This window comes from Pseudorasbora parva, chromosome 3 (genome assembly GCF_024679245.1).
Source record: "Pseudorasbora parva isolate DD20220531a chromosome 3, ASM2467924v1, whole genome shotgun sequence".
Taxonomy (NCBI): domain Eukaryota; kingdom Metazoa; phylum Chordata; class Actinopteri; order Cypriniformes; family Gobionidae; genus Pseudorasbora; species Pseudorasbora parva.
The window spans coordinates 19,148,280-19,436,637 of NC_090174.1; the positions used below are offsets into that span (position 1 = coordinate 19,148,280).

Genomic DNA, 288,358 nt, shown 5'->3' on the forward strand with positions numbered 1-288,358 from the left:
AACCATTCACACACACACACAGAGGTAAGGTTTTTTTGCTTGAAAACTTATACAATATTGCCCTCTATTGGTCATTTAAGTGAGAGCATAAGTGTTGAAAAAAAAAACAGTGTGCTATATAGAATAACCAGCAGGTGGGAGTATAGCCTTATTTATGAACCAGTTACTTGTGTCTCTCTTTTGTCTTTTTTAGCCTTTTGCTAAGGGAAAACCGTTTGAGATATCCAATAACCGTTCACATTTTAGCATCTTCTGTATATTTGCTTCATGTTGTCCGAGTTTGGAGGAGATTGAATGAATCGCTTTTGAGGAGAAGGTAAAAACTCAGAGCTCGCTTTCGACTTCTTGTTATCTTCCAACCAAATTATCTGACTTCCTGTTGGTCAGAGCTAATGACAGTAAATTAGAAAGTTGTCCGGCTCAAAATGTACAATATATATACCGAGTTTGGTGACTGTAGATAAAACTAACCCCCCGCTTTGGACAAAAGATGGCGCTATTGAGCCCCTCTACCACGCCCGTTTCTGAATCTTTGCTTGCATCTTCTGGACAGCATGTGTGATGTGTGTGTTGAGTTTCATGCAATTTCAAGCATGTGAAGAGTCTCAAAAACACCAAAAAAGATTATTGGACTTTGACACATTGCCATGACAACAGTTTTTCTAGAATCAGGAATCCATTCATATGTCTATATCTGCCATGTTTTGACATTATACTGATGAAGTTTGAAGTAAATCGGGTGAAAATAAGATGGGGATTTAAAGCAATTTTGAAAGTGACACACTTCCTGCTGCCAGTTGGTGGCGCTATAACTTTGTCTCACAAAAGTCATATCCATGTGATCGGCCTCTTACAACGAACACACAGCTGAAGTTTCATCAAAATGAATTAATGTATGCAAAAGTTATAACACACTTCCTGTTTCCTTTTTCTCGCCATAAATTTGTCTCTTCGCCACGGCCAAACCGTTTGAGAAATCAGAAAGTTGCTCGCAATTTGGCATCCTCAGTGTCTTGACTTCATGCTGACCGAGTTTGGTGCTGATCGGGTGAATCGTCTAGGAGGAGTATCGCAAATTCCACAGCATGCGTTTTCCGAACAACCCATTATAGCTCACTTCCTGTTGGGCTGACGCATAACTTAGAGCACGAAAGTTGTTCGGCCCGATGAGCTCTATATGTGTACCGAGTTTCATATATGTACGTGCAAGTTGGTTTGATTTATAGACCATGTTTTCAGACCCCACTTTAGGGGGCGCTGTCGAGCCCCCCTGCCACGCCCGGGTCCCAGCCTCAGCCCGGCCCTGATGGCCGCGCATTTTGATGCGTGTGCAAAGTTTCAAGAGTTTTCGAGCATGGGAAGGGCCCCAAAAATGCCCAAATAGTCGCGTAAAAAAATAATAATAATAATAATAATAATAACAAATAATCCTTAGAAGAACAATAGGGCTCTGCGCCCTTTCAGGGCTTGGGCCCTAATAATCCTTAGAAGAACAATAGGGCTCTTCGCCCTTTCAGGGCTTGGGCCCTAATAATCCTTAGAAGAACAATAGGGCTCTGCGCCCTTTCAGGGCTTGGGCCCTAATAATAATAAAAACCCTTAGAAGAACAATAGGGCTCTGCGCCCTTTCAGGGCTTGGGCCCTAATAATAATAATAATAAAAACCCTTAGAAGAACAATAGGGCTCTGCGCCCTTTCAGGGCTTGGGCCCTAATAACGAAAAAAAATAATCCTTAGAAGAACAATAGGGCTCTGCGCCCTTTCAGGGCTTGGGCCCTAATAAGTAATGTAGGGTAAGGGTTAGAGGGTTTACTTTAGAGTTATAGTTGCATGTAATTCTGCATAATTTATGGTTGTTAGTATAGTAACATGTAATTAGATAACATTTAAATATTAGCAACTGTTAGTTAAAGACACTTTTAATTAATGCATCAAACAGTCCAAAATAATTCATTGGTATCCCAGTTGGAAAAAACAACAACATATATGCTGGTTAGGTATATGGTTTGAAGCATGGCAGCGGGTTTTGCATTGTTTTTTTTTATTTATTATTATTTTAAACATTCTTAACATTTTTAATAATATGCCTTAGCATTTTCCTATATATCATCCCCATGAGTCCCAGGGTGCTTGATGTTTGTTGGTTAATATTTGAGCTATGTGTTGAAACATTATCATCTTTCTGATCCTTTTGTAAGGGGTAATATCAATGTACATTTATATAATTTTATTATTTAGCAAGACACTTAATTGAGCTGATATAGTAGGCTACTATAGCTAGAGATTAAGAACTCTTGATTGTTTCTTGTTTTTTCAGTGGTCTTCTGTGCAGATAACACTGTTGAGAACTTCACTGAAACAACTGCAGTGATGTCTGTTTGCACCGTTCTTAGTCTGTGTGTCTGATGTCTGAGTCCACCCCACACACAAAATAATGTATCTTCCTCCACATCCATGGATCTCTCCACTACACAGATTCAGCCCAACAGCTCTGTCAGTGAGTCCTCAAGAGAACCACAAGGTTTAACATCAGGCCAGATTGCAGGTGTAGCTGTGGGATCCATCACTGGGGTGGCAGAGCTGGTACGTGATTGAATTTAAGAACGTTTGCATAATGCACACACTTTTTAATTTATTTGTGCAATGTCCCAAGATTTAAATCAATTGCAACAATACAGATTAGAGATCAGTAACACAAAATTATGTTATTTCAAGCATACAACAATCATACAGGTTAATGTTCATGTTTTGCATGCATGTTTGATTTTTTCTTATATCTAAAATATCTTAAATACCTTCAGAAATCCTACTGCAATTTTTTTGAAATACGAGGTGATTATATGTATGCAAAACTTTCATATGGCATTAATAGAGCTGCCGTTTTTGGGTAAACTGACTGAATAAAATAACATTATCTAGCATTCTGTAGCCTATTTATAAATTATAATGCAATAAAAATGTTCTCTCTTTTTTATATTATACTTTATTTTAATTTTGTTATTTATTTATTTATTTTATTATTAAAAAATAAAGAGCAATGAGGATTTTTTATTTAATAATGTATAAATGGAACAGTTTGGATCAATCACTTAATACACAACAAGTACTTAAATCAAGCAACAAACAAACACTTTACTTTAGGTTCTCTTTTCATTCCAACAACCATTTCTGGGTCGAAAGTTTGTAGGGAAATGTGTGAACCAGTAATTTAACTTTCCTCAGACTGTTCCATTTCTTTCACTTCATTGCCACCATTTTTGGAGAAAAAGGCACCTTGCTTAAAACTTCAGGGCTAATAATATTACGCTAATCAAATTTTATGTATTCAAAGTATACATGGATGTACACAAAAGATGACTTTTTTAGAATACTAAATGATATTCAGCAGATGGCAAGCTAATAAACCAGATCTATTAATAACTACAAATTAATAAAATACCTGTAATCAAAATACTTAATTTATTTATTTGTTGTTTATTTGAATAGGGACAGATACAAAGTCGACAAAGATTATTACATAAAGAATAATCCGTTGCGTGTATCACAGTGTTTTTAGCCAGGGCTAATTCGCAACACCTGTCCCTAGAAAGGCTGTTAACAGATTAAAACAATGAAGAAATAACCAAAAAAACAAAAAACAAAAAACAAAAAAACAAACAAACAAAAAAAAAAAAAAAAAAAAAACATAAATAAATAAATAAAAAATGTCCAGAAACCAGTTAGCTCCAAGAAAGATAAATGTATCAGATAAGCACATGTCTTTAAACTTACACAGGTCACATTTCATATACTCCCAATATGAAGTATATGAATAAACGTAATCAAAACGTAATCAGCCTGATATTTACCTTCTGCTGTTTTTGCTCTGCCTAGGTGGAGGGATGTATCCTGGAAAACTGGGTTTTACAGAGTTAACTCTGTCATTGCATTCCATAATATAATAATCATGTTTTTGATGTGGAACATATAAAGGAGATGTAGATCATCATATTAACTATGAATAGGAATGTTTGAACATTCACAATGCTTTTGAACAGTGTATCAATACTTTTATCATTTGGAACCTAACAAATTTATTTTTATGAAACCTTTCTCTTAAAGGAACTGTGTGTAAGAAATGTATTTCAATGACTCATAAAATGGCCCTGATATGTCATTAGACATTAAAGGGGGGGTGAAACTCTCAGTTTCAGTCAATCTCATGTCAATCTTTAGCACCTATAGAGTAGTATTGCATCCTTCATATCTCAGAAAAAAAGTTAGTTTTGTTATATTTATAAAAGAAATATAGGCTGTACCGAGTCTTTCCAGAAAAACGTAGCGGCTGGAGGCGTATCGTGTGGGCGGAGCTAAAGAATGACGATCGCACACAAAGTGGTGACGTCCTCAAGCGTGGAGAAGAAAACGGCTATCGATCAGATTCAACTAATACAGATATTATCCAGAATCAGATCCGGAGGCTGAAATAAATTGAACAGGGGAAGCAACAACAGCAGGACGTCCGTCTCTGTGGTATGTACTGTATTTAGTGGCCTGTCAACATTTTTGTGTGTTTACTTGCAGTTTATGGGGACATGATTCGGTTTATGGACTATTGTATGCGACTTAATATTAGCCGTAGCAAGCAAAACGGTTTTGCACGTCAGACTAGTGTAACGTTATACATAGAACAACAATGGACTAACCGTTAGTGCATTTGAATGACGAAGCACGCTTTGTGAGAACGCTAGGTTTATGTTTGGGTGGTTTTACAATAACGTTAAACAAACTGACACCTATAGTGGTCAGCTAAATAAATGTATTTAAACACACACCATAGATCGCATGCTTCATTGAAGAATTAACTAACGTTATACACGATCATGTCGTTTACTGATGTTTACTCACGCGACGATAGCCAACAGCATAGACATTTGAAGCAGTTTTACTCACCGCCTGCTTCCAAAGCAGGACCGAACCTTTATTGCTGGGACGGCTCCGTCAAAAACACACTTCTTTGGTAACTGTTGATTTCGTGAAGTCCTGTGACAGCAGTGACCGTGGAGATCCACTTTTGTGACACTTGATTTCCAAACCGGTCTGGTCGGTCATGGATGATCCAGTCGGGTATAGACTTGGAAAAGCTGACAAGTCAGGTTTGCCACACTAACGTTAGCTCAGTGTTTCCCCACCTTTTTTATTTTGCGGCACACAATTTACTATGAAAACATCAGTAACACTTTACAATACAGGTGCAATATAATAATTCATGCCTAACTAATGCACAGATAATCATGAGTTAATGTATTACAAATGAAGAACTAAACCATTTATTAATGATTACTGCATCAGCAACTAATGAACATTCTATATGATTAATAGATTAAGTAATATATGAATTGCTATTAATTAAATATGACATCATTAATTCCCTAATAACATATTACATTAACTAATAATGTAAATTCATGTAGGCTATTCAAAGCCATGCATTCCGACTCTCAGTTGTCTGTTTAATTCATCATTAATCATAGCAATTGGCAAAATTATAGTATGACTTTACTTGTTGAGGCACATGACTATTAACTAATTGTTACGTAATATGTCATTGTGGTTATGGCTTTTGAATTAATTTTGAATTAGTTAATAGTATCTTGCTCCTCATCTGTTTTATTTAGCTAATGTTATGGAACATGTCTATTTTAAGTTTAACTCCTATACTGCCTTAAGGTACTTCATTGTCTCTTATTAATTGCAAATCTAACAAATTCTTAATTGCAGTATCTAATCTTATCATTTGTTCAATTAAAGCATTGCATATCAGTCCCAAAAGATTTTATCTGCTTAATTATTGATATTTACAGTTAATTTGAATATTTACTTCCGGTACTTGAGTACGTTTTAAATCGGATACTTTTGTACTTTTACTCAAGTGATGTTTGAATGGAGGACTTTCTACTTTTACTGGAGTATTTTTTTTATTTAGGTATATTTACTTTCACTCAAGTTTAACTTTTCAGTACTTTTGCCACCTCTGCTTAAGTACTGGGGAGCTAAACCATTTAGTGCTTTGTAAGTAATAAGCAAGATTTTGAAATGTATGCGATGTTTAATAGGGAGCCAGTGCAGTGTTGACAGAACTGGACTAATATGATCATACTTCCTGGTTCTAGTAAGAACTCGAGCTGCTGCGTTTTGGACTAGTTGGAGTTTGTTTATTAAGCAAGCAGGGCAACCACCCAGTAGAGCATTACAATAATCTAGCCTTGAGCTCATGAACGCATGTACTAACTGTTCAGCATTTTGCATTGAAAGCATGTGCCGTAATTTAGATATATTTTTAAGATGGTAGAATGCAGTTTTAAAGATGCTAAAAACGTGGCTTTCAAATGAGAGATTGGTATCAAAGAGCACACTCAGGTTCCTCACTGACGACGAGGGCTTGACAGAGCAGTCATCAAGTGTTTGACAGTATTCTAGGTTACTACTTGTGGAGCTTTTCTGTCCAATAATTAAAAATTCAGTTTTATCTGAATTAAGTTGCAGAAATTACTATTCATCTAATGTTTTATATCAGCTATGCATTCCGTTTATCTTGTGAATTGGTAAGTTTCTTCAGGGCGTGAAGAAATATAGAGCTGAGTATCGTCAGCATAACAATGAAAACTAGCGCCATGCTTCCTAATGATATCTCCCAGTGGTAGCATATACAGGGTGAAGAGCAATGGTCCTAACACTGAGCCTTGCGGTACTCCATACTGAACTTGTGATCGGTGTGACATCTCTTCATTTACTGCTACAAACTGATAACGGTCAGATACTAAGTACTATTGAAACCATGTTTTTTTTTTAACTATTTAACTATTTAAACACAATCTTACATACACTTCCTTTAAAGCGTGTTCTTTATGTGTGTCAAATTTCCAAAACCATTTTGTCTTCATTTTTTACCAAATAGCCTATATATTGTTTTTATGATTTAATACAATAATTTTGACTTTGTTAGCTAACAAGTGTTTTGCAACACTTGTTAGCATGGATGCACTGTGCTATACATTTATGATATGTCTATATTTCCTTTGTGTAAACAGAAGCAATTTTGAGTTTGTATCCTGGGAAAACACAAAGCACTGGAAGGCTGTGTGTTTGTGTAACCATAGTGTTTGTGTGTTATGATAAACAGCACATAGAAGGCAAGAATATCAGAGTGTTCAGTCACACAGCAGGTAAAACAGCTCTCTATCTCTCTTGCCATCCAAACAGGACAGCACATCAAATATTTATCCTTCCCTCCAGCAACTGCTTTATAAACACTATCCAGTTTAATCCCACATGCTGTGTATCTCTGAATGTAGAGGAAGATAAAGATAGAGACAGTCCTGAATTGGCCCTGAAGTACTGTGTGTGTGTGTGTGTGTGTGTGTGTGTGTGTGTGTGTGTGTGTGTGTGTGTGTGTGTGTGTGTGTGTGTGTGCGTGTGTGTGTGTGTGTGTGTGTGTGTGTGTGTGTGTGTGTGTGTGTGTGTGTGTGTGTGTGTGTGTGTGTGTGTGTGTGTGTGTGTGTGTGTGTGTGTGTGTGTGTGTGTGTGTGTGTGTGTGTGTGTGAGAGAGAGAGAGAGAGAGTATATCATTGTGCATCAAGTGCCAAACTCAAATATGTTTGAAATGTTCAGAATAGATTCACATCAAGTAGCCTACCTTTTATCAAGTGACATAGTCAGCTCCCATCCAGAAATTGTCTAAATTCTTACAAAAAAAAAAAACAAACACAAAAAAAAACATAAACTTTTTTTGGGGAAATGTTTCACTTGATACTAAATGTACTGTTGCTACTATACAATAAAATGCTTAAAATGTTGGTTTGAAATTGTTGTTATAATGCAATAACATTCATATATCTTTAAGTGACCACTAAATATGTAACAATGAAAGGCATAATTAATCAAGACTGGTGTGATGTATACTCCAGAACATGTTACAAACCCCTCAGGTTGATGTAAAAGCTTTAGTCTGGACTGACGGTTTCAAGGTCAGAGATTAGGAGTGTATATTTTAAGTGTATGGGTTAAGAAAAGGGCAGTTGGGTAAGAGCAGTTAGTCAATACCGCTGAGAGGAGGGTTGAGTTACTAGTGGCACAGTCAGCAAGTAGAAGTGAGATAATTCTCTCCTTCTCACAAATCGAGTTCTTCTGAAACAGATCAGCTACTTTAGCCTGGAAACCTAATCGGAAGCCTAACACACAAACACACACACACACACACACACACACACACACACACACACACACACACACACACACACACACACACACACACACACACACACACACACACACACACACACACACACACACACACACACACACACACACACACGTCTGGTTCACTATCTTTGTGGGGACTCTCTAGAGACGTAAATGTTTTTATACCGTACAAACCGTACATTCTATCTCCCACACTGTCAATGCCCCTTAACCTACTTATCACAGGAAACATTCTGCATTTTTACTTTCTCAAAAAAAAAAAAAAATCATCCTGTATGATTTATAAGCCTTTTGAAAAGTGGGGACCACTGACTGGTTCCCACAATGTAGGTAATCTCAGGTTTTACTATCCTTATGGGGACATTTGGTCCACAAAATGTAATATAAACAAGGACACACACACACACACACACACACACACACACACACACACACACACACACACACACACACACACACACACACACACACACACACACACACACACACACACACACACACACACCTGTGGCACTAATAAGCTCAGTGCCACAATAAGTAAGACTTGAGTTTCTCCACTTACAGGTCATTGTTTAAGCAGGAGTGTGTGTGTGTGTGTGATAGAGTGAAGACTAATGTCACCCTCTAGTGGCTATACACTAGTATAGACGAACAAACTTATAAATGTCAAACTTATTTGATTTTATTTGTTCTGGGTTTAACCCTTTCATGCATGGTATCCACATTTGTGGACAGTTAATTTAACTCCATTTAGGGTCATTTTCTCGTGGTTATTTTCTCCAAACCATTTGAGGGCAGTGTCAGTAGACTGACAGTAGTATTGTAACAGTGTATTCCAGATATTCATTGCTTGATGACATCATTAATCCAAGATGGCTGACAGTGTTGGTCATGTGCCAAATACCCCAGGCATATCTGTGAAAAACTTGTATACAAGGAGGTCAATTGAGCTAAAAAAAAATCTTAGTATACAGTAAAGTATGATGAATGTGTTAGTATTGTATAAACTAAAACTTAGAGTAAAATGTAGTTTTTATACACCAAAAACTAACTGTCCACAAATGTGGACGTCACGCAACAGTGGTGTCAGATTATAAAGTCTGATTTCTGTAACTTGCTTATATATCTGCTCTGCTTTTGCAAATATGTTTTGAATCATCTTATATTGTAATAAAACAGATATTTAACAAATATATCAACATAAATAACCCTTCAAAATGACATATTGCATCATTAAATGGCGACTTTACACATAAATACAGACACAAATTAGCATTTTGCCTTCCAAACAGGGAGAGCACAGGTCAAGCACTCAGTACAGAATAATAGAGAATATCCCAGAGGACAGTGGAAGTGACAGTGAGAGCAGTGATGAAGAGTAGGCCTAAGCAAAGCCCAGCTCTAGGTTTCTGCATATATGTAGCTACCATTATAGTTCCTAAAATATGTTTTATTGTTATTATATTATATATTATTGTTTTTAATAACTGGGCTGATATACATAGCACAAATTTGGCCAGGATAACAGGGTTACACACCCCTACCAATATTTTTTTTTCAAAGGACATACTGGGATTTTTAATGACCACAGAGAGTCAGGACCTCAGTTATATATATATATATATATATATATATATATATATATATATATATATATATATATATCTTTTAGTTGTTTATGCAAACATGTTTTGATGTACTCTAGTCATAGATTCATTGGTCAAAGTTTTAGATAAACAATACAGTATGTTTCTTATGTTCCTATGTTCAATTTATGTTTTGTGGTCCTTCTAGTCCTTTTGTTGATTGGTTCCCTGTTCAACAGTCCTCATTGCTCCCAGGTGTGTCTTGTTATATTGTTAACCCATGTTAACCAACTTAAAAAGTCCATTACAAAACATGGAAACCCAGGCTGGCATCATGGCACACAACTTACCCCCTTGAACATCTTATCACATTCTCTCCCTGTTTTTATAAGCCATTTCTGTATACACTATAATTCATGATCAGTATATGCATATTGTAATGAAGTAATGCAGACAATACACAATTACTCATGTAGACATCTGCTTTTATTCATTTTTACTTATTTTAAAAAGCCAAGAGCTTTTGATATGCAGTACACGACTACAGTCACATTTCAGATACAATATTACCACTCTCATTTAAAATCTCTCAGTAGAAAAAAAACATTGTCTGTTTCAAGCACAATGATAAGCTACATTCACAGCATTCACTTCATAAATAGAGAAATAATACATAAAGGCGCACATACACAAATACACATACACACACCCTCCTGGTGGCTTCCTGTTTAACGAAGACTCATCCCCAAATTAAACTGAATATTGTAGTCCCTGACAGAATGAGAAAAACATATTAAGGCCTCTTTCAAATCTGGTATTGCCCCTGAAGGAAAACAATGAGTCAGAAAAATGCCTAAAGAAGGAATACATTGTATTCTTCCGGAGATTGTTTTCCATGGACCCTTTTCACATTTCCAGGGTTCTCAAACGTAAAATACAACATTTTTTTATGTTCCCATTTGCTACTATAGCAAAAGAAAAATCCATGATTTCCAGCATTTTTGACTTTCCAAAAGAAGAAAAAGTTTGCTGTTATTACCTCAATTGTTGTATTAGAAACCCTTGCAGCAGAGTTAACTAGTTTGCTGTAATGCAATCCCAAGGTAATACAGTATAACACAAAGTATAGTGTTATATATGTAAGTTACATTTTTTTAAAATTAAATTATAAAAAAACGTATGCTGTTCATAACTGTGGAAATGCCTCATCACTGTCTGTGAAAAAGGTCCAAGGTTTTCCTTTTTGGTTTTACATCTCCCAGCCACCAGGGGGCAGTCATACAATCTTCTCTGTAATGGTGAGAGTTTTTGGAAAAGGGCACAGTCATGCATTAGTGTAAAACTAAGCCCTTCTAATGTGCATATTCTGTTGAAAATAAGCAAATCAAGCAAAGCAGATACATAGCTTGAAGAAACCTATCTGTTCGAAATAGTAAACAATCCAATGAACAATCCAAGCATCATTTACACTGTTGACCTATATGGTCCCTCAGCAAGATGACCTCTTGTTTAAATTAGTTGTAATTAGTTTGAAATTAAGTAAAACATTGAACTCATGTTAATAAATTAAATAAAGGATGGGGATCGTTTGAGTTGTGGTGACTGCTTGTAGACCCGGACGGCTCCAGTTACACAGTGCATAGAGTCCTACAGTATCAGTCTGGAGACTGACATGTCACACACACACACACTCACACACACACACACAGTCCTGCTCATTCAAGAGAGGTAGTAGTTCTCTTTCTGTCTTTGTCCGTTTCAGTTTATTAAATCCATCCCCAGAGCAGCAGCCTCTTTCAAGGGGAGTGATGGATGGAGGAGCCCTTACGGTGAAGCTCAATCTGGGCTTGGAATAAATACTCATCCCAGGCTTCATTCCACTTCACAAGCCACGATCATAATTTAATTCCAGTGTGTGTTTGGCCTTGGTAAATAGGCCTGGGATAAAGTCCCGTGGTCCTCCAAGCATGTAGACCCTGACCAGTATGTAGTTCAGCAGCAGCAAAACAGCTTTATTTTATCCAAGGCTGGTCCAATTCAGGCTTAATCACATACGTGAAGAGGTCGCAGATTCATAGAACAGCACATATGCATCGCTGCTGCGCACCTGGCTGGATGACATGGGGCTTACCCTGAAATAGAGACAATTTATTGTAGACTTGTTTTTTTTATTAATAAAAATGATAATTTCACAATATTACTGTTTTTGCTTTATTTTTTGTCAAATATATATTAATATAAAATATAATGTATAGCAAAATAAACAAAAAAATATAACTAATATAATAATCCAACGGAAGACTTCTAAAGTGACTTAAATGTCCAAATTACATACTAAGTGGTAATTTACTTACTATGTACCTATGTACTGTAACAGTAAGTTACTGCACATACTAATTACATTATGCTGTAAACTACAGATCTACGTTAGGTAAATAAATAAGATTAAAACAGTAATGCACATGCTTATTTGGGTCATACCTACAGTTTGGTGGATTATAGACTGAGCAGGTTTGTTGAAAACATTTTTACAATTAAATTATTCTTAAATCAAGACTGGTCAAGCTCATGCTAATATAACATAATAATCCTAACCAAATGTTAAAAATTTCACATTAACATTCCATGGCATTTGTCCATCCTGTTCAATGAAATATTTATGCAATGTGTAACGGTGGATGTTTTAAGCAAATAAAGCCTATTACTAGCTAGGAAAGAACAACCTGCTAGCATACAATTATGATGTAGGAAAGATATTGATAGATATATAAAATCTATTTAAACCCACAACAACATTTTTTTAAAATGACACAACAGGGTGGACATGTTATGTTGTACACTGTTTGATATGTCACCTAAAATTAAAAATTAAGAAAAGAGAGAAAAGTTTATGACTGATTATTATTTGTTCTTGGAGTTGCTTTCCCTGTAAAAAAAGTTACTTCTAGCGAGATTCGATTTAGGTGCCAAATAGCACCAATTTAACAGTGTAGACTGGAGTTTGAGGGAATCATTTATATAAAATAATGTAATGGTTTTACACATAAAAAAAAACAATCACATTAAATTGTATTATTTTGTCAAAGAGAATAAGTGAATGTATTTATTAATACTTAAAATATATCATTTGAAAAGTGAAATTGAAATAAGCAAAGACAATATTCTTAGGTACTTATAATTGAAATTTTGAAATTGTGTTAATTGTGGTACATCTATTAATGGTAAACCATGTGGCATTAGAGTTGAATAACATTTTATTTATAATATGAGGCATTGTTTCACAGGGACATAAAATCCACCAAACTTTAGGAATGAGTGTTATAATCTTACTGCACAAACCTCTTTTTTTTTAGACATTTTGTCATGTCTAATTACCTGGAGTCATTGTACGTGTACCACTCTCCTGTACAGGGACTGCGGCAATATGCTGTATAATGGCCACCCAAAGATGTACCAGTGTGATTGGACACAGCATACAGATTATATACTGCATTTACTATGAGTAGAGAACAGTAGATAGAAGAGAAGAGAAACAGCAACAATTAAACACAATTATCCATGAGCTACAGTAAAAACCGCATTGCTCAAACAACTGTAGAGAGTACAGATGTAATAAATGATGATGCAGAACTAACCACTGTTATCAGAGGCAAATTCCCTGAGGTCCAGCTCTTTGAGGGGGAAGTTTACAAAGGTGGAGAGTTTGCTGGTTCTCACTCGACACTCAGAAAAACGCTTCAGATCTGAGATAGTTATGAGTCAAGGGCAAACAAATAAATGCCACTTTTTATCCAGTCCAAAACTTAATAATAAAAATGCTAATCTTTGTACTATTTGTTCAAAAAGGATACGAAGCACCAAGATTTTAGGAAATTTCTGAATGGTGAATTTTTTCGTGCATTTCCGTCTGGTTTTACACCTGTGGCATGTCTGCAAGAAAAAAAGGTGGTTAGGATATGTCTAAATATTATATATACGATATACTATATTACTTAACTAACTATTGTTAGTTAATGCATTAACTGGGACCTTCTTTTTAAGTTACTTTATATAGACCATGTAAAAAAAAAACGTAAACAAAAAGAAGAGTAAGTAAAATAAACAGAAAATAATTCATAATTTTGCATGAATTTGCTGTAACTCAAAAAATAAGTAAATGTAAGGCATTGATCATTTAAACTCATACAGACAGTCAGCTTGTGTTTCTCCTAAGGCATTTGTAGTCTCTGAGTACCAGTTTAACATTTAAATTAGTAAAATGTATACTTACTGGTCTCTCATTCCCATCTAGCACATCCTCCTTGGTGAAAAGCCGAAGGCAATCGATCAAACTCACTTCTCCTGAAGTCTGAGAAGACAAAAAAATGGGAAAAACATGTTAACACAAACATGTGTCATGTCAATAAGCATGTATCCGAGTGTGACAGCCTTTTTATTTACCTTAGTGATAGGCAAGGACAGATCCCAGAATGGATCAAACACTGTTGAGCAGAAACCACACTCGCTGCACGTCAATGAGCTTTTCAGCTGACCAACAAACAGATCTGTGTAGAAAACAAAGCACATCTGAGCAGAGAATACACACACAGCAAGATGGTACCGGTGTTATTATAGCCGGTCAACTCACCGACTACTTTGCTGTCCTCACTCTCCAGGTACTTGTTCCACATTCTCTTGCCTTTCTCATCGTCCCTGTAGATAAAACACATTTAATGTAAGACTCCAGACAGACTGCTCACTATTACCATCAGATTGCAACAGTTAAACCACACACCACAGGTGATTCATCTGTTAGATCAATCACCACATCATATCATATTACTTCATATTCCAGCACAAAACCGAAACAAAGCAGTATTAATGTGTTCCCAGAGGCCAATCCTGTCTAAATCTGTTTAGAAATACACTATTAGCTTTCCTGAGGCCATGGCTAAAATTTCAGTGTAGAGATTATTCTGTCGAGGATTCTAAACCAAAACCTAATGAGCTCCCTCGACCCCCATACGGAAACATTCTACGCAAGCATCAACTTCATGCTCCACACATACTCCTTATGCTCACCAAGGCTGCAGTTATTTGGCCAAAATAAAGGAAAAACTATTTAAAAAAATTGTTCTATTAAAAAACAAGATGCTTACAAGACAAAAAACATTACATGACGCTTCAGAAATCTTTCTAATAGGCTGATTTGGTACTCAAGAAACATTTATCAATATCATTATGAAAACATTTGTGCTGCTTAAAATAATCCTGGATTTTCTAATGAATAGAAAGTTTAAATTGAAGAGCATTTATTTGAAATAGAATTGTTTTGTAACATCACAAATGTCTTAACTGCAGTTTAATGCATCCTTGCTAAATAAAAATATTAATTTCTTAATAAAAATCCTACTAACTAAACGGCAGTGTATGTATGGTTATTTAAAATCATAGTTTATATCAATGAATTTTTCCAACTGAGCCTACATGGGCCAGTGCATTCTGGAGAATGCATTAACAGTGAACGATGCATGTGATACTGACATAGAATTTGTCTAGAATTAGGTCTTATAAGTTGGCTAATTTTAAAAAACAGTCCCATTTTGGAAACAACAAACATGATGGGAGGGTGCCCACGGTGCCTCATAATGTTATACTATATGGATACAGCTCAGTAGGTTTTTAGAACAAAGCGGGTGTATACGTACGAGAGGTGATCAAAGTCTTCCATGGGGACTCTGGGTTTCACTATCACTCTGTTTACTTCATTATGGAGCCCATCCAGGAGAAACCGCAAGAACTCCTGAGCATCCTGCTGACTACAACAGAAAACAGGAAAAAAAAGTACTTTTAAGAGGGATTTTCAGCTGGTTCAAAACTACATACTGAAAGATACAAATAAAATATGAGGATAGCATTATACAAAAGTAGCTGTAACTTACTTGTAACCAACGAATCGAGGGGCATATTTCTGTATCTGCATTTTAAAGTCAGAAGGGCTGATGGCCTCACTGCTAGCTGATGTCCAAAGAGTCTGAGTGAGCTTGGCAAACTCTGAAAATAGAAACACAAACATACTGTTTGCAGGCATATGAGAAAAAAAACACACGACTCAAAGGCTGCCTGATATGCATGATAAAAACAAATGCTCTTCTATATAAACTGATAAATGTGTTTCTTACCCTCCATCAGCGCAGCTTTGGCCCTGCAGTTGTTGTTGAGGTCAGTACGGTGCGAGTTACGCAGACAGTAGTCCCTCAGGTCATGAGTGTTGCTTAGACATTGCAGAATGGAGTTCATGAAACACTGCAGAGAAACATACAACAAAATGTGAATTAGATGATAACTCTATATAGTCTGTATTACACTAAAATATTGAGTAGAGACAGATATTTTTTTCTGTATTTCTGACACGTGTAACAGATTTTTTTTTAAATATAAAAAAATGACGAAGTCATTTAAAAACAAGGAAACATATACAGTACATGGATGAACTGCATTTGTAAAATAGATTGGGCGAAGTGCACACAAAAAACATGCACATATTCAGTTTTACAAAACACTCCTTTCATGTTCCTCTTTTGAGTTTGCATTGGCATGTAGGTAAGTAAATATGGACCGAATTTGTATTTTTGCACAAACTATAAATGGAACCATAGATGCATTACTAAGAAATACTTACAGTATTTCCTAGATTCCTGAGGCCCACCAGACCCTGAGCATTCTTTGAGTTCTGCAAGAGAAAAACAGCAAAAGGGAAAGAGGGGAAAGCAAAGGGGTTATTGAGCTTTCTAAGATGACCTTTGAATCCAACGACACTAAGTTATTCCAAAATAATTTTTAAATAAATGTATATATTACATAAGCACATGACTCACTCAAGCCACATCATTTGTTTGGCAAAGATATTGACAGTGAAGTGAAAGTGCATGTTATTTTCATTGCATGCCTGCCACAAAAAATAATTAAAAGTGTTTCTGATTATATAAAATTCCATAAACGCATAATGTACATGTATGTGCTTTGAGTTTAGGACAAATGTGTGTGAGCTAACCAAAGCGTTCTCTCTGGGTTATTAAATGGCATGTTAGCAGATTTAGACAGAGACCCCTGCAGAGACACAAACAAATTATGCCCATCTGCCACACTACAACAAAAACAAGTTCAGTAATTTATTCAACTAGGGATGAATCATGTTTGGTCAATTTAAAGTCATATTTGAAAAATCAGACAGCTGGGAATCCTGATGATGATTTCACATGTTTGATATTTTCGACATAAGCGCTCCGCCTGTTGACCATGACATAACACGGAGCGCTTCAGAGAACACGAACAATGTGTCAGCGGTTTCTCGGTGTATGAATCTCACGCATGAAACAGTGACACACTCCGAATCAGTGATATCAAGGCCTGGAATAGCAGTGCTCATTTTCATGTGCGTCATTCACTGATTGCGGCGTTAACTATGTGATGTTACAATAGTGACAGTGATGCTCGGCAGAACTCAACGAAGTTGCAAACATCCCCTTGGACAGGTCATTTGCAAGTGTGTGAGTGTTTAAGAAAGCATGTGTGACTCTGAGAACTGTATAGCATGTTGAATGTATCATCACATATGATGCATGATTATTCACATACAAAAAGTCAATAACAATCCATTGATAACAATCCATCCATACACACATTCATACTACACATACAGCATAGCTGAATAAATCTGACTAAACGATTAAAAATTTATAAAATAAGAGGCGAAATGTATTTCACAAAATACTTATTATCATTTTAGTACTATTTGAGACAAAATTATTAGAACACTTGGCATATTTAAGAATATAAGTATTTTTTTATTGGCCATTTCAATACCCATAAAAAGAATATCTACAAAGTCACGATTATGCTCTATAAACCATATAATAAAGCCATTGTAAGGAGATATAGCTAATTTCCACAAAAAACAAGCTAGGCCTATTTAACTGTCAGTGTCACACAATCATGGTCCTTTAAAGAAGAAGCCAAATTGCTTGTGTAATCATTGTCAAGTGTGATCGTGGTTAAGTTGATGGTGATGAAAGAGTCTTAGGATACTGTGCAAGAGAGATGTGCCAGCTGCTGGCTGAAAAAAGGTGGACATACCAAATACTAAAGTTAAAAGTGGATAAAAACCGTATGTTTTCGAGGCAAAAAGGTCAATAATTTCAGATCTGTCAGGTGTTCTAATAATTTTGGCTACCACTATAAGTATCTGATACACTGACTGTCACAGTATGGTCAAACAGATCAGAATTCACTTTAGTTTAAAGTAATGAAGTGCACTAATCAAACACCTTCTATTAGCACCTCTGAGGTAATAGATACATCAGGTTCAAACATGTTCAGCTGCGACTTATCCCAGGAGTTCTTCTCTTATTCATATATTCATCCAAACATCTGATGAGATTTTTCTTCCCCAAAGAAAATGAGAGAGGGGGAACAGATGGTCCAAGACCTCACTCCGCTGCTGAGCCGGTCTCAGGCTTTCACACCCAGCCCCTACACCAAACAGATTGGTATGACAACAGCCAGCACACAGCAGCAGTCATGGTACGGCAAGCGTAAGGAGTTCTGCCTCGAAAGCGATAGGGTACCAAGAGGGCAGCAGGATCTTACACTGTCTGTCTCTTCAAAGATCTTCAGAGGGCTGTGAGCTAATTGGCTGGCACGAGTTTAAAGTGAGTGAGTAGGAACACTGTGTCCTGACCTTAGTTTCTGGAAGCCACGGTTGTCACCAGCATAAGAACTCAGTGTGCTCTGCAGCCAAAAGGCTGGTCACAAGCACATACTGAGACACATTTTATTCAAGCAGACTCCTGAAGCGCAGCTCTTTAATAACTTAACATGCATTTATGTATCTATTCAATAGCCTATATTTGTGTATTTGATTATTTAAAAAAAAATGTAAACAGTTTATAGCAGCTAAAATTTGTCCTACATTTCAGTGCTTACTGAAAGGGCACATTTTGGACATGTTGGGACACCTGGACGGAACTGTCTCATCAGAAATGGGACGTCTGGTAACAAACACAACGCTCAAAATCAAAGCTGATGATAAGCCACGACATTTCATTACACTGGTATCTTGAAAATGATTGACAATCTAGGGGCAGGATAGAGATTTTGTGTAAGGTCACATGCATGTGAAGAACAGGACCTTTGGGAATTCTTGGAATGTAATGGGTAGATAAACAGATAAGACACATTCCTTCAGAAAGGCATTGCTTACTTAGGAATGTGTTCCTGAATATTACACAATGTTACATTCTGATTATTGATTGTTGCATAACAAATGCTGGTTAGTGGTTACACTGGGAAATGTGGTCATCACCACTCAAATAATTGATGTTATCCCCCTGAACTGTGTTGTTGTAAAATACTGCAAATAAGGCAGTTTCCCCATCATTAAAAGCCAAATCACCATTTAAATGGATTCTCACTCTTTTGGATTAACTGTTTATTTTCCTGTATTGGAGGTTTATAAGGGTTGGACCATTTCTTGGGGGTCTAATAAAAATTTCAAAGAAAATAAAGGGGACAACATAATTTACAGAAATCTATTTAATTTTTCGTTCTTTTTTCTAAGACTAGTTAGAAATCATTAGACCAATCATTATCCTTATATATTGTTATATAATATAACAGCATATAGTTAATATAGTTTGAACACTAACACTTAAAAACAAATGTTTTACGTGTATTTATATATATATATATATATATATATATATATATATATATATATATATATATATATATATATATTAGTCAATAATAATTATAATTTTTTGTTTAATTATTTTGTTTATAATAAAATTGTTTTTTTTCATCTCTCCTTCCTTGGAACATTCTTTTAATGTACACAACAAGGTTAAATATGCTTTGCAACTATATTTATTGTGTAAGAAATAACATACTACTGTTTTACATCTAACAGTCCTCTAATATTAGGTTAAAAATGTTAATAAAACGTAAATAATTTAAGGTATTTCAATAATTTATTTTTACTCATGCATAACAATGTAAGGCCATTATCATTTAAAAGGGGAACAGCATAACTGGGGGTCGTCGGCACTGAAAGATGTAACATCAAAAATATCTATGTGCTATATTCCCAACTTGACAACAACATTTGTCTATGGAATCTAGCTCAGCAATAGGTATGTGTAGCCCAGCATAAATCTGGCACAGAAAAACAGACATAGGCATCTAACTATCTGCCTTTCTGGACTAAATATGTGACCCTGGACCACGAAACCATAAATAAGTTGCACGGGTATATTTGTGGCAGTAGCCAACAATACATTGTATGAGGCAAAAATATAGATGTTCCTTTATACCAAAAATCATTAGGATAATAAATATATGTTCTATGAGGATATTTTATAAATTCCCTACCGTAAATATATCAAGAGTTTATTATTAATAGTAGTAATATGCATTGCTAAGGACTTCATTTGGAAAACTTTAAAGGCGATATTCTCAATATTTTTTTTTTTTTGCACCATCCAGTTTTATCTCTGCCAAATATTGTATTATCCTAACAAACCATGTATCAATAGGAAGCTTGTTTATTCAGCTTTCATGTGATACACATCTTAATTTAAAAAAAAATACCATTATGACTGGTTTTGTGGTCCATTATCACAAATGGCTTACGTGTTATTTAGAAGGGTCAACTAACATATTCTACACAAAGAGGTGGTGACATGCCTCTATGTAGCCTGAACTACATCAGAGATGACTCAATGTCATCCGTTTTCATTTAACACTATAATTTACAGTGCTTAAATGTCCCCTGGCTCCTCAATGATGCGCCGCCTCCTTAACGCGACGCAACAGCTGCGCAGGTAGATGGCGTCATTCGCTCAACGCAAAGCCAGCGGCTTAAAACGCAACTAAACAATGACCGGCGTTACGTAACAGTCCTTGCTACGAACATTTACATTTATTTGTATATTATAGGCAGTGGTAACGACGCGATAAACGTAAAGCTTCATTGTGAAACAAGCAGTTTTAAAACACGCTGAAGTAAAAGCTGACATTTCAGGACGCGAGAAGGCTGGTAACTAGGCAAGGTCAGAGATAGCAGCCAGCATCTGCATACATGTGCTTGCTTATGTTTGGAGGTCTGTTCAGCAAGTCTCAAATATTTCTAAAGTGAGTTAGACTTGGTCCCTTAAAGGTTATATATATATATATATATATATATATATATATATATATATATATATATATATATATATATATATATATATATATATATATATATATATATATATATATATATATACCCTTTAAGTCTAACTCACTTTAGAAATATCTACTGGGCTGAATTAACTTTTTTTTTTTTCCAGAAGAAAATATGTAACTGTTGCTTATTGTTCAGGTAGCCTTCACATTTTCCTCACATCTCAATCGATTAGACTCAACTCAATGTTTGTCACCTCCAGCACATTTGGGATGTCTCTCTGATAGTCTCTCTTTAGTCGAGCAGTTTTTGTTTTTATTTATATTTTGTACTTTCCCAAAATATGTTGTCATGTTTATCATCTCAAGGGTTTCTAAATCGCAACACAGCTGTGTTGATATCCCTAACCACCACTTCCTGACATAAATATTAAAAACAATTCAAAATTGTCAGGACATGTTGAGCTTCCATGCATGTGATGAAGTTCTCAAAGCCCCAACAATATTTTTGAGTGTGGGGATTTGATTTTCAGAAAATAAGTACATATTATTCAAAGTGATTTTAATGAGAAAAATGTTGACAGTTTTTGAATGCTGCCTACTAGGCTATCGAGTGTTCATTTTCATAGCCAAAATATTCCCAAATATTTCCTCTGGTGGTAACGAGTTTCACGTCTATTTTACACGCAGAATACAGTGTGGAGATGATAACTTGCGAGCTGTGAGTTAGGCTTACCTTTGCCTGGTTAATAAGAAGCCCCACAAACGTGGACACTAGCATAGAGCGAGACATCGTCGGACTTTTTCTTCGCATATCCTGTTTGATAAAGGGGAAAGCTGAAGCCGGCGGTTCCTCTGGGACAGTGACCGTGTACGACTGTCGTATACTCGGCATTATGACTGGAGAAAACTAGCGGAATAAACGGCGAAATATCTTAATATGGCTTAACACCAAAGTCCCTTCCTACGTATCAGTAAAGATCCTCTTTTTCATGCAGTCTTCTGATGGTCCCTTGTAGGCTATTCTTCAGGTGATATTCTTGCCATGCACTGTGCTCAGTTTATGCCCTTGGGCTCAAGAGCTCAACATTCATGAATAATGCGGGCGAAACGCGCAGGTCGCACACAATAAATATTGCAATAGATACAAAGATAACGAATTGTAGCCTACTAAATCGACTCGCGTTTAAATATTCCGTACAGGTGTTCTGTATTCAGCCGGTTGTAGTCCGGGTGCGCGAGCACTGAATGGCAGATAGCAGCAGAGGAATAATGGAAAAGTCCGAGTGCTGTTTGCTTTTACTCTGGTGAGCACACGCCCCCTCGGCACGAGAGAGACGTCACCAAACGCCTCATGCACTCCTGACGTCACCCAGCAGAGGACAAGACCTTCCCATTCATCTGTGGCAGCAGCACTGAACACAACCAGGGCATATCCGTAGTCAGATACGTTTTATGGTGTTGGAACGTGAGTAAACGATGACAAAATTTTTGTGTGAACTAACCCTTTAAGAGGCTGCAGCCTTGGAAATGCAACAAGCAAAAACCCCACAGCAAGAGTGAGTGCTATCACCAAAATAAGAAAAAGAGTTACAAATAATTGTATCATCACACAATGTATCTACTTAAACTATCTGGGTTGCCAAACGTAATGTAAGCTGACAGACACATTTGCGCATCATGTAGAGTGTACAGCGATTGTGGATTTTGGAACCCACCATCAAACAAGCAACGTTGATGATAAATAATATTATTAAAATACAGCTTAGGTATTAGGTACAGCTATTGGTACCTATTAAAATGTAAGGACCATAATACACATGCAGTTAATTTGGGAAATATCTAACTTTTATGCACATTTTATTAAAGCAACTGTGCAAAATGGTCAGAGTTGGTAAGTTGCAGAGTTAAGTCATTTGGCAAAGTGGCCTATTTGATTTTAAATAACTTGCCATCAAATGTTGAAGTGAGACATTTTGAAATGTCATGCCAAATATTGGCTCATTTTGGATTTCATGAGAGCTACACATTCCAAAAAAGTTGGGACAGGTAGCAATAAGAGGCTGGAAAAGTAAAATGTACATTCAAGGAACAGCTGTACGACCAATTTGCAATTTATTGGGTCAATTGGCCATGATATAAAAATAGCCTCTCAGAGTGGCAGTGTCTCTCAGAAGTCAAGATGGGCAGAGGATCACCAATTCCCCCAATGCTGCGGCAAAAATAGGGGAGCAATATCAGAAAGTGTTTCTCAGAGAAAAAATTCAAAGATATTAAGGTCATCATCATCTACGGTGCATAATATCATCCAAAGATTCAGAGAATCTGGAACAATCTCTGTGTGTAAGGGTCAAGGCCGGAAAACCATTATGGATGCTGGTGATCTTCGGGCCCTTAGATGGCACTTTATTACATACAGGAATGCTACTGTAATGGAAATCACAACATGTGCTCAGGAATACTTCCAGAAAACACTGTCAGTGAACACAATCCACTGTGCCACTCGTCGTTGCCGGCTAAAACTCTATAGTTAAAAAAAGAAGCCATATCTAAACATGATCCAGAAGTGCAGGCATTTTCTCTGGGCCATGACTCATTTAAAATGGACTGTGGCATTCTCCTAGCCTGACAAGCCAGACCCACATCAAGATGTTTGGTCTGGAAACTCACCATAGACAGGGCTCAATCCGAGGGGCGGGATAAACGGTTGTCTTTCAAACTTCCTCTGCATGCGATCGGATTGCGCAACACCAACCAGAGCAAAAAAGCTGAAACAGAGCTTGTTGATAGATTAAACATTCACCGTATCCGGTCGGCTAAACTCTGAACACATCTTCCCTTTTTAAGAATGACTTCAGTGCCGTTCTTTGTTCTTTTCTCAGAGAAAAGCTTAACTCCAAGTCTTCCAGAATCGCAGTCAAAGCTGATTCGAAAGACTGCGCCATTCGCCAGTTTCTGTGTTTACTAGAAGCACGAAAACGCAACCCAGCTGTCGCCATTATGGCCCCGCCCGCCGACTCTATACACGATGTGATTGGCCCGTCCAGAGTGAGGGGAATACAGCTCAGAGGGGTATTGAGAGTTCCTAGACGACACTTGCGGGCAGATTAAATTTGCTGCCGCTAGGGTACGTCTAGATTTCTAGGCTAGCAGTCTCCTGCTTTAGATAGCTCAGGTGCAACAAAGTGTACAGTTAAATGTTGAAAAAGAAGCCATTCACTGTCCCTAGAATGCCTTAATGAACTGTACAGTTCGTTTCAAGGTTTCAATTTTTGCTTGTTTAAGAACTTATTTGCTATTATATTATAGTTTAGCATTTGAATATTTTGTTTATTGCAACCAAAAAATTTACTTTTCATTTGAATAAAAGAGCATTTTTTACTTAATGTGATGTAATAGAGAAAGTATTGTGTGATGTGTTTGTTGTAGTTTCATGACTCAATACTGTTACTAGCATTAGTCTAAATCTATCCTCCAGTGACCCTATTACCTCACCCTAAATTGCTCCACTCTAAAAAGCCCAGCAGACCAGTGACCCAGAAGCAACTGTATGGCGATTTGTGTGGGAACAATGGCAAAAGCCCTAGTGGTATTTCTCTAAAGCTCTTCTGAGTCTTTTCACCAGCCTATTATGTAAGCACCATCTAAAGCATGGTAGAGCTGGCCTATTCTGTGCAAATAATTGCATTCATCTTATGAAACACACTCTGATTCGAGCTTATATAAGAGCTGTTTGAAGCTGTGTGCTGAGCCTTATATTCATGCCAGCCACAATCCACATCATCATCAGTGATGGGCATGCCAAAGCATTGCCATCTCACTGCCACAACCAACAGATGTGCTTATGTGAGAGAGACACACTCAAAGTGAATTAGAGGGGCTGTCTGTTGTGTAGATATCTGAATAAAAGGCTATATAAACAAACCAGAGTGACACATGAGCACAAAAGGAGAGTGTACCTTCAGAGAGAGCCCATAATAACAACAGAGGGCATATACACGAACAGTAACTCACTTTGACTGTGACAGATTCTTATTTACTGGCTGAATCACATCTGAATCACATTAAAACATCTGTAAAACACACACACATATATGTGAGACAAATTAGTATTTGAACACCCTGCTATTTTGCAAGTTCTCCCACTTAGAAATCGTGGAGGGGTCTGAAATTGTCATCGTAGGTACATGTCCAATGTGAGAGTCATAATCTAAAAAAAAAAAAATCCAGAAATCACAGTGTATGATTTTTTAAAACAATTTATTTGTATGATACAGCTGCAAATAAGTATTATATATAACACCTGAGAAAATCAATGTTAATATTTGGTACAGTAGCCTTTTTTGTAATTACAGAGGTCAAACGTTTCCTGTAGTTTTTCTCTAGGTTTGCACAGAATGCAGGAGGGATTTTGGCCCACTCCTCCACACGTTTCTTCTCTAGATCAGTCAGGTTTCTGGCCTGTCACTGAGAAACACTGAGTTTGAGCTCCCTCCAAAGATTCTCTATTGGGTTTAGGTCTGGAGACTGGCTAGGCCACGGCAGAACCTTGATATGCTTCTTACAGAGACACTCCTTGGTTATCCTGGCTGTGTGCTTCGGTTCATTGTCATGTTGGAAGACCCAGCCTTGACCCATCTTCAAAGCTCTAAATGATGGAAGGATGTTGTTCCCCAAAATCTCACAATACATTGCCCCGGTCATCCTCTCCTTAATACAGTGCAGTCGCCCTTTCCCATGTGCAGAAAAACACCCCAAAGCATGATGCTACCACCCCCATGCTTTACAGTAGGGATGGTGTTCTTGGGATGGTACTCATCATTCTTCTTCCGCCAAACACGTTTAGTGGAATTATGATCAAAAAGTTCTATTTTGGTCTCATCTGACCACCTGACTTTCTCCCATGACTTCTCTGGATAATCCAAATGGTTATTGGCAAACTTAAGACGGGCCTGAACATGTGCTGGTTTAAGCAGGGGAACCTTCCTTGCCATGCATGACCATCAAACCAGGACGTCTTAGTGTATTACCAACAGTGACCGTGGAAATGGTGGTCCCAGCTCTTCAGGTCATTGACCAGCTCCCCTGTGTAGTTCTGGGCTGATATCTGATCTTTCTTAGGATCATTGAGACCCCACAAAATGAGATCTTGCATTGAGCCTCACTCTGAGGGAGATTGACAGTCATGTTAAGCTTCTTGCATTGTCTAATGATTGTTCCAACAGTGGACCTTTTTTCACCAAGCTGCTTGGCAATTTCCCATAGTGCCCATTTCCAGCCTTGTGGAGGTGCACAATTTTGTCTTTAAGGCTTCAACATACTCCGCAAGAACAGAGAAAAAAAATCTTGCTATATGTATTTTAGTGGTGTACAGAAAGGAAACAAGTAACACTTCCCGTGATTCCTTATTGGAAAAAAGCATTGATTGGGCAGCATTCTATCTATTATATCTGGAGTAGAGTTATGTGCTTTTTCACAAGTATATACCCTAACCTACAGAGCAGTACACATGCCATGAATGACTGGTGTTTACATAACTGAGCTAATCAGCATGCAGGGCTGTTGCACAACAGACCGCCAGTTAGACTGGCACAGAGGTCACTGCTCTCAGGGAACCAGTGGAGCCTAGCATGATGGAGGATTTAAAACCAGAATAAATGAGAATGATTGGGTGTGAGCCCTTGTCTAACATTCTTAGTAATTGACCTCTAACTTAATTATTAACTCTCAGAGGTCCTGAAGAGGGTTTAAGCAGGATAGTAGACAAAGTGTCAAGTCAGCACGGAAGAGATCTAGTGTTTGTGGTAAGATACCAGAGGACAGCAAAAAAAATCTTTTCAGTTCTGCCACCGTTCACAAGTCATATTCACACAGGTGCATGACATAAGAAAAAAATAGAAAGACTGCTTGTGTTTGAGTCTATCATTGGCAGCAGCCCTCGACGTAGACAGTGATGTCACCAGAACCACTGCAGTGACTCATTTTGAACCCGCCAGTCAAAAATAGACCAAAACATCATACTGACCTCTAAACACTTCCAACACACACAGACATATCACAACACGAAAAACATCCCACTGACCTTTAAATTATTCAAACGGTGCACTAAAACACAACAGGCTGAGCAGCAGAAGTCACTTAACAGCCTTGAATTTAATCACACTCAAACCAACCACAACACATGTCTGGTTCAGTGAGGAAAAAAGGAAAAACATTTTTAAAATATGGTTTAAAATACAAATAGTGTCAGAACTATCAATACTTTAGTATCGATCCACCCATCCCTCAAAGCCAAGGATGCAAGGACAAATTAATGCTGTTTTAATTGCGTTAAATGGGGTGAAATGCTGTTTCATGCGTACTGAGCTTTTTGCACTGTTAAACACTTGGATTCCCATCCTAAACATAGAAGAAGTTTCAAAAACTAATGTTGGACATTTGATGGAGTATTTCTGTGTCAAAAATACTCCTTCCGGTTTCTCACAAGTTTTGGAGAGTTTTTTTCGAGTATGGGTCGGCTTGACGTGAACAGAGCAGAAGGTCCTTGTATGGGCCGTACGGGCTCTTCTCCCGGTAGGTCACTGCTGTCACAGGACTTCACCAAATCATACCAAAGAAGTGTGTTTTTGCCAGAGCTGTCCCAGCGATAAAGGTTCGGTCCTGCTTTGGAAGCAGCCGGTGAGTAAAACTGCTTCAAATGTCTATGCTGTTGGCTATCGTCGCGTGAGTAAACATCAGTAAACGACACGATCGCGTGCTTCGTCATTGAAATGCGTTAACGGTTACTCCATTGTTGTTCTATGTATAACGTTACACTAGTCTGACGTGCAAAACCGCGAGTAAAGACACACAAATGTTGACAGGCAACTAAATACAGTACATACCACAGAGACGGACGTCCTGCTGTTGCTGTTTCTCCTGTTCAATTTATTTCAGCCTCCGAATCTGATTCTGGATCGATAGCCATGGGTTTCTCCACGCTTGAGGACCTCACCGCTTTGTGCGCTCGTCATTCTTTAGCTCCGTCCACATGATACGCCTCCAGGCGCTCGTTTTTTTCCGGAAAGACTCGGTACAGCCTATATTTCTTTTATAAATATAATAAAACTAAGGACTTTTCGGAGATATGAAGGATGCAATACTACTCTATAGGTACTCAAGATTGACATGATTGACTGAAACTGAGTGTTTCACCCCCCTTTAAATGTTTGCAATGTGTTAAACAGAAGAAAAAAAATATCACAAAATTGTACGTAATCATTTATTTTGACAGCCCAATTAATATTATATATTATAATACATATTTTTATAATTCAGAATCTATGTTTTTCATCTATTTTAATAGAGCTCCACTCATGATATAAAGGGAAAAAAATAAATATTGTGGCCATGAAGGAAAATTTGTGGCCACATTGTACTAATTTGTTTTATAAGGGAATAAATATTTTGGCTAAAATTTTAATTAAATAAAGAGTGGCATATTCTTATAGTATTGTATTTAGTCTTCCACATGGTATGTGCAGGGCTACGTTATTTTATGTTTTATATCTTTGTTACATTTGAAAATGTCATCCATGTTATAAAAATGTTATAGTTGTATAACCCTGAAATTTTTTACTTTATGCATCATGACCAACAAAACAGCACGTACTCTTAATGACTTTATTAACTTAATTATATATACTGTCTAGTGCATGGTTAAATAGTGCACTGGAATTCTTGGTTTTATGAAAACCCTAGCCCATTACGGAAATGTAAAATAACGCAACAAAATGTCAAACCCATGAAGTGGAAACGACTATAAAGCTGGGGGTGTTGATGAACTTGATCTACTCCATCTATGTTTTGATCATCATTCTGAATCTAATCCGGACGTAGTCTTGACACAAAGATTTTTTCCAGCTTTTTGTTTAAAATGTTGCTTTTTTTACGAAACGTTCCAGCACTCAAGTGTTGATAAAAAGAATGCATAAAGCTAGAATAAAATGTTTTAAAAGAGAAAGAATTAAAGTACAGTTAAAGGTTCAAGTGTATCAAATGAATGCCTAAATAGGGACATAGTACTTAAAGTGCAAAAATGATAAAATAATGAACAGCATGATGTAATGTATAAAGTCACTTAAACATAAAGATGTTCTGCTCACTTACAATTACACTTACAGTATAAAACGAGTAAACTAGTTCACTCAGAGTATACTGCAATGTGTAATTTCATAAACTACAAAAGGGTTACAACTATTTGAATAGTAAACTATCTGTAGACCTATAAGTTCATTTAGTTGCAGTAAAAACAAAAAAACTTTTGTAAACTAGTTGTGAACTCAGTTACAGTTAAAAGTATACTTTTATGCAGGGATGTGCAAGAGAGTTCTTCAGGGCCAGAGGCTCAAATTTAAAAAAAAAGAACAATATGTAAAAATAATTGTTATTATTGTGGATACCATTTTTTTTTGTGTCTGTGCAAGATTTCTCTTATGCTCATCAAGCCTGCATTTATTTAATTAAAAATCAAAAAATCTTGAAAAGAGTATCACAGCAGGTTATAAAAAAATTAAAGCAGCACAACTGTTTCAAACATTGACATTAAATCATCATTTTGGAATGATTTCTGAAGGATCATGTGACCAAAGGATCAAATAAATGCAGGCTTAATGAGCATAAGAGACTTCTTTCATAATGTTGCATAACTATCAAAAATGGTAATATAATTAGGTCCTTTCATGTCACCATTTCGCCAGCCTACACTTCACATAATAGGCTAGGTGCCGGTGGCACTTGGGCTTCATTAACTTTAATGGTTTTGTCAAATAGTAAATGGTGTATCAATATAAATAAAAAAAGTAACACTTTACCAATAATGCGACTTTTGGTGCTGCATGCTTTTGTACAGCGATGCAATTTGATTTATACAATTTTCAACCGATTTGTTTCAACTTGTTTTGCCAGATCATGATTGGTTGGTGTAACATTATAATACATGACAAACAGGCATTTATGAATTATGTAATATTTAAAATTATATAAAAGAGATTTTTGATTAAACCGACAGATTAGCTTTGATTATTGATGAGAGAAATTTTTGGTAGAATTTTTCCTTGTAAAGCTAGTAAAACCTGCACGTAACCCATAGCAACGCATTATGGCAACACCACAGAGCGAAGAAAAAATAAACAGACATTTTCCGACTTTTGAGCCATTCGTTACTATTGTAAACATTGTCATGTTATTATAAGTCAAATTTATTTAGTTTTATTGACCACAAATATTATCATTGATATTTGTCCGAGAGGGGAACTTTTGTTTTGATGTATTTTGAAAAAGGGCAGGGGCTCGAGCACCCAAGCTCCCCCCTCTGCAAGTGCCTGCTTTTATGCACTAAAAAGTGAGCCAGTTTAATCTATATATTCATATATATTGATACCGGTATACTTGAACTTTACTTTGAAGCGTACTTAATAAAATTAAGTTTATGTAAGGGTACACAGCTGTGTTCCCTGAGCATGTTGTGTGTCATGGTTTTGCAATGTACTGTATGCAAAATATGCACGTGTGTGTGTGTGTGTGTGTTAGGTTCCACTGACTACAGACAGGTCAAACACTGAAGGGTCCCATGCATGCCACCAAACTTGACAAAGGGCCACAACATATATCCCTATCATGCACAAACACGCATTTGCAGACGCTCACAAACACACACATTCTTAGTTTCTTCATCACTAGAAATGGTTCAAATTTCAGATGGAAATCTGACTTCTCAGAAGTTATACATAACCACAAAGTTAAACTACAATCACTGCGGCTTCTGTGTAATGAGCAACATGCACATTGGTGCTGCTGGTTAATGAATTCATAGTACCACGTATAACACATTAGGAGCATCCAAGAAAGTTAAGCCAGAACTGACCCTTCTCTCATTCTCAGAATGCATGTGACCCTTAAAGCATTCTTATTTCCAATCGGAATATCTTGCAAATGGCTTTTGGCCAAAAGTATATCATGGCAAGCTTGTTTTTACTGTTGTCCTTGTAGTCCTCTCTTGATTCCTACTCATGCATGAGTAGTGTGCTGTAAAACATGATTGGTAATTAACCAAATTAATGATGGAAAACTATTACATTTCTATTTATATCCCATATTATTCTTCGTGGCCATGGTCTTACTTTGCGGCTAGTGTTTTCTGAGTGGTTTTTAGCCTATTACTATGTGCTAGTTCTTCTGCATGGTTGTTACAGTTGGTAGTTACCGAGGTGTTCTAAATGTATTTTAGCTTGTTGCTCAGCTGCTGCTAGGGTGTTCTGGATCTGGTCAGTGGGGATGGGTAAAAAAATTCTCAATTTTAATAATTTTTATGAACCGACATCGATTCTAAAATACCAAATTATGTTTTTAGGTGATGCATGAACAAAACTCCACTAAATATTTCCAATGCTTTTCTTATCCAATAAATTACATTAAGGTTTGTGCTTGGTTACTTCAGATATGAAACAGTCTCAGCTTTCAAATTGTTAATTTTATAATTAATTTGGCACTATAGATTAACGTAGCGCATCAGTTTAAGAAAAGCGTGCATGTAAACTGATCCTCTCTTCCACTTTACTACTAGTTACAGCACAAATTAAAAAAGCATGGACATCAGAAGGTATGTTGACAGAAACTACAACTTATTAAAATGCATCACGAAATCACTCAATCTCTGTTTTAACTGTGAAGAGCACATCAAGCAAACATGCTTGAGCTTCCGTTTACCAAAGCAGGTGTTTGAGTTAATGAGCGATCGAGTCTCTTCAGGTAATTTTGGACTAAACTACTCAATTCATATGGATTTAGTTTTACGATCTCTTTATGAACTTTTTGAAGTATCAAAGGGTGAGAAAGCTCTCAGATATCATCAAAAAGATGTTTGTGTTTCAAAGATGAAAAGTCTTATGGGTTTGGGATGACATGAGGGTGAGTAATTCATGGATTTTTGGGTGAACTATCCCTATGAGTTGTCAATGTTGGCAAATAACCATGGTATAAGCGGAATAATCCACAGCTTTATTCTATGTGCAACGCACGAAGGCGGCTTTCCGCTACTTGCAAATGGAGCAATCTGATTTCACTCACTCTGCATTTTACACTGCATGCTCGCTCTCGCTCATATCCAATGTAAATCACTACTGCCATTCCCTTACGTGTATTTTGTTGAATTAGTGAAATTGTAATCGGCTTAGTGAAGTTGTCAACGATTGTGCATTCTAGTTTACTTCCTAAACAAGTGCGCACCCAAGCCCGAGTTGTCTTCATATTCATGCAAAGTTAGGTTTGCAAAGATCCAATGCAACCGAACTTGGAACACATGACGGCTTTCACATTACAATTTTTTTATGCAAACCTAGCCCTGTTTAGAACTAAACTGCTAGTGTGAAAGCACCATTTGTAGAGGGGATTTTTTTGCGACTACAATGCAGGATACACTGTTTCGCACTATGGTGGCATTTTAAGGAACTGTCTTTAAGAGCCAGTTTACTCAATTCAAAATCCAGATTCCAAAGGACCGGTAAACCAGGTGAAGTGTAAATTATGCTTGCACTATAATTTTCTTTCTGTTTGCATTTCAATAACATTTCCAGTAGCTAATGGAAATTTCGCCCCAATTTGTCATTTTTAAAACATCATCATCATTTTAAGTTGTTTCCAAAGGAAAAGAGTGAGCCAATTTGAGCTAGGTGATGGAAAATCGTTAGATTAGTCTTTTTTTGTGTTCTACATGGTGGCCTTTTGTAATGTATTAATATGATGTGAGGTCCAATTACCAGTGTGACACTAAAACAGGTAATAGTATTCATGGCTTATTACTTAACATGTCAGTGCCCATACTTTGTTACTTTAACTTGAGTGAAAAAGTGTAGTCAGTACTTCAACTTTTACCAGTCTTTTTAAACATGAGTATCTGTACTTCTACTTGAGTGAAGGATGTGTGTACATTTGCCATCTCTGAACAAATATACAGCAATCAAATACACAGGTCTGTTAAATTACCAGAAATTATTAAATATTCAGCTCGTACTCACAGCATTACATGCACAGTGACTATCAACTTCTGACTCACAGACTTATGGTGGATTTGTTGGTTGACACTGTTTTTTCCATATCTATCCCACCCTATAGCACTTATTTGTGCCATTTCAGTAACCCAGTCAGGCTTGTGACGTATTCAAAAGCCCAAACCAACATCCTGTGGTTGATGTATGTCAGTGAATGTTTCCCTATATACGACCACTCAGTTTCTGCTACGTTCTTCATTGTGGACAAAGGGGCATCACTCAATGTCAATCAAGTCCTGCCTCCTAATTTTATTTCCCTGTGGCAGTCTTTCAGTGCACTGTTGCTGAGTTAACTGAATTTGAGTGTGCTAAAAACTTTATACATCGAGTAAAGCTGGGTGAAACCGTTACACTCGTGCGGCAAAAACATAGCAGTCTTTTACTCTCTGTTTGTGGCGCTGTATCAAAGGATTTAACTCGCTTGCAAGCAGCTGGGGTGATAGAATGCATTGGTGCCTCTGCGTCTGTGTCACTAATTGTTGTGAGGCAGAAAAAGCCATGTAAATTTAGGATGTGCATTGACCTCAGAAAGCTAAATAAAGTAGTGATTGCGGACTCTTTTCCAGTGCCACAAAAAAGGTTCTACTGTTTTCTCTAACATCGACCTGACTAATGCTTACTACCAAGTGCTGCTTCATGAGGACAGTCATGACCTCAGGCCCTTTATTACTCACGGTGGACTGCCCTGTTTTTGTTGTGTTCCTTACACATTGGCTTCGGTAGCCACTGCATTTCAGAAGATGATGACCATCATTCTGACTTGGCTAGTCAGGAGTTGAAAATTACCTGGATGACATTATCATCCACGGACGTGACATGCCTATGCATGACAAAGCACTTCAAGTGGTCTTACAAGGACTAGAAGCTGCTGGCTTGCAGCTCAATAAAGACAGGTGTCGCTTTCTGCAAACCAACTTGATGTTTTTAGGTCATACTGTTTCAGCAGAGGGTCTTCTTCCTGATAAATCATGTGTACAGGTGATTCTCAGTACTCCTGCACCTTCTGATGCATCTACTTTGTACTCCTTACATGGAATTATGTTGTGGTAAAGTACGTTTATTCTTGGTTTTGCCACCTTCTTAGCTCCAGTGCGTATATGCCTACAAGATCTAAATGGATTTAGCAGGTCAAAAGAAGGCTGAACAAAGTTCAGGCCAAAGTAAAACGACTGCTAGCAAACAGCTTGGCTTTGGCATTATTTGACCCCACACTAAACACGATTGTTAATATGAACTGGCTATTAAGGCCCAAGGCTTCCTTTACTCACATTGTCAGGATTCTGTGGATTTGTTTTTGTCATCAGTCTTCAGCCATGGAAATCCACTAAGTATAGTTACTGATAATGGTGTTCAGTTTATGTCTGCTGCTTGCGCTGCTTTTGTGGAAGGCAGGAATATTTGTCAGCATCTTTCCTTTTCTACTATACCTGGCAGCTGGTGCTGTAGAGAGGTTCAACGGTGTGTTCAAACTCACTGTCCAAATGGCCATCTAGTAACATGGAAACCTGTGGTAACTGACTTCTAGCAGGTGTACCAGGTGTACCATGTCACTACACATGCTGCTGTTTGTGGGTAAAATTGTGTTGGGACTACTATTTTGATGATGGAGTTTGTAAATCATGTTAGCCTGACATCGTCATACTCAATTGGAGGATTAGAACAAATTAAACAAAGTGCCTTTGATGAAGTGGATGTTTATGTTACTGTTTATCATCTGTCCATCATCGTCTAAAGCCCACCCTGACAATTTGATTGGTCCGAACAGTTTCTGTTCGGGCATAATTACTCCTCTATGGTAGCCTTACAAGCCAGACCAACATCAAGATGTTTGGTCAATCAATCAATCAATCAATCAATCAATCAATCAATCAATCAATCAATCAATCAATCAATCAATCAATCAACTTTATTTATATAGCGCTTTTACAATGATGATTGTTTCAAAGCAGCTTTACAGTGTTAAACAGGACAATATTGCAATAAAATTTGCTTTGGCTAGTTTGATTTAGATAGTTTATAGAATTAAATATGACCTAATTAATACATTTAATTTGTATATTTAGTTGAATAACTTTGATCATAATTTTAGTGTCCCCAACTGAGCAAACCAAGCCAAAGGCGACAGTGGCAAGGAAACAAAACTCCATCAGGGCATGATGGAGAAAAATAAACCTTGGGAGAAACCAGACTCAGTCAGGGTGCCAGTTCTCCTCTGGCCTATCAACAAACAGTGTATAATTATTACTCTGCCAACCCTGCAAGTCATAAATAACATTAGATATTGACATTTTCAGATCAGTAACACAAAATTCCTTCATATTTAAACAGTACATTGTGCCCTATTTTTACAGACTTGTTTTTACAGTGTAGCCACAGATTACTTAATAACCAGTATTCACAATACTCTAAATAATAGATATAGATAATAAGATATACATGTTTTCAAATGTCAATCAACAGCAAGTGGGCGGTGCTTGGTGCTGATTGGATAACCTTTTCAGATTGATAACTTTTTTCTGTCTGGGTCTGGCAAGGGGAAATATGGGAATTGATTGGAAATGAATATGGCGGTAGGTAGCCTAGAAATCTAGACGCACCCTAGCGGCAGCAAATCTAATCTGCCGCGAGTATCGCCTAGCAACTCTCAATACACTTTCCACGTAGACAATGAAAAAGACGCATTGGGATTGGTATTTAGAGACATTCTAAACTCTAAAAGTTAGACAACACGTATCGGGACCCACTCATCGCCTTAATCATACTTTAGATCTAATAATGTCACATGGAATAAATGTTGATACTGTTAAAATTCTGCAGCAGAGCGATGACATCTCAGATCATTACCTAATATCATGTATACTTAATTTACCTAAGGCTGCAAAGCCATCCCCTCGCTTCAAATATGGCAGGACGATAACCGCTGCGACTAAAGATTGCTTTGTACATAATCTTCCTCATCAGTTCCATCTCCTCAGCATTACAGATAGCGAAGATGAACTTGATGCTGCAACCGAAACTATTGACTCTCTCCTTACTAGCACTTTAGACATAGTTGCTCCCCAGCGCTTAAAGAAGATTAAAGCAAATTATCCAACGCCGTGGTACAACGAGCACACTCGGGCCCTTAAAACAGCAGCCAGAAAAATGGAGCGCAGCTGGAAGAAAACAAAACTAGAGGTTTTTCGCAATTTGTGGAAAGAGAGCATGATTGCATACAGAAAGGCCATAAAAACTGCTAGATCTGCTTATTTCTCATCTCTTTTAGAAGAAAACAAACACAACCCTAAGTATTTATTCGATACAGTGGCTAAATTATCAAAAAATAAAGCTTCAGCTTCTGATGTTTGTAAACAACATAATTTCATAAAGCAGTAATGACTTTATGAACTTCTTTACTAGTAAGATTGATAATATTAGGAATAAAATTATAACCATGCAGCCGTCTATTACAGTATCACTTCAGACAGAGCACTGCAGGGTCACTGAGGAAAAATTACACTCATTCACTGCTATAGGAGGAGAAGAATTGGCTAAACTTGTAAAATCATCAAAATCAACAACATGTATGCTTGACCCTATACCGACTAGGCTATTAAAAGAGATACTTCCAGAGGTCATAGATCCTCTGCTTAATATCATTAATTCATCTTTGACATTAGGATATGTACCGAAAACTTTTAAGTTGGCTATAATTAAACCACTTATTAAAAAAACGCAACTTGATCCTAAAGAATTAGTCAATTACAGGCCAATCTCGAATCTACCGTTTCTTCACAATTATGTTCTTTTTTAGAAAGAAATGGTATATGTGAGGATTTCCAGTCAGGATTTAGACCGTATCATAGTACTGAGACTTCTCTAATTAGAGTTACAAATGATTTACTCTTATCATCTGATCGTGGTTGTATCTCTCTATTAGTGTTACTCGATCTTAGCGCTGCATTTGATACTATCGATCACAATATTCTTCTGAATAGAATCGAAAATTATGTTGGCATTAGTGGAACTGCTTTGGCATGGTTTAAATCGTACTTATCTGACCGTTATCAGTTTGTAGCAGTAAATGAAGAGATGTCACACCGATCACAAGTTCAGTATGGGGTACCGCAAGGCTCAGTGTTAGGACCGTTGCTTTTCACCCTGTATATGCTACCACTGGGAGATATCATTAAGAAGCATGGCGTTAGTTTTCATTGTTATGCTGACGATACTCAGCTCTATATTTCCTCACGCCCTGATGAAACCTACCAATTCACAAGATTAACAGAATGCATAGCTGATATAAAAAATTGGATGAATAGTAATTTTCTGCAACTTAATTCAGATAAAACTGAATTTTTAATTATTGGACAGAAAAGCTCCACAAGTAGTAACCGAGAATACTGTCTAACACTTGATGACTGCTCTGTCAAGCCCTCGCCATCAGTGACGAACCTGGGTGTGCTCTTTGATACCAATCTTTCATTTGAAAGCCACGTTTCTAGCATCTGTAAAACCGCATTCTATCATCTTAAAAATATATCTAAATTACGGCACATGCTTTCAATGCAAAATGCTGAACAGTTAGTACATGCGTTCATGAGCTCAAGGCTAGATTATTGTAATGCTCTACTGGGTGGTTGCCCTGCTCGCTTAATAAACAAACTCCAGCTAGTCCAAAATGCAGCAGCTAGAGTTCTTACTAGAACCAGGAAGTATGATCATATTAGTCCAGTTCTGTCAACACTGCACTGGCTCCCTATTAAACATCGCATACATTTTAAAATCTTGCTTATTACTTACAAAGCACTAAATAGTTTAGCTCCCCGGTACTTAAGCGAGCTCTTAACGCATTATACCCCATCACGTCGATTGCGGTCTCAAAACTCTGGCCAGTTGATAATACCTAGAATATCTAAATCAACTGCAGGCGGTCGATCATTTTCCTATTTAGCTCCTAAATTGTGGAATAGTCTTCCTAGCATTGTTCGGGAAGCAGACACACTCTGTCAGTTTAAATCTAGACTAAAAACACATCTCTTTACTATGGCATACACATAGAACATTTTTAACTTTCATTATTCAATTTAATTGACTGATTGTTAGGCTGCATTAACTAGGTCAGCCGGAACCGGGAACACTTCCCATAACACCTGATGTACTCGTTACATCATAAAAAGAGTGACATCTACGCTAATGTTAGTCTCTCTGTTTATCCCGAGGTTTATCCCGGATCTGGGCCCTGTCCGGATCGGATGGTGGACCTGCCTGGACATGACCAACGCATCCTGGAGTGTCTGCTGAGCCGTGTCAAATGGTGTCTCCTCCGAATTTGCCTCACTGGCACGACATGCTCAAAACCCGTCTTCGGCGCAATAATTCCGATCTTTCATGTATTCATACTCTTGTGTAATTGACGCCCCATCCTAAATAAATCTGTCTCTTCCGTGATACCCTGAAAATTTGGAATAATCCGATCTAATATGATTTCCGACCTGTAAGGTTGCCAGAATAATAATCTTACACGGTGTGTTAATAGGCCAGAGGAGAACTGGCACCCCGACTGAGTCTGGTTTCTCCCAAGGTTTATTTTTCTCCATCATGCCCCGATGGAGTTTTGGTTCCTTGCCACTATCGCCTTTGGCTTGGCTTGCTCAGTTGGGGACACTAAAAATATGATTAAAGTTATTCAACTTATTATACAAATAAAATATATGAATTAGGTCGTATTTCATTCTATAAACTATAATACTGATCTGCCAACATTGTCGCTATATGATAAATTAAAATAAGCTGATAACATCACTGTTTTCTCCAGTACGGCTGTACAGCCAAATCTAATTTTGTCGCAATATTATCCTGTTTGACACTGTGAAGCTGCTTTGACACAATCGTGATTGTAAAAGCGCTATATAAATAAAGTTGATTGATTGATTGATTGACTTCTGAGCTGTAAACGCCAAACTCTGGTCGGGCCAATCACATCGTGTATAGAGTGAGTGGGCGGGGCATAACATAATGATGGCCGAGTTGCGCTTGCATGTTACTAGACTAGTAAACACAGAAACTGGCGAACGGCGTTTACAAAACAAGCTCTGACCGCGACTCTGGAAGACTTGGAGTTAAGCTTTTCTCTGAGAAAAGAACAAAGAACGGCACTGAAGTCATTCTTAAGAAGGGAAGATGTGTTCTGAGTTTTGCCGACCGGATACGGCGAAAATTTTATCTGTCAACTAGCTCTGCTTCACCTTCGTTGCTCTGGTTGGTTGTAGCGCTATCCTATTGCGTGCAGAGGTTGTTTGAAAGACAACCAATTATCTGCCACTCAGATTGACCTGTCAATGGTAAGTTTCCAGACCAAACATCCTGATGTGGGTCAGGCTTGTCAGACTAGGCGGTAGGAATTGTTAAAGATAAAAACGCACTGCCTTAAAAACAGACACAGTTCTCATAGTTTTCTGTTTTTTTAGAAAATGCAATAGAGTCAAAATAGATTTTCAGTCACAAATAAGGAATGAGAAGCACCCTTGGTGTTCCGTGATGTCACTACACTTCACACAGATCGAGCTGTCATGTCTGTCGACTCTTCAACTTCAAACATAACAATAGTGTGTGTGGTAGAAGTAATTGTGAAATTTGTGACATTTGACATTTATTTGTGTAACTATTTAATTAATATTTAATTAAATTAATTATTTATTTGTTAAATTAATAAATACACTATTTAATTAATTATTTGATTAATTATTCAATTATTTCAGAATAAACTGATACATTTAATTGTTGTTTTATTGAATTCATTGTTTATTGAATTATTTCATTTTAAATCATTTGGTCCTCCATACTTGTCTTTTATTGCTAGTGATTCGGCCAAGTAATTTGAGCAACATTTAATTAAAGTTAATTCTAATTTATGTCCATAAAAATAATAAACGAGTTCATTTAAATGCAAAATAATGCTGTTGCCCATCTGTGTACTAATTTTTGATTCTTTTAAATTTTCTTCACAAGTTCATCGTAATGCATTCCAAAATTGTCTTCTCTGCGACAATATGCAATACTGGATAACTGAGTTATTGAGATGTGTTTACATGATGAAGAGAAAGGCATTTGACATTTGAAGGCCAAGAATTCTCAAATTCACCCATACTCAGAATTTGTCCTCTGCATTTAACCCATCCAACAGTCTGACTCTCAAACCCTTAGGCCACAACTGACCAATGATGCATTTGTAATTAGAAAATCATCAATAAATTCACATTCATTTTTGCAATGGTTTTAAGAGTGTTTTAAAAATAATATGCAGACTCTACTGTCTTGTGAAATATAAACAGTGTCATGTTTGAGGTATGTAATAGTCAGTCATGGAATTTACAAGAATAGGGTTGAGCTTTAAACAGAAACTTTATTGTTAGGCATTCTTTGTTATATTTAGCCACAAAGTTAATAGCTATTAGTTATGTAATGAAAGCGTAACACAGGCCCGAGCAGAATCTGTGGGGCATTGTTCTCTAATGATTTTCAGGGAAAATCTGCATAATTTTTCTGAATGGATTGAAATATGGTAAAATGTGTACAACAGGATCCAGAGTGCTCTTATTTGGAATTATTACAAAAGCCAAAATATGTGATATTTACAGTTTTTTTTGGATTGCTTACTTACTAAAATTAAAACTAGCACACTATTAGCAAAACCTTACACTCAAGAAGCAAAACATCAGGCCATATTTGCACAACTAAGCACGTTGTCAACTTACACTTGTTGCAAAACTACACACAGTGATTTGCAAAACACTAAACACACTTAAAGGGTTACTTCAGCGATTAGCATATGGCTTTGTATCAGTAGAAACCCTGGAGAATATTCAAATTATTGTGCTTTCTCCCCTCATATCTCCCTGAGACGAGAGATTTATGCATTTTATTTCTGGAAAAATTCCTCCTATGATGCAAAATGACGATTTTTGCATCATAGGAGGAATGTTTGCCCAGAGGCTAAAGACTACAGACAGCAGAGGGAGCCATTTCCGCATGTTTTGAATCTGCGCATGGGGGATGGGAGATTACACTCAGCTGGCAGGGAGAGCTCAGCTTGCAGACGGGATCATTTAAACGGAGCTATGGTGAGCAATGTAAGTCTTTTAACTTCTCAAATTCATTTCTATGAAAGTTAAGCTTGCAAAGGCATGAACTGAAACGCGTGCCAGACTGAACTCCTGTGTGAATGTATGCCGCGAATGTAGTCGCGATTACCTCAGCTCTCATCACTCGTGCAGTCAGTGCTCAGTGCTGTGATACTCGCGCAGTGACTCACTCATTATATTGAACAGACACGTTCAGTTTTTAATTGTAGTGTCTTCTCTAACTCAGTCACAGTAATGAAGTTGGTGGTGTTGGGAATGGCCTCACAGGGCAGCGAAGCATTCTGGGAATTGTAGTCTTTCATCCCCATGGGACAAAAATACATTTTCTGTCTTTTCTCAGTCTAGAAGACACCAAATTCAAAAATAATTTCACATTTCTACTGCATTGATGACCCAGTTTAAATACAGATTCATCTTCCCAGTGCTGAAGTACCCCTTTAACATACATTACACACAAAAATCTATCATGAAGTCACTTCCTTGCAATACCATAGAACTGACTGTCAAATTACCGCACCGTCCAACCAATTGGTTCAACGCAGTCATCATTTGTGCAAACACTTGTTTGGTTAATTGTAGACACACACCAATCATTTGTATAAACACTATAAAAAGCAGCAGGTGACTTCATCGGTCTTCAAGCACAATGGAAAGAGTCAGAGAAAGAGTAAGACGAGGAGGACAAGGAGAAGGCCTGTGACCAGATGGAGGAGCAGCAATGCAAGGATGGATTCGTCATTCAAGACGTTTCTTTCCAAGGTGTCTTGCTAATGACAACATTGCCTGCGACATTGATGAAAATCTTTGGCCAGATCCAGCTAGGCGAAGAGACAATGTCTAGTTTTTTCGTTCGTTTTTTTTACAGTTAACTTACAGTACAATACATAAAGTGACATTTTGTTACAGTATTATGAATGTCCATGTCAACATTTTGGGCGTGTTGAGAAATAAATGAGTTTCATGATGACTTGAAGTTTCATTTTCATAAATGACTTCAGTCTGCAACATTGGTCTTGTGTAGTGTTTGGTGGATTTATATTATATTTGTACTTTGTTGATGGTAGCCTACTCAAATCATAGGGAAGTAGAAGTGCTAAAAGTGTTTTAGGTTTATCACAGCGGAATGTAACTCCTGCAAACAGAGTCTAGTAATGTGAAACGTGTGTGTTTCATATGGTAACAAAGTGTGGTTATTAATCAGAAGTGTATAGTTTTTACAAGTGTTATGCGAAGGATCTGTAGTGTTTTGCTGATTGGGTGTGTGGTTGTGCTAATTGTGTGCAGTGTTGAAAACACAGGCAATCTGAACAAACTGTATACATGTAAAGGGCTGGGGAGCCAAGTTTGTTAAATGGCAGGTGTCCCAGTTATGTTTAGCTTTTAAAATTAAGCTTTTTTTTTCAAATTGATTTGGTTTGGGTCTGGTAGTAACCAATGTTTGTTTTCCCAGAGTGATTAAAGTCACTGCAACTAATTGGATCAGTGATAAATCTCCAACTCTTAAAGGTTTGCATAAGATTATTTTTGAGTTGATTCCCCTGGAGTGTCTTAAGCTCTGCCTGGCCAATTGTAGGTGAAAGATCGGATCTGCTGGAAATGTCGGACAAATTATTTAGGAGCGGCGAAAGAAATCCACAGATAAAGACACAACCAATGTGGAAGAACCAGAGCAAGTAGGGATATTAATTCTGAAATGTTTTACTTAATGTTTTAAGTCTATCAATGTATCATATTTTTACTCTTTTAATTAATATTTATTTTATTTTAATTCCCTTTTCTGTGAACCACTTTCAATTAATATAGTGTATGAAATGTGGTACATAAAAAACAAATATGTTTCAGTTTCATAAAGTCTGGACCACATATCTAGACTATTTGGACTTTGTCCTATTATTTTACTAGGAATATTGTAATTGTATAACTATCTGGACATTGAACCATTTCTTGTCCTCCTTTTTGAAATATGTAATTGTTTTTTATGTTGTAGTTCTGTTATATATATACACGTCTGAGCTCTTTGTGTTCCTTTTGTGTGTGTGTTTTGGTGATGTCTTCTTGTATTTGTTTTATAATGAAAAATGTGATTAACGTAATAAAAAAGGTCACGGCAACTGGCTGTATTTAGATGTATTTTTATATGTAGAATAAAAATGCTTAAACTGAGACATGACTGCGCGAATGACTTTTCACATTGTATGCAAACACTGTTTTCATGAGGATCAAAGGTTTTTCAGTGACAGCTGGAGTTATAAGAGGGATTACAGAAAACAGTGAGTATATGTGGGACAGTGGACACTGAGACAGGCAGAGACATTGTGTACCCTTGTATTTGCTATGGGAACGCAAAAAGACTTAAAGCCCAAAACTTAAAAAGACTCAAAGGCTCACATGCAAAAGAAGCACATGCATGCACAACTGTTTTCTTGGGTATCTCTGACAACGGCTTTTGTTGCTGCTTTTTTGTCCCATGTCTCTGATGTTTCATCTAGTTCCCTCTGGACATTTTATCATCGCCATGCCAACCACAGTGTGTGCTGGGAGAATGTTACACCATAATGTAACCATAAAAACACAGTCTGTCTATAACCCACCTATGGTTAAATCATGACTTCTAATTAGTTTGTTTCCCTAAACTTTACTGGAATCTGTCCTATAGCCATGAGCACACTGCTGTGAGGACTGAAAATTATCCACATCATTAATCTGAAATGGCAACAGAGACACAGCTGCTTGGGACAGAGACAATAGGTTAGAAACGGGTCAAATGTTGATGTTATCAGAGCAATCAGAGATGGCTTAGTTGGCAGGTTAGTTGCATAACCAAGTCTGAGGCTCCTAGAAATTCAGGTCTGTATACAGTATATTCATTACAAATCAAGGAGGCAATCAAAATATGCATCAAGGCAATCATTACAAATATATGTGTATACTTTGGCCAGATAGCTGGTTTTTCATAGAAAAGATTTGTAGGTAACTCCCTTAATCCTTAATCCACTTGTGTGCTGATTCAACGGAAGTGTTTACTCAAGGGGGCTAATTAATCCTGTGCCATTAGGTGTTTGTTACCTCTGGAGAGGTAGAGCCCTATGTAGTGGCAAACCAAAGCTCCTCACTGTGCACTAAATGTGGCCCAAAGGTGGATACTTGCATACTCATCTTTTAACCATACCCTCTTAAGCCCCTTTCACACTGCACGTCTGACCCGCAATATTCCCGGAACATTGCCGGGTCACCTTCTGTGTGAAAGCAACCACGTCCCGGGATTGATTACCGAATTCGACCCGGGTCGGGGACCTAGTAATATTGCGGTATTCGACCCGGGACGAGCGCTGTGTGAACAAAAGCCGAAACTAATGCCGCAACGTGTACGTAGTTATCGTGCGACTCATAGAGCTTGTTTTTTCAATAATACAACCCTGCAGTGCCAGAAGAGCTAGTCGGTGTTTTAAACGCAGAGAGTGTTCGTATACAAAAGAAAGTAAAATTAAACTAGCAGAAATGTGTGCAAACTGGACACAAGTCGAGACCACAGAGCTCCTTACTATCCTCGCTGAAGCTGAGATCGCTCGCCATTATACGTCACATCAGGATGTCACGTGTCAACTCGACCCGGGACCGTTAAGCGTTGTGTGTGAAAGCGCACATATTACGGTATTTCGCTGACAGTGTGAATGGACCAAATCTAGCGGCCCGGGAACAAATGCCAGGTCGCATTATCTGTGTATTTGCCGGAATCGCAGTGTGAAAGGGGCTTTAGAGTCATGTCCTGGATGGTTTTCCTATAAAATAAGATATGATAGAAGTCTAAAGATAACTGGTGCATGACTTAAAAGCAGTTAGTGTGTTTAGAGAATCACCAAAGAATTTTGGTATAATCCATTAGAAGAAACACAGAATTTACACTTTTTATATTTCTGCACATTCTAAAAAATGCTGGGTTAAAAACAACTCAAGTTGGGTTAGAAATGGACAAACCCAGAATTTGGGTTGTTTGAACCCAGTAAATGGACCCATTCAAACAACCCAATTTCTGGGTTTGTCCATTTTTAACCCAACTTGAGTTGTTTTTAACCCAGCATTTTTTAGAGTGCAAAGACTGTGGGGAAAATGTTTCCATTTTTGAACCAATTTAATAAATGCTTTCTAAAAGGGATGATTTCATATATTCTTTAAACTGTGCTTACTCCTGGGTGCTTGCTAGAACATTGTTATGCAGTTGTCAGGGCTTTGCCAGGTGGTTGATAGGGTGTTCTGAATGTTTGCTAGGTTATTACTCACCTAAAGGCTGGAATATATTATTGGCCAGATTTACTAAAAAGCAAATTAATGCGAGAGCACAATTCCATAAACGCACATGAAAGTGGACAGTTCTGCACGTGATCTATGCGATTTATGATCTGATTAAGCTGCGCACAAATAAATGAGCATGGATAATTTCCATAATGATCAGCGCAATCTACCCAATAGTTTCCGGTTTAAGACACGCTTTTTGGGGTGGTAAATAACGGTGCAAACACCAGTAAATTGACGAGTGCAAACCTTTGTAAATCACCTTGCGTGATTCATTTAAATATTCTCCTCCCATAAATTTAGCACCTGAAAGGGAAACTCCTACAAATAAATATGCAATAAGGCCAGCCACAAAAATAACTCCATGCCTTTTCAGCGCTAATTCATCACTGCGTGTCTTTAGTAAATCCTGATAGTAGTTTTTTAATGCCAAAAGAGGGTTTGCGCTGGCGCGAGCTGTTAGTAAATCTGGCCCTATATGACCCTCTTGAATCACATTGGAGGATTACATTTATCTGGAGCATTCCACTGCAGATTGTTTTGTAATCAATTGCAGATACAATTTTATTGAAAGAAGAAGTAGTGCCAACTGTACAGCAGCCACATCGCAAAGCGTAAGTAAGCACTTCCACAATGCTTTGTCTGCATATGACAATTTGATAGAATGGCGATAGAGTGGTGCAGATAACATCAGAACCCGGAAGGGCTTTATAATACGGTTTTTCAAAGCCTGTACAACTTGATGGTACTTTGACGTTTTGTTCTACAAGGTACACTGCACACGCTCACAGCCCAAGCTGTCTAATCTAGTTACTTATTAAAAACTTACATTTTCAAAAATGAATAATCAATTCAAAATTAGCGTTTTTGCTGTGGGTGATATACTTTGTAGAACAAACTTGACTATAATTTGACATTTATGTTTACCACAGGCATTGTCAGTTGTGGAGAACAGAACGTTTGTGACAGAGGATCATAATGACACAAAATGATGTACACTACAATACAATACTGCTGTGCAATATATCGAAATTATCGGAATATCGCAAATGTACATATCGCAATATGCATATCGCAACAGCACACAATATCTGAATGATTTTAATAGGCTACTTCAACATTGTGAAATGTGTACATTTTAGGTTGATGGATATAGCAGAGAATAGACTGGGCACACGAATGTTGCTTGTGTGACTTGCTTGACGCTGAAAAGAGTTATTAAACGCAGTCACTTGTGAAAAACAACTCCTTACAATCACACGCTGTCTGACACACACGCACCGAAACATTTATGTTAACATTATATTATCAAATTTGTGACAAATTTTTGCTAAAACACTGCTGGTCACTTTCAGAAGTTCTAGTGATGCTTTCTTTTCCCTGAAAGAATATGAAACATATAAATGGTGTCATTCTTAGTTTTTATATATTTTAAAACTAATAGCAATATTGTATCACATATCGAATATCGCATTATTTAACAAGGTATTGCTTATCGCATTTTTCTTCAATATCGCACAGCCCTACTTTAAAACATATAATGTTGGCCGATGATATAGTACCAAAATATTGTGGATCCCTAATGTGGTTCTATTAGAGCAATTAGTGAATCTTCTAATATTATACTTTAAATTATATAAAGCTGCAATTCTAATCAGGTCTGTACATATTTAAATATTTTCAGGCTGATGGACGTTTTTTTAAAAGGTTCTCATATGCCATACAACATGCTCTGAACTAACGTCATCCAGACACATGGCATGTCAAGAATCTGGCAAGTATGTTCTATAGCGCAAGCCAGAGAATACAAAAAGCTATTGGATTGTGTGGAATGTGAGCGAGATGAGATGAACTCCTCATCACAGAGTCTCTGGATCTCCGGGTTATCTCATCACATCCCTTCAGCGGACCCAATTAAATCATAGACAGGAAACATAATCTAACATTGCATTTGTGTCTTTATTTATGATCGTCAAATGAAATTAATTCAACAGCATTGACTGTTTTGATTCCTTTGAAGGCATCCTGCTGAGGTTTCTGGAGTCATTAACCCAAATGGTAATCGGTTTACATTTTACGCTGAATTTGAAGTCTAATTGTGTCTATAAAGTCATGTGGTGAAAAATTGTCAAGCATGGAGATGCACAAGCTCATTAAATCTATTCTGGACATTTACACTGTTGCATTTTGTAGATCTGTAAGTGGAGCTTTATTTGTAGTAAGCCTACGTGATTTAAGCCATGGCTTCCTCAGCTTGTGCAGCCTGTATGAAGTCTCGTTGTCTCTGGAATTTATCAGGGGAAGTCTTGTACTGTCACTTCAAATGGCTCATCCCCAGTCAAATACACAGCTGGCCCTATACCTGCTCTTACTGTGGGCCAAAATAAGCCAAATGGCCTTGACACTAATTTAGATGAAAGTACAAAGTTGCTCTGTCTGGCAATAAACCATCTTATCTGTGCCATGAGTAATAACCATGATCTTTACTACTTGACAATCCTTCAAATTATAAATGAGCAAATTTTAAGTCCTTCACTTACAAAAATCTTATGACAAAAGCCTTTACTTCTATTAAGTCCTCTGTTCTACTAATAATGGAGCTGACAAAATGACTTCCATGCCACGTCAAGTCAATTATATTGTATAAAGCTTCGAGCTGTCACATTTTGGAAAGCAAGGCTTATAAGTATAGCACATTTCTGTAGGTAAAAATGTTTCTTGGGGAAGTTATGGGTCAGTGATTTTATGTTTAACATGATTTCTGTGCAACAAGCGTTCTGTGAAACTTGGAACATTTTCATTAAACTTCAAAAGCAGTAAAACCGTCTAGTCTAGAGCCATTCATTAATAGCAGAAAAAAGCCAGAGGAGATTTTAATAGCTGTCCTCGGAGCTCAGGAGACATAATGGAACTCAGTAATCTTTAAGTTTCAACTATCACAGATGTTTCTCTAAAACAGTTGTTGGCACACAGAGATAGAGATGTCAAATAAATGTTAGAGTTGTTTTGTTTGAGTTCATATAAAATCACAAGATCAGTTTATTTAATAGTTTAATTAGTTTAATAATTAAATAAATTTAATTATTAATAGTTTATTTAATAAATACAGTACAAAGAGTTATGTGAAATATTATACAGTTTAAATACTTGTTTTCTATTTGAATATATTTTAAATTGTAATTTATTCATGTGATGGCTAAATTTGCAGCATCATTACTCCAGTCTTCAGTGTCACATGTCTAATAAGAAATGTTTCTTGAGCAGCAAATGAGCATATTCCTTCACTGTAAAAAACAAACAAAAAAAACGAAATCCGGTCTCCAACTGAAAATTTTCTAGTGACTGATCAGACCTAAATTTTTCAGTTGGCCAGATTGAATTTCTGTAAATTAATTTGCATTAATTCATAGAAATTCAATTTAGCCAACTGAAAAATGTAGATGTGATCAGTCACTAGAAAATTTTCAATTGGAGACCTGATTTTTTAAATTATAAAAAAAAAAAAAATTAATGTTGTATGTATTAACATATTCCATATTCCAATATGTTCCTATATCAATGTTGAAAACTTTGCATTTTTTAAACAGTAATACATTTTTTGATTAACAGAAATTTTATATATACATATTTTTTTAAAGAATCTTAATGGTCCAAAAAATAGGCTTTGTGTTGTTTTTGTGTAATACAATTCCTATTTATTTCTTTTGATTTTGGATTGAAACATAACCCATGATATGTTCTTGACATGTTTCCCTAACTGGTTGATCTCGGACAGGGCAAAGTTCAATGTTCCTGCCACACAGTAAACTGCAAATTCACATAGCGATACCCAGGCAACGTAATATACCCTGTTACTAGCAGCCCTTTTATAAAGCTCTTAAGGCAAGTTGACTCATTCTGGTGACTTGTGCAGACATGTTTGGTTGTCATGGTGAGCGATCAGCACAGATCCCGGGAGGTGATTCGCATGTGATTTGGAATGCAGAACAGAATATGTGTTCCCATGCAATTTCAATCACAAAGGCGTATAGCTGAGTATAGTATTTGTTACACTCTAAAAAATTCTGTGTAAAAAACAACCCAATGTTGGGTCAAATATGGACTAACCCAGCAGTTGGGTTGTTTTACCCAGCGATTAGGTTGTCTTAAGCAAATATTTAACCCAACCACAGGATTAAAACAACCCAATCGCTGGGTTAAAACAACCCAATTGCTGGGTTAGTCCATCTTTGACCCAACATTGGGTTAAAACAACCCAGCATTTTTTAGAGTGTAGTGTGCAAAGGAGTATATTTTCTGTCTATGTGTGTGTATGTACAACACATCCTGAAACTGAACCTACCACATGCTTTGACTTGACGTGGGAGAGTGAAAGGAGTGGCATCAGTATGAGACTCTCCCAATGACTGAACTATGATGTTCCACTTAAAAACTCACTCAACCTTTATCTCTTGCACTCCACCTTTATCTCTATAACACATGGTAATTTAGGTATCTAAATGGGGACATTGCACGGACTTATATTGCCTTTATAAATACTATGACCATCCTAACCCAACCCCATACCCTAACAGAACACTTTCTGCATTTAAAAATAAATAAATAAATAAATAAATACGAATTTAAAAACTGTCTAATGTCATAGAACTTGAGTTGAAGTCTGAACTTTTTCCTCAGAAACAAAAACTAAATTAGAAATGGATCAGCTCACTAAGTGGCATGACTTTAAATCCATACAGTACAAATAGCTAAACATATTCCACCTCCCCAATAGTGTTATTTTAATCGGTTTTGTTACCGTGAATGCTTAAAGCCTGTGATGAAAGTCCTAGTTAGGACTTTCATCACAGACTAGGACTTTCATCACAGACCTTTAAAGTTTTTGGTTGTCTTATGGTTCTTGGTCTGGGAATTTTGGAACATCAGTTGTAGACTAAACTTCACTGTAACACATGTTTTTCTTAAAAGGTTCACCCAAATATGAAAATGTTTCAATGTTCTTAATTATATAATTTGAAAACAGTAAAAGGACAATCCGTAAAGTCTGTGTCACATGAAAAATGATTAAATTGTATTAAAATACTTTTGTTCTTATTTATTATTTTTGCTATCAGTAATCTGCATTAGGGTGTTTTATGCTACATTTTGTTATTATTATTATTATTTTTTCATATTTAGTGCATTATTTTAGTATCATGTGTGTTAACCAAACTGTAGTGATTCTCTGTGCTGCACCATCTTCTCTGATTCATCATGGTGCATTTTATTGTACCACCTGTATTATCTGCATGGTTATCAACATTTTAAGGTACATTTACATTTATGCATTTTACAGATGCTTTAATCCAAAGTGATTTACTGAGGAATACAGGAAGTGATATGTCATGAAGAGGCAAATAATCACAAAAAGTGCTCAAAATTGTATGATTATTTAGGACATGAGTGGCATAAGATAGAATAGGGAGGGAAAAGAGAAAAATGAAGGGATTTTTTTTTAAAGATGAGGTTAAGTGCTCACGGAAGAGATGAGTTTCCAGCTGTCTTTTGAATGTTGTCAGCGATTGTTCCACCAGCAAGGAACAGTGAATGAAAATGTTCTGGAGAGTGATTTTGTGCAGGTAAACACAAGATTATGATTTTGAGTTTATTTAGGCACATCAACATTAAAACCCTGCAACACCTTCAGTCAAAATTGACCGGCCTTTTAAAAATTGCTTGTGAATTGCTTGTTATGTTGTACTTTTACCAATGTTTTTGTCAACTTTTTTTTTATCAGTTAGGAAAGTTTTTGAATAAAAAAGCATTATTTGTGAATCATTTTGTCAATATTCAAAATATGGGACGTGTGATTTAATATTTTGCCAGGAAGTTTGTTTTGAAATGCTTTTATTTTGTATAAAATGGAACAAAGTGGGGTGTTCTAGGTCAAAATTGACCGGCAAAAAAAATGGGGGAATACCCCAAAGAAATACAAATTTATGCAAGAAATGTTAGTAGTTAGTGAGACACACAGTTGTAGTCCAATGCATAATTTATTAGTGATATATACATGTACTAACATTACGTGGTAGAAAATGGCTAAGATAATTTCCAATTTTTACATTGTGGTTTCATTCTCTTAGTGAAATCTGTAATATATTGAGAAGAAAAGCTGCAGGCTTTATATGCAGTTGTTATATTCAAATAATTTAGAACTAATTGACAATTTAAAAAATGTTGCAAAAACATGTATAGTCCATTAAAAGATAGTGCAAAATAATAAAGATAATAGACTAATTTAAGATTATTCTGAGCCTTATCTCTCTGTACATGTACTGCAGTGCTCTGCTTATCCTTACAATAACATAGAACCTGATTGTGGAGACTTATGTAACCTAAACACACACTGCAGGCAACAAAGCTTTAATGTCAACATACGAGGATTGAGACAGGTCATAAAGACACCACTCAATCTCTTTCACAGCCTCTCCCAAGACCACAAGACCATGGGAATGGAATGAAGAGGAGAAACAAAAACAAAAACATACATTCCAGCACAGTGAAATCTATTGATGTTTGAAAAATGTGTAAGAAAGGGTGAGATTAACTTTCAAAGCATCTAGTTATGACCAGAGGAGAATGGGAACAAAAATAAGCTTAAGTCAGAGATCAGCACAACTGCACCTGGTACTGCACATTTTTATAACAGCCTGATTTGGCTGACAATACGCTATAGGCCTGACAATGACAAAGTCCAAGCTAACAACATGAAATTGTGCTGATATACAGGTTTGCTACTGTGAACAAGTAATTATATTCAGCAATGTACAGACCTCTGGCCCACTATGAGAGCAATCATTGTGGGCACAATGTCAACTGATAAATGAATAATCTCAGAACCAGTTGTAACCTCGAAACCATTCGTAATCTGAAGATGTTTATGGTAGGCCAGAGTCTATGAGACCTCAAGGATCATTGTATGATTTGCTGTATGGCCATGACAAATTCAGTCTAATATACACCGATCAGGCATAACATTATGAATAACACAGCACCTGTTAGTGGGTGGAACATATTAGGCAGCAAGTGAACATTTTGTCCTGAAAGTTGATGTGTTAGAAGCTGGAAAAATGGGAGCTCAAAATTGCGATGGCTAAACAGCTGGGTCAGAGCATCTCCAAAACTGCAGCTCTTGTGGGGTGTTCCCAGTCTGCAGTGGTCAGTATCTATCAAAAGTGGTCCAAGGAATGAACAGTGGTGAACCGACGACAGGGTCAGGGTCAATGCCAAGGCTCAGTGATGCATGTGGGCAACGAAGGCTGGTCCGTATGGTCCAATCAAACAAATGAGCTACTGTAGCTCAAATTGCTCAAGAAGTTAATGCTGGTTCTGATAGAAAGGTGTCACACACAGTGCATCACAGTGTGTTGTGCATGGGACTGCAGCCGCAGACCAGTCAGGGTGCCCATGCTGACCACTGTCATTACTCTTGGAAACCTTGGGTCGTGCCATCCATGTGGATTTTACTTTGACATGTACCACCTATCTAAGCATTGTTGCAGACCATGTACAGTCCATGCCTCGACAGGTCAGGGCTGTTTTGGCAGAAAAAGGGGGGACCGACACAATATTAGGAAGGTGGTCATAATATTATGCCTGATCTGCATAATTGCCTATGCTTATGTATAAAAATACATATATTTGTAAGATTTTTAAAGTAATTTCACACAAAGGAAAATAGTGATTTTGGGAGATGATGTAAAATTATATAAATTCACATAAACTAAAGACTGCAATCATGTGAAATTAAATGAATGAAATCATATCAGTAGAAAATGATGCGTATTCTACATGACTGTGATTTACTGCTACCCTGCTATGTCGAGATCACGTGACCAGCTGAATACTAATACATTTATAGAACACTTTCAGTTGCAGTGTAAATCTTTGCAAATAGTGCAGATTCAACAAAAGGAAATGTTTTACCAAAAGCATACTACCAAAATTAAAAAAAATCCAAAAATGTAGGCTACTTAAACCAATCTGTCATGTACTTTGCATGTGTAGTTTTTTGTGTTGTTTTTGCTTGTGTCATATTTATTCATTTCCATATCTAAGCTATTACCAAATAATACTTACTGCTGTTCCCCACAAAATACAGCTCTAAACACAGCAGTTAATTAAAAGAGAAAAACAGCGCTCTCTAGTGAGTAAAAATGAGTAATACAGGGCTAATATTTGTGTCAGTAATTAGAGCTGTGCTTAGTCGTCTTTTTTCTAATCATGATGCATCACTGTAAGATAATACCTATTGTAAGATTAGAAATAAATGTAATATTTTATTAAAATGCATATCAGTTTTATCACAACTACTGACTGTAATAAAACATGGCTTAAATGTATACTCATTAGGAACAAAGTTTGAACTATGCCTGTGCTTTGTGTTTACATCTATGTACTATTACACAGACCATGTGGAATAGACTTAGGGCAGTGTTGATTGATCTAATTGATTCTCAAGTGTGCTTGCACAAGTGTGTGAAGTGAAGGTGTGAGTGTGTCAGCCTACAAGCTCATACTTTATATGCTGGTAGAATTGAATCACTAGTTTCATAACACAAAGTACTTCTGAACTCAGATGATAGTAATTTACTGGCAGTAAAGAATATCAAAGGAATATAAATACAATTTAAGCTCAATCGAAAATATTTAAGGCATAATGTTTACAAAAACCTTATTTTCTTTATAGAAAAAGTAAAAAAAATCTGGGTTAGAGTAAGGCAGTTACAAACCATTAACATTAAAATACTCTTTGTTTCAATAGTATAATCACAATACATAAACAATATGGGTGCTGACAAGATTTTACTGTGAGAAATTGCTTATTAACCCTTTCTGTCAAGCAAGGAAGCAAGCAACTTTATTTATATAGAACATTTACAAACAACAGACGTTACACAAAAGTGCTTTACAACAATGTCATTAAAACCGAGATTTAATATTACAGGGCAAACACATCTTATACAAAAGCTAAAGAAAATAAATTAGTTTATGAATAAGACTTAAAGTGGCAATTGATGATGCTGACCTCAAGTGGAATGGGAGACTATTCTAGACTAGTTTGGGACCTACCACGGAAAAAGCACAATCTCCTTTTGATTCAAAATAAAAGCGAAGCACCTTTAAAAGCAGTTGATCCGAAGACCTGAGAGCTCTAGAAGGTGAGTAGGGAATAAAAAGGTCTGATATAGTGGGGGGCAAGACTTGATAGTTCCTTGTAAACATACAAGAGCATTTTTAAATCAATCCTGAATTTAGCAGGAAGTCAATGTAAGGATGCCAGTGCAAGGGTAATATGGTCCCCTCTTTCTTGCTCGCTTTAAAACAATTGCTGCTGCATTTTGCACCACCAACTGCAGGTTGCTTAAAGGAACTGTATGTAAGAAATGTATTTCAATTAATCATAAAATGTCCCTTGATGTTGTTTTTATTCCCTTTCTGGACATGGACAGTATAGTGTGCATACACTTCCATACACTCTCGGACTAAATATAAAATATCTTAAACTGTGTTCCGAAGATGAATGGATGTCTTACGGGTGTGGAACGACATTAGGGTGATTCATTAAAGACATCAATTTCATTTTTGAGTGAACTAACCCTTTAAGTCCAAATATAGTAATATATCATTAGTAGTAACCTAAGCAATGCAGATTTTGTGCTGTAAAAGGTCCTAAAGGCAGACTGGAATGTGTCTAAGATAATCAAAGTATTCAAATATGAGTAAAGCAGTGAGTAGACCACTTTCTCTAAAAATCTTGGGAGTTAACAGGCAATGATCCAAATCATGGATTTAAAAAAAAAATTTTTTTTGGGACTTACTGCATTCCCCAGTTGGATAAGTCCATACAATTTTTATCTCAGTGAATGCCATAACTCTGTCTGACGCACCCACTACTAGCCTAGCTTAACAAAAAGACTAGAGGTAAATGGCTCCAGCTAGCCTACTGCTTAATAAGTGACAAAATACAACACAACATGTTGTGATGTGTATAGTTACATCGTGTACTAAGGCCGACGGAAAATGAAATGTTGCGGTTTTCTAGACCGAAATGGCTAGGAACTATACTCTCCTGCGTAATAATCAAGGAACTTTGCTGCCGTACCATGGGTGCAGCAAAAACCATGATATTACGCAGCGCCTTAACACCTTTGAAGAGATGGCTAAAGTTATGTCTTATTTTACAACTTATCTACAACTTTTGTTGCCAAGAAAATGTAACATCATAAACCAGGGGTTGGCACTGGTAAGTCGATTGTCCTGGCTATTGTCCTGTAGAGTTTAGCTCCATCCCTAAACAAAACCCTTGAAAAAAATCTATAACCAGTCTTCAAAATTATGTCAAATTACATGTACTATGTTTGATTTGAGATGGAGCTAAACTCTGACAGTGCTCCTCCAAGACCGGAATTGCCCACCCCTGCCTTAAAATTATCAGGGTTTCTGCAGGTTTTATGAAAGTAAATGTATGACCTTTTTAAAATCAATTAAAGAAAATGGAAGGAATAAATGGAAGGGAACATAATACATCAATATGTTCTCTAAATATAAATGTATAAGCACACAATGTTATATTAGTGACACTTCAAAGTTTACAAAAAAATATTTAACAAAACAAATAGCTATAAGTTTGAGATAAAGAATCTTGTGATTTTATGATTCATTTTGTGATTTTATGATTAAAATCTACCAATCGGTTCATGAAAATTAACTTAATTCAAATGTAAGTCATTTTCATACCCATTGACAGATATTTGCTTTTGTTTTAAGCATTTCACTTAATTGTATATTTATTTTCTCAGAAAACAAGACTTAATTTCTTAATTTTGCAAGCAAATTTATCTTGATTTAGGATGTTCAGAATTTTTTACTGGGAAAAAAAAAAATCCTGAAGAAGAAAAGCTCCATCTCAAATCAAATATAGTACTTGTAATTTTACATAATTTCGCCCAGATTTTCTGCATTGCAGAGATCATAGGGCCCTAATTTAATGCCATGATATTGAATTTAAGACTTTCTTCTCCAATTAAAGGAAGATCAAATTAAGATTTTTTTAGACCCACGGAATTATGAATTATGAGTTATGAGTTAAAGAACCTTATAGTTCAAATATCACACTAATTGAATTAGTTAGTAATTAGTTTTTATAAAATTAGTTTCATATTTCTGCTTTAAAATTTTAAATAAGCTGCGTAATTTTAAGTATAACTCCATTGCTTCTCCATAACCTTGATTTCTGCCTTTTTATTAAAGGTGGGTTAAGTGCTTTCTGGTAACCGTTGATGTTATTTCAAATCACCAAAACAAACGCGCCCCTACCACAAAGAGTCTCTGCCCTATTTTGATAGCTCCGCCCCACACATACCTAACCCAACGATTATAGCAGAATCTGTGTTACTAATCCAGGTTGAATATTCAATAAAAACCCCTTCCATCACAAACCATCACAACTCGATAGTACACGAGCCGACAGTCAAACTAACGAACATATTACAATGACAAGATTAGAGTTATAGTGATCACAAAAACACAAACCGTTCTCAGGACAGCTCGATAGTACACATTCTCGCTAGTCCAGTTAAAAACATATTACAATTATGACCGGATAAGGGTTATATAGATCATGAAAAGAGGAAACAAAATTATATTAGGAGTATACAGGTCCTTCTTAAAAAATTAGCATATTGTGATAAAGTTCATTATTTTCCATAATGTAATGATAAAAATTTAACTTTCATATATTTTAGATTCATTGCACACCAATTGAAATATTTCAGGTCTTTTATTGTTTTAATACTGATGATTTTGGCATACAGCTCATGAAAACCTGAAAATCTAATAAATAAAAAAAATCGCATATTTCATCCGACCAATAAAAGAAAAGTGCTTTTAATACAAAAAAAAAGTCAACCTTCAAATAATTATGTTCAGTTATGCACTTAATACTTGGGCAGGAATCCTTAAATGACTGCTTCAATGCGGCGTGGCATGGAGGCGATCAGCCTGTGGCACTGCTGAGGTGTTATGGAGGCCCAGGATGCTTCGATAGCGGTCTTAAGCTCATCCAGAGTGTTGGGTCTGGCTGCTCTCAACTTTCTCTTCACAATATCCCACAGATTCTCTATGGGGTTCAGGTCAGGAGAGTTGGCAGGCCAATTGAGCACAGTAATACCATGGTCAGTAAACCATTTACCAGTGGTTTTGGCACTGTGAGCTGGTGCCAGGTCGTGCTGAAAAACGAAATCTTCATCTCCATAAAGCTTTTCAGCAGATGGAAGCATGAAGTGCTCCAAAATCTCCTGATAGCTAGCTGCATTGACCCTGCCCTTGATAAAACACAGAGGACCAACACCAGCAGCTGACATGGCACCCCAGACCATCACTGACTGTGGGTACTTGACACAGGATTCAGGCATTTTGGCATTTCCTTCTCTCCAGGCATCCTCCAGACTCTGGCACCTCGATTTCCGAATGACATGCAAAATTTGCTTTCAGCCGAAAAATGTACTTTGGACCACTAAGCAACAGTCCAGTGCTGCTTCTCTGTAGCCCAAAGTGGCTTGACCTGGGGAATGCGGCACCTGTAGCCCATTTCCTGCACACGCCTGTGTACGGTGGCTCTGGATGTTTCTACTCCAGACTCAGTCCACTGCTTCCGCAGGTCCCCCAAGGTCTGGAATCGGTCCTTCTCCACAATCTTCCTCAGGGTCCGGTCACCTCTTCTCGTTGTGCAGCGTTTTTTGCCACACTTTTTCCTTCCCACAGACTTCCCACTGAGGTGCCTTGATACAGCACTCTGGGAACAGCCTATTCGTTCAGAAATTTCTTTCTGTGTCTTACCCTCTCGCTTGTCAATGATGGCCTTCTGGACAGGGTCGGGTCGGCAGTCTTACCCATGATTGCAGTTTTGAGTAATGAACCTGGCTGGGAGTTTTTAAAAGCCTCAGGAATCTTTTACAGGTGTTTAGAGTTAATTAGTTGATTCAGATGATGAGGTTAATAGCTCGTTTAGAGAACCTTTTCATGATATGCTATTTTTTGAGACTTTTCATGTCTCATGAAATTGTCTTCAGAACAATGTAATGTCTTCAGAATTTTGGGTTTTCATGAGCTGTATGCCAAAATCATCAGTATTAAAACAACAAAAGACCTGAAATATTTCAGTTGGTGCAATGAATCTAAAATATATGAAAGTTTAATTTTTATCATTACATTATGGAAAATAATTAACTTTATCACAATATGGTAATTTTTTTGAGAAGGACCTGTAATATCTTGAAACAGACAGTGAGGAGATTTAGATGCTACATACGGTGTGGAAATGAACAGGTCTTTATCATTGCTGAAGTGAGCGACAATACAATCGCAAATGGAGAAACAAGCAAACATGACACACGAGCATAGTCAAGCAAAAGCCAGTATATATTAGTTCTCTCGGCTAATGTCCGTTATTATATGTTTCTTGTGTTTTGAATAATGACATGCACTCTATGCATGCACTGAGCGCTCTCTTCTCACCATCAATAGTAGAGATGCTCCTTACCTGTTTATTGGCTACAAGTTTGTTATTGCACTTGGCCCAAGTCCGTTTTGTAAAATGGTTTTGAAAAAACACTTACCCCACCTTTTTATAAGTCTTTTTATTCTAACTTTTCCAAAGTGAACAATCCCATGCTCACAGAACCAGAAAAAAGTGGCTTACTGTATATTGACATTCAATACACAGACATCAATGAATCAATGAATCAATCAATATCATTTTTTACAACTTCCGGTGCAGGTTGTAGCTGGTCCCCCTCGGTTGAAATCGTGTTCCAGGGGGTTTATCCTCGGTTGAAATTGCGTACTTTGGCTGCAGGGGGGTGGCGGCTGTGTCATCACCACCTTTTGCCCCGCTAGGAACGTCCCTGCCTGCCTGCTTGCACTGACGCTTTGACTCTACGTGGCAAAGTACCGGCAACATGTGAGAAACGGTATGCTAGAAATTAGATAGCAATTTAAATATAGAAGTGCCGCTACTGTGTATAGGTGTGTACCGGCCCACTTCGAGCACTGGTAATAATAAAAGTTTATCAAGACATCATTAACTAGGCGTCCTTTTTTCCATGCAAGTCAGGACTGGCTGCCAAGTAAATCAAATTTTTGTTGTTGTAATTAACATTATGCCACAAATGCTGTCGATTGAGCTTAGCTTGTGTTGAACCCAGTATTTGAATGCTTAATGTACAGAACTCACCTCTGAGCTCCAGTAGAGAGGCCCTGAGTAATCTGTCCGGCCCCTGATCATGCTCTCTTTGACTGTGTACACTGCTCCTTGGTCACAGATCTCCAGTGTGGCAAGCTCCCGCATCAGGTCTGACTGACTGACCGACCTGCGTTGTCTTGATAGCGGAGATGTGCAGATATGTCCAGTCCTTGAAGGCGAACGGCCTCTTTGCCAATTAATTCGGGGAATCTGACCTTTAACCTGCATCCTACTGTAGCTTTCACTCCGGCGGCCAATGTGGGATTCAGAATGGGGTGCAGCTTGCCCACGTTCAGGCTCCTGAGGAAAGAACGGGACGCCTCGGGCAAGGCAAGGGCTGGGGTTCAGGTAGCGGGAAGTGGAAGGAGCATACCTTGAAAGCTGGGGTTGACCTCGGACAATATATCCCAGGGTGGGATCGCAGGGGTCATAGGAACTGTACGGGCTTAAGAGGGTGGAGCCAGTGGTGAATTTGGGGGGCGAGTAGACTGGAGACATGATCAAGATATGAAGAGAAATCAGCCCCAAGGTGGAGAGAGCCAAACTGTCACAAAGACAAACACAGTCTGCTAAAAACAAAACTAAAGAAGACTTACGCCGCATTCACACGGGGCGTAGGCATTAACGCTTGACGGAGGGCGTGGCTGAAGCTGGGTGCTGATGCGATCGTCATAGTGACAACAGCCAATCACATTAACTTGCCGCTTGCACCAAAACACAACACAAGAAAGCGCCTTTTTATGACAGCTAGTCTGTGAGACTATTTGGTTGTATGTGTGAGTGCGATTGCCCGTGTAGTTGTTGTCTGTGCACTGCACAGGTGCACGAAGTTGTTAAGTACATTAAATCCTGAAAAAGCGCCGACAGCGGGAAGAATATCACGTAGTGGTCTGGGAGCTGCGTCTGGATGGTTCACGGAGCAGCAATGAACGCAATTGGCTAGCGTCTGCTGTAGGATATTTGCATACGGCGATCTGATTGGATGATGCCTGCGCCGGGGTTTAAAAAGTAGAAAAATCTTCAACTTTCGCCACTTGCAACGCGAGTGAAGTGCCGCGACGGAACCCACAATTCATTTCGGCAACGGATGATGTCACCCATTCAAAGTAAATGGGAAGCGTTAACGCCTACGCCCCGTGTGAATGCGGCGTTAGCCTTATCAGACTTTTTACATCATTTTTACATCAGAGATTGTGTGCAGACATGTCAGTCTCAGCAAATAATCTATATTAGGCTATAATGTGGAACACTAAGGGGAACTTCTTTTTGTGTCTTACTTATGCAAACACAAAGAAAACATGCTAAACGTGATGGCTCGTCTTTCAGTATCAGTTGTGTGCAAGTAGGACAACAGTCAACTAGAGTTACAAGCAGGTAATGCACACTGAGACCCAAATAGACTCAAATATTTTTTTGGATTTTGGTTGGATAAAAAAGAGAAATGCAGAGATGACCCTTTTTTTCTAACCTTCAGGAAATGCCTAAAGATACACACCTCCCGCAAAAAGTGGATGTCACGGAACAATCTTATTATATTGAACCATATAGTGAAGTAATTTATTTTGTTTTATGTATGAAAATTTTGCAAGGCAATATTATATTGCTTTTAAATCTATCAAACTATGAAATAGCACACTGTAAAAAAAGATATGATCAATAAGTTACGACAACATTTTTTTTTACATTGCTTTAACTCATAATTTAATATAACTTTAAAATGGCGTTTTTTTTATCAGTTATACAAGAGTCAACTAATTTTTAAAGTCAGTTTAATTGCATTTAAGTTTTTTTTAACGTCTTTTCATGAGTTTAAATATCCAAGGTGATTATACTTAAAAATTTAAGGCAGCAACTTATTATTATTATTATTATTTTTAATACAGTGCAGCTGCATACAATAAATTATGCAACCAAAAGCAGACCTACTGTATGACAAATATAGCTACAAAATCTTCCATCAACCCTAAACCTAACCCTGCCATAATTACAAAAATTTACAAACTGAGGAAAACAGGGATGATTTATGATTTATGGATAAAAGATTATATCAGATAGTAATAATGATATCAGATTAATACCGTGGCACTTTATGAATAGCCTACTGGATACCATGTTTTACATCCTTAAAAAAAAACTAGTAGGCTATTGCTATAACATTATTATTATTATTTTTAAGTGGAAAAAGTAGATAATGAAGATATGTTGATAAAGGACATGATGCTGACAAGAAAGAAAATGAAGATGACAATAATGACTGAAAATGACTGTAAAGATGAAGTAGAAGTAGAATATGATGATGATGATGACGATGATGATGACGACGAAGTGTGTTTGTAGTGATGTAAAACTGAATCATGGGGAATGGAGGAATGCGCATTGACTAAAGTCAGAGTAATTAAGTAATGTACTGCTATCTATTAAAGCAGAGGACGCAATCTGAGCGTGAGTCAAACAGAGACTGTTACTGTAGGATACAGCAGTTACTACTGCATTTACTGCCCACTCATTAACGCTGACTATGGAAAACGGCCGGTGGCCAATACAATTGCATGAAAGATATAATCATCAATAGACATGGTTGCTAATAGTACGCTTAGCTGATGTGGGTAAGTTATGTCACATGTTTAATCCTGCGCTAGAGCCTCCCCGCACAACCCTTAAAATCCTTACCAGCGGAATTCCAGTTCATCCTCCCGAGTGACCAGCAAGATATCCTGTATTTCCCTAAAAACACACGCTACTTCAAGATCCGATAAAAAAAATCCTAAGAGACGGACTCGGCGTTACGCACTCGATCAGTTGGCTGGAGTGACAGCATACCAGCACAGGGTCCTGATCCAATATGTGCTTTTCTCAAGTCGGGAATTAAGGAACCGCCTCCCAAGCGGTCGCCATAACAACGCGAATAGCTCTCTCTCTCGCGCGCGCGCTCTCTATCTTTGGCTTGCTGCAGAAGCCATGACTAATGCACTATGAATAGAAGCAGAATCAATGTGAATTGCTCACTTTATTCTCAAATAAATCATATCGGATTAAAAACAAACAACCCCTAAAACAAGAAAACATTGTTACAGTCAGTACGGACATCAAGGGTTCAGTCACTTGACTACACAAGTGACTACAGCTGACTACATAATTTACCATGGTGTCATGGCTGTCCAAAACCTACAGGAAATGCAGTGTAGTTTAGCTGTGTGAAGTGTCATGTATAAAGTGATTAGAAACAATCCTTGAATCTTTATTTAATGCCATCATCCTCAAGTCAAGTATGGGTTGCCAGACTAAATTGCAAACGGAGCTGATGACTTTATGTCAGTGATTCATACAGTACATTGAGTATTTATTGTACAGGGCAAAGGTGTTCACATCAATCAAACATGGCCTACTATATACAGCTTAAATAAGTGATGCTTTAAAAGTTGGCTACTCAAGAACATTTGTGTGTTGGTATCAAATGCTATTCACTCATTTGTATCCACAGGAATACAAAGCAACGCAAAGGCTGATTGGCATTTCGATCTCAGCATTACTTTAGTATGGCAAAAGGGGTTTAAATAACAAACAAAATGGCATATTGAGAATTAGAAAAGGAGAGGATATGCATTTCATCAAATCAACTAAATAAAAAAACAAAACAAACATAACGTGTTGAGAATTATCATCCATTCTTGCAACATGTGCTCTCACTCTTCAGTGATTCTCAGGAAAACTCATCATCTAATAAGTAATACTTGCTAATCTGTCATTAGTGGCTGTGAAAAATTCAGTAGCTGTCTCTCTATCACTACATTTCAAAGTGACAGTTCCTTTTTTTGGTTTCTTTTTTGTTGTGCCAAAGAAAAGAGTTGGATTATTTTCAAGGTCTGAAGGGTGTCGTATGTTGGACCGAGGCACGTTGTTTTATGTCTGAGATATCCAGCTGGTGAAGGATCACTTGGATGTATTTGATCACAGTTTTCACTTCGATGAAGAGAACTGCTCAGAGGTGGTCTTCACCGCAGGGCTGCTGATGCATCACATGCATATCCCCTCACTGGCTGTTTTGCTTCTCCCTTTTGTCTGTATGCGCCTCTCTCTCCCTTGGCCTTGCTTGGTGAGTGTTAAGAGAAGAAAATTGAGGTGTGTGTTTGCAGTAAGATGTTAATGCTTACGACAGCAGCTGCCAGAAGAAGCAGGGGTTGAAGGTCAGTACTCATACTGGTGACTATTAAGAGAAAAAGAGATAAGAGATTTGTGAGCACGGAGGGTCTATGAGTGTAACAGTGAGTGTTGTGTGTAAAGGAACGTCATAGTCCAGTAATGAAGAATGCACAATACTTACTTTGGTTTAGAATTACAGTAAAGAGAAGATGAACAGGCAAAATAATGATGTCTAAGGTTGATGCTGCTGACATTTAATATGCAAAGGATCTATTTGTTTGAGTGTAATGTACAAAAGTTTGGACATACAGCAGTATAATGACGAACATCTGGTGAAGGAAAATGTTCCTCAATTAAACATACAAAAGTTAGTTATGGTTCTTTGATGGAGCTTTTTCAGTGACTTTATACAGGTCAATAACTCATTTAATCAACTCACACTCCGAGTTTTCGCAACTATTGTGTTTAGGCTTCAAAATTCCCAAATGTTGTGTTAATTTCAGAAGATGATCATGATAAATAGAATATGTAAGAATCATAAACTTTTGTTGGTCCAAGAGCTGCTTTTATGCAATAATCTAAAAGCCACAACATCTACCAATTAAAAGTTTGCATTTCACCTCGGCAGCTCTTCCCATCTCTTTGCAGCATTCCTGTCACACAGCTACACACAGCGCCTTTTACTTGACTAGTGCAGATCTGCTCACAGCCACCATTATTCTCTTCACACCAGTTCAAATCTAAAACACACAGAAACACACATTGGGGTCTCATGTTTTATCGGGACATTCCATAGACACAATGATTTTTATACTGTACAAACTTCTATCCCCAAACCTTAAACCTACCTACCACAGAAAACGTTCTGCATTTTTATGTTTCATAAAACATCACTTGATTTTTGATTGAATGATGTTTTGTAAAAGTTTGGGAGGAGCACGTTCAATAAAGTCACCAAATTAACCAGAGAGAAGCGCACTGGGTTAATCAACTCAATTAACGAGATAAGAGGTATATATATATATACACAGCAGACTTACCTCTGTTCATTGACAGTTCATCAGCATCCCTCCACCACCCAATCTCATCACTTTTAGTTCTAACTACTCCTATCACAACCAGGGGAGTACTCTGGGTTCGAACCAAATTCTGAGCTCGGAGCCCACCCCCCAGACAGCACACAAAATACGCATAACATTTACTCTATATATTTATATTATATGCAAGTGTGAACTCATAAATAATGACAATTTTCTTTATGGCGTACAATTTTTTTGGTGTGCCTAAACTGGGACATTTTGCCCCCATAATGTATATATACCTACATAACATAGTAGGGTATACCTGAACCACAGACACACATGCACACGCACTTAGCTGTAATCACTAATCACCTTGCTAATATGCATGTATAAAAAACAACCAATTATACACCCACATCTTATTTTGCCTTTACTAAACTACACACATATTCCCCAGACATACTTGGGACATCCATTCGTGCACAAATCTGAAATATACTCCTTACCTCTTCTTCTTATTGGTCCCACTGACAGGATCTGTTCTTTATGCTGACTGTAATCTGTATAGCTTCGTTTGTTATGAGGACAATTCTGTAAAAGCAATAAAGTTATTATATATTTAAAAGAAGTAGTTTTAGATGACTGATGGAGAGATCACTAAATCTACTCTAAATCATGTTTGCATTTGTCAGCTCAAGCCATTGTTTAATGGCACATGTACCTCTTTACCATGGTCTCTATTGTTATAAATGGCAAGACAACTAAATATCAACAAAAAATCGAATAAAAAGGTAAACATGTATGTATGTATGTGTACAATCTCTCACCACTTTGCAGGTGTTGGTCTCTGAGTCACACAGAGAGACATCACAGTGCAAATGCACTTCATCATAATCACCGATAAACTTAAAGACGGTGACGTGGAAGCGACAGGTGAGGGACACGCCGTTCTCAGCCATGCCTATAGTGTTATCCTTGATGTTAGGGCACCTGGAATAAAATTTGAAAGCTGTAAACTAGTTTTTAAATACTATTATGCTAAATACTGAACTATGTTCAGTGCTTAGTTCAGTTCATTTATACTGCTGTATGTTTTTTAAAAGCTATTTCCTTACCCTCTCTCTATGATAATGTAACGAAGGCGATCGCTGCTGTAACGAGATGGTGTAGCCCAGCACATGTTGACAATGAGAATAAGCTGTTTATCATCTGCTCCTTCCACAAACACCCCCACAAACAGAACATCCCTGGTGCTCAGCACCACCTCTCCCTCGCGGTACGGATTTCGGTATGAGGCGTTCTTATACAGGGCCATTTTTGTGATGAAGTTGCCCTCTTGGGTTGGCAATGTGAGGTTTATTACACTGTAGACAGCAGAAAGAAAGGTGGAGTTATGATCTTTATCATTTGTCTCATCTCTAGAGCATCCAACTGTACAATGTCATTTACTATATTTGTTAGATTTGTTTGTTATTAATTATAATAAATGTGGATGTACCTTGCTAAAGAGATGAAAAATAGCCTATCATGACAATGTTATATAAACCATGGTAACTTATGATTACTATATGCATATTTTCTGGTATTTACCGAACTTGTTACTCTGAGGTACTTCAAAGTATACATTGGTATTACACAGTGGTATTATACAAGGTAATACAGTGGTAGATTTTTGTAAGGGGTGCATGTTGTCTGACAGCTGACCTGAGCATTGGCTTCAGTACGGTCTCCAAAGATATCTTGATGTCCAGTTCATATGCACAAGAAAACTCCACGTTGATCGTCTTATCACGTGTCACTATATTCCCTGTGTTGTTCACACTCTCGATCCACACCGTGTTCTTGTACATAATGTGTGTTCCGTTTGACTGTACTCACAAATACACATAAACACAAGCAAGCACAAAGTTACAGTGAATTTAATTACCATTCCACAGGAAAACATAACATATTCAACCAAGCAGAGAGCACATTAAGCCGCCATACAATGAAAATGTGTTTAAGAAAAGCAAAACCATAATGACAAGATTATGAGTACACACACACACACACACACATGTTGGTCTATGTGGTTTACAGGGACTCTCAATAGGCGTAATGGTTTTTATACTGTACAAACCGTATTTTCTATCCCCTTACACTGCCCCTGCCCCTAAACCTACCCATCACAGGAAACATTCTGCATTTTTACTTTTTCAAAAAAACATAATTTAGTATGTTTTTAAGGCCATTTGAATTATGAGGACATTTGATATGTCCTCATAAACCACATTTATAGTGTAATACCAGTGTAATACCTATGTAGTTATACAAATTTGTGTCCTCATAAACCACATAAACAGGCTCACACACACACAAATAGTAGCATGAGAACATTCTTTAAAAAAAACATATGAAAACATTTGGAAAGTGATTTCATGATTTACTTGGTAACAACCTGAATAATTTGTGAACTAGTACACATTTAATACTACATAGTGCACTAGTACACATTTAATACATTTTATCGTCAACATCTGGTGTATTTATAGTAGTACAACTTTAACTTATTGAGATTTGAATTACATGGAGGGTTTAATATCAAAAAAAATATTTTGTGAGTGTTTAAAAGTGTACTCTTTTAGAGCTCATGTCTGTATCAAAACCAAAAGCTAACTTGATTTCTATATGTATATGTCACGATTCACCAGTGAGAATGCCCATGATTACCACCAGAGGGTACACCCCTCCGGACTGTCACTCCATCAAGGACTACATTACCCATAATCCTTTACCTGGACTCCTCATCACTCCTCATGTCTCTTTTACCTAATTTCCTCTACCTATATATATCATGTTCACCTTGACATTCACTGCAAAGACTAATACTGCATTTCTAAACATTCTCCCTGGTTTCTTGTTTTGGTTTCTCTTGGGCTTGGATTAGTTACCTGTTCCGTGGATTGCCCTTTTGACTATCCTGCCTTATTTGCCTGTTTGGACTGCTTGACTGTGTATGACATTTTGCCTGTTTTTGACTATGATTGTGGATTACCCACTGAATAAATACTGTGCTTGGTTCCTCAACCTTTGGTCTCGGAGCAGTTCATTACAGTATAGAACAGTATGATTCCACAGTACTCAGAATTAAATTGTTTTTAAAACACACTTCATAATGTAGGTGGTCTCAAAGTCTGCTTTAATGATCAAATAGGCATAAAATCATGCAGCACATTGTTAAATAATGCACTACAATCACATTGAACTATTTCCAGTTATAGTTTTCAGCACTCAAATAATAAATACATTTTCACCATATTGAATGGAAACTACTCATTTAACTTATCGCAAGTGAGCATATAGAATCTGCACGAAATTACCTCAATTGTTAGCCGAAAAAACGTAAAATGATTCCACTAAGTACAATTGCCATTGCATTATGAGTATGTTTGTGATGCCTTTTAGGTATAGGCAGCTGACTAGCCTATAACTACCATACTGAAATAAATATTAAACCAAAGCAGGTTTGCTGGTCTAAGCTATTGCTCAAATGTCTTCCTTATACAAATTTGATCTAAACTTTAACTTTTTTGTGTATAAAAAATGGATGTGAATGGAACAGTACATGTTGTTTACCAAGACCATTACTTTCCTTTCTCTTGCAAGAGGAACCACTGAGACTGTCTAAACTGAGACATTATGCTCTTTAACAGTTGTTAATGAGAGATTTGTTCACCTGTACAATAGAGCCACAATGTCCCTTGGTATTGTTGATACGGAAGGAGATGAAATCCTCTCCCTCGATGCCAGCGCAGTGCTGGTCGTTAATTCGTACATCCTCCCTCTCAAAGCCCAACTGGAACAGACGGCACTTAGAGATAGACACCTCCATCTGAGCATGTTTACAGGTCACCTCTGCCTGGATGATGTCATCTTCACCTAGAACGAGATTGTTTTTGAAACGTTTTTTCAATATTTCAAACCAACTCAAAAGCCAACTCAACCTTTTTAATTTAACAGTTCGCTACTATAATATAAAATGTAACTTGTGCAGGACAGTTTATGTGCCTGGGTTTAATGCGTAGGGTTTAAGTATAAGCAATAATAATCATTTAAAAGAGGATTGATATTTATTTTTAAAACAATATGATTTGTTACTCACTGATGTCAGTGCTAGGTAGTTCAGGGCAGCCACACAGATCTCCTCCATTATCCTGCTCACATGTGTTGTTAGAGCAGATCTCTCCTGCACAGGGGTCATAGATCCATTCTGCTAAAGACAGGTCCAGTTACAAAGTTAGCACACAGAAACACACACACACACACACACACACACACACACACACACACACACACACACACACACACACACACACACACACACACACACACACACACACACACACACACACACACACACACATGAATGTAGAATGATTTGTGATAGTCATTAAATAAATAAATACCAAAATGTGTCAATTGGATGTTACACTATAAAATATCGGCAGTATTTTTTTGTGTGCAAATGTTCAATGGGAAATATACATTTCCTTTTCAGATACATATCAAATATGTTTCTTAAAATGAAATTTCAGCCCTGCTACTGTTATCCTGTAGGTGGCAGCGTCCCCTTACAGCAGTTTTCCTGGGCGATCCACTTAGTGGTAAGTGTGCCGAAAGAGCGGCAGGCCTCAGCGTAGGCTGCCATGGAGCCGCACACCTGGGCCTTACGGTGGTTGTAGCAGCCATCCATGTAGCAGGACTGGTAGAAGGGGTGAGGGTCCAGCAAGCCGTGGCAGGGCTGGAAGAAACCTTTTAAATCTGTGAGTTTCAGACAATTATCCTCCCCCTGGAGCTCGGATACTGCTGTGTTGTCACAGGACTGAGCCAGGGCCACATACTGTGTCTCATCACAACTATAGGCAAGAGTAAAGCATTAAAGTATAGAAAATGAGTGGCAACGAAAAGAGGACCGGATGAAATCTATTAGTAATTCAAGGGTAAAACATTTTTTTGCTAACCTGTTCTGCATGCCATTTGTTTTCCAGCTCTGAGCGAGCTCCAGTGCACTGACGGCAGGTTTTCCACGAGAAGTGATATAATCATCAGTGGGGTCACCGTTGAAGTTCCCGCACAGTCCACACACCTTGTTCTGCAGCCGTGGACCCATCGTAATGCTGAGGGTGTTGAATCGGTTATAACGCACCTGGATGTCCTGAGGAGTGTCGATCACTAGGAATCCTTCTGATGTGGATACTCTTGTCATTAGACCTGTGACAAAAGGTACGGACACGGGCGTACCATTTACCTGAGGTAAAAGAGATAAACACTCAGCATTTAGCTTGGAAACATCTAATATCTTAACCATTATAAATAATTTCATAATCAACCTATAAAAAAAAGGCAATCTCACAAATCATCCTCTAAAGCAAGGTTATTTTAACACCCTATCATCGATTTTCCTGTAGTGTAGTAACAACGCTATTCAAACTAAATTGTCTTTCCACCAAATTTTGTAACATGCAAGTTAACCCATTTCTGTTAAACATAACCAGAACCAGATGACAACAGAAGCTAGACACAACAAATTAAAAATGCCTGCTCTTATATTTAAAATAAGGTGTATGTTTTAGTAATTCTAAAGACCTTGATTAGCTTGTTTAGGTGTGTTTTATTAGGGTTGGAGCTCAACTCTGCACTGCAGAAAAGTGGACCTTGAGGACCAGAGTTAAGAAACTCTGCTCTAAAATTCCATTTTTAAAAACACCATCCCCCCCCCCCAAAAAAAAATTGTCCTAGGAAATTGTAGACCACTTTGCCTGAGTGATTTCCTGTCCCATTTATAATTTGCAGTACATTTTCTGTGTTCCTACCTTGACCGTGTTTCCAGAGATGAGAATGTTCTCCTCGTTGATGTAGAGGTAAGCATGGGAGATGGTGGTTAGGTTGGGTGTACTCCACTTGTCAAAATTGGCAATGAGCTGAAAAGATAACTCGGGCAACTTGTGACATATCGTTGAAAGAACAAAGGAACATGAGGCAGGTAAACGAAGAGAAGCACCATCGAAAGTACGGAAGACGCCACCCCCTGATGCCACACAGTGCTGATTACGCCGGGCAAAGCATCCTCGCACACCATGACGTAGAACGCATTCCTCCTCCGATTTACATCGCCGTGGGTCACACTGAATCAGATTCCGTCCAATACACTGACAGCGTTTAGTGCAGTCACTGTTCCAGAACAACTGCTTAGGCTGAGAGACAAAGTAAATAGATCAAAACAAGTAACACAGTTGTTGGGCTTTGTATCCAACCTAAAAGAAAAGAGCAATGCTATTTTTTAACATAAAATCTGTGATAAGGGGCTGCCCATACAAAAGTTAGCACCAAAGGGCTTGGATATATTGTGTGGTTGCGTGTGTTGAGTATACTAAATTCAGAGTCTTAAATTCACTGTTATATGCAGTATGATTAATTAATATTCAAATTCTACATTATTATTTATTAGGAAAGATAATATAAGAAAAAACAATTATTAATAATAATAATAATTTGTTACATTTATATGACGTTTTTTCTGGGTCCTCAAAGTGCTTTAAATTTTTAGAAGGGAGGAATCTCCTATGCCAATCAGGAGAGGGGGATGATTAGGAGCCCATGATGGACAGAGGATGGTGCCATGATGGACAGAGGATAGTGCCGGGGTTACACCCGTACTCTTTTTTCCAAAGGACATCCGGGATTTTTAATGACCATAGTCAGGACCTCGGTTTAACGTCTCATCCGAAGGGTGGATTAAAAATTGTTATTTTTTAGCTTGAACACAAATGGAAAAATGGCAATATAACTAGACAAAATATTTTCACAAAAACAGATTCTGATGTCTCAAGTAGCTTTGCTTCTCAGATAAATGGATTAGATACAATAACTGATTAAGAATAGTCGACACAGTTTATGCCACAGAATGCGTACATTCAACTTCAAGCATGCCTGAGTCCATTATATAGATGCACAAAAAAAAAAAAACAGTGTATCACACATTGTATTTATGCATAGACACCTAAAATGTGTTAACACCTATAAAAATGCAGTCAGGTCAAAACGTTCAGGTTAGTTTTTTTTGGCATTTCCATATGGTCAGGTTTGGTATCGCAATCTGACTTTTCTAAAATTTAAACAAGCTCTTTACTGTTGTTCTGTACACATACTATACACTCTGAATTCAGTTTTTATCTTCTTCTTTTTTTTCTGTAATCTTGGAAACAGTTAGCCTAGAAATCTAGATGCACCGTAGCGGCAGTAAATTTAATCTGCCCGCGAGTGTCGTCTAGGAACTCTCAATACCCTTCTGAGCTGTATTCCCCTAACTCTTGCTGGGCCAATCACATCCTGTATAGAGTCGGTGGACGGGGCCATAATGACGACGTGTTTGCGTGCTCCTAGTAAACACAGAAACTGGCGAACGGCGGTCTTTGAATCAGCTTTGACCGCGAATCTGGAAGATTGGAGTTAAGCTTTTCTCTGAGAAAAGGCCTAACAACGGCACTGAAGTCATTCTTAAAAAGGGAAGATGTGTTCAGAGTTTTGCCGACCGGATACGGCGAATGTTTAATCAGTCAGCGAGCTCTGTTTCACCTTCGTTGCTCTGGTTGGTGTAGCGCTATCCTATCATGTGCAGAGGGAGTTTGAAAGACAACCGTTTATCCCGCCCCTCGGATTGAGCCCTGTCTATGGTGAGTTTCCAGACCAAACATCTTGATGTGGGTCTGGCTTGTCAGGCTAGGAAACAGTACCATTCTGTATACATTATCATTCTGTAATGTATATGTATATATTATGTAATGTATACATATAATTTGGTTATTTGGCTTCCTTTTAGAGTCTACAAGTGTGCTTTTTTTTTTAAAGACACCTACATAAATTGCAAAAAATATTGCAGAAAATACAGTTTTGTGTGATTCACCCTTCCATCTGATGATTTACTTTGCTGGACATAGTAAATGTTGACAAAATGAACATGTAAATTCGTGGCAATACTTTTAAGAGATGTTTGTTACAGCCTCATTTCCACCCTCATGCTTCATGTCTAACAAGCTAAACATTGATTTGTTCTGTATCATACAGCTTCATGCTGTTGGCTTTGTCTAATTTTGTGACACACCATCTCACCTCATAGTATTTACCATCCGTGTAGCATCCACAGTTTTGATTGAGGATACAGCTCTTGCCGTTAAGCACAAAGCCCTGGTCACACTGGCACCCTTCAACACAGTACTGGTTACAGTCTCTCTGGCCACGTGCAGGGGCACATTGCGGCTGGCACACCATCACACAGCTGGAATAGTGGCTGTTCACAGGGCACGACAGCACTGGGCACATACACAGAGGGGGCAAAACAAGAAGAGTTCATTGGACGGGTGAGTTTCTTGCAAAGTTAAGGGGAGGATGTATTGTATTTCACTTTAAAAGGCTTATATGAATGTGTGGCATTCACAGGGCTTTGACTGTGATAAAATATCCTCTAGTTTCTATGTTGGCAAAACACAACATATGTAAAGTAAGCCATGGTTTGTGGTTAGACAGCGTAACACCAGGCATTAAGGGGTTTCAGAATAACATTTTCATGTTAGCCCTAGAAGTGCAAATAATATTTGCATAAAGCAATCATAAAAATTACATCATAGTTTAATAGCAACCTCATAAATGTTGCTAAAAGAAAATCTAAAAGAAGAAAATATGCATGGTGCTTGCCCAGAATGTGGTATGTGGTTGCAAAGGCATTCAATGTTTCGATGCAGTTGCTTGGGCATTTTTTGCTGATTAAGCATCTGATTAAGACGCTTACTGATCCAAGTTAAAGATCCAACCCCCATGTCTCTATGGTATTCTAGTCTCTAGTCCCAGCCCTAATTTTAATGCATTTTTTATGCGACAAGATTGTGACAAAAATTATAGGACATATTTCTTACCACAGGGTGTGGAACTTCTCCAGTCAGTGACAGACACTCCTTGTGTCTGACAGGTACTGGCATAAATTTGTAGCCAATTACAGATGGTCTCCCTCGCACCTTGATCCACACATGTATCCTGCAGACAGCTCTGATAGAAATAGGCTGGTGCCACTTTGCTGTGACAGCGTGCAAACACACCTCCACGGTCTATAATAAGTCCACATAATCTCACTGCCTCAGGTTCGACATAAACATACAACCCTTCAGCAAGGTGAAAACGGTTTCCAGGGTTACCGTTATCCATGTCAATGTTACCAACAGCATCCGTTACTTGGGCGGGGACCTCAGCAGCCAGGCCCCTCTCAACCAATCCACAGCGGGGGCAAGAGTCCCCGCAACCCACTTGGCAGAAGGTGTCACGGTCTGCCCATGCCATGCCCCACTCGCTGACACTTAGAGCGGGACCAGAAATGGGCATTCCTTGGCAGAGCCCACAGGTGGCGTTAAAGAGACTGCGAGGAAGAGTGAGGAGCAGTAGAGTATTCCAGTCAAAAGCCACCTGTAGAGATATTATTAACCAGCTTACACAGTGGATAATGTAAATGGAGAGGTTTTGCATTTTTTTTTGTCTGTGCTTTACAAGCAAAAAGTGCTTTGCAATATTTATTTTGTTTTGTACTCCACCTTCAGTCCAAAGTCTGTCTCCACAAGTAACTGCAGACCAAGGGTGTAGATGTTAACTTTCCCTGGACCGAGTTTTATAGGCAGATACAGGCGCTCTTTATTCACCTAAAAGAGATAAAAAAACATTTTCACATTTGTTTCATTAATAGTCTTTAAATCCTTTTGATACATGGTGTATCCCTTGTCTCATCTCCTAGCTTTTATCCATCTCTTGTTAATTTTCTATCTATACTTTACTGAGTTCAAAGCCAGTTTCTCGTTGATTCACTGTGTCTCTCATTCTCTAACTTGGTTTTCTTCTCCCCTCAATCTTTATTTGATCTAAAGTTCCTCAGATCTTCCAGTGGTGTTGGAGACTCATTTCAGGCGTGTTGTGAACTCATTCCAGACGTCACTCAGTTATCAGTTTCCCTCTGTATCTGCTCCAGTATGCTAACAGATGCTGACTGAAATATTATACCCCTCACCTGAAAAAAATTACTCCCGTTAGTTCTTCTCTCTGGTTGATTAAAATATCTTTGTGTCATAAAAACGAGGAGTTTGACCTTCAAAAGGGTGTGTTCTAGAATTACAGATGAATTCTTGTGATTATGAAAAGTCCTGCCAATCAAGCAAATGGCCAAAAAGTGTATCAGTAGCTGTCTGTTCTTGTGCGTGCAGGTGAATTCTGTACTAATCCAAATCAGTTTTGGATCACATCTATACACGTTGTTAAACAAATACAAGCATGTTATGTGTACCACTCAAATTCATACAAGTTCACAAAATCATAAGATACCCATTATTCATAATCTTGACACATTTTTCAGGACAAGCTTACCATGACTGTGTGTTTGAAGCTTCGTGACACCTCAATTTCATAACCATAGACCTCCAAAACAAATCCCCGCAACCATATAGCCTGGCTTGTGTCTCTTTCTTCATTCCGAACCGAAAACTGGAACATGGGCAGTCCTCCTAGAACTGTCTCTGCACTGTCTAGTCCACCAAAACCATCCTCGTCCCCATCACCACACTCAGTAGTGGCCAGACGAAGAGTACAGCTGCTCTGGAGGTCAAATGGTACACCTCCAAATGGCAAAAAGTGGCCATATCCAGCAACAATACACATGGCCTCAGTCCTCGGCTGGCAGAAAAATAAGGCTTCATTCTCCTGGCAGTACTCCTCTGGGTGACAGGGTGAGAAGGTGCAGTAGACACTGTTGTCTGTGCCATTACAGAAGCAGCGCTCCTGGCACTCCCAGTCAGTCCAGAATGTCTCATTGGTAGCCAGCTGGCGACCCAGGTAGAAGCAGCCGCAGTCACTACGTGCCACACAGATGCCATCACGGAGGGCAAAGCCCTCCTCACACTGACAGCCCTCAGAGCAAGGTAGAGGGCACGGCTCCTCTGGGTCATCCAGGTTAGAGCAAGTGAGAGGGCAGGCAGAGGTACACTCATCGAAATGACTGTTTTCTGGGCAGGGTAATGCTAATGATAAAAAAGGAAAGGAAATTATGTTACAAGCATACAAGGAGTTGCAAATGATAAAAGAGATAAACAATCAACACTCTTACGGCAGTTGGTAGCACTCCTCCAGGCTCCCAGGTTGATCTGAGCATCCTGGCAAGCTGAAGCATATGCCTGGAGGGAGTTACACAGGGCAGAACGGTTTCCCTCCCGTACACACATGTTGTAGAGGCAGTTCCTGAAGAAAGGAGAGGGACTAACAGCTGTGTGGCAAGCCAGGAATGAGCTGTTTACCAGGTCATTGATGTTTCCACACAGCCATGGGCTCTGGTACAGCCTTAAATCTGTACACATACGATACAAGTCCTCACAATCACCATTGCATGTCAGATCATCAGCAATGGCTCTCCAGCCTTCAATAAACTGGTCAGCTGTATCAGCCTGCCTTCCGTTAGGAAGGCGGAGGTCATCAACTGGATCTCCATTGAAGAAACCACAGAGACCACAAGTTGTGTTGTAAAAGAGAGTAGAAAGAGTGATGTTTAGCAGGCCTTGACGTGAATATCGAGTGCGGACTAAACCACTCCACTCAATCACTGTGGTATTACCAAAGGACCGGTATATCATGAGAGGCTCCACTGGATGGACATAAGGAAGATTCGCTGGTTCACCATTGACCTGGCCAGAGAGAGGAATGACATCATCAGCACATGTCATACAATCAGATATCTTGGTCTCAGTAATATATAAGAATAAATTGAGTAATCAAAGCTACTGTTTAAATAATGCTATTGCTACAGCTTGTTGTCTCTTTTGTTTCTTTTTAACAGCATCAGTTTCAGTTTCACAGAACTGAGAACTAACAGTTTTGCAGATTATAAGCAATGCAAGATACAAACAAACCTTGATCAAGTCGAAATCCGAGCCACCTATCTGTGCTTCCAAATGTCCCACCCTAACGACCACTGGCCGCAGCCATGTTGGGCCCTTATTCACCAGCTTTCTGCCAATCTTCACCTCCACTGATGTAACATTTGCAGGCAAGCGTCCCAAAGTCTTCACCAGGTAGAATGAGCTCTCATCAGGGAACAGCATTGTAGACCCATCAAACGTGGCCAGTATTTGAGACTGGGACAGGGAACAGACTGCTTCGCGACGAGGGTAACACCCCAACAACCCGACTTCTGCTGCACACACCTCGCCTTCACCACAAGAGTCATTGAAGCATGTTACTTCACCTGCCGGGCCACACACACAACGTTGGGTGCATTCTTCACCGACCTCCCCCCCTTCCCCCGCCCAGAAGGTCTCATTTAGGGCATAGTACAGGCCGTCACGTTCACATCCACACTCAGACCGACGTACACAGCGGCTTCCACTCAGCACATAGCCCTGATCACACTGACAGCCCTCAGTGCATGGATGGGTGCAGTAGAGGTGAGACGTCAGGTCAGAGCAGGAGGCAGGACATGCACTCGTGCACACTTGGTAGTGGCTGTTCTCAAGGCATGTCAATGCTAAGAGCCAAAAGCAAATGGAAAAATGGAAGGTCAGTGGAAAAGAGAGCATAGAAAGTACATATTCATAATAGAAAGTGAGAAAATGATTAATAATGTATACTTGATTTAATCGCTCTAAAAGCTATTGAATAAACCTTAAGATCACACCTGATCTCACTCACCACAGAACGAGCGTGATCTCCAGGGTCGTATAGTAACTCCTAGGGCCTGGCATGCAAGTGCATATGCCTGTATAGCCTGGCACAGGGTGGTGATGTTATCACGATTGCTGCACATATCATAAACACAGCTGTACACAAATGCTGTAGGGTCTACCACAGCCCTACAGTCTCTGAATGGCCCGTCAGTTTTATTGATCAGGCCGCAGTAGTCTGAGCGAAAATAGAATGCTTCAGCTGCCGGTTCACACAAGCTACAGTTCTGGGCACAGCCATCTGTACAACGAAAATCTGTGTCCTCGGCTCGCCAGCTACCACCCAGTTCCACTACACTCTCTGCCAGAGAGCCATCTGGCAACACAGGATCATCGGCGGGGTCATCGTTGTAGTTACCACATAGACCGCAAGTGTTGTTGAAATAAGAGCTGGGGAGGGAGATGGAGGCGTAGTGCAATCCGTCATAGGTCACCAAGAGACCAAAGTCTGTTTCCAAAGCGACAGCAACACCAGATTGGTATACCTTGACTGCGCCTAGTTGAAGTTGAACAGGGAGAGTCTTTATCAGGCCATCCACCTGAAACACAAATTGAAAGACATTGAGAAAGGTTATATCGCCTGTGTCCTGCAAGAACAATCAAATCTACTAAGCTGCTATTCATACTGATTGTACAGTTGGTCAATTTAGTAGGAGGAGCTGCTTCAGATTTAAAGGACTGAAACATGAAGAGAGCCAACCTGCACAGTTCCCAGAGTCCCTTTGGGTAGTGTGACACGGTGGTTGTACACCTCAACTGTCACGTCACGTAGCCAGGACACAGTGGTCACACCACGGTTTTCATTCTTGGCCTCCACACTGAAGAAGGGCAAACCAGGCATTTCCCAGCATGGACGAGCCAATAGGTATGAGCAAGTACCCTGGATGAGAGACCAAGGAGATCACATAGTTTCATCCTACAGTTCTTTACAAAGCAAAACAACAACAACAACAACAACAACAAAAAACAGCAAATCAGCATGAAATTAATTTTTTGCTTCCAGCACAACCCTCTGATAACAGACCAGTTTCTTGATTTAAAAAATGTCATACTATTCCCAGAGGAAAATACTTTTTAAATAAGTTTGCATGGTTATTGTGTCTAGTTGTGGTCAGTCCAGCATTGTAGCAATGTGGGCCATTCATTGAAAATGCATGGTGTTCTGTCAAGCTCAGCTGCCCTTTAGTTTATTAAATATTAGAACTTCGGTCCCTTTGTTTGCTAAAACAGTAAGTATATCCCATTAGACTATCACATCTTTTATTGGTTTTTATTTATTTTATTATAATAATTTTTTTGTGAATGGTTAAGTCCAATAAAAAATTGATTTTTCCCGCCTTGGGTCATTTTCTGTGCTGGAGCCCCCCTAGCTCTGCACATTTTGTGTGTCTACCTACTCATTTATCACACCCGATTCAACTCATCAGCTCTTTAGTAGTGACTGCAAGAACTAAATCGGGTGTGTCTGAAAAGGGAGACAAAATGTGCAGGGCTGGGGTGCCTCCAGGACAGGTTTGAAAACCACTGTTCTAGTGTTGCTTTCCAGTTCATTTTTATTATGCCCTTCCCCTTTTGTAACTTCCCTCCGTTTCGTTCACTCAGATGTGCGTCATTGCTTACGTTGCATGAGTTCAAACTACTGGTCTAACCTTTGCAATGGACTGAACTGGAACGTCCTAAGCCCTTGATCACTTGGAATCCACTATGGAGTTGATTTATTATTTATTTTTTCCTTATGCAGCATTCTAGTATAGTATATACACTCACCTATGTTTAGGCTGTTTTAAATGTTTTAAAAAATAATTAAAATATAATAATGTTGTTTGTGGTGGGGTTTATTAAACGTAATATGCAGTAACATCATAATCGCGTTGCATTGTGGTATACGAACCTGCCTAAAGTGTACATATGAAGTAGACTCACTCCCTTGGTAAAAATTAAGGGAGCAAGGCTCTGGCTGTGTTCCACTCAACTTTTAGACACGCGCGCAGATACTTCCCTAAGCACTTCTCGAGGGAATCCCCATCGCCATTTTGGAGTGCGTTCCACTTAATAAAGTGGACGAGGGAAGGTTATATGTACAGACAGTCTACTTCATATGAACACTTCAGGCAGCTTCATATACCACAATGCAACAAATATTGTGATGCCATCCGCATGCCACGTTTAACTTACTCCACCACAAACAACTCTGTGATATTTTAATGATTAAAAAAAAACATTTTAAACAACCCAAACGCACCTACACTCACCTAAAGAATTATAAGGAAAACCATACTAATACAGTGTTTGACCCCCTTTCACCTTTAGAACTGCCTTAATTCTATATTGCATTGATTTAACAAGGTGCTGAAAGCTTTCTTTAGAAATGTTAGCCCATATTGATAGGATAGCATCTTGCAGTTGATGGAGATTTGTGGGATGCACATCAAGGGCACGAAGCTCCCGTTCCACCACATCCCAAAGATGCTCTATTATTGGGTTGAGATCTGGTGACTGTGAGGGCCATTTTAGTACAGTGAACGGATTTAAATACCGAGGGTACGGTCTGCAAAATCTGAGCGCACGGATTGAAAATTTGTGGGTATGGTTTATTAATCCGTGGGTACGGTTTGTTAATCCGAGGGAACAGTTTAAGAATTTGTGATCACGGTTTATAAACTGAGGGAACGGATTGCAAAACTGTTGGCACGGATAGTTTTTTCCCCTCCTATAGGTGACGAGCGGGGCTCCGTACAAAAGTGATGTTAATGGGATGGTTCACACAAAATGTTTAATTTTGTCATCATTTACCACCAATTATCCCAAACCTATATTAATTTCTTTCTCCTGCTGAAAACAAAAAATATATTTTGAAGAATGTCAGTAACCAAACAGTTGGGCCACATTGACTGCCATTGCATGAAAAAAAAAAAAAACTATGGAAATGGATAGGCCCATCAACTGTTTGGTTACCGACATTCTTTAAAATATGTTTGTTTGTAGTCACTGTGTGGGTAAATGATGCCTGTATTTTATTTTGGGTGAACTATCCCTTTAAAAAAGGTTCACATCTACTGACCATCTTTATAGAAAAAGGATAATTTTAACCCTTTACTCCACCTGGAAATGATACAGAAATCCATCAAAAGTGTGGTAGTGGGGGTCTCCAAATACCACACAGGTGCTGGTACGGGTCGGCTGGCAGTAATAAGCCCCCTCCACTTGTTCACAGGTCTCTAACTGACCACACGGAGTTTCCTGGCAGATGACCTCATTATCCAGATCAAGACACCTACATCGTTGAGTGCATTGGTCTGATAACCAGAAAATCTCCCCACGCCGGAAAAACCGCCCTGAAAAAAATAAAGATTGCGGAAATGCAGAGAGGAAGAGAGATAGGGTTTGGTGAGATAATATGTTGAATTAAAAGTGTACATACAAAATAAACAAAGAGCACACATTTGATAAAATATATCTTATGATTAAAATATTAATTAAATGTAGAAAATACCACAAAAATATAATCTAACACTCTCTAACTATAACTACACTTTTTGTTATACCAATGTAGCTGCAGCCATTTGCTGGGTCTATCTGGTCACCATCAATGCGGAAGAACCACCGTCCAGGCACATTGACATTAGTGGTCAGTTCAATGTTGACCACTTCGTTCGAGCGCGATCCGGGAAGGTTGAAGAAATGGCTGACATCTCCACCATTGAAACCTGCCTAGAGAGAGCAAACATAGCAGAGAATAAGAAAAATCAAATTTACAACAAGAGATTATGTTGTAAATTTGCAAAAGGTAAAAACATTTCCCAGGGAACTACTATGATGCAAAGAACCAGAAGAATGAGACGAAGCAGTCCATGCTATACAGCAAACTCTGCCACAGATTAAATGCTGAAACTAATTATATCACAGATGCGATTTTCAAGATTACCTGTGCTGTGGTTCCTCCCAAACCTGTAAGAGGGTCTCCTCCACTAGCCGTGCCTGTGCTCCAGTTGATCTCTCCATAGTTAAACATAGCAAAACAGGCTTGGCCATCTGAGATCAAAACCGCCTGAAACGTATTAACCTGAAAAGAAAAAAAGAATGATTACTCTCTTTTATTGTTCATGTGTTGATCTAACAGTTTACTGCTCAGTGGTGCAGTTTTGATATTGGTCATGCAAATAAAACAGTGACAAAATTAATACTTTTTTTTTTTTTTGCCTCACCGGTGTTGTCTGGCTTCCTCCATAAAAGGTGACCTGATTCCAGGTAGCAATAAAGACCCAGGTGGCAGTGAAGGATACCATAACCTTGAAATACTTTCTGACATCCTGAGTGGCCCTCTCCAGGATCTCTGGGTCTGTGCTCTCACGGTAGTACACATCTCCACGGATTCCATTATGCACGTCAGCCCATAAAGGGGCAATGAAGGAACGGCTGTCACTGAGGGGAAAAGCCTCTGGAGTGAATTGACTCACTTGAATGTTGAAGGAGATCACTCCATTGTTGTTGACCTGTTAAGGAAAAGAAGAGAGTGTGCTGTTACACTGATCTTAGATGGTAGTTGGATGATTAGATCACCAAGAACACCGATAATATATACACAAATGCAATGAGATTTTTGGTGATTCATAGTTTTTGCATGAAGTTACATAACTTACATAAAGGGACCTATAGGGCACATTGAAGAATATAAATGGAATTAGTAGTGGAATCTCTGGAGAGCTGCCATCATCCATCTTAGGGGTTTCTAAATCCCTGTGAGCTGTTCCAAAGGGGTAGAGGGTATCCTGAGAAAATGCTAGCAGAGAAAATAGGAAATGTTAAAGAAAAAAAAAAACTTTTTTTGTTTTGCTATATTGTGAAGAATGGATTTAAACTATATAAATTCAGTGATGTGTCTCTTTGCAAAGGTATATACAATAGGTAGAGAAGTCATTTACAAATACTTGGAAAAGGTTTAGGTTCTTTAAAAAAAAGCTGTTTATTTAGTGTCTTTTGTCTATCAATCACGGTTACCTTTAATGCTCATGAGGAGTTGTGGAGGCAGGCAGGAGAGGGTTTATACATAGTTATGAGAAGACATTACTTACCTCCTCTGGGAGCAAGGGTGCTGAAAAGCTGGAGCAGAGAGACTAAAGTGCCTGTTCTGACCATCCTAAACACCTGAGAAACATATAGAATCAGAAAGAGCTTTACTGCCAAGTATTTTTCCTGTTAAATAATGTTTCTAGTGCACACATATAAATGCAACAAAATACATAATAATAATAAAAAATAAAAAAATAATAATAATCATCATCACAAAATATCAGCAATACTTTATTGGCATCAGTCTTCCAAACATCAATTATTTTAAGATGAAAATATTTAAACTATTTTAATTTTAAAAAATGTTTTAATGAAATAGTTTCTATTTAAAGAAATTAACAACTAGGCCAAGACACATTTGTCTCCAATCTGCCCTGGTTTAAAGAGCAGTCTCCCAGGTCTCCCATGGGGGCATTCTCCCCCTTTCTCCCTCTCCATGGTGGGCCTGTTCAACCTGAGTTGAAAAGGTTCTATTATGTGATGGGGAACAATGTGTTGGGATCACATTCTCCAGCACTATCGTGTGAGTGGGCTATGGTGATGCAGTTCCAGGCCGCCACAGTGCCAGTAAGCCTGCGGCTGGGAGAACTTGCCTTGCTCCTATCCATCGTCTGAAGGGTCCATTACAAAGTGTTTATGTGCTATGACTTGTTGGCATCAGAGAAAGACTGTGAACAGTGAGGCTAATGGGTTTAATTTAGCAGGCTTGAGTTGCCAGGGTCTTTACGGCAACCCTGAGGGGCTGAAGTTTGGGTTTCACTCCCTTTAGATTCACCCAGCCTTAATGTGCCAAAATAAATGGACATCTTCTCAAATCCTAGTATCAGGTGAAAAGAAATGACAACAACTTAAAATGGCTGTGACGGTAAAACTGTCAACTGGAACTACTTTGTCACCTTTAGCTTCAGACATTTTACTTTCAGGTAGACTTAGGTATATTTTGAATAGAAGCACCAAATGTCTTTTAGAAAGGGCAATGACAAAACAGTGAGCAATAGTAAGCAACATTGATTTAAACTGATACATCCAAATGAATCTATATCAGTCTTAAGGGTGTTTTAGAAAAATTGCCGCTTAGCTCAAAATAAAGCTAATATTAATGTAAACACAAAAGCAAAATACTGCTAAAGGTCTAGCATCTGATTAAATAATTAGTATATAACTTATACGTCAGATGATATCATAAAATCTGTTATATACATTGTTTGTATTAGGCATGGCTATGCAATTTTTCCCCCTCCTATAGTTAATTGTGTATGTTCACGCTCTTCACAGTTGAACAAATCCAGAATGTTGCTGTCAGATTTATAGGTTAATTAATTCATTAAATAAGAATTAGTTAAAGCTTACAATGTCATTATAGCTCCATCAATCAAGGCATGGCATCTAATGTAAGTCTAATTAAATTTGTCATATTTCACACACTGTTGGAATCCTAAAACATGAATCAGACGATTACTGGGGATATATGTTTGCCTCAGTAACACAAATTTTCCATAGGTAGAAAATTTAATTTACCATTGAGCCACTGATGACTACTAGTTTTATAATTTATTAAAAAATCTGTCATAAAATGCATGAAATAAATCTAAAAATGCACATAAATAAATAAATAAATACAAATAATGAAGGAAAAACTTATTTAAAAACATTTCAACAATTTAATTGTAATTTTTTTATTTTATTTACAAACCAGGATTAATTTATTAAATAAAGCATTTCAAAACTTCAAAACTAGAAAAACCTAAGATTTTAATTTAAGCTGGAAGTATACCATTTCTTCCTACTGCAAAATGAGAGAGAGAAAAAAATCCACCTTCCAACATAACTGAAATCCAGTCTTCTGAGGAGAGCCTATGTATTTAGACAATGTTCTGTATAACATCTTCCGTCATGAAACCAAAGCACAGACAAAACTGGCATTAGATGGGATTCCCAAGTGAACCATGAGATACTGTGTGAGATGCCAAAAGGCAAATCCATTGCTCTCCACATCACATTACATAGACTGGCAGAGTTCATTTGGCTAACCTATCAGAAACCGATCTCAAACCAGCTGCCTTGTCTGACGACTGGCATTAATAGCAATGATAGATGTTATCAAAATTTCTTAGTTACCGATTGGCAAGTAAAACCTTTCATTTACATTTTCACACACAAAGTGTGTTTCCAAAACAAAGAAAGAGAAGAGAGGTGTAAAAGAGGCAGAGAGCACCTGAACATCACTTGTGAGAAACTGACAAGGAGTGAAAGACAGCAAATTTGTTATAAGAAAACAAAACAAGAACAAAACACAACAGTTCCAGTTCAAAGACCACAACTCAGAAATCAGCACTCACCTGCCTTCATAGGACAGAAGTTCAGCACGTCACCTGTGCATCAGCCTCTAAGTCACATCCAAGTGGGTACCATCAACACAGTCTCAAGTGCGGAGGGGCTCTGCTCTTGGATGCAGAAAAGGGAGGGGGAGACAGCCCAGAAAAACCCTCCTAAATCCTCCACTCAAACAGAGCACTGTGCTGGTCCAATTCCACAGGACAACCGCCAAAGACAAGAATGGCAAACACGGCCCAATCCGTGCTTCAGGGTACGCTTGATTTCAAAGAGCAAAAGTCTGGAGAAAGTGATCCCAGAATGAGAGGACAGAGGAGGAGTGAGAGAGTGGGTTCCCTGTACGGATCTACTGAAGGGAGACGCATCAGAGGCAGGCGCTACCTTTTGCACCAGGGATAGTGTTAAAGTTAATCTGAGATCAGTATTTTGGGGAAGGGGGAGGATAGAGAGTAAAAGGGAAAGAGAGGGGTGGGGATGGAGAGTGGGGTTGAGTCTTTCAAAAGAGGGAAAGAATAAAAAAACGAGCAGAATGGTGAAGAGAGAGTGGATGAGAGAAGGGGGTACAACTGAGGACCAGTGAAAGGTGGCGTTTGGTAAATAACTAAAGGGAAATATTGAAACTAGAGCCGTAAGCACAAAGAGGATTTCTGAAGAAAATGTCAGGCCTTTGGATCTAACTCCAATTCCCTAGATAGCAGCCCTCTCCATAGCTAGTGCACAGTCCACTGCATCTCTTCTGGGGCTCTTTAGCCCACCCTAGGGGCATTTATTTACAAAAGAAAACACGGCAGAAAAACATTGCTTTATTTGATTGAAAAAAGGGAGAAGAGCTTGGGTTACCACATTAACATGAATCAGCTTGGACACTCTATGTGTGTGCGTGAGTGAGCGGATCAGTGCTCCCCCTCCTGTCTTACTTGCCTCCCTGCACCAATTAAGGACAACCTCATTTGCAACAGCTCACTCAGCCCTGGGTTGGTCTCCAAATGGGGCTCATTTCCATAGATGCAGTGGTGAGATAACGACAAAAAGGGGGGAAATCATTGGTGCATCCACGGTGATAGGGTCTGGGAAGGAGATGGGAGCAAGATCTGAGTCAGACTCAGCATTGTTTCTAGGAGGACAGTGGACGTAACTAGATACCAAAGGGGGGCAGGATGTGTGAAAGCCGACTGGACGGACGCAGACCCCAGATTCCCTGTGACCAATGTGGGGGTCCCAGCGGAGGGTTCTTTTACACCTTGTTGCTTTGTTGTGTAAATGCAGACCATACTCTTAACCAAACCAGTGCATAACAAGGACACAGAGAATTTGACAAAGAGCGCAATGTGGTCCCAGACTGACTTTTGGACAGTTGAATCATCTTGTGCTGGAATGTCCAGATACAGAAGAAAGGAGAGTGAGTAAGGACAAGAAGGAGACGGCAATCCTTATCTTCTCACCATCATCTCCTTCTGCTGTTGTAATTAGCTTACTAATAGGGTTTATCACGCTGTCTTGCTTTTTTTTTTATTTGTCCCTGATTCTACTTCATGTTGACCTACAAACAGAAACACTGTGGTTGTGGAATAGGTCAACTCAGCTGAGATAATCCTGCATCTTTACAACCAAACCTTTACAAAGTTTCAGTCCCACCAAGAACAAGAGATGGCTATGAGCTTGGTGATAAGCATTAACTCCACTGTCTGGGCATTGGAGTCAAGTGTCTGATAAAATGTAATCGCAAACTGTCAGCCCCATCAACCACCTGCCAACCAAACCTGGCAGATTGGAATCAGGCTGACTGAATTACCATAATGTCAGCGGGTACAACGAGGACCTTTGGAGTCATCGAACAGCTTCCGTGGGAAAGGACTCAAGCATAGATGAGAGCACTAATGCTGCAATTGCTTGCTGGTAGGTCCACCAGGCCTGACCCTGTATGCTGGAAAAGGTCCTGGACAACAACCTGGCTGGGTCATCCAATATCTTAATTTTCATCCAAACCCCATTGATGCATCGAACGCCAAGCAGTTGCTTTGCCCTCATTTTCTTTCCTTTCCTCAACAATGTCAAGCCCCCTAAGGTAACTCAAACCTTCTCAGAAAACATCTCCCCCTCCTGGCCACACAATGAGCTTCCTTCAGCCTTCCTTGCTTTATGGTGCACAGGGTAGATCAGGCTACCAGTTGCTCAGCCAGTTCTTTTTGCTCTACCACAGAGTGAGGCAATTAGAAAAACTTTCTTAAAACCCCCACCTATCCAAAACACACCAAATCCCTCAGCAGCTCCCAGTGTGACCTTGCCTTTGTAGCCCACCCCTGCTTTCATGCCCTGGTAACCCCTTGTACCTCTTCCCTCAGATTGGCACAACTCTCTGTGTTGCCGATCCACCAGTGAACTCTGGCTACAGCTGCACTCTGGGAGGCTATGCTGCCCAACAGCAAGGCCACTAAGGAGATGGAAGTTTTAAGCCTTGGTTGGACAGAACTGTGGGTGAGTCTGTGAGTGTGACAGCGATGCCAGGTTTGGCACGTGCAGCTTTCACCTGTAGGCGTGACAGGAATAGGCCAGCACTTTCAAACGTGGTGAAACCAATTAGGCATGATGCTTTTTATCAGCCAAACCACTGTGGTGATCCAGGTGGCAGGCTAGCTTGTGGCTGTCTGGCTGGATTGACTCCAGTTGGATTGCTAGCATTTGCCTAGGCTCTTTGGTGTGGTCTCCGCAGCGGCTCGTCCCTAGTGTGAGCTGAGTAAATACACAACTAAATGTTATAAGACAACAAAAGAGAAGAATATACAAGAAAGCATAGCAAACAACCTAAAAGGCAACAGACATAGGTAACCTTGCAGAAATAAACATGATAGAAGGTCACTCAATTTGTACTAAACACACCACCTTATTCCGAAAAACTACCATCACCTTTGATTCACCAGAGTATACTAGTTGTCAAGCTTTGCAGGTTCAACATGCGTATAAATAGTACGAGTGCGCAATATCATGGAATGTATATGCCAACTCTAATTTTGCCATGCATATGCTACGCTGTTTTTCGCGTGCATATGATACGCACTTTATGGCGTATAATAAAGACAAACCACCCACCCCAACACCCTAATCCTACCCAAGAGCGTGTCATATACACGCCATAAATTGCGTATCATATGCATGCGAAAAACAACGTAGCATATGCACGCCAAAATGAGTTTTCGCGTATGCATTCCACGTACTACTTATACACATTTACATGTGATCGGGTTGATAACATGGATCTCTGAATGCTGTTGTTAACTTAATTAACATTAACATCTCTGCTCATGTAAGATGAAACATGTAATGTTAAGGCTACTAAAAATAAAACAAATGTCACTAAAAAGGAGAACTTCATTACCTTAGATGCTTGGGGGGGGGGGGGGGGCATTAAGACTCAATTAATTCCGTGCAAAGCCTCAGCTTCTGTTTATTTTCAAAACGTTTTCAGTATGGCATTCTACAGAAATTCACATAATGGTAAAATACCATTATTCATAGTAACACAAATCGCACACCTTTTACAGGAATATTCCATGTCAATGTTCACATAATCATTAATACTGAAATATTATCCATGGCACAAGCCAATGGCCCATTTTACACTCCGTAAACACCATTATACAAGCCAGCAATAAGTAAATATGTCAGCACCTGCTCTGTTAACAACATTATGCCATTAAAGGCCAGATGTCCTTTGGGAGCAGAACAGAGAGGATCAAGTGTCATCACCACAACCAGAACACAATGAGAACAAAATATGAGCAATGAGAAACTTGTAGAGACACAGGTACTGCTGAAAGATGGGAGAAAAGGGGTGCCCAAGCACACAGACTTTGGTTTGTATATGAGAAAGAAAGCAAACGTGCAGTTCTATGTAGTGAGACATTGGCATAGTGCATAATTATTATCCAAATGAGGACATTAGTAAGCATTATAAGGGATTTCCAATTATCAGTGAAGAATGAAATTACACAGGGAGGAGCTAAATAAATGTAGCAACAATATGGTATAATCATGGGATTTGGGCAAAATATATGACAATTAAACTCAATTTCCAGTGATAGTACACAAGTGAAACAGTGATGGGACTTTTAAGCATAATAGATCCTCAGTATGACATATGCGGTTACACTGAAACAAAGATGTCTCAATATCTGCCAAACAATATTCATGAAGGATCTTCTCCTATCAATAGTGATAATATAGCTAATCTGAGCCCCTAATGGATTCTGAGCTCCCTGTTAACACCCTCCTTTGGGATAGGATTGCCTACAGACAGCTTGGTAACTAGAGAGGGAGTCTATACTATATCAGTCACTCTAACATTAGAGGCATTCTGCTAGGAAATGGTATGGGAGTGAACAGGAAAAGCCCTGGTAATCCAATTCCTGAAACAGACTGGTATGTGCTGACTGTAGTTAAAAAAATAAGAGCATAAAGACTGACCATTAAAATGTTAAAACTATCAAACAAATCGAATGCAAGTTTATAACCCCACAGCACATGCTTGGCTTTGCACATAAATAAGAGTATGAAATCTACATACTCCAAAGTATCTTTTCACCAATGAGAGATTGCAGAGGTCTTGCTGAAAAACATGCCTGATTATCAGATGATTTAGGGGATTGCAGTCAGTCTGTGGTCATAATAGAGACAGCCAAGTTTCCACTGCAGGAACTTTCCCCAGGAACTAAGGAATTTGGGTGGTATTTGGTGTGTTTTGACCGAAGGAACCAGGGTCTTAAATGAAGTTCCGGGTAAATGTTTTCCCCCTCAAAACGGCCCTGCTCATGGGGTAGTACTTTTTCAAAGTTCAGGAACTTTCGGGGTAGGACTTGAGCGCTGAACATGCTGATTGGTCTACTTCACACAACATTTCGATTGGCTGACTCGATGCAGATTTTGTTTTAACCACCATTTTTAAAAGTCTTAAAAGAGTTGTTTGCTATTCGAATCAACAAGGACGTTTAAAAAAACCCGACAAAGTTCAGGCTTTATATAAGCTTATATGCAGAGGACGAAATCGGTGCGCATTCCTAAATCACCAGACTAATCTTCACAGGACTTTAGACCACGAAAACAACAGGGCTGAAAAAAAAGTTCCTGGGAAAATTTCAGGGTAATTTTTGTGCAAACTGGGCTTTTGTGAATGTGAAGTGTGTAGACCGTAGAGGGCTTCAGGCTTGTAGGTGACCCTGCTGTAATTCAAGCAGAAAAGAAGTGGCTAGTGTCACAGCTAGAGGATAGAGTTCACTTTCTATATGCCCCAACCCCCCAGCCCCACGCCAGACCACCTACTCATCCAATGGCCCTAGGTAGACATAGGTTTCCCTTTATCTAAGCATTCACAATCTACATATATTGAACTTGCATTCAGTAATTGTGGCAATTTCCATGTCTAGCTAAGAAGTCTAATGTGATTGAAAAATCATGTACAGTTTAAATGCCTGGGAACACTTACCTCATTGTAGGAACACAAGTAAATTAGGTGAAGTGATCATGTCATTTCTGTACAACACTACTGTATCTTCATGTAAGTATCTTGATATTTAGTATGAAAGATGTTTTTTTTAATAATGATCAAATAATTTAATATTATGAGCTGTCAGGTCGATATTTTGTAGGAAATTCCACTTTTACATCATTTGTGTTTGCGTGGTTACATCACATCTGTAAATAAAAAGAAGAAAGTCTGACTATTACAGCATTTGTATGGTGCGGTGGAAGGTGTGGTTATAGATATCTAGCAATCAATATGTCCAATATCAGTGTTGACTAACATTTGTAACATGATTTATTTGAAAAATATTGTTTTATCAATGAGTCAAAACAACTGAGGAAGATAGCTACCTCCAACAAAAGATATTTGTAGGTATGTCCTTTTTTGTCTTTATTTACTTTTTACATTATGTCTTTAAGACATTAAGAAGGGGCCCGAGTTTTGACATTCTTAATGACATTCACTCTTATAAAATTATTGCCTGTGCTTCAAATCATCATATTCATCTATGCCCACCTCCCCCACCCCTTAATTACAGTTTAATTGTAAGGGCCTAATAATATGTACTGCACCTTTAATACATTGTAAAATACTCTTTAAAGCAGAGGCATGTATGGGGTTGTGGGTAATTCCTGAGAATCTCTCATAAAAACACATCAATGAAAATTATTTAAGTCCACAAATTTTTTTTTTTGCACACATACTGTACATCTACAGAATAGTGGAAGTTAAAATGGGGTTTTAATCCTGATTCCAAAGTCTCTTTTAAAGAAGATCTCTCCCAGATTAAAGATGCTGGGAAACTAGTTTTTCTCTGTTGTAGATATAAGGCACTCTGACTTGAGCACTGTTCACAGCATTCTCATTGCCTTTATTGGAAGATGGTATTCCGATAAATCTGGAAATATATCAACAAGTATTTTTTTCCCCCAAACAGTGCCCAGCTGTTGATCTCTTTTCTGTCATTGTGTTTTAGGCACCACCAAGATCTCATCTCCATCTCGTATACTGTAGGAATGAAGTGCTCGAGCTCCATATTTCATCTCCTGAGGCTCTAACGCGTAGCCAAGCTGCCGGTCGATATAGTACACACGTATCTTGTTTGGAGGTAGCTGGACCACAGCTCTCAACTGCTTCTTTAGGTCTCCCACTGTCTGATCCAATCTCAGCGCTAGGGGCTCCGTCTGGTCCCCGAAGTGAACCTCAACTTGGGCATGGCAGAGAGGGCGCAAATCCACTTCTGCAAGTGGGGCTAGGCGGCCATAGCGTGCTACCAAAGTGTGGTACCTGAAAAGAGCGGACAGCAGGAAAGAATATGTGATTAGCCAATGCTATTTTCGCTGCTACATCCAGTGACCCATTTAAAGGGTTAGTTCACCCAAAAATGAAATTGATGTCATTAATGACTCACCCTAATGTCGTTCCACACCCGTAAGACCTCCGTTCATCTTCAGAACACAGTTTAAGATATTTTACATTTTAGTCCCAGAGCATATGCAGTCTATGCACACTGTACTGTCCATGTCCAGAAAGCTAATAAAAAACATAATCAAAATAGTCCATATGTGACATCAGTTGTTTGATAGAATCTCTTGAAGCATTGAAAATACATTTTGATCCAAAAATAACAAAAACTACTACTTTATTCAGCATTGTCTTCTCTTCCTCAAATAAAGATTCAAACGGCCATGAATCAGTGAATCGATCAATGATTCGGATCACCAATGTCACATGATTTCAGCAGTTTGACACGTGATCTAAACTGCTGAAATCGTGTGACATTGGCTCTCCGAATCATTGATCAATTCACTGATTCATGGCCGTTTGAATCTTGAGGAACACGGAAGAGAAGACAATGCTGAATAAAGTAGTAGTTTTTGATATTTTTGGACCAAAATGTATTTTTGATGCTTCAAGAGATTCTAATCAACCAACTGATGTCACATATGGACTACTTTGATGATGTTTTTATTTGCTTTCTGGACATGGACAGTACAGTGTGGATAGACTGCATATGCTCTGGGACTAAAATATAAAATATCTTAAACTGTGTTCTGAAGATGAACGGAGATCTTACAGGTGTGGAACGACATTAGGGTGAGTCATTAATGACATCAATTTCATTTTTGGGTGAACTAACCCTTTAAGTTAAAACAAAATGTTGAGTAGATTTTAATTAGAAATACTGTGAAGAAAGCAAGCATAGAGAGAATATACAATAGCTCTGTTCCAAAACCTATTGAATTTCATACAGAGAAAGAATTTTGAATCATCACAGGCCTACTTACACAGACTATTATTCCAGACAGTAAGCAGCAACATTTTGCTTCCTTTTAAAATAACTTGTTTTGGCCAAACTGTAAATACTAAATAATAATAATATTGGTAAATAAAATATTTAATACAAAATGTGCAGAATGTTGTGTCCTCAGGACCAGAGTTAAGAACAACTGCTATAGAGTGCTCCAGGAATGAATTAGCTTAGAAAAACGCTATTGGTGCCTATTTAGTTTCAATTGTTCTAATCAGCATCATTCAGTTCAAACTAAGCAATGTTTCTTGCCTTAGAAGGCTGCTGCAAGGCACCGGACTTGTAAGTACACTTACAAGGTTTTGGAGCAGATCTAATGGGCTATGAAACGCCCAGGTAAACACACACTTATACTTGATATATGCATGCAAAACCTGGCAATTTTTCAAACCTGTATGAATTTCTTTCTTCTACTGAACACAAAATAAGATACTTTGAGAATGTTTGTAAGCAATCAGATCTCGGCAGCCATTGACTACTATAGTGGGGGAAAAATACTATGGTAGTCAATGGCTGCAGAGATCTACTCGGTTACAAACATACTTCCAAATATCTTTCTTTGTGTTTAGTAGAAGAAAGAAATTCATACAGGTTTGGAACAACTTGAGGATGAGTAATTTTTGGGTGAACTATCCCCAAAATGTCAATCACACAATAATGTTTAAGAGTGACAACTTCTTTATAGGTGAAATTAATATCAATGCAGTTTCAAAAAGTTTGTGAGAAGATGTAGTTGTGTATTTGTGTACCTGTTTGTGTGTTTCTAAAGCACACTGAGTTTTTAAACTGTGAGAAAGTTCTTACCACCACCCCTTTTACCCTCCCTTCTTTCCCGTCTTGCTGAAGGATTGTGGGAAAGATAAGAGGAGATCGGTAGGGACAATTAAATAAAATCTCCACAAAAAAGTCTTTTAGCTTTAGAGGGCTACAGTAACCGACACAGCCAATCAAAGTAATTTCCCCAGCCTGTCCAGAAAAGTCTCCCCACAAAGCAGAGCCTGAGCCTGGGTAGGTGCCTGTGGCTCCCTGCCTTCACCATGGGAATACTGCCCCCTCTATACAAAGTGCCACTCTGTCTGAGAGAAAGAACAGTCTCACTCAAGGGTCTCATTTAGTGTGGCTAAGCTCCTTAAATGAAGGCGAATGGGTGTTCGTTGTGATAACATAGCTGCCTTGGATTCCTCAAACAGTCTCGAAGATGGGATCGGACAGTCGCCACCGTGCAGTGTTCATAGTAGAGCCATACAGTGAATCTACTGTAGATACTGCATTTGCTGATGGCCTCAAAAACAACATGATCTGTTTTCAGGTAGATAAAGTCTACCAGCAATCAGCTTAATATTTAGATACCGGTATCTACAACTTAACATTGTATAACAAATATCTCCTGGGACCCAAGGAAATTCTTTCATTATTTACTTGATTAAAATTGGGCTTTTTATCTAAAGCAACTTCAGTACATGTATTACAGTGGCAGTCACCCTGGATGAACCTGGGGTAAGTGCTTCTTTGAAAGGCACAGCAGAGATACAGAATCTTAGGCTTTGTTCACATCCCCAATCAACTGGAATTTGTGCTATCCAGTCTTTGGTTTGCATCAGTTGAAATGAGTTTTTTTCTCAGATTTATTTTTTTAGACAGTGTAGGCAATAACTAGAATATCTACATGGGTTGCTATAGTAATGATGTAAGTGGTTACATAAAACCAATAATATCTTTTCCAACAATAAAAATTACATAAGATAAAATAAGAGACAACAAAACAAGTCATACTGGTTTTTTTTTGTTGTTGCCTACGCTAGTGTCCAAAATTGTTCACCTATTTACTATACAGTGTATTTCACTATAGGGTCAATGATACATTTTTATGAGTGAGACCCAATAATTTGGCCTCAGTGGGTTTGGGACAATTTTGCCAGTTGTCCCTCCTGAGAGCAGCCATGATTTATTATGAAAAAAAGTTAATTTAAATTAATTCAGACATAGCTGTAGACACTACTCCACATTGTGCATGATGTTGCATACATGTTATGTCCTGATTGACGATAAAAAAAAGTACTCGACAAGTAATTTTTCGATCTGATCACTCAGACAGAAATGTATTTAGGTCTGATTTTGTTAATTTTTCATTCCTGCTCATACTACAAAAAAATAAATGTTTTGAGTTTGTATATGCCATGCGTTATTAATCCAGGTTCTTCATCTCGAGTTGAATCCTTCTATCATGACATGTTTAGCATCGACAACCACAATGATGGATGCCAAAGAGCCTGGTTACTCCATCCACTTATCTTCTTAAATTTCTCATTGTCTGAAAAGAGTGACACACTTAGATTTTCCCTATACATTTGCCTTCCTACATCCTTGTTCTCCTTTCTGCTCCTATGTTGTCCTTCGCCATCAAAATGTCAACAAGGTCCCTGGCTATAGTTACTCCAAGACAGTAAGACCAATAGCCCCTTTCATTTCCTTCACACTCTACTCCTCTCATCCCTGTCTTTGCTTCCTCCTCCTGCTATCATTCCTGTGTTTCCAATTACTTACTAGAAAGGATTAACATGCCCATAGCCACGGCTCAGGTTTTAGTTAGTCAAAAGCTGTTGAATGTATAGGACTCCTTCACCTATTTCACCCTCTTACCTATATGGGCTGCACTAAATAGTGTACCTCACAGCTGCCTAATGGAGGGTTACTAGAACCCTCCTAGATTTGTTTGGCAGCCTTGGTACAAATAAACTAAAGCTAAATTATTTAACACTTCAACAGTATAAATAGCTATTCTAGTGCCTATAAAGTAGTTTTGGAAAGATATTCTTAAGCGCACAGTAAATAACGCATAGAAGCCTCATCTAGGAAATCGATGTGAGCAATCAAGCAGCCAAGGGTTTGAATTACATTAGCCAGCGCTCAAATCTCTACATCTTTTCAGCATTATAAAGATAACGGTCCCATGCCTACTTATACCTAAAGTTTATGTTTAAGCAACCGTAAATGCGACTAAGGTTACTGTGAAATCACTTTGAAAGTCTCTCAAATGGTTCTATCCATTACTTTATGCTACCACAGTTTGAGTTTCATAAACTAGGCTGAAAGGATCTCTGCACAGGTTACGTCTCATGCATTCAAAGAGGGCCTAGTCTAAAGGTGTGTTTGAGGTCAGAAAGGCATCATTTCTTTCTGTCCATCTCTTTCTCTGTTTCTCAGATCTTTGCCCTCTTTCAGAGTTTTATCACAGAGTCGGTAACATAGCCTAAGCTCTGATCTGCACCCAAGGGGTGGGGGCAGGAGCAGACTGGGTTCAAAAAGGGGGCAACCTTAACCCATATCTAGAGTTTACCATCTAATTCTGCACCTGCCCTTTCACCCTCTAGTGCCAACTCTCATCTCAACCTCATCCCTCTGGGAAAATGTCTTTCCCTCCAGAGAAACAGACAGAAAGGGACAGAGAGAAGGAAATAAGAGGATGTGGATGGTGTGAGGTCAGAAATGAGGGTCAGTGTACCTTGGTTTTAGTTTACATAGGAGTTGAAAAGAAAGTCTCTGAAGAAGTGGTCCCACTGGGCACAAGAAAAAACTAATTAAAAAGTGACTTGTAAAGGAATAGTTTACTCATTAATTAAAGGTTTCTCATGTTTTTCGAAACGCTTATGATTTTCTTTCTTCTTTTAAACAATAATCACACCTTTAAAGAAAAATCAGATGAATTTCACGTGGACGTCACCGCTGCGTAATCTATGTAATGACCATCCCTTAGATTTCAGATGGGAAATCTTCTAAAACCACGTCTCCCATGTGCACACAGTTGTCAATAATTATGTCTGTGTGTGTAACCACAAGACTTGGACTATTGTGCACTAGTCGTATTGGCCACTTTTAAGTTGTTTGTTAATTTTATGACTTTTATGATGTTTTTGTTGGACTGCAAATGGTCTGCATTTATATAGCGCTTTTATCCAACGCACTTTACATTTTTGCCTCACATTCACCCATTCATACACCGACGGCGGTGTCAGCCATGTAAGGCGCCATCCAGCTCGTCGGGAGCAGCTGGGGTTAGGTGTCTTGCTCAAGGACACTTCGACACTTGGTCAGGTGGAACCGGGGATTGAACCACCAACCTTCTGGTTTGTAGACAACCTACATGAACCACTGAGCCACTGCCAATACAAATTGTTGATATTTGTATTGTTGATCATGTTTTGCTATGTTTTGCTGTTAGACTGTGAACAGACAGTGATATTGGGCTGGGTAGTTTAAAAACTACCTTGCAGATAGAACCCAGTGCAGTGGGTATATATGGATAGAAGTCAAGTTCTTTGGAAATCTTAAGAGGTAAAATTTTTGTTTCTTTTCTATATTTTTTTATAAATGTTTATTTTTATAAAGCTTTTAAAAATAATATTGGGAAGGACTTGGCTACAGCTAAAATCTTTATGTAGATGAAACTTTATTTTCAATACTTTATGTATTCTTTTTAAAAGCTGCAGTTTCATTATATGAGTTTAAGTTGATATTTGATGCTATAAAACTACATTTGGATAACATTTTGCATATTATAATGAGTTATAATGAGTATAAAGCATAATCAAAATGTCTGCGATTGTATTTTTCACTAGCCTGGCTCTGCCCTCCTACGTACTTCCGCTCAATTTTCATTTTCCTTCAGTACTACGTCTGGGACTGCTGTGTAGTCTTAGGTTTTCTCCGAACAAATTTTTACCGGCCCAATCAGCGAACAGAGGGAGTGGCTGAGAACGATGACGTTGATGTCGAGCGCTAGTTTGAGATGTAGTTCAGTAATGGCGGCGGAGAAAGATGCAAACTAAACCATTCATTGCATTGTGGCACTGCTGCCAAATTTCCAGAAGTTAAAGCCGGAGCAATAACAGTCTTTGCTGGGGTTTGTTGGTGGCCATGATGTTGTGGCCCTCCAACAGGGTAAATTCGGGAAAAGTTTGATTTCCCAGATCGCTCCGTTAGTGATGAAGGAGTTGGCTGAAGCTATTCGGACGGTAACTGTTTCTCGTGGGGTTGGAAGGTATTGCCATCATTTAAGTTACAGGGACTGGTCAGTTATTTTATTGCCGTCCGTCTCTCACCACCCGCGGAAAAATCCCCGGCCAAGATACCTACTGCTTTTGACAAACGCAAGGTCGTGTTGATGTAATAGCTGTCCGAATCCACATCTCTTGAGTTTTCAACAATATATCACTTCAAAATTCACTGTTTGTAATCATTTTTGACCACTTCAGAACACCATACGGTTGCTTTGCTGTTATTAGGATGCATTTCTAGACTTGTATTTCCTTAAAATGCTGGCAAGTATTTAGAAGAGCAATATATTTCATCACCGCTCAAACAAATTAAAATAAAAGCACTTAAACATTTGAATTGGTCCGTTATTTATAGCAGCATTTATTATCATACGAAGCATATGACATTTTATTTACAGCATACAATGATGTTACGGACCACGTGAGCACCGCGTTCCCGATCACAAAACTCTCCTCTCCACCGTGGCGTGAATAAATCACAATCCGAATGCACAAGTTTTAGGTTTTATCCTATAGTTTTATTACTGAGGTGGCATGCACATGTGCACTTTTATTTTGTCGTATTTCCATGAGTGAAACAGGTGAAGGGCGCATGACATACGTCACGACCAAACGCTAGCGATGGTTATGGCAGATCCAGAGTGGCTCAGGGCAGATCCAATAGTTTTAAACCTCAACAGGGTGCCCGCCTTCGCGGACATAAACCCTTGTCAATGGAGAGTGGCCAGACTCTATGTACAAATGAAATGTACAAGAGTCTGGTAAAACCAGGCTAATTTTTCACTACATCAAGAAAGGAATGTTATTTCACTATTTAAGATTCACCGGCCTGCCGACATGTTTATTTTGGTAGCCTGTCTCGAAAACTCTGATACTATGAGTATCGAAAATGTATTTATCTTTCAGTGCCAAATTTCGGTTCCAGAAGCCAAGCGGCTGTGTCTAGCGTACTTGCATCGTACTTGGTAGCCTCTTATCGCATATGTTTGCATATACATATGGTTGGGCTCAAGCGCGGTTCTCTTGCAGTGTGGAGCTAATCGCGCAAAAGCACAGAACATTGCACAGTGTTAATGTCATCATTACGATAGCAAACACCAAATCAATACTACTTGGATGTATCATATACCCCGGTATGTGAGTGTGAGTGCAGGCCAGCGAGGGAGAATGGGAGGGTGGGGGGTTCAGCTCTGAAACCTACATGACATTCTTATATCACAATGAACTTTTATATAGAACCGGTCATCTCTGCTAGTTATAGCACTAAATAAACATGAATAAACATCAGAAGGTATTTGAAAGAAGCCATATACTGAAATGTACAATTTCTAACGTAATTATACTGCAAGAAGACGTCAATCTTATGCACAATGAATAACATTTCATGTAACGCTTTTCACTCAAGGCACTTAATGTCCATAATATAAATGTATAAACTTTTTATAAATACACTATATTGCCGAAAGCATTGGGACGCCCCTCCAAATCATTGAATTTAGGTGTTTCAATCACTTCCATGATAGGTTGCCACCTGTGCAATAAGTCCATTCGTGAAATTTCCTCACTAATAAATATTCCACAATCAACTGTGAGTGGTTATAACAAAGTGGAAGCAATTGGGAATAACAGCAACTCAGACAGTGCTGATGTGCACAGTGCGTAGAAGTCTGCAACTTTTTGAAGTTAATAGCTACAGACCACCAAACTTCCTGTTGCCTTCAGATTAGCTTAAGAACAGTGCGTAGAGAGATTCATGGAATTGGGTTTCCATGGCCGAGCAGCTGCATCCAAGCCTATAATCACCAAGTGTAATGCAAAGCATCAGATGCAGTGGTGTAAAGCACACCACAACTCAGGGGAGACGCGTTTTCTGGAGTTACTAATCATGCTTCTCTGTCTGGCAATCTGATGGACGAGTCTGGGTTTGGCGGTTGCCAGGATAACAGTACTTGTTTGACTCAATTTTTCCAAGTGTAAAGTTTGGTGGAGGGGGATTATGGTGTGGGTTGTTTTTCAGGGGTTGGGCTTTGCCCCTTAGTTACAGTGAAAGGAATTCTTAATGCTTCAGCATACCATGACATTTTTTTGGGAACCATGACAACTTCATGGGAACAGTTTGGGGATGGCCCCTTCCTGTTCTGGAAAACTCTGTATAAAAATGAAACTTTCATATATTTTAGATTCATTGCACGCCAACTGAAATATTTCAGGTCTTTTATTGTTTTAATACTGATGATTTTGGCATACAGCTCATGAAAACCCAAAATTCCTGTCTCAAAAAATTAGCATATAATGAAAAGGTTCTCTAAACGAGCTATTAACCTAATCGTCTGAATCAAGTAACTAACTAACTCTAAACACCTGCAAAAGATTCCTGAGGCTTTTAAAAACTCCCAGCCAGGTTCATTACTCAAAACCGCAATCATGGGTAAGACTGCCGACCTGACTGCTGTCCAGAAGGCCATCATTGACACCCTCAAGCGAGAGGGTAATACACAGAAAGAAATTTCTGAACGAATAGGCTGTTCCCAGAGTGCTGTATCAAGGCACCTCAATGGGAAGTCTGTGGGAAGGAAAAAGTGTGGCAAAAAACGCTGCACAACGAGAAGAGGTGACCGGACCCTGAGGAAGATTGTGGAGAAGGACCGATTCCAGACCTTGGGGGACCTGCGGAAGCAGTGGACTGAGTCTGGAGTAGAAACATCCAGAGCCACCCTACACAGGCGTGTGCAGGAAATGGGCTACAGGTGCCGCATTCCCCAGGTCAGGCCACTTTTGAACCAGAAAAAGCGTGAGAAGCGCCTGACCTGGGCTACAGAGAAGCAGCACTGGACTGTTGCTCAAATTTTGCACGTCATTCGGAAATCAAGGTGCCAGAGTCTGGAGGAAGACTGGGGAGAAGGAAATGCCAAAATGCCTGAAGTCCAGTGTCAAGTACCCACAGTCAGTGATGATCTGGGGTGCCATGTCAGCTGCTGGTGTTGGTCCACTGTGTTTTATCAAGGGCAGGGTCAATGCAGCTAGCTATCAGGAGATTTTGGAGCACTTCATGCTTCCATCTGCTGAAAAGCTTTATGGAGATGAAGATTTCGTTTTTCAGCACGACCTGGCACCAACTCACAGTGCCAAAACCACTGGTAAATGGTTTACTGACCATGGTATTACTGTGCTCAATTGGCCTGCCAACTCTCCTGACCTAAACCCCATAGAGAATCTGTGGGATATTGTGAAGAGAAAGTTGAGAGACACAAGACCCAACACTCTGGATGAGCTTAAGACCGCTATCGAAGCATCCTGGGCCTCCATAACACCTCAGCAGTGCCAACCAATAAAAGACCTGAAATATTTCAGTTGGTGTGCAATGAATCTAAAATATATGAAAGTTAAATATTTATCATTACATTATGGAAAATAATGAACTTTATCACAATATGCTAATTTTTTTAGAAGGACCTGTATATATATATATATATATATATATATATATATATATATATATATATATATATATATATATATATGTTACTTTGAATAACATTTTTGACAGCCACTTTTTAAAACTACAGTCTATTTCAACAATTGAAATTTCATCATATATATATATGAGTACAAACTTTTTTTTAAAAAGGTACTTGTTTACTTTAACTGCATGTCCTAACGAAACCGAATAAAATTGTGATATGTTTGTGGGTGTTTCTATTGCTGCATATAAGGTACATTTGCAATAACTGTAGAAATTGTGATTATATTATCATTATATTAGTGTCTTAACTGTTTTCAGACACTAGGTCTGAGAGCTAACTCAATCCCCTCTAAAGCAAATGAAAAGGGGCAGGAGAGAAGAACAGGGAGAGAGAGAGAGAGAGAGAGAGAGAGAGAGAGAGAGAGAGAGAGAGAGAGAGAGAGAGAGAGAGAGAGAGAGAGAGAGAGAGAGAGACTTTTGAACAACTTTAATTACAAAAAACTTTTTTTTTTTTTTAAAACAATGTTCAATCAATTAATTTAGCCATCACAGAACATGAAATAAAATTACAAAACACCCAAACGTTATCATACATAGGTTTGTAAATTACCATCACAGTCAACATCGCAAATACAGTTATTTATAGCCCACTTAAACTTGAACTCTTCAATATTCTCATTCAGTCGATAATATTCAAATTCTATTCTTAACCGTGACTTCATCAAACCTTCATAAATCAGTACCACATCAGTTTGCCCCACACCACCTATTTTACTTTTACGGGACAGCCAAACAGCTAACTTTGCTTGTCCAAAGATAAAATTGAGTAGGTGATAAGTCTCTCTCTTGCTGCGTTTATATTTAGGTCCATAGATATACAATTCAGGTGTGAGAACTTCCCCTAAAGTCTGACACCATCCACCAAGAATTTCAAAAAGAGGCAATAATCTACTACAACTAACAAATAAATGAAAAACTGTTTCCTGTTGATCACAAAAAGGACAACCTATCCCTGCTAGTGGATCAAAATGTGCTCTGTATCTGTTTGTAGCTATGATTCCATGCACAACGCGCCATTGCAGATCTCCAGACCTTTTCTCAATGGGGGGCTTGTACAAGGACCTCCAGCTACCTTTCGGGGAATGGTCAGGTCCAAAAAACTCCAGCCATTTAGACTCCTTTACGGTTTCAAGAACATGAAGATGGATAACTTTTACACACAAAATGTAAGTTGCTTTTTTCCCAATGTCTCTGAAATGCCCCAGTTGAGGTGTCTTGAAAGAAAGGATACCACCTTCAGTTTCTTGCCATAAGCCAGTTGCAGCTGCAATGTCCAGTTCAGGGAAAGAAGAAACAACGTTTCCTTTTTGGTGTAAAAATAAAGAGTCTCTATAGTCCGAGGGTATATACTCACATATGTGGTTCAACAGCCTCTGCATAACTCGGACTGATCTTAGACCCAGCTTGGTAGCCAGAGTCTCTGCTGAAATCCATCCATCTTCAGTCAATAGATGTCCGATTTTTACAATACTTGCAGACAACAAAGCATTCCTCACAGTAGTTGATTTCAACACATCCAAATCAATTTTTGGATTAAAGATCAAGGGTTCTTCCAGTAGCCACTGACTCTCTTCACCATTAAGGTCTCTGCCAATTTTTAAAAGAGTCCACGCTCTCAGTATTGACTTGTAGAATGGTGACAGACCAGTTAGGTCCAGCTTATTAATGTCCATTAAGAACAGCTGACGATCAAATCCCATTTTCCCTGTTCTTCTCAGGAGGCCACAGGCTACCCCGAACCAGCTCACATCTTCACCATACAGGAATCTTTGAGCAGTCCGAAGTCTGAAAGCTTTAATTCTGGATCTGATGTCAATGAGTCCTTGACCTCCCTCCATCCTGGGCAGATAAAGTACTGGTGCTTTTAACCAATGATGCCCAGTCCAAAAAAAATCAACTAGTTGCTTTTGAATGTCCATTATCAGTTCTTCAGGAGGTTCTAAAATCATCATCTTGTGCCACAAAGTAGCAGCAATAAGATTGTTACAGACCAGAACCCTACCCCTATAGGATAGCTGGAGGAGCAACCACTTCCATCGAGACAACTGAGCACATGTTTTCTCCACTAGTCCCTCCCAGTTCTGTTTCCTATATTCTTCAGATCCTAAAAACAGCCCTAAATATTTAAAACCTTCTCTTCCCCATTTCAACCCACCAGGAAGAAGAGGACCATTATTGTCATGTCCACACCATAAAGCCACACTTTTGCCCCAATTAACTTTTGCAGATGCCGCCTTTTCGTAAGTTTCTAAACATTCTTTTACAACATTAACATCTTGATTGCCTCTTATTAAAACCGTAAGGTCATCCGCATATGCAGACAATTTAATTGACTGGGAAAAATCTATTTCTCTGATTTGCAGTCCCATTAATTCTCTTCTTAATTTACAGAGCAAAGGCTCAAGAGCAATGCTATAAAGCTGCCCTGAAATGGGGCAACCTTGCCTGATACCCCTCTGAACCTTTATGGGGACACTGAGAGCACCACCTATTTTGATTAAGCAAGTTGCCTCATTATAAAGCATCTTTATACATGAAATTAAATTATTACCAAAGCCAAAGGCCTTAAGAGTCTCAAATAGGAACCTATGGTCGACTCTATCAAAGGCCTTCTCTTGGTCCATTGACAAAAACCCCACATCAACATTATTATAAACAGCATAATCATAAAGATCCCGCATCAGATGTAAATTATCTGCAATAGATCTGCCCTTTACACAATAAGATTGATCTGTTTGAATAATTTCATGCACTACATCATTCAACCTTTTAGCAAGACACTTAGAAAGAATTTTATATTCTGAACATAAGAGTGCTATGGGTCTCCAATTTTTCAGTAATGTCAGATCCCCTTTTTTTGGGAGCAATGTTAAAGTGGCACGCTGACAACTTCTTGTTAGGCATCCTTCACTTATGCATTTTTGAGCAACTTCAAAAAAATCATTGCCAATAATAGTCCAAAATCGTTTATAAAATTCGGCAGGAAGTCCATCAATTCCTGGTGCTCGACCTGATGAGAGTTCCATTACAGCTGAGGTCAGTTCATTAAAGGTAAGTTGCGCTTCCATAAGTTGTTTTTTTTCCAAGGATAACACAGGAAGATCTCGTAAAAGTTCATATCTGCATTGCTCATTTAATGATTCAGCAGAATATAACTCAGTGTAAAAATCCACTGCAATTTTTCGCATCCTTTCTGGATCTGAAACAAGATGTCCATTTTCGTCTTTTAAAAACAACATCTTTTGTCCATGTTTAGTTTTACGTTCTAAATTAAAAAAGAAGGACGTAGGAGCATCAATGTCTCTCTTTGTTAGATAGCGATTCTTTATAAGCTCTCCTTTAACTTTTTCATTAAGGATCGAGTTCAAGACGTTTTTCTTTTCAGTCCACATATCCTTCAAGTTAGAAGCAGCGTTTACAATCAAATTCCCTTCAATAATCTTAAGTTCTTGCTCCAAATTCTCCACTGCTTTTTTTAAACACAAGTTGGAATGGGAAGAATATTGTTGGCAATACTCCTTAATAAACACCTTCCCAATCTCCCACCACTGAATAATATCATCATATCTTCCTTTCTCATTCTTCCAAATGTCCCAAAAGGTATTAAAATTTTCACAAAAATGCTTATCTTCCAACAACTTAGTGTTAAAATGCCAGTAGGAACTCTTATAGGTTTTTTTTGTGAGACTACATTCAACTGTGATTAGTTTGTGATCTGAAAAAGGAACATGGGTAATAGTTGCATTTAAGATCCTATTCTTCATATCATGTGATAGATAGAACCTGTCTAAACGGGCCGCAGACAATCTATCATTACTAAAACTCACCCAAGAATACTCTTCAACTAAAGGATTATTTTCCCTCCATACATCTAACAAGTGTAGATTTTTTACCACTCTTTCAAGGCAGGTGGCTGACAAAGGGTGTGGTTCTTCGCCATTCCTATCCATCTTGAAATCTAAAGTGCAGTTCCAGTCTCCACCAAGAACAACAAAATCTCCATCATGTTGTTTTCTTAAAAACTGTTCTAATTTTGAAAACAGCCTTATTCTCTCAATACCTAAATTTGGTGCATAAATATTTACAAAAATAAAATGCATATTATGAATTTCAGCTCTAACAATCAAAAGTCTTCCAGGTTCTAATTCATTTTTCCACAAAATATTAAGATTGAGAGAAGGAGAAAACAAGATTGCCACCCCTGCACTTAGATTACTCCCATGGCTTAGAAAGTGCTCTCCCCTCCACCATAGCCCCCAGTCACCTTCATTGTCTAGATTACTGTGAGTTTCTTGTAAGAAGACAACATTTAATTCTTTCAAATTAATAATCTCAGAAAGAAATACACGTTTTCTCATGTCCCTCATCCCATTCACATTTAGTGATCCTACTCGTAAGACCTCCATCAGAAAGAGAGAGAGAAAAAAACAGCAGAGAAAAATTAAAGACAAATTGAAACCCATCATGAATCCTTAACTTTCCCCCTCGTTAGCTGCTCTTTTCCAACCGTTTTAATTTTTTGTCTAGCAGATGTGATATGTTTCTTAAGCCGAAACCTTTTCTGTTGGGAGAGCTCAGTATTATTACTCATTTTTCGGGCCCAAGTTACTGAAGAAACAAACTTCTCGAGATCAGGAAAAAAATCACCAATTTCTACTCCTGTTTTCCCTTTTGTTTCATCAAGAAAACTATTAATTTGTTCAACAGTATAAAGATCGTTTTCTCTTATTCTTTCCATCTCAGACCACTGCTCATCTCTCATACCATCTTCTGTACTCTGAGATAAAGCATCCATTTCCTCTCCTAAGTCTTCTTCTGAACATCTAGCCTGTGTCACTAAAGAAGATTGCAACACATCCTGTACACTGCATTCCTTCACCGTATCCGTAGCACCACAAGCGCTAGCAGGTTTTTCACCAGCATGACTACATCCAGGCTGCTCATCACTCACATTTTTAGAAACAAATCCACTCACCTCTTCTTGTTCCTTCACCTCCTCCGTTACTCTATCAATCTGCGCAGTGTCTTTCCTTTCGATCGCCTGTATTTCTCCATTAGATTCCTCGGTAGATGCGATCGTTGGCGGCTGGGGTTCCTCGCGCACTTTATGCGGGCACGAGAAGCGCTTATGCCCGACATCGCCACAATCAAAACATTTCAGAGTCTCTGTGCTCGCGTATACCATATACGAATTATCTTCATGATTGACGCGAAAGGAGGCTTCTAGAAGCCGATCTTGGGAGCTTAAGAACATAAAGATCTGACGTCGAAATGACAAAACGTGCTTTAACGCCGTGTTTTTGCACCCTAATGGTATCATTCTCATGGGGCTTGCAATTTTCCCAAATCTTAAAAGTTCTTTCATGATTGCATCATTGGAAACAAACGGCGGAACATTTGAAATAGTGATTTTAGTAGCTGGGGCTGACAATGGGGAAACCGGAACAAACGCCTCTTTCACCCACAATCCGTCTACAGTCAATTCATTCACTAACGCTTCAGCTTTCAAAAATACTACGATTGCTTTGTTCATTCGCGAGCCAGAGATTATATTATCGAACCCAACCTTTTGCCCTACCACCACCAACAAATCTTCAACTGTTACACCAGCCTCTGGCACACACCTGCACCCATTACGAAGGGATAAGGAGGCCGTTCCTATCGCCGGAACGGCTGCCATACCGACACCCAGAACCCGCTTGTGTGTGTTTTTTTTTATTTTATTTTTTTATATAAAAATTAAGAAATATATAGCACTTAACGTAGGGGGAAAAGAAACAAAGAAAAGAAACAAAAGAGGGGGAAAAGCCCCAAAAGAGAAAAGAGCGCTCTCCAACGCCACCACACACGATGGGCCTCAGTCACCCTCACCGGAAGAGAGAGAGAGAGAGAGAGAGAGAGAAAGAGAGAGAGAATGGGGGATGTAAGGAGGGGAAGGACGAATAAAGCTGCCACCTTGTGTATCGATTTTCTGATTGGAGTATTCCAGTACAAAGGCGTCTTTGAGGAGGGAGAGAGTGGACACATTGTCTCCCAAAGGTTAGAATCCCCTGCTGGAAGCTGGGGCTTGTGGTAGTCACTGAAAAAGTCCTACGTACACTCTCTCAGGTTAAGTGGACTGGGGTGTACAAAGAATGCGGGTGATCTGTTTTCCATGTCTTTGACCTGCAAAGACCCTCCAAAATATCCCTCGAAAGGCCCACCAAAATATTCCCTGAAAGTCCCCAAAAAAACAGAAGCAATGTGGGAAGGGGGAAGGCCGTAATATGTGAGGGATGAGAGCGTTAAACATCACCTGGATAACTGGAGCCACCAGACTAAAGAAAAAGAAGTGACAGGAAAATAGGTTTGAATGTAGTGAATGGCCACCGTGATACTTAAGACATGGAGAGAGAGAGAGAGAGAGAGAGAGAGAGAGAGAGAGAGAGAGAGAGAGAGAGAGAGAGAGAGAGAGAGAGAGAGAGAGAGAGAGAGAGAGAGAGAGACTTTTGCTAAGCCGGAAAGAGTTAGCTGGGCTCTCTCATTATTAAGATTTTATTACATTGCAGCAAAAAAAGAACAGAAACAGTTTTACCACTGTCAACAGAAAGCCACTCAAAACCTAGTAATACTGACAAATGAAAAACTGCAACCTAGAAAAACTAACCTTCAGTGTTTGAGGATGACCAATCATGGAAAACAAGGGGTGGGGTGGGGTGGTGGTGGTGGGGGGGGGGGGGGGGGGGCTGATAAAATGCTGTCTCTTTCTTACAATTGACTGCAAGCTCGCATTCAGCTGATCTGCCTCCCTCCAATAATCAATGCATAAAATCAAGTCCACTGCCTTACTTTTTTTTCCTTCTCCATAATCCGTTTCACTCAGATGTCAATTTTATTTATATAGCACCATTAAATACAACCCAAGTTGACCAATGTGCTTTACAACAAGATAAATAAAGACAAACGCATTACTAAACAAATAATAAATTTAAATAATATAAGAGGAACAGCAATAAAATATGATACAAGAGTGCTTCAGCATAGATTGTATGCCTTATCAAATGAATAGGTTTTTAACTTGGATTTAAAACAGATACCGGTATGCAGGAAGCTAATTTAATAGAAAGTCATTCCAGAGTCTAGTGGCAGATACAGAGAAAGCGCGTCACCCCTGCACTTCAGCCTCGACTTATGGTTGGACCTGGTTGGATGACTGGAGTGATCTAGATGGATGATGCTCAGTCAATCAAAGAAGTATGCTGGAGCCATACCATTAAATGATTAATAAACAAGGAGTAATATTTTAAAATCTACTCTTGCATTCCAGCGCAGGGAATGCAAGACATTGTATGGTCCCGTTTTTTTTAGCACCAGTCAGGAGTCGCTTCCGCATTTTGGGCTAACTGTAATCGGGACAGAACTGATTGGCTATGTAAAGATTTGGTGTACTTTACACCAAAAAAGTTAAGCTTCCATTTTATTGAGACTTTACACTTTGTAAAATGGTCAATTTCTGTAGCACCCTCTGTATATTTCTAGACCTATTTTGTGGATATTCAAATATGAAAAGGTATTGGAAAGAAATACAAATCCTGCTGATTATACTTAAAAGATATACTTTACCTTTATATAATAAAAGAACCTTCATAAAAGATGTTTACTGTAAGTAATTGACAGACAGCCAGTAATTATTAGCCAGTAAACATTTTAGCCAGTAAATAAGTACTTATTTAGGAATAACTACAACTGAAGAAAGAAACCATAGGGCTATTCAGATGTGATAGGGAACTAAAATACATTTCCCTATCAACATATTAAACTGTGGGAAAATGGGTAGCATGAGTCACAGATAAGACTTGGATATGCAGTTATAATAAGCTATTTATTAGGTTTGTTTTATAGACTGGTTAAATCATATATATATATATATATATATATATATATATATATATATATATATATATATATATATATATATATATATATATATATATATATATATATATATATATATATATATATATATATATATAATTTCCATGACACAGACACCGGTCATGTTATAGAATGCATTGTATATAGTTCTATAAAGAGAAAAAGATTGAAAGAGTTGTGTATATTGAGAGTGGTAGTCAAAAAGTTTGTGGGTGGGCTTACCTCTGTGGTAGCTCATCCTCAGGGCAGTCCAGGTAGTAGCGGATGAAAAAACGCTCTGCATCTTCTCTTTCTCCATCAGTGACAACACTGCCGTTCAATACAGTCACACTAGGCAACCTTACAAAACACAGCAGAAGGACAAGTGTGTGTGTGTGTGTGTGTGATGGAGTGCATGAATGCATGGAAATATAATTAAATATTGGTGGCTACACTGATTTATTTGATCATATCTAACTATTATAAAATTATGATCAAAGTTATTCAACTAAATATACAAATAAAATTTATGAATTAGGTTTTATTTAATTCTATAAACTATAATACTGATCTGCCAACATTGTCGCTATATGATAAATTAAAATAAGCTGATAACATCCCTGTTTTCTCCAGAACGACTGTTCAGCCAAATCTAATTTTGTTGCAATATTGTCCTGTTGGACACTGTGAAGCTGCTTTGACACAACCATGATTGTAAAAGCGCTATATAAATAAAGTTGATTGATTAATAGATATTATTAAAAATTGGACAATTAAAAAGTGGCTACTTTTGTGTAAGTTTACTCACTGTGCTACCATAAGACAACGTCTCTCCTGATCAGTGTAGGGCTGCAGTAAAGGAATACCCATCACTCTGACCTCTTGAAGCTTTGGGAAGAAATTTAGTTTCTCGATGTCCTCCCAGCGACATAGACCTAAAATAACACAAAAACTACATATTTGCTAATAATTTACAAAAGGTTTAGTTGTTTTAAAAAAAAAAATTAATAACAGATTAGAATTTTGTTCTCCTTTGAAAAACAAATGAAAAAATTTGAATGAAACCTGAAAGATATCTGTCCCTTCATTGACACTCCACACAACTTTGACAGTTCAAATCGCATCAAGTTTTTTTTTTCCTTTATCATATTAGATCTGCTAAAATAAATTATGCTGTAATTAATCTAATAAATTAAATCTGTTCATCATATAGAGTGATTGTGTTTGATTTATATGGATTATCTGTTCTTATGAAGTTTTTGAAATGTCATAGTTGAGCAGAATGGATTTTCAATTGACAGAAGGGGACAGAAATCTCTCGTCCCCATATTTCAAAACATAACTACAGCCTTTCTGATTTTCTGTCTACAGAGATGGTTTTCATCCAGTCCAGCACCTGAGTTGTGCAGGTTTATGCTGCGCAGATTTGGAAAGAGTCTATGTAGGGAGTCCTCAGGCTCGTGGATTGACGCGAGAGAGTTGTTTGCCAGGATAAGAGACACCAGGCCCGGATATATGAGGCCCAGCTTACGCACCTCCACCCATTCCCGCAGCTGGTTATCTGTGATATGCAGCAGGCGCAGGGATGGGTACGATATAGATGACAAACTCACACTTTCATACTCGTTCAGACACAGAAACAACTCCTCCAGCCTACAAACATACAACCATAAGAAAGCACACAAGATTTAGTATATGACAAAATGATCCGTGTATTCTTTTTGCAACGAGTGCGATACAGGGGCCGCTCAAAGCTAAAACTAATCTCTGTGCAGTTATTGCTTATTTTTGTTGCGAAGTGCGTTAAAATACACACAGACTGAGAGTTTGGAATCATCTTTTATTTCTTGGGAAAATTATTTTAACAAAACTGCTTTACTGCTTGGGCTTAACAAGGCCTTGCTAACCAGTTAAACTACTACTCGTGCGAGTTAAGGGTGGTACAACATTAAGGTTGCCAACTTCAGAAAAGGAAAATAAGGGACAATCTTGAAATATTTGTACTGTACGACACAGTGTATGTCATTTCAGAGTTCAGGGCTTAACCCATTTATGTACAATTAAATTCTAAAAAATGTTTTAATGTCATACAAAAAAAGTTATGTTACACACAAACCATCATTCAAAATAAACATTTATCTGAAATAGAAAGCTTTTGTAACATTATACACTAGTTCAATAATTTGGGGTCAGAAAGATTTTTTTTTTGGAAATCTTTTTTTTTGGAAAAGCAAAAATGTATAATGCTTCAAAAAAAATTCTATTTCAGATAAATCTTTTCTTTTGAACTTTCTATTCATCAAAGAATCCTGAGAAAAAAGATTGAGAAAAAAGATTCTAGTCAGAATATGAGTCTGATACTGCTCCATTAGGGCTGTGATTATGAGGCTTGTTTCAACCGAACCAGGAAAGAAAATGCCTCTGTACTCAATTGGATAGACCTACAACCAATCAGAGCAACGGAGTAAGAGATTAGCAATGCAGAGGCCCTGTCCCAAATGGCACACTTCATGTGCACTTTCGGTCTTGTGGCCTTAAAATGGCGCGTTTCTGTTAAGTCCACAAGACCGTCCATACACCCTTTTGCGGCCTCGATCACACTTCAGCTGAGCCCACAAGTTCGCAAGCTACGCAGAGGACTTCTAACCAGTATTCAAAGCGGCATTACGTTGTGAAAAGTGCAGACTCAGAGGAAGACAGTGAGGGTTTAGGGTGCCATTTGGGACAGGGCCATATTTGTGTTGTAAACAGAACTCAACTGCACACACGCTTTGGTCTTGTGGACTTAAAAATGACCTCTGCGTGCGCGTGTCTGTCAAGTCCACAAGACCACAGGGTGTCATTTTTTCATTTTAGGTCTCAGAAGGTTGCTTGTGAGTGTCCCCTTTGAGGTCGATATGTGCCCTCGATGCGCCCTTCTACCGAGCCTGCACTGGTGCGGGTTACACAGAGGACTTCTTCCCGGCACTCAAAGCGGCATTACGTTGTGAAAGTGCAGTTTCAGAAGAAGACCTTAAGGGTTTAAAGTGCCATTTGAGGCAGGGCCAGTGGATCAAGTTCAGACCAAACTTTCCTACCTCAAATGTTGTGGATGGGGCTAAGTTCGGCTGGCATCCAGTCTAATCAGAAATGGTTTTTGAGCAGCAAATCACACCAGCAATTTATTCCCCTAGGTAGATTGTATGTTTTCTTGCGTGACTGGATGTTGATCTCATGAACAATAATCATTTAGTTTGCATTTGCCAAAATCAAGATGTGCACAATGAAAGGGATTTGCCATTAGCAGGAGCAACCAGATGGCGCTGGCAGTGGATTCTGCAGTTCGCAACTGGCACTGGCAGATGGCAGTGGATTCAGCAGTTCGCAAATCAAACAATAATTTGTCCCAAAAGAATAATTCTCAATTTAGAGTTTGTTATTCGTATGGTCTCGACTATAGATGGTCTATAATCCCACATTACAGTAATTTTATTTTGCGGAGGAACTGGTGCATTTAGGCTACTTAACATATTCAGTGGTTAGATCAGCATAGCAGTCAATAAACGGGACAAGGGAGATCACGTACGGGAAAAATCAATTAGGCCCAATATACAGGATGTCCCAGCTAATACGGGACAGTTGGCAACCTTATACATGTCTGTCCTAACAGAACGCTTGGCGAAAAAAAGTAAAACTTTTGCAAAGCAGAGATTAAAATGCATACTTAAAGGGTTAGTTCACTCAAAAATAAAATGTATGTCATTAATGACTCACCCTAATGTTGTTCCACACCCGTAAGACATCAGTTCATTTTCGGAACACAGTTTAAATTTTTTTATATTTAGTCTGACAGCGTATCTAAGTGTATGCACACTATACTGTCCATGTCCAGAAAGTGAATAAAAACAACATCAAAATAGTCCATATGTGACATCAGTTAGTTAATTAGAATCTCTTGAAGCATCGAAAATACATTTTGGTCCAATAATAACAAAAACTATGACTTTATTCAGCATTGTCTTCCGCGTTTGTTTTCAAAACTCAAATAAAGATTCAAACGGTCATGAATCAGCGGATTGATTCATGATTCGGATCGCCAATGTCACGTGATTTGAGCAGTTTGGCAGTTTGACACACGATCTAAATCATGAATAAATTTGCTTGAATCTTTGCGGTTTTAAACGCAAATCATTGCGTTTTTTGTCTAGATTTAAACTGACAGAGTGTGTCTGCTTCTCGAACAATGCTAGGAAGACTGTTCCAGAGTTTAGGTGCTATAGGACCTGCAGTTAATTTAGATATTCTAGGTATTATCAACTGGCCAGAGTTTTGAGACCGCAATAGACGTGATGGAGCATAATGTGTTAAGAGCTCGCTTAAGTACCGGGGAGCTAAACCATTTAGTGCTTTGAAAGTAATAAGCAAGATTTTAAAATGTATTCAATGTTTAATAGGGAGCCAGTGCAGTGTTGACAGAACTGGACTAATATGATCATACTTCCTGGTTCTAGTAAGAACTCGAGCTGCCGCGTTTTGGACCAGTTGGAGTTTGTTTATTAAGCGAGCAGGGCAACCACCCAGTAGAGCATTACAATAATCTAGCCTTGAGCTCATGAACGCATGTAACTGTTCTGCATTTTACATTGAAAGCATGTGCCGTGATTTAGATATATTTTTAAGATGGTAGAATGCAGTTTTACAGATGCTAAAAACGTGGCTTTCAAATGAATTCTTGGTATCAAAGAGCACACCCAGATTCCTCACTGATGATGAGGGCTTGACAGAGCAGTCATCAAGTGTTTGACAGTATTCTAGGTTACTACTTGTGGAGCTTTTCTGTCCAATAATTAAAAATTCAGTTTTATCTGAATTAAGTCGCAGTTGCAATTTACTATTCATCCAATTTTTTATATCAGCTATGCATTCCGTTAATCTTGTGAATTGGTAAGTTTCATCAGGGCGTGAGGAAATATAGAGCTGAGTATCGTCAGCATAACAATGAAAACTAACGCCATGCTTCCTAATGATATCTCCCAGTGGTAGCATATACAGGGTGAAGAGCAACGGTCCTAACACTGAGCCTTGCGGTACACCATACTGAACTTGTGATCGGTGTGACATCTCTTCATTTACTGCTACAAACTGATAATGGTCAGATAAGTACGATTTAAACCATGACAATGCAGTTCCACTAATGCCAACATCATTTTTTAGTCTATTCAAAAGAGTATTTTGATCGATAGTATCGAATGCAGCACTAAGATCGAGTAACACTAATAGAGAGATACAACCACGATCAGATGATAAGAGTAAATCATTTGTAACTCTGATGAGAGCAGTCTCAGTACTATGATACAGGGCCCTATTTTAACGATCTGAAACGCAAGTGTCAAAGCGCGAAGTGCAAGTAACTTTGTGGGTGGGTCTCGGCGCTGTTGTTATTTTCCCGGCGGGATAAATGGCTCTTGCGCCCGGCGCAAATCTAAAATGGGTTGGTCTGAAGTAGCTTCATTATTCATAGGTGTGGTTTGGGCGTAACGTGAATAAACCAATCAGAGCGTCATCCACCATTCCCTTTAAAAGCAGGTGCGCAAGTTCCATTATGAATTGCTATTATTATGGCATATTTACCTGGCGCACGTCAGGAGCAGTTCACAGCCGACGTGACTGATGTTCTTGTAAGAGCAGTGAAAGACAGATGTCCTTATATACATATATGTCTTGCCACTATTGGGCAAACAGGTCTGATCCTTAATTACTACAATTAGCCTGAATAATTTGTAAGCTAGATTTATGCCTATTTTTTCACATCTTCGTGGCACACCACAATGAGTTCCATCATCTCATGTGTTAATATTTTTTTAGTGAAACAATTTATGATTTGCAAAAATAACTTGCATCTGTGTAGATTACATGAGCAAAGTGTATGCTAGTTGTGCACGCTATACATTATGGTCAAGCCCTTAAAATAGCATAATGAATAACACAACACTGACTTTAGACTAGGTTTTTTCTGGTCAGTGGTGCAATTGTTTAATGGAACAGCAAAATAGCACCAGGGATTGTTTGCGCTGGAACACGCCTCCTTTTTTGCACTGAACTGCCCAGGGAGTGCAAGTTCATTCACTAGTTTAGCGACATGCTTCTGTGGAGGGAAAAGCGCGCTTTGCGCGGGTGCAAAATAGGAATGACACATGCGTCGGTGTACAAAGTCAATTGCGCTGGGTGCAAGATAGGGCCCACAGTCTAAATCCTGACTGGAAATCTTCACATATACCATTACTTTCTAAAAAGGAACATAGTTGTGAAGACAAAGCCTTTTCTAGTATTTTTGATAGAAACGGTAGATTCGAGATTGGCCTGTAATTGAGTAATTGATCAAGTTGCGTTTTTTTAATAAGTGGTTTAATTATAGCCAACTTAAACGTTTTCGGTACATATCCTAATGTCAAGGATGAATTAATGATATTAAGCAGAGGATCTATGACCTCTGGAAGCATCTCTTTTAGTAGCCTTGTCAGTATGGGTCTAGCATACATGTTGTTGAGTTTGATGATTTAACAAGTTTAGCCAATTCTTCTCCTCCTGTAGCAGTGAATGAGTGTAATTTTTCCTCAGTGACACTACAATGCTCTGTGCTTAATGATGCTTAAACTGTGTTTGATGATGGTCTTACGGGTGTGGAACAACATCATAAATCATAAATCACTTTAAATAAACATTTAAATCATACATAACTTAAAAGCCCATTTAAATAACATAACACATATATAATTTCAATGTGCAGGGGGCAGCAACACACGCAAGTTTAGAGGCTACTGAAATGTTAGAAAACACACACAGACTTACTCTGGGGTCTCTCGTGTAAGTGTGTGCACCATGTCCCAGGTGACATGTGTGTTATTGAGCACAAGGCGGCGGAGGCCTGAAAATGCTTCAGCAGTTCCAGGCTCCAGATTCGACCCTCTCAGTGGATTCATACTCAGATTGAGAAAGTCTAGATTAGGGATGTTAGACAGGATCTTGCTTATCTACACAGAGGAAAGAAAAAAAGAGAAGAGAATGAATAACTGACCAAACCCAACCAGTTTGTCTTGTTGAGCTTGTGTCAGGTAGCAGACCTATGTTCTATTGTGCTGTTGAATGTCTCACCTGTGCAAAAAATATATGGAGGGATATTTGAGTCAAATCCCCAAATGCCCAATCCTAAATCCTAAAAGGCTAAATGACCAAATGCACAATCCTAAATATAAAATGCCCTATCGTAAATACCAAATGCCCAATCCTAAATACCAAATTCATTTTCGACTTGGACTTTAAGTTTCAAATTTTGATTTTTAGTTTTGGTTTAAGACTTTTAGTTTTAGACTTTTAGTTTATAATCTGACTCAAATATCCCTCCATAAAAATACACTTGTCAAAGCAAAAGTGCAGTTACATTAGCCAAATATGAACAGCAAAAATGGTCCACTGTCAAGTGTAGTGATATACAAGCACTGCTCAAACAGAAGTCACTTTCAAAACAAGCTGTATTCTTTCAACTTTGTGAATTCGTCTAAAAAAACAATTTGAACATGATGCTAAATCTGTGTGGGGAAATGTTTCAAAATTCTTATTCAAAATTCCAGAACATGCGGATTCCTATAGAAATGATTAATGGCTTAATGTTGATTTTTCAATGGGATTCAATGTGCCCGGATCTTACATTTTCCTAAAATGTTCCTATCCACCAACATCAGGCTGGTGAAATCAGGTAATACTTTACATTAAGTTCTATATGTAATTATGATTTATTACAACTTTTACAGCATTTATTAATCTTGGTCTGTTAATTTCTACATAAAATAATGCATTTAAAAAAATTTAAGTTGCAAAAATAAACATTAGAAATTGTTGTTCATTGTTAGTTTGTGATACGTAATGCATTAGGTAATATTAATGAATTAATCTCACAGTAAGCATTACCTACATCTTATAACAACAACAAATAGGGGCATTCTTTGTGCTATATACAAAAATGTAAATACACCAGAGACAAAACTCCAGACACAAACACATTTTTCTCACCTCTCCCCAGTCTTTTATCTGGTTGTGAGAGAGGTCTAGCTCAACCACATGAGCACAGAAAGTGGCCACCTCCTCTTCATCTCCAGCCTCCGTAATTCCACAACCATCCAGAACCAGGATGCTGGGCAGATTCAGACGATCTAACACACACACGCACACACGCGCGCACACACACACACGCTTTTTAAACAACTATTTAATGTAATTCAATTATGTTGAATATTTGAACTTGTAGTTGAATATACAAACATATTTACCAGTACAGGATTTTTTTTTAAAACATTATTTATGTACAGGATTAACTTTATTTACAGATATGAACATATCTGGAATAACCTTTAGTTTTTGGCTCTAGAATACATTACTATAATGATAACACATGTGCCCTTCAACAGTTCTAGAAACCAAGCAAAACAGAGTTAAATGGCAACAACTAGTGTGTCATGATCCAGATCATATCTAACACATCCACTTTAACTAGCAGGCTCAGCATTTCACCTAAAGCCAAAAATAAAGCTGACCTTTGACAGGTGAACCCTGGGGACTCGACCGGATCACCACTCCAACTCCTGGCCCACGGCAGTATGGGAAGTTTTCCGGGCTGTATTTCTCACTAATCACCTGCACTAAAGTGCGTCCTTCCGTCTCCTCTGTCTCCATTTCACCTCTCCTCCCACTCTCACACCTTCAGCTGAACAAAACACAGAGAGTAGCATGTGCATCATTAATTTGAATGAAGCATCAGTTCCAGTGAAACAAATATGTTTAGTTTTTTATCGGTTATGTGGACGAATGGACAGGCATGTGCTTGAACAAAATGATTCGCTAACATTAGAATAGGGTTGTTTGGAATTTTCAACCAGGGCAAAGGTTAGTAGAAGTTTGAAAGAGCTGACATTTGGGTCAATGACAGTGTCTGTTCAGTGTTCACAATAATAAAAAAGGGAAGAAATAAAACACGTGCCAAGTTCCATTTTTACTCTTTGTATTTATATGGGTTTTGAAAAACTTTTACAAGAAAACTATAAAATGTATTAACTTATGCGCTTATGTGGTGTAAAAAAAAAAAAAAAAAAAAAAAAAAAAAATATATATATATATATATATATATATATATATATATATATATTTTTTTTTTTTTTTTTTTTTTTTTTTTTTTCTTTTTCCCCCCCAAATATATGCATTTCTATGTTTTTTAGTGTGATAAATATGAATTACTTAATAAATATAATTTTGTTTTTGGGATTTGCGTGAGTAGCATTTCCTGTGTTACGTTTTTTCTTCAAGTTAGTTGGACCACATGACCAGATGACTAATTTTGCAGGTTTAAAAAATAAAATAAATAAGCAGAAAAAAATTCTTAAAATAAATGATAAAATATGCAAAACTACTTGCATTTTAATGTACTTTTTCAATAAATTGATAGGACAAAACAAAGAGCGTCACATCACAGATTCTTTTGTCACTTTGTTCAAATGATCAAAACACTAATACACCACTAAAAAGCAATAGATTTCTATATTAAGAAACAATGTTACAATGTTAAAGCCAAAAGAGTGAAATCTGTTGACTCACATTTGATCTTGAGGTCAAACAGGAGCACATTGATGGTGGGCCTCCTGTCTGGTTTTGATACTCCCCGATGGCTGTGGACGTACAGCATCCAGAAATGGACCTCTTAACCTGCAGCTTCGTGGGTCAGGGCTGGGGATGTCCCACAGCCCCTGACTCAAAAATAGCAAAAAGAATAGACAGAAATGGACAAATGAGATGATGCACATGTGTCACATGGAAAGCTTGTAGTCACAGAACAATCATTCCTCTATCCCTTTATGATGTCTAAAATAGGTAACACTAGCACAGGTATGGAAAGGTCTGCCCTTGAAATCAGATCCAATAACGCTTTGTCTGACTCCCATATGCTGCTGTTTTATACAAAAGCACAATGGGAAAACTCCAGTGGTGCAAACGGATGAAGCGCTCTGGACGAGTGGACGTACGTGCAAGCTTCTTTTGTATTGACAGATGACACTTTAGGAGAAAAGAGATCTTAATTGCTGAAATATTGGCTTGCTGAGTTACTCTGTCTGTAGCTTTCTTTCCATGAGCAAAGGAGTGATGTAAATCTAATCCTCAGAAATGAAACCAGCACAGACAGATATCTGTCACAATATCCTGTGAAGTCCATTCAAAGTACATCTCAAAAACTTCACTTCAAAGCAAGATTCATCTAGCTCCAAAATCTTGTCTGTGCAGACCGGACAAGATTTTGAGAAGACCAGACATTTTTTTAATTGTAAAAGTTTTGTTAACACTAGTGCAAAGTTAATGCATTAACTAACATTAACAATAAGCAATACTTTTGTTACAGTATTTATTAATCTTTGTTAACACTAATTAATACAAAATACAACTGTTCATTTCAAGCAGGTTTAGTTTATGTTTAGTTCAACTATTGTGAGTTCATGTTAGCTCTGGTCCATTAAATAATATTTAGAGATTTTTTATTTTAATAATGTGTTATAGTAAATCTTTAAAAGATTACATAAAATTAGGTTAACAGATGCTAGAAGTATTTTTCATTATTAGTCCATTGTAGATTGAACCTTATTGTCAAGTGTTACTATTAATAAAACTTATAAAATGGACAGTTCTGGTCCTGGCTTCTGACAGGTCAAAAACGCATTTCATTTGAGTTAAAAGTCACAAAATGTCCAAAAGTAGGTATGAAATGGAAATGACAGGACATTCGCTTTTCTATTGTGATGTATCTGCGAGTAAGTGGCTTCTTGAACAAAGGTTAAAAAAAAAAGTAAGCCAGGAGTCCCAGGACTATAGAGTGCTTTGGTGCCTGTGCATATTTTTAGCAGCAGTATTGGTGCCAGAAATATTTTTCCATTTATTAAAATATCCCACAAGTATTTTTTTTTAAACAGTCTTCTTTAAAGCGTTATATCATGCCATGAACCAAGCCACCCAGCTATAAGGTGAATCACAACATTACAAGCTTTTATTTGAAGCAAAAAAACATTTGAAAATGAGAAGAAAAAAAAACAGTACAGAGTACTTAACAGATTTGATCAGGAAAAGGACTATAATCATATGAAGCAGTATGATATTAGGCCTCTGCATGCTCCCAAAATATTGACCCACCAAGGCATGGACTCTACAAGACCCCTGAAGGCGTCCTGTGGTATAAGGCACCAAGACGTATGGTATAAGACGTTATACTAGCATATCCTTCCAGTCCTGTAGGTTGCGAAGTGGAGCCAACATGGAATAAACTTATGGGTCCAGCACATCCCACAGATGCTCAATTTGTCTCAAAGCAGGGTGCATTATTCTGCTGAAAGAGGTCACTTCCACCAGGGAACATCATTTTCATGAAGGGAAGTACCTGGTCTGCAATAATATTTGGTGGCATATGTCAGATTTATGTCCACATGAAGGGCCAAACCTCGAATTTTGACCGGCAAAACTTATCCCATAACATCAGACTCCTTTCACTGGCTTGTCCCTCCCACAGTGTATCCTGTTTTTATTACTTCCCCGGATGGCACAAATTCAGTTCCAGCGCTCATGTGCCCATCGTAGGCGTTTTTGGTGGTGGAAAGGGCAGGGGTCATCATAGGCACTCTCATTGGTCTGTGGCTGTGCAGCCTCATACACAGCAGACCATACCCCTATGCCTATTCGGATGATAATTGTTTCTCGTGGGGTCGTAAGGTATTTTTCTCATTTACAGGGGCTAGTCTGCTGCTCAAACTACGTTTCCCAAACACACGTGCGATGTAGTCGTTTTTGGTGGTGGAAAGGGCAGGGGTCATCATAGGCACTCTCATCAGTCTGTGGCAGTCTGTGATTTTATTGCTGTCCGAATCCAGAATGTCAGTGTTTTTCTCCCACCATCTGCGTAAAAATTCCCAGGCCGAATTACCTACTGTTAGACAAACACCAAGGTTGTGTGCTGATTAAATTGCCTTCCGAATCCACATCTCTGAATTTTCAAGAAGAGATCGCTTCAAAATTAACTGTTTATATCCTTTTTGACCCCTGCGGAGCACCATATCGTTGCGCTTCGCTGTAATTCGGATGCATTTTAAAGATCTAAAGCCTACACTTTTAGAAAAAACTTAAACATTTGAAATGAGCCGTTATTACAGCAGTAATTAACGCCATATAGGTTCAATTTGCAGCATTGTATTAACTTATTTCTGCTCATTTCCAATTTTTAAAATGACTTTTTTTTTTAAACAGAATTTATTTATTATATATTTTTTTATTATAAAATTAAATATTCGACTGACCACGTGAGCAGCCGTTCCTAGGTGCGGAGGATCACAAAACTCCCTCCTCCACCGTGAATAAATCACCATCCATCAAGTTTTATTACTGAGTTAGCATGCAAATGTATTTTTATGGACATCCACGTGAGAAACAATTACCGTCCGAATAGGGCTTATGAGGCACTGCATGTGGTGATCTCCTATAACTATTACTAAAAAGATTTAGTGACTTATTGTGGTATTAGCTCAGACCAGAAGAGATAGCCTTAGTTGCCCTGGTGCATTGATGAGCCTTGGTCCCTTGTTCGACTACTGATGGTAAATTCTCACCAGTTTACATGGACAGCAGTAATCTAATTATTGACCTTATTCTAAATAAGACAATATTCTGATTAAGCTGTTTACATGAGTTGCTTTTAGAGTACTCCGGTCATGTTCCCGTTTTACATGTGATAGAACATAGATCATAGATAAACTGCACAAAGTTTGCTTCAAATTGTATGTGCGCTAATTTGTGGAGAAAAAGAAAAAAGATAATGGCGGAAGAAATTGTTGGAGAGACAGAGGGGGCCAGAATTTTGTTCTGCAAAGACAGTTTGAGGTAAATAAATAATTATTTAATGTGCTGCTGCTGTGGCTGGATGTGCAAATGTTTGGGCGTTTGTTTCTGTTTGATAGAATTGTAAATATATCTATTAAAATACTGATATTCTGCTCTATAACTCCTCCCTGAACCTCCTGCTGCCCTGTATCTCACTCTTTCATTGGCTGTCGGTCATCGCCGATGTAATTTCCAGTCAGAACGCAGTTCACACACAGGGTTGCCAACTCTCACGCATCTGGCGTGATTCTCACGCTTTCAGGCTCTGTCTCACGCTCTCACTCCGCCCAACTCAATCTCACGCCAAATTGCCAAACCTGCTTTTGATATTAAACAAAGCTATAAGCTTTAATTTTTTTAAATGTGTATTAATGAAATTCAAACAATAAATAGCGTTTTGGCGCTAATGTGGCATAATGTTAAAGCCAGAGGCGTTGAAAAGCGGAGTTGCAGGCTCTCGTCTCCCTGCGGTGCGCGCTGGTCACGTGGCCCATGAGCGCTCAATACTTCTAGCGCCGTGCCAATGCATTAAAATGGCTTAAGCGGATACACAACAGTTTCACCATATAGATGTTTGCTGAAAGTTTTGGTAAACAGTACAGCATAGTGTTAGTGTTTATTGATTATTAAGTCAGCCATATTTACAGGATCTTTTTTTATGGAGAGTGAATAACATTAATGTTATTCTTGTATTTAGCCCTCAGGTATTCCTTACTAATAGGCATAGACTGTAAAAAAATACACTAATAGGTCACACTCATACTCATTAAATGATATTTATTGAATATTTTGAGGAGATCTTTTGGTACTAAATACTATTTGTGCAACAATTATTGTCAATAAATGACCACTTAAAATATTTTTCTTCTAATATTTGTATTTCTTCTAAAATTTATATAACAATTAGTGTAGTTATTAATATTAAAATAGAGAATTCCAATTCAAAGAGGCAAATTAGAGTCATTTTGTGGCTAAAAAATATTAATGTTTATTTGTAATGCCATTAGGTGCCTTATGGCTCTTTAATAAATATACATGTATCTAATCTAGTTGCTCAAAAATATATGGCAGTCTTTGCATTCTAATAAATATTTAGATATGATGATCAAACACTAGATTTCTTTAAATGTGAAATTTCAAAACTTAAATAACTTGCATCCTAATCTTTTTAATGAATAATGATACTTATATAAGCAGTCACAAGTGAATATTAAGGAATGGCACATATAATTTGACCCAAGAAATCTTTAAACTAGTGCCAAAACAAACATATTATGTACAGTATATATACTAGATATAAACTGATACTGAATCAAAATCAAAAGCATTACCCCCCCCCCCCCCCCCCCACCCCCGGAGTGGAAATCTCACTCCAACCTGAACTTAAAAGTTGGCAACCCTGCACACAGCAGGAGTTTGAATCGCCGACAGGTCCAAATATTTAGCATGCCAAATATCTCACCGGCGTCGGCGACTCGTCGGCGATTCTCTCTGATCCCGTCTTTGATTATTCACACTGCGTGATTGTCACTCGCGTGCACGAGCACCGATTTGCCTGTGATCTCGGCATTTGTCGGCGATTTCACAAAACCTGTCGGCGACTCAAAATCGGGGCAAAAATCGGGCAGTGTGAACTAGGCTTTAATCAGAGTATTGTCTTAATCAGATTAATATCGGAGTATTGTTGTCCATGTAAACGTAGTCACTGTTGACCAGGAGCAACCCACAAGCATTGCTGTTTTAGAGATACGCTGACCTGGTTGCTTTTTCATAACATTATGGCCCATGTCAAATTCACTCAGATCTTTATAACTGCCCATTTCTTCTACATCCAACACGTTGATAATAAAGAAGTTTGCTTTCTGCTTACAATCTAATCTACCCAGACCTTAATATGTGGCCTTGGTGAGAGATGATCAAGGATATTAGCTTCACCTGTGACTGGTAATTAATGTTTTGGCTTACACACACACACGCACGCACGCACGCACACACACAGTTATGTTGAAAGTTATGTTATCGTTAGCACGGCAGCTGGAATGAGACACTTATTGCATCAAGATCGATATTAGAATCATATTCGAATATGAATTGCTCCCTGGGTGCCGCAGTAAATGGCACTGCTCCAAATGTGTGTTCACTTCAATGCTCCTAATGTGTGTGCAGTAACTAGATTAAATGCAGAGGACAAATTCCAAGTATGGGATGCCATGCTAGGCCTTCACCTTTTAATAGCTTTATGACTTGTTATGCTAAATGGCATGCAATTAATTGTTAATATATTGTATGGTGGAGAAAAAGCTATATTACTGTTACAACAAATAAAAGCCTTTTCTGATTATGCTATGTTAGCTAACTTACTTGCCAAAATAGTGTTGTCTCTTAGGCATTGCAAAAACATGTTACTCGCGGTAAATCAAGAAAACAAGGGATTCAAACAAGACTAATAAAACACATCATATATTTAAATGTATTTGTTGTTGCCTTTAACACACAACTTTTCTTCTTCTTCAGATTAGCTGTTCTTCACCACAAGACAATGTGCGCTGACAAAGTAAATAGGGACAGTGCTGATTTACGTAAGAAAATAAGTTACTTTAAAGTTTAACATTATCAGTAAACCTAATATTTTAGAAACAACTACAGATTGAATAGTGTTATTATTAAAAACCTTAATCAAACCGAGTATTGGTAATAATAAATATATCTCCCAAAACATCAGTAACACACAAATAAAGACGTTTTAAGATAAAATTCTAGAAAGCTGTTAACTTGACTGGACTTGTTCTAAAATAAGCCTCGGGTCAGGAGTCAACCGTTCATTTGAATGCATTGTAAACAGCTGCGCACTGCGCATTGACAAGTTGTTGAATTTCAAATGCACGGCTGCCATGACAACGCGTTTGTTTTGGATTAGCGCTGTTCGACCAGATTCTGCAGCTCTGCAATAAACACTTCTCTAGAATTTACACGCTTTTGTTTTAGAATGTCATAGGTTTTAGTTTTTTAAAATAACGCATAATTTCCTTTTGAACTCACTATATGACTTCACAATAATGGACAAGCATAGGCATTCACAGAGGTGACAACAGCAAAACAATAAGCGTGGCAATTATTTATTCATCTATCACAAAAACAACATTACGCTACACCGAAATGTAGTTCATCGTTTTAACTAAAATGTTTTATAATGCGCCCAACAAAATTAAAAGACAAATGTGCGCGCTCGCCAGAGGAGATAATATTACGATGCTGGGTGTTTGGAAAAATGTAAGTAACTTATACAAATACTATGACTTAATTTATAACGCATCGCCCCTTTTGGCATATGGCACAACAAATAAAAGGCGAAATACACGTGTGTAACATTTTACGTGAGTTATTTGATACGCTTACCAATGACAAAGGTTCAGCAAATCGCTCTGCTTGTTTTTGTTGTTGATCCGTTGACAGTGTTTTGAACACGAAGCTCTTACCGTAGTTACTTCCGAGCAGGGTGTTTTGCAGCCTGCTAACGTTACTCCAGTACAGACGGTGGCAGCATTACACCACACACAGACTCTGTCACTTTGAAATTTACAGGAAAAAAGTAGTTTGTTTGTTTACAAAAGCATTCACATATTATGTTTGTGGTCAAAAGGGAAGTCAAAAGATTTATTGAACAATACTGACAAACAAACACAACTGGTCTGGAACAAAATATAGAATGTCTTAATCAGACATCAGACAAGCATCATAACATAAGATAAAGAATACACAAACAAACTAATAAAATAAATAAAAAAATAAACTGATTAAATAAAGAAATGTATGTGTTACTTGCCAAGTCATGTGTTTTATCTTTTATAAATATACAATTTTTTGTTTTTTGTTAATTCAGGTCAATCTTTACAGAAATCCTCCCAGACGGCACTGGCAAATTTACTATAATAAAATAAAAGATGTTCTGTTGTTTCAATCTGATCATCACAGAAAGAGATGTTAACATCAAAACCAAATCGACATCTCAAAAATTCTCGGGATGCATTTACTCCATTAATTCTTATAAATAAGTGTATGGGGGGTGTATTTTGTGTAAAAACAAAACAAAACAAAACAAAAAATATATTTACTGAATATTTATTCAGTTTATTTACATTTTAAAATTAGTTTTTTTAATTTGTGTTACACAAAAGTGATACGGGTTACAAATGGCAGTTAGAAGTGGATTGCATTTTTCAGTTTTAAATTGAATTTGCTACAATAAAATAATATCATGTCGAAACTGACAAACTAATAATAAATTATTAAATTAGCCTAATAGTTAAATGTATATTGTATACTATAGATGCAAAAAAGGGGATTCTTTGTCTTTTCATTTTTACAATTATTCTGTTGTGAATGAGAACAATATAATTTGAGAACTACAATTGAGTTTTGTCAGCAGCAGGGTGCTTGTTTTTTATTTAATATCTACATATGTGTATTTATATAATGATATTTTTATGGCGTATACTGGATGAATTCATAATAATATGCTTACATTTGTCATATTTTTAAATTGCAGATACATTAAGAATAGTTTTATAGGGTGCTATTCCGATTCTAGATTATATGTGCTAACCATAGACCGTAAAAATAGGTTCTAACCTGGTGCTAGCCATAGGTGCTGCTAACTAGACTGTAAAAAATAATAATAAAATTGCTAACATTTGGGAAGCTAATGTTACTTTGTAATGACTCTCCTGTCTGCAAGGTGGCCCTATACCCGTTGTGTTACAGAATCCACCTCGTAATCAGGGATTAAGAAGTAGAAAGAGTCCGCGTGGAAAACACGAAAACATTGAGCCTAAAGTTTTTTAGGTAACTAAGAATTTACTGTATACTTAGATATTGCTAAATATATTTTCACGTACTTCCTGTAATGATGTGTTTATTTAAAAAATGCTCTATTTGCGGATGACGCGCGATACGTGCAAACTGTCAGCTGATTTTTGTGTTTGTGAAAAACACGTTATTCTAAATTTTCTGTGTCGTTATGATATTTGTTTTTTAAAGAATAGATGAAATGCCGTCAGATAACATAATGGACCGCGTAAATGAGGAAAATGTGAAGAAAAAGAGAAAGAAAAACATGAACATGAATGAACTCACTGAAAGTTCAAAGATGCAAACTGAAAAGCACAATGAAAAGAAGCATAAGAAAAGAGAAGAGGAGTATATAAGTCTGCAGACACCTACAGGTAAAAAGAAAAAAAGAAAATTGAATAAAGAAGGCGAGGTTGTCATCTCTGGGGAGGCTTCAACGATGGATGGTGGTGTCACAAACTCGCATCAAGTAAAGGACTGGAAAGCACCCACAGCAGAATCTCAAGAACTGCCGGATTCAACTGAAGAGAAGCCGAGTAAAGCAAAGAAAAAGAGAGCAAATGTAACCGAGACGAACTGTGCTGACATGGCACAAGAAGAACAGGCTGTCATGACGACAGAGCCTGAGGAAGTCCCAAACATTAGCCATAAGGAAAGTGACCATACTGCCATACTAGCTGGGACTAGAAAGTTGAAAAAAAAGAAAAAGTTTTTGGATGCACCACTATTTGATCCAAATCTCCTGGATGAACTGAAAGAATTTTGTCCTAATATAGAATCCAGAGACCCGTATAACATCAATCAAATGATCTTGCATGACCTGCCAAGGTTAAAGGAATTCAGAAAGCAAGGTGGGCTGATTATATAAACTATTGGATTAAAATGTTTGAGGTGTCAATCTTAAGCATGCTTGGAATGATACTTACACACACACACACATACAAATGTATAATTTTATTACAGATTGTTTATAATAAATGTGTACTGCCCAATGTGTTAAAGTAATTTTTTGCCTTTCACTTTTATGTCTGCAGGCATCATGTTCAAAAATGGAAGATTCACTCATTCGGAAAATGAGAGTTTAAGAAAGAACGTTAGAGATTTTATGGCTCTCACAGGAGTGAAAGATGCTACTAAGCTCTTTCATCCAAAAAGATTCCCAGAAGAGAGACGGGAATTGACAAAGTTGAAAAAGGACTACAATTTTTTTGAAAGGATTGGTGAGTCAGTGATCACATTTGTTTTATTGATTTTTTTGTGAATTTTTTTGCAGATGCTTAATCCAAGTCTTTTTTAAGACTATCAGTCAATTGACAATAATGTTCTACAATAAATTTTATGAAGCGAAGAGAATAGTTTTTGTGAAAAAAACAACTAATAATGACTTATGTAATGATGGGCCGATTTCAAAACGGATTCAAACGGTATGAATCATCGTATCAATTCAGGAATTCGGCTCGCCAATGTCACGTGATTTCAGCAGTTTGACAGGTTGACACGTGATTCGAATCATGAATCAATACGCTGAATCATAACGGTTCAAAACTTTTTGTCATTTTTTGTTTTTTGCGCACAAAAACGAATCTCGCCGCTTCATAAATTATTGTAGAACCACTGTAGTGAGATGGACTTTGTATCGACATCTTTAGTGCCTTTTATGGAGGAAATGACATTGGTTAAGTAAATGTTCAATATAATGTGATTTAGCTCCTTAGGGAGTGTCACGGCACAAACGCTGCAGGGGTCAGATTACATGACCATTCGAATATACTCCAGGGTTTCTACTTATACAATACCATATGCTATTCGGTGAAGTAACCCTTTAATCTACTAAATAATTTTGTGAATCACTCACAAAATTGCGATGACTGGCAGTGATGACAATAGCAATGGAAGAAAGACAGCACGTTTTAAAACAGATTTATACTAGGGATGGGACGAAATATCGTTTGACAAAATATTGCGATACAAAACGTGACGAAACGTATCGAGGTCGAAAAAAATGGATCGCGAAATAAAGATAGATTGTGTTATATGTGTGTGTGTGTGTGTGTGTGTGTGTGTGTGTGTGGGGGGGGTTTGACATGACAAAACACAACGCGCATTTTCTGTTTGACCTGAGGCATAGCCCGTAGTTGGAAAAAGTGAGAGCTGTTAGACAAAGGATGTAGCAGCAAACATAAATAGGGAAAGAAAATGGTTGACATTAGCATTAATATTCTAAACCAAAAATGCAGTTATTGCCTACATAAACTACCATATTTTCTGTTTAACTATTATTAGACTCCACAAAGAAAAGGGCGTTTTTTCACTGAGCACATTCTCTGCAGTCTGAGCGCGATGCACTGCAGCTCACTCTCGCTCATGTTCTGAGGTTAAATCATTAACACCATCACCCCGCTTACAGTACACGTGTTTTATTGAACTAAATAACATTACATTACAATCGGCTAAAACGAATGCACAGGTTACTTTCCTGAACAAGTCGAGTCGTCCGTGTTCTTCACACTGCCCACGTGAATCGCGGACCAGTTCGGCGGCGCGCACACGCAAAGTACCGGCAGTTCAATAGGGAATGCGGATCTCTTAAAGGGGCCGCACTATATTCCTACTCGTGTAATATGGACCTCCTCCAGGTATGGTGTGGTTCTGGTTCGCTCACTGGTACACATTAACAATTTTTCATACGAACTTTGCCCTCTTCTGAATTAAACTGCCAGTGTAAAAACTCCCTTTATATTGTAAAAATGAGAGAAATCACTACTTACTCATTATTTTTAAGTTTAGGTTTAAGAGACATGAACAATTTCTTAGATAAACATATCTATGACCTTTGATATGTCTAGTCTTCATGCTGTATTGATTATTATTGAATAAGTATGGTTTCACTAATAATAAATGTACATTTGCATAAAGCATGCATATTTGTCCATACCTATGTTGATTACAGTATTAAAAACTTAATTTAAGATACATTTACAATTGCTAAAAAGGTGCGATTAAATTGCGATTAATCGCGAGTTAACTCATGACAATCATGCAGTAATTCATGATTCAATATTTTAATCGATTGACATTCCTACAGTGCCCTCCACAATTATTGGCACCCCTGTTTAAGATGAGGTCGCGGACTTCTAAAAATTCTCCTTTTTTAAAAACAACATAGAACCAAAATGCAAAAAAAGAGAAAAATCCTACCTTTCGTTTAAGTACATTACTTGTGGTACAAAAAAAATCACAGATTTGGGAAAAAAAAAAAAAAAAATTGATATTGTGACGTATCGTATCGTAACCCTGGTATATCGAGGTGCATCGTATCGTGAGTTTAAGTGTATCGTCCCATCCCTAATTTATACATCGAACAAGTCAGTGTTGGCAGAATATTTTTATTATGACTTTAAAAGGAATTTGAAATTTAATTAACCCAATCGCACATTTCAAGGTTTAAAAACTTAATTATCTTATTTATTTAAAACAGGTTTGTATAGAGTTTGACATTTATTCCCTGTGCAATTCAAAAGGAGACATTCTGAATCTTATTCAAATTTGTGACATTTTAAATTTGTATTGCTAAATAAATTGCAGCATTGTTGTATACTAAGAATATACGTTTTTCTTTGCTTCTCTCATGCAGACAGCTGGATTTCTTTCAATAATTTTCTTAAGTTACATTGAAGGGTAGGCTAAATACAGGTCCTTCTCAAAAAATGTGCATATGTGATAAAAGTTCATTATTTTCCATAATGTAATGATAAAAATTAAATTTTCATATATTTTAAATTCATTGCACTCCAACTGAAATATTTCAGGTCTTTTATTGTTTTAATACTGATGATTTTGGCATACAGCTCATGAAAATCCAACATTCCTATCTCAAAAAATTAGCATATTTCATCCGACCAATAAAAGAAAAGTGTTTTTTATACAAAAAAAGTCAACCTTCAAATAATTACAGTCCCTGACAAAAGTCTTGTCGCTTATCTATTTTCTAGAAATACCTGATATTAACCTGACTTTTAATTAATTAATTGGTGTTAGAAATAGCTCATATGAAAAGCTAAAACCCTCCCAAATGATGTTTAATGCACTGAAATAAATAATGTTCACAGAATTTTTTTTATCATTTAATCAAGACGGAAAGGTCAAATTTTGGCAAGACAAAAGTTTTGTCGCCTATACAGAAATGGAACAAATTTACAGCAAATACAAAAATATGTCAGCAAATTAATTTGTGGTGCTGTGAGATCCAAATTTGATATCTTGTATGACTTCCATGAGCTTGAAGGACTGCATCCATGCGGTTTGGCAAGGATTCATACAATTTATTGATGAAGTCATCAGGAATAGCTAAGAAAGCAGTCTTGCATGCCTCCCAGAGTTCATCAATATTCTTTGGTTTCGTCTTCCATGCGTCCTCTTTCATCCTACCCCACATATGCTCAATGATGTTCATGTCTGGTGACTGGGCTGGCCAATCCTGGAGCATGTTGATCTTCTTCGCCTTGAGGAACTTTGATGTGGAGATGGAAGTATGCGATGGAGCACCGTCCTGCTGCAGAATTTGGCCTCTTTTATGGTTGGGAATATAAGAGGTAGCTAAGATTTCTTGGTATTTTAGACTATTGATGTTGCCTTCCACCCTGCAGATCTCTCGCACACCCCCATACTGGATGTAACCCCAGACCATGATTTTTACGCCCCCAAACTTCACTGTTTTCTGGGTGAATCTCGGATCCATTCTGGCTCCGGTAGGTCTCCTGCAATATTTGCAGCGACTGTGGTGAAATTCAACAGAAGATTCATCTGAAAAATCCACCTTCTGCCACTTTTCCAGCGTCCATCCTTTTAGCAGGGTGTGGGCCTTGGCAAATGCCACACATTTTTTCAATTGTCTTTTGTTTAGTGCTGGCTTCTGGGCACTGATTCGACCATGGAGGCCATTTCGAGACAGAATCGGACAAACTTTTCTGGTTGACACAGGGACTTCAGGTGACCAGGTCTTGTGGAGCTCTGCTGCAGTGGAAAATGGGCTGGCCTTGGATTTTCGAGCCAACAAACGGTCCTCTCGAGCAGTTGTCTTGCGGGGTCTGCCTGACCTGGGCTTGTCAAAAACGTCTCCAGTCTCTTCAAATCTTTTTTTAATCCTCTGTACTTGACGCTGAGACACATTGAAGGTGTCTGCCACATCAGCAGTGGATCTGGTCTTCAGCCTCTTGATAATCAAAACTTTAGTCTCTGTGTGAATCTTAGGCATGTTTGCAGAGGTCTAGTTGCAGTTGATGTGAAGGTCTAGCGTACTGGGGTTCTTTTTATACACACTTGAGACCTAATTGATCCATTATTAGTCACAGGTGAAGCTCATATGACAAGGTGACAAAACTTATGTCTTTGCAAAAATTGACTCAATGGGCTTTACCAAGCTGTGAATATTAGAATACTTTTTGAAAGTTTAGTTTTTCACTGAAACATTATCACAAAAGCTGGTGGGATTAAAATGAGCCATTTCTTGTAAAAAAATCTTGATTAGAAATATATTTCAGCTGCACTTTAGGTCAATTTGTACACAAGCGACAAGACTTTTGTCAGGGACTGTATGTTCAGTTATGCACTCAATACTTGGTCGGGAATCCTTTTGCAGAAATGACTGCTTCAATGCGTGGCATGGAGGCAATCAGCCTGTGGCACTGCTGAGGTGTTATGGAGGCCCAGGATGCTTCGATAGCGGTCTTAAGCTCATCCAGAGTGTTGGGTCTTGCGTAGGGGTGTCCATGGTTAACCGATTGACCGATTAACCGTTAAAAATTGCGTAACCGAGTGAAACATTTTGCTCGGTTAAGTGGCGTCAATGACGTGCCTTGAATTTAGTTGTAATATATGTTTGCACCCCTATAGACCGCCAGAGCGCTCCCAGACATTTGTAGTATCCATAGGGTTAGGGTAGTATCCACAAGAAGAAGTCATGACCAGCTTTCTAAGCGGGCAAAGAAAGCGTGGGAGCACTTTAAAAATAAGAGTGACGGGGCGAAATGCAAGTATTGCAATGCAGTGCTTACCGCATTTTTCAGGCTATAAGTTGCTCCGGAGTATGAGTCTGAAGGGACGAGTCCACAGATGCTTGAACTCTGCCGGGAGAGGCTCATCAGCCGCGCGAGTCAAACGCTGAGTCTGTGTGAATCATTCTCGGCTGCATATTTTACTAACGTTACATGCTCTAATCGTGCAGGCGCCCTCGCGGCCACTTGCATTGCTCGTGAACTGGAGCGCATCTCATCCTAATTTAACGAAACTCAGCGTACGCCTCGTAGACATGAAATAGATCTTAAGAAACTTGAAATGTCTTTTAACAATTTAAAACGAAAAGAAATAGGCTACTCTCTGATTGTGTAATCCATGATGTGAATTTCTCTCTATAGGCGCGTTCACTACGGAGATGGTGGTCGTCAAATTAATAAACTAAAAATAACCCTGACGCACACTATGGTTAACCGAGTATTAACCGCTAAGGGCCTCGGTTAACGGTTAATGAAAAATTTGAAAACGTGCAGCCCTAGTCTTGCGTCTCTCAGCTCTCTCTTCACAATATCCCACAGATTCTCTATGGGGTTCAGGTCAGGAGAGTTGGCAGGCCAATTGAGCACAGTAATACCATGGTCAGTAAACCATTTACCAGTGGTTTTGGCACTGTGATCAGGTGCCAGGTCGTGCTGAAAAACGAAATCTTCATCTCCATAAAGCTTTTCAGCAGATGGAAGCATGGAGTGCTCCAAAATCTCCTGATAGCTAGCTGGACTTCAGGCATTTTGGCATTTCCTTCTCCCCAGTCTTCCTCCAGACTCTGGCACCTTGATTTCCGAATGACATGCAAAATTTGCTTTCATCCGAAAAAAGTACTTTGGACCACTGAGCAACAGTGCAGTGCTGCTTCTCTGTAGCCCAAAAGTGGCTTGACCTGGGGAATGCGGCACCTGTTGCCCATTTCCTGCACACGCCTGTGCACGGTGGCTCTGGATGTTTCTACTCCAGACTCAGTCCACTGCTTCCGCAGGTTCCCCAAGGTCTGGAATCAGTCCTTCTCCACAATCTTCCTCAGGTCACTTCTTCTTGTTGTGCAGCGTTTTTTGCCACACTTTTTCCTTTCCACAGACTTTCCACTGAGGTGCCTTGATACAGCACTCTGGGAACAGCCTATTCGTACAGAAATTTCTTTCTGTGTCTTACACTCTCGCTTGAGGGTGTCAATGATGGCCTTCTGGACAGCAGTCAGGTCAGCAGTCTTACCCATGATTGCGGTTTTGAGTAATGAACCAGGCTAGGAGTTTTTAAAAGCCTCAGGAATCTTTTGCAGGTGTTTAGAGTTAATTAGTTGATTCAGATGATTAGGTTAATAGCTCATTTAGAGCACCTTTTCATCATATGCTAATTTTTTGAGATAGGAATTTTGGGTTTTCATGAGCTGTATGCCAAAATCATCAGTATTAAAACAATAAAAGACCTGAAATATTCCAGTTGTTGTGCAATGAATCTAAAATATATGAAAGTTAAATTTTTATCATTACATTATGGAAAATAATGAACTTTGATCACATATGCTAATTTTTTGAGAAGGACCTGTAATACGGTATACACTGTGTGCCGAATTGTTAGGCACGTTAAGTTTCTGAGCATATTTATTTTCCAGGCACATTTTACCAATTCCAAACCACATTAATCTTAATTACTATTAATTTAGTATTTAATAATTTATAATGTGATATATAGTTGTTCATTAAGACTGGAAATGAAAATTACCTTATATTCAGGTGTGCAGAGTTATTAGGCATGTTTTCTTTTACAGATAAAATGAGCCAAAAAGATTTAACTCTGACAGAAAAGTTAAAAATTATTAAATTACCATGAGGATGACTATGCTAATACTATAAAATGCAGTTAAGGCATGACCATTGGACAGTGAAATGGTCATTGGGTCCACAGGGTCAGATAAAAACAGTTGATGAAGAAAAGACTCATTAAATCAGCACTAGGTAACTTTTCAACCTTCATAATATATTTTTTAAGACTCTTGTGATGATAAATCGACTTACAATAGGTTGAATGACACGTCTGCCATAGCCTGATGGGGTCTGTATCGTTTTTAATTGTACTTTTAAACTTCGGGTTTCGGGTAGTAACCCGAGAACAAAAGGAACTACAAAATTCGACTGCTTTACGGCATATACGTCACTTCCACCAACACCCACACTTCCTTAAATTCGGACGTGCGAGCCCAACTTTGTTCGTCGGATAATATAGTCATGTCCGAAGCAGCACAGACACATAAGAAAGAATAGGTTTTGTTGGAGGAAAGCAATAAGAGGAAACGAAAAAGTGATGGGATTAAAGGCAGGACGAGGATCAAAATGTGACCAGCGTTTGCTCGTCGGCGTGAACTGAAGGAGGCGTGCCCGACCGATGCTGTCATGCTTGTTACGGTGAGCTACCACTCAAACATTGAACTGAAGTATCATATAGATTCTGTAAAACGGTAACCAATAGACTACTATAATGACGCTGGCTTGTAAACGTGAGCATTGTGATTATTAGGCGTTTGAAAAAAATAAAACCCATTAAATTATATTCATATGACATGCTGAAACATGCCACTGACTGTACCTGGGATGAAGACATTTCACACGCGCCGCCAGAAGAACTCGAACTCCTCTTGCAGTGTTCAGGGGAACTGTTAGCGCTGCACCGACCCGCGGCGCCACTTTTATGAAGTTATTTGGCCCGCACCGCACCACTGTATATATTTTTACAACCCGCCGCGCACCCGCGACCATTAAATAGACATACGTGGTCCGCGGGTTATGAGACGAGCCACGCATCACTAGTTCAGGGCTATCAGGGTTGTCATGTCAACAAATGCACGCACGATGGCATCCCCTGTTGTAGGATGACAGAGCTTACGACAGTAGTTGAGGACATTATTATTTCCAAACTGTAGGGGGACCCCGAGAGCAAAAGTAGCCAAGTGAGGCTTTAACTGCAAAATAATTAATGTGAAGGATTGAGTGTGAAACCATCAGGAACCCTTTAGTCTTCAGCACTACCATTTTCCCCCATGACCCCTACTTAATAAGAATCACAAGCTGTGTTGTAAAACACAGAAAAAAAGTGTTGATGGAAGGCTTGTTCGATATGCATCAGTGCTGTACAGACTGATGGGCGTATGACACTGAAGTACAGCATACGACTCCTTTTGAATCACTCATGCAGTATTTTGATATTATACGTGGATCGGACTGCAGTGCCGATGCATCTCGAACAAGCCTGGAGTGTTTGTGTTTCTCGCTGCCTCGCTAGCGTTGCTAAGAAAGATGAGACGTATACAGTGAAGTAAGATCTGGATCTGTGGTGGCTCTCTTGCCTGTGGAAAGACTAACCGGTTCTTAGAAGGGTCGTCAGTCGAACCAACTCAGAACTGGCACTAGCACTGGCTCTGAACTAGCATTCATTCTGGTGGAAATGGGGTAAAAGAACTGATCTGAAACTAAGCTCTGGCTCCGAACCAGCACCAGCACTACCTTGGTTAAAAAAGCTGTGTTTATGAAGTCTTCCCTTGCATGAAGAAATTTTAAAATAAAAAATGTATCATTTTTGTTGCTTAATAAATCTGTTTATCTTTTCTTCAAATCAAATTTGAACAGCAGAAGGAATTCCCAGGCCATGTCATGATGTTTTTACCCGTGGAAGGAAAGTTTTTGATGGTACAAACTATAAGGGAAGGTAAATAAGTATAATTTTAGTAAAATATTTAAAGTAAAAGTAAAATATTTACATTTAATAAAATGTATCTGCTATGCTTTTAATTTATTTTTGTTATCTGTAAACCTCAATGATTTTTTCCTTTTCCCCAAAGGTTTTCAAAAGAAGAAATCAAAGCATTGCTCAAGTATCACACATTACATGGCAATAACTGGCAAAAGATTTCTGAGCTGACTGGTAGAAGCTCTTACTCTCTTGAGAAACGTTTTTCTCACATTAGTTCTGGTAAGTCTACTTTAGCATATTTTTTGCCTCTTTTCAAAATTTCCAAATATATAAATTCCAGGTTTTTAATTTTGTATATCATCTCACTACACAGTTATAAAAACTGGGCCGTGGTCTGTGAAGGAGGAGCAGAGACTTTTGCGGGCTGTGCGAGGCTATATTGTAACAGTGCTGAAATCTAAATCTCCTAATAACACAACACCAAAACGAGTCAGTAGAGAAATGCTCTACAAAAAATTGCCCTGGTTCAATATTGCACTGAAGGTTAAATCTCGAAGTTGGAGCAAATGCAGAATGAAATGGTGAGAGAGTAATTTAAAACAATTTAACATTAAATGGTGGCACATTTTACATTGTTCTCTGTTCCTATAATCAACATTGTTAAAAGTTAATTTTCACCCCTAAGGTTTTCCATCCTCGCTGTACGGATGTCCTCAGGGACTTTATGTAGGGGAAGGAAAGCTCAGGAGGCCAAAATCAGACTCATTAAAGCGTAAGTGATCTTGTTTTTACACGCTTGCTTAGTTCATGTTATTCTGAAATGTTTTTCTTTACCTGGCTTTTACTAATAAAAAAAATGTTTTACACAGAATGTATCAAATGCAAGTGGAGGATGTTGCGGATGTTGACTGGGATGATCTTACAGCTGTATTCGGGTAAGGATTATTTGCAGTTGGGATGGGCAAAATTATATCACAACAATTTTTTTTCAGGCAATATCACAATCTTTTCACTTATTTTCATATTGTTTTGCAAGACTATTTGTTGAGTTACTGTGTGTCTTGTTGAATTTGACCCATTTTCAGTGGGTCAAATGTGGGTGACACGTGTAATTCTGCTTCAAATCTCAGGTGAAAATTATCATTCTAACCCCCTTCCAAATATATTTGATTACTCAGTAAAAAGTCATCAATAGCATTTCATATCTTGGCTTTCATTGCTATTAAAGGGATAGTTTACCCCAAAAAATGATATACTCACATGATATACTCACCTCAAGCCATCCTAGATGAATGACATTCATCTTTCAGACAAGTAGAATCAGAGTTATATTAAAAAATATCCTGGCTATTCCAACTATTATAATGGCACTGAAGAATCCTTTATTTGTGGTGTTATGCTACGATTCGTGATCACTGATCAGACTCGGACATGTAACTATTGGCCGGGGCTCTAAAATCCCAACGTCCCAGGGCTATGTGCTTTTCAGACGGGCTAGGGGCTACCAAAATGTAAGCCCGGCCTGCCAACGGGCTTAAATGGTAAAATAACATTATTAAACCTTAAACCTGAATTAACGCTTAAACAAAATCAGATTTTTCTTTGACATGGAATGACCCAATAGAGATGACAATCAAAAAGACTAATTATCAGAAAGCTGCCATAGATCTGCAACTGATAGAATGTGCACTGTAGCATGATATTAATAATCTAAAGGCAGATCGAGGAAACATTCAATTCATTCACAATCTAAAATTGCAAATTTACAGAAATACAAATTAAGTAATTGAATAACATCTCACATAAACATGTATGTACTTTTTTGGTTGCTCAAATACCCAATTAATCTATTATACAGTCTTGTTCAAAATAATAGCAGTACAATGTGACTAACCAGAATAATCAAGGTTTTTCGTATATTTTTTTATCGCTACGTGGCAAACAAGTTACCAGTAGGTTCAGTAGATTCTCAGAAAACAAACAAGACCCAGCATTCATGATATGCACGCTCTTAAGGCTGTGCAATTGGGCAATTAGTTGAAAGGGGTGTGTTCAAAAAAATAGCAGTGTGGCATTCAATCACTGAGGTCATCAATTTTGTGAAGAAACAGGTGTGAATCAGGTGGCCCCTATTTAAGGATGAAGCCAACACTTGTTGAACATGCATTTGAAAGCTGAGGAAAATGGGTCATTCAAGACATTGTTCAGAAGAACAGCGTACTTTGATTAAAAAGTTGATTAGAGAGGGGAAAACCTATAAAGAGGTGCAAAAAATGATAGGCTGTTCAGCTAAAATGATCTCCAATGCCTTAAAATAGAGAGCAAAACCAGAGAGACGTGGAAGAAAACGGAAGACAACCATCAAAATGGATAGAAGAATAACCAGAATGGCAAAGGCTCAGCCAATGATCACCTCCAGGATGATCAAAGACAGTCTGGAGTTACCTGTAAGTACTGTGACAGTTAGAAGACGTCTGTGTGAAGCTAATCTATTTTCAAGAATCCCCCGCAAAGTCCCTCTGTTAAAAAAAAGGCATGTGCAGAAGAGGTTACAATTTGCCAAAGAACACATCAACTGGCCTAAAGAGAAATGGAGGAACATTTTGTGGACTGATGAGAGTAAAATTGTTCTTTTTGGGTCCAAGGGCCACAGGCAGTTTGTGAGACGACCCCCAAACTCTGAATTCAAGCCACAGTACACAGTGAAGACAGTGAAGCATGGAGGTGCAAGCATCATGATATGGGCATGTTTCTCCTACTATGGTGTTGGGCCTATTTATCGCATACCAGGGATCATGGATCAGTTTGCATATGTTAAAATACTTGAAGAGGTCATGTTGCCCTATGCTGAAGAGGACATGCCCTTGAAACGGTTGTTTCAACAAGACAATGACCCAAAACACACTAGTAAACGGGCAAAGTCTTGGTTCCAAACCAACAAAATTAATGTTATGGAGTGGCCAGCCCAATCTCCAGACCTTAATCCAATTGAGAACTTGTGGGGTGATATCAAAAATGCTGTTTCTGAAGCAAAACCAAGAAATGTGAATGAATTGTGGAATGTTTTTAAAGAATCATGGAGTGGAATAACAGCTGAGAGGTGCCACAAGTTGGTTGACTCCATGCCACACAGATGTCAAGCAGTTTTAAAAAACTGTGGTCATACAACTAAATATTAGTTTAGTGATTCACAGGATTGCTAAATCCCAGAAGAAAATAAATGTTTGTACAAAATAGTTTTGAGTTTGTACAGTCAAAGGTAGACACTGCTATTTTTTTGAACACACCCCTTTCAACTAATTGCCCAATTGCACAGCCTTAAGAGCGTGCATATCATGAATGCTGGGTCTTGTTTGTTTTCTGACAATCTACTGAACCTACTGGTAACTTGTTTGCCACGTAGCAATAAAAAATATACTAAAAACCTTGATTATTCTGGTTAGTCACATTGTACTGCTATTATTTTGAACAAGACTGTATATAAGGATATAAGGTTTGCCCCATAAAAACTATTTTGACGCAGAAATTTTCTTTTACATGATAAAATGAAATACAGTGAGATACATTTTATGGGACTACACAAAGCACGTAATTACCTGTTGAGGCTATAGCAAAAAAGAAAAAAAAGAAATGCGATTTTTGCACATCTATTTTGAGCTACATTCATAAGTTGTGAAATCCTATTCAAATCACATTTCTGGAAATCCGTTTCAGTCTGAACCTTTTGATTGGATTTTGATTTGGACTTTTCTCCTACTTAAAGCAAACATCAGACGTTGTTATAGGTAACTGCTGAAAGTCACAGGAAAAACAAGGTTGTGTTGTTGCTCAGACTAGCAGAACATGTAGAGGTAGAGGCTGCTGGTAGAGGTGTTAGTAAGGCCAGCAGGGGGTGCTCACCCTGTGGTCTGTGTGGGACCTAACACCCCAGTATAGCGATGGGGACACTATACTGACAAAGAGCACCGTCTTTCGGATGAGACGTTAAACCGAGGTCCTGACTCTGTGGTCGTTAAAAATCCCAGGATGTCCTTCGGAAAGAGTTGGGGTGTAACCCCGGCATCCTGGCCAAATTTGCCCATTGGCCTCTGTCCTTCATGGCCTCCTAATCATCCCCCTCTCCTGATTGGCTTCATCACTCGGTCTCCTCTCCACCAATCAGCTGGTGTGTGGTGAGCGTTCTGGCGCAATATGGCTGCCGTCGCATCATCCAGGTGGATGCTGCACATTGGTGGTGGTTGAGGAGATTCCCCCCTTAAATGTAAAGCGCTTTGAGTACCTTGAAAAGCGCGATATAAATCGAACACATTATTATTATTATCATGTCAATATAACATTTTGAGACCAGTGGAGATGACAGCATGTTGTAAATAAGACATCTGTATTGCAGAGTCCTCCATGTTGCAGTTGTTGTTGGCGTATACCTACCAACACAACGTTATTACCATAGAAATAAATGCAGAAGACTGACACCACATTGCAGAGTTAATTTATAATTCTGGCAATTCTGAAATGTGAATGCAACCACCACCTGTAAATAACCGATGAAGTGGAAACAAAGGACAGCTTTTTAATATAAGATCAGTGATGACTTAACTGAACAAATTGAACTTTTAACAGTGTAATATTTATTTTTGAGAAACCATGAATCATGTCTGTAGTCTGGTATAAATATGGGGTTTCATTGAATTGGTTCTAATATCAGGGTAATTGAAACAGTATAGTATAAACTAAAGATAAACAGTAGTGTTTGAACATTGGAACCATTTCAAGCTATCAGAGATAACTAAGGTGAGAATGCTAGACCCAGAATAAAGAAAAAATATCCTCTGAGGAGTTAATTAAGTTGGGGTAAATGGTATCAGAGCCCATTTACACAGGTTACATTCAGGTTACCAGCAAGTGGAATAATACACCTGCTTGTTCACGCATGATGATGATGCAGGTGTAAACAAGCTTGGTGTCATGTCTTTGTCTCATAGGGATGTTGCTCCAGCACACGTGCAAGCAAAGTGGCATCAGCTTAAAGTTTGCTATGTACCAGATTGGAAGGCCAAGTGTTTTGGAGGTAAGTGCTTTCATATATTCCACATTATTGCTAAATGTAGCTTTTTGATTTGGATTGAAGAAACTGTGCTGAAGCTACAACTACTGTTTTTCATAGCCTTCTAAAGATGGCTTCCTAAATTTAAATTCCTAATTTTGAGACTCAACATAGCCTTAATTTTCAAGTTTTGAAAGACTCTAGAACAGTAAGAACTGGTGTGCAGTAAAAAAAATAATCACTTATTAGCTTTTTAGTGACTGGAGTATGAATTTCTTTTATTTAATGTATTGCATGTCTATGATGTTTCTTCCAGACATTGTTGACTTCCTCTATGACAAAATCGTCCCAGTCCTGGAGAAGGATTGTGAAGACCTTGATGACAGTGAGCTTAAAGTGGACCAGAAGCAGAGTTTTCTCATAGCTGACATTTTTCAGGACATTAATGAAGATGATTGCAGTGACAGTGATGAAGAGAGTGGCCAGGAAAATGACAACACTTGATCTCTGATCACTTGTACTGGATGATTAAACCTTAAAAATTATTCCTTTAAACCAGGGGACTCCACACTTGGTCCAGGACAGTGGCCCTACAGGACCAAGTTTGGAGAACCCTGCTTAAAACCATCAATCTAAACATTCCATCACTGTAAAGAAAAAGCACGTTTTAAGATGTTTGATAGTTCTTTTTTTATTTTTCTGTTTATACATTTATTTTTGATCAAGCATTGAATAAACAGAATTTGTATTTTGCCTTTTAAAGATCTTTTGGACAAAGACATTTTTATTTTTCCCACAAGGAGGTAAAACAAGGATGAGGTATCTCAGGTGAGATATGTTGAGTAGTATGAAGTGTTTATAGTCGGCTTGATGCATTTGCATTTAACATTAGATCACAATAACACAACCCTATCTCTTTGCTCCAACAAAACATTAGATTACATTTTTAAACCAGTCATGGCCCGTTGCAGTGGGTCAGAACTCCAGAAGTCATGGTCCCAACCCAGGAACCAGCCTGTAAATGTGGGAGGTTCAAAGCCCTGCTTCACTGTAACAATGGGAGTTCGCTTGTCCCTATTGGCAGGATCTGAGTCAATATATTTGACCGCTAAAGTAAGAAAAGACAAGGATGGAGATAAATCATTAGCTAATGAAAACAGCTGCAATGTTGCTGATAATGGGGGGTTCTCTCACCTGAAGTCAAAGTTTCATTTTTTTCATCTTCGTTAGCTTCATTTCCGATCCAAACAAAGACCTATGAGAATGATTTCAGGCATGAAAGGCATTAGATTTAATTTCTATAGTGCGCATTTATTGCAAATGTCACATATACAGGTTTACCTGATCCCAGGTGTCCAGGATCATGATATCATCTGGAGCCAAGTCCTCCTGTGTCATCTCTCCTGGCACCTCTTCAATCTAGATGGTTGCAGAACAAAACAAAAACTGAACTATGAAAGCAGGCCTTTCAGTGATTAAGGCTGCAATGCTGCAGTGGGTTAAAGCAGTTTGGAGAACTGCAATTAAGTTATATATATGAATCGCATCTCTTTGGAATAATTTAAGAACAGCGACTTTTCTGAAACTCAGTCATGATAACTGCAACTGTGTTTACATTCTTCATGGCAACATGAAACTCACAAGAAATTGTCCAGTCTTGTTAGAGCATGCAAAGAGCTTAGGGGGATGGGTGTCCATTTTGTTCTTGAGCCTTTCAGAGGTGCGATACTCTGCTTTTCCTCCAAGAGTACTCCAGAAATCATCTATGCAGAAATTTGAAAAATATTTGTTCTATAAGTATTCTTTGCCATTTTAAATGTTAAATAAATACATTAAAACACTCCTCTAACAATGACTTAAGTACACCCACCTCCCTCTGCTCCTTCTGATATCTCTGAAAGGTCTACTCCTAAAATGTTGCCAAGCTTTTTGGCTCCATTCTTTTCTGTGTCACTTGTACCCTGTCCCAGCCACAACGTAGAGCCTGAGGGAGTCACCAAAACAAAGGCATCGTTGGAGTTGAGGCTGGAGGCCACAGCGTCAACCTGTTTCAGACAAAGGGAACAATTTGTCCAAGGAGAACCAATTTTGAATAGATATTCAAATGAACACCATTTGACAAAAACAAATATGGTGCAGCTAAAACAGACTTTTACTTGTTACTCACCTCAACAGCTCGTGTGTGCCCAGCAGTGTTGGCACGCACTTGGAAAAGGCGGACTACAGAAGCCTGTGATTGACCACCCTCTCGTGAAGTCCCTCCCTTGTGCACCACCATTGTTTGCCCACCAAAGATACTCATGAGGTGACGGGGTTCTTTGCCTTGAATTACTCGCACCTTCATAAAAATGCACATTCAAGCTGGTGTTACTGATGTCGTTTTAATGATCTATTTGTGCACCTGGAGGGCCACTGTCTTGCAGGGCTCCAATCTTAATTACACACTCCAACCTACAAATCGCAGATTGCTAGAAACCTTCAGGCAGGTGTGTTGGGGCAGGTTGGAGGTAAATGTTCAGTAGACTGCATATAGACTACATATAGAAGGTGAATACTGCAATCATTAAATGCTCCAAGCAAGTGTTACCTGCACAGCACTTCCACCAAGCTCTGCATCAAGCTGGGCAGTTAGAATGGCAGAAGTTCCTCTTTCATCTTGACTGGACTCTTCGCCCTGCCTTCAGGCATAAACAAAATATAATGAACATTTGCAGTGATGACTCATCCTATTGATGAAACAGAAGCCCAGCCTGGTAGGGCTAACAGATACTACTCAAAGACCATAGTGTTCTGTTACCCGAGTGTTCTTGTGTAATATGAGCAGACAAAGCCCTTGGCTTAGGGCCAACTCCTCAGGCATTCAGTGTTTATTTTCCAGGTTTAGGATGCATAAAGGAATCCAGAAGTAGGTATGTAGCTCTTACCATATATATAGAATCTGCCCCTGACGTCCCCCATGCCTGTAGGTGTACAGGATGATGTAACTATCTCCTCCAAAGAACTGCCCATGAATGGATGGGTCGACTGGAACCTTGTCTGATCCCTCAATGCGCCAGATCTTTCCGCAGCAAGAAGACAAATTGTCCATTAATATGACAATTGACATAATTACATATGGCATATGACATAATTAAAAAGTTGTAACCTTTTGCACAACAGCACAGAACACATTTACCTTCTTCTCCCCCTTCCCGTCATCTATCATTCCATGCTGAGCTGCCATTGCCTCTGATTTGTGCAAAGATGATGCATCAAAGGGCACTTTCTTGATCTTGGCAATCCTGTTGGGTACATAGGCTTGTCCCATACCATTTGTCTGCTCAATATCATGCCATAACTTGAAGAACTGTTTGAAGAGAGGAGTCTCTCCATTCTCAGGGATGATCTGGACCTCAGTGTGTTTAGGATAGCCCACCTTACTTATGAAGTCCTCGGCAGCTTTCATACCTGCACTCCGCTCTTCTTTATTAGCTTCTTTACCTGTTTCATTACAGAAATAAAAGTTAAGATTTAAATGTAGGCATGTCCCAAGAAGCAAATTTTGAAAAAAAAAGAAAGATCTATCTGCTAAGCGAACCTTTCCAAACAAATATTTTGCCATTGGAACCATGATCCAAGATAAAGCAGTCAGTGGACTGCAGATCACTCTGGGGAAAAGGGTTCTCTTCAGACACCAAAGTGACAGACATAGTCCCACTGGCATTTGACACCTGAGCAATTAAGACCAACAAGAATAACCCATTTTTTAGATTTTTCAAGATAATTTCTTATGGCAAAAGCTAGAGTATAGCTTACCGTACCTTGAACAATTTGGCTGACTTCCTGTTGGACGCGTCAGTCTTGGTGTCTTCAGACTGCGCATCAGGAAGATCAGGCTTTGGTCCAAGAATCTGATAAAATATAGTAGAGCATTCACATTCAGAACAAAATACTGAATACTTACTAAAGGCTGGGATACACTTCATGACCTTTGCCCCGATATGCATGACGTCTAGGATTATAAAAGCCCGGTACACACCAAGCGATCGGCCTTTAGGCAATGTTGGGCCCTTTTTGATCGTTCGACTTAGCTTTTTCCAGTGTTTTCTGCACTGTTGGCTCTAGTCAGACTCTGGGTTTTTCTGGGCCAATTCAGCATGTAGAATCGGCGTCAGGCCGTCAATGAGAGAGAGAACTCTGATTGGCTGTTCATCTTAGTAAATGAGTCGGTGCATGAGAGCAAAACAACAAGGAAAGAAGTGAAAATGGTACAGGTACGTTACGGTTCTAATTGTAGGTCATCTGACCCGAGTGTTCCGGGGCAAATATTTTAATAAAGTAGTTCTCTCTGTGTTCAAGTGCAGCTTTTTTGCACTGACACAAACGACAACAGAGTCGGCTTTCATCAGCGCTAGTTGGTGGCGGGTCTGTGTGTCTTATGTATTTACCATTAAGATCTGTTCAGATTTTAGATAAGTTGTGTAGTGTATTCCAGCCTTAAGAAACGAACCTATATCAAAAATAAGTGAAGAAAACATACTCCTTGTGTTATACTAACCGCTAATATCTTCTCATTCTCTGATCCTTCTTCACATACAAAAAGCTTTGCTCTCCCACAACGCTCATTATCACGAATATCTTTGGAAACGTTAGTGGCTTTCAGTCTTTCAAACTGGTTACACTTGGAACCACACCACTGGTATATCTCCTGATACAAGTAAAAGAGAATTAGCATGAATACATAGGATACAATATGATAAAATGCAAAAGAGAGAAGCAGGACATTAATTCATATATTTCACCTGTCCAAAGTCTAGGATGAAGCAATCACCCTGGTTGAAGCTAGACCAACTCACAGGTACTTCAATAGCCCGGATTACACGTCTGCCACTCACATGGAGAACACGCTTCACACTCGCACCAGAAGCTATGTGTTTGAATCCAGAGGCAACTCCACCTTGCTAAAGAAATAAAAAGCAGTTTAATAAGAAAAATTACATCTGTGGTTGTTATGAACTAAGTATCCAAATACATTTTGAGCATCAAAGCATTGTAAATATAATAACTACCTACCATATATTTAAGGCCTGATTTGAAGTAGCCTACAAAGGTTTTTGACTCGTATCCCTGGACTTCTCTGTACTGGATGGGTTTTCCTCCAAGGAAATCATCCATTTGGATGGTGAAGATAGCGGCTGCCCCACTCTCATCTATTGTGCATGCATCACCTGGAGATACCATTTAACAATGTTCATAAATAAGTTTTCAATAAAAGTGCTCACAGTGGATGTACGCTAAATAGTTTTACCTATCCAGAAGTGAACGTCATATTGTAGACTCCCAGACTTGTGCTTAATGGTATTGAGGATGAGGTAGGTATCACCTGTGTAGAAGCCACCATAAAGATTCGGAGGGACAGGCACCAAATCCATGTTTTCAATCCTCCATACCTGCAGGCCTGCCTGCTTTCCTGCTTTCTCAAATTCAGGGTGGTAGACCATGGTGCTATTAGAAAATCCAACAACTATTATAATAATTATATACAATAGCCATATTTTGCATACTTGTGTTACACATGGTCTAATGTTAAAATATATAGAGAAAGGGTTATGTACTTTGTTCTTTCTGATTATTGTGTATTTCATGGAAAATAAAGAGCAAATTCAGCTGTCTATATGTCTAGAACACTTTTTTTCCCATCTCAGAATTGTTCCAATCAAACTGCTCTCCTGCATGGTGCCCCATGCAGATATTTCCACCCCTACTGGGGAAAAAATGATTATGAAAAGGTGGGTCATTTCCTGAAGAGTTGCAATTGCACAAAACTTCTCTAGACTAGAACAGTGTTTTTTAAACCTGTCCTGGTGGCACCCCAGTCCTGCACATTTTGTATGTCTTCCTTATCAGACACACCCAATTTAGTTCCTCTTAAAAAGCATGCAATGTTAGAGATCCAGTATTGTTTTTAAAAATACCACTGGCCTTTAGAACAACACATTAATAAATTCACAAAATAAATAACTAATAATTATATATATATATATATATATATATATATATATATATATATATATATATATATATATATATATATATATATATATATATATATATATATAAATAAAGAAGGCACACACACAAACACAGCTGCTTACAGTGATGTTTTAGAAAAGTAAATAATTAAACAACAGATACACTGAAATGTGACTTTATATGGGAACGTTAAGGAATGAATGAATGCTTCTCTAATAACAAAAACAACATCGGTAAGAATGATTTTTGCTTCTTGCCATAAATTAATAAATATTACACCTACCTGTTGGGTAAATCTTTCTTTTAAGGTATTATTCAGCAGATGAGTCTGGGACGACAGCTGTATGTTTGAGCAGTGAGCTTCCGCAACCTAGTAAGATCCTCAGGTGTGTTTCATTTGCATAGAAATTCCCTCCTGACTATCTATAACGCTACCCCTCCACCCATTAGATGTCCAAGAAGGTGGAGCTAGACGTCTTTTGACTGCAGTGCGCACCCACTTCATCAAAGATGAGTTTCTTTCATGCCCCCCCCCCCCCCCCCCCCCCCCAAAAAAAAAAAAACAGGCTAGTGCAGTTTAAGTCGAGTTTGCGGCTTAATATTAAATGGCACAGTTATAATATAATTTAGGTTTAAATGCGCATTAAATGTTTGCAATGATTTATTAGACCATGGAATTTAATTGCAATACAACGTGTAGCATGCACGGAGCAAGTTAACGTTACATTAAATGAAACCTAAAATGCGCAAGGTATAGCCTACAAACATATACAACCATTACCCAGGCCAACAATTTGTGCAATTAAAAGTTTATAAACATTTATATAAAATGTATAATATTTAAAATGCGTGTAGCAACTTGCCTTTATCTGAATTTTTTTTGGAAAAATACACTGTTTGACAAAAAGCGCCCTCCCGTTATGCTAGTTTCGATATTGGATAGTGTCATTTTAGAAAAAGCAGTTGATGAATATATGATCTCATATTTGGTGTGCTTTTTTCCTGAACTGAACGATTATTTTTCTCATCCATTTTTGAGGAAGCACCGTAGTTGGTCATATGAGTGTGTGTATCGTATCTCCAGGAGAGAGGTGACTGCAGTGTGCTGTTGCTCCAGTAGAGGTCGCTGCTCTCACTGTTTTCATCGCAGCAGCACTTTTAGAGGAAGAAAGCAACCGGACGGCTCACATACGCCGATAACCAACCCAAACCTCCAAAAACCACTTGAATTTATATTTTAGGTAAAGGATACACGCATCACAAGATTATTTCTACCACACTGCGTTTTAGAATTGCTTGATACTAACGACTGACACCGTTTTTGACGCTTTACGTGCCTAATTTTTGGGAGTAACGTTAGCTGTTAGCGTTAGCATCTCTGGGTTTGGTTGGTTCAACGCGAGGTCAGCTAACGCTAGCTAGCCCTTTAATGATCAACATTAACACGTTTATCGTGTAAAATGCGACACGGAAACGAAAGGGCTACTGGCATAACGCCTTAAAACATTAATTTAAAGTAAATTATATTAGGCCTGGTCTAGCTTATAGCTGTGAAACATTTGACAGGAGTGTGTGATTAGCTGATTAGTCAGTCATGGCGCTGGCTGATTGTAGTGTTGCAGTAGTGTTTATGCTGCTTTAGCTAAGTGTCACGTTACGCTGTGCCTGTATACATTTCGATTAATATAACTATCTTGTTTAATTTTCGTCTATACACAATTGTTATCCTGAATGTGTCTTTTCCTGATCTCTCATTGCCGAGGTTAACGTTAGGTGATCATGTGGAGAAAAAGGGAAATGTGTCTTTAGACAATAGTAGGACAGCCAGTCAGCTGAGTGCTGCTTGTTTGCTGTCAATGTGGTATCATTTTGTTGCTGTGAATGCTGTAAATTTGATTTATCTCGACTGGTTATGAGTTAATGCGTCGTTTTCAGCTTTGTATCATTTTTCTTTCTGTTTTCCAGAAGCAAAAATGACGACTGCACCATATAACTATTCCTATATTTTCAAATATATCATTATTGGTAAGTGAGCAGTCTGTTTTCCACAATGTGTGCACTTATGTGTTTTTAAACTTTTTTTTATATGTGTGTTTTATAGATTTTGCATATTTAAGTAATTTTTGGACATTTGGTTTGTCTCATATGTGTGCGGTTATTTGATGTCTTTATAGGTGACATGGGGGTTGGAAAGTCATGTTTACTCCACCAGTTCACAGAAAAGAAATGTAAGTGCCAAAGGTGGTATGAATAAACAAGGAATCAGTAAGCGATTTCTGGTAAACGCTGTTGATATTTTAAATCATCAAATCAAACGCACCCCTACTTCAAAGGATCACACACCTCTCTTGATGCCTCTGCCCCCACTTTCACATACACACTATGCAACACAAGCAATGACTATGGCAGAATCTGCTGTGCTTGCCGCCTGAGGGTATGATGTCATCATCAATAAATGAAAGCAATTTGTGTTACTATGGTAATACAAGTTGCGTGCATAGACTGTAAAACAAAAATGGACGTTGTGTTAGTGATGTCAGTCATTGGTTTCTGAAGAGAATTTCTGGAGCCTTAAGTGCACCCGTTGCCATCTTGGCAGCGTGCCACTCCCGGATAACTGAAAATGGGCAAAGAGGAGCTAACAGGTGGAATGGGTGGAGCTAACAGACATCAGACAAACTGCTTGTAGTGACAGCAGCTGCAATCCACCTGTCACTCAAGTGACCACGCCCTTAATTATGCAGAAATTTAAGGCTAAATATAATTTAAAAAAAATTAGGTATACAAAAGTTCACCCCTCTCACAGGCCCTGTCCCAAATGCCCCCTAAACCCTCATGGTCTTCTTCTGAGTCCGCACTTTCACAACATCGTGCCGGTTTGACTGCCGGGTAGAAGTTATCTGCTTAGCTTGTGAACCTGCGGGCTCAGCTGAAGTGTGCATTGAGGGCGCACAGCAGATACAAAGGGGGCATTCATAAGCACCCTTCTTTAAGCTTAAATAGTCTGCTTTAGTTCTGCTAATGTCTGTTTTTTGCACTGAGCTCTCTCCTCCCTTACTGTTGATTGGCCACAAGTGTGTTTTGGTGCTCTTTTCAGTCCACTTTTCAACAGCATTTTTTAAAAAATCACTTACTGCAACTTTAGCAATGCTTATTCACAGGCTATTACTGCATGTATTTTTGTCATGACACTGGAATTTCTAATATGTGCATGCGTATTATTTTACAAAGTGACATTGCCAATTACTGGCCTGGCATGCATAATACAGGATTTTTAGTTAATATGAATCCATGTGAATGGCAATTGTTTTGATATTGTTGTCTGTAAACAAAGAAACAACTTTTTAATTTTTAGTACATCCTTGCTGTGTAAACACACCCTTAATATCGTCACTTGCAAGAGTTAAACCCTAAAATCTTTTATTTAGGCAGAGAACTGTAGAAAAGTCAGATCCCACTTTATATTAGGTGGCCATAACTACTATGTACTTGCATCAAAAAATAAGTGCAATGTACTTATTGTGTTCATATTGTATCGTGAAACACTTGCTGATATTGAGGTGGGATATGGGTAAAGTTAGGGAAAGGTGTGGTGGTATGGATAAGTTTAAGGGCAGGTTTAGAAACTAATTACAGATGTAATTATATGCAGGTAATTTTTTTAATGTAACTACAATGTAAAGACAAGTATGTACACAATCAGTGCATTGTACTAACATTTAAATTAATAATTTGATACATAGTAGTTAAGGCCACCTAATATAAAGTGGGTCCAGAAGCCCTTTATTTTTTTAACAACCGGTTTACTAATACTTCCAAAAAACATTTTGTTGAAATGCAGCAATCATCTGTCCACAAAAATAGAGATTATGCAATTGTGACAAAGTAACTGCTGCTTATTGCATTCCCAGATGCATGTTAAACTCAAACAACATGCAGGGATAGAGTTTGCAGCATTTACTGTGAACTGAGCTGTTCTGAGATGGTGAAAACACCCGATCATGAGCTACTCGTGTAAAAACCGTGCCACGCTCTGAAACACGCAGCGCAGCAGAGAGAAGAGAGCGAGAGAGAAAAGCATAGCTGGTATCGGTGTGTCGATATTACAAAAAAAAGAGCATTGAAAGAGTATTTCAGTATCTGTGTATATAAAAAATAATAATCATTTTGACCACATACCACGTTATCCTTTTATGTTGGTTATTTATTACAAAGCTTTTGCTGTTATTTTAAACAAGGAAGCTTCAAAAAAGTTATTTTACTTTTTGTCTTTTAGTTATGGCTGACTGTCCTCATACAATTGGTGTTGAGTTTGGCACACGGATAATTGAAGTGAGTGGGCAGAAGGTGAAGCTTCAGATTTGGGACACGGCAGGGCAGGAGAGATTCCGTGCTGTTACTCGCAGCTACTACAGAGGAGCCGCGGGGGCCCTCATGGTGTATGACATCACCAGGTAGACCAATATTCTTCTCTGATCGCGTTGAGGTTACATGTTTAATGCTCTTTTGAACTGCGATTGTTATTATGTAAGCAGCAAGAAGAATATTTGTGTTGTTTTTTGCCAGGCGAAGCACGTACAACCACCTCAGCAGCTGGCTGACTGATGCAAGGAATCTCACCAACCCCAATACTGTAAGATCTCTCAGTTTTAACAATAACATAGTTCAAACTAGGGCCCAATCCCTCTTTTACCCCTTAGCCCTTCACTTTCCCCTACCCCTTCGTTTTGTGTGTTCACGTGAAGAGGTAGGGGTGTCTTGATTCTGTTTTGTCTGAAGGGGTAAGGGGAAGGATCAGGTAGCCCTTCAAATGATTTTCGGGACCACACTACAAATGAAGGTGAATGATTAATTTCCCTGCATGCTCTGACTACCATGCTGCGAGAATGCATGTAGTGATGTTGCCACTCTGGATCGATCACTCGCTGTGTTGCCTGGATGCCAGTTTCTCTGTAGACAACCATTTGAGTGATGAGAACTAATAATTAATACATTTATAATACAGTTAAAAAAAGATCTGGTCATTCTTCATAATGCAGTCAATATTTATATCATGGATTGTCTGTAAACTCTCGCGTCTCCAAGGCAATAACTGAGCAGTTTTGTATCACATTGCCAAGAGCTCCATTATCGCAGCACCACAGTAGAAAACGAACCCATATCCATGCCGGCTCGGATCGGAACTGCACAGAATGGAACAATTAACAAAAAAAGAGAACAGTTCTATATCATTGTGTATTGCTTTATGAAACTCGATAGCGCATACGTTTTTTTAACTGAAAATGAGTTTTAAAAATCTTGCACCTGATTTCTGTTAGATATAGCCTACGCACTTCACTGCTGTTCATGCTGATTAAATGTTACAGAACATGTATAATAAAATAAATGATGTAGTAGTGGTCTCCCATTTCTTGGGGGAATATTTTCACCCCTATGCCTTACCAATCTGTTTCAAGGGGCATAAAATAGAATTGGGATTGGGCCTTAGTATGCATGGGCTCTGTTTCATAGACAGGGATTTAGCTTCTATAAACGTGTGGATAAAAACATTAGTGTTGTGCATCTTGAGACAAAATAATGGAACTCTATATATTTTAAGAAATGTCAGAGCCAGTTGCTTTCAGTTAAAACTGCATTTTATTCTTGGTCTAGTCTTAAGCCTTGTTTTTGAAACCAGGGGAATATGCTTTTACATTTCTAAATGGTGTTGGGGCTTCATATATATTTTAATTGCAGATGTGGTTTGCACGAAGACCAAACTTGAGCCTGCGTAAGACAATCTGAATCTTTCCTCAGGTGATCATTCTAATTGGTAACAAAGCAGACTTGGAAGCCCAGCGTGATGTCACGTATGAAGAGGCCAAGCAGTTTGCTGAAGAAAACGGTATGGCAGTTGTAATTTCAATTAATAAATTAATATTAATATATTTAAATAATAAATGAAAATGCTAAAATAAACAAAACATTTTTCCTGATTTAGTCCATTTATTGTTGTTGTTAACTGAATTGCTCAGATCACAATGATAAATTGGTTCACACTCTACACTCACTTTTACATCTACAATCTTCAAACAGGTTTGCTATTCCTTGAGGCAAGTGCAAAAACGTAAGTGGCTTTTAGAACATCAGCTATCAGAGCATCTAGGTTGTAACATTCCCAGCGACATTTCAGTTCTCTTTAGCATCTCTGCACATGTCTGTCCAACAGAGGTGAGAATGTGGAGGATGCTTTCCTTGAAGCCGCAAAGAAGATCTACCAGAACATTCAAGACGGCAGCCTGGACCTGAATGCGGCCGAGTCAGGGGTCCAGCATAAGCCTACCGCGCCCCAGGGTGGGCGGCTCAGCAGTGACGCACAGCCCCAGAAGGAGGGTTGCAGCTGTTAATGACCATGGAGACTTCACTCTCTCTCTTTCTCTATTCCTCCCCCAACCCCAGATCCCACCTCTGCCTCCCTCTGTATGTAAAAGTCTTTCCCCTTCCAGTATGATTGCTCATGGAGACTGGGGCTAGATGGCTCTGCGTGATGGAGGTGTAACATAATTCATGCTCTCTTCTTTCCCACCTCCCCTTCTCCTCTGTCTTCCCTCAGTTGTTTTGCTTGTTTCTCATACGCACACTTCCCAGTGCTCTCATTAAGCACTCAAGGGAGGACAGCTCCTCCACTGAACACTAATCCTGAAGAGAGAAGATGATTGTCGATAAACTGAAGAAATGCTGAGTTTATCCTTTACAGACGTGATGTGCATAACTATAAACTAAACATCTCATGTACAGGAGCTGTCTGAATTCTAGAGTAATGTAAATGAAACGGAAATATTGGCAAACGTTATTCGTGTTGAAGTGATCAGGAGGACATGCATCAACATTGTATGTAACATTTTGTTAAAAATCTAAAACTGAAATATTGTATTCTGTTTTAAATTAGTTTTTGCAGTTCACATTCAATCACCAAATATTTATCCCTGTTTGTACCTATTCAGGAAATAATATACATGTACTATACAAGATTAGTATTGTTTTGAGAAGAATCTCAAAGGAAGGTCCATTGTAAAGAAAAAAATCAGCTATGGCTTTGGTTGTTTCAGACAGTTATTTTAACTTAGTAACTGTTATAGTAATATATTGAAGAGGACGGGACACATTTTAGGTCCTGAAGAATGTTTTCCGCACTTTGCAGTTTTGATTTGGTTTTTCCGAGGGCCTGGAGCTGTTTTTGTGTTAAATCTTAAGTCGACGAGGTTTCAGATCCTCTTTCGGGCTGTTTTTGAGCATCTGTAAATATTTCAACATCACAGTAGCTTAAGAAACAGACCAGCAGGAGAAACATCTACTGAATCTCCAGGCCCTGCAAATCGTCATCATATCAAGATATTCATATTGTTTTTACATTGATCATTTCAGTTGCCTTATGATTTGCTTTTGTTCACTCTGATGTGCTGCCCGTTTTATTCATAATCCCTTATGTAGCTTTTATCAAAATAATTCCAGCGATTCACTTGTAATAGAGATTTTGCCTTTTCAAAACATTCCATTAAATTGATTTCCAAACACTGACCATCTTTTGCGCTGAGCTGAGTTTCTTGAAGGTTTCTTAAGCATGATGCACGATACGACTGCTTTTACAGGCATCATGGTCTCCCCCCAATCCAATGGGAGTTATTAAAACCCTACAATTTATGAATATGTAACAAACAGGCCACACAGCATGATAAATATTGAAAAAAAAAAACAACTTAAAATGGGCTGATGCGACAACCAGCAGTTTTCTTTTCCATAGATGCACATTTGCAGTGGACCGATAAAAAGGCAAAACCAAGCACTCCAAATATGATTTTTCTATAAAAAATTGTGTATTACGGTAGATTTTAGATGTTGTTTTGTAAACTGAAAATCCACTTTTAATTTTTGTTTTTACTGTCTTGCTTTTTTCACATCTTAATGACATTGCAAAAATTAATCTTCTGCTCTTGAACGCAAGTATGTCTTCTGACTGTAAGTGACTTTTATTTGTAATTATGTTAATAAAGACAATACTGTAGACTTGAGTTTTTGTCCACATACGCGATTGATCACTGTATAGGAGCAATAATGAGATGCGTCTTGGAACATAAGAAACTGGACAAGAAACAAGGTTTTGTATTGCACACTCGCTTTAAGTTGTATTTGATTTGAGACAAACTATATAAAAAGAAGTGCTGTAATAAATACTCTGCATATCTTTGTTTTAAATAGAAAAGTCATGTAAAAATGGAACAAATTGCATTCCAAGCACAACCTCTTTTTGTTCATCACATGATGAAACATGAAACATTCCTTTCTGCATCAGTTTCCACTGTAAACACTAGCAATACATCAAGCCATTTTCTACTTAAACATGAGCAAAGGCACGTAACAGTCTTGTTAAAAATAATTTCATATAGCAACATATCAGAGGTAGAGAAATAACTTCACCATCTTATTTTTACCTTGAGTTTCATTCGGTTTCCTTGTTAGTAACGTGTGGATGCCACCCAAACTAAAGCAGGAAGTCATTGAGACAGTCTTGAGGAATTGTGGGGTTTAATAAAACTGCTTCTCTGGACTGTACTCCTGTAACCACCTGCTTTTATAATCTGATAATGGAAGATAGTTCCTTCTTTATAAATGCTGCATAGTTACTATTCTGTACGTACAAATATTTCCTTATGTCAATACAGAACTACCAGTTGATGATCGTTTCTGAACCCTTACAGGGATTCCAGGTCAATCAAATAAGAGGGGTCTTTGGAAGAGTTGCCGATGAGCTGGTCCAGTTTGTCAACATGTCTGCGCAGACCCTGAATGCTGCCTTCAGTCTGCAGTCTGCGCTGACTCAGAGCTTCTTGCTGGGAGAACATTCGACTGCGCAGTTGAACCTGGAAACCATGGACAAACACTCAAATAAGCCCAAAGATCTCAAATCTTCTCAGAAAAAACCTTAATATAAAGTTTGTTACTTTATTACAGAGGGTGCTAATTCTGTTCCTGTAGGGCCAATGTCCTGCAAACTCAAACCTATTCCACCATGTTAGACATTTTTCATACACTGTAAAAAAAAAATATTGTTAGTTTAACTTAAAAAAGTAAGTAACCTGGTTGCCTTAAAATGTTGAGTTTGTTGAAATCAAAAATCTGAGTTAATACAAGGACTGCAAATGGTTTAATAAATAGAAACTCAAATTATTATTGTATTTGAACCACAGAAAATACATATTGTTTTTGTGATAAATCATGAAAATGTGGCATGTTTCACTACAATATTACAAATAAAACAATTACGCAATATGCTTACAAAATCTTTTAATACTATTTGAATAAAGGGTGATGTCAATTCTCAAAAATGTTAATTGTATTAACTAAATTTTTTAATTTCAATAAACTTAAAATTAAGACAACCAGGTAACTTCTTAAATATTTTTTTTACAGTGTAGAAAATGCTGAGACTTTGATTAGCTGGTTCAAGTGTGCTTAATTATGGTTGGAACTAAATTCTGTAGGATAGTGGCCCTCCAAGAATACTTTATCAAATGATCAAAAAATTGAGATCCTGATTAACTTAGCTGTACCTTTAGGTGGTCCTCCTGCTGCCTTAGTCTTTCTCTCAGTGCGTCCCCTCGCCACTGTTCATCCTGTTTGTAGCAAATTAACAACATTAGCCCAACTGATTAACAAAACACAGTTTGCAAATGCGCCAGGTTTGAAACTGCAGAAGCAGAAAATACATTTAAGCGTTAAAGAAAAGGGGCATGAGAGCTACTTTTTGGTGCTTTATCCATTTTAGAGCTCCCTCTGTGTTCCATGGATAGAATAATCAGACTGTTCAGTGATACAATGCTGAGTAAATGCTACTTTAGAGTAGTGGTTGTCAACCTTTTTGGCCCCCTAATAAATTACGTGTTTAAACCAACACGTAACTTGCGGCGTAGAGGATACGGCGTAGGTCCAGCGCAGCAGTATAAATCAGCCTTAAGAGGCGCATATGAAAAGGCTAACCTTAGTGTTGTATGCTGGATTCCCCAAAAAGAGCTTAACACCAGGATGGTTCTCTTTCAGGCTGTCTGTGTCTGAGGACACGCTAGAGGGCGACTCCAGCTCCCTCACCCCACTGTCAAGCTCCGCTTTCATTTGTGACCTCATGGAGTGTACGCTCTGCTTAATCTCACATAGCTGTGTATTTCCTTCCTCTTGGCTCTGCAGCTGAAAGAGGCACATGACAGTCATGTCAACCGTGTACAGTAACATCACATGCTTCAGAAATAATTACAGCCTAAACAAGTAGAACAACTAATATATTTATCTACAACAGATCTATAACGGCAAACAGATGTGGTGTAACAATACTATTTTCTGTTTGTACCGTGTCTTTGAGGCAGAGCAGCTCTTGGGAAATGGTGCTGAGCTGTTCCTGCAGTGTCCTGACTTGTTTATGGTTTTCTTGAGCAGCTTTTTCCACAGTCAGCAGGTCCCTTTGGAGCCGTACACGCTCCTGAAACAAGCTCAAATTAGTCTGTCGGCTATAAACTAAATTATCAGCTGAATTAAATTTATAATGTTGTTATAAATAACCTAAACTAAAACTATGAATAAAATGTTTTGTAAACTGAAATAAAGCAGATGAAATATTAGATGAAAAACTAAAAATTAAATAAGTTCACGTGGAAGTAATAAAATATAATTATGTTTTAACTTAATTTGAAAGTTAAATGGATTTTTTTATACAAATGACAAAAGCACATTAAACTATAAAAATAGGCCATTCAAAAAAATGCATAAATAGTATAAAACTATATAAATAATGCTAAAACAACACTGGAATAAACTGCATGAAGATATACCAGAATATATTATGTGTGATATAATGAAAGAAAACTGAGACATTCTTAAAATGATCATGTATCATGTTGCTCAGAAGAAAGTAAGTCAGAATTTAGATTTTTTTTTGGGGGTACATTTTCTCTTCAATGGTGTTCTATAGCATCTATGTAACAGTGCCAGTGGCCATTAAACTGCCAGTGTACTACTAATGGGTCACCTTTTCCACTCCCAACAGTTTTTGCTTGTTTGTGCGGTTGTGGTTCCTCTGGGCCTCCTGTTGTCCTTCAGTGCTGCTCCTGTCAGACAGAACAGCATCCTGCAGGCGACGAGTCTCCTCAACAGCATGCTGGAGTCGGATGTTCCGCTCACACACCTTCTGGTCTGAACACACACTCACACTTCAGTACTTAAAGGCAATTCGCTCTCTGCTCACCAGGCTAAATGTAAGGGAACACATGGTAATGTAGCTCACCCAGTTTATCCACTTGCTCTTGTAGTGCAGTACACTGTTTGTGCTCCCTCTGCAGGTCCATTTCAGCTGCTGCGGGTGCAACCTGCTCCATCCGGTCCAGCCTCAGGGCCAGAGCTCTGTCTACTGCCTGCAGCTTCTGCTGCTTCAGCCTGTGCTGCTGCACTAGATCAATGCTCTGCTGCTGATGTACCATCATCATCTACCCACAAGAAACAAATACGATAACTTCATTACTCCCAGAAAATGATCACCTACATCATATCATAGAAATAATGGTTTTTAAAAGAATTTGAAAGTTTAGTTCATCCAAAAATGAAAATTCAGTCATCATTTACTCACCCTCATGTCAAAAACAGTCATTTTTATAGGAATCCACTCAACTGGGAAATAAGTGTGAGGGCAAAAGTTTTCTAATTTTTGTTTGCAAGTTGCATAATAGGTTCAGTTGGTCACGCAAATTTTGCAGTTTTAACCAACAGATGCTGTTTGGGTTGAAAGTCCAACTTGAACTTCTGTGTAAGCAGCGCATCATACATCTTCACTTATGAACACAAATGACCTTTCTCCTGCTAAATTTGGCCAATGTTACCGCAACTTAAGACGTGAATATTTTTTGTACATCCATATAAAGTCCCTAAGGCCAAAAAACGTGAGAGAGAAATACTTTGACAAACTCTCTAACCTCTTGCAACAGTTTTTCAGTTATTTAGAAACTGATCAAATTCAGATGTTTCTGGGGAAGCCATCAATTGCAGCAAAATTCATTTTTAAGCTGCACACACTCAGAATCCAATTACTGCCTTGATCAATATAATCAAAGACCATAATTGTACATTTTAGTATAGGTTCATTATAATATTTTTTAAATCTTATTATTATTAATTACTTAGATATGTTTCTTGTTCTTGTTCTTGCTTGTCATAACTTGTTTTGCATATAATGGGTTGGCAAAATTGTATGTAAACACAAACATGCCAATACAAGTACTTTATAAATAAAAACGGAGATTGTAAAAGAAACCCATAATGACATTTTTGGAGGATAAGTAAGTGATGACAGAATTTTCATTTTTGGGTGAACCGTACCTTTTAAAGGCTTATTCATACCAAGAACAATAACTATAAAGATAGCTATATTAGCATCCATACCAGCGGACGATATTGTTCTGTTTATTCAAAGCATGTCACTATAAATGCCTGAGCTTGTTACAGCAGGATGGATTCTGAGTGTCTGTCAATGTTTTTATCGCTCATCAGCTGGATAAAATCGCTCTGAGAGTGATTCCAACTGTATCGTGCTGTGTACTGTTATCATCAGCTGTGGTGCAAACGTTGCTATTTTTCAATATTCAGAATGATTTTTAAAACTATCCTTGAAACTCTTTAGAGAAATCATTATAGTTAACATCCTTGATGTGAGAAGGCCTTAACACGTCTAACGTTCAACATCTAGTTTGTGTTTATTTCAAGTATCTGAAAAAATGGTATATGAAAAAATAGAGTCACTTTACCTTTTCATGTTCTTCAAGCTGTGTCTGTTTCATGGCTACTTCAGCCTTGAGCTCCTCCAGCTGCTGCCCCAGTCGGTCTAGCTTATGTTGTCTCCTCCTGATCTTCTCCTCTTTCTCCTGCAGTTCAGCCTTTTGCTCCTTTTGTTGCTTCACAAGCTCTTCCCGCTGCCTTCTTGCAACCTTCACCTCCTAGACATGATCAAGAGAAACACTTATTTAGTGATGCACAGAAATTTTAGTTTGGAAATGGTGAAGTTCAATTAGCGCTTTTCTAATGGCAGGTTTTGACTGTCAGCATCTATTTAGTGTACAAAATGTGCATGAGCTATAACAGGTAAACATGTCAGCTGTGTGGATGCTGGGGTTGGGTTGACAATACTGATTTCTCATTTTAATAGTAATAGACTTTGTGCTTTGTTATTTTTGATATGAAAAAAAGTCTCAACAGATCAGATCTCTTCCCCTTTACTACTAGTTATAGCACAACATTCAGAAACATGATTGTTCAGAAACATGATTGAACACCAGAAGCTATGTTGAAAGAAACAGTACTTGAAAGAATCATGTTTCATGTAAAGGCTCATGTAAAGGTTTTAATTGTTAAAAAACGGCAATAAATAAAAAACGTAGAAATAATCTAATATCATAAAATAATTTAGATATAAGTTTTTTTATTTATATAAAACTCTTATATATATATACGTTTTTATTTGTTTTATTTTATTAATAAATAAACTTTCATTTCAGGTTTTTTGGCTAAATGTTTTGCTATAAACTCACCTCTCTGATTTCATCTAACTGTGTTTGAGATTCAACCAGCTGATTCTTCAGTCTACTCAGCTCCTCTGTGAGTAAAAACAAGCAGTTTAGAGTGTTTAGTTTCACAGTGGTTTAAAATAAGCACATAAGAGCTGAAGTTAAAGTAAGGCTGTTGAGTGGATACCCTCATGCTGCTGCTGCGTGGCTGTCATGTCTCTGCTGATCTCCTGATGCAGATCGTGTGCATGTTTCTGGTCCTGTTGTAGTTTTTCCAGCTCAGTCTGTAGTCTGAGTAGCTCTGTTTCTGCTGCCCTAGACCTCGTCTCTGCTGCTTCCAAACACCTGAAACCAAGTCAAGTCACCTTAATTTATATAATGCTATACAATAAAGATAAACAAAGCAGCTTTACAGTGATATACAGGAAAATAATATCATGATCAGTAAAGCAAACAGAATTCAATAGCTGTAAATTTTACCAATTATAAAATTAGTTAAATTAAGCTATAAGCAGATATACAGAAGACAAATGCCGTTATTAACTTTGAGGCAGTTCAATGTTGATTCAATTCAAGTCAAATAAGCTATAAAGCAGCTCTGGAGAAAACTAGCTCTTGCTTATCATGTAGTTCAGGGATGTCCAATCCTGTCCCGGGAGGGCCAGTGCCCTATAGAGTTTAGCGTTAACCTGCCCCAAACATCCTTGACTGAAAGTTTCTAGGGGTGCTTCTCAAAGGGATGGCTATGTTCCACTTCGCTTTTAGACATACACTTGCAAACTTCCAAAAGCACTTCCCCTCAGGGAATCCCTGCCCCCATTTTGAAGTGAGTTCTACTTTGTCAGGTGGGCGAGGGAAGTTTATTGGCATAGGCCCTCATCCCCTTGAGTTTGACAGAGGGAGCAGGTCTACTTTAATATGCACTTCAAACAGCTCTATATCTATATATAATTCAAGTTGATTGTGACGTCATAGCAGATCACGCTTGAATGTAGTTTGTGATATATTATTTTGAGAATGAATCGCATAATAGTGTATAATATATTAATTATGTTGAGATTTAATTGTATAATACTTGCAGCTACCTTATGTTCACAGTCAAGGTTTATACTATTTATATATTTGTGTCATTTTATTTTTCTCCAACAGCTCATATACCTATAAGATTTTAAATATTTTCTCTAACAACTTATAAGCATATTGAATGGTGGATAAAACAATTAAAGGGATACTTCACCTCTTTTTCATATTAAATGTTATTCTTAACTAAGACGAGTTGATACATACCTCTCATGTCTCAGTGCGTGCCCTTAATCGCTCTGATGCGCTGTGACATTCTGATAGCATTTAGCTTAGCCCAGTTCATTCACTATGGTACTCTCATGGCTTCTGAGAGTACTTCGACTCGCTGCAGTAAAAAGTCCCAGGTGAAAAATCCTGATGTGAGGAAGGATTTTTCAGCCGGGACTTTTTACTGCAGCGAGTCGAAGTACTCTCAGAAGTGCGATCCACCATACATTATATTTCTCCTTTTTAATCTGAATAGAAAAGCGGCACGTTTTATTTTGTGTCACCATACTTGATCGTTCAACTATTCGTGTAACTGTATTTGAATAGGGAAAACGTGGAGGTGTTTGGTCACGTCTAACTTGATCTCTGTTTGGTACCTAATGAATGAACTGGGCTAAGTGGGCTAAGCTAAATGCTATCAGATCGTCCCCGCGCGTCAGAGCGATTAAGTGCAACGCACTGAGACGAGAGAGGTATGTATCAACTTGTCTTAGTTAAGGGAATAACATAGTTTAATATGAAAAAGCGGTGAAGTATCTCTTTAAGGAGTTTAAATAACATGGCACCATAGTAAATTCCAAGTGATCAAGGGCTTTTAATTTAAATCATATGCACGAGTTCTGCCAGTAGTGGGCACCCATGCAACATAAGCAATGATGCACATTCAGGTCCACAAGATGGGGGGAAGTAAGCAAGAGAAAGGCATAAAATTTGGAGTGGAACTAAGCGGCAACCTCTCTCAGTTTCTCTTGAAGCCAAAACGGAAGGGACTTAAACTGCAATACATTGATTGGCCGCAAGGGGCAGGCTCCAGAAGGGAGCAGAATCTCATTGGCCCTCATTTATCAAAAGTGCGTACACCAAATTTCCAGCGTACACCTTGCGTACACCCAAACCCACGGTGACTTTGAGATTTATCAATATGGACGTTGGCGTACGGCACGCTCAAATCCTACGCCAGCTCAGGAGGTGGTGTACGCACGTTTGAGTTAGTGTGAAAATGCGCAGGAAAACAATAACACCACAAAACACACTGACAAAGATATGCTAGGCCTATATTATAACCCACTGTAAAAAAAAGAAAAAAAAAGAACATTATTATAAACTTCAGTGTTTATTTTTGTGCAACATGGACTTAAATGTTTAATTTGTGTGATACCAAGCATTTGATTTGAAGGCATGTATTCCTCCAGTTGCGAGCCTGTGCGCTTTACCTGACGGTTCGGGGTTAGGCCCGGCAGCTGCGCACGGACTGGGACTGAAAATAATTCAGACTGTCAAAATAATAAAATTGACATTTTTCTTCTTTTAAATAATAATAATAATAAAATAAATAATAACAACATTCTTCTTCTAAATAACAATAAGCGTCATTAATAATAAAAATCATAATAATAATAAGAATCTTACAAATTGTCATGCAATTATTAATGTGAATGAATGGTACTCCACATCACATCATCATCATCACTATCGTACACCCCAACAGCCTACCTACATGTGCTGTGATACAACATTAAATGCTAATTTCAAAATCATTGTTCTGTAAAATAATGCATTGTGATAATTTCTCAACCAAACTGCTATTTAAACTGCTGGAGTGCACTTCTCCACCCCCACACTGTTACTCGTAATTTAGGTCCATAAATTGTTTTTGAGGGTGCCTTTAATCCCACTCTTTAAACTCCCAAATAAAACAATTTCGCTTTTTTCCACTTCCCTGGTGATCGGCTCGATGGGCGCTTCTCAATCATCTCACTAGTTCTGTAATCAGGGCACTGATCAGGGAGTCAGTCCATTGACTTATGCCCTAATCACTGCCCTGACTAGTGGACTTAGTAAGATGATTGAGAAGCACCCGATCTCCACGTCAGAGAAGTTTTGCTTCTTTGCCGTCTTCCGTGTATCCATGGCGTAAAATGAGGGCGTGGGGGAGGCGGAGACTTGAATATATAGGGGCATGTTATTCTAATGATGATCGTTTTCAACCGCGGCATTTATCAAGGGCAAGTATTGCATACACCTGGATTGCAGAGGTGCGCACAGCTTCATAAATCAGGCGGTGACAGGAGTGTAAGCATAATCTTACGCCAACATATACGCCCGTTTCTACGCAAGATTGATAAATGAGGGCCATTGAGCCCCATGCTAAAATGCCCAACCTTTATATAATGTAAACATTCGTTTACATTATATAAAGCCTTAAAGTTCTGCATAATTAAGGACATGGCCTATTTGAGTGACGGGTGGATAGCCATTTGACTGCTGTCTGTTAGTCATCACGTCACCTCAGCTCCAGCCACGTCCCACCTCTTTGCCCACTGTCAGTTATCCAGGAGTGAAGCACAATTGCTAAGATGGCCAGCTTTTCTCTACTTTACCCTTCAGAACTGCTCTACCACAGATGGTTGTCATTTACTGTACTGCATTAATAGAAAGGTAGGTAATATAAAGATCTTTGCTTGATTTTTAACTTTAAAGCATTTTTTTCAAAATTAAGTTGTATTTAATTTATGTATTTAAGTTATGCATTTGCATTTTTGTGTCCTGGCTGTGGGGGTGGGAACATGTGTAACACAGTAGCCATGCAAACTTACTAGACTGTCTCATTCTAGCATTTAATGCTGAGGAGGACTCTAACCTACAAGCCACCCAGAGGTGGACAAAGTACACTCTATAACTCTATTACTTGAGTAAAAGTAAAAGTACTACTGGTCAAATATTACTCTGTTACAAGTGAAAGTTGTAAAAACAGATTTTTACTTAAGTAAAAAAACAGAAGTATTTGTTTTCAAAAGTACTTAAGTATCAAAAGTAAATTTTCTTTTTTATGCCAATGCATTATTTTATTATTGTTGTATAAATGCACACTGTCATAATGGTTTAAGCCATTCAGTGATGCTCCATCTGACATACTAGCATACGGCTAACTTAAACTCATTTAAATACTTGTATATAAGTTACAAAGCTCTTTACAAAGCTTCTGTCACTTTAAGGCCGAATGCACGGATCCAATACACTTATACACATCTGATATTCTCCCAACTTTACTCTTTTTTTTTCCCCAGACGTTTATATTTTTAATGTTTTATAAGACATGCATCAAGTGTATGCCAACTAAACTAATCTTGATTTTTTTTTAAACTGAAACATACCTTCAAAGGATGGCTATGGGTGCACACACTGTGCCTAAGAACCGTCTTCTTCCATTTTGCTATGAACTGATCGGTGTTCAAAAAAAGTTGGGAAAATGTATATGACCCTATAAGAGTGATTTCTGATTGTCTACAACAACATTAACAAAAAAACTTTTAAAGAAGGAAAAAATCATCCACCGACTTTCAGAGCTGCTACAGAAACGACTTTCAACCTAGATAGAAATGTAGAGGAGTAAAAAGTACGATATTTGTCTTTCAAATGTAGTAAAGTAAAAGTCATAAGTTATTTTTGATTATTCAGGAGAAGACCTGCCCACTTAGACAAGAAGAACCCCTTGTAAATGATTGATCGAAATAAACATATAATAAGACATAAATCAACCAAACATTGATTAAACTTTAACTTGCGTGGACTTTAAAGGTGGATAAATCTGAAATCATATTAATTTTCATGATGATAATACTAGCTAACAACAAAGTAGTAGCTTAATCAGATGCTGCAGTCTTTCCGATATGTCTCGAAGGTTTATGAAGATTGTACATACAATTTAAAGAAATTAGATATTTTTTGTTGACTTTTCCATATGCTACCTCTGAGCATGCGTGCGCCTGGCTTCCAGGTTTCTGCACTGTTCCTGCAGGCTGCTCCTCTCTTTGTCTGTTTGCTGTTGCAGGTCGAGGCTCTTCTGTTGGAGGGTGTGCAGCTCTGCTCTCTCTTTCTCCAGAAGCTTCACCTGTCTCTCAGCCTCCCCACGCTGGTCCTGCAGCTCTTGCTGCACATGCTGCAATTCCACGTGAACCTGTGCAGTGGAAATGCACATAATTAACTTCACATCAAATGTCAGCACAGACAGTAAAGGTGAAGACAAAACATTTTTTAGGACTGACCTCTAGTAGTGTTTCCTGGCTCTTCTCCAACTGGTCCAGTTTCTGGTTATGCTGCAGCTTCACTCCCTCTAATTCCCCAGTCTCCAACTGGATCATTTCCAACACATGCCTTAGCTCTTAACACACAAGTTCTCTACATTAATTGGGTGAACCATAATATTTCCAAATGGATACTGTTCATTCTTTCCCCCACTCATTCAGACTCATTTTTGTAATTTGTCAATTGCTGCAAAATGTTTGCCATTTATAGTGGCTTTTTTCATTATTAGAGTGTGCAGGCTTCCTTTTGCATCTTTGTCTATTTGGATCTTTTCAGTTTATGCACCTTGTTTTGGACTTTTTGAAGGTGTGGTGAGTTTTTATCTATTTTTATGTCAGCATAGGATTAGCTCTCAATGGAGCAAGTTTCCAAAACACTCCCTTTTCCACCTCTCGTCTGCAACTCACACCATTGTTTGAGACAGACAACAAATGATGTTTAAAATGATGCCATGACATGTCAAACTGGCCACTCCATCGTTACAGACCTGCTTTGTGTTTTTTGATGGCTGAACGGAGGCTCTGCAGGGTTTCCTCCTCCTGCTGCTGATCTTTCTTATACTGTGCCAGTCTGGCTTTTCTCTCGGACAGCTGAGAGTCCAGCTCTCCCTTCTGCACGGCCAGAGACTGCACATCCACCCGGAGTTCCTACACATTATTCAGAACGTTCATAAATATTTATAAAAAGTTTTTCCTAAATATTTAAACACTGCACTAATATTTTACACATTTAAAAACCTGAATGCGCTGGTGTAAGAGCTGGGCGTCCTCATCTCCCTGTGTGAGCACATCCAACAGGCCCTGCCTGTGCTGCTCTACACTAACTCTCAACACCTCCTCTTCCTGTTTCCACTGCTCCAGCTTCCTGTCCAGCAAAGAAAGCTCCTCCTGCTGCAACACCACCTGTACCCCACACAAGAAACCCACACTGAAACCTTACAGCTAGACAATACTGTTCAAAAAAAGTTTGGGTCGATTTACAGTAAAACACAATTGCAAACAATTGCAATTTTAAATAAGTTTTTTCTATTTTCTAAAATTTCATTTATTCCTTTTATGGCAAAGCTGTCACAGTCTTCAGTGTCACATGATCCTTCGAAAATCATTCTAAAATGCTGATTTGATGTTTAAAAAACATTTCTTATTACCTGCTGAAAGTAGTAGTGCTGCTTAAAGAAAGTGCTTTTTTTCCAGGAGTTTTTGATGGGCATTTATACATTTTTTGTTGCATTATAAATGTATTTACTGACATTTTTTAAATATTTAATGAGTCTTTGCTTAATAAAAGTATCTACCCTGTTGAAAATGTTTTGAAGCATGGCAGCTGGTTTGAGTTGGTCAAGTGCTGGTCCTAAACTGGTCCTAAGAAACTAGCTCCAGCTCTGGACCATCTTATATAACCAGCTCAGGGACCAGATTATATAACCAGTTCAGGACCAACTTAAACCAGCTCATGACCAACTAAGGACCAGCATAAACCAGCTCAAACCAGCTGCCATGCTACAAAACATACCTAACCAGCATATATGCTAGTTTATTCAACAGGGAATTTCTTTAAAAAATCTTAATGAAATCAAGCTTTGTATGTGATACTGATTGGTGATTTTCAGAGTTGTACTCAGTAAAGTGCTGCTTCTTTACAGACATGTGTTACCTGAGTGTTGAATTTGTCCAGTTCTGTTTTGCGTTGTGTTAGGCTGTCTTCTGTCTCTCTGCAGCTCTGCAGGAGTTTCATCTCCAGGCTCTGAGTCTCCCTGAGCTCTTTTTCAACAGTTTCCAGTCTATATACAAGAGACAGAAAGTTCATTGGATAGAAATTTTATGCATTCAGTGATTAACTGAAATTATATTTGCACCTGTCAGTCGCTCTATCCAGCTTTCTGTTGACATCTTGAAACTTTGCATCTTGACATGCAATGACCTCCTCTACTTCTTGTAGAGTGTTTTCTTGGTCCTGTTTTCTTTCCTGCAGCTCCTTAACCTCCTCTTGAAGATTCCTTTAGTAGCACGTTTACATGTTTCAATTTTTGAACAAGTTCTCCAGCTTAAACTAAACTTGATGCAAAATCACAGAACAGCCTTAAAAGCTGCTGTATTTTTTAATGTTAAAATACTTGAATTATAAGTAGATCATTTTTAGGTTGATTTCCGCAAAAATTAACACTTTCAGCATCATGCTACGTTTTTGTCTGAACAATGGCAGATGGGAAAAGTGTTTGGTAAACATTTTCAATATGTTATTTTTGCTATTTTGTTTGGTACCACTAATGATGCATAAATTACACAAACCAGCTGTAAGGATTCAGAACTGAAGTAAGTCATTTGTGTGATATTTGTGTTCACCTGAGCTGTTGTTTGATTTGGACAAGCTTTGTGGCGCTGTCTTGAGCTCTCTTTTCCATCTCCACCAACTCATGCTCTGTCTCTTCCACTCGTCTTCTGGCCTCATTGTAGCGCTGCGTACTCTCCTTAGTCTGCAAGCCCACATGCATTAGATCATTAGCAACTTAGTTGATAGTTAATAAATAGGAAGAAGACCAGTGTTAGGGAAGCTATTTTTTATTTAATGTAGTTTAACCACAGTCAAGTTACTCTTTATATAATAATGAAATAAAAGATGTGTATTTTGATTAATATTTTAATTTATTTAATATTTAGAATTTTTAAAATGTAGTTTATTCCTCTGATGTCAAAGCTGAATTCCCAGCAGCTATTGTATGATTCTTCAGAAATAATTCTAATATGCTGCTCAGTAAACATTTATTATTATTATTAATTATTATTATTATTATTATTATTATTATTATTATTGTCAATGTTGAACACATTGTTGCTGCTTTGTATAATATTTTTTGTAGGATTTTTGATAAATAAAAAGTTCAAAAGAAATGATAGAACACATAAATATTTTGTGTAACATTTTTTTACTGCCAATTTAATTGATAAATAAAAGTGTTGGTAATACTTTACAATAAGGTTGTTTTAGTTAACATTAGTCAATGCATTAGTTAACATGAACTAACAACTCTGTTCAGCATTAGTTAATCTTTGTTAACATTAGTTAAAGGGGTGGTCAAACACGATTTCACTTTTCTAACTTTAGCTTTTGTGTAATGTTAATGTTTAAGTAAAAACAACATTAGCAAAGTTATAATGCTCAAAGTTTAAAGCAAATATTTGCTTTAAAATAAATCAATTTCTTAATATTACAGCAAACAGCCGGTAGGGAACTACAGCCTTTTCCTCCAGACTCGCTGACATCAGCAGCACCAAAAACTCCTCTGAGAATATTAAATAAGGGGGGCGAGGCCATTTTTTTTTATTGCTGTGGAGAAGAGTAGGCTGGAGTGCACTAGGCGGTTAGCGAATCACAACAAAGCTGGGCCAGCTAACCAATCTGAGTCCATTGCGTATTTTTGAGGGACTGGCTTAAAACCAGGAAACTATCAGACCATTTTTACAAGGAGAGACAGAGCAGTGTACAATAAAGGTAAAATGTATGAAAATGCAATTTGCAATTGAATAATGTAACTGAAATTACCATTAACAAAGATAAATGAATGCTTCATAAGAGCAGTTCATTGTTAGTTCATGTTAACTAATGTTAACTCAACCTTATTTTACAGTGTTACCAAAGTATTACTTTTGGTAACTCTTTAGAATGAGGTTTCATTAGTTAACATTGGTACTTTAGTTAACATGAACTAACAATGAACAATACTTTTACAGCATTTATTAATCTTAGTTAATGTTAATTTCAGTGTTTACTAATACATTTAAAAAATATTAGTTAACACTGTGAGCCGCGTGGAGTACTTTTATAATGGATGGATGCACTTTTTTGGGCCTTAAAAAATGTTGGCATGCCATTCCTTGCCATTATAATGCTTGGATTAGCCAGGGCTGCGTTTCCAAAAAGCATCGTAAGCCTAAATTGATCGTAGAGACCATTGGTGTTAATTGCTCTACAATCAACTTTAGTTTATGGTGCTTTTGGGAAACGCAGCCCAGGACATTTTTAATCACTCTGATTGTATTCATCTAAAAGAAAAAAGTCATATACACCTAGGATGGCTTGATGGTGAGTAAATTATGGGGCCATTGTTATTTTTGGGTGAACTATCTCTTTCATACATTAGCTAATGTTAACAATTGAGAACTTATTGTAAAGTGTTACCATTTCTCAAAGTTTCTCTAGAACAAAAATCTTATATGATGCTAAACTTTGAACGGTAGTGTATTAATTGATATAAATAAACACAAAATAATTAAGAAACACTAGTGTCAGACCTTGGCTCGAGTGTCTTTAAGCTCTGTCTCAGCCTCTAGAAGCAGTCTGTCAGCTTCTCTGAGCTCTGCTCTACGCTTCAGCAGGGTCTTCTCCACACACTCCACCTCTCCCAGCAAACACTGCTCCTCCTCTGCATGCGATACAGTTCTTTCCAGCCCATTCCTGATGAACCCAAAGAATTCAAGGCTCTAGATATTTATCTATAACATGTAGTTTACAATTCAGAGATGCTGTGTGTTATACTGATTTCAAATTGTTTAAGATACATTGGACTTGGCATGCTCACTGACGTGTGGCGCTGCAGTGTGTGGATAGTCCTGCGCAGACGTTTGATTTCCTGCTGCAACTCTGTTGTTTTTTCCTGCAGTGTGTGTTTTTCTTCCTCACTGTGAACTCTGTCAGCACACTCCTCTCTCAGCCTATGCTCTGCCTTCTTCAAATCTCTCTCCTGAAACACAAACAAAAACTACTTATCTTAGGTTTTATTTTCCACTGTTGGGCTGACAATGGAGCTCTGTTTTAATACAAATGTGGCATTCGTTGCATTGGTAATGCAAGAGTTTACAGACTATATGAGCTGTAAATAGCAACTGTGTTATGGAGGATGATCTATATAGAAAATGGCAGCCAGACAACAGACATGTGACCATCAGCCAACCATGCTGAGAATTCTGGGCCGAGATTGGTTTTTATGTCTTAACTGTCACTTTTAATCAACTGAATAAAATAATAAAAGTATTAATTTCTTTAAAAAAAAAAACATCTTACTGACTTTAAACTTTTGAATGGCAGTATACAATACTGTAGTGACCAAAAACAAACAATAGCACACAAGAACATGATTGGCAAAATACCATTACAAAAGTCCATAATAATATAATATAATATAATATAATATAATATAATATAATATAATATAATATAATATAATATAATATAATATAATATAATATAATATAATATAATATAATATAATATAATTAATATAATAATCAGAATCTGGCCAAATTCTGATTAATATCATAATATAAACTGAAATACTGTCTTACAGTATCGTGTTTACAGTATGCACAGATTGCACACATAATAGGAATATGACCAAATTCTGATTAATATCATAATATTATCTTGTGTATGTAACACTGTCAATGTAAACATGTAATATAAAATATAAAATGGTCTAAATACATTTATAAATTGCAGTGAAATTATATAACATGATGTAACAGCAGCATAATTCAACAGGAATTAACAGAGCTCAATTTAACTTGAAATCAACATACACTCCTGAACAAAATCTTAAGACCAGGGGATTCATTGCAAGTTTTACACATTTCGCACTAGTGGATCATAACCGGGTTGTAAGTGCTGATTCAAAATGCCAAAAGAAGAAACAGGAGCAAGAGACAAAAAATAGAGAGTAGGCAATTTATTGAAAACTGCATTTAAACTCAAACAGGCCGTTCATCAGCTGATCAAAAGTTTAAGACCATAGCCATAGAAAGGTCAAATCTGCACAAAAATATGGCTTTCATGGCTGTGGTGTGACAGGCAGCGGGGCGAGGGACCGCGAGAGCGGGCCGGTGATTAGTGTTGACGAGTGCCAGCTGCATGGCTCACCGGTCTCGTCTCGTGGCCATGTGACGGGAGCATAAAAGGAGGAGCAAGGGCTGCGGAAGACGAGAGAGGACCAGGCCTGGAGTTTATGTTTAGTTTTGTTTTACGTGTGTTTGTGTTAGTGGGCAATCGTCCGTGAGGGGCTGCCCACGTTTTATTTTGTGGGTATTTGCGGGCAGTCGTCTGTGAGGGGCTGCCCGCGGTTTTACTTGTTTTGTTTATTTATTTGGAATTAAGTTTGTTGAAATGTTTGCCGGTTCCCGCCTCCTTCCTTTCCATCTACGAACTGTATTACAATGGCATTGTCCTTCAAGCAGTCATACTGTCAAGATCTCCTGATGGCAAAGGCAAAAGGATTGTTGAGCTGCACAAGCAAGGCCTTTCGCAACGCGCCATCACTGCTGAGGTTGGACGCAGCAAGACAGTCATTTTACATTTCTTAAAAAATCCTGAGTTATGGGACAAAAAAGTCAAGTGGTAGACCCAAAAAGATTTCACCTGCACTGAGCCGCAGGATCCGACGGGTTGTCCATGAAGACACAGGTCGATCCTCAACCCAAATTAAGGCCCTTACTGATGCTGACTGCAGCCCAATAACCATAAGATGTCATCTGCTAGAGAAGGGCTTCAAGAACAAAAAACGTCTTCAAAGGCCATGTCTCCTCCCACGACACAAACTTGCCCGTTTAGAATTTGCAAGGGAGCACCAAACATGGGACATTGAAAAGTGGAAGAAAGTTTTATTCTCTGATGAGAAAATTTTTAACCTGGACGGTCCTGATGGCTTCCAACGTTACTGGCATGACAAGGAGATCCCACCTGAGATATTTTCTACGCGGCACAGTGGAGGAGGCTCCATCATGATCTGGGGTGCTTTGTCCTTCAATGGGAAAATGGAGCTTCAGGTTGTGCAGGGGCGTCAAACGGCGACTGGCTATGTGGATCTGTTGCAGCGGGCATTACTCTTGACCGAGGGCCCCCGTCTGTGCGTTAATGACTGGGTCTTTCAACAGGACAACGCTGCAATTTACAAAACCTGCCTGACGAAGGACTTCTTCCAGGAGAATAACGTTGCTCTTTTGGACCATCCTGAGTGTTCCCCTGATCTAAATCCAATTGAGAACATTTGGGGATGGATGGCAAGGGAAGTTTACAAAAATGGATGTCAGTTCCAGACCGTGGATGCCCTTCGTGAAGCCATCTCCACCAACCTCCTGGAAACAGTCACATCAAGCATGCCGAAACGAGTTTTTAAAGTGATCAACAAGAACAGTGGGGCTACTCACTACTGAGTCCTTTTTTGACACTTTTAGTACTGTTGTGCGTTTATTTTTGGGCTATTGTCTTAAACTTTTGATCAGCTGATGAACGGCCTGTTTCAGTTTAAATGCAGTTTTCAATAAATTGCCTACTCTCTATTTTTTATCTCTTGCTCCTGTTTCTTCTTTTGGCATTTTGAAGCAACACTTGCAGCCCGGTTATGATCCACTAGTGCGAAATGTGTAAAACTTGCAATGAATCCCCTGGTCTTAAGATTTTGTTTAGGAGTGTACAGTATCTCTCACCAAGTCCTGATGTCCAGGCACATTACAGTGCAGCGTCCCACTGGGCACCAGAGGAATAGTAAGGTTGCTTGGAGGAGGTCCATACACCAGCCTGGCTCCATCAGGAGGCGGCCCGTAGAAGACTGTACTTGAGCCAGTTGGGTGGCCAGGTACAGGGTGACTATAGATAAATGAACCGGGAGGAAAAGCAGTGCCATCAGGTTGTGTAAATCCAGCAGAGCCAGATAAAGGCGTGAAGCGCGTCCCCTCCATATCGCTCTCTCTTCCACTGTCTCTGAACATCTGAGCATCTGAGGAAACAATGACAGATATTACAGCTTTGACTTGATATTCCTCACCATAATGATGTTGACGAGAAAGACTGTGGCCCTTGCCTCTCTTTCCATGAGTGTGCGGACGGGGGGAGTAGACCCAGTATCCTCCATTAATAGGAGGTCTTTTCTGCCTGTGTGCTCTGTGTCCGGACCGTCTGCCTCTCTCAGGTGACGGAGGGTGCACAGAGCTCAATCCTGAGTCTTGTGTGCCCTGAGATCCCAAGCTAGGTGCCTGAGGACAAATAACATGCTGTTTATAATAGTCACTTACAAGAGTATTCCTTTTCCAATGCTAAAATACCATATTTCAAAATATGATTTCTTACATTCTGATTTGATGGTACATAGTACCAATATCCTGTGTTTGGCAGGGGGTCTCCTAAACTGGACAGGAAGTTATTCTGCTGTAGAAGAGTCTCCCTCAGGGCTCCAATTTCTTCCAGCAGTTCTTCTAGATTTACGTTGTTAGCTAAACAAAACAAAAAATAACAAGCCTATTTTTGCATTGAATGAAATGTGCATGGCTACAAGGCCACAAAACATGATGCTATGGTGTTTGTGAGGGGTTACCATGAAAAGATGGCAAACAAACCTTCTTTGGCTAGTTGATCTTTGAGACGTTTGGTTTGAGCCTGTTGCCTTTTCAATGTTTGTTTTAATCTGTCCAATTCTTGCTGTTGAATACTAGAGTTTGGGACACTCTGGAAATTCCCATCCGTCTCATGAACCTTCATTCAACAGAGGATGCATTAACATACATCGATGAGGACAGGGCATTAACAAACTAAAATCTCTGACAAGTGAGATATTGGAAGTTATTAATTTACAATTGAGAGTAATATAGCAGCTGCGTGAAGTTACAATTATATTCGTATGCTGATTTAAGCTTCGGGTGCACTGAAATACCACATTTGAACTTTTGCAGCTAGACCATATGCAACTGCCTGACAAAATGTGATGTGTTATAATTAAAACTATAAGAAGATGTGAGAATTACAAATATTTTTTAACTAAAATGTTATTCTTTAAACACCATTTCTGTAAAATGCTTGTGCTGATTACCTCTAGAAAAATGCCTATCGGTGGTAATGTCTTTTGTGTGCACAAATTTATACATTCGTTATTCGTTAATTTTATCATAGTGAATAAGCAGAGGGTTATTCACAAGCAAAGTTCAGTGTGAATGACACTAGGGGGCAAAATGCACCAATCACACCCAAATTTCAGCAATTAGTTGAAAGGAAGATAAAACTGAAGACTGAAGTCTAAAGATTTTGAGCAGATACATTACCATATCTGTCAAAAGCTTCTGGAGAACCTGGATTTCTGCTTCAGCACAAGCCAAGTCCTGAATGGCTTGGGCAGCCTGAGTCTTGGTGCTCTGTAACTCCTCTGCATTCTATATGCATAAACACATCATCATCATCATCAGTGAACTTCTCTCACACTGATGCTGCTCCGAAAATATCTCAAGTATTCTGCACTTTGTCTTACCGATGCTCTCTCCAGATGTATTTTTTCTATAGTGCTATGAAGAGAGTGAAGTTTGTCCTTAGCTGCAAACAGCTGTTGGGCAGCCATTCTGTCAGCAGAGGAAAATGATCTCCGGAGTGCCTGCAACTCCAGACTGAGAGAATCCAGCTGCTCCTGAGTCTGGCTCTCCTTGGCTTTCATCTATAAAAACAAAAAACTATTACATACATAGCTGCTTAAAGCAATATTCAAAGTAAAATAGAAGTTAAGATCTATTGTGGATGTATAAATGAATCATGGCTTACTGAAAATAAAGCATTTCTATAATGGCACTGTGACCAAACTCTCATTTAGTTTTTAGTTGCCCACCAAGTCAAAAGGTTACAAACATTTTTTTCTTGCTTAGGTTTCATTACACCTAACATAACATTTTGATTGAAGCTCTAAAAGTATCTCAATCATGACAACACTGGAAATAGATTTAACAGCATTTTATTGTTAGAAATTTGTATCTTTAAAACATTTGCTTGGTATCTGACTATGGGAAACACCTTCGGCAAATGGATCTGCTATGCTGCTGCTACTGGCATTACAATCAGCTACTTTAAAGGTGTCATGAACTGGCTTTGTTTATTTTTTTATACTGTTGTCTGAGGTCAACTAATGACATTTGTGTGGTTTTCAAAAACATCACAACTAATAAGTAGTAAGCTATTTTCTACACTGGTTTTGAGGCTCTTTCCAAAAGGCTGGGTTTTGATGGGCGTGCCACACTGGAAGTAAATGCATACGGCTAGGATTGGAGAAGATTTGCATATTTAATGAGCTTCAGCTCCCCTGTCAGTTCAGTTCACATGAGGAAGGCATTGTTTTGAAAGCGGCAACCGGATCGGAATGATTATCTCGATCACAGGGTAAATGTCTTTATCAAACAAACACAATGATTTATTTCTCATCCACCCACGATTGATTGGAATATTATTTTTGTATTGCCTGTTTGGTGGATATAAGCGTGAACCGCACGCCTAGATTGGGCTTACGTTTTGGTAGCCTGTTGAAAAATACATATCCCCGGGACTACTATTGCATATAAAAAACATGTTTACTCACATAAGTGTGTTGCACCACACACGGCATTGTGTTTTAATCTCAATGGCCCTCATTTATCAATCTTGCGTAGAAACTGGTGTATATGTTGGCGTAAGATTATGCTTACACTCCTCTCACCGCCTGATTTATGAAGCTGTGCGCACCTCTGCAATCCAGGTGTACGCAATACTTGCCCTTGATAAATGTGGTGGCTGAAAACGATCGTCATTAGAATAACACGCCCCTATATATTCAAGTCTCCGGCTCTCCCACGCCCTCATTTTAAGTCATGGACAAACAGAAGACGGCAATGAAGCGAAACTTCTCCGACGTGGAGATCGGGCGCGCTCAATCATCTCACTAGTCCACTAGTCAGGGCAGTGATTAGGGCATAAGTCAATGGGCTGACTCCCTGATCAGTGCTCTGACTACTGAACTATAGAGATGATTGAGACGTGCCCATCGAGACCATCACCAGGGAAGTGGAAAAAAAACCCGAAATTGTTTTATTTGGGAGTTTAAAGAGTGGGATTAAAGGCACCTACAAAAACTAAATATGGACCCAAATTACGAGTACTGTTAATAGTGTGGAGGTTGAGAAGCGCACTCCAGCAGATTAAATAGCTGTTTGGATGATAAATTACCATCACAATGCATTATTTTACAGCACGTTTTGAAACAATTAGCATTTCATTTCGTATCACGGCACATGTATTGGGGTGTACAATAGTGATGATGATGTGATGTGGAGTACTATTCATTCACATTAATAATTACATGACGATTTGTAAGATTCTTCTTATTATTATTATTATGATTATTATTCTTAATGACGCTTGTTATTCAGAAGAAGAATGCCGTTTTTATTGATTTTATTATTATTTAAAAGAAGAAGGTCATTTTTATTATTTTGTCAGTCTGAATTATTTTAGTCCCAGTCCGTGCGCAGCACCGGGCCAGACGGGCCTGAAACGTCAGATAAAGCGCACAGGCTCGCGACTGGAGGAATACATATGCCTACAGATCAAACACTTTGGTAAAGTCACACAAATTAAACATTGACGTTCATGTTGCACAAAAATAAACACTGAATGTTGTTGTGGTTTTTAACAGTGGGTCATAATATAGCATATCTTGTCAGTGCGTTTTGTGGTGTTAGGAATTGTTTTTCCCACTAACTCAAACGTGCGTACACCACCTCCTGAGCTGGCGTAGGATTTGAGCGTGCCGTACGCCAACGTCCATTTGATAAATCTCAAAGTCACTGTGGGTTTGGGTGTACGCAAGGTGTACGCTGGAAATTTGGTGTACGCACTTTTGATAAATGAGGGCCAATATGTCTGAAAATCCAGCTCGACCAGTGACTTGTTTACAAATGATTCCGCAGTGAAATGAAGCGAACACATGTACAGTGTCTTCCCCACGTGAGCTGGAACTTTATTAAAAATAAATGAAGTATCACACACTCCTAATATTAGGATCCGAAGAAAACTTATGCAGCTTATGACTGAACTGTGCATTTAATCTCAAAACTGAGCAAAACAGGAAGAAATCAAGAAGGTGGTGATTCTAGTACCTGTTTATCTTGTTCTTCTAATTCAGCAAGCAGACGGTCCCTGTCAATTTCGGTCTCCTCTAAACGCTTCAGCGTCAAGTACTGCTGCTCATGAGCATCTTCCAGCTCCTCCCTCAACCTCTGGACCTCTGCCTCCTCACCACACCTCTCTGCTGCCAGCTAGAATCAAACAGAAGATCAGCATCACTTCATACAAAGACATTATACTGGAATATTTGAGCATCTGATTGATGATATTTCAAATAATGATAAATTGAATGCCACGATGTCAGCTCACCTGAGTCTGGTATCTCTCTTGGTACTTCCTAAGTCTCTCTCTGAGTGAACCCATCTCTCCAGCGAGTCTGTCCTGGCAACGCTGTGCCTCGTCTCTTTCACTCTGAGCGGCAGAAACCACACGATGCACCTCCTGTTGTAGCTCTATAAATTTCTTGTTCACTGGTTCCCCGAGGTCTTCAAAGCTGCAACTGGATAGGAAAACAAAGACATTTCACTGATAGACACACATACAGTTAATTTATGTTAATCTGCTAAATACAGTATATTATAAGAATCCATCATACCTCAGTTCCTCTTGTCCTGTAGCTATGGCTCTTGACAGTTCTCCTAAATGTTTAGCCACATTCTCAGGGCAAAGCAGCTCCTCCCTAATCTGCTCTAAATCACCTTGAAGAGCATCTACCTTCTCCTTAAGACTGTCTCTCTCCTCCTGTGAAAAACAATTTCAGCCAGGGATTCAAAGATGTGAGTCTTAGGAGGCTGAATGATTCTCATACATCATCATGCAGCAGAATGTAAAGTAAACGTTTTTTTACAGGCAGTGAAAATAGTGCTAAAATAGGTCACCGGTTGTCCATCCTTTGGTCTTTCCAATAATTTTGCCATGCTAATAGAGGAATAAATCTTACTGAGCTTTATTATTCTACTATAAGGTCTGATGTGCAGTAACACACCTGGATAGTGTTGACCTGTTGCAGAAGCTCTGTGTTCTCGAGCTCCCTGTCGGCAGCCATGTGCATCTGTGCCAAAGCATTCTCTTTTGCCTGTCTTTCTTTCTGCAGCTCCGCCTGCAGTGCAGAGTGCTCCATCTGTAAATGTGGAAGGCAAGAAATGCGGATGGCAAGAAAACATAAATGTAAACATATAAAAGGATAGTTTTAAAGATAGGAAATCATTTTAATATGCTGATTTAATGGTCAAGGAACATTTCTTATTATCATTGTTTAAAAATGTTGTGCTGCTTAAAATTTTGGTGAAAACCTTGATTGTTTTCAGGATTCTATGATGACTAAAAAGTTCAAAAGAGCATTTATTTAAAATATAAAATTCTATAACCATACAAATATACATTTTCATAAAAAATATTAATCCAAAGAACACAAACTTTTGAACAGTATTGTATTTGAATATATGGAAGAGTGAATAACAAAATTTTGTGCCTTACACATATGGCTTTAAATGACTAGGATACAATATGGATATTGTTGAAGTTACAGGCCTTGATTTTCGATGTGGGATTGCACGTATTGCACATAATTGTACTCATTCCCTCAGATTTTGTGCTAAAAAAATAAGTCTTTTTCACTCTTTCACTTCACTGAGCTTAAACAGACACAAAATAACGACAAAATGTTGTTCTTGGTGAGTATTCACATAAACACAGTAAGTTATGTTTCAAGTAACGTATCGTAAACAGTTTAGAAAAATTCATGTGTGACAGTATAATGGATCTGTGTGTCATGTGTTAAAGTGACAGCAGCATAATATTCTTATGAGATCATTTTAAAAATATCGATTTCCCCATGGTATCGATGTCAAAATTGAAGCCAGTGAAAAGGTTAAGTAGCTATAACTTCAGGAAACCATTAGCCACAGTGGCAAGTGAGCAAAAAAACATTTTTTATGAATGGTGGTCTGTTTATGGAGCAAGCTGTGCTTTAAAAAAAATCCAAATGCTGACGTTGGCTGATAATACAAATGAAAGAATGTGAATATGTAAGATCCAGCTTGTTGGTGACGTATATTTCAAGGAGATGAGGACATATCAAGAATATTTGAAATTTAGTGCACACGGGGTTTGACATTAACTTTTTTGCTCACCAGCCACTGCGGTAAGTGGTTTTCTAAAGTTACTAACTAATCAGAATTTTCATTGGCCACAATTTTGACATCGATACCATGAGAAAAAACTGCCATATAGACATTTTTAATATTATCTCCTAATTTGGCAGCATGTATATAATGCTGATGTCACTTTAAGACACACAGATCATTATACTATTACACTGTTTTTTTCTTTCTCAACTGTTTATATTCACTTAAAGTTTCCATAACTGACTGTGTTTACATTAATACTCACCAAGGCAGGCATTTTAACATTATTTTGTGTGTATTTGACTGTTTAAGCGCATTAAGCAGCAAAAAATAACTGAATTTAGTACTGAGAGGCGGCTTTATGTGCACACACTTTAGGTATAAGCCCAAAATCTGCACAAATTAGTAAAATTATTAGCAATACGCACAATCCAACGCTGAAATTCAAGCTCAGTAACATCAACAATATTCATCCGGAGCAAATTAAACAAGTGAGTGAGGGGAGGTGGGTTTGTGTTTCAACTGGCTGTCGGAGAGATGAGAGAGCGAGAAAGAGCAGCTGGTATTGTGCATCTATTCTGTGGAAAATAAGTATTGGAAGCGTTTCAGATATTTCAGAATCGATATGTATCGAAAAATCTATATTTGATTTTGACACATTGCACTTAGTTTATTATTTCAGCCGCTTTTTTGTAAAATACTACAATTGAAAAATGTATATATATATATATATATATATATATATATATATATATATATATATATATATATATATATATATATAACATCAACCCTCCAAAGTGGCTAGTAGGAGTGACAGCGTTACATGCCACTGCTGAAATCCAATATGAAATAAAATATGAAAAAGCTATGAAGAGATTTCCTACTTGACTGAGTCGACGCAATCTGCCCAGCTCCTCCTTCAGTTGCATGGCCTCAGTTTCTCTCTCCTGCAGTTGGGTCTCCAGCTCTGCCTCATATTCACGGACCTGATGCTGAGTCTGCTTCAGTTCTTCATTCTTCTTCCTCAGATCCTCCAACTCCTTCTTCTGATGCTGCAGCTCCTATAACACAACATACAATATGATAATGTTAATTTGATGTATTATTACAGAGTGGTGTATTGAAACTGCAGTTGAACATTGTATCAGAAACAGACTCCAACCTCCTGTGCGCTTTCAGCACTCAGAACATCTTTTTCCATCTGTGTGCATTGATGCTCCTTCTCACATAGGAGGTGCTGCAGAGCATCTTTCTCCCTCTGCAGACGCCTGCAATCTGACTGGGCTCTTCGTGCTTGTTCCTTCATCCCCTGCAGATACTCCTGGAGACCTGAGATGATGCCCTCCAGGTCATGCTTGAGTGCCTCATTAGCAGCTATCTGACCTAAATGAGTAGATTGTTTCGCCTTACTTATATTAATTGAAATATATTGTATTAGTAAATAAATTCATAATAAATTAAACAACAATGAATGTAAAATAAAAATTATGAAAAGTTCCTCACCATCTGTAAGCTGTTGCTCTAGTTCCTTGATCTCCTGTGTTTCCTTGTAAATGCGTGTGATCATATCATCCAGCCTGCTCTCTAGTTCCTTGTGTTTTCTGCTCATGATGGCCAGCAGCTGCGTCTTTTTGGACAACTGAGCCTGCACATGGGCCTGCAAAAGTGATGGCAGACAGTCATTCCTAAATCAGTAGACACACAAGTATATATATATATATATATATATATATATATATATATATATATATATATATATATATATATATATATATATATATATATATATATATATATATATATATATAGTTATATTAACATAATATTTATGAAAATAAACAAAAAATAAAGATGTACGACATTAAACTGACTATATATATTATATATATATATATATATATATATATATATTATATATATATATATATATATATATATATATATATATATATATATATATATATAATGCCTAGCGAAAATATCCGGCCCCCTTGAACTTTGCGACCTTTTGCCACATTTCAGGTTTCACATAATGATATGAAACTGTAATTTTTTGTGAAGATTCAACAACAAGTGGGACACAATCATGAAGTGGAACGAAATTTATTGGATATTTCAAACTTTTTTAACAAATCAAAAACTGAAAAATTGGGCGTGCAAAATTATTCGGCCCCCTTAAGTTAATACTTTGTAGCGCCACCTTTTGCTGCGATTACAGCTGTAAGTCCCTTGGGGTATGTCTCGATCAGTTTTGCACATCGAGAGACTGAAATTTTTGCCCATTCCTCCTTGCAGAACAGCTCGAGCTCAGTGAGGTTGGATGGAGAGTGTTTGTGAACAGCAGTTTTCAGTTCTTTCCACAGATTGTCGATTGGATTCAGGTCTGGACTTTGACTTGGCCATTCTAACACCTGGATATGTTTATTTTTGAACCATTCCATTTTGTAGATTTTGCTTTATGTTTTGGATCATTGTCTTGTTGGAAGAAAAATCTCCATCCCAGTCTCAGGTCTTTTGCAGACTCCATCAGGTTTTCTTCCAGAATGGTCCTGTATTTGGCTCCATCCATCTTCCCATCAATTTTAACCATCTTCCCTGTCCCTCCTGAAGAAAAGCAGGCCCAAACCATGATGCTGCCACCACCATGTTTGACAGTGGGGATGGTGTGTTCAGGGTGATGAGCTGTGTTGCTTTTACACCAAACATAAAGTTTTGCATTGTTGCCAAAAAGTTCAATTTTGGTTTCATCTTACCAGAGCACCTTCTTCCACATGTTTGGTGTGTCTCCCAGGTGGCTTGTGGCAAACTTTAAACAAAACTTTTTATGGATATCTATAAGAAATGGCTTTCTTCTTGCCACTCTTCCATAAAGGCCAGATTTGTGCAGTATACGACTGATTGTTGTCCTATGGACAGAGTCTCCCACCTCAGCTGTAGATCTCTGCAGTTCATCCAGAGTGATCATGGGCCTCTTGGCTGCATCTCTGCTCAGTCTTCTCCTTGTATGAGCTGAAAGTTTAGAGAGACGGCCAGGTCTTGGTAGATTTGCAGTGGTCTGATACTCCTTCCATTTCAATATTATTGCTTGCACAGTGCTCCTTGGGATGTTTAAAGCTTGGGAAATCTTTTTGTATCCAAATCCGGCTGTAAACTTCTCCACAACGGTATCTTGGGCCTGCCTGGTGTGTTCCTTGTTCTTCATGATGCTCTCTGCGCTTTAAACGGACCTCTGAGACTATCACAGTGCAGGTGCATTAATACGGAGACTTGATTACACACAGGTGCATTCTATTTATCATCATTAGTCATTTAGGTCAACATTGGATCATTCAGAGATCCTCACTGAACTTCTGGAGAGAGTTTGCTGCACTGAAAGTAAAGGGGCCGAATAATTTTGCACGCCCAATTTTTTAGTTTTTGATTTGTTAAAAAAGTTTGAAATATCCAATAAATTTCGTTCCACTTCATGATTGTGTCCCACTTGTTGTTGTTTCTTCACAAAAAATTACAGTTTCATATCATTTTTTGAAGCCTGAAATGTGGCAAAAGTTCGCAAAGTTCAAGGCGGCCAAATATTTTTGCAAGGCACTATATATATATATATATACATTAAACTGACTATATATATATATATATATAATATATATAGTCAGTTTAATGTCGTACATCTTTATTTTTTGTTTATTTTTATAAATATTATGTTAATATAACAAAATGTAAAAAAAATTATACATGATTTGCAGTCTTTTCAAATAAATCTGATACAAATATCAGAACAAAAGACCAAGACCCTACATCCCAATTACCATACAATGAAAAAAATTGGTGTAAAAAAAATTCGCTCAGAAGTTGCTTATAGATTTCTCAATTCATTACAAAGAAATGGCAAGTAGCTCTGTTTGTATCATTATGTCATTTTCTTTTTTATCACTGTGAAGCTGCTTAAAAAAAAGTCATCAGGAATTAAGAATTCTGACATCAGGACATTAAGAATTCTGTTCCCACTTTATGTTAGGTGGCCTTACCTACTATCTACTTACATTAAAAATAAGTACAATGTACTAACTGTGTTCATATTGTATTGCAAAACACTTTTGCTGATATTGAGGTGGGATACGGGTAGAGTTAGGTAAAGGTGTGGTGGTATGGGTAAGTTTAAGGGTAGGTTTAGGAGTCTGAGAATGGAAGGGAAGGGTCAACAGTGTAATTATAAACATAACTACAGAAATGAATTTCAGATGTAATTACATGCAGGTAATTTGTAATATGTATACACAATAAGTGCATCGTATCAAATTATTAATTTAAATGTTAGTACACTGTAGTTAAGACCACCTAATATAAAGTGTGTCCAGAAATAATTTGCAACAGTGTACTATCCACCCTAAATATTATTTGAGATTAGGAATCTTGAATTCTATTTAGGGAGGACAGTATGTGAATTGGGGAGAAGGGAAAGTCTTGGACTTCTGCAATCGTTTCTTCTCCACTCATCCACTTCCTCTTACCATCCAACACTTTATCTCAATGTAACAGTTTTATTAAGCATTATTTTACACAAACAGGAAATAAACATTATAAATAAAAATACCAAAAGTACTTATTTTTAATCTAATGGTTTGGTCATAGCAATTTAACAATGTACATTGTTATTATGCTAACTGCTCTCAAACTTAATGTAAGCCATGTAAAATATGCAAGCCAGCAAAGCCTGATGACATAATGCTTTTGCAATTTCCTGTTTAAAAACACGGAAAATATATTCAATATAAAGTCAAACCTACACAATAATGTAGCATGTTTTGATCAACTTAAAAAACTGAAATGTTCTTATTGTAAGGTACCAATAATCATTTCTACAAACAAAACCAAGAGTCCCAAATTGCAACCGTATGACAGCAGCCTCCCATGAGCCCCTGCTTGACCCCAGTGGGGTACTTACTTACTACAGTGGTGTGGCTGCCATCTCTTCACTTTCTGTCTCTCTATATATCCATTTTCTCCTGTTGCTGCCCCAGGAGGGGAAAGAAAAAGAACATTTCCTGTCACTTTTAGCTCCACTACTCTAACCTTCAGAGCTACTGTCCACACGAGTCCAACTATCATTAAAAGTAGCCCTCTCCTCTAGATTTCCTTCTCCCCCTCCTCCTCTATCTCTGTACTTTTTCCACCCTCCTCTCAACTCTCTTTGAATCAACACAGGAAGCCTTCTGCCTCAGCCAATCAGTGCCTTTGTCTGGGGCCGGGTGGGAGTAAGGAACCTCTTTGGCTCCACCCACAGCATCAACAGATTTCCCCTAGGACAGAAGTTCTCTCTTCTTTCTTAAAGAGACAGGAGCCTCTTTTTATATGACTGCTACTTGTTGCTGAGCATCATCGTTTAGTAATGATTAATTCCATAGAGAACTTCATCTTATTATTGTCACCTTTGTTGTTAGGGAGGTACCACAACACATCAGTGATCGAAACACATTTTCGACTACACTGTTTGTATGCCAAATATTTTCTTTAACAGAAAAGAGGACGACATGCACTTTGTTGTTATATAACAGCAAATATAGACAAAGCTGTAACTGCATTTCAGTTGAATTATATTTTAATGCTTAAGTTGTCTGGCAACCATTAACAGCCTATATTTTAAAACATGTTAATAATTGTTACAGAAATAAAAATGTCATATTTTGTAACAAAGTAAGTCTTTACTGTCACCTTTGATCAATTTAACTAAATACATATTTATAGTTTTTTATAAAAACAAAACATTTTAAATAAATATTTATTTTAAAAAATACTATCATTCACAAGTTTGGATCAGTGTATTTTTACAGTACAATATTGTCTTTTAAGTTTTATGTTACATTTTAATTTATGTGTTGCATTATTTCAGTGTCAAGTATGGTCTGTCTTTGTGTAAGTATGTTTAGTTATTAGCCATGTTTTGAATGGCCAGTTTTGATTAACTGTAATTTTTAATGTGGCCTTTAATTTAGACCATCTGAATTGTTATGTAGGTTTATATTAAGTAGATATATAGTTTAAATAGATTGTATTATTAAAGTTGTGTTCATGCAACGGAAGAATCGACAGATCTTTACTGCAGTACTGTAACAAATATTTTTATAGAATGTAATGAATTATCAAAAAAGAAAAAAAGTACTATAGGGACTTCAATGTATACAATGTTTTTAATGCATTGGTTGCTGATTGGATTTTGAGATTGGGTTTTGGGAGTCTGAGAGAAGTATGTTGTTTTCATTGGATGGTCACGTCATGATATTTTGATTAAACATTAAGAGAAAAAAAAATAGAAACATGCAAGTATGAATTGTTCAAAACAATATTTATAACATGCATGAAATTAAAATAGATAAGGTGTATTTTCATTTCATGCTGAACTTAAACATAACACTATATCATTAATGATACATACGTATATGAACTGTAAGCTACGCATTTTAAGTGAATTTCTGGCAACCACGGCTGCCAGTTTTAATACTGTAAATTCAACAGGATGTTTTATAGTATTCCGTAAGGTTAATGAATTCCATTATCTTCAAGAAGAATTGTTTTTGTAATTATTTTTATTAATATATAAATTTGTCAAATGATTAATCGTAATTAAATTGCATCCAAAATAAAAGTTTGTGTTTACATAATAGATGTGTGTGCTGTGTATAATTATTATTTGAATAAACAAACATACATGTTTAAGAAATATATTTAAGAAATATAAATATACTGTCAAGTATTATATGCATATATTATATATAATTTATATTGTATATAAATATAAATATTTCATATATAAATATATATTTTTTTGCAAAGCATAAGTGTTTAAGCATACGTGTTACTGACATGTCTGGGGTCACTGGGATCCAGGCTGTGCAGTAGGTTCTGCAGCTGATCCATTTCATTCTGGGCTCTATTTCTCTCAGTATTCAGTGTGTCCAGCTGCCTCTCCACAGCCTCCATCTCTCCTCTCAGCTCTCCAAGCCTCTGTATCCTCCTCTGAAGCTCTTGTCTGAACTGCTCCTTCTCAGCCTCACAGATCTATGTCCAAATCAACATAGATAAATTAAATAATAAACGGGGACTCTGACATCAAGTTTTACTTAAAACAGAGGAAATCTTCTCAAGGAAAACTGCTAGTGGTGACATAGAGCCATTCACAGATGTTTAAAGGATAACACCTCACCCGTCTCTGAGAAACTGTCTCCTCTAGCTGCCGGAGCTCCTCACTGGCTCTAAGGATCTGCTGCTCTCTCACCTCAATTTCTGTAAGTAATTGCTGTAATCGCACCTCAGCTAAAAACAAAACAGAGATGCATTAGGACAACTGCAGAGATGTGGATCAGTCCCATAAAAACAGGAAAATGTCCTGCATCATTTGTTTGCAGATGACACTTGGTTTAATTGTTTTTGTGGGGGCACTGTTCCAAACCCACCAAATTACTAGGTCACCAACAGTCGTTTCAGTTTTACTGAACGGTGTTATTATATATACAAGCAAGGCAATTGTATGCATCTTGGTCTCAAACCAGAGCAGCATTGCTGTTATCAAGAATAAAAAACTAAAGATTGTTACAAGTGTCAAACATTTATTTTAGGGTTCAGTTCTTGCTGTTAACTAGTTGCTTATTAGCATGCCTATTATAGGATATTGGCTGTTTTTAAGTACTTATAAAGCACATCTTACTAACTATTAATAAGCAGAGTTTATTGAGGCAAAAGTCTTAGTTAATAGTGACTATGTGTTCCCATAATAAAGTGTTGCTAGAAAGCTAGTAAAAAATGAATGGCATGTATAATTTATTTACTTGATATAACTATTTAGAACCTTTAGTATAATGTCAATACACAGTGCCCTTGAACCTTTGTACCTCTGAGCTGCACATGTCTGGACATGTCATGTTCCCTGGGGTAGTCTGTCTCTGTCATGTCCGCTGAGGCTGGCTGCTGATGGTCTCGTATTTCCATGCTCTCCACCTCTAATGGGAATTTTGTGTTCCTCTTCTGACAAGACTTTCCTATGTAGGGACTCTCGATAGAAAAGTTCTCTACCTCCACCTCCTGAACAACATAGAGAATGTCTCTAAAAATGTATATAATCCTACCATTCAAAAATGGCTAAAGCAAAGTCATTTGAAGCTTTTGTTATTGCAGAACTTAATCATCAAAGCTGAAATGTCACCTATAAATTAAATAGAATATAATGATCGCACTAGCCAAAAAAATCTTACATTATTAAAATCTTAACATATATATATGTTATATATATATATATATATATATATATATATATATATATATATATATATATATATATATATATATATATATATCACAGTGCCTTGCGAAAGTATTCGGCCGCCTTGAACTTTGCGACCTTTTGCCATATTTCAGGCTTCAAACAATGATATGAAACTGTAATTTTTGTGAAGAATCTACAACAGGTGGGACACAATCATGAAGTGGAACAAAATTTATTGGATATTTCAAACTTTTTTAACAAATCAAAAACTGAAAAATTGGGCCCCCTTAAGTTAATACTTTGTAGCGCCACCTTTTGCTGCAATTACAGCTGTAAGTCGCTTGGGGTATGTCTCTATCAGTTTTGCATATCGAGAGACTGAAATTTTTTGCCCATTCCTCCATGCAGAACAGCTCGACAGAGCTGGACAGAGTCTCCCACCTCAGCTGTAGATCTCTGCAGTTCATCCAGAGTGATCATGGGCCTCTTGGCTGCATCTCTGCTCAGTCTTCTCCTTGTATGAGCTGAAAGTTTAGAGAGACGGCCAGGTCTTGGTAGATTTGCAGTGGTCTGATACTCCTTCCATTTCAATATTATTGCTTGCACAGTGCTCCTTGGGATGTTTAAAGCTTGGGAAATCTTTTTGTATCCAAATCCGGCTTTAAACTTCTCCACAACGGTATCTCGGACCTGCCTGGTGTGTTCCTTGTTCTTCATGATGCTCTCTGCGCTTTAAACGGACCTCTGAGACTATCACAGTGCAGGTGCATTTATATGGAGACTTGATTACACACAGGTGCATTCTATTTATCATCATCAGTCATTTAAGGTCAACATTGGATCATTCAGAGATCCTCACTGAACTTCTGGAGAGAGTTTGCTGCACTGAAAGTAAAGGGGCCGAATAATTTTGCACGCCCAATTTTTCAGTTTTTGATTTTTTTTTAAAGTTTGAAATATCCAATAAATTTTATTCCACTTCATGATTGTGTCCTACTCGTTGTTGATTCTTCACAAAAAAATACAGTTTTATATCTTTTTGTTTGAAGCCTGAAATGTGGAAAAAGTCGCAAAGTTCAAGGGGGGCAAATACTTTCGCAAGGCACATTATATATATATATATATATATATATATATATATATATATATATATATATATATATATATATATATATATATATATATATATATATATATTCATACACACACACCCTGACCAAACTTCATCTAGTTCCACTTTTAGGAAAATAATTTATATATTTATACTGAATGAAGTCAAAATTGCATGCACTACATATTGGATGGAAAAACTTGCACTACTGTTCAAAAGTTTGGGGTCAATGAGATTATTTTTATTGTTGTTTTATTTAAATTAATATTTTTATTCAGCAAGGATGCATCAAATTGATCAAAACTAACAGTAAAGACGTTTATAAAGTTACTAAATACAGTCCCTGACAAAAGTCTTGTCGCTTGTGTACAAATTGACCTAACGTGCCGCAGAAATATATTTCTAATCAAGATTTTTTTTTTTCCAAGAAATGGCTCATTTTAATCCCACCAGCTTTTGTGATAATGTTTCAGTGAAAAACTAAACTTTCAAAAAGTATGCTAATATTCACAGCTTGGTAAAGCCCATTGAGTCAATTTTTGCAAAGACATAAGTGTTGTCGCCTTGTCATATGAGCTTCACCTGTGACTAATAATGGATCAATTAGGTCTCAATTGTGTATAAAAAGAATCAGTGCCCAGAAGCCAGCACTAAACAAAAGACAATTGAAAAACCGTGTGGCATTTGCCAAGGCCCACAGCCTGCTAAAATGATAGACGCTGGAAAAGTCGCAGAAGGTGGATTTTTCAGATGAATCTTCTGTTGAATTACACCACAGTCGCTGCAAATATTGCAGGAGACCTACTGAAGCCTGAATGGATACAAGATTCACCCAGAAAACAGTGAAGTTTGGGGGCGTAAAAATCATGGTCTGGGGTTACATCCAGTATGGGGGTGTGCGAGAGATCTGCAGAGTGGAAGGCAACATCAATAGTCTAAAATACCAAGAAATCTTAGCTACCTCTTATATTCCCAACCATAAAAGAGGCCAAATTCTGCAACAGGACGGTGCTCCATCGCATACTTCCATCTCCACATCAAAGTTCCTCAAGGCGAAGAAGATCAAGATGCTCCAGGATTGGCCAGCCCAGTCACCAGACATGAACTCTGGGAGGCATGCAAGACTGCTTTCTTAGCTATTCCTGATGACTTCATCAATAAATTGTATGAATCCTTGCCAAACCGCATGGATGCAGTCCTTCAAGCTCATGGAAGTCATACAAGATATTAAATTTGGATCTCACAGCACCACAACTTAATTTGCTGACATATTTTTGTATTTGCTGTAAATTTGTTCAATTTCTGTATAGGCGACAAAACTTTTGTCTTGCCAAAATTTGACCTTTCCATCTTGATTAAATGATAAATATTTTTTCTGTAAACATTATTTATTTCAGTGCATTAAACATCATTTGGGAGGGTTTTAGCTTTTCATATGAGCTATTTCTAACACCAATTAATTAATTAAAAGTCAGGTTAATATCAGGTATTTCTAGAAAATAGATAAGCGACAAGACTTTTGTCAGGGACTGTATTATTGTATTTAAAATAAATGTTGTTATTTTGAACTTTACATTCATTAAAGAATACAGAAAAGAAGATGATTATGGTTTACACAAAAATATTTAGCTGTATAACTATTTTCAACATTGATAATAATACGAAAGGTTTATTGAGCACCTAAATAGCATATGACAATGGTTTCTGAAGGATCAAGTGACAATTAAGACAATAATATTTCACAATACTACTTTTGCCCTGAGAGCTGTGTTGTTGGAAGCTCCTTGTAGAGTCTCCCTAGACCACGGGTCCCCAAACTCGGTCCTGGAGGGCCACTGTCCTGCAGAGTTTAGCTAATCAATGCCTTACTAGGACCTATAAAGACATTGATTAGCTGGTTCAGGTGTGTTTGATTGGGGTTGGAGCTAAGCTCTGCAGGACAGCGGCCCTCCAGGACCGAGTCTGGGGACCAGGTGATTGAACAGACAAAGAGTGATCCCACACATTGCAGGAGTGTCTGTCAAATTCAGCCCAAAATAATAATGTGGTGCCATCTCTTTGTGGGCTCACCATCCGCTACAAGCATATGGGATCATTGCAATGCACAATGTGCAGCAGGCAGGTTTGTGGGGGTGGGGGGTTTAGTGGTTCCATGCCGACAGGACCTTGGTTGCAGAAACTAGCTTTTGGTACATGGATTGTGGGGAAGGAGCCAGAGTTAGTGCAGGAGGTTGAACGTTAACAGCTAGATATAGTCACGTTCAGCACAGCTTAGCCTCTGGAACCAAATTCCTGGATAGAGATTGAGCTCTCTACTTTTCGAGCCACCCAGGGTGTAAGGCATTAAGCAGATTTGGGAAAACTTAATTTTGAATCGACTTCTGACAGAAGAGCTGCACGATGGGTGTAACTTGTAGCATAGGGTGAAATCAGCGTGTACATTGACGATTTGAGGATAAATTTAATATAAAACTTTGAAATGGCGCTCTGTGGAGTGGAGTGGAGTCGTAGCTGGGCGAACACTTCTTCGAGGATCTTAACCCGGAGGACATACCCGCACAATAAAAGGCAGAGGACTCGAGGGAACCATGGCCCATTTCCTTGGTGGTAGGTAGTCACCTCACTGGAACCTGGAAGAGGTATAAGAGTTTGCTTATCCAGTCTAGGTTCCATGCCTCACCTATGATCAAGAGCTTTGGGTAGTGACCTAAAGAATGAGCTCACAGATAAAGATATGGCCGAAATTAGTTTTCTCTGTGGGTGTGTAGGCTGACCCTGAGAGACAGGGTGTAAAGTAGACCTGCTGCTCCTCTACCAGTTGAGAAGGTTTGGGAATCTGGTCAGGATGCTCCCTGGACACCTTGTGGTGGAGGTGATTTCCAACTGAGAAGGGACCTCAGGGATCCCCCCAGGATGAGCTAGAGGACGTTTTTGGGGAAAAGGACATATGTTTAGCCGTAGCTTGCTGTCACCACAACTAAGTCTCGTAAGTGGAGGAGAATGGATGGGTGGATACATGTAGACTTGGGGAGCAAGAGATTTCTTTCAAAAACCCTCAATCCCAAACTTTTGAACTGTAGTGTAAATTTACCAATTAAAAAAACCCTTTAATGAATCATTTTTTCTCAAAACAAAATCACAACGAATGATCTACTTTTAGCCTTTAGTTATTATTAAACCTAAACAAAACCAAAACTTACAGGGTCTGGATAAAATGGAAGAGACTCAAACTTGACATCTATTTTGTGAAAAGCCAACTCCTGCTCGAGCTCATAGTGTTTTTGACAGGCCTGGGTCAACTCCACTGTTTTCTGCTTCAGCTGTGTAATGAGAAAGAGGTAATTTAAACAAAACACTTTACATACGACCATAAAACACATCAGCCACACATCACTACAAACAATTTAGCTCAGAATGAAACTGGATCTTAATGATTTGTGTACTAAAAAACTGTTACACTTATGTACACTTAAATACACATGAATGATAATTGAAGATTTCCATTAATATAGAATGCACACATGCAGAAACATCAGAAACGTGCTAAAGAACAAAGCAATGGCATACCATCAACATCGCTCTCATTTAAGCGAGCACCTAAGAGGACAGGAGAACATAATGTTGACATCTTTCAGTAATTGGTGGGGCACAAAGGATATTTAAATACCTGACAGAAGGAATCCAGCAGAGGAGCATGATATGGAAGCTGAGATTGAAGCAGGAATGAAGAGAAGAGACAGTAGAAGATACAGACCGTTAACGTAAGAGCACAGGAGTGAAAGATAAATAAAATAAATAGGAAAGGGAAAGTTTGAGGCATTGCATTAGAGTCAGTTTTGCAATGACCCATAGTTAAGTGCTCATAAGTAGACTAAAATATATACTTTGGTCAAATAGATTAACCGCAGGTGTAGATCAATAACATTAACCATGCATGTGATCCACTCCCGTTTGACAGAAAAGTGTCCAGCAAGCAGTACCTTGAACCGTCTCTATTATTTTTCATTTAAAACCTAACAAAACTATTAATGTTTTGCTTGAAATATATGCTTTTGCAATATAAATAAATGCCACTGAAATTTGTTTCCACACTACACACTAAATGCCCTTTCAATAAATGCTATTGAAAGGGGGGATTCTGAAATCCACTGCTGCTTCAATATACTGTATCTTTTATTATTATGATGATTTTTAATGATTCTTTCCAGTTATGATTTTGAGAACCACTGAATGTTTCTTGTTCTATAAAGTGTGTATTTGGTTTCTGAGTGGTGGCTGAGGGTCTGGCCTAGAGATGTGTGAGGTGTCACTAAACACTTGATAGCAAAAAGGTGTTGTGGTATCACACACCCTGAACATGCCAGGAGTGCAGAAACAGTGTTGGTTCACTTAGCCTGGCTTCCAGATGTGAAAAAATATGGATTCGTCTTTTATTTGATTTATTTTTTATTCATTTTATATTTCCTATTACTGAAACACTTGTAGTGGACAGCACATTCCAGGGCCCAGTTTATGGGCGGGCCCCTCTTTGCCCAGAACAGTGGACAAAGGTTTGCTACATCTTGATTGGATCTAGCACAAACAAAATGTCTAACGCCATCAGATAAAGATGCTTGGACAACAGCCAGACACCTCTTTGAGGGCAAGAAGAAGACTTCTGGTCATACCTGTCAAGTATTCCATTTTGGCCGGGAAAGTCCCATATTTTACCCTTCTTTCCCGCCGTCCTCCTGTATTAGTATTTTTCTGTATATATCCGGTATTTTAATGTGTGTTATTAAAAAATAATAATACCGGAGGAAAAAAACAAAAACATTTCCAATCTGAGCTCTGTAACTAGCTACACGATAACTGCCATCTGCAGTAACCTACAGTACTGTAGGTGGCCATTGTCACGAGGTTAGTGTGTGAGGTCAGATGACGAGTAACAACGCGAGAAAAAAACAAAAACAAAACAGAGACGGATGATGAACATAACGATAGAGACGGAAGGCACTCCTGCCAAAAAAAACAACCCTTGTGTAAATACCGTGATCAATGGGACAGCGAATGTAATTTTCTGAAGAGGAGCAGGGTGGGGGACAGTCACGCGTTTTGTAAGTTTTGTAACTGCGACTTCAGCATTTCACATCCATATCATGTGCGACAGTGGAAGATCTTTTAAAGTGACAGTAACCACTTATTATGACAATGCAAAAAAGAACAAAAGTAATTGCTCACTAAATATGCTCTGCTCTTGACTAAATAACTTCAGTACCTTTAATAAGGATACATCTATATATAATTCATAACGCATGCAGTGCAAACTGATAACAATGTATATTTCCTACTTGTTAAGTTGTTATACAAGTAGGAAGAGCACAGGTACAAATCAAAAGTATCATTATTATGGGTCTATGTGAGGATTTATGCCACCCCCGACCCCGCCCACAACTGAGAAATGCATTGATAAACTTTAAAAACACTTTAAAAACTTCAAACTGTGTACAGTATGCAAATGAGATCCACAGGGGAAAGAAGGGTGGGCCCCACTGTGTACCCCCTCTGATGCCAGCAGCCAATAGCAACACTGGAATGGAGAAGCCAAATTGCAATCTCCTCCTATTCGGAAAAGGATAAAGGTACCCTTTCAACAGACACTCCTTGTTTTGATTCTCCCTCAAGAGACAAACAGTTCACCAAGTTCTGAGTCTCCCCATGTGAGAGACAAACAGTTCACCAAGTTCTGATTCTCTCCCTTAGAGAGATAAACAGTTCACCGAGGTCTGAGTTTAGCGGCGAGGATTCGACTGTGAGAGAGCAAACAAGTTCTGAGCCTCTGGTTTAACCAGAGAGACAACACATGATCCAAGGATCTGAATCTACAGCTTGTGAGGCAGCAACAGATACGACAACTTTCTGAGCCTCCAGCCTGTGAGGAAAGAGACATTAAACAACACTACGTTCAGAGTTTTAGTCCAGCGAGACGACAGCACATCCTGAGTGCTAGAGAGACCAGAGCAGATTGACCAACTTCTGAGTGTCAGGCCCAAAGAGGCAGAAGACACACAGAGAAATTTGCAAGAAGGTTAAGCTCAGGAGAGCAAACCATCACTTCAAGGTTCCTTTGTCTGCGTGTTCCAGATTAAGGACCTTCTGCACCTACTTCAGGGCCTCATCTGCGTGTTCCAGATTTTAGGACCCTTTGGTGCCCCAGGAGATCAGCATCCCACAGATCTTAGTGTTCAAGGCTGTTGAAACGGATACCAGCTCCTTTCCCCACTGCATTGTCTCCCAGGAAAACCAGTGGAAGAAGTCATCACCATCGGACTGCTTACTCAACCACGTGGAACATAAATATCACTTAACCAAACCTCTTTCTAGAGATCTTGGCATTGTTGTATATTATCAGTATATGAATTTCTAATTTACATTAGAGGTAATATAACTGACGCTAGTTAATAACAAATAATCTTTCATTTATTTGTTTGATGCATAATAAGGTTCTTCACCTTAGTTTCAGAGAAACAACAGTTTATCTTTTCGATAGATAGTAACTCTTCCATAGCCACACTCAACTTAATCACATGTATTTTAGGTATCTTATGCACTTTATTCCTTTATCATTCATTGTATTCATTTAGTAGTTGTGTTAATTTTTCTCTTTATCTTTTGTTAATAAAATCTATTTTATTACAATTGTGTCTTCCTTGTGCTGATAAAGCAGAAAAGGGCTCTACAAGTTAGAAATCTCACCAATCTTTCAGATAAATCAGCTGACCAACTCTCCCCCCTTTACATTGATTCTAAATGACTGGGCAGCCTCCTGTTCGGAGCGCTCTCATACAGCAAGGTAAAATACCTAGTGTCCCAAACTAAGAGGGAGGGAAGGTGGTCATATGATGTACTCATAAACACACCTTAAGTGACATGTGATCCAAAAATCACAATGTCAGCAGTGACATGAGTACCAATTATTACCTTACTTAGCATCCTTGGATGGACGAAAGTAAAAATCACTATCAATCAATCAATCAACTTTATTTATTTATCTCTTTTACAATGACGATTGTTTCAAAACAGCGTCACAGTGTTAAACAGGACAATATTGCAACGAAAATTGATTTGGCTAGTTTGATTTGGATAGTTTATAGAATTAAATATGACCTAATTAATACATTTTATTTGTATAGTTAGTTAAACAACTTGGATCATAATTTTAGTGTCCCCAGCTGAGCAAGCCAAGCCAAAGGCGACAGTGGCAAGGAACCAAAACTCCATCAGGGCATGATGGAGAAAAATAAACTTTGGGAGAAACCAGACTCAGTCGGGGTGCCAGCTCTCCTCTGGCCTATTATTAAACAGTGTATAATTATTACTCTGCCAACCTACACACTAAAGAATCAAGATGAGTATTGCCTCTCACTGAGAGAAAGCAAATGTTAATCAGTATGTTTTGGGAAAGCGACAAGAAAGGGGAGGGAGGGAGTGCAGCCTTCGAACTCCTTGTGAGACTTGAAGCTGGCTTCTGCTGATGAAACTGCAAATAAAAATTAAATAATTGCACTCCTGATTCTTGGTCTTCATTTTTCACTACTGGTCTTGGGTCATATACTGTTAACCCCTAGCACTATAAAAAATAATAATGACCAAGCGCATTAAAGCAATGAGCATAAATTTGTCGTTCTAATAGTTTAAACAAATTGTGTTCCTCCTTTTCCAAATGCAGGCTCTCCGAGAACGTATTTTCAATTAAAGCAATGATAAATGAGGCAACACACACAAAAACACTTTTCAATATCTTTCACAAAGTACCTTTGGAGTAGGTGACAAAAAAGCGTGGAGGAAGAAGAGAGAGCTGAACAGAAAATTGGATAGAAATAGAATTAATGCACATTTTGGACAATAATGTGTACTTGAGTGCTCACTGCGAGTGCATTTTAAGTGAGCCAGGCAAGCGCAAAGATTTGGAAATTAATATGAAAGTAGATCAAAATAATTTATAAATAAAAGTCAACATAAAAATATGCAACCCATATTTCCTTCCGTTATGTGGCATATTTCTGACTGAAACAGAAAAAAAAAAAATATATTTTCAATAACATTATTTATTAAGTGAAGATGTTTTAGAAACGGTTGCTCCGTTTTGAAGCCGGTTTGGGTTGTCTGCAGTGTAGTGCCTTTAAGGGATAGTTCAACCAAAAATGCAAATTTAGGCCCTGAAATTTAATGTATAATTTAATTAAAATCTTGGCAGGTGGTCTACTCTGCACAACTAAAAGTTCAAGTCTCTATTAGGTCCCTCTGACTCGCCTAGAAAAGGTGACATAAAATACAATTACCAGAAATCCCCCAAAAAGCCCTGTTTACATATGGTATTAAAATGCATTTTGCATTGGATCATAAGTAGACGAGGGACATCTGTTTCTTTTGTCCACTTTAGACCACTTTTGTCCTGATTTCTTCGAGGGACGGGTCTATGGGACAGAAAAGTGCCCAAATGTATTGGCCTTTTCAGATCTTTTGATCTGATGGATGAAATAAGCTCACAAAATGTAATATATGAACACAAAAGGAGACAACTCAAAACAGAAGCTTTCTTTTCTGCTCTGATAACTGCAAGACCACGCCAAATGCAGTTAGCAAGTTAAAAATCAGGAATGGTGAGAAAACGTGCTGGGGGGTTGGTGCTATTGCTCCTAATGCTATTATCTAAAAATCGGCTCAAAATATTAGGGGGGGGGACACTCAGTTTCAGTCAATCTCATGTCAATCTTGAGTACCTATAGAGTATTATTGCATCCTTCATATCTCTGAAAAGTCTTTAGTTTTATTATATTTATAAAAGAAATATAGGCTGTACCGAGTCTTTCCGGAAAAAAACGAGCACCTGGAGGCGTATCGTGTGGGCGGAGCTAAAGAATGACGAGCGCACAAAGCGGTGACGTCCTCAAGCGTGGAGAAACCCATGGCTATCGATTCTCAGCTAATACAGATATGATCCAGAATGAGATTCGGAGGCTGAAATAAATTGAACAGGAGAAGCAGAAACAGCAGGACGTCCGTCTCTGTGGTATGTACTGGATTTAGTGGCCTGTCAATATTTGTGTGTGTTTACTCGCAGTTTATGAGGACATGATTCGGTTTATGGACTATTGTATACGACTAAACCTTAGCAGTAGCAAGCAAAACGGTTTTGCACGTCAGACTAGTGTAACGTTATACATAGAACAACAATGGAGTAACCGGTAGCGCATTTGAATGAAGCACACGATCGTGTCGTTTACTGATGTTTACTCACGCGATGATAGTCAACAGCACAGACATTTGAAGCAGTTTTACTCACCGCCTGCTTCCAAAGCAGGACCGAACCTTTATCGCTGGGACTGCTCTGTCAAAAACACACTTCTTTGGTATGATTTGGTGAAGTCCTGTGACAGCAGTGACCGTGGAAATCCACTTTGCGACGCGACTGAAGCGATGTTGTGAAGCTTCCCGTCATTTCTGCGTTCAAATCGGTTCAAATGCAGCGCTGCCTTCCCGGAATGCTGTGCTGAAGCGTTGAAGTCGCTTGATGTCAATCATAGGAATAAAGTGGAGCGCGGCACGCGACATAAGTGTTCACAGATGACTGTTTATGGGCGTGCATTTCCTCTCTCGCTCTAGTCACGTGCGCGCGCACCCTACCGGGAGAAGAGCCCGTACGGCCCATACAAGGACCTTCTGCTCTGTTCACGTCAAGCCGAGCCATACTCGAAAAAAAACTCTCAGAAACTTGTGAGAAACCGGAAGGAGTATTTTTGACACAGAAATACTCCATCAAACGTCCAACATTAGTTTTTGAAACTTTGTCTATGTTTAGGATGGGAATCCAAGTTTTTTAACAGTGTAAAAAGCTCAGTATGCATGAAACAGCATTTCACCCCCCCTTTAAACAAATATTTTTGCCCAAAATCTGCAGACTGGTGGAGACATTTGTCGACTTGGAAATCTCCAAAACGGGGCAAAAATCTGACCAAAAGTGGTGTAGTGGTATTCCTGCTTTTATTTACATTTTTGGGTGAACTAATCCTTTAAAAAAGTACACTTGGAATTAATTTTTTTAATTTAAAAACAGTTTTTGTTAGGTGGTGCTTTTCTTAAGGAAATTATCTGAAATAAACATATTTTTTACACAAGACATTACAGTTTGTGAGGATAAAAATGGTCCACCCATTTCACACTAAGCTTGATGACAGTGAAGACCAACCAGTTCAGATTTGGTGTCCAGTTCACTCCTGAGTTCCTTCTGTCCCCGCTGTTGTTCCTGATTCAGGTGCCTCAGGTTTTGGTTGACTGTTTCCTGCCGCTCCAGCTCTTCCAGTGCGGCAGCCCGCTCTTTCTGAAGCTGTGCAGTCTCCTCAGCTCTCAACTCCAGCTCCTGCTCCAAACGCTCCACTTCCTCTGTAAGAACAGCACAAAGCGGCTCAGTTTATAATAGCATATATGATTATGAACATACGATAAATGTAGAAGATGAGATGGTGTACCCATTTGAAAGCGTTGTTGAGCTTGCTCTCTTTCCTGTGGACTTATTGGTTGCCCATCCAGCATTTCCAGTGTCCTCAGATGAAAGATAAGGAAGAGGTGATAATGGGGCAGGCTAGAGATAGGGTTTTCTGCTAATGTCAGACTCGTCAGGTTCTTCAGAGGCTTTAGTTTAGCCATCTCATGAAGCTAGGTCACAAAGGTGGAGAATGTTATAAGTAGCACAATTGTGCATTACAAAAAAAAAAAAAATAGTATAGATACATTTACGTTTAACAGTTAAAAATGCGACATTAAAGGGATGGTTCACTCAAAAACAGCATGTTTTGCCTTTAGCCTTTGATTTCTATTGTATGGGGAAAAGAAAATGCTGAGACATTTTCCAGAATGTCTTCTCTTATGTTAAACAAAAGACTGAAAGTTATACATGTTATGACATGAGGGTGAGAAAACTATAAAACAACACACAATTTTTGGGTAAACTATCCCTTTAAGTTTTCTTTCTTTCTGTTGAATGTATTTTTTTTAAAACATATAATAAAAAAATATAAGCAAATACTGAGAAAACCCAGATAAATTGTACCCACGGAGAATATCTTGTTGCTCTGTAGGTTTATGTTCTGAAGAGATCTGAGCTTCTTTGCCATCCAGGCCGGAAGATGTTCAATGTTGTTGAAGGCCAAATTTAGAACCTGAAGGTTTGTCATATGCTCTAGACCTTCAATTTTTCTGCAGATAATTAAAATATAATTTATATTTTAAACCCTTTGCTAGCTTTTAGAACATTATTTATTTTTTTCTGTTACAAAACTATAAAAACTATTTGTATATGTGGTGCCACCACAGTTTTTTTTTTTTTTTTAAGGGAATGTTTGTTGTTAAGTAGACAAATGTTACATTCTTACTGTATCCTGTTACAGGAAAGGTGGAGTTCCCGTAATTTACATAATTTCTCTAGTTTCACAATTCTCTCAATCCTGTTGTTACTGAGGTTGAGAACCTGCAGGTGCTCACACTTGTCCAAATTTTCAATATACTAAAAAACATGAACACACAGAAGTCAATACAAATGAATGCAAAATGCTACTATATAAACTTTACAACTCACACTGATCATTAACCAAATAATGCCCAAATCTTACCCTAAATTGTTTGCCACTTCCCGTAGATGTAGACAGGTCCAGAGTCCGCACAAGGACTAAATTTTCACATTTAGTCAATCTCCTAATCAGGTCTTCTGTGATGTATCTTGTCCCCTTCCCCTTAGGTTTACTTTTGTCTATGGGTAGATATTTGTGTAAATGGATAACACACTATAAAGTTCAGATATTTACAAAAACTGGTGGCAGCCAAGTAATTAATGATCTGAGAAGCTGACATTTGATTCAAAGTTAAGTTCAAGTAAGGGTGAACCTCTTAAAAAATTATGAAAATATTCATAATTGTGCTATTAAATGTTTTGGGTGAAATGTGTTACTTTATTTTTTTTTGTCACTCAAAATGTTAAATTCAAAATGCTTACGCTACGCATGACGAGGGTAACTAGTGTGCAACTTCATCAGACATAGCGTAAGCATTTTGAACTGCGAGAGGTACTAATGCTACACTTTTTGCGTAAGTTCAATATGGAAGGCGATTCGCCAGAAGCTAGATTAGATAATTTACATTATAAAGTTTTAAATATGGATAGTTTTCTTACACAAACGCATCAATTCGCTTTAAAAGGCTATTATTAACCCCACGGAGCCGTATGGAGCAGTATCTGTGATGGATAGATTGAAAACGAGCAACAGTCACTGCCATTATCAAGCTTGGAAGATTGTGTTAATCTGAAAGAAGAATTTCATCAAATGCCCCCAATAGGACTTTGTTAGTAGACAAAAGAAACAGATTGTGAACTGTTTTTTTAAAGGGTTAGATCAACCAAAAATGAGAATTAGCCCATGAGTTACTCACGCTCAAGCCATATGCTTCAACTAAGTTTAATGATGCAACGCAAAAATATTTTGCAGTGTGCAAGTTGTAACTTAGTGCCCATTTATGTCAAAACTAGGCTAAGATGTAACTTACAAACTGGTGCAACCGGCCATATTTTATTAAAAAGATACACTGCCACATGTAGCTCTCTAAAAGAGTTCTCTGTAAAGCATTAAGTACTGTGAAAGGTTTCATTATGTCTTGTTGTAGCGCTGTACTGGATACCTTGTCTATTAATGGGTACAATATACAATAATGACTTCAATAATGGCTAGTCAGCTTGACATCCTTTCCATCTAAACTGCTTATATCTCTAAAGCTAGTAGTAAATGTTTTATAAGTAGTAGTAGGATAATCTCTTTCAGTTGTAACTATGAGAAAGATGAGCCATATTATGAAGCACAACCAAAAACAACATTCTTCCTCAAAATGCATGCAGTTTTGTTTTTAACTGCAAGAGGGCTAAAATATTACATAGTGTACCTTCAATAACATGGTTATTACACAGAAAAAAAAAACATTTAATTGCTAAATTATAAATATTTCATGCTTCTTGGGTAACATTTCAGAAATGGATTTGAATAAAATATTAGAATCACAAGTAGAATCTAAATATTTAGATCCCAATCAAGTGACATTGTTTTGTTTTTTTCCCTTCTATCACATCACGTCTCATAATTAATTTCAAACTCGTAAGTCTCTTTAGCAAACAAATACACCAACTATCGATTAAACCGTTTTATAAACACAAAACTGTTTGGTGCGGTGAAAATTATAATAATAAAAAAAGTAGGATATATAAATCATTTCCACACAATAAACGCTGAAATTAATTATGCTGTTACTCATAATAGTTTTAAACAGGAAATAATTCATACTTTTAATGGATTTTTAATTTTAGATTAGAATTCTGCATCCGAGCCAAGAGTAAAAAAGGACCAAAGTTAAAGAAATATAAACTTTTTTAATGAATTTGGAGAATAAAACCCTCAAAGAGACACCAGATGAGTGACTCATGTACCGTAGGACATACATTATCTATACCAGGGGTGTCCAAAGTCGGTCCTGGAGGGCCACTGTCCTGCAGAGTTCCGCTCCAGCTTGCCTCAACACACCTGCTAAAGTTTGTAATAACTTATGCCTAATAAGACCTTAATTAGCTAGTACAGGTGAGTTTAATTGGGGTTGAAGCTAAACACTGCAGGACAGTGGCCTTCCAGGAGCAGGGTTGGACACCCCTGATCTATACAAAAGGAGTCTGAGGTTTACCATCATCACTGGGATCTTCTCTAGGACCTCCATCCTCAGTCTCCGACCATGAGATGGCGTTGTTGAGGGTCACAGATTTGTTCTGGGGGCTCTTGGAACATTTGGATCCTGTTGTCGGTGATTGTTTGCGCATCTGACTGCCCCTTTTCATTTTATTCTGATGGGGGTGACGTTATTATTTTTTATCTGAGGCAGCCAGCGATTACAATGATTATACTAAATCAAATCGACTGCTAAAATCTAATTGCTAGAAGTTTTTTCAGCTTTATGATAACAATTACTATGCAGACCAAATCTGACAAAATGCAAAGAACGAAAGTTATCTGATAACAAATTCTTTTAAATATATATTAAACGTTTTACATTTCACTGCATGGCCACTGTTTTATGAAGACTCGTGGGGTTTTGTTAGCCCAGTTTCCATAGCGACCCATTAGCGGTCATCCAATAACCGTCGGAGTATTATAATTGTCTCTTAAATCCTGTCAAAGCGGATACAAGCTTGTTACCTTTATCTCTTGTCCCAGGTGTCATATATAGTTCATGCGCTTCTAAAGGTTTAAACCGTTTAAACTGAGCTATCATTCTCTTGTCAGTTTCTCCAGCACGAACTCAAATGATTCGCCTTCGCGGTGATGTTTAGATCATGTGACTCAGCTGCTGCAGACTGCAGTCATTTCAAAATAAGAGTACTGTGCGTTCAAAGCAGACTCCAAACAGCCAGCAGCATCAACAAATAATTTCCTAAACACGTTAATCATTAAGAAATGCACAAAAAAATATATATGATTCACAAAGTTGTTTAATATGACAAATTACACATGTATTAGGCCAACTTTTTATAACGTTTTTTGTTTGATGTTGCATATGTTTGTGGTTAATACAAAATAATGAGTGAGATGATAAAATGATCACATTTGTTTATGTCTAAAATTCTAGAATATCTAAAAAATATTTTTTACTTATTTTAACGTTTGTGTTTGTTCCACTTCTTAATCAGAGGATGTTATAGAATAAAAACATGCATAAGAATTATCTCTTATATTGACATTGCAATGTATCATTCAACTTAACAGCCAAATAATAGAAAATCATTTTTAAAATCATCCATATCTCTGGCGTATTGTTTGCATGCATCATCCTCGCAATCAGATTCAAGTGGCCACCAGTCCACCCAAGCATATGAGTCCAGAGGAAACTTGTACCTGAAATATGGTATTAAAAAAAATCAGTTCTGAGGCTTCTATAGCCCACATAATAGTTAATTAATCACTTTATAATGTGTTGTTCTAATGCAAGGTGTTACAGATAGTCTCGTTGAAAATCTTGATCTTTATGTACTGTTTGATGTGGTTTTTAATGAGCAAGAAAGCAAAAAAGAACTCACTTATAAGCACGACCCACTTGTATCTTCATACTCTCAGAAGTCAAGATCAGATAGTGCTTGCCAACTTCGAAATTAATTTCATTGCAAGTTGCCTTCTTCACAAAATCTATCTCTGAATCTGTTTTTAAGTCGTCTGTTTGTTCTGCAGAAGAGAAATTCTGGATTGAATCTGAGATGTATCTTGTTTATTTAAATAGTTTACTCGTTTAGATCATGTAAATACTTTACAACATAAACTTTATAGCCTATATATTGACACAAATCATATTTAGTATACTCTTGCCTTTTTTGAGCACTGCTTTAACTTTTGCTTTGTAGGTCACAAAATGTCCTCCTTCCTCAGAGGATTCAATTAACACTTCAAATGCTAGAAGAAAAAAACAGGGGGTGGGGGCAATAAATAACCAATGTACCATTGTGCAAACATTTCACTGATCATGATGTGATTATGTGACCTAAAGAACTTGAGGATCATTATTTACCATATTTCGTGCTTTCTTTGCAAATATCATTTTGACGCTGTGCAGCAGTGGTTGTGTTATCAATGGTGGATTTAAAGTTGCAGCATTCAGCTAATTTTGAAAAAGACATGATAGATAAGAAAAGAAATGATAACTTCACAGCAATGTACCAAGATAACAAGTTACATTCTCACAACTTTGGCTTGCATTCTGGCAAGGATCTCTAAAGTTATGAACAAACATTATTCCTTGCGTTCATTCAAAGTTATCTGATCTGTAAAACCTTTAGTTTCTGTTTTGTTCTGCTTTTGGAGCTTACCTGCCATGCACTGACACTGGTCTCCCTCACAGAGCCGCAACAGTTTTTGTTTGCGGTAAAATTTCACACACATATTTCCTATTAAAAATGAGATGACATCAGTTCAGCCAGACATAAATCAAACATTTGTGGAAACATTTGTGCTTTACCTTGATTATAAAATTCATAAACTCTGAATTCCGAGGCTCTGGTCAAGCCAGTTTCAAATTCCTGTTGAATACGGAAACCCACACAATAGAAATTTTCTGATGGTATCTGCATGAAAAGTAAGGAATGGTAGAAATATTAGACTACAAGATGAAATAGCCTATACACCTTATTTTAATGCAAAGGAGAAAGTCAAAAGTTTGCAGTGCTCACCGAATCTATTTGAAAGATGATTCTGTCACCTGTAATTTCATAATTGGAAATCTGAGACTCAAGTCCATTTAGATACTGCAAAATAGAGAAACATAAAATGTCAATAAAGTTTTCTGAAATTATGAATGGTTTCTATGGAAATGCATTTGCATTTAGCATCTCACCATGTCTAGATCCTCCTGGACTGGAACCACACCGGTCGGCAAAGTAATTTCCATCACAGTGTGGCTTGATTCAGTTTCAAATGAGTTTTCATGTGGCTTGTATCTTTACACATAAGGACATTTTTAAATGTGTTTTTCATGCAAATTAGAATTTTACATAGACAACTTAAAACCTGTAACTTCTTATTATTAGTTTCTACTAACTTACTTTGCACAGGCCATAATTCGCTGAGACAAAAGCATAGGATCTGCTCATAAAGAAATCAAATTAGCTGCACCAAATTAATATTAATAGACAACCAAGTGTATAAAAGTAGAAAAGAATTACAGAACGTACCATCTGAATATGGGACACGGTCGTGAATTTCAATTGACATATCAAATTGGCAATTTTCATTGCTCTCTGTTATCCCATAGTACACTGTTCTCAGCTGTCAAAAATTAAGTTAATCAATAAATACATTTGGTTCCATGCATAGAATATTTTTTTAAATAGTCTAGATTGTTGTAGTGTTTATTAAATACACTGAAAAAGACCATCGTTGGGATAAAGGAAAAATAATGATTTAAAAAAGATTTTCACTTTGAGATCTGAAATTAATTTTAAGTAATCGCAAGAATATAGCAGATGTAGTCTAAATGTAAAAATATATACATATCAACCAGTATATCAACCAATAAAGTCTTATTCACATATGTAACCCTCATTTCTTGTAGGAGGGAAAAGAGCCGCCACGTTGAAGACAGACGAGTAGGAATCTCCCCAGAGAGTCAATCTACTTCGAGTGTAACTAAATGAAGCTTGGAACATACTCTGCAAGAATAAAGAAATTTGTTTGTTTTCTCGAGGTGGCAAGAACAAAGTTCGTTCTGGCCAGTATATTCTGGGTATGTGAGGGCAGGATCTGCTTAAAGGGTTACTTCAGTTATTAGCATATACCTTGGTATCAGTAGAAACCCTGGAGTTATTCGAATGATCGTCCCCCCGATCGTCCCCAGCTTGGGCAGCTGAGGGCATTCATGTAAACTGAGCGGTGGAGCAAAGTGAGTGTTTCAACTTCTTAAATTCCTATGAAAGTTAAGCTTCCAAAGGCATGGTTTTTCAGTCTGAAAACGCACCAGACTGAACATGTGTAGTGAATGTATGCCGTGAGTGTGGTACAGCTTACCTCAGCTCTCATCAGGAGAGCTCATTCAGCTCATTCATCACGGTGAATGTAATGTGACTCCTGTCGAGTTTGTGCTGTGACACTCCCTCAGTGGCTAAATCACATTATATTGAACAGACACGTTCAGTTTTTAATTGTAGTGTCTGTTAACAAACTTTATTACATGGCTCTGTGAAATACTTGATTCTGATTGGTCAATCGCGCATTCCAGCGGTACGTTATTTCCAGATAACACCCGCTCATACGGGTACTATGAGTAATCTTGACCGGTACTACTTCTATGCTTAACGCTGGCGCCATCTTGTGGCTTAAACAGCCGTGGGTTACAATGGAAGACTTCAAGGCAGGTTTCCTTTATAACGTTTTTAATATAGATCTTTTTCTTACACAAACGCATCGATTCGAATCAGAAGGCTCTTTTAACCCATCGGGGTCGTGTGGAGCGTGTTATTTGACGGACAGCTGCATTTTTATGGACTTCAAACACAACTACAACAACTGCTTGGATTAACGTTAGCCTGGACTTTTTAAATATAACTCCGATTGTATTTGTCTGAAAGAAGAATGTCATACACACCTACGATAACTTGAGGGTGAGTAAATCATAGGCTTGGTTTCATTTTTGGGTGAACTAACCCTTTCAGCATTAATTTTCAACATTTAGCAAGGGCATATGGCAAATCTTCAGCAATAAGTTAGATAAAGGCTTAGGTTGGAACTGTTTTCCTTCACGGAAGCTTTGCGTAAGAGCTAATAAAATATTTAATCTCAAGACAATATTTTGTGTCTAATAATTATTTATTTGAGACTAGTAGCCGTGTAATAAGCGGGATAATGTACACCCAGCCGGTTTTTATCGCAGAATAAACCCCTTCAGAGTGATGCAAGACCCCTCCGTCGGGGTTTATTCTGCGATAACAACCGGCTGGGTGTACATTATCCCTTACGAACTGATTTATGAAAATTAACACTGTGGGAAGGTGATCCAGTAATGCAGTGATCCAGTAGCAATGGCTTTCGGAGTGGCCGTGTAGGGCAGCAAAGCATTCTGGGAATTATTGTATATCGTCCGCATAAGACAAAAATAAATGTTCTGTCTTTTCTCAGAGGCAGCTTCTCCACAAGCCTAGTAAGCCTTGCCGGTTAGATCTGATTTGTACCTACAGGCCAGGAAGGGACACACGGGCTCCCCCTAGAGGTGGAGTTAGAGCACAGTTGCATATAATGTTCCACGAGAGAAACATGCATGTAACTCTTAACTGCCCCGCCGACAAGGGTGGTGAGGGAGGAAGAGCCACTGGACCGGTTTCTTGCAGGAAAAGGTGCCATCCACCTCTGGAAAGAATAGGAACCAGCACAGGCCAACCTGAGAAACCAGTCATCCAGCCTCAAGGGTTCAGGACACAGTGGAGGACTTCATGCGAGCCTGACACTCTTAGTGGCCCATATCCTTCATTTCTAGATCTCTTAGCAGCCATGAGAATGGCTTTTCAGTGCTCTCCACAAGCACAGCGAACCAGCTGTGAGAACAGCCTTACTGCTTTGCTCAGTTTTAACAGACAAACAGACAGAAACAGAAAAAGAAATAAATCGACCCTGCTGCGCTATCACACGCAACACCAGATGTGAAGAGATCCTACAAAGACCGTGCTCATTTTTCTTGTCACACATGCTTGTAGAAAGCAGGAAAAACATCCACCGCAGAGCTTCGAAGCGAAAGGTTGATTTATGCCACCAGCTGCTGATCATTTATACTCTTGCTGCGAGGCAGAGCAGATGCTGCAATCATTGCATACCACTATGCGTTGGCCCATTTAGTTAGCCTGACCCACATCAAGATGTTTGGTCTGGAATCTTACCATTGACAGGGCTCAATCCGAGGGGTGGGATAAACGGTTGTCTTTCAAACTCCCTCTGCACACAATTGGATAGTGCTGCAACCAACCAGAGCAACGTGAAGCGGAGCTAGTTGATAGATTAAACTTTCACCGTATCCGGTCGGCAAAAGTCAGAACACATTTTCCTTTTTTAAGAATGACTTCAGTGCCGTTATTTTATCAGAGAAAAGCTTAACTTTAAGTCTTCCAGAGTCGCAGTCAAAGCTGATTCGAAAGACCTCGGCTCGCCAGCTTCTGTGTTTACTAGTAGCACTCAAGCACAACTCTGCCATCATTATGTTAAGCCCCGCCCACCGACTCTATACATGATGTGATTGGCCTGACCAGAGTTTGTTTTTTACAGCTCAGAGGTGTATTAAGAGTTGCTCGGCTACACTTGCGGCAGATTAGATTTGCTGCCGCTAGGGTGCGTCTATAGCCTGGATGCCATCCGAACTTAGCCCCGCCCATACATTTTTTAGGTCGGCAGTTCGGTCTGGCTTTGCTCCATAGAGGAGTAATTATCCCCGAACAGAAACTGTTCGGACCAATGAAATCATCAGGGCGGGCTTTAGACGATGATGGACAGATGATAAACAGTAACGTAATCATCACGTCATCAAAGGGGCTTGGATTATATTTTTTCGAATCCTGAACGGAGAGCTTGTTTGTATCTGCATTCACCTTCACAATTTCTCTCAGAAATGATGATCATGTTGGGTAAGTACTCTGTGTATCATTAAATTATTTTATTTTTTTACAACACCGGCAAAGATCGTGTATTCCAGCCTGATTTCAGCTTGCTTGCAGACAGGGTTGCCAAGTTTTTACAACAAAACCCGCCAACTTCTAGCCCTAAACAATAGCTTCTCGGGGGGTTCTCCGGGGAAAAATGGCGTCTGGGGGTAAAATGTGTGTTATTTTAGCAAGGATGCCTGCTAAAATTCGCACTCATGGGTCTATATATCACATAACAGTCGCTTAAACCCGCGGACATAGAAAACAACCTGCGTGGGAAAAAACACGGACATGGCAACACAGTGCAGTTGAACTCTGTTGACATTTGACAACTTACGTTATTACACGGCTCTGTGAAATACTTGATTCTGATTGGTCAATCGCGCATTCCAGCGGTACGTTATTTCCAGATAACACCCGCTCATACGGGTACTATGAGTAATCTTGACCGGTACTACTTCTATGCTTAACGCTGGCGCCATCTTGTGGCTTAAACAGCCGTGGGTTACAATGGAAGACTTCAAGGCAGGTTTCCTTAATAACGTTTTTAATATAGATATTTTTCTTACACAAACGCATCGATTCTCTATTAACCCATCGGAGTCGTGTGGAGCACGTTATTTGACGGACAGCTGCATTTTTTATGGACTTCAAACACAACTACAACTAACGTTACTGCTTGGATTAACGTTAGCCTGGACTTTTTAAATATAACTCCGATTGTATTTGTCTGAAAGAAGAATGTCATATACACCTACGATAACTTGAGGGTGAGTAAATCATAGGCTTGGTTTCATTTTTGGGTGAACTAACCCTTTCGGCATTCATTTTAACCTTTAGCAAGGGCATATGGCAAATCTTCAGCAATAGATAAAGTTAAAGCAGGTTGGAACTGTTTTCCTTCGCGGAAGCTTTGCGTAAGAGCTAATAAAATATTTAATCTCGAGACAATATTTTGTGTCTAATAATTATTTATTTGAGACTAGTAGCCGTGTAATAAGCGGGATAATGTACACCCAGCCGGTTTTTATCGCAGAATAAACCCCTTCAGAGTGATGCAAGACCCCTCCGCTTCGTGTCGGGGTCCTGATCACTCTGTCGGGGTTTATTCTGCGATAACAACCGGCTGGGTGTACATTATCCCTTACTTATGCGTTGCTTCGTTGGTCTGATTGGTTGTCGGTCTATCCAATTGATGTCTTTCCTGGTTCGGTTGAAACAAGCCCCATAATCACAGCCCAATGGAGCAGTTTCAGACTCATATTCTGACTAGAATTGAGTATGACCACGTCAGCCTTGTGCGTCTAGATTTCTAGGCTATCATTTAGTTACACTCGAAGCAGATTGGCTCTCTGGCGAGATTCCTACTCGTCGGTCTATGAAGTGGTGTCGAGAGTGACTGACTGAATGGGAACTGATACAGATATTCTTTTGGTAAATACAAACTCACTTACGTTGACAAATGAAACGCCAGAGCTCATTGCTGTTTTGATTAGTAGATCATCATTTTTGGTCACCTTTTGAAAGAAATCAGAAAAGTGGCATTCAATTAATAAATAATTTAAAATTAACATTGTACCCTTACTCAAGTTAACATAATAAAAAGTGGACATCTTACATCTATTGGTTTAGCCACAGGCTTTTGCTGAGTTAGTTCGATTCTGCTGATGCCACCTTTAGTTTTGTATTCAATGTCAACCACCATATTTAAAGTGGCTTTACTGATTAAGAGGCTGTACTTGGTAAGAGCCTCCAAAGTGAGAATGCTGTCCTGAAAAATTGAGGAAATTCAGATTGCGTTTGATAAATACAAACTGTAAAAAAAACCTGCATTAGAGTACCTGTGTTGAATGAATGCCCCCTCCGTATCTCTGGTCTTGTGTTAACCAGTTCAGGATGGGCTTTACATAGTTGGAATCACCTCTGACTAAAGCGTTAAGCAGGACATAAACTGTTGTTTCCACAGTCTTTGCTGTTGCACCACTGGGTTTTAATGAATCTTTGTTAGGTGTAGAGTCTTGCCAGTAACGAATTGTGGCTGGGTTTCCTGAAAATGTAAGATGTACAGACAAATTGGTCAAATTAAGCTATTGGTCAAATATTAGAGGGTCTAATCTGTGCTGATTTTTTTGGTCAAAAGCATGTGGAATATTACAAATAAGATTTTACCTTTAACTTGAGCCTGCTTTTTGATTTTTTCATAAAGACTAACTGCTGGCATATTATGTATGTCTACCAGTGTTAAAGCATAGGATGCAATGGCTTTAACATATAAACTTTCAATCTTCTGTAACTTAGAGGAGAGGTACTGCGTGGCACGATCTAAAGAATTTTTAAAGGCCTAGAGAGACAATTGTGCTGTTAGTCACTGACTGAATGACGAAGAATTCCACATTTAGGTTTCTGATTGTTCAGATTTTACTTTCAGCCATACCTGTATGTTAAGGTTTGGGACCTTCAGAGCATTTTTAATTCCAATCATGACAAAAGATGTAAGGAATACTGTCTTTTCAGTGACATCTGCTCCAGCACCCTTAAAAACAAGATCTGGATCAAAACACTGAAATACACAGTATAATATCACAAACAATTATTTTCTTAACATACCATGAGCTTAGGTGAATTGCTTTTTGATTTCTCAGAGAACGAGCCATCATCATTCTGACGATCTTTAATCAGCCAATTGATGGTGTTAGGCAGCACTTCAGAGTTCAAATCGACATATTCTTGCATGTCAGCAAAAGCCTTGACTATAAGAGCCGTCACCCTAAAGAAGTTTTTACAACATTACTAGAATGTAAGTAGCAGGTACATTTCTATCTGAGTAAGTAAAACATTTGTAAAATAACAATTAGACAAAGCTTCGTTTCTGCTGCCAACGAGGAAAAAATATGGCAAACAAGAAATTGAGCAGTTGTTTACCAGGTACTGGCTGGTTTGTCCTTGTTCGATGACATGGTGAAAGCATATTCAGAATTCAGCTTATATGACATGATGCTGGTGATGCCTGGAAAGGAACAGTTAGTCTTTAAATCACTTTATAGTTAATTACAGTTCATTATAATGATAAGAACTGATATAGTTACTTTTGTATAAGACAAGCAACTAAATGTATTTATTAAAATGTTTTACTGGTATATGGAATCGAGTATAAAGACAAAGTAAATATGAAATAAAAATAATAAAATAACATGATATACAAGAAATGTAAGATGAAAAAAAAATATTCTATTTTATTCTACTCTAATTGAAACAAACATCCCACCAGCTTGCATCTTCCTCTTTAATTCATTTTCACTTGGAAGCTCCTTCCCCAGAATGCCCCATTTCTCTGTCTTTTCTATGTAGTGGTAGACATAGTAGAGTGGCAGGAGACTCATGAGCTCCATCTCTGCATTTCTTCGTGGCAGGTTAGTCAACCGTTTTAAACCTTCTGGGTTATTTATTATTGACAGAAGCTCTCCCAGTACTTCACCTGAACACAAAGAAAGAGTTACAAAGTCAGACTTGGCAACATTTTCTCACTATAAAACACACAGGGCCCCTGAAATCTCCAATATAATCATTTTAATCTAAAAGAAACATAATTCAGCATAACATAATCATAAAGTTGCTATAATTTAGCATCTGTACAATTGTGTTCAAGTTTCATAGGCATCACCATTAATTGTTAGAATACGATCCACAGTTGACTTGGGTGCAATGTTTGGTGGAATGACATTTTTAAGCTCAAGTTTTCGCATGGAAGTGCCTAGGAAAGGAAAAAGAAATGGTGTGAAACTGCATGCTGTGAAAATTAGGACATGAGCTGAGAGCATGATTTTACTCTTCAAATGTCCTTACCAAAGACTCCTTTTGGATCTATTCTTCCACCACTTTGTATTTCCGTTTTAATTCCCTCTGGCTGTGAAGTAGCAGAATATTAGTCTGTAAGATCCTAATCTTATGCATATTAAACTGAAATAAATACAATTTAAAAGCAAAAAATATCATGTAGAATCAAAAAACTGTACTCATTTGATTTGGAATGTGACATTCATAAGGACAAATGAATGACAAATTTAGTTTGATTTAGTAATCTTTAGAGAGCAAGGAACACATTGCAAAAGCTACAGTCCTCAAGCACTGACTGCATAGCCTCTTACCACAACTTTCAATTTCTTGACCACACTCTCAGCTCCCCACTTAGTTTTTAATGTGAAAGTGAGCGTATGAGTTCCTGCTTCCAAGGCCATGATGTAGAACGTGACCAAAGCGACTGAACGACCTTCGACATGCCCCTTGTTTTCATTTGGCTTTCCATTTATCTCCTGTTGAGTTCCACGAAACACACACACTCCCTCTGTTGCCGTCAGGGTCACACTGAACTACTCATTTATGAGTGAGATATAAAAAGATAGAGAGAAAGAAAACTGTAATGAGTTTATCATACATAAATATATACTACATAAATATATACACCATTGTTCAAAAGATTAGGGTCAATAAGATTTTTTAATGCTGTCTCTTATGATCACCAAGACTACATTTGTTTGATCAAATGCAGTAAAACAGTAGTATTGTAAAATATTATTACGATTTAAAATGGTGTACATTTTAAAGTGTAATTTATTCTTGTGATGGCAAAGCTGAATTTTCAGTAGCCATTACTCCAGTCTTTAGTGTCATGATCGTTCATAAATCGATCTAATTTTCTAATTTGGTGCTCAGGAAACATTGTACTATTATCAATATTTCCTATGAAAACCATTATAGATTTTTCAGGATCTTTGATGAATAGAAATTTGAGTATTTATTGTAAATAGAATTTGACCCAAATGTTTGAACGGTAGTGTATTTTAGTAGAAATAGAAGTAGAAGTAGAAAGTAGAAATTTTAGTAAATAGAAAGTATAATTTCTATTTAAACTCATCCACCTGAATAAGAAGTGAACCGCTTACATGAGTTTTTGAAGAACGCTGATTGTAGACTGAACCCCTGAGCTCGATCTGCTCTCCACGAACCATTGAATAAGGCAAGGGTACATCCACACTAATGTCCTGGGACACCTGAACCTTTTCATCTGACACACAGATTCCTGACCAAAGGACAGGAGAGTCTGAGATTCAAATTAAACACCCCAAAATGTCTGCATGCATACTGGAAACTTTCCTGAATGCACTGTTTGTAATGATGGCTGTTTTTGTGAAGCTTGCGCCTATGGTCACGTCACCTTACTACTATTGGATACATCTAACTGATGCTATCTAATTCAGTCACTGACTGTAGTACATGGCAGTAGCTTTCAGCCAGGAGAAGATGTCGTCAGGTGGCGTCCAACTTTCACGGGATGTTTCGACCCTGAACCACAACACCCTCCAGTTGGCGGGTCGGCAGTGGTGGCCAGTCACTGCCCACCTCCTCCTGGCCCCCAGCTCAACTCCTCCCTCCTACTCCAGAGCCAGCAAGACGCTCTTTCTGCTGCCTCACCCAACCTACGAACAGCTACCTTCCTTTCCCTACCTGCCAAACCCAGAGCTGTGAGTGTTTTCCACACAGACTGTGCCGGGAAACCCCTACACCCGACCTCAACCGGGAATAGCCAGGTCTGCCACCCTTTGGCCCTACACTGCTCAACGAGGTCCTGATACTTGGTGGCTTTCCGCTCGTAGGCCTCCTCGCACCCGTCTTCCCATGGAACCGTCAGTTCAATCAAGATTAGCTTCCTTGCCTCCTCCGACCATAAGACCATGTCTGGCCTCAACTGTGTTTGCACAACCTGGGGGAAGACTAGTTTCCTTTATTCATTTATATAGCGCTTTTTACAATACAGATTGTTTCAAAGCAGCTTTACAGTGATAATAGGAAAATAATGCAACAAAGATCGTTTTGGCTGTACAGCCGCTCTAGAAGAAAGTCACTGTCCATCTTAAGTAAGTTTTGGACTACGGTAAACCTCAAGAGACTAAACAGAGAGACTAATATTGACACTCATGATAAGTGCATGCAATGTTTGGGCCTTCAGCATGCTCAGGGGGCAGTTGACGGCCTATCTGGTTGACACTGTGAAAGCCTGCGTTTTGTGCTCAAAGCTCACCTCCTTTCTGAGGAAAGAAAAACACTCGTCTTATATGGATGAAGTGAGACATCTGTTGCTGGTGGCCCCACTTAGATATGTTTCTCAGACCTGGTCAGGCTGCTTGGCCCTCCTTGGGAGGTTTCCCTCAGGCCCGGGGTATGATATGAGCACGTTAATATGTTCTGATCTCTTGGCTGAGATTATCAACACTATTCTTAACTTTAGGGCACATGTGGTTTTTAAAGTCCTCATGAAATCAAAATTGATCTTCTTTACTTTGTTAGCACATATTACAGGTCTTAGGGTGAACAATTAATCTGTGCAAGTTAATACACAGAAAACAATTGTTTGCCGTGGTAATCTTTAATCAAAATCTGAAAAGTTACTTCCGGTCTAGAAACGGCGTTCCTTCTCAGCTGATGTCAGTTTTGTCAGCTTGCGTTTTAAAATGTGTAACCACTCCCCTCCAACTGTTCGTCTGCTATGAGCGAGTCATATTCTTCTTCAAATATGTCACGGCACTGAAGAAAATCACTCGCTACTTCCCGTTCACTGAGACTTTAAGTGGAAGCTTTTTTTCTCTTAGTGCAGGCAGCATGACAGCTGCCACTCTTTAAGTTTATGTGGCAGCTATATCTGCTGAGAGCATGTGCCCATGAGGCAGAGGTGTTCCTGTTGGACGTCACCCCTGGGTTTCCCATTTTCTGCAAGGGACAAGACGGCTTAAGCCTTTTTGCCCCTGCACAAATTTCCTTCATGGAAATTCGTCCTGGAGGGTCTAGCAGGCCCTCCATTTTAGCCATTGGAGTTGGAGAGAAACGTATTTGGAAGATGTTAGAGTTGGGGCAGGATGGTCATCTCTGAACACCTTAATCAAGTTTGGTCTGATTGGTCTATTTGGTCTGGAAGTATGGATGTCTCTTGGCTCCCAGGTTTTATCTACTTGAGCATATGCTTTCCTCATTCTTCCAGCTATCTTCAGGTACATGAAGGCATTATGGTATATCGTTCCCATGCTTCATAGCATAGAACTTATGAAAGGGAATAGGGAATGGTCGCTGCGATGCTGGCCTTTCCCATAATTAATAAGAGCTTCCTTCGTCATAGAAATCTGATGAAATAGCGTGTAGCACGCTGATATGAATCATGCGTGATGTATTTCTTGGGGTGGTGCTAAGCGCTACTGGCAAATAAAACGGCATGAAAAGGGCTTCAGACATTTGTCACACCGAAGGTGTTCCCATAGTGCCCGCTTCGCAGCAACTTTTTTACCTACTCAGGGAACCAAAGTAACATAATGTGATAAAAGTATTTGATATAATGGCCTCAGAAGTGGTCAAAGGGTTATTTAATATGAAACTACAGGAAAAACACAAACTATGTTCAGGTCAAAGACCATGTAGACATCCCAAAAAAGTGCTTAAAACAGAATAAATAACAGTGAAGGAAACTTGAGTGACATTGATTTTCACTCAACTGTAAGGTTTAAATGTACATGCATCTTTCTATTCAGAGAGACTCATTTGGTTGTTGTGATTAGTGATCTCCTGGCCATAAATAAAACGTAATTTCTACAAAGAGCTACTTGGAAATCGTGTCTGGTATATGCTGTGCAGCTGAGAGATAGAAGTACTAAAGATTGTACACTCAAAAGACCACAGCAGAGAGTGATAGTTTTGGATATACATGTAGAGCTGTCCTCTGGGTTAGGCTGTAATACTCAAGAGTTATTAATGATCCTGTGTTGGACCAGCATACACCTGAGAAGGATGGTGAGAGTGTAGCCTATAGATGTTTAAGGACCTGTGTCCTCATGTGTTAATGGGGTAGTGACAGTAGCTTCTCGACGGGACACTGTAACATTACTTCGGGAGGGTAATTACCTCAAAGTATTGAATTGTATTAGACTTATTCGAGAATTTAATTACCTCAAGATACTGTAGTATTATAGCCTGACGTGGTCATACACAATTCTAGTCAGAATATGAGTCTGAAACTGCTCCATTGGGCTGTAATTATGGGGCGTGTTTCAACCGAACCAGGAAAGACATCAATTGGATAGACCAACAACCAATCAGAGCAACGAAGCGACGCATTGTCAAATGTGAACAGAGTTCAACTGCACTGTGTTGCCAAGTCCGCGTTTTCTCCGCGGGTTGTTTTCTGTGTCCGCGGGTTGAAGCGACTATTATGTGAGACCCATGAGTGCAAATTTTAGCAGGCAACCTTGCCAAAATAACACACATTTTACCCCCCAAACGCCATTTTTTTTCCTCTATACCCAAGAAGCTATTGTTTAGGGCTAGTAGTTGGCAGCCTTTGTTATAAAAACTTGGCAACCCTGTCTGCACACGCGCTGGAATACACGATCTTTGCCGGTGTTGTAAAAAAATACAATAATTTAATGATACACAGACCCAACATGGTCATCATTTCTGAGAGAAATTGTGAAGGTGAATGCATATAGAAACAAGCTCTCCATTTAGGATTCAGTTATGAATATGTAAAAATTAAAGCTTACTAAAGATTAACTCCAATCTCTTCCCGAAAATAAAGAAAATCTAAAGACAAGCGATCTAGACGCGTTGGCATCAGTTTTCAAGATGAGTGTGGCAGCCAGGCTTAGGCTGCAGATACAGTATTTCCTTTTTCAGCCACCAGGTGATGCTAAAACAAATCATTTCGAACCAGCTTGTTTCCTCACCATTACTGAATACCCCAACTGCTTTCAGCTCCCACGTAGTCAGTGAATCTGGAAGAGTTTTGGTAATGTTTACCAACCCAGACCTTAAACAGATTGAAGTGAAAGGTAAAATTGGATAATTTTACAAAAAAAGAAAAATTTCATATGTAGAGTCTGATGTATTTCAAAATAAGGTTAGAAACTAAATCCTAATGGATATAGCATATTTTAAGATTTTTTTCCAAAACTCTATAATAAAAGTTATCAATTAGACAGAAGTTATTGTGGTTCAGAGAGATTTCTTACCTGCTGGTGTGTTCCTCCCATAACCAGCTCTCTGGGAAGTAGCTCCTTATCTGAGATGGCATCACATCCAGCAGAAAGACTATTGCTACATTACATAATGGAGAATTTTAGATCTTGCCTTTTTACATGTTTAGTCATCCAAGTTAATGTATAAGTTCATTATGTTGAAGCAACAACCATACCTCCACGGCTTAGAATGATTTGACCCGCTGAGTTCTCTTTACGGAGGTTCTGAGAAAATTCACAGCAGTCCAAGAAGGCACGCCGGCACCTTTTCTTCAAGGTCTCAGCCAAATCTCTACATGTTCGAAAGACTGTGTCATATGAAATGATTCACTAGAATACTTTACACAGTGTGAAGAGACAGACTAATGTTAAAGTATACAGTGGTGGCCAAAATGATACGAATACTTGGCATCTGGGAGTCATATTGGGCCTGAATTTATTTTTTAAAAGTACAATGAACCGAAACATTCTTCTAACTATTGCTGGAACTACCTGTGACAGAAGGAATCTGCTGGAACATTGAAAGTGATGGACTAACCCCCTCAAAGTCCAGACCTCAAACCCATCGAGCACATTTGAGGTGAGTTAGAAAATGAACTGAACAGATCTATTGTACATTCAAAGGAAAGCCTTTGGCTTCAGTTGCAGAAGGCATGGGATAATATTAGTGTTGAAGTTCTTAGAGAAAATATATTGACACTATGCCAGAGAGATGTGCTGCTGTAATTGCTGCAAAAGGTGGACATACCAAATATTGCATTTTTAAGTGGATAAAAACAGTACGACTCACCTCATCTGATATTGCATGCTTCACTTCATGAACATTATGAAATAAAATCATGTTTTGGAGGCAAAAAAGGTAAATATTTTCAGATCTGTCAGGTGTTCCAATCATTTTGGCCACCACTGTATAGTTGCAGTTTCACTCAGATGGGCTATGTTAAATATATAATATAAACTAAAAAAGATCTCTAAAATATGAAGTGTCACATCAAAATAACTTAATAATTCCTTACGGAGGAAAAGTCAATCTACTAGAACGATCTCCACAGGTTTCAAGCTTCGGGCTACTGCGTGTCCCAGATAAGCAACATCTCTTGGATGCCCCATATGTTTTGGCTGTACAACAAATATGTGGGCATAAATGTATCTAGATGATGTTACAGTGATTAAAAAAAGGTTATTAGTGCATACTGTTACTGCGTTCAAACACAAAATACTTGCAAACACACCCTTTGCTTCAAACTTTTCCTCTAGGGTAAGTGAACGCTTCAGCCTAACTGTGTCTGAGCAGACCCCCCCTATAAAAGAAGAAAATAAAATACATTTGCCAGTATTTCAACAAATTATCATGTTCTTTATCAACCCAGGCTCATTGGACATACGTGACTCTGCCTACATTTTTGCAACACCCGAAATATGTACCCCTCCAGGTACGTTTACCGGCCCTTTTTGGGTGAAACGTCCACCGGAGGCGCTATATTTTTTCTCCTTTCCAGATGCGCAACATGACATCATGACTTTGCCTAAACATACACCGCCAACCTGATCTCACAGAATTAATATTCATAGCCTAATTTTATATTTTGGAGCAACTAACTCTACTCCTACCCTAAACCTACCAACTCTCAACAATATAAAACACGTAACAGGCAAATAAATGTACAGTCACATGTATTTATCGCAAAAACTGACCAAAAAAGTCAGTCATGACTGAAGTCATACGATATCTTCATGTGAAGAACAGAGTTGATCTTAATGTTTTATTCGTTGAAATGATGATCGCGCTCCTTTCAAGGGGGTAATCTAGCGCTCGGAAAGCGTTCCACCCATAGGGGCTGCCATTGCTAACCAAGCCATCACCTGCTGTTAGCATCCCATTGACTCCCATTCATTTTTGAGTCACTTTGACAGTGAATAACTTTACATCTGAGGCGTATAAAGACTCCATTTGTCTATTGTTTATTTCTAAAGAAACACGACAATGCATAAAAGGCTCCATTACCTTGTATCTTACACTATCGCCCCGCAGAAGCTGTTTTTGTAAAAATAGGCTAACGATTGCGTCATAACCAACGCGACTCTGTCGCACAGTTGAGAAATTACCGTATAGACCTGAGGAGACGCTCGCAGGCAATCTTTGACTGTCTATGAGGCAGTCGGGGGGACGTGGAGACATAAAGTCTGATAAAGTTAAGGGAGAAGAATGGGGAGAAGCCCATAGTGAGCCAAAAGCAACGGGAGAAAATATTTAAACAACGTGATTCAGATTTCACTTTCCACAACTACTAGAAGACGTACAGCTGTCAGACAGGAGGCTCACGTCACATCTACGTCGTCAAGCTCAGTCTGAGCCTGCGCAGTTCGCTCAGCCATCAGGAAGTGAGTGCCCCTAGGTTGACTTCACTGAACGCCGTAGAAGTCAATGGGAACGCTCCGTCCATTTCTTTTACTGTCTATGGCTCCTTTGCGAACAGAACACACACGCACTCATTCATTCATTCAAATTTCTATTTCAAATGATACACACGGCAAGTGACGCGATTGGTCACGAGACACGAGAGCCAATGGCATTTTACAATCAAAGTTGACATAATGACGCAATTAGTCACGCGACATACGACAGCCAATGCTGTCAAAGCTGACGTGACGTTTTTTCCGGCGGCATTGCGGCAATATTTGAAATGTATTATTAATCTTTGGCGGATGGACTCGACGTTACTGATCGCTTTTGAGGATTTTCTTCACACAAATCAATTGTTTGGCCTCGGAACACTTGGAGTGTTCCGAGGCCAAACAATTGATCCCCCCCCTGCCTCGGGCCCTGGTTACTCAGTAGCCTACCCTTTATCCCCCCAGTCCCACGCCCCTGCCTGGAGGTACATATTTTGGGTGTTGCAAAAATGTAGGCAGCAGGGGCGAGGCTACATAAGGGCCAGGGTGGCACTGGCCCACTCAGATTGACGGCTGGCCCACCCAATAAGAACAGACAAAAAAAAAAAAAAAAAAAAAAATTGGGATAGCAGAAAGAATATGCCTATGTGACAACACAAATCACTTAAACACGTACAAAAAGTTTCATTAAAAAATAGGGCTGTCAAATATGTTAATAACGCTTTAACGCAAATTCATTTTAACAGCACTAAATTTAGTAACGCAGCGCGCATTTTGTTTGATCCGTGGCATAGGGCATAGCCCGTAGTTGGAAAAAGTGAGAGCAGTCAGACGCAAAGGATGTAGCAGCAAACATTAATAGGGAAAGAAAAGGGTTGACATTAATATTCTAAACCAAAAGTGCAGTTATTGCCTACATAAGCTACCACATAAGCTACCACATTTTTTGTTTAACTTTTATTAGACTCCAGAAAGAAAAGGGTGTTTTTTCACTGAGCACATTCTCTGCAGTCCGAGGGCGATGCACTGCAGCTCACTCTCGCTCATGTCTGAGGTAAATCATTATGACCGATTACAGTACACCTGTTTTATTGAACTAAATACATTACAATCGGCTAAAACGAATGCAAAGGTTACTTTCCTGAACAAGCGCGCTCCCGAGTCCGTGTTCTTTACACTGTCCACGTAAATCGCGGCCCAGTTCGGCGCGCACACGCAAAATACCGGCAGTTCAATAGGAAGCGCGCGTCTCTTAAAGGGGCCGCACTATATTCCTACTCGTTGAATATGGACCTCCTCCGGGTATGGTGTGGTTCTGGTGCGCTCACAGGTACACATTACCAATTTTTCATACGAACTGTACCCTGCTCTGAATTAAACTTCCAGTGTAAAAACTCCCTTTATATTCTTAAAATGAGAGAAATCACTACTTACACTTAATTTTAAAGTTTAGGCTTAAGAGACATGAACAATTTCTTAGATAAACATCTATGCCCTTTGATACGTCTAATCTTCATGCTCTATTGATTATTATTGAATAAGTATGGTTTCACTAATAATAAATGTATATTTGCATAAAGCATGCATATTTGTCCATACTCATGTTGATTAGAGTATTAAAAACTTAATTTTAGATTTACAATTGCTAAAAATGTGCGATTAAATTGCGATTAATCGCGAGTTAGCTCATGACAATCATGCGATTAATAGCGATTAAATATTTAAATCGATTGACATCCCTATTAAAAAATAATTACGGTAGAGTGAAAACATTTTCATATAACTGCCTTATTGCAACCGCCAATCAATAAGCTTAGTAGTAATGTTTAGCCAATCACGTATTGTTGAGCGGATGGGAAGATGAGTTTACGTCTGCTAGTGAAATAAACTTTTAACATGGGCCATGGTGCATAACACGAGACGAAATTCTCACAGGTTAAGCTGCAAATACATGTTTGATAACAGTTATACTGAGTTGCATAAGTGACAAGAACTGGTTATTCCATTTTAAAATGAACCCAATTACTGAACACTGATGTCTTGTTACAGTGGTCATATAGCAGCACAATATCTATATTTGTCTTCCTTGCAATATGCTTTGTAGCTGCTTGTTATAAATTAATTTTGTATATATGAATTATATGAATTTGTTGGCGAAAAATAAATCATATATAGCTTATATTTACTGTCAAGTGATTTTGTCCCATATTGTTAAATTTGTGTAATTTGAGAGTAGTCATTGAGGTCCACCCTATTCCACCAAGGTCCACTCAGTTAAAAATTTCTGGCCTCGCCACTGGTAGGCAGGGTCACAGATTTTTCAAATGAGCCTGGGTTGTTCTTTATACTGAGATGTTTTAATGTAACGAGTCACACTCCCTCATTAACTTTACAAGTGAGCCGTACCTGTACTGGAGGTCTTGGCGTTTGCATTGGTGAGGAACATAAGGCCGGCGCGCTCAAACACATCAGCATTATTTTTGCCTCCTCCTCTTCCACAGCCCAAGTCACTTTGCTCGACATGTTGTAGCACCTGAGATAAAGAGAAAACAACATATATCATCACTCATTTTTATCATGACCTTAATTTGTAATTTTTGTCTTTAAAAGCACCATCCCCATGTTGTCATTGTCAAGTTATGTACAACATCTTTTTGAACAAATCTGCTATTTTACCTTTCTCAGAGGGTCTTTGTCGTTAGATCTTAGGTTGTACAAAGCCGTATCTACAGCGGAAAAAGCCACCAGTGACTCCTCTCTAGGTAAAGTGGACACTCGTAATTCGAGTTTATCTTTGGGTTTATACTGTGATTTGAGAGTTGATATGTCCACCTGAAATATATTCCAATGGTCATGATTTCACTATTCATAAATAACATAAAACACATCAAAACTATTTATGACAGAGAAAAATGCATTACATGTAAATTTTGAACACATTTAGCCTTCACATCAATCCACGCAGAGTCTGCCACCAGCTCTGCTTTTTCCTCCCCATACAGGACGTAGTACACCAGTAGCCGAGCAGACGGCACCATGTCAGGGGTGATCTTAATGTTAAGGCTCTGAATCTTTTCACTGACACGCTTAACTGTGGCAAACTGCACAACCTTTCCTCTGGAAATGATCTTTAAAAAAACAGTAGATGATTCACAATGCATTAAGCTTGATACCATTTAAAACTAATTATAATGTAATGTATAATATTTTACAATACCTGTCAAAAGTGGAAACCTTACAATTTTTTAATCTCTTATGCTTACCAAAAATACAACCAGTACAACCAGAAGTATTGGGAAATATTATTACAATTGAAAATAATAGTTTTTTTATTTTAACAAATTAAAAAATGTAATTTTTTTTTCTGTAATGCCTGTGATTCTTAAATTAAACAAAAACGAGAATTAAGACATTTATAATGACCCAAAAGATGTCTATTTAATACATTGTTTAATTAATTGTTTAAAGTAAAAAAAAAAGCACAACAAAAATTATATATTAAGTAGCAATGAAAAAAATTGTTTAATACATAATATCTATTATGTACCATTCAGAAGTTTGGGGTCAGTATGATTATTTTTTTTCAAGAAAATATTGCTTATATTAATGGCATAGCATGTAAGTTTCGCCACTAGAGGTCGCTTATTCAAAATAATAAGGTGAAGCGTGCTGATGCTGTGAATGAACATGGAATCATGGGAGTTGTAATCATCACCTCCACAGCCCATGGAAAGCAATCTGACGGGACTCAGACAGTAATCATGTTCATGTTAATGTATTTTAATGTTTAAAAATTGTATTAACGTTACTGTGGTATTAAATAGTGCGGGCCGAGAGCCTGTGACATTTTACTTTGCCGTTTTTATTATGCTCATATGCCAAAGTCGGCTGATGCTCCTTTTATTTTGTTGTTGTTTTTTTCCCCAATAAAAGTTACATTTAACATCCTTTCTCCTTCACCCCTGAAGTTGGTTACAGTTACGTTTGATTACTTAAATTCACATTATTTTATTTCATTCTTAATAAACAGGCAACTACAGGTCACTTGAAAATGTAAAATAATGGGGTTATGTAACAGTAATGTTACTCTGTGCGTTCGCATGGTGCCTGGTATAAGACACTTGTTGCACATGCAGTAAGCTAGAACGATATTAGAGAATAACATGGGTATAGTCCCATGGGTATATTTGTAGTAGTAGCCAACAATACATTGCATGGGTCAAAATTATGGCCAAAAATCATATTAAATAACAATCATGTTCCATGAAGATATTTTGTAAATTTCCTACTGTAAATATATAAAAATGTATTTGCTCAGCCTATCCTAACAAACAATACATCAATGGAAAGCTTTTATTTATTCAGCTTTCAGATGATGTTTAAATAAATAAAACAAATATTTAAAAATGGACCCTTATGAACTGGTTTTGTGGTCCAGGGTCACGTATTAATAAAATCTAGATGACGTGTGTTTCTAAATGGCATGCAATTCATTTCAAAAATATATTGTAGGGCAGAGGAAATGGTGTATTAATGTCACTACTAATAATAATCTGCTCTTTCTAATTATGTTTGCCACATGAAAAAATTGTTTTGTCTCTGAGGCATGTTACAAAAATGTTACTTATGGTAAATTGAGAGTAGATTCAAACAGTAAGACTAACCGCATTGAGCTATATAACAATGATTAGCTGTGTGTCAATAAAGTCCAAACAGTTGCTCACCTGTCTAATAAAATGCATTAAATATTAAAGCATCTTTGGTGTTTCCATTTTTTCTACAGAAATCAAGGGTAGCACGGGTTTGACGTCATAAACAGCTGATGCAATGGCAGTTGCACTGGTTAATATGTCTGATTTCTCTGGATTTAAACATGGCTGGATACATTTGGGATAATGTAAGTACACAACAAAAATATAACATTGTTTTAGGATATTTTAATCCAAAAATCTTACATATTGTGCCTTTAAAAGTGTTGCGGACACATTAAATTGATTAAAAGTGACATTGTCGATATTTATGATTTTAAAAAAGATTTCTATTTAAAATAAATGCTGTTCTTTCTAATCATCATATCCTGAAAGAAGAATAAAAATAATAATAATTAAGCATCAATAATAAGACATGTTTCCTGAATTGCAAATCAACATATTAGAATGATTTCTGAAGGATTACGTGACACTTAAGACTGCTGAAAATACAGCTTTGCTCATCACAGGAATAAATTACATTTTAAAACATTAAAATAGAAAACAGTTGTAATAATAACGTTATACACACACACACACACACACACACACACACACACACACACACACACACACACACACACACACACACACACACACACACACACACACACACACATACACACACACACACACACACACACACACACACACACACACACACACACACACACACACACACACACACACACACACACACACACACACACACACACACACACACACACACACACACACACACACACACACACACACACACACACACACACATACTGTTTCTTTTTGATTGAATAAACTCTTTTAAAAACACCAATAAATCTTACCGACCCCAAACCTTTGAACGATGTCTTTATATAACTTTGAAAAACAATGGGAAAAAAAATCTGTTAAAATGCTAAATGTTTTAGAGAAATATAGAGCGAACCTCAAAATGATATCTTAAATATTTTGTGACATAAGAGAAAAGTTAAACACAACAGTGCATCATTCAGATACATCAAATATGTTTTTTTAATTATTTTACCTGGTAGCTGAAGGCCTTCAGAGAAAGGTAGTCTCGATAATGAAAGAAAATATTGGCATTAATGTACCGTCCAACTTCAAATTCTGATTGAGAATGTAAATCGATGTACAGGTAACGATGGTTGACAGACACATATGAGTCAGCCTTTAGTTTAAGTGGAGTCTGACTCCATCGAGGATCTTCTGTGTAAAACTGAAATGAGCACAGTATGAATTTAGCATATACATATTATAATGCTAAATAAATTACGAAATGTTTAATAAGTTGTGGCTATATTTTTAACCTATACTCTTGGCCACAGTTTTACTCACAGTGAATTCAGCTTCTTTCACATTATCAGGTATATTACAGGTGAAGTAAGCAATTCCATCTCCCTGACTCATTGCTGTTATTGTATCCAGGTACCCTAAAAATTTAAGTTCCTCCTGTTCATTGTCAGTTGTAGTTATTGTTGCCCTTGTCTTGACTGACACACCTTTCACTGGTTTACCCAAAGGATCATTAACCAATACCTATGGGTCCCCAAAACATTGGGAATGATGAAACATATGTATGCATGTTTGTTCGAATACCATAAATCTACTTGAGAAAACAGGTTTCTTACTCTCATGGTGTATGGTAGACCCGGCTTGATGAAAGGAGGGGTTGCAGTCAGACTCAGCGTAAATGGAGTTTCTACAAATTTCACATTTGAGAGCTCTGCCTCCTGGGAAATACCACCTGACAATGAAGACATGTTGTTAAAACATCTAAAGTTGTTATTTGCTTGATATTTTGCTTCAGGATAATGCACTCCTGTGTCTGTAAAACAAAGACCTACCAGTTGTCTCTTGCAGAAGAACTGTCACACGAAGAAAGCTGTTTTCTTTCATCTCACTCAGACTTTGAGGCCCATTGGGCATGGTTGAGAGAGCTGACTTGATGTTTAAGTCGACTTCCTCCCTTCCATTTATCAGCTAAAACAAAAGCCAAAAACAAATTTATCATCTGCAACTTAACATTAAATGTTTAGTTGAGTGGAACACTGACTTTACCATATATCTTGAATATGTATCTGGTATCATGACGGTTTCATCTGGAGAAATGTATCCAAACATCAAGAAAATATGCGCAGAACTAACTGGAGTTCCATGGACATACCTGTCAGCACATATTTAAACAATTTATGTACAAATATATAAATTGTCAGCAACTGAATATAGTACTCGTTTAAAAGTTTGGGGTCGGTACGTTTTTTTAAAATGTCTTCGAAAGACCAAGGATGTATTTTTATGATCAAAAGTACAGTAAAGACATTAATGTTGTGAAATATTACTGCAAACCTTTTTACATTTTAATGTTTTAAATAACATTTCTGTGATGTCAAAGCCGAAGCTTCATTGTCACATGATCCTTCAGAAGTAATTTTAATATTTTTAATTTTTTAAACTGTGATATATATATTTTTTCAATATTCTTTGATTAACAGAACGTTACAGCAAAAACAGCCTTTAAACAGCATTTATTTGAAATATTAATTTCTTGTAACAATGTAAAACTGTTTTAATCACTTTTGATCAATTTAATGCATCCTTGCTAAACAAAGGAATGAATTTCTTTAAAAAACTAAATGATAAAAAATAAAAAATAAAAACAATACAGACCCTAAACTTTTAAATGGTAATGTATGTGATATAAAAAAGGAAAAACATACTTGGCTAAAATATTAAGCTTGAAAGACTCAAAGTACTCTTCACTGATGTAGTTGGATTCAGGCTCAATGTGGATTGCAATACTGGGCAGCACTGCGAAACACACTTTGATTTCAGATTTCATGAACTCTAAATGTTTACTTAACACTTGAAATGGTGGCTTACCGTATTCTTTGACCTCGAACTCAGCAGTGGCAGTTGTGTCAAAAGTGTCGGGATAGGTGGCCTTAATTTTCCATGTTCCATAGCTGATGAGATTTGCGTTGTGAGTGAAAATAATGCAGAGACAAAAAATTACGGTAACACTTTACAATAAGGTTTCATTAGTTAACATTAGTTGATGTATTAACTAACATGAACTAATCACGAGCAGTACATTAGTTACTGTTAGTCTTTGTTAACGGTAAGTAATACAAATTCAGCTGTTCATGGTTTGTTAGTTCACAGTGCATTAACTAATGTTAAAAATATCTAAATAATGTAGTAGTAAATGTTGAAATTAACATTAAAATAGATAAATGCTTTATAAGTGCAGTTCATTATTAGTTTATGTTAAAGGAAATGTATGTAAGATTGTGGCCAAAACTGGTACTGCAATCATTTTCTTTCAAACATTGACTGTAGAGTGGTGTATCCCCTCTCCCCCTCCCCTTGATTTGAGATTGCCAGATAGGCTGCAAGATCTAGCAGGAACGTTTGTAGCTGCAGCTGTGGTAACTAGAGCAGAGCTGGCAACCCGGATGCCGAAACACAACTGATTTTGTGATTGGTAGATAGGTGGAGGGTGGCAGAAAACATAACATGCCAACATCAGTTGATGGCTGCAAATTTTAAATGACAATATCCTGGCCAGACTACTGTTGTCTGTGATGTAAGTATTTGAAATGAACATGATTTCTTAATGTCTAGTGACATATCAGGGTCATTTTATGATTAATTGAAATACATTTCTTACATACAGTTCCTTTAACTAATGTAGTTTACTAATGTTAACTATAATGAACCTTTCTGCAAAGTGTTACCAAAATGACTAATGACAACGCTATCCTGTTGAAAAGACTGCATACACCAGGCTTCTTGTAACTATCTATCTACTTACCATCAAGATTCCTTTCTATACAAATTTCACCTGGTTGATGAGAAGTTTTCTTTACAGTACAGTACAGTACAGTACAGTACAATTCAGTAAGCTAGACTTGAGAAGAATATTCCAAATAATATGTAAACATTAGAGCATTTAAACATACAGCCTATTATAATAGACTGTAATGAACTTGTCTTACGTCGGATTTGAAGGTATTTTGAACGGTGGAAGAAGGGGTTTTGCTCCATTGATGTCTTTCATATCAATAATCTCTACCTTCATACCGTTAGGGTCCTAAAATGAATTTAAAACATTAACAAGGTTCACACAGAAAAATTTCATGTGAATTAAGGGAGAAACACTTTTTGCATTTTCTTGAGATTCACAGAGACTGTTTTTTTGGAAAGCCTAAATTTTAATACAATATACCCATTTTTATCACCACTAAAATTTTAATACAATATACCCAAATTCTATATCACCACTAAAATTGTATAATAATTATGGTAACTGCAAAAGCTTCAAATGTATGACATGTTTTTTTTAACCTAAATATAAAACAGTTTAATTAAACAAAATGGGAGATGCCTGACTATTAACAGGATTTCTTTTTTAATACATAAAATTATATATTTTTTTTTATGTAATGACAAGTTTTTACATCAGTGTTTGTGATAAGGAAGAGTTGCAAGAGTATGTTGCAACTCTCTTTACTATGGCTGACAGCTGTTAGCTTGACACAATAGCTTTGACACATATTAACTATGGAAACGCTTACTAAATTGATATGACTTTATAATGCTTCACGCAAGCAATGTATTGTATGACATAAAATCTGATCATAAAAATAACTTTTTAAGCTTGAAATGTATTTTTTCCCCCAGTAGGTAAGGTATGAGCATGAGCATGTGTAATATGATTATTATCTCTCTAGCTCTTTCCTGATCGGAGAAAAAAAAAGCCGTGTTGCAACCGTCCCCACATCTGGATGATGCTGTGAACAGAGAAACTCACCACGAATGTGAGGGTGACGGTGCGTCTAGATTTCCTCAGCTCCTCATTAAGAGAGTAAACACGCACTTGTACTATAACAAATAGGTTCAAAATATGGTTTTAAGGTGATTGTCTCTTTGATTTACTCACGTCATCTTTCAAACTAGAGATTCTTAGCCTACTGACCCTCTTGTTCGGGTGTGTATAGCGGCTTGTCAGTCTGAATAAAGAGAAAACCGTTGACAGTAGTGACTGGGATTTTTTCATCTGCAGTGAAAGCATTGGAAGTCGCCTGAAGGTAGACATATTTGTCCTCCTTTGGGAAATCTTTAGCCATGATCTGGGGGGAAAATGAAAGGTAATAGGTAGGCCTATTTTCAGGGCAGAATATAATTCACCAAAACATTCAATGCTTATTAAAAGTTTCCATATTTTTTTTGGAGTTGTAAATAAAATCACCTTTAAGCCAACATTTAAAAAAAAAAAAATCCTCTAAAGACCAATAACATTGCAGACCTACCCGCAAAGTAGCCGAGGCTTGATAGTTATTCGCGGCATTGAGCGTCAGAGACTGAGATGCATATTGTTTATAGTTTGATGACAGTGTGTTCTTCAGGTAAAGATTTACTGTAGTTTCCTCGTTATAACCAAACAACTGGACCACAACATTTTCTGAAGCATCGAGGCGCAGGGTTTTAGGTGCCGTGATTAAGTATCTGTAAAACAAGACAGCATTTTACTATGTCTGTAGCCAACTGTCGGTGGCAGAGGCGAAAAACAAAGGTTTATATAAAACAAATGCCTAGTAGCAGCCACACATATAGGGTCTCAATCTCACTATAGCCTACTTTTCTTGAGGCTACAGAGGTTTACATGTTCTTATACTTTTTTGTTTTGTTCTCCAGTGCTGCCTTATGACAACACAGTGGTCTAGTAGGCTATGTAGTCTACATACTTATTATAACAATTACAATAACTAGAAACTAAACCTGAACCTACCCCTAAACCCAACCTTTAACCCATCAGCAGCCTATACCTTATATTACCAGTAGGCTACTTTAAGTACAAGTACTGTAAAATAAAGTATAACCAAAGATTTTAAAATATGTAAATGGCAACTTACACATTTTCCTGAATAGTAATGCAGACGAAGAGATGAAGTATACAGAACAAAAATAAATGTGCCATTATAGACACTTTACTTCTTGCTGTCAAGCACTTGCTCAGTTTTTGTCAGCCAAATCGATATTGTGCTTGTTTTAAGTTATTTATTAGCTCTTGAAAGAGGTCCCCAAAATGTTTCTTTAGCTCTAGTTTAGAAAACAGCTACAGTCCGAATAGGATGACTAGACAATACGCAGTCATAATGATTCTATCTGTTTCACTGTGCTGGTGGAAACCTTTAACGGTTGATTGTGCAATGCTTATATCACTGTAGAGTTTGTTCAATCATTGTGCAAAGTAGAGGTAAACAATCTATTTTCCAGTAAAAGGGATTGCATGGAGATGTTTGCTTTACATGGGTTGTTTTGTTATTGTGCAATTCGGGTAAATTCTGGACGTGTCATTGATTTTATGAATCTGAGCAAAAGATCCTCTACAAGAAAATAGAAAACCTATGATGTTAAAAGAATGCTCTCTGAGAGTCCTTAGAGAAAAACACAGAAATGAAAGAAATCATTGATATTTGTAAACTTACATAATATATTTGACAATATCTATTATATTTATATGGCAAAACAAATAATTAAAAAAGTGACAAAAATATGGGATAATTTGATATTTATTTATTGAGCATAAAAGTGAATACCCAAATAATTTTATATAAGCAAACATAGTATACATAATATAATAGAACCAAGTTTTGTAATAATATTTTAAGCTTTACATACATACACAGATAAAGTGACTATTCCTTGTTTTTGGAAGTAAATCTTCAAATCATATGTACATTCCTTTACATACTTCATATTGTTCATTCACAATAAACATGCTCTGATTGGACTGCAGTGACACAAATTGTTCACTAAGTGGTGCTTGATCCCAGTGGATCCGTTAACTTCATAGTGGCTAAAGCAAATGGGGTGATAGGGCTTTATCCTTTGGAATGGGACAAAACAATAATATTGCATGCAAATATTAATGAAATATACACTGACTACCGATCAACTTAAATGACGATATTCGATCAGATATAATGTGGCAGATACAGTATCTGCCGGAACAAATGCACTAGTGCTGTCAGTGCGTGTAGTTCTGGCAATGATAAGAATTCAACATGAACATACGAAACAGCCCTTCAATGGCTATAGTTTTCACTTCAGTGCTGTCATGACTGAGTTCTGCAGGCATCGTTCATCATATTTCACCACTTCTTCACCTTTAAGAAACTAAAAAGCATCCACTAAAGGTGAGAGTACTCAGGGTCGGCTTGGCATAGACATACTTCTGCCCTGAAGAACAGCCTGTGAGATTGCTAACATCTGAGACGCTTCGTGCTATCTCATAGCACCATGGTAGGTATGTGATGCACCAGGGAGGCTGGATGAGGAACTTGTGCCAGTTGAGGAGGTGGGGGCGAGTGGGCCTGCAGGCCCACTACAGGCCCTGTGTTGGCCGGCCGGTGCCTGGCGCTCTTCTGGTGCGCCCTCAACCCTGCCAACTGGGAGTATGCGCTCTGGCAGACGTGGCACTTGTAGGGGCGCTCTCCCGTGTGAAGGCGCACGTGATTACGGAGAGTGGATGACTGGCTGAAGCGGCGGTTGCAGAAACGGCAGACGAATGGCTTGTCTAGCGTGTGTATGCGCATGTGGGAGCGCAGGTTACTGCGGGAGTTGAAGCCTCGGTGGCAGATGACGCAGCGCATGCGACTGGCAGTGGAGAGAGCGGCAGCAGTGGAGGTTTCACACAGGTGGAAATCATCTGTGGGTAGAGGAGAGAGCTCGGTCAGAGGACAGAAGCTAAAAGGTCAGGTACTTAAAAGAGATGCTAATGGAGTTTTAACTAAAGCTATTGTTGGGCTGTGATAAAGATCCGTCTTTTCTTAGCCTGGACACTCACCCAAAGCCCTAAAGCCACTGAATTACTCACCAGTTTTGGTCTTTTTCTGCTGTTCATCCTCAGTGCCAGGGACTCCAGGGATACCCAGGAAGGTGTTGTGGGAATTCCCATACCACACAAGCAGCTCTTGGTCTGGAGGTATTGTCTGTTAAGAAGAAGATATATTTATTTAAAAACAATTAGGAACCAACACACACATACACACACACACACACACACACACACACACACACACACACACACACACACACACACACACACACACACACACACACACACACACAACACAAACACAAACACACACACACAAACACACAGTTATATAAAATATTCAGATATTTCAATATTTATTTTGAATTAAAATCAAAGTTTAATTAATTAAGAAAATCTAGTTTAAATTCCAAGAACTCAAATTCATGTAGAAATTTTGTAAACTTAATTTTAGCTTAAATGGGTGGAATGTAAAAATATTGCACAGTAAGTACATCGACGAATATAAATAGGCCTAGTATCAATGTAAAATTATTTAAAAAAAACTAATAAAGGTGTATAAAACGGACCTCTACTGCTTTGTAAAATATGCTGCTTCCGATCTGCACAACTTCCAGGTTCTGTTCTTGCTCATTGCGCGCGCATTTGATGTAAGTCATCCAGCTGCGATGATCCTCTTGACTGGCATCGATGAAATAGCGCACCGTGCCATCCTCATTGAAAACCTGAGAACAACAAAAACGCTTGCCATCAGTCTCTGATTTGGGATGATATTTTACTAGGATAAGCTCCAATAAACGAGCCTATGCATGCGACACCTGTTGAACGCTGCTGCCTACCTCCCACATGAGATTGTTGTTCTTGAAGAGATCCACATGCTCGGGTGAAATGACCCTGCCTGTGAACGGTCCCATCTCGGTGCCAGCTTTTATCCAGGTCTTGGAGAAGATGCCAAGTCCTTCCCCAGGGATCGAGCTCTGCGCAATGATGACTTCACTTGGCAACACTAAGCTGGAGAGTTTCTGGACCTCTGAAGATAGACAGCGGCAAATAAAATAGGAAGTTAATTTGGAACATTTAGATAACAAATAAAAACCAGGAAACAAATAGCCTAAAAAAAGAAAATAACCGCAATGACGCAACCTGTTTGCAAGAATAGCAAAATGTTTTTTTTTTTTTTTTTTTTTTTTTTTTTTTTTTTGTGGTTGTGTGTGTGTGTGTGTGTGTGTGTGTGTGTGTGTGTGTGTGTGTGTGTGTGTGTGCGTGTGTGTGTGTGTGTGGAAAGAATAGGAGTTATAGTGTAAATTAAGTAGGCTACAAAATGTTTTTTTTTTAAATCGTTTGCATTGTAAAACTATCATAGTTGTCTAGGCCAATATAAAGGAATGCGTAATTCAAATGCGGCTCTAAGGCGAGACTCAAATAAATGTCAAACAAGCCTTTACGTCTAAGAATTCAGCAATTTTCTACGCTTTAAATGTGACGAGGCTATATATTCATAGGCAAGAAACAACTTATTCCGTATTCATTATCCTTTCAGAAACTTTGTAGCACTAAATGTGCGCTGAAAGAAACGAGAACCTTCTTTAAACGGCCCAGGAATTTCTGACAAAACGTAGAAAAGGAGATTAGCTGCTTGACATGGTGTGAATAGCGTTAGAATCAGCTTTCACGGCATATTAACAGCGGGACGGAAAACTTTAAATGCGCCTGAGAGGAGAGAAAAGTGTCAAAGCGGGGGTGTGGAGACTGTCCCGAGCTGATGAATGACGGGCTTTTCTCTGTCTAACGTACTGGCTTCACTGGCAACTTTCTCAGGTCAAGCACAACGTTATACCCTCATGATTTTAATAGCCTTATTTAAATAAGTTTCAACTTGCCAGTCCTATGCTAAGTGATTTTGCACCGCTAAAAATGTTATATCTAAATGCATTTAGAAAAAAAAAAGAGAGAAAAGTATTTCGACTATATATGCAACTTCTAACCACGTGCGAATTGTTTAATGACTTTCAAGGGGTTGACTTTTTTCGAAGGAATTTTCTGCCAATAAACTCTCTGCCTCGAGCAACCTAAATTGTATTGCAATTCATCGAATCATTAATTATCATAAAGATGCTTTAAACCAAACTGTAAAATTATTATTACCTTAAATATGTAAATAATTTATAGTAAAGTAATACAAATGACAGTAACCTACTTATGTTTTGTCGATATAGCTCCAGAACATGATAAACTTTGAATAGCAGGTGAACTCTTCTAAATCGTCTATTTAAAACAAAAAACAAAACAAAAAATCTGACTTAACTTCGATGTTATTACAATGTTTGAAATAAATTTGCAATGTATAGGCTATAGTCTAGTGTAAAAAGAATAAACACTTTTAAGACCCTTTATTTCCCATGCTGGAATGCGCCAGACGGAAATCACCTGTGCACTGTGATGTTCTTAGTGATTGCATATAGTAGGCCACTAAATTAAGCATATCTGTCTTTTAAGGTTATAAAATTGGCATTAACTTTAAGGCTACTTCCACCACGTTGAAATAGTAGCCTATCATTAATTGTGTTTGAAATATGCCATATAAATGAATCTCGCCTTGACTCTTCAGTGAGCAATTTCACACAAGATCAAGTTTGCAATAAAAAAAAAATGTAAAAACTTAATTTACAACTAACTATTAGGCTATAGGATGACGAATCTATAATCAACGAATAAAGTGAAATTGCGGACTCACCTCCGGAGAATGACTGCGCCAGGACCTCGGCGGTGAAGGCTGTTTTGGGGCTGACAGTGTTGGTCTTCTCCTCGAACAGGTGTTCCCCCAGCACGTTCCTCCAGCGGCCGTACAGGAAACTGTGCAGGATATCTGAGGTGATGATGTCGGACAGGGCCAAAGACTGCTGCTTAAATCCAGCCTTCAGAACCAGAGCATCTGCAGGCAACACTGAACCCATGATGAGCCAAATGCGAAACCCTTAACTAATGATCCCTGCGATTAAAACCGAAATGTCCCCTTGCAGTTAAATTTAGACCGAATGTCTATGTTGCAAAAGGCGAATGTGATCGATGAATCAGTCTGATGCCAATGAAATGTGAATCTGCTCTCTTCTTGCTAAGTGTCGAGAGAATATGTTTCGTCTTTCCAAGGTCCCGGTGGGCTTTATATGCGTCAGGTCTGACCCACGGTAATTAGTTATTAATGACCCTCCCCTTGTGTTCTTTAGACTTGTTCAACCAGAGGAAAAAAAACACCACACTCTTTATTGAGTGGCTACTCCTGAGGGGGTGGAGGGAAGAAGGGGGAGCGATGTGTGTGTGTTGATGTTCAGGATCCAACAACCGCGTTTTTGGCTAAAATAACAAGCCCAGTCTCAGCACTATGGGCTCCGCTCCAGCTGTTTGTTTCTGAGAGATGAACATGAGCACTTCTGGCATGGGAAACCTAAAAGCAAACTTGACTCTCAACATGACGACTAGTAAGAGACCCAGGTTAAAATCTGTTCGCTGATTTATCTGGTTTTTCTAGGAGAAACGGACAATATCAAATTGTCAGTCTATTTAAGTGCGGCTTGCAGCTTGCAGGCTAACACTAAATGACGAGAACAAAGGTATAAAATAACTAGTGGCCGTTTTTTGCCCGATATATTTTCTTCTTGAGTGGAACTGAAATAAAAATGTACAAGTGTTTTCTTCATTTTGTGCCACATCATTCATCATTAGATCAACAATTATATTAATTATGCAGTAATATTATCATAGGCCATTCATAAATAGTAATTCATTATTAATTTATTAAAATTAGGCTAATAACGTGTAATGAATGTGTAATTCCCATCTAATGGCACATTTAGCCGAACAACACAAGCATCGCGTTTCTGTTCTCCTCTATTAATGTTAAATGTACAGAACTCTGTAATCATATCGAAATTACATTCGCATAAACCAACTGAATAGTTTTTAATGATGTGCTTTGGAGTACGAAAATATGCAAAGCCGTCTGGGTCAAGTATATCTTTTATTCAATCTTTTTCAGGCCGAAGTAATTTAATATTCATGGATGTTAATTTAAAGTCTTTTAGTATTGTGTGAGGTGTATATGAGCTTTTTTTTGAATAGCCTCTTGCCTTTCCCCCTCTTTCTCCAGGGTTGATGGACTGAGACAAAATGGGCAGTTTCCCCCCTTTCCAACAGGGAGGACATCTTTATTCCTTCCCCGGCTTGCGGGTTTCCTATTCATCTCTCTTCAAAATAATGCCGGCTGAATGAAAAGTGCTGCAAATCAATCTTTCATGGTGTTTTTGAGGGCAATTTGACATCCATGCACTCTTCTTTTCTTTGAGATAAGTACAAGGGGAAAAATCTGGACAAGGATGGGGTCTGGCGAGTGGGGAACTTCCAAAGAGAGATGCGAGGAGAGCGCTGAGGAGAATATAGGTGAGTGATAGGGCAAGAAAAAAGATTAGGACTCAACAGCTGCTTTTGGGGGATTACCCCCCCCCCCCCTCCTGGCTTTTCTTTTTCTTTAGGGGTTTCACCCTCCCTGCTGAATTGGATTTGCACAAGTACAGATTGATTTGTTTTTATTACACTATTATTGGTTTCATAAATAAGGGCAAACTTTAACCTGCATGGGGTGAGAGAAGCAGTCTTTTTTTTCTCATTATAGAAACACCAGGCTGTTACAATTAATATCGGAGAAGAAAGTTTACAGAAGTATAGAGATACGCATTATAAATGTAAGCAAATTTAAATACCTAAAATGTGATGGAGTCGACTTATGAAATTCAACAAGGTTGATCATAAGTCGAGCATTTTTTAAACAATATTATTGTCTCAAGGAATATGGCAGATATAAGTGCTATGACATTGGCTGGCGATTTGAACTTTCCTCATTTTTTTCTTTCTTTATTTTTTCTTTATTTAATGCATTGATTATTGATGTGGATGCTCCGACTGTAGATAAATAGGCCTAGATTCGTGACAGTCTCCTCTTAGCGATGTAAAGCTTCAATTGTGAAGAAAAGGCCAATATTTATTAAATTGAAAAAACAAACAAAAACAAACAAAACAAAACAACAACTTATGTAACTGGCTAATGTTAAAAACAAAAAAAAACTGTGTATTAAGTGGCGACAGACCTTGTAGAGCATGCAATGATAATTAACAGACGGCAAACCAGTATTCTATGAAATAATCACATGCAAAAGATGGCGTGGACATAATTGTGATTTCAATAACAGGGTGATAAAGAAACTTGCTGCAGCGCGTAATGCCTTTTGCATTCATGGCCTTCGTCTGTCCTGCGCGTCTCGGTTGCACAAAGCTGCAAGCTGTTCCGCGGTGCTTTTATCACAACAGAAAGGAGACAAAAATCCCACAATAATGGAGATTTGCAAATGTTTTTCTATTGATTTGACTCAATGAACACTGGATTTTTAGAGCTAGGAAAAAGAGAGGACTTGGGCTAGAAAGCTGAATTGGGAGCGTGGAGGAGAGAAATGGTTTTTATATGGCTGGATAAAATTTAATTAGCGTAGTACAGCCCTTGAAGGACAATAGAGGACTCAATATGTACCCAATCTGAATCTCATTGGGGATCCAGACCGCAGAAAGTCAAAAGAATTGGGAGAGAGAGAAAAGCAAGCTTTGAGAAAGGGAAGGAGCGAGGCAGACGGCAGGTGACTGGCACGCGTAAAAACAAGAGGGACACTTTTGGCACACGGCTGATTATTTGAAAGAGAGAGAGGACAAAACAAAAATAGAGGTTTCTTCAGGTTTGGCCCACTTAGACCAGCTGAGATGAAGGAGTGAATAGAGCACAGAGACCGGAGGGGGACTGGAAAGCAAACAGAAAACGCGAAAAAGACGAGTCGCATCACACAAGTGCTTATGGGAATGTACCCAAATGGTAGAAGAAAAAAAAAAAACCCGTGGCCAAGAGCAGACAGCAATATCACGCGAGTATTATGCATATTCATCGTCTGTGTTCGTACAGTGCAAATCAAAGCTCTTATTGAGCAATGGATATTGCAGCAGCACGTGCGCAATTTCCATGGAGAGTTTTAAGGGACCAAATCATCTGGCTCGCTGCCGCTAAAGTGGATTGGCACTTGGATGAAGAGTAAAATGTTTGTGTTTTATCAAAAGCATTATTAAACGCCTGTTTTGAGTCCATAACCGCGCTGTAGTAGCCAGCAATAATGCTCCGTGTCTTTTAGTCACCGAAATGTGTTACCAAAACGAATTAATTTAGAAAGTAAAATATGTATTATCTGTTACACTGTCCCATAAAGTTGTGTAGACAAATTGACAAGGGAAAAACGTATTGCAATGCGTTTTTCTTCAAATTGCATTTATGATGTGAGAGAGTGCGCTGGCAAAATTGTTATTACCTTTTATTTGAAGTTGACATTATGTTGTAGAGTAGTGTGAAACTCGCTTTAGGTTTTATAAAACTCAATTAGTCCTTTGCTGTTAAAATTATTTGGAATTAATTCCAAAAACCATTATTCTATATATTATATTAATTATTTATTATTAGTAATGTAATTGTAATCTAAACAATTTGAATGTGTAATATCCATAAAAAAAAAAAAAAATTACCATAAAATGAACATGAATTGGCTATACATCAAAATAGCGGAACTATTTTTCAGATAGTCAGTAACGACCTGGGAGAGAGAAGTAGATTTGCTGGGTAACAGAGTTCCACAGGTGACAGACAGATGGCAGAAATGCTAATTTATTATTATTAATATTACATAGAGAAATAAGAATATTATTATTATGAAAACTTTAGCTCTGCTTAAGGATTTCTTGACCTAAAGATTACCTACAGTTTAGTATAACGTTTACACAGAATACATTTAAGAAAGATCTGAAAGATATGAAATAAACATGAAATGAAATGAATTTTACATTTTATTACAGAGGCAGCAAATTGCAAATGAAAACCAATGCGGCTGATTTCATGTCTTTTCTCCAAATGAACACTGACAAAACAATTAACAAAACTTTCCATGGTATTTTTATTCATAATACTGTGCCTGTATAGCTTGATCAGCCAAACATAATGATCTGAATGCTCACAGACAGTTACGTGCTGTTAATGATGGCAGTTTCTTTCAGCTTTAGTAATTGTATTATTTGTTGACTGATCTCTGTTCAATACAGATTGATTATTCTATAATGTGTCTACGAACTGCGGAATGAAGTGCTGTATAGGGTCATTTGCCCTGGTATTATCTTTTCTCTAAAGCAGATTACAAAATATAAACAATCAATAAAGTGAGGATTCTTCTGAGTACATTTTAAAAGCTCATTGATAATAGGAATAAAGCATGGAATGATCTAAAAAGGACCAGAATTTGAAAACAGCTGCTGACAGAGACAGTGGGAGATAGAGACAGGTCTCCCGGTGGGTGGAGACCACAATATGCACCAACGGCGGATTTGGCAAATCAGTGTGACACAGTTCATACTAGTGAGAAGGATTCAAATAGCAACCATATAACCATTGTTATAAGAGCAACAAACCTGTTGAAAAAGCAATAAAAGCTACATTGTCAAACAGCCCACTCGTTTTATACCATAAAATAGGTGGTTATTTTGATTATCAGTCATATAATTCATTATTCCTGTAGCTCCAAGGTCTAAATAGTAAAGTATTTGAAACTAAATTATGAGACTCAATTGTTTTTCTTTAAAAAAAGCTTACATTTTTAGATGTGTCACTATAAACAATTAGGAATTTTTAATATTTCCATCTGTTTATGTCAATTATTAATTCACTTCTGAATAATTAATTGCTGGTGATGGTTTTAATGCTCATTTGAGCAGCTATTTTTTTTATTCTGTAATCATTTACTCACAATCATGTCATTCCAAACTTGGATGACTCACTTTCGCCCGCTGAACACAAAATAAGATATTTTGAAATATAGCAAGTTACACAAAAGAAAGTCAATCATTCAGGTATGGGATGACAAAATGATGACAGAAATTACATTTTTGAGTGAACTATCCTTTAAAAAAATATCCACTTAACAGCTGAATAGTGGGTAAGAATACGGGTCCCAAACATTAATAAACATAGACCCCCCCGTACTTCTCAACTCAGAGGGACCCGTTTGATCCACTGTACAGAAACCTGTTACAGTTACAAAACTCAAGGTGAGAGTACAAGGATAAGCAGCAGTATAGACCGAACACATCCGAAACATGTAGATGTGATGGCAATAAAACACGACCCACATCATTCATGCAGATAAGTGATGGCAACAGCAGGCAATTTCCTTTGAGAGATAAGTGCATTAAAAGAGAAGGTAAATGCTTGTAAAAAGTAAATATGGCTTTAACTGATGCCTGCATTTACATAATTCACCTATCATTTTGCAAAAAGGTAGAAAAAGGCATACCCCTCTTGGGCATTGTAGTCATTAGAGTGATCTTGACATTTCACTGGGAAAAATGTCACTGCATCAAATGATCTCAAAACAAAAGACCTCTTAGTCCACACAATAGTCCACTTACAGCTTTTCCTAAAGTTTTTTTCTTCTCTCCCAGCACACGTCAATTTTGTGACTAATGCATTTTAGAATTAAGACTAAATGAATGTGGTGGATAGAGGTCTATTATGGTCAGAAAAAAAATGTAAAAGCAAAAACCTCTTCTCCCACTAGAGCCTAAATTTTTAATCAGTGGTTATCTATCTAAAGGTCAGAGAAATAAATGCAGGCTCATCAGTATTTACCCTTCCACTTAAGAAGATATTTCCTGAAATAATCCATCTGCTTTTATTACAGTGTGGCACCACTCTCCCTACTTTCACAATTCAATTAAGGGACACCTTCTGGGTCATTACCCAATAATTACTCATTTGCTACTGATGCCAAATGTGCTTTTGGCAATGGGCTCTGTGTGTCTATTACTGCAGAGCGTGTACAGTACAGCTGCCCCGGCAATTCCCATGCTGACACCCTCATAACACGGCCTTTCTCTCAGCTTCCTGTCTCAAACTTTTAAAATGGCTACTTAGCGCTCATGCATAGGACATCAATTTTAAGTTGTTGTCATCTGATGTGTAATTACTGGTAAAGACTTGATGGCTGACATCATCGTCAGTCTGACCACAGATGTGGTGGAAAGAGATGCATTGAACACAATGGACTATGTGCTAACCTAGGTTTGATACATGCTTGCTTATATATATATATATATATATATATATATATATATATATATATATATATATATATATATATATATATATATATATATATATATATATATATATATATATATATAAAAGAGACTCGGAAAGGGGGTTTTCACTTTTCACAGTGATGCCACAGAATAATTATTTTAGATTTTAGGTTTCCCAAATATATATATATAGTTCTATATATTGAACTATTGAATGTTGACTAAGAAGTGAGCACTATTGCACAATCAAACTATTGCTCTGTTGTTTGGGCATCCTGACCTGGGGCCTCCAATTATGCCTCCAAAAGCATAATTTTATAGTTTTATGATTTGGTGTTCCGAAACTGTAGATCCAATGATAATTTGCAAACAGTATCGCAACGTTGTGTGGTTGAAACAGCCATGTTACAGAAACATGTTTTCTTTCTGGAGTCCTGTCTGCTATACATGCAGAAAAATAGATAAAAGATAAATAATAATAATAATAATAATAATAATAATAATAATAATAATAATAATAATAATAAAAGGAAATAGAAAAAGTACTAAAATAATAGTAAAAGTAGTAGTAGTAGTAGTAGTAAAAAGTACTAAAATAATATAATAAGGGATACACTGATATGATTTTTTTTTGCCAACTATTGATTTAACTATATGACTATATAAACCATTATAACTTTTTAGCAAACTAAAAAAAGAACAAGGATGCATTAAGGTATTCTAGCTAGTTTATTGCTGGATAATCAAATAATCTTCATTAAACATGGATTGGATCCACTTAATATTCAACAGGCCAACATGAATGCATAAATACCCTACAACAGAACAAAGATGCATATGAAATAACTGTGCTTTTCAGGTAGGTCTAAAACCCAAAGTATCCTTCGGCTGTCCGCATCTATGCACCGTCTGCTTGACGTAATTTTTCATCAGCTCTTCAGTAGCTCCCTTTCAGTTGCTGACATTCGACAACGGTGACAGTGACATAACGTGTTCCCTCCTTCAGGGAACGAGGTTTACATACGTTACAGAGACATTTTCAAGTACAGAGATTGAACAAAGTAATCAAAGTAATCAAATGTAAGATAACACTGCTGTATAAATTAAAGTAAAAAAGTTATTTTTTTTGGTCTTTTGTTGTTTGATTAACATTAAAACACAGACAGCAGGAAATCAGGAATGTTACATTGCTGTCACTTCAAGAGCTGCACGGATCCAATATAGTGATACACACATGTACAACAATTTTATTTCCCAACTTTTTACATTCACTTAAGTCACAACTGACTGTGTTTAATATGATACTTGCCAAGATGTCCATTTTGATATAATCTTGTGTAAATTTGCCTGTTCAAGTGCAAGAAGAAGCGAAAACGAATTCAATTTAGTACAAGCGCTGTATAACGTGGCTTTCTGGGTGCACACACAAAACTCTTACTCAGTGAGTACCAAATAGAGTTCTCTTTCACATATTGCGCTTGAATATTTAAATGTGCAAGGCTGAAAAACACGTGGAAAGGATAAACTTTCGTGACAACGCAGTTGCTTATGGGAGGCGTAAATATGAATCTGTTATGGCAGTTTTGATTTCACTACATTTGCTGCCAGTCTAATATAGAATTGATTTTATATTTTATTATATTTTATATTTATATTGATATACGGTTTGTTTTTAAATCTCTTTTTAAATCAGGCACCACAGTACTTATATGATCTGTTACATCCAGCCAAGGCCACTCAGATCTGCTGACTCTGGACTATTGCAAGTTCCCAGGACAAGACTTAAAATCAGAGGTGATCGAGCCTTTTCTGTTTTTTTAGCCCTAAACTATGGAATAGTCTCCCAGTTCATATCAGAAAGGTCCCAACTTTATCTATTTTTAAGTCTATTCTTGAGACATATTCATTTTCTTCAGCATTTAATATTACTTTTATGTACCCATTTTACAGCTTGAGTTTTTATTTTTTTGCGATCTTGTTGTTTTGTCTTTTTACTATTGGTTTTCTTTTGTATCATTTGTACAGCACTTTGATCCACTTCAGTTCATTTTAAATTGTGCTATATAAACAGTTTTGTATCCATATTGTATATTTTGTACAGATTTTATTTTTGTTTCTACAAGTATTTCATTATTTTACCCAGAGAAAAACGTTAAACATTACACTACAGACATTAATTCATTGCCTTTACGCATAATAAGTGGCTTCATGAAATAATTAATAGGCACAATGCACAATGTAACTGACAACTAACAATAATGCTTGGATAAATAGTCATGACTAGCGAGTTAGTTTCTATGAACATCAGTGAGCTATGTAACTGTAAATGCATAGAAGAGTGTTTGGGAAACCTGTTTGAAATAAGCATTGCTTTTCACAATTGCGATTGAAAAAGCACAGGAGGAGGAGGCTTTGTCTTTTATAATGTTTAAAGAAAAACATTTGCAAATTTCCAAATCCAAATTAATTTGGAACATAACTTTGAACCTTAACAGCAAAAATATTACTGTTCAATCCATGTTCATTCTAAAAAGTGTCAGCAGGGCATCCTTTTGGCATTCATTGGCATGTTTTGCTTCATTCTACAAATTGCTGCTGGTTGTTATGCAAAGGTGAATAGAAAAAGAGTGTTGAGTGCTCCTGTTCCAACACGGCCTGATAAAAGGCCTGTGACTCCTCTCGACATTTTCCACTAACATCCATGAAAATCACAGACAAAAACAGACAGTGGTCCCAGCCTGGAGGAGAAAGAGCATTTCAGGAACACCAGCAGCGTATACAACCCCCATCACGACCTATGTGCGGGGGTTGCATTTCAACAACAAGCAAAACAGAACCGATTCAGCAGGGGTTATAAATAGAAAAATCCAGGAGTGCCCCCCCCCGGACACACACCCCTTTTTTAGCATGGCAGATTGCGCGTATTCATGATTCGGTTTCCCCTTTCTGCAAAAAGTCCCTCAAAGACCAGACAGCACCCTCTTCAGCGGGACAGCCTCAAAAAGAGTCAGCCAGAGATGTCCGAACATCAATTACATGTTTGTTCACTTTTGGGTGACACACAGTTGACCCGGGGTGAACTTACTCTGAAAAGGCTGTAAAAAAAGCCTCCTCCTCCTGTTGGCCTTCTCCCAGTGCCAATAGACTACCCTCGGGCCATTAACCCATTGTCAACCAAATGCAACTTCTGCATTAATGAAGCCATTATGAGGTCTACAGTCAGAGAATGAGAGAAATAAAGACACCGACTATTCAATTCATAGAGTGGGCCTTGGCAAGAGGACATAATAAGAGACTCTCAATGAAGCAGGTTAGGGGTGCCACAAGAGAAGCAAGGCTGGGCGGACAGCTGCGTAAAGGAATGTCAAATGGCTAAGTCGCCAAATCGGTCCGTTCACGAGGATTGAACTATGTGCAAAAGCGATCAGTTTTGAGGATTTGGCAGACGCTTTTATGCAAACGTGCATTTTAGCAGTTCATGACTTTCCTGGGAATCGAACCCACGACCATGGCGTTGTTAGCACAATACGCTACCAGTTAAGCTACAGGAACAAAAGAAAGCATAATCAAGGTTTTCATTATGGATCTCTCATGGCAACAATAAAAATCATCTACAGGAACTGAATGTTTTGAAAGTCCTGTACAGATGAAATACTCTTGACTCCACTTTGAGGACTTTGCAGGATCTCCCGTGCGAAACTAGAGCACCCAAGTGGCATGGCAGTCTGACGAGGGCGGGTCCAGCATGGCGCTGGCTGCGTGCGGTATCGTAAAGACATTAATCACCTCCGCAAAAAGATCCACTGACAGCACCCAGACCGGCTGACTTCCAGCCATATTGGCCTATTTCTTATGTTAATGCAAGGATGGGGCCCTCTAAAACCAGGTCTATTTGTCCCATTCACTTCCACACAGAAGGCACTTGACATTTCTATTGCCCGCTTTTTTTTCTTAACTATCATAGTTAGAGCTGCTGCCCATCCATCCATCCCTGCCCTCCAACACAAACACGACCACCACCGCTCATTGCACACTCACTGCGACCAACGGCCCGTCCCTAAATGGTCAATGACTTTTAAATAGCAGGCAATAGAGTGTACGTGAATGGCAAATCAGCTAATTTGACTCTGTCATTCACTCATTCGAGTCCATCGCCTTGAAAACGGCTTTCATTTAAAGCCTGAAGCAATCTTCCAGATGATTGAGGGCTGTTATTATCAACCTCAAACAATTAATGTCACATTACTTTACATGCATTATCCCCTTCATTAAGCACTTTACGTAGGGAGCAAATGGTACTTTTAAAAGCCATATATACATGAGCGGAGAGAAAGAGAAAGAAAGTCAGAGAGAGAGAGAGAAAAAGAGACAAAGCTACACACACACACACACACACACACACACACACACACACACACACACACACACACACACACACACACACACACACACACACACACACACACACACACACACACACACACACACACACACACACACACACACACACACACACACACACACAGGCCACCCAGGTGTATACTCCTCATTATGAAACTTAAAATGACTTCCTTTCCGAGTGATGAACTGGGAAGCGAAGAATTAACATCATAAAACATTACAAAATTCAGTCATCTCAAGCTTTATGCTAGAAAAGTCAATGTTTTAAAATATTACTTATATTGTAACACCATGACACCATGACTTCATATTAAAGAGCAATACGCAGTACAACACATTATCATGAAAACAATTTAGAAATTTCTAAATAAACAATGGTGAAACATCAAGTCAGGTCAGAATCGTTTAGGCATTGTGCGGAGAAGGCTGAACAGCGAGAGTCTTTGATTTGTGTGACAGGAATTCACAAGACCACGCTTATCGATATAATCTTGTCAATACATTGGGTAAATTAAATAGGTTTCTCTTGTACTTTCTAGTCAAGCTGGTTACCCACTGTGAGGGAAGGGTGAGAAAAAAAGATGATGAGAGAGACGGGTTGAGAAAAAGATTGGACAATATTGTAAGTTAATCTACTTTTCATTTCTCTTAAAAAACTTAATACAAAAACAAATTCCGTAGCTGTCAGGCCAAAACACCAAATTGAAAATGTAATGATCCAGGACAGATCTGATGAAAATGGAATGAAATGGCTTTGTCAATATTTTCTATAACAGACTCCCAGTTGGGCGTTTGGTGCAGCAGTGGGATCAGAATAAATGACAGACCCTCCAGCACCTTAATACTCATAAACTAAGGAGCTAGCTGATAATATCTTAGCCCTCCTAATATTTCATATTCAGCAGTGGATAATGAATCTTTGTGCATATTAAAATTACTGACTGAACAATAAATGATTAAACCTGCCAGAGATGCAATGTGCCAAATTGAGGATGAAAGCATTGACAGAATTCTTTAGCCTAAAATGAATTCAGATGCTTCCAGGTGTCAGCAAAACAATCAGCTATCCCATGAAGGAATTGGCACAGCACCTCTGATTAGTGTAAAAAACAAAAAGCAAAAATACCAAGGTTTGTTATTAGGCATCAACATTAATTGAATTGGTTAATTGAAATGTATCAGATCATAAAACATATTTCAAAAAATGTGTCAGAAAAACAAAACAAATATTTCGATGATTACCTTTGAAATTCATTTCATTTTGTAAAAACAAACAACAAACATGTTGTACAGAGTATGCTGGCCCATGTACATGATATTGGCAAAATATTGGGACACCTTCCAAATCATTGAATTCAGGTGTTCAAATCACTTCCATTGTATATAAATAGTGTATAAAATCAAGAACCTAGCCATATAATCTGCTTCTACAAAACATTTGTGAAATAACTGGTCGCTCTCAGAAGCTCAGTAAATTCCAGCATGGTACTATGATAGATTGCCATCTGTGCAATTTGTACATTTTTTGTAAAAGTCCATTTGTAAAATTTCCTCACTAAATATTCCACCGTCAACTGTTAGTGGTATTATAACAAAGTGGAAGCAATTGGGAACAACAGCAACTCAGCCACGAATTGGTGGGCCACATAAAATCACAAAGTGGGGTCAGCGCATGCTGAGGCACAGAGTGCGCAGAAGTCGCTAAGTTTCTGCAGAGTCAATAGCTACAAACCTCCAAACTTTGTGTGGCCTTCAGATTAGCTCAAAAATTAAATGGAATGGGTTTCCATGGCCGAGCAGCTGCATCCAAGCCTTCATCACCAAGTGGAATGCAAAGCATCAGATGCAGTGGTGTAAAGCACGCTGCCACTGGACTCTGGAGCAGTGGAGAAGTGTTCTTTGGAGTGACCAATCATGCTTCTCCGTCTGGCAATCCAATCTGGATTCGGAGGTTGCCAGGAGAACATACTGCATTGTGTCAAGTATAAAGTTTGGTGGAGGGGAGATTATGGTGTAGGGTTGTTTTTCAGGGGTTGGGCTTTGCCCCTTAGTTCCAGTGAAAGAAACTCTTAATGCTTCATCATACAAAGACATTTTAAACAATTTCATGCTCCCAACTTTTTGGGAACAGTTTGAGGATGGCCCCTTCCTGTTCCAACATGACTGCGTTCAGTGCACAAAGCAAGTTCAATAAAGACATGGATGAGCAAGTGTGGTGTGTAGAAACTTGACTGGCCTGCACCTCAACTCAACAAAACACTTTTGGGATGAATTAGAGCGGAGACTGCAAGCTAGGCCTTTATGTGCAACATCAGTGCCTAACCTCACAAATGCACTTCTAAAAGAATGGTCAACAATGCCCATAAACACACTCCTTGCGGAAAGCCTTCCCAGAAGAGTTGAAGCTGTTATATCTGCAAAGACTGGGCCAACTCCAGACTAAACCCCACGGAATAAGAATGAGATGTCATTAAAGTTAATATGCATGTAAAGGCAGAGGCGCCCTAAAATTTTTGGCAATTTAGTGTATGTTCATTGTTTGTGAATTGTACAGTTTTCTTGGTATAAATGTCAGTATGCTCATTACTCTACAAAACAAACTACTGTAGGAACAATTTTGACAGAATTTCACAAATAACTACAAAGAATCATAAGTAACACATTGAATTAAACAGACTTAAATGATATTGGAAAATGTACTCCAATAATCTTTGTTATATTCACAACTTCAAAATTATTTTAACAGTGTATGTGAGAGAATACATTTGCACAAAGCTTGCAAAAATATGTAAATAAGAGCTTTGAGTGAAGATACTTGCTGTTCGGGAATGTCTACAGTAGACCCTGCAAATCGCAGGATTTCGTCTGTGGGTATAATCTCGCCTTTGAAGCCTGCCGTGCTTCCCTCATCATGACTTGAACATTTTTGTCCTCAAACTGAGCTCAGTCTGAACCTAATCCAGTGGATACTTCACTGAACCTTCACAGACATTATGGCATGGTTCCTTGTTTTCTCCTCTCTCCCGTGGAGTCTATTTACCTACAATAGGAAATAATTCAGGGCCTGGGGATCATAGATGAAAAGATCAGTGCCAATGGACAGTGCCATCATATCGCACAATAGTGTACGTCACTCACAGGATAACTTAAAGCCTCTTTCCATTTCTTTTAGGATGGTTAAGATCTCTTTCTCTGTTTCTCTCAACAGGACAAGCAGTGAGAGGGTCAGAGAGTTGGCAAATTCCCATGTTAGCCAGACGCTCCATTCTCCAACTGTTTGCCATTTCAAGGTCCTTTTTGCATTTTTGCTCAAAAGACTCCAGCATGGCTGAGACTTAATGGATGGCTCGACAAATAAAAATCTCTGCATACCAACTGTCACTTTTTTTTTCTGTTTGTCTTTGAGCACCGAGCACACATTGCATAAAGTGTTTTTATAAGAGGATTTAAATAAATTTAAAACACTGGTAAGTCAAAAATACCAGGGATTTATAAGTACTCCAGTGGAGGTACCTTTTTTAATGCAAGGCATACTTCCATTTCATGCTTTACTCATTATATTTTTGTGTGTAGATCAATTGAGGCAAGGCACAAGAATTTGCAGGAATTTCATAAATGAAATGAATGAATTTATTAAATACGTGGACTATTTGAAATCATTCAAACTTCAAAACCTGCAAATACCTGCATTTGTTGTTGAGAAGCTGTATATTGTCATGCTTAATGAGTCATATTCAAAGAAAGCATAATTCCCTGACATCCCCGTGAAGCTGAAAACACTGCTTTCCACCTGTCTGTATCAATGTCTTAAAGGTTTAATTAGCCAGAGAATGCCAGCATTCAAACCCTCCAGGTGAGTCATTACTCTAACGTGGCAGCCTTTCCTTTGAAAATTCACTGCTTACAAGGCTTTTATCTCAACATATATGACCTGCAAAAGATGTCTTTATAGGTTCCCCCCCTATTAAAAAGTATTACTGTCAACTAAAATATTAATATGGATAAAAGATTGTTGAAAGTCATAATGTATTTTCTCAAAACTTATCCAGTAGAAAAGTTGTTATAAGCTAAACAGCTAATATTATTTTCCATCTCAACAAGCATTTTTTTCTTTTCTCTTTTAAAGAACCTGAATTCACATTCTTGCATATATGATGAAGTGCAAATTTAAGTGCAATTTCGAAAAAGAAAATAAATTCTTCAAATCTATAGAGTATATCTCCATGACCATTTTTATAATGGTGATACATTTTCTCTTAATTATTCAAAGCTACAGTATAACTCCCCCCTCCCAACTCCAAATATATTCAAAGGGCCCATTAAACTTTTAGTTGTTCATGATGTACTAGATAAGGTTTTTTGAGGATATTTAAAAATAAATAATATTGGTCACACTTTCTATAGGTGTCTTTATACTTACATGAAAAAAGTACAATGTCCTTGAATGCACTGGAATATAGTTAGGTTTAAGGGGGGCTTAAGGAGTAAGGGAATGGAGTAGTGTAATTATAGATGTAATGATTTAATGTAACAGCTATAATTTAATTTTCACGTATTTTTAGAATATAAGTACAAAGTAAAAACATACACAAAGTGCATTGTATCAAATTCTTCATTTACATGTTAGTACATAGTAGTTAACGACACATAATATAAAGTGAGACTGATCAATTGGGTAAAAAATATAGTTATTTTACTTATCCTTATCAAGAACATCATGAACAACTATGTATATTTAATATCTCAAATGATAGGATACACATATTACAGATTAAATATCCATGGACACTTCTGTGTTGAAAAAAAAGCCTGAAATTTACTCTGGTTTGAATACCCAATTAAGAACGCACAGCAACAAGTAACTCATTACGTTATAATTTCTATTTTTGGAGGAGGGAATTCACTTTTACCTACACAATACCCTTCTCAGCGTGTCTGATAGTGATCCTTATGGAGGAAGCCTGACTTGCACCTTAACGGCCCGAAATCTAACCCCCAGAACCAAAGTGAATGAGCTCAATGCATCTCCTCCTCTGACCCCTCCGAGTGACAGAGGTGACCCAAGACCTGCCCTGGTCACACACCTGGCCTGTAGGTCCAGATGGCACTGATTGGAGCGATAAGACAGATAAGAGATGCATTCTTACTGTAGTGGCATGTGTGTGTGTGTGCAAATGTTAGGGTGAAGGGAATATCACATTACCTTCTCTTGCACGGTGATGACTTATCTACGTAGTGAGAGTGAGATGTAGTAGTTAACAGAATGTAAGGTGCACCAATGGTCAGAGGTAGTGATTGGATAAGAATTTATCAGTTAAAGTTCCTAAATGGTCTTAAGGAATAATAATGATGATGATAATAATAATAATAATAATAATAATAATAATAATAATAATAATAATAATAATAATAATAATAATAATAATAATAATAATAATAATAATAATAATGAAATTCTATTTTAACAAATGATAGAGATACTACTATTTTTTTTCTTGTGTATTTTAATTACTTTCAAATTCTATTTAGAGGTGGCATAAATTTTAAAAAATTGTAAACATAAATCACTCAAAAATCAAAAGCTAATTTTTTGTTATTTTTTTTACTACTGACAAAGTGCACATTGTTAGCTACATGCTGCCCCATGAACTATACAGTATAACTCATTTCTGTTAGTTGTGTGTTTACTTCATTAGAATAAGTCTTTTGGAATTGGGACTACATGGGTTGCGCTGTTTGATTTGGAATAAATTAAAAGAACCAACTCATAAGAGCAATTTGTTCAGTACATTGCTTGAGTCATATGTCCCATAAAAGGCAAAACATGTTTGAAAGTACGATTGCATGTTTACCATATTGTTGCTGCACCACTGATGGACCATTTTTATAGACTGATGATGCATTTCCACTGTGATTAACATCATACTGTAAAAGGAGTTTAAAATAAAAATAAAAATCTCTCTCTCTCTCTCTCTCTCTCTCTCTCTCTCTCTCTCTCTCTCTCTCTCTCTCTGTCTGTCTGTCTCTCTCTCTCTCTCTCTCTCTCTCTCTCTCTCTCTCTCTCTCTCTCTCTCTCTCTCTCTCTCTCTCTCTCTCTCTCTCTCTCTCTCTCTCTCTCTCTGTCTGTCTGTCTGTCTCTCTCTCTCTCTCTCTCTCTCTCTATATATATATATATATATATATATTATAAATGTAACACTATATGGTCATATTAGTTGTTTTATTAAATTGACAATATTATGCAGGAAACTTTATAAACATATTTTTTGCTTTTCATCAATGGAATTGTGCATCAATAATGTTATTATTATTATTTTTTTTAAATTTTAAGTTCTCAGTTCCCAAACCTAGAGAATACTGATTGACTCATTTTCTTTGAGCAAATAATGGTCTACAAAGCAAATTGTATGCTACCAGACCTAATTACTAGTAACACACTTTTACAGGCTGTAGCTCCTCACACATCTAGTGGACTAATTAAGGAAAACATTTGTTCCCTTTCGGGGAACTCGAGCTGCGTCGAAACGCTGTGAGAACGCCTCTGCGTTAATGCGTCGTGAAGCGCCTGTAGAACCATTCCATCGGAAAAAAGATCGATCGTCGGCGTGATGACGTCATCGACCGGAAGCTATAAAACGTCCGTGAAAACAAACAGGAACCAGCTTCTGTGCCTTCAGTAAGCGATCTGTGTGAACCTGTCTGTCTATTTGGTGTTTTTGTCTGTCTATTGAAAGAGTTTTTCCACCCTTTGTTAAATATTCCATATATTTCACAAAAAAGAGAAAATAAAATAGATAGAGAAATGGCGAGCGAAAGCAGTAACTTTAAGAGGTGTGTTCATCCCTGCCCACGCTACAAAAAAGCGTGGCCAGATTAAACATTGACTGGCCCGTAGAAAGATCTGAGGCAGGAAAGAGACGTTCTAGTAAATTAGACGAAAGATTCCTGCCCGCTCGCGCTTCAGAACCTCAGCGGCGGGGCCTGCCATTCTTCCATGATTTGCACACCGAGGTGGCAACATCATGGAGGAGACCGGCATCATACCGTGTGTTCAGCCCTCAGACTACGGTCTATAGTAACATCATGGGGCTGAAGCACTACGGCTATGGGGCGATGCCAAAGGTAGAAGAGACGCTTGCGAGCCATCTCTCGCCTTCCTCGGCATCGTCCCTAAAGGCCCCGACTTTGCCCACCAGACCATTGAAAACAACGTCGGCACTGGTGGGCAAAGCGTACTCGGCGGCAGGTCAGGCTGCTGCATGCCTTCACACCATGGCAATTATGCAGGCTTATCAGGCTGACCTGCTCAGGGATCTAGATGGACGCGATGAAGTGGGGGGTGACGTCATAAATGAGCTTAAAACAGCAGCTGATATAACTCTCCGGGCCACCAAAGAGACGGCCAGATGAAAAAAAAAAAGATGTTGGCCGCTCGATGGCAGCATTGGTGGCTACGGAGAGACATTTATGGCTCAACCCCACCGAAATCAAAGAGAGGGAGAAGAGCTTTCTGCTCGACGCGCCGCTGTCTCCTGGTGGCCTCTTCGGTGACGCAGTACACACTGTCACCGAGAGGTTCCAGGAGTCAAAGAAACAAGCTGCGGCGCTGAAGCAGTTTCTCCCTCTCCGAGTCCAGGTCCCTGGGGCTGCCGCTGACATCAGGCAGCCCAAGCCGAGTACGAGCTCAGCTCACAGGGCACAACAAAAGCAGAGCGTCGCCGCTCGGGCTCCCCCTCAGCGCGGGGACCAGGGGCGGCGCTCTCAGACGAAGCCTTCGAGGGGCAGGGCTGATCTGCGGACAGTCCTGATCGCCAAGAAGGCTTCGTCGAAGCGTTCCTGACGCCAGAAGCGTCAGGACGCTGAGGGTGGTTCCCCCCGTAGGGAAACGGTGCTTACCCCTGCCTACGGTACCCGTTTCCCTACGGCACCCTCGGGGGGGCCGCGCTGCCAACCCTGCCGCAATGCCGGGGCGCAGTCGGTCTCCGCGGGCCACCCGAGGGTGGTCCGCACCCCCTTCGGGGGGTCCCCGAGCAGTCAAGTCAGTTGTTCCCTGCCGGTCCGCCGCTTCAGGGCACTGTGCTTGTTGCTCAAAATACACCAGAGGCCAGCCTCGAGAGGCTGGTTCCCTTAGTAGATTTTCTAGACGAATGGAAACGTCTATCAAATATATCTCAGTGGGTCCTGCAGATAGTAGAAAAGGGGTATGCCATTCAATTCAGAAGTCGGCCACCTCCTTTCTGCGGTGTCCTACCTACAGTGGTGGGCCCGGAGCAGGCTCTGGTAATGGCACAGGAAGTAGAGACACTCCTGCAAAAAGGGGCTATAGAGAGGGTTTCCCCTCCCAGCAGGGAGTCTGGCTTTTACAGCCGTTACTTCATCGTGCCGAAGAAGGATGGGGGCTTACGCCCGATATTAGATCTGCGGCTATTGAATCGCTCGGTGGCCAAGCTCAAATTCAAGATGCTTACACTCAGACAGATTGTAGCGCAGGTCAGATCGGAGGATTGGTTTGTCACCATAGACCTCAAAGATGCGTATTTTCATGTCTCCATCCGTCCACATCACAGGAAGTTCCTGAGGTTTGCCTTCGGGGGAGAGGCATACCAATATCGTGTACTTCCCTTCGGTCTAGCACTGTCACCCCGCACGTTCACCAAGTGTGTGGATGCAGCTCTGGCGCCGCTGCGTCTTCAGGGCATCCGCATACTGAACTACATCGACGACTGGCTGATTCTAGCGAATACAGAGCAGATGGCGGTTCAGCATCGAGATGCTGTTCTCGCCCATATGTCGAAGCTGGGGTTGAGGCTGAACGCCAAGAAGAGTGTGCTTTCTCCGGCTCAGAGAACCACTTTTCTAGGTGTGAACTGGGACTCGATAATTATGCGGGCGCAATTATCGCCAACACGCATAGCGTCGATCCTGGCAGCCGCCAAAGAACAGAAGCTAGGCCGAGCCGTCACTGTGAAACAGTTCCAGAAACTGTTAGGTCTCATGGCAGCAGCGTCCAACGTGATACCTCTTGGCCTACTGTACATGAGGCCACTGCAGTGGTGGCTCAAAACACAAGGGTTCTCCCCGAGGGGAAATCCGCTCCGCACGATCAAAGTCACGCGGCGATGCCTACGTGCTCTGGTCATGTGGAAAAACCCGGGGTTTTTATCTCAGGGTCCCGTGTTGGGGGCTCATGTTCGTCGCGTAACGCTAACGACAGACGCCTCCCTCACGGGCTGGGGGGCGACCATGAGTGGTCGCTCATCCCAGGGTCTATGGCAGGAACATCAGCGGCACTGGCACATAAATCGGCTGGAGATGCTCGCAGTGTTTCTTGCATTGAAACAGTTCCTGCCCGACCTCAGGGGCCACCACGTACTAGTCAGAACAGACAACACGTCCGTGGTGGCCTATATAAATCACCAGGGGGGTCTGAGGTCTCGTCCGTTGGACAAATTGGCACATCGGATCCTCCTGTGGGCCCAAGGGAAATTGCTGTCAATCAAGGCAGTATATATCCCGGGGGCCCTAAACCAGGAAGCAGACAACCTGTCGAGACAGGGGCCGAGGCCCGGGGAATGGAGACTCCACCCAGAGGTGGTGGAGCTCCTATGGAAGGTTTATGGGAAAGCAGAGATAGACCTGTTCGCTTCGGCAGAGAACTCTCACTGCCCGCGGTGGTTTTCTCTGACCCATCCGGCTCCGCTGGGGCTGGATGCCATGGTACAGGAGTGGCCGAGGCTGCCTCTGTACGCCTTCCCCCCGATTGTTCTGCTTCCAGGAGTTCTGGAGAGGGTACGCCGGGACGGGGCCCAGGTACTCCTAGTGGCCCCGAACTGGCCGACCCGAGTATGGTTTCGGACCTGATATCTCTCCTGGAAGGCTCTCCGATGGAGATTCCGACCAGGAGGGATCTACTCTCTCAGGCGGGCGGGAGATTCCTGCACCCACGCCCGGAGATGTGGAAACTGTGGGCCTGGCCTCTGAGGGGGCTAGGCTCATAGAGGAGGGTCTCTCGGCCGAGGTCGTAGAGACCATCCTACACTCCAGAGCTCCGTCCACGAGGAAGCTGTACGCTTTGAAATGGAGACTTTTCTCAGCTTGGTGCAGAGAACGCCAGTGGGATCCAGTTAACTGCCCGGTTGGTACAGTGCTGGAGTTCCTGCAGGAAAGGTTCTCTGCAGGGTTGACCCCCTCCACACTTAAGGTGTACGTGGCGGCCTTGGGCGCTGTCCACGTCCCTTGCAGTGGAGTGTCTTTGGGAAGACACCCTCTAATTACACGCTTCCTTCGTGGCACATTCAGGTTGAGGCCAGTTATGCACTCGAGGGTCCCGGCATGGGACTTGGCCATTGTTTTGAGGGGCTTGTCCGGACCTCCGTTCGAACCTTTGGAGGAGGTTTCGGATAAGTTCCTCACCCTGAAAACTATCTTCCTTTTGGCCATTTCATCTCTTAAAAGGATAGGAGATATTCAGTCCCTGTCAGTAGGGCCCTCATGTCTAGAGTTCGCGCCTGGGATGGTGAAAGCATTTCTGCATCCCAGGCCGGGTTATGTCCCCAAGGTTCCTACGAGCCCACGGGGCCCCATCACTCTACAAGCCTTCTGTCCTCCTCCATTCTTGACGTCAGACCAGGAAAGATTAAATCTGCTGTGTCCGGTGAGGGCACTGGATACTTATGTCCACAGAGCTGCCCTGTGGAGAAAAACTGAACAATTGTTTGTTTGCTTCGGACCCCCTAAGAAGGGGGCTCCTGTATCCAAGCAGAGGATGAGCAAGTGGGTGGCCGAGGCCATTTCACTTGCTTATGAAGCTGCCGGGCAGCCATCTCCTTTGGCTGTCCGGGCACATTCTACCAGGGGTATGGCTGCTTCTAAAGCACTTTTGTCGGGGGCTTCCCTCCATGATATATGTAACGCGGCCGGATGGTCGTCTCCTTCTACCTTCGTCAGGTTCTACGAGCTAGATCTGGCATCTACAGTAGGGGCACAGGTTCTCTCGTAACCGTGTGCGCTTCGGTTTCACACATACGAGACACTTGGTCCTATGGCGATGTGGGTATAAGCGTTCTCACAGCGTTTCGACGCAGCTCGAGTTCCCCGAAAGGGAACGTCTCAGGTTACGTATGTAACCCTAGTTCCCTGAGGGAACGAGACGCTGCGTCGCTCTGCCATACTCCCGGCGTGTCTGTGATCACTTACTTCAGGCTTTATCAGAAGTTAGTTCCTGTTTGTTTTCACGGACGTTTTATAGCTTCCGGTCGATGACGTCATCACGCCGACGATCAATCTTTTTTCCGATGGAATGGTTCTACAGGCGCTTCACGACGCATTAACGCAGAGGCGTTCTCACAGCGTTTCGACGCAGCGTCTCGTTCCCTCAGGGAACTAGGGTTACATACGTAACCTGAGACGTTTTACTCCCTTATAATGTCCCTGAATATTATATTGTTGAAATTATATCATAATGTTTGACAAATGAACAAAGATAAATAATCATAGGCGGAGCTCCGTAATAATATTGTAATAGAACAATCCTGTGCATATCTAAAACATTAAAGGTTTTTTTTTATAACAGGTTTTTGGAATGTTGAGCAATAGAAATAATCTATTGATTTATTAAACACAATGGCCAATCAAATGTGTTTAAGGTTTTTGTGCATGCTGGCAAATCCTGAATTTAATAAAACATTTGTTTTTCATGCCTGACCAGCATACATGCAGAAAAGTTTCGGGAGTGACATCTGCTAAATTAATGTATTTGAGGGATTATTTTCATGCATACAGGATTTTTTTTACCCCCTTTCCCACAATTTCTTTTTTCTCATTTGAGCATTAAACTGCATTTTAGCCATGCATCCCTACGCTCGCAAAGAGGGTCGCTGACGGTGTTAAAATGACCTTTGCAAGATATGTGGAGTTCCTAACCGACAATATTCTACCATGCATAAAAAGAAAAAACATGTTTATAAAATGTTTTATTTAAAAATGATTTTCATGCAAGACAACACATCTCATTCTGCAAAATACATCACTGACTCCTTGGTTACTTTGCATAAAAGAAGAAAAAATCATGGCGTGGCCACCATCATCCTCTGACCTCTATCCTTTTGAGAACCTGTGGAGCATCCTTAAAAGGAAGATCTATGAGGGTGGGCGGCTGTATACCTCAAAACAGCAGCTCTGGGAGGCGATACTGGCATCCAAGCAGAAACTATACATAGACTTACAAGTTCAATAGATCAGAGTTAAAGACATCTCAAAGAAGGGCTTATATATTTGTCACTGGACAAAAAAGTAAACATTTTTATTTATTTATTTATTTATTTATTTATTTATTTATTTATTTATTTATTTATTTATTTATTTAATTGTCTGTCAATGCAACACACATGACGGATTTCTGTTGAAGCTGTTGTCATTATAATTTCTTTTACATTATATAAAATCCATATTGTTAAGGATAAAAAAAATCCTTAATCATACTGACTGCTTGAAAAAAACAAACAAAAATGACGTTGAAATTATTTGGAACACAGTGTATAATAAAGTGTTACAGGGGTGACTTTTTTAAAGACCAAAAACCTAGAAATTAGTTTAACACTATATTATTATAGGTTACAATGGGATTTTTAAATGGGGTTAAATGCCTGAAATAAGGTTTGTGGTTAATACAAGCTTGAGATATTTTCACATTTTATTCTTCAACATAAAATACTGTGCATCAGTAATTTAAATGTTTTTTACATAATTTAAAATAAGCATTTGCTTAAAAGTGATGCTTAATGTCCCTGACACCCTATGTACAAACCTGATTCCCAAAAAGTTGGGACACTGTACAAATTGTGAATAAAAACAGAATGCAATGATGTGGGAGTTTCAAATTTCAATATTTTATTCAATATTTTATTCTATATAACATAGATGACATATCAAATGTTTAAACTGAGAAATTTTATGAAAAATTGAAAGAATTAAAGAACTTCTACAAGAACATTTGTGAGGTCAGGCATTGATGTTGGTCGAGAAGTCCTGGCTAGCAGTCTCCACTCTAATTCATTCCAAAGGTGTTCTTTTGGGTTGAGGTGCAGGCCAGTCAAGTTCCTCCACACAAAACTCACTCATCCATCCTTACTTTGTGCACTGATCCGCAGTTATGTTGGAACAGGAAGGGCCATCTCCAAACTGTTCCCGCAAAGTTGAGACATTGAACATGTCCAAAATGTCTTGGTATGCTGAAGCATTAAGAGCTCTTTTCACTGGAACTAAGGGACAAAGCCCACCCTCAGAAAAACAATTCCAAACCATAATACCCCAGTGCAGTCAGGCAAGTACCATTCTCCTGGCAACCGCCAAACCAAGACTCATCCATTGGGTTGCCAGAGAGAGAAGCATGATTCGTCACTCCAGAGAATGCGTCTCCACTGCTGAGTTGTTTGAGTCCAGTGCTTTACACCACTGCTTTGGGAAGCTTTGCATTACATTTGATGTAGGCTTGGATGCAGCTGCTCGGTCATGAAAACCCATTCCATGAAGCTCTCTATGCACTGTTCTTGAGCTAATCTGAAGGCCACACAAAGTTTAGAGGTCTGTAGCTATTTACTGCAGAAAGTTGACGACTTATGTGCACTGTGCGCCTCAGCATGTAATGACCCTGCTCTGTGACCCAGCCCGCTACGTGGCCTACCACTTTGTGGCTGAGTTGCTGTTGTTCCCAATTGCTTCCACTTTATTATAATACCACTAACAGCTGACCGTGGGATATTTAGTGAGGACTTATTGTACAGGTGGCAACCGATCACGGTACCACACTTGAATTCATTGAGCTCCTGAGAGCGACCCATTCTTTCACAAATGTTAGTAAAAGCAGTCTGCATGCCTAGGTGCTTGATATTAAACCTCGGTGTCCATGGAGGGATTGGAATACCTGAATTCAATAATTTAGAAGGGTGGCACAATATGTACTTTTGGCAATACACACACTGGGCAATGTACAAACACTGATATATTCATTATATATTCACAAATAAAAAAATAAAAAAATAATAAAGTTGTGATATATATATATATATATATATATATATATATATATATATATATATATATATATATATATATATATATATATATATATATATATACTGATGTGTAAGCTGCCCATGCCACACGCACTCATGCAACCCTATACCATCAGAGGTGCAGGCTTCTGATCTAAGCGCTGATAACAACTGGGATTGTCCTTGTCCTCTTTAGTCCGGATGACATGGCATCCCAGTTTTCCAAAAAGAACTTCAAATTTTAATTCGTCTAACCACAGAACAGTTTTCCATTTTGCCACAGTCCATTTTAAATGAGCCTTGGCCCAGAGAAAACACCTGCGGTTCTGGATCATGTTTAGATATGGCTTCTTTTTTGACCTATAGAGTTTTAGTCTGCAACGGCAAATGGCACAGTGGATTGTGTTCACCAACAATGTTTTCTGGAATTATTCCTGAGCCCATGTTGTGATTTCCATTACAGTAGCATTCCTGTATGTGATGCAGTGCCGTCTAAGGGCCCGAAGATCACCAGCACCCAGTATGTTTTCCGGCCCTTGGCCCTTACGCACAGAGATTGTTCCGGATTTTCTTTGGATGATATTGTGCACTGTAGATGATGATAACTTCTAATTCGTCGCAATTTTTCTCTGAGAAACTTTCTGACATTGCTCCATTACAGCATTGGGGGAATTGATGTTCCTCTGCCCATCTTGACTTCTGAGAGACACTGCCATTCTGAGAGGCTCTTTTTATACCCAATCATATTGCCATTTGACCTAATAAGTTGCAAATTGGTCCTCCAGCTGTTACTTTTATGTAAATTTAACTAGGGATGCACAATATTTATCAGACAGATAAATTATTGCGTGATATGGGTGAAAAGTACGTAATTTTATTGCTTTGATAAATAAAAGAAATCCGAAAACTAGATCCGCTAACTGTTACGTCACGGACACGAGGAAACAGGAAAATGGTGTGAGGACTCAAGTGCAGTGAGAAAATTATAATTTATTATGAAGTAAAACATAAACTCAAAACAAAAACCCACGAGGGGGAAAAACACATAATCAGAACTGTAACATAACTCAAAAACATACCAACAGAGAAATCACTGGGAACCAGAAGACGCAGACATAACATACACAAGGATCCAACACAGACTGACAAACACAAGGAGCTTATAAGGGGAAGAAATCAAGAGGGAACAGGTGGGAGAAATCAACACTAATCAGATAACAAGGGGGAGGGATCAGACAATGACAGGAGCACATGCTAGACATGACAAAACCCACATGTGCACACAAGACAGGACAGGCATGTGACATAACTAGGCACTCTCTGCAGCCATGCACATGTTAGTTTCTGTTTTGAATTAGCCCCAATTCAGGGGCGGGTTGCTTAAATTGTGAGTCCATTTGCCTATTATTCTTAATGAAAAACACAACAATAACACAGTACAATAACAAACTCACTTAAACACCAAATCTTCCGCCATCATCTTGTCTGTCAGCTCGAGATCTGACACCTGTTGCGTTTGTGCTGCGACACTGGATCGGGTCATGCTTTAGCAAGCAGAAATGCTATATTTTTTTTGTACTGTCTGTTCTCTAACTGAAATAAATTACCCTATTACATTAGAAGGACTGATTTATTGGTTATCGGAATCTGACAAGAGAAAGACTTAATTATCGGTTATTGGTATCGGTTAAAATGATTGTGCATCCCTACATTTAACTTTTTCTGACCTCTTATTGCTACCTGTCCCAACTTTTTTGGAATATGTTGGTTTCATGAATTCTGGAAAAAAGTTACATTTGTTGTAAATATAATTTATTCTGAAGTAATATTCTCACCAGTGTTCAATCAGCTTTGGCATATTGAAATCTGCATATTTGTGATATGTTTACCTTTTTAAAGGGCATTTTACACCTAATCTTATTATATTCTTAAATTTGATCTATACATTCAAATAAAATAACACATTATAGGGCTGTTACCAATCAAACTCAATAATTTACACTGAACAATTACAACTGCATTAACTAGTTATGAGATTTGTATTTTTAGATAAATAAGACATTTTAGACGGTATGTTTAAACATGAAACTAAACCTCTTTAGTTTGTAACGTGTTTATTATAGCCTATCAAGTTAAATTTGACATCACTAGCTTTTAATCTAAATCACTACCACACGTTAGCTTTTCTCTAGCCTGGTAGCTTTCCATCCCGGCATCCGGGTCTCCTGTTTTCTGAGTTCATTAGACAACTGTGGTGAGTTGGATTATTAAATAGACTCCATCAAACAACTGTGGTAAGTTTTGGATTCATCAACAAATACCAATAAAAACAAATAGCCATGTCTTCTTCTCCTGTCATTGTCACTTGCAATGCATGCTACATATTTAGCATATCTATCTCCATTGGCGAACAGGGCTTCACATGTGATAAATGAAAGCAATTAATCAGACTGACGGAGAAGATTTCAGATTTAGAGACATGCATCCAAGCTTTATGTGAGAGTAGTGAGTTATGTAACAGCTTTAAATACTGCTTTGGATGCGACTAGTTTAGTGAACACTCACTGTTTGGTTCCGGCTGAGCCCGCGCAGTAGGGCTGGGTGACGATGAGAAAGCATAGCCGCGGATCAAAAAAACACTCTTCCGTTCCGATTAGAACATCAAACAGGTTCTCCCCACTCAGTGACGCACCCACTGGGGATCCTGTTGAAAGTGCCCTAGTTATTGGCAATTCTATTACACGTAACGTGAAAATAGAGACACCAGTCACCATAGTCACATGTATACCGGGAGCCTGACATCAAAGCAAAATTAAAAGTGCTGGCTAAAGCTAATCGTAAATTCTCTAAGATTATTATTCACGTTGGCACTAATGATGTTCGACTTCGCCAGTCAGAGATCACCAAAATTAACATTAAAATGTTGTGTAAACTCATCAAGGGCAGTATTTTTCTCTGGTCCCCTCCCTGTTAAAAGGAGCGATGAAACAGTTAGAAGATTATCATCACTCAATGGCTGGTTGTCTAAGTGGTGTCTGCAAAATAACATAGGGTTCATAGACAATTGAAAAAGTAGATAGACGACATTTATCCTTCCTGGGCTGGTGCTGCTCTTCTCTCTAGTAATTTGGCACATAGTCTTAGAGCTAAACCTTGACTCACTGGGGCCCAGGTCAGGAAGCAGACAAACTGGCTAAACCAACCATCTGCTAGCTGTTTCACGTCACCAAAGTCAGCTAAATCCCAGCACATAGAGACTCCTTTACCTAGATATTATCACATAGAGACTGTGTCTGTTCCCTGAATTAGTAAATTAAAAAAAACATCAAAACCATTCAACAGTAAAAATTTAATTGATGTCCAACAAATAAACAACAGATTTAATACGGGTGAACAATTGATAAAGATGCATCCCTACATTGAACTTTTTCTGACCTCTTATTGCTACCTGTCCCAACTTTTTTGGAATATATACATCTCATGAAATCCAAAATAAGCCAATATTTGGCATGACATTTCGAAAGGTCTCACTTTCAACATTTTATATTTTATATATATTCTATTGTGAATAAAATATACTGTATATACCCTAATATAAGACAACCCTGAATACAAGACAACCCCCCCATTTTCTAGACTTATTTTTTGGGGCTTATTTTCAAGAGCTAAACCTTGACTCACTGGGGCCCAGGTCAGGAAGCAGACAAACTGGCTAAACCAACCGTCTGCTAGTTGTTTCACGTCACCAAAGTCAGCTAAATCCCAGCGCATAGAGACTCCTTTACCTAGATATAATCACATAGAGACTGTGTCTGTTCCCTGAATTAGTAAATAAAAAAAAAAACATCACAACCATTCAACAGTAAAAATGTAATTGATGTCCAACAAATAAACAACAGATTTAATACGGATGAACAATTGATAAAGCTTGGGTTGCTGAATCCAATCCCTTTCTCCAAAAACACTTAGGGCCCTATTTTAACGATCTGAAATGCAAGTGTCAAAGCGCGAAGTGCAAGTAACTTTGTGGGCGGGTCTCGGCGCTGTTGCTATTTTCCCGGCGGGATAAATGGCTCTTGCGCCCGGCGCAAATCTAAAATGGGTTGGTCTGAAGTAGCTTCATTATTCATAGGTGTGGTTTGGGCGTAACGTGAATAAACCAATCAGAGCGGCATCCAACATTCCCTTTATGGATTGCTATTATTATTGCGTATTTACCAGGCGCACGTTCTTGTAAGAGCAGCCCTTACGAAACAAAAATATATTGCAGTATATTGGAAAATTTCATGCAATACATTAGGCAATATATTCACATATATGGGAATTAATTTTTATATTTTTCAATATATTGCAATATATTGAAAGCGGCAATCATTTGTATATTTTGCAATATATTACATGAATATATAATATATTTTATAAAACCATCAATATATTATTCCATATATTTACAATGTATTAAAATATATTTGAAGTAATATATTGGTAAATATATTTTCCTTTCGTAAGGGGTTACTAAATAATAATTCGTTGAAAGCACTAGAAATTTTTTACAGTGTAGAAAAGGTGTCTTCACAATTATGTTCCTTTTTAGAAAGAAATGGTATATGTGAGGATTTCCAGTCAGGATTTAGACCGTATCATAGTACTGAGACTTCTCTAATTAGAGTAACAAATGATTTACTCTTATCATCTGATCGTGGTTGTATCTCTCTATTAGTGTTACTCGATCTTAGTGCTGCATTCGATACTATCGATCACAATATTCTTCTGAATAGAATCGAAAATGATGTTGGCATTAGTGGAACTGCATTGGCATGGTTTAAATCGTACTTATCTGACTTATCAGTTTGTAGCAGTAAATGAAGAGATGTCACACCGATCACAAGTTCAGTATGGAGTACCGCAAGGCTCAGTGTTAGGACCATTGCTTTTCACCCTGTATATGCTACCACTGGGAGAAATCATTAAGAAGCATGGCGTTAGTTTTCATTGTTATGCTGACGATACTCAGCTCTATATTTCCTCACACCCTGACGAAACCTACCAATTCACAAGATTAACGGAATGCATAGCTGATATAAAACATTGGATGAATAGTAATTTCATGCAACTTAATTCAGATAAAACTGAATTTTTAATTATTGGACAGAAAAGCTCCACAAGTAGTAACCTAGAATACTGCCCAACACTTGATGACTGCTCTGTCAAGCCCTCATCGTCAGTCAGGAACCTGGGTGTGCTCTTTGATACCAATCTTTCATTTGAAAGCCATGTTTTTAGCATCTGTAAAACCGCATTCTACCATCTTAAAAATATATCTAAATTACGGCACATGCTTTCAATGCAAAATGCTGAACAGTTAGTACATGCATTCATGAGCTCAAGGCTAGATTATTGTAATGCTCTACTGGGTGGTTGCCCTGCTCGCTTAATAAACAAACTCCAACTAGTCCAAAACGCAGCAGCTCGAGTTCATACTAGAACCAGGAAGTATGATCATATTAGTCCAGTTCTGTAAACACTGCACTGGCTCCCTATTAAACATTGCATACATTTTAAAATCTTGCTTATTACTTACAAAGCACTAAATGTTTTAGCTCCCCAGTACTTAAGCGAGCTCTTAACACATTATACTCAACTTTAGGCGGTCGATCCTTTTCCTATTTAGCACCTAAACTCTGGAACAGTCTTCCTAGCATTGTTCGGGAAGCTGACACACTCTGTCAGTTTAAATCTAGACTAAATACACATCTCTTTACTATAGCATACACATAGAACATTTTTAACTTGCATTACTCAAATCACTTGACTGATTGTTAGGCTGCATTAACAAGGTCAGCCGGAACCGGGAACACTTCCCATAACACCTGATGTACTCCTTACATCATAAAAAGAGTGGCATCTATGCTAATGTTAGTCTCTCTGTTTATCCCGATGTTTATCCCAGATCCGGGCGGTGTCCGGATCGGATGGTGGACCTGCGCCTGGACATGACCAACGCATCCTGGAGTGTCTGCTGAGACCGTATTAATTGGTGTCTCCTCTGAATTTGCCTCGCCGGTACGTCATGCTCAAAAAACCTGTCTCCGGCGCAGTAACTCTAATTTCATGTATTCATACTCTTTTGTAATCGACGCACCATTCTAAATAAACCCGTCTCTTGCGTGATACCCTGAAATTTTGAATATTCTGTTCTAATATGATTTCTGACCTGTAAGGTTGCCAGAATAATAATCATACACGGTGTGTTAATAGGCCAGAGGAGAACTTTATTCAATTTATGAATTAGGTTTTAATTAATTCTATAAACTATAATACAGATCTGCCAACATTGTCGCTATATGATAAATTAAAATGAGCTGATAACATCACTGTTTTCTCCAGAACGACTGTACAGCCAAATCTAATTTTGTTGCAATATTGTCCTGTTTGACAAAATCGTGATGGTAAAAGCGCTATATAAATAAAGTTGATTGATGAGATCATGTGTTGTGATTTCTCCTCAAGAGCGTCAACAGCGCGACCTTGTTATCATTACTTCATTATATATTATACTATTATCCACTATAATAGATATGTGATTTTGTCTATATATAGCGAATATAAGACAACCTCCCATTTTACAGCCTATTTTTAGGAAACAAACCTCATCTTATATTCGTGTATATCCGGTAAGTTTATGAGATGTGTAAATTATTACATTCCTTTTTTATTCACAATTTGTACAATGTCCCAACTTTTTTGGAATCGGGTTTGTAGTCTCATTTAGCCATCACATTGAACGGATAAATTTAAATCTAAAATGTAAGAAGCAAGCAACTTCATCAACATCTTCATATTTTCAGCCTAAAGTGTCACTGGTCTGTGAGAGTGACATCTTTAAAGTGAAAATGAACCCTTTTAACAACAGGATCTTAAAATAACTTGTATTGCTTTACATGAGAATTAGAAGTGAGTTTTGTAAACCACAGATTCAGAAAAGAGACAAATAATTGCAAGACATTAGAATCAAGAAGTATCATTCAAAGATAAACTCAACAATGGAAATGCTGGGCTACAGAGTCATTTGGTAAATTGTCAAATCTTCCTGAGGAGAGAACCGTCCCAAAAGCAATATTTCCTTTCAGAATAAAAACCCACATCTCACTTGCATTCACTAAGTGAAATTTGTCTTCAAAAGGCAAGAGGCCATCGGAGACAAATTGCCTTCATTCTCACTAAAGGAAAGCATTACAAAAGGAGCCAAATGAAAACAAAATTACTTGAGGTAGGTATCCGGCTGAAATGACAACACATAAAAGCTCCGTGGAAGAAAAGAAAGAAAACAGTTTCTGTTCTTGTAAGAAATCGTCAATTGGATCTCCGGAGGGTACTCTTCTGTCTTATTACCTTCCCCCTTAGCTTTTATTCATCTATGTATCTGTATTTTAAATGACTCAATTACCCAGGACCCTGTGGTGAAAATTACATATGTTTCTCCCATGTTTCCTTTTTGGGGCTGGGGCATAGGAGACCTCAGTGTGCCCGAATCCCTCCCCCGCCTACTTTCTCTGGCTTGCCTTTCTTCATTGCTCTATTCTCTTTCTCCATCTGTTACAAAATGCACAAATATTGTAGAAGCTCAAGCCCACTGTGAGAAAATCAAATGGAAATATGTTTTAGCACACTATTTGTAAAATACTTGCATACTTTTAATGGTAAAAAAAACTGTATGCATTGATTAAAACCTGTTAATTGGTTAATGGTAATCGTAATAAATATAATGGACATTTCTTTCACAAATTGGTTGCAATAATGAAGAACAAATGATCTAAATGCAGCAATCTTTGTTTTATTATCAAAAGGAACAGAACAACCAACTTAAAACTCCAAGTAGAACTGATAATGAACTGAAAGAAACACAGAGCTTAAATTAAACAGATAGAGCAAACCAATCAAAGAATGTAAAACACCTGTGGCAACTTACTCAAACCATTTGCAATCTAGGAGACTAACTGAAACACAGAGAAACAAAAGAAAATGTCTCGGGTCACGACTGTAACTCTTGTTCCACGAGAAAGGGAATGAGACTCTGCATCTATGACATGTTGGGGATGCTCCCTTAGACACAGCGCGTCTGATGTATGAATGGAAACTATTCCAATCCTGATTGGTGTTGCGTCATGATGTAGTATCTGATAGCCTACACGGAACCTACAAAGGAGAGGCCAGCACAGAGTACAGACAGCTTTGCGAGACGTTCCCTTTCGAGGGAACTCGCACTGCATCTACGACACTTTGGGGAACTAATACCCCCTATGGCACACCGAGGCTCATGCCTGTCCTAGAGTGAAGCTGGCTAGGACACAAGCACCCTGGCACTGTGGGAGATGCAGACTGTAAAATCTTATGAAGGTTTGCGGGGTGGCCCACCCAGCCGCCTAACAGATCTCATGAAGCAGGACTACAGGGCTACAGGAAAGGAGGGCTACAGAGGACACCACACCTCTGGTGAAATGAGCCCTCATGGCTATAAGTGAAGGAAAATTGCGCACCTAATAAGTCGTGGCTATAGTCTGGACAATTGAATTGCTGATTGTCTCTTTAGATGCAGACAGCCCTTTCCTGGGTGAGCCAAAGCACACCAACAACTGGTAAATAAGTAAATTAAATTGTATTCATATAGCACATTTAATGCTACAATGCACAAAGGGCTTTACACAGACACACATTCAGATGTTCTAATATCAATTGGCAAACTATTCCATAATTTCGGAGCTCTCACTGCAAATGCTCCTTTTGTTTATATCTAATTCTGGGAAAATCCAGCAGCTTGTTAAAAGATGACCTCAGGCCTCTTCTCGCTTCATAAGGCCTTAGAAGCTCAGTTAAATATATAGGTGCCAAACGGTTGAAAGCTTTATACATCAACAATAAAATATTAAAATCAACCCTTGAATAAACAGGTAACCAATGTAAAGAAGCTAAAACAGGTGTAATATGATGAAATAACTTTGTGTCAGTAATCTGGCTGCAGCATTTTGCACTAATTGTAAACGTGATAAAGTGTGATTGTTCAAAGATGAAACCAAAGCATTACAATAACCAAGACGGGAGGAGATTACATCTCCTCAGCATTACAAATAGCCAAGAGGAACTTGATGTTGCAACAGAAACTATTGACTCTCTCTTTACTAGCACTTTAGACATAGTTGCTCCCTGGCGCTTAAAGAAGATTGAAGCAAATAATCCAACGCCGTGGTACAATGAGCACACTCGGGCCCTTAAAACAGCAGCCAGATAAATGGAGCGCAGCTGGAAGAAAACAAAACTGGAGGTTTTTTTGCAATTTGTGGAAAGAGAGCATGATTGCATATAGAAAGGCCATAAAAATGGCAAGATCTGCTTATTTCTGCCAGAAAGACTCGAGGGAATAAATACTGTGACGATTATCCATTTATTAACAACCCAGCAAGCAATAAAGTACTTTGGCATAGGCCCCGTCCGTAGCTCGCAATCAGAGGGTATGGACTCTGCGTATCCTACCTGAAGACGAAGGCAGAGGCACAGCCGACCCCCCCCGTGAGGTATGGAAGGGACCATCCTGGTGGTGGTGGGGTGGAGTAGGGAAGGATTTGACTTGGAGGTGGTGGGGAGGATGGCGGTGTATTGGGGCGTCAGCATCTGCGAACTCAAACATGAGTAAGTACCAATCTTTTATACCCAAGTATTAAAATGTGATTGGATAGATAGAAGTTGAAGTGACGTAACAATTAAGTTTTCCCGGCAGAACTTTTGCTAAAGCTTTCATTTCTCACCTCTTTTAGAAGAAAACAAACGCAACCTTAGGTATTTATTCGATACAGTGGCTAAATTAACAAAAAATAAAGCTTCAGCTTCTGACGTTTGTAAACTTCACAGCAGTAATGACTTTATGAACTTCTTTACTAGTAAGATTGATAACATTAAGAATAAAATTATAACTATCCAGCCGTCTACTACAGTATCACTTCAGAAAGAGCATTGTAGTGTCACTGAGGATACATTACACCCATTCACTGCTATAGGAGGAGAAGAATTGGCTAAACTTGTTAAATCATCAAAATCAACAACATGTATGCTTGACCCTATACCAACTAAGCTATTAAAAGAGATACTTCCAGAGGTCATAGATTCTCTGCTTAATATTATTAATTCATCCTTGACATTAGGATATGTACCGAAAACTTTTAAGTTGGCTATAATTAAACCACTTATGAAAAAATTGCAACTTGATCCTAAAGAATTAGTCAATTACAGGCCAATCTCGAATCTACCATTTCTATCAAAAATACTACAAAAGGCTGTGTCCTCCCAATTATCTTCCTTTTTAGAAAGATATGGTATATGTGAGGATTTCCAGTCAGGATTTAGACCATATAATAGTACTGAGACTTCTCTAATTAGAGTTACAAATGATTTACTCTTATCATCTGATTGTGGTTGTATCTCTCTAGTGTTACTCGATCTTAGTGCTGCATTCGATACTATCGATCACAATATTCTTTTGAATAGAACTGAAAATGATGTTGGCATTAGTGGAACTGCATTGGCATAGTTTATAATCTTATGTGACTGTTATCAGTTTGTAGCAGTAAATGAAGAGATGTCACACCAATCACAAGTTCAGTATGGAGTACCGCAAGGCTCAGTGTTAGGACCGTTGCTCTTCACCCTGTATATGCTACCACTGGGAGATATCTTTAGGAAGCATTGTGTTAGTTTTCATTGTTATGCTGATGATTCACAAGATTAACGGAATGCATAGCTGATATAAAAAAATTGGATGAATAGTAATTTCCTGTAACTTAATTCAGATAAAACTGAATTTTTAATTATTGGACAGAAAAGCTCCACAAGTAGTAACCTAGAATACTGCCCAACACTTGATGACTGCTCTGTCAAGCCCTCATCGTCAGTCAGGAACCTGGGTGTGCTCTTTGATACCAATCTTTCATTTGAAAGCCACGTTTCTAGCATCTGTAAAACTGCATTCTACCATCTTAAAAATATATCTAAATTACAGCACATGCTTTCAATGTAAAATGCTGAACAATTAGTACATGCGTTCATGAGCTAATGGCAACATGTACAGTGAAAACAAGAATGGTCCTAACAGTGAACCCTGTGGAACTCAACATATATTTTTAGAATGTTGGGATACTTAATCTCCTACTGACACTACAAGTGTCCTGTTTGACAAATAAGATACAAACCAATCCAACGCCTTCCCCAAAACCCTGACCCATGTTCTCAAAATGTTAATTAAAATAGAATGTTCCACTGTATCAAATGCTTTAATCAAATCTAAAAAACTAAAACTAAACATTCACCAGCATCCTCTGCCATCAATAAAACATTAGTAACTCGTCAGAATTTCTCAAAAATATTATTTTCATTTACAACCTTCAACAATTGATTGGCTGCTGCTTTTTCTATTACTTTTAAATTAAAAGGTACTTTTAAAATAAGTCTATAAGTTTTTACAATTGCAGGATTTAAAGAAGGCTTCTTCAGGAGCGGTTGTACTGTTGCTATCTTTTTCACAAAATATTTAATAAAAGACCTACAGTTTATCGGACTTAAGGTAATACTAGGCCGTGGGTTTGTCAGTTCATTAATCACATTAAACAAAAACCTGGAATTGTGACGATTATTATCTATTAAGTAAAAAAAAAAAAAATCAGATCTTGCAACTTGAAACGCAACTTAAAAAGCAACAGTGGAACAGTGAAAGTCTAGTTGATTTTCAAATTCGTTCAGCTTTCCTACACTTTCTCTTTAATATACAAATGTCTTCATTTATCCATGGTACATGATTAGCAAGAGACTTCGTTTTTATTTTAACTGGGGCCACTGAGTCTAATATTGAGGAACAAAGACTATTAAAATCATTCAGTTGATCAACTGTAGTTGCATCATAAGCCCAGTCATCTGTTAAAGCATGAAAATTGGATGAGAATTTATCTGTTATGGTACAGAAGCTACGGAGACAGAATGTAATTCAAACAGGCTTATTTGTGAGAACCAGCAGAGTGAACGAATGTGCAGGTGAGTGACTTGGCTGATGTGCAGGTTTTGTCGTAGAAGGTTTCCGAGTTGACACTGTGCGTATACGTGCAGATGGCGGTTGTGGAGATCAGGCGTTTGGCAGTGGAGACACAGAACACCCACACGCTGGACACAGGAAGACGCTGAAGACTAGGAAGCTTTTGCTGGAGACAGTTAAGTATCATCGAGGGAGTCCTTGAAGTAAGCAGAAGGCTAAGTACCTTTCACAAACGAGACCGGACAGCGACTGAGTGTGTGTGAGACCGGACAGCGACTGAGTGTGTGTGAGACCGGACAGCGACTGAGTGTGTGTGTGCCTTCTGTGCTGCTGGTGATTGGGGTGATGATAGGCTGCAGGTGTGCGTGATCAGTATTCAGGTGTGAGCGTGCGCTGTGAATCTGTGACGTGGGAGCATGGCATGTCTGTGAGATTACCCCTCCCTCCAAGGTGCTCCTGAGGGCTGCGGACCCTGACGTTATGGTGGTCGGCCTCTGCCTCGAGGTGCAGGTCTGTTGTGGTGAGAGGCATGGAAGGTTTCGAGCAGATTAGGATCAAGGATGTTGTTTCTAGGTACCCGTGAGCATTCCTCTGGACTGTAGCCCTCCCATTCCACAAGGTACTCTAGAAGACCACCATGGCGCCGGGAGTCCAAGATCTCCTTGACTTCATAAGCAGTGCCGTCTTCGACGATGAGTGGGAGGGGGGGTCTCCTCGGCTACGTCAGGCTCTGTTGAGGGAGAAACAGAGGGATAGTGAGGCTTTAACAGGGACTCGTGGAACGTGGGGTGAATCTTAAATTCAGGTGGGAGCTGAAGCTGATATGTGACCGGGTTGATTTGCTTCATGATGGAGTAGGGGCCAATGAATCTGGGACTCGGCGCAACCCAGAAACTGATTCCAGGAGTCCCGGTGGCCATGGCAGAAGATACGGAGGAAGCGGCCGATCTCCTGGATCTTCCTCTCTGTCTGCCCGTCGGATCCAGGGTGGTAGGAAATCGAGAAGTTGAACCTTGTGAAGAAGAACGCCCAACAGGCTTGGTGCGGATTGAGACGTTTGGCATCCCTCAGGTACTCGAAGTTCTCGTGGTCTGTTGGAACCAGGGATGGATGCTGTGACCCCTCCAACCAATGCTTCCACTCTTCCAGAGCTAGCTTGATGAGGAGAAGCTCCCTGTTCCCATGTCATAGTTGACCTCCGCCGGGTTGAACTTACAGGAGAAGAAGGTACATGGATGGAGTTGACTTGGCGTCCCCTGCTGCTGGGACAACACTGCTCCCGCTCCTGTGGTGGATCCGTCAACCTTCACAATAAAGGGCTTCATGGGATCCGGGTGTACCAGGAGGGAAGCAGTGGTGAAGGCTCTCTTCAGATCTTCAAAGGCTTTCGTGGCCGCAAGGGTTCCAGGACAGAGACTTGGGCTTACTGCGCAGGAGTTGGTTAGTGGACAGGAGATGATACTGTAGTTGTGGATGAATCTTTGGTAGAAATTAGCGAAACCTAGGAATCTCTGCAGTTCTTTGATGGTTGAGGGGGTTGGCCAGGTCTTGATGGCTTCCACCTTCCCCTCGTCCATCCGGATGCCACTGCAGTCGATGTTGTATCCAAGGAACTGCACTGAGGGCTTGTGGAAGGAACACTTTCTGGCTTTGAGATAGTGCTGGTACTCCCTCACACGTTGCAGGACCTCCGCAACGTGATGGCAATGTTTGGCCAGGCTCCCAGAGTAAATCAGAATGTCATCGATATAAACCAAAACAGACTTTTGGAGGAACTCCAGGAGCACCCCGTGAATGAAGTCCTGGAATACAGAGGCCATAGGGCATTACCAAATATTCGTAGTGGGCTTTGGGTGTCACGAAGGCTGTCTTCCACTCATCCCCTCACGTATTCAGATGAGGTTATATGTGCTACGGAGGTCCAACTTAGTGAAGACAGTGGCACCACAGAGATGTTCCAGTGCGGTTGGGACAAAAGCAAGTGGATACTGGAAGTTAATGGTGATCTACATCTACAGCCGAATAGGCGAATAACATCTACAGCCGGCATGATCTCCTTAAATTCTGAATATGTCATGGAGAGAGTGTAACAAGCGAGTTTCTACGCTTGCAAAAAATACCACGGCGAAGTAGCGGGGAGTCACGGTTCTCCGTGGATTACCATCACAGTTGGGAGGAGGCGCAGGCAGCGTAGAGAGAGGAGGCGAAAGCGAGGCTGCAGGGCCAGAGCATTAATCAGGTTACGGAGGCAGCCACTGAATCCACCGCTACCCAGCATATTTCTCTCGAATGCTAGATCCCTTGCAAACAAGATAGATGAATTGAGGCTACAGATTGAAATGAATAATTACGTCAAGGATGTATGCATTCTGGTTATTACCGAGACCTGGCTTCAACAAATCATCCCGGATTCTGCTATCGCGTCAGCAGGCTACACCACATTGCAACATGACCGAACAGTGATCTCTGGTAAGAGCAGAAGAGGTAGTCTTTGTGTGTACGTGAACAATAGTTGGTGTACCAACACAGTGATGATAGAAAGTCACTGTTCACCGGACGTGGAATATCTGACTGTTAAATGCAGGCCCTTTTACCTTCCAAGAGAGTTCACTGTAGTAATGATAACAGCTGTTTACATACCAGCGGATGCTAATGCTAACTCAGCTATTGGACTTTTGTATGCAAGCATTAGCAACAAGCAGAGCATGTATCCTGCTGCTGTGCAGATTTTAGAAGGGGATTTTAATCATGCAAATATAAAGGACAAATTAATCAGTTAAATATATCAGTTTAATCATGCAACTGATTCCTCCTTGCAGTTCCCAGCAGTCTCTGAAACAGCTTTACAATGAGGCTGCAGTCTAGTTCTGCTGTGGAGACTGACACCTGTATGGACTAGATGCCTGCTGGAGACAGTTGTGCCTGCATCATAATAGAGTCCCATACAACTCCCAGGTACAGGATTCTCTGGGAAGGCATCAACACGCTCTTCTTTGTGTTGCCCTGATGGAGTTTTGGTTCCTTGCCACTGTCGCCTTTGGCTTGGCTTGCTCAGTTGGGGGCACTAAAATTTCAATCTAAATTTTCAACTAAATATCCAAATAAAATTAATTACTAAATTAACTGTATCAACTATTTTACTGATCTGCCCACATTATTGCTATATGATCAATTGAAATGAGCTGATAACATCACCGTTCTCTCCTGAACTACTGACATTGACACGCTCAGTGCAGGGAACAGAAACTGGCATTAAGAACTCTATCTCCAATTCTATGAGCAGTTTGTCAGTTGTAGTAGACAGGTTTGGGCTTCAAGACATTCCCTCATACTCTACCAGTACTGCCAGGAGCACAGGTGATGTTTGGTGGCTCACATTGATCAAATGGGCTGGTTGTAATGGTTGACGCTTTGCTCTCCTCCCTGCTCTTGTAGATGGTAAATGGGAAACCGTTGTAGAGGAGTACCCACTCCACATAATCCTTAAAGATTCCCAGAGGCCCGTCTCCAGGCAAGAACACCCTGATCCTAACGTTCAGGAACACACAGGCTGGTGTCACAGTGGACTAGATATTGAAGGTCCAGAAAAGCCTGTGCGTGTTCCTCTAGGGATTTGTTCCCCTACGATAGCAGGAGAATATAGACATAACTGATAAAGAAGCTGACAATGCACTGAAAGAAACACAGGGCTTAAACAGAGAGAACAAACCAATTAAAGAAACATGAAACATCTGAGGCAAGTAAATCAAACCACGTGTTACCTAGGGACTAACTGAATCACAGAAAAGAGAGAAACCTGAGACACAGAACTGTTTACATTAAACCGGTCTGAAAACAGAACCCTTTTAATGCATTTTGGCTGTTCATATATACACGAAAATGAATTTTATAAGCTTATGAAAATGGTTTCAAAATGCAAGGTTTTGAAAATGATGCATTTACCATCTCCACCATTTCCATCTCCATCACAAATAACAAAAATGTGAATTTGTGAAAATGGGGATTTCATGCACATGCGTATTACATGTTCACGTATTTGTATTTCATGCGTTCACACTTACAAATAATCGGATAGTAAATAGTATGCATAATAGTATGTGTAATAGTATGCATAATAGTAATAATATGTGCTTGCAGGACAAGCGAGAGCTGTGAGAGAGCAAAATGAGGCCGGTAAGTAATTGGAGGATGAGTGCCAGCTGCTTTTCACACCGGTTGCCCTCAACCGGAGGAGCCACTGCCGACTGCCAGGGGGCAGAGGAGGATCTAACCGTCCACCAAGCATCCAGTACCATCGCATGGTACTGTATTGCAGTATGCATATTTGGTGTACTGTCCAAGGAAAGGGCTCTGAGCTCTGTATTTGCCTCGAACCCAGAATACTCCCTTCAAAACTCTGATTAGGAAAGTAACCAGGTGGGTGTGAGGAAGACTTTTAAATGTTGAGGAACATTAGTGAGTTGAATGGGTATTTACTTGTGCTGATTGGGTAGACATGTTGATAACTGATTGCTGACAGATGGTTGGAATGACATGATGATTGGATAGATAATTTGAATGTGTTCCTCCCAAACTTTAGTAAATATTATTACGTGTTTGCATGTGTTTCTTGACAAAGTGATATCACCAACTACTGACTTGGCATGCATAATACAGCCTTTGTACAAACCCGATTCCAAAAAAGTTGTGAAACTGTACAAATTGTGAATAAATTAAGAATGCACTGATGTGGAAGTTTCAAATTTAAATATTTTATTCAGAATACAACATAGATAACATATCAAATATGTAAACTGAGAAAATGTTTAATTTTTAGGGAAAAATACGTACTGGCCTTGACCCTTACGCACAGATATTCTTCGAGATTCTCTAATTCTCTCTATTATGTTGCCAATTTACCTAATAAGTTGCAAATTGGTCCTCTAGCTGTTCCTAATACTGTATGTACATTTAACTTATTGCTACCTGGCCCAACTTTTTTGGAATGTGTAGCTTTCATAAAATCCAAAATGACATTTTTTAAAATGTCTCACTTTCAACATTTGATATGTTATCTATATTATATTGTGAATAAAATATAAGTTTATGAGATTTGTCAATTACTGCATTCTTTTTTATTCACATTTTGCACAGTGTCCCAACTTTTTTGAAATCGGGTTTATAGTAATTATTGAACGGTATTGCTTTGGCAACGTTGTCGTCTGTTTTTAGCACATTATTGTCATGTAAACATAGCCTAAAATATAATATTAAAACATAATAAAGGTGTTATGTAATTTAATTTATAAAACCAGTACAGCAAAGTACTTTAAAATATACAGATTTTGAAAGTGAAAAAGAACAAGCAATTAATTGAGTTTTTCATTGGGTTGGTATTTTAAGAGTTATTGATCAGTTTATATTTTATTTAACTGATCAATAACTGTCAAAATAATATGCCATGGTACTAAAATATTTTCATATTTTTCATAAAGCCTTTATATATAACTGATAAGAAAAAAAACAAAGAAACTATTTCAATAAAAACCCACCAAATGTGACCTGTCACACAGGGAATTCTAGGAATGGTTATTTTTTGTGTGTGTAAATTTTAAGATTGTTTGTTGTTTTTCACTTTCAAAAACTGTAAATAAAAACAAACAAATAATGTAAACTTTAAATTTAGGTTAAATACGTAAAACCTTAAATGTTGCTATTGTATATTTTAGTTCAGGCAACCACAGCTGTTTTTATACCATACATTTATTTTTATTTTTTCTTATGCAGCTATAATAATAATATTAATAATCATTGTCATAATAATGATTCCTTTAGTTAAATCTCACATTAACTTTTTGAGAACCTGTGCATGCAACATGCTCACGGTTGGCTTTGTTTGCTTTTACATTTGCTAATTAAATCAAAATGGATGGAAATCCATTTGCTTTTTTAATTTTTTAGATCGGTATGTCTTATTTTGAACACTCCACCAGTACTTCTCAGACTAGCATCCTTAGATTTCCCATCTGTCTCTTTTAATGGAAGGCTTTTCATCCTTGAACTGAAGCAGTTTCATAAGAGTCAGCCCATTTTGAAGAGAAATGGCTTTTTAGTGGACTCATTATGCGTTCATATGTTACATCTCAGCCTCAGGAGTTTGTTTGCAGTAATTGGCTTACTATTGTCTCGCTGAAATTGCCGATATTTACACACGCAGCAACACATTTGACTTTGTCAAACACCGTCAGTACACCATCAGACCGTCCTCTGCTGTGTCCCATCTGGAAATGCCTGAATCCTTAAGAGCCTTTAGCCATTAAGGACACACTTGCATTCCTTATTGGTTATGATTGTTTTATCCCACAGCGAGGAGGAAAAAGGTTATGGCGGAAGCTCTGTTTGTGGGCTGATGTCACATGTGACCTGCACAGTGCTCTAAGGCACTCTTAGAGTTGTGTTTTGTCTGCTTTTGTGTGGAGAGCTCTTGAGCGTCCATGATTTTCCACTTGGTGAGGCCTCTTTACACAGCCCAACACAATCAGAAGCTGTGTTGATTGAGTCAACACCCGGTCCCGCACACAAATATGTCACACTGGAGCATTCACACGCTTAGATAAACAATTGCATGAACAACAGCATGTGCACATACACCCTGAACACTTGCAAATCTCACAACAGATTGGTGTGTAATCAACTGACTATTTATTAAACTGCAAAACATGAGATTTTTGTAGAACTTAAAAACAGTTTGAATATTTTTTTAATTGAATTCATTAACTTTTTTAAGGAAAAATAAGTAAAACAAGTCAACATCTTGACTGAACTTTAAATGTCAAGCTACATTCTCCATCACTGTAAAGGTTTATTCACATCAAGAACAATAACTATAAAGATAAATATAATGTTAGCATCCACATTAATTCACAATATAATTGTATTTATTACAAGCACATTTAAGCTCTTTAAAGCAGGATGGATTCTGACTGGCTCTCAATGCTTTTATTGTTCAACAGGAAAATAAAATGTTGTGAAAGTGATTTTTTTGTGCTGCTTTATTTATGGTGTGGACTATTCTTTTACATTCAGAATGATTTTAAAACTATATGGTTATTGTTATAGTTATCGTCCTTATTGCATGTGAACAGGCAAACTATTAGATTTAAGAAGTTATTTTCAGCCTTTATGTAAATTGTTAATATATTATCTCATATTTTTAATAAGAAATGTACTGAACAAATTTCTTGTTGTCTTAACCTGTTAATGCATAAACAAGCTGCAGTCTATTTGTTCACCCCGGGACATTTTTGACCTATTGAAACTTATAACTTATATATAACTATATTTTTTCAATAACAATATGGTATCTGCTGAATAACTTAAATGTGCAAATAATTGAATGTTATTGCCAGGTTACAGATACTAAATTACCACATATTTTATTAATTGAAAAAAAGAAGAAAATCTTTGAAATTTCAAATTAAAACTAGCTAAATGTATGTGGTGCAATTTTATTAAATCAACATTTGTAAGATTTTTTTTTTTAGAATATATAATTTTATGAAAAAACCCAGTTACTAAACATGACAAAAACAACAATAAACCTGGCAAACGGTCAAACAATGCAGCCATATGAATTATTCATGCCCTAGTGCATGCTGGGAGGAGGGTGAATGGGACCGAACCACAAAACCTTTCTATCAGCATAACTCAAAATATGCATTAATCCAACTCACCTGCTGCCGGTTCAACTCAGTTTATCAAAGGAGGAAAGCTACATTACTTATCAGGTTACACTTATTGTATATTTTAATACTAGTTAACACAAAAGTTATTTTTGTAATATATTCTACATAAATCATTAATCTGGATTCATGTTTATTTCTATATTTTACCATTAAATATTTTAACATTAAAGGTTATTTCACCTAAAAATAAAAAAAATCCATTACCCTCATGACGTTCCAAACCTGTATGACTTTCATTCATCTTCAAAACAAAAATGACAGTCCATGTAACTACACTGTAAAAAAAAAATGTTGGTTTTTGTTGGTTTAACTTAAAAAAGTAAGTAACCTGTTTTTGTTTTTTTTAAAATTGAGTTTATTGAAATTAAAAATTTGAGTTGATACAATGAAGGAAATTTTGTTTAATAAATAGAAACTCAAAATATTATTGTATCTGAACCACATAAAAAATTTGATAAATCATGAAAATAGCACTATTTTTCTATGTTTCACTGTGTCATCAGAAATAAAACACACACAATTATCGAATATGCTTACAAAATCTTTTAATAATATTTTAATAAAGGTCGTCGAATTTAAAAAAAAATTATTGTGTTAACTAAATTTTTTTATTCAATTGACTCAAAATTTTAAGGCAACCAGGTAACTTCTTCTCTAAATAATTTTTTACAGTGTACCACTTTCAAAAAGTTTATAAAGAGATCATAAAAGTATGTAATCCATAAGAATCGAGCTGTTTAGTGCAAGAGATTCAGTCACTTTATACGATGAACAGATTGAATGTAGGCTTATTTATATAAAAATTGATCAGTGAACTTAAATAGAAGCTCAGCTGTACTTTCTTGATGTGTGAGAACAAACCCTTGCATGAGAATGAATCTCATTGGTTCTTGTGGAAGCACAAACAAATATTTAGGCATAGTTTTTACACCCACAATTGACAGGTTAATCCCTGGAAATTGCAACAGTTATTATAACCAAAGTCTGTGAAGTTTTAGACGATCTCATTAATTAGTTGTATAAACATAATAAAAATGAATTTTCTTCCCAAATATCTGTATTTATTGCGCTTATATTCCAGTTTCCCCTCCAATAGGCTTTTTCTGTAATATGAATTCTGTTTTTTTTTTTTTTTTAACCTAATTCATCTGGAAAAATAGACATGCAAGGCTTCGCCTAAGAATCTAAAAAAGCTACCAAATATCCCTTTGTTAAAAGCACTTTGATAGTAAGGATGTTCAGCACACATTGGGAGACGTCCCAGCTCTTTCTTACTTTTCTCCTATTTGGGGAAAATGGAACTTCTGACCAGGGGGACATTACCCTGGCTTTAACATTGGGCACTAAAGGCCATTCGTAAGGTTGGAGATTTGTTTGAGGGAGATACAATCGATACCCTTTAAAGATATTAATGAAAAGTTTGGAATTCCAATGAAACACTTTTTTAGATACTTACAAATTCGCAGTCATATCAATGTCAAGCTAAATTATTCACTATCTAGCAACAGAATTAGAAAATGTTATGTTTTATGAGGATCTTAATACAAACCAAATGTCACTGTTTTATTGCAAATTTGTAAACAGTTCTAAAGAATCATTTGAATCCAAAAGAGTTGCTAAGGGTATAGAATTGCAATACGACCTTCCAGATTCAGAATGGAGCCACATGTTAGAGCCCAGAATTTGTCAATAAATTCTAGATTTAAGTTGATCCAATACAACTGGGTAATCCAAACATACAGGTGCTGGTCATATAATTAGATATTTTATCAAAAAGTTGATTTTTTCCATTCAAAAGTGAAAATTGTATATTATATTCATTCATTACACACAGACATAGATATATATTTCAAATGTTTATTTCTTTTAATTTTGATGATTATAACTGACAACTAAGGAAAATCCCAAATTCAGTATCTCAGAAAATGTGAATATTACTTAAGACCAATACAAAGAAAGGATTTTTAGAAATCTTGGCCAAAATGAAAAGTATGAACATGAAAAGTATGAGCATATACAAGCACTCAATACTTAGTTAGGGCTCATTTTGCCTGAATTACTGCAGCAATGCAGCATGGCATGGAGTCGATCAGTCTGTGGCACTGCTCAGGTGTTATGAGAGGACAGGTTGCTCTGATAGTGGCCTTCAGTGATAGCGGCATATCGCATTTCCTCTTCACAATACACCATAGATTTTCTATGAGGTTAAGGTAAGACGAAATTGCTGGCCAGTTAAGAACAGGGATGACATGGTCCTTAAACCATGTACTGGATGCTTTGGCACTGTGTGCAGCTGCCAAGTCCTGTTGGAAAATTAAATCTGCATCTTCATAAAGTTGGTCAGCCGGAAGCATGAAGTGCTCTAAAACTTCCTGGTATACGGCTGCATTGACCTTGGACCTCAGAAAACACAGTGGACCAACACAGCATCTCAAACCATCAATGACTGTGGAAACTTTACACTGGACTTCAAGTAACATGGATTGTGTGCCTCTCCTATCTTCCTCCAGACCCTGGGACCCTGATTTCCAAAGGAAATGCAAAATTTACTTTCAACGGATGACACGAATCTGATGCTGTCTGTTGTTCAAGAGTGGCTTGACACAAGGAATGTGACAGCTGAAACCCATGTCTTGCATATGTCTGTGTGTAGTGATTCTTGAAGCAATGACTCCAGCTGCAGTCCACTCTTTGTGAATCTCATTTTTCAATGGGTTTTGTTTCTACCATCTTTTCCTTCCCTTCGCCTTTCTATTAATGTGCTTGAACACAGATCTCTGTGAACAGCCAGCCTTTTTTTGCAATGACCTTTTGTGTCTTGCCCTCCTTGTGCAAGGTGTCAATGGTCGTCTTTTGGACATCTGTCAAGTCAGCAGCCGTCCCCATGATTGTGTAGCATACATAACTAGACTGAGATACCATTTAAAGGCCTTTGCAGGTGTTTAAGTTGATTAGCTGATTAGAGCGTAGCACCAGTTGTGTTCATTATTGAAACTTTTCACAATATTCAAATTTTCTGAGATACTGAATTTGGGATTTTTCCTTAGTTATCAGTTGTCAAAAAAAAACAAAAAAATGTTTTAACATTTTTTATATTATTTGAAATATATCAGTCTGTGTGTAATGAATTAATACAATTTACAAGTTTCCCTTTTTAAATGGAACTTTTGGATGATATTCTAATTACATGACCAGCACCTGTATATCACATCCTGAAACGTTAAATAGGTTCAAGCCGAACATCCCAGATATCTTTTTAAAAACAAAACATAAGGGAACATTTTCCCATTGAAGCTGGGAATGTGAGGTGATCAAAACATTCTGGCAAAACGTGAAAGCACTAATTTCTTCAATTATTTCAAAACCAATTCCAGTGACCCCTGAAATATGTGCTTTGGATTTATTTCCTGTAAGTCTATCATTATCAGGTTATCACACTAAAATGATTGACATTTGTCTTTGCAAGATGTTTAGTAGCACATTACTGGAAGAACATAGAAGGTCCATCCATTGATTATTGGTTAAAATATCAGTCACACTGTATTGCATTGGAAAGAATAACCTACAGTATAACAAGAGCAAGATTACCATAAAATCTGGGCTGTTTTTATACATTTTCTGGAAAATACCCAAATATCGATGCAGGAAATATTAGATGCCTCTCACTCCACTGATTGATATGTGTATATCATATGTTTATGTATTTGATAATATCTGGACATGTCTGTCTTAGCCTTTGTATAATAACTTCTACACCGGTGTAATAATTTTGTTTTTTTGGATGCTGAGGTTGGGGTAGGAAGATATATAGTATATAATAAATATATACTAATATATACTAAATGCTTTTTGTGGATATTTTCTTATGCTCCATGTTTTTCAATATAAATATGTTTAAAATATATATACATATATCTTTATTTTTGTTCCAAAGATGAATGACCTACGACATGCAATTAATGACAGAATAAATCTTTGTGGTTGAACTAGCCCTTTAACACATATAACCTTATTGTATTGTCATAATGCAGTAGGTTTATAAGCAAGCAAACAAATAAAAACCTTAAAATAATGAACTAAAAAATGTTTTCAGATTTATTTACTTGATCTAAGAATTTAATGTTCTCCACAGAAGTCAAATAGCTCAATACATAACCATATGAGCACACAGTTTTGTTTTGCAAATGTTTTCCCAGCAACCCCCCAAATGGGGGGAAATCATCAAAAACAGATCAAACATGCTCATAATTGTGCTTGCAAACAGATGACTGCACTCTGGGGACTCAGCAGTAAAGCCCCCAAAAGTGAGATGAAGGTATTGATTGAGATAAGCTGCTGTTGCATTATTGCTACCCCGGGGTGTTACAGAGACCAAACCAATTGAACAGCCAAGCAGCTGGTGAGAGGTTAGACACCCCTCATGCGCTCACCTCTATTCACAGTCTAGTCAATACTTGACACAAGACTTACACTCTGGTGTTCATAAGAGGACTCTGAAACTGTGTCTCAGCTGAGATTAAGTCTCAGCAGGAGGGAGAGTGAGGACTAAAGCTCTAACATCTCCCACATGATTGATAAGAATATCATTACCGTGGAATCTGAGAGAGGCAGACCGCTGTAGCAATGAATGGACAGAGTGAGATCAAGTGTGACATTAGTCAACTGTTAAAGGACTTGGTTGGGCACTGATTCACAATTCTATGCATAAAAAAGGAAAAAGAAACGAGTGCATTTTTAATAATTCTTCTATTCTTACCTTTTAATTTTTTGAAGACAATGTAATGCAATTTTCACTTTATTAGGACCTTTGAAACTTGCATTTATCATATTGATGCACAGTTATGCACTTCTTTTCATAAAAAGATATGGCTTCAAAACTATAACTAAACATTCTGCTTTTATTGCAAGTGTCAGTGAGGGTAAAATGATATTTTCTGGATTTAAATAGATATTGATTTATGTGAAAAAACTGGGATGAGAGAATGTATTTTAACTTACAAAATTATGTCACCTTTAAATATCAACATAATTGATATCTGGACTTCTGGGGTATCATAATATCTCTATGACAGGGACAGACTACTTTTCATTAGCTTCACATATACAACAAGAGCAAGATTAGATCTTCCATCAGTGAAGACCTCAGACTTGATGAGGTGGCCCTCAAACTAGAGCATTGACACTAATTCTCTTAAATAACACATAATTCCCCACTCGAATTAGAAGCAGCAACACTAAAATATGCAGTAAAATGAGATTACACAATATTCACTAACAGTTTAGGGGCAAGATTATCAAGTCAAATCAAGTCAACTTTATTTATATAGTGCTTTTACAATGACAATTGTTTCAAAGCAGCTTCACAGTGATAACAGGAAAATATTGCAACAAAATTTGATTTGCTGTACAGTCTCTCTGGAGAAAACAGTGATGTTATAAACTCATCTCAATTTATCATATACTGACAATGTGGGCAGTTCTGTAATATAGATGATACTGTTAATTTAGTAATTCATTTTATTTGGATATTTAGTTGAAAACTTAGATTGAAATTTTAGTGTCCCCAACTGAGCAAGTAAAGCCAAAGGCGACAGAGGCAAGGAACCAAAACTCCTTCAGGGCATAATGGAGAAAAATAAACCTTGGGAGAAACCAAGCTCAGTCGGGTGCCAGTTCTCCTCTGGCCTATTAACAAACAGTGTATGACAACCTTACAGATCAGAAATCATATTAGATTGGAATATTCCAAAGTTTGAGGTAACACCAGAAAGACGGGTTTATTGAGCATCATGTGTTGATTAAACAATAATTGAATATGAATATTCAAAGATTGGAGTCATCACACCGGAGACGGGTTTATTAAAGGCGTATCGAGAGTCAGTGAGGCAAATCCAGATGAGACACTAATTGACACAGTTATAAGGCCAAAACAACCTTGACCCATCTCATTGTATCATACCTGAGATTTTATGCTCAGAAAATAAGACTGAGATAAAATATATAAATAAATCTTACCTAAAACACTTGGTTGAACACTTGTTTCGAGCTTTTTGATCAGTAAAAAGGGCAGTCGTCTCTCTGGAAAACCTTCCTGGGGTTACTTTGTAACTAAGACTAAAATCTATAATTAGCGTTGTTGTAGTATTTTCCCTGTTTAGTAACCCCAGCTTTGGTTCCACAAGAGCAGAGAGTGTGACTAATGTCCGAACTCTGTGTCACAGTCATCTCCTGCTCTTTAACAGGAGGAAAAACACAGGTTCAGGTCTTAGG

At 38.3% G+C, this 288,358-nt stretch overlaps 9 protein-coding genes across 17 annotated transcripts; 2 read left to right on the forward strand and 7 right to left on the reverse strand.

Annotated features, from left to right (window-relative positions):
- Positions 1 to 10,295: 10,295 nt before the first annotated feature.
- usp2b (ubiquitin specific peptidase 2b) lies at positions 10,296 to 62,671 on the reverse strand. 3 transcript variants are annotated; one of them, XM_067437989.1, is made up of 13 exons: positions 62,483 to 62,671; positions 59,804 to 60,300; positions 16,489 to 16,539; positions 15,989 to 16,112; positions 15,749 to 15,860; positions 15,515 to 15,625; positions 14,455 to 14,519; positions 14,268 to 14,371; positions 14,098 to 14,175; positions 13,679 to 13,757; positions 13,463 to 13,570; positions 13,203 to 13,323; positions 10,296 to 11,959 (listed from the first exon to the last, which is right to left on the reverse strand). In XM_067437989.1, exons 1-13 carry the CDS (start codon positions 62,499 to 62,501, stop codon positions 11,875 to 11,877), a joined length of 1,554 nt encoding a protein of 517 aa, XP_067294090.1. In that variant the 5' UTR covers positions 62,502 to 62,671; the 3' UTR covers positions 10,296 to 11,874. The 3 variants fall into 3 exon arrangements, with proteins under 3 accessions (XP_067294090.1, XP_067294091.1, XP_067294092.1); XM_067437990.1 differs by having other exon boundaries at positions 59,804 to 60,356; positions 62,483 to 62,648; XM_067437991.1 differs by lacking the exons at positions 59,804 to 60,300; positions 62,483 to 62,671 and adding an exon at positions 21,766 to 22,324.
- Positions 62,672 to 63,098: 427 nt separating this feature from the next.
- tecta (tectorin alpha) lies at positions 63,099 to 85,256 on the reverse strand. The gene is made up of 26 exons (XM_067437996.1): positions 85,160 to 85,256; positions 82,823 to 82,895; positions 82,391 to 82,530; positions 81,956 to 82,243; positions 81,676 to 81,813; positions 81,296 to 81,461; positions 80,853 to 81,085; positions 78,451 to 78,630; positions 77,719 to 78,289; positions 76,941 to 77,554; positions 76,145 to 76,715; positions 75,409 to 76,058; positions 74,589 to 74,693; positions 73,923 to 74,463; positions 73,123 to 73,322; positions 70,827 to 71,207; positions 69,975 to 70,261; positions 69,589 to 69,869; positions 69,116 to 69,226; positions 68,690 to 68,892; positions 66,679 to 66,842; positions 66,090 to 66,338; positions 65,802 to 65,964; positions 65,481 to 65,565; positions 64,573 to 64,692; positions 63,099 to 64,016 (listed from the first exon to the last, which is right to left on the reverse strand). Exons 2-26 carry the CDS (start codon positions 82,884 to 82,886, stop codon positions 63,913 to 63,915), a joined length of 6,609 nt encoding a protein of 2,202 aa, XP_067294097.1. The 5' UTR covers positions 82,887 to 82,895; positions 85,160 to 85,256; the 3' UTR covers positions 63,099 to 63,912.
- Positions 85,257 to 88,580: 3,324 nt separating this feature from the next.
- Positions 88,581 to 125,908, reverse strand: tbcelb (tubulin folding cofactor E-like b). 3 transcript variants are annotated; one of them, XM_067437993.1, is made up of 9 exons: positions 125,780 to 125,908; positions 119,072 to 119,224; positions 118,018 to 118,187; positions 117,497 to 117,636; positions 116,279 to 116,460; positions 110,847 to 111,103; positions 110,259 to 110,385; positions 109,694 to 109,810; positions 88,581 to 91,956 (listed from the first exon to the last, which is right to left on the reverse strand). In XM_067437993.1, exons 3-9 carry the CDS (start codon positions 118,154 to 118,156, stop codon positions 91,632 to 91,634), a joined length of 1,287 nt encoding a protein of 428 aa, XP_067294094.1. In that variant the 5' UTR covers positions 118,157 to 118,187; positions 119,072 to 119,224; positions 125,780 to 125,908; the 3' UTR covers positions 88,581 to 91,631. The 3 variants fall into 3 exon arrangements, with proteins under 3 accessions (XP_067294094.1, XP_067294095.1, XP_067294096.1); XM_067437994.1 differs by having other exon boundaries at positions 119,072 to 119,220; positions 125,780 to 125,901; XM_067437995.1 differs by lacking the exon at positions 119,072 to 119,224 and having other exon boundaries at positions 125,780 to 125,899.
- A 1,196-nt stretch (positions 125,909 to 127,104) lies between these two features.
- On the forward strand, positions 127,105 to 142,789 carry ttf1.6 (transcription termination factor 1, tandem duplicate 6). 3 transcript variants are annotated; one of them, XM_067437998.1, is made up of 10 exons: positions 127,105 to 127,225; positions 127,421 to 128,082; positions 128,266 to 128,451; positions 136,918 to 136,996; positions 137,130 to 137,260; positions 137,355 to 137,562; positions 137,667 to 137,753; positions 137,851 to 137,916; positions 141,964 to 142,049; positions 142,342 to 142,789. In XM_067437998.1, the coding sequence occupies exons 2-10, from the start codon at positions 127,431 to 127,433 to the stop codon at positions 142,527 to 142,529; spliced, it is 1,683 nt and encodes a 560-aa protein (XP_067294099.1). In that variant the 5' UTR covers positions 127,105 to 127,225; positions 127,421 to 127,430; the 3' UTR covers positions 142,530 to 142,789. The 3 variants fall into 3 exon arrangements, with proteins under 3 accessions (XP_067294099.1, XP_067294101.1, XP_067294100.1); XM_067438000.1 differs by having other exon boundaries at positions 136,921 to 136,996; XM_067437999.1 differs by having other exon boundaries at positions 127,114 to 127,225; positions 127,426 to 128,082.
- On the reverse strand, positions 142,691 to 148,458 carry gsnb (gelsolin b). The gene is made up of 16 exons (XM_067437997.1): positions 148,321 to 148,458; positions 147,313 to 147,509; positions 147,078 to 147,232; positions 146,807 to 146,965; positions 146,563 to 146,712; positions 145,826 to 145,915; positions 145,603 to 145,735; positions 145,201 to 145,505; positions 144,950 to 145,083; positions 144,613 to 144,703; positions 144,193 to 144,363; positions 143,896 to 144,070; positions 143,667 to 143,788; positions 143,367 to 143,444; positions 143,220 to 143,280; positions 142,691 to 143,133 (listed from the first exon to the last, which is right to left on the reverse strand). Exons 2-16 carry the CDS (start codon positions 147,503 to 147,505, stop codon positions 142,964 to 142,966), a joined length of 2,187 nt encoding a protein of 728 aa, XP_067294098.1. The 5' UTR covers positions 147,506 to 147,509; positions 148,321 to 148,458; the 3' UTR covers positions 142,691 to 142,963.
- Positions 148,459 to 149,136: 678 nt separating this feature from the next.
- Positions 149,137 to 155,594, forward strand: rab14 (RAB14, member RAS oncogene family). The gene is made up of 8 exons (XM_067438005.1): positions 149,137 to 149,278; positions 150,003 to 150,062; positions 150,212 to 150,265; positions 152,314 to 152,491; positions 152,604 to 152,670; positions 153,834 to 153,921; positions 154,113 to 154,143; positions 154,246 to 155,594. Exons 2-8 carry the CDS (start codon positions 150,011 to 150,013, stop codon positions 154,421 to 154,423), a joined length of 648 nt encoding a protein of 215 aa, XP_067294106.1. The 5' UTR covers positions 149,137 to 149,278; positions 150,003 to 150,010; the 3' UTR covers positions 154,424 to 155,594.
- A 632-nt stretch (positions 155,595 to 156,226) lies between these two features.
- Positions 156,227 to 204,872, reverse strand: cntrl (centriolin). Of its 3 annotated transcripts, XM_067438001.1 has the most exons (42): positions 204,126 to 204,872; positions 202,022 to 202,158; positions 201,785 to 201,915; positions 201,467 to 201,608; positions 200,882 to 201,068; positions 200,602 to 200,795; positions 194,041 to 194,079; positions 193,574 to 193,693; positions 188,892 to 189,081; positions 188,207 to 188,316; positions 187,867 to 188,061; positions 182,512 to 182,665; positions 182,171 to 182,391; positions 181,893 to 182,069; positions 179,865 to 179,999; positions 179,475 to 179,620; positions 179,189 to 179,378; positions 178,912 to 179,070; positions 176,268 to 176,447; positions 176,065 to 176,172; positions 175,366 to 175,501; positions 175,100 to 175,242; positions 174,834 to 175,005; positions 174,460 to 174,749; positions 171,568 to 171,725; positions 171,277 to 171,439; positions 169,330 to 169,460; positions 168,843 to 168,983; positions 168,641 to 168,767; positions 167,725 to 167,889; positions 167,475 to 167,634; positions 166,948 to 167,063; positions 166,651 to 166,859; positions 161,799 to 161,956; positions 161,636 to 161,700; positions 160,856 to 161,044; positions 159,346 to 159,544; positions 159,091 to 159,254; positions 158,416 to 158,544; positions 158,052 to 158,255; positions 157,625 to 157,687; positions 156,227 to 156,934 (listed from the first exon to the last, which is right to left on the reverse strand). In XM_067438001.1, exons 1-42 carry the CDS (start codon positions 204,274 to 204,276, stop codon positions 156,767 to 156,769), a joined length of 6,516 nt encoding a protein of 2,171 aa, XP_067294102.1. In that variant the 5' UTR covers positions 204,277 to 204,872; the 3' UTR covers positions 156,227 to 156,766. The 3 variants fall into 3 exon arrangements, with proteins under 3 accessions (XP_067294102.1, XP_067294103.1, XP_067294104.1); XM_067438002.1 differs by lacking the exon at positions 194,041 to 194,079; XM_067438003.1 differs by lacking the exons at positions 194,041 to 194,079; positions 200,602 to 200,795; positions 200,882 to 201,068; ... (2 more) ...; positions 202,022 to 202,158; positions 204,126 to 204,872 and adding an exon at positions 193,941 to 193,964.
- A 37-nt stretch (positions 204,873 to 204,909) lies between these two features.
- On the reverse strand, positions 204,910 to 232,987 carry c5 (complement component 5). The gene is made up of 42 exons (XM_067438004.1): positions 232,711 to 232,987; positions 232,108 to 232,303; positions 231,774 to 231,927; positions 231,609 to 231,679; positions 230,794 to 230,888; positions 229,676 to 229,758; positions 229,513 to 229,603; positions 228,854 to 228,959; positions 228,640 to 228,775; positions 228,424 to 228,539; positions 228,131 to 228,331; positions 227,820 to 228,011; positions 224,969 to 225,175; positions 224,724 to 224,879; positions 224,454 to 224,580; positions 220,886 to 220,954; positions 220,670 to 220,772; positions 219,830 to 219,945; positions 219,648 to 219,732; positions 219,363 to 219,445; positions 215,541 to 215,677; positions 214,746 to 214,967; positions 214,444 to 214,504; positions 214,262 to 214,351; positions 213,866 to 214,075; positions 213,523 to 213,607; positions 213,208 to 213,367; positions 213,035 to 213,133; positions 212,770 to 212,941; positions 212,442 to 212,647; positions 212,219 to 212,371; positions 212,055 to 212,117; positions 207,154 to 207,247; positions 207,025 to 207,064; positions 206,817 to 206,919; positions 206,653 to 206,727; positions 206,442 to 206,547; positions 206,293 to 206,370; positions 205,995 to 206,084; positions 205,796 to 205,879; positions 205,513 to 205,654; positions 204,910 to 205,330 (listed from the first exon to the last, which is right to left on the reverse strand). Exons 1-42 carry the CDS (start codon positions 232,773 to 232,775, stop codon positions 205,195 to 205,197), a joined length of 5,058 nt encoding a protein of 1,685 aa, XP_067294105.1. The 5' UTR covers positions 232,776 to 232,987; the 3' UTR covers positions 204,910 to 205,194.
- Positions 232,988 to 233,354: 367 nt separating this feature from the next.
- Positions 233,355 to 237,781, reverse strand: prdm12b (PR domain containing 12b). The gene is made up of 5 exons (XM_067440007.1): positions 237,373 to 237,781; positions 235,478 to 235,668; positions 235,208 to 235,363; positions 234,678 to 234,792; positions 233,355 to 234,509 (listed from the first exon to the last, which is right to left on the reverse strand). Exons 1-5 carry the CDS (start codon positions 237,590 to 237,592, stop codon positions 234,091 to 234,093), a joined length of 1,101 nt encoding a protein of 366 aa, XP_067296108.1. The 5' UTR covers positions 237,593 to 237,781; the 3' UTR covers positions 233,355 to 234,090.
- Between the last annotated feature and the right edge of the window lie 50,577 nt (positions 237,782 to 288,358).

Bases quoted from the DNA above. Each gene is read 5' to 3' on its own strand.
- usp2b (XM_067437989.1), bottom strand. The intron at 16,540-59,803 runs GTGAGTTCTGTA...TTTCTCTTGCAG, and splicing joins CTCTCTACTGGAGCTCAGAG to AACTCAAAGAATGCTCAGGG. The intron at 14,372-14,454 runs GTGAGTTGACCG...TTTTCTACACAG, and splicing joins TGAGGACAGCAAAGTAGTCG to ATCTGTTTGTTGGTCAGCTG.
- tecta (XM_067437996.1), bottom strand. From the start codon at position 82,886: ATGGTCAGAACAGGCACTTTAGTCTCTCTGCTCCAGCTTTTCAGCACC. The intron at 74,464-74,588 runs GTGGAGTACAAA...ATATCTCTACAG, and splicing joins AGACAGACTTTGGACTGAAG to GTGGCTTTTGACTGGAATAC. The intron at 71,208-73,122 runs GTGAGATGGTGT...TTTGTCTCTCAG, and splicing joins CGGATGGTAAATACTATGAG to CCTAAGCAGTTGTTCTGGAA.
- tbcelb (XM_067437993.1), bottom strand. From the start codon at position 118,156: ATGGAGACAGAGGAGACGGAAGGACGCACTTTAGTGCAGGTGATTAGT. The intron at 110,386-110,846 runs GTGCTGGACTGG...GTGTTATTTTAG, and splicing joins CATAAACCTGCACAACTCAG to GTCTATGTCGCTGGGAGGAC. The intron at 91,957-109,693 runs GTAAGCCCACCC...CGCTCTTTTCAG, and splicing joins GAGGATGAGCTACCACAGAG to GTACCACACTTTGGTAGCAC.
- ttf1.6 (XM_067437998.1), top strand. From the start codon at position 127,431: ATGCCGTCAGATAACATAATGGACCGCGTAAATGAGGAAAATGTGAAG. The intron at 128,083-128,265 runs GTGGGCTGATTA...TTATGTCTGCAG, and splicing joins AAAGGAATTCAGAAAGCAAG to GCATCATGTTCAAAAATGGA. The intron at 137,261-137,354 runs GTAAGTCTACTT...CTCACTACACAG, and splicing joins TTTTTCTCACATTAGTTCTG to TTATAAAAACTGGGCCGTGG.
- gsnb (XM_067437997.1), bottom strand. From the start codon at position 147,505: ATGGTCTACCACCCTGAATTTGAGAAAGCAGGAAAGCAGGCAGGCCTG. The intron at 143,789-143,895 runs GTGGGTGTACTT...ATTTCTGCATAG, and splicing joins ATCAGAAGGAGCAGAGGGAG to ATGATTTCTGGAGTACTCTT. The intron at 143,281-143,366 runs GTAAACCTGTAT...TCATTCTCATAG, and splicing joins TCCTGGACACCTGGGATCAG to GTCTTTGTTTGGATCGGAAA.
- rab14 (XM_067438005.1), top strand. From the start codon at position 150,011: ATGACGACTGCACCATATAACTATTCCTATATTTTCAAATATATCATT. The intron at 152,671-153,833 runs GTAAGATCTCTC...ATCTTTCCTCAG, and splicing joins ATCTCACCAACCCCAATACT to GTGATCATTCTAATTGGTAA. The intron at 154,144-154,245 runs GTAAGTGGCTTT...TCTGTCCAACAG, and splicing joins CTTGAGGCAAGTGCAAAAAC to AGGTGAGAATGTGGAGGATG.
- cntrl (XM_067438001.1), bottom strand. From the start codon at position 204,276: ATGAAAAGGGGCAGTCAGATGCGCAAACAATCACCGACAACAGGATCC. The intron at 171,726-174,459 runs GTGAGAGATACT...TTTGTGTTTCAG, and splicing joins TGCCTGGACATCAGGACTTG to GAGAGAGATTTGAAGAAGGC. The intron at 169,461-171,276 runs GTCTGACACTAG...GTGGGCTTGCAG, and splicing joins TTAAAGACACTCGAGCCAAG to ACTAAGGAGAGTACGCAGCG.
- c5 (XM_067438004.1), bottom strand. From the start codon at position 232,775: ATGGCACATTTATTTTTGTTCTGTATACTTCATCTCTTCGTCTGCATT. The intron at 228,776-228,853 runs GTAAAGTCAGTG...CTTTTGTTTTAG, and splicing joins ATACATATTCAAGATATATG to CTGATAAATGGAAGGGAGGA. The intron at 212,118-212,218 runs GTAAGATGTCCA...TTCTTTCAAAAG, and splicing joins CTGTGGCTAAACCAATAGAT to GTGACCAAAAATGATGATCT.
- prdm12b (XM_067440007.1), bottom strand. From the start codon at position 237,592: ATGGGTTCAGTGTTGCCTGCAGATGCTCTGGTTCTGAAGGCTGGATTT. The intron at 235,669-237,372 runs GTGAGTCCGCAA...GTCTATCTTCAG, and splicing joins GGCGCAGTCATTCTCCGGAG to AGGTCCAGAAACTCTCCAGC. The intron at 234,510-234,677 runs GTGAGTAATTCA...CTCTACCCACAG, and splicing joins GCAGAAAAAGACCAAAACTG to ATGATTTCCACCTGTGTGAA.